This window comes from Sturnira hondurensis, unplaced genomic scaffold (assembly GCF_014824575.4).
Source record: "Sturnira hondurensis isolate 20B ecotype Veracruz unplaced genomic scaffold, ASM1482457v3 Scaffold0019117, whole genome shotgun sequence".
Lineage (NCBI taxonomy): Eukaryota > Metazoa > Chordata > Mammalia > Chiroptera > Phyllostomidae > Sturnira > Sturnira hondurensis.
In genome coordinates this window covers 764836-1011251 of record NW_028091748.1, presented here as the reverse complement: position 1 = coordinate 1011251, position 246416 = coordinate 764836, and the positions used below count along the sequence as shown (strand labels likewise).

General features: G+C 39.0%; 2 protein-coding genes and 3 pseudogenes across 3 annotated transcripts; 4 read left to right on the top strand and 1 right to left on the bottom strand.

Moving 5' to 3' along the window:
• Positions 1-23546: 23546 nt before the first annotated feature.
• Positions 23547-155797, bottom strand: GTF2F2 (general transcription factor IIF subunit 2). Of its 2 annotated transcripts, XM_037070895.1 has the most exons (6): positions 155568-155797; positions 153194-153267; positions 141236-141254; positions 138978-139122; positions 74003-74084; positions 23547-23706 (listed from the first exon to the last, which is right to left on the bottom strand). In XM_037070895.1, the coding sequence occupies exons 1-6, from the start codon at positions 155631-155633 to the stop codon at positions 23562-23564; spliced, it is 531 nt and encodes a 176-aa protein (XP_036926790.1). In that variant the 5' UTR covers positions 155634-155797; the 3' UTR covers positions 23547-23561. The 2 variants fall into 2 exon arrangements, with proteins under 2 accessions (XP_036926790.1, XP_036926789.1); XM_037070894.1 differs by lacking the exons at positions 23547-23706; positions 74003-74084 and adding an exon at positions 85909-87239 and having other exon boundaries at positions 155568-155716.
• LOC119004165 (histidine triad nucleotide-binding protein 1-like) lies at positions 83166-83581 on the top strand (annotated as a pseudogene).
• KCTD4 (potassium channel tetramerization domain containing 4) lies at positions 89221-90561 on the top strand. The gene has a single exon (XM_037070893.1). It carries the CDS (start codon positions 89221-89223, stop codon positions 89998-90000), a length of 780 nt encoding a protein of 259 aa, XP_036926788.1. The 3' UTR covers positions 90001-90561.
• On the top strand, positions 149509-150042 carry LOC119004164 (60S ribosomal protein L27-like; annotated as a pseudogene).
• Positions 155798-207145: 51348 nt separating the features above from the next.
• On the top strand, positions 207146-208237 carry LOC119004166 (farnesyl pyrophosphate synthase-like; annotated as a pseudogene).
• Positions 208238-246416: the final 38179 nt, after the last annotated feature.

Below are 246416 nucleotides of genomic sequence, written 5' to 3'. Positions count from 1 at the left end.
TGCTACCCCACGCCTGGGATCTGCCAAACGCTGCCTGTGCGCCTGTGGGTCCCGCTGCTTTTTCCTGCGGGACCCCGCTCCACCAGCTGCTGACTCCGCCCCTCTTACCGGTCTGGCTGAATGGTTTGTTGTTGTTGGACTTCTGTACAGTTCAATTTTCTGTGTTTTGGTTGCATTTTTGTTACTAAAACTTTGTCGTCTTTAAACTTGGTTGTGCAAGGAGGCACAGTGTTTCCACCTATGCCTCCATCTTGGCCAGGAGTCTATTTGTTGATTTATTGGTGATAGACATTCTGACAGGTGTGAGGTGATACCTCACTGTAGTTTTAATTTGTATTTCTCTGATGGTTAGTGATGTTCAACCTGGTCCTCTTTGGAGAAGTGTCTGTTCTGGTCCTTTGTCTATTTTTTAATGAGATTGTTTGGTTTTTTTTGGTGTTGAGTTTATAAATTCTTTACAAATTGTAGATATTAACCCCTTATCAAATGTATCAGCAAGTATGTTCTTCCATCCATTGGCTTGTTGTTGTTGGTTTCTTTTTGTTGGTTTCTTTTGCTGTGCAAAGCCTTTTTAGTTTTAAAGTCCTGTTCATTTATTTTTTTTTCTTTGTTTCTGTTGCCTTCGTAGATATATCAGAAAAAAATATTGCCAGGCGATATGTCCTAGATTTTACTGCCTATGTTTAGTTCTAGGATTTTTTTATGGTTTCAGTTTTAACATTTAAGTCTTTAATTCATTTTGAATTTATTCTTATGTGTGGTGTGAGAAGGTGGTCTCATTTCATTTTCCTACAAGTATCTGTCCATTTTTTTCAATACCATTTATTAAATAAACTATCTTTAGCTCACTTTTGCCTCCTCTGTCCAATATTAATTGACAATAGCCTTGGCTGGTGTAGCTCAGTGGATTGAGCACAGGCCTGTGAACCAGAGGATCGTGGCTCAATTCCCAGTCGGGGCACATGCCTGGGTTGCAGGCCGGTTCCCAGCAGGGCACGCACGAGAGGCAACCATACATTGATATTTTTCTCCCTCTCTCCCTCCCTTCCTCTCTAAAGATAAATAAATAAAATCTTTGAAAGAAAACAAACAATATTAATTGACTATAATGTCATCATAGGTTTATTTATGGGCTCTCTGTTCTGTTCCTTTGAGCTATATGTATCTTTTTATGCCAGTACCATGCTGTTTTGATTACTAGTGCCTTACAATATAGGTTGATATTGGGTATAGCATGACTTCTCCAAATTTGGTCTTCTTTCTCAAGATCACTGTTGCTATTTGGGATCTTTGTAGTTCCATATGTATTTTTGAAATATATGTTCTAGTTCTGTGAAATATGTCATTGGTATCTTGATAAGAATGGCCTTGAATCTATAGATTGCTTTGGGTAGTATGAACATTTTAATGATGTTAATTCTTCTTATCCAAGAACATGGTATGTGTTTCCACTTATTTGGTTTTTTGTTTGTTTGTTTGTTTTAGATTTTATTCAGAGAGTTGGCTTACCAGCAGAAAGCTGAATATTATAGAATTTTTAAAAATATTTTATTTATTTATCTTTAGAGGGGAAGGGAAGGAGAGAAGGAGAGAAATATCAATGTATGGTTGCCTATCGTGAGTCCCCTGCTGGGAACTGGCCTGCAACCCAGGCATGTGCCCTGACTGGGGATCGAACTGCGATTGTGTGGTTCACAGGCCCATGCTCAATCCACTGATACACCAGCCAGGGCAACTTATTTGTATCATCTTCATTTTTTTTTTCTTTAGTGTCTTAAAATTTTCTGTGTACAGATCTTTTACATCCTTGGTTTGGTTTATTCCAAGATTTTTTAAATTCTTTTTGAAGCATTTGTGAATGGAATTGTTTTCTTAATTTCTCTGTTAGTTCATTATTGGCATATAAAAATGCAACTGATTTCTGGATATTAATTTTGTATTTTGTTACTTTGCTGGTTTCATTGATCATTTCTAGTAGTTTCTTGGTGGAATCTTTGGGGTTCTCTGTGTATAATGTCATCTGTGAATAAAGACATTTTTACTTCTTCTTTTTCAATTTTGATGCCTTTTATTTCTCCTCCTTGTTTGATTGCTGTTGAATAAGTGTGGTAAAAGCAAATATCCCTGTCTTGTTCCTGATTTTAAGCGACTGCTTGCAGTTTTTGCCCTTTGAGTATAATGTTGGCTGTGGGTCTGTCATATATGGCCTTTATTACCTTGAGGTATGTTCTCTGTATTCTCACTTTGTTGAGCATTTTTATCATTAATCGGTGCCTGATTTTATCAAATGCTTTTCTGCATCTGTTGATGTGATAGTGTGGTTTTCATCCATTATTTTGTTTATGTATTGTGTCATGTATCATGTTTATTGATCTACAGGTATTGTAGCAACCTGCATCCCCAGTTAATCATGGTATATCATTTTTTTGATGCATGGCTCGATATTTTGTTGAGGATTTTATCATATATGTTCACCAGGGATATTGGCCTATAATTTTCTTTCTTTGGAGATTCTTCATATAGTTTTGGAATTAGGATGATGGTGGTCTCATAAAATGAGCTTGGTATCCCTCTTCTTGAACATTTTTGGAATAGTTTGAAAAGGAAGAAAGGTGTTAGCTTTTTGAGTAAAATTCATCTTGGAAGCCATCCGGTCCAGGAACTTTGTTCTTTGGAAGTTTTTTGATTACTGCTTCATTTCACTAGGTATAATCTATTCACATTTTCTGATTCTTCCTGATTTAGTTTTGGAAGATTGTATGTTTCTAGGAATTTATCCATTTCATCCAGATTGTCCAATTTCTTGGCATATAATTGTTTGTAATATTTTCTTACAGTCCTTTGTATTTCTTTGGTGTCAGTTGTTACTTCTCCTCTTTCATTTCTGATTTTATTTATTTATGTCCTCTCTGTTTTTTTCTTGATGATTCTGGTTAAAGATTTGTCAATCAGTTTATGTTTTCAAAGAACCAGCTCTTGGATTCATTGATCTTTTGTACCTTTTTCTTTAGACTCTATTTCATTTATTTATGCTCTGATCTTTATTATTTCCATCTACTCACTTCGAACTTTGATTGTTGTTCATTTTCTAGGCTTTTAATTGTAAAGTTAGATTGTTTATTTGAGCTTTTTCTTGTGTCTTGAGATACTCCTGTAATGCTATGAATTTCCCTCTGAGGCCTGTTTTCCCTGTGTCCCATAGGTTGTGAGTTGTATTCTCATTTTCATTTTTTTCCAGGATTCTTTTGATTTATTCCTCGATTTCATTGTTAAACCATTCATTGTTTAGTAATGTGTTATTTAGCTTCTATGTTTTTGTGTGTTTTTCAGTTTTCTTCTTGTGATTGATTTCTAGTTTAATAGCATTATAGTCAGAGAAGATACTTGAAGAGATTTCCATCTTCTTAATTTATTGAGACTTGTTTCACATCCTAAGTAGTAGCCTATACTAGGAAACATTCTATGTGCGCTTGAAAAGAATTCTGCTGCTTTGGGGTGAAATACTGTGAAGATACCAGTTAATCCATTTGATCTAGTGTGTCGTTTAAGGCTGCCATCTCCTTGTTGATCTTCTCTCTGGAAGATGTGTCCGTTGAAGTCAGTGGTGTGTTAAAATCCCCTACTACGACTGTGTTTCTGTCAGCCTCTTCCTTTATGTCCATTAAGATTTACTTTACATATTTAGGTGCTTCTATTTTGGGTGCATAAATGTTTGTTAGAGTTATACTCTCTTGTTGGATTGTTGTCTTTATCATTATGTAGTGTCCTTTGTATCTTACTATAGCCTTGGTTTTAGAGTCTATTTTGTCAGATTTTTCACATCTTTACTTTTGTCTGCATATATCTCTCATTCTGAGATGGGTCTCTGGAAGACACCATATATATGGATCTTGTTTTCTTATCCAGTCAGCAACCCTACATCTTTTGGTTGGAACATTTAAGGTATTTACATTTAAAGTGATCATTGATAGATAAAATAGTTATTGCCATTTTATTTTTTTAACTACCTTTCTGGGTTTTAATCTCTTTTTTCTTCTTTTTTATTTATTTACTTCTGAGAGAGAGGGGAAGGGAGGGAGAAAGTGAGAGATAAGTCAGAGTGAGGAATGTATGAGAGATACATAGATTGGTTGCCTCTCATATGCCTCCAGCATGCCCCCAACTGGGGAACCTGGTCCACAATCCAGGCATGTGCCCTAACTAGGAACTGAACCTGTGAACTTTTGGTTCACAGGCCTGTGCACAGTCCATTGAGCCACACCATCAGGGCTCATCTTCTTCTTAAGGTACACCCTTTAACATTTGTTGGAGTGCTATTTTGTTGCTAACAAACTCCTTTACTTTTTCTTGTCTGGGAAGGTCTCTATTTCTCCTTCAGTTTTTAAATCATAGCCTTGCTGGGTAAATAGATTTAGTTGTGTGTCCTTACTTTTCTTTTTTTTTTAAATATATTTTATTGATTATACCATTACAGTTCTATTCCCCCCTTCATTCCCCTCCACCCTACACACCCCCTCCCCCACCCTTCCCGCCCTTAGTTTATGACCACGTGTTTCAAGTTCTTTACATGCTATATTTCCCATACTATTCTTGCCCTCCCCCTGTCTTTTTTTTTACCTACTGTCTATGTTACTTATTTTCTGTATCTTCTCCCCGCTTCTCCTCCTCTCACTCCCCTGTTGCTAACCCTCCATGTGCTCTTCATTTCTATGGTTCCACTCCTGATCTAGCTGTCCTCTTAGTTTGCTTTTGCTTTAGGTGTGGTTGTTAGTAACTGTGAGTTTGCTGTCCTTTCACTGTTCATATTTTTTATCTTCTTTTTTCTTAGATAAGTCCCTTTAACATTTCCTATAATAAGGGCTTGGTGATGATGAACTCCTTGAATTTGATCTTTTCTGAGAAGCACTTTATCTGCCCTTCCATTCTAAATGAAAGCTTTGCTGGATAGAGCAGTCTTGGATGTAGGTCTTTGGATTTCATGACTTGGAATACTTCCTTCCAGCTCCTTCTTGCCTGTAAGGTCTCTTTTGAGAAATCTGCTGACAGTCTGATGGGCACTTCTTTGTAGGTGACTGTCCCCTTTTCTCTTGCTGCTTCTAGGGTTCTCTCCTTCATTTTAATCTTGGCTAATGTAATTATGATGTGCCTTGGTGTGTTCCTTCTTGGGTCCAACTTCTTTGGGACTCTGTGAGCTTCCTGGATTTCCTGGAAGTCTATTTTCTTTGCCAGACTAGGGAAATTCTCCTTTATTATTTGTTCAAATAAATTTTCCACTCATGGCTGTTTCTTTTCCCCTTCTGGTACCCCTATAATTCGGATGTTGGAACGTTTAAACATGTCCTGGAGGTTCCTAATCCTCTCCTCATTGTTTTGAATTCTGTAACTTTACTTTTTCCTGTTTGGGCATTTCTTTCTTCCTTCTGGTCCACCCCCTTGATTGAGTCCCAGTTTCCTTTCCATCACTATTGGTTTCCTGTGCATTTCCCTTCATTTCAATTAGTTTAGCCTTCATATGTTCCTCTAATTTGTGACTATAATCAGCCAGTTCTGTGAGCATCCTGATCACCAGTGTCTTGAATTGTGCATCTGAGAGGTTCGTTATTTCCTGGTCGCTTAGAGTTATTGGGTCTGGGGCTTTGAGTTCTTCTTGAGCCATATTTTTGATTGTTTGTGCCTGTTATGTATGAGGAGCAGAGCCCTAGGTGTTCACCAGGGCCAGGCGACCCAGTCCCTGGGTTGTGACGCTGTATGTGGGGGCAGGGCCAAAGGAAAGCAATGGCGAGCACCCTTTGCTTTCTCCCGCCGCCACCACCACAGGCTGCTTGACTCGTCCCACTGCTCGAGAATGTGCGACCGTGGTCAGCTGCTGCTGGGTTTGTTGCTGGGGGCTGCACAGTCTGTCTCACTTCTCACTCCCGCTGTCCTAAGCCCTCACTGGGTCCACCTGACGCTACCCCGGATGTCTGAGCACCTGCGGGGCGGGGGGGAATCTTTCCTGCCCGACCCTGCTCTGCTGCTGGCTCTGCCCCTCTTACCGGTCTGGTAGAACGGTTCGTTGTTGTTGGACTTCTGTATAGTTCAATTTTTCTGTTCTTTGGCTGCGTCTTTGTTCTCCAAACCTTTGTTGTATTCAAACTTGGTTGTGGGAGAAGGCACAGTGTTTCCACCTACGCCTCCATCTTGGCGGACGTCCTGTGTGTCCTTACTTTTCATCACCTTGAATATTTCATGCCCAGTCACTTCTGGCTGGAGGTGTTTCTGTGGAGGAAACTATTGCCAGTCTTATGGGAGCTCCCTTGTAGGTAACTAATGGCTTTTCTCTTGCAGCTTCTGAGATTCTTTGTCTTTTAGGTTTGCTCTTTTAATTATGATGAATCTTGGTGTGGGTTTCTTTGGGTCCATCTTGTTTGGGACTCTCTGCACTTCCTGGACTTGTGTGCCTTTTTCCTTAATGACGTTAGGGAAGCTTTCTGTCACTATTTTTTCAAAGAGGTTCTTAATCCCTCCCTCAATCTTTTCCTTCTAGTATCTCCATGATGTTGATGTTGTTACACTTCATGTTGTCCCAGAAGTCACTTTAACTATCCTCATTTTTTTATTCTTTTTTCTTTTTGCTTCTCTGATTGTTCTTTTTCTGCCTTGTCTTCCAAATTGCTGATTTGAGCCTCTGCTTCATCTACCCTACTGTTTATTCCTTCAGTGTTTTATTTATTTCAGATACTGCATTCTTTATTTCTCACTGGTCCTTTTTTCTGGATTCTTTGCATTTTTCATGCTATTGAGCATTCTTATAATTATTATATGAACCTTGTATCTGATAAATTGCTTGCCCCTATACTTATCTCTTCTCTAGAGAATTCTCCTTTTCTTTCATTTTGGTTCTTTTTTCGTCTTTTCCTTTTGGCTGCTTCTCCGTGTTATGTAGATCTGCAATGACTGTGTCACATGCTGCCTGTGACTGGCCCTAGATAACCTGTGTGGCACTATCAGCAATCCATAACTTGTGTCTCTGCTGGGCCTCGGTACCTGCTCTGTTCCCAGGCTGGGTTTTACCAGCACTGGGCCTGGGGAAGGGTCAAGACAAATCTCAAATCACCCAGATATATTCCTCTTCCTGCAGGCTGCCTTTTAGGTTTAGTCATTGAAAGAGCTTCTGGCATACTTCTTAGCAGGGCTTACACTGCACAGGGTAGGGCAAGTAAGATTTCTGCAGGTTGGGCATTTGCTACCCCCCAGGCTAATTCTGTGCAGAGGGGAATGCTGTACCTGAGAAAGATGGTGTCTGCTGTATGGGTATTGACTGAGCACAGGGATCATGGTGGCTGACCCTTCAGCTCTCTCCTCAGAGCCACCAACCTGACTCTCCTCTTGTGGCTCTAGACCGCTCTGCCTCCCTCCACCAGAGTCTGGAGTAAGTGGCTGCAAATGAAATTTTGTGTATTGGCCCTTTAAGAGGGTGGCTATGTCTCTAGCTGTCTTTTCCTGGCAGACAGAGTCCTTCCTGCTTTTCATATCTGAATGTTATGTAGACACCTTTCCTTGTTCTGGCTCCCTAGGCTGGAGAGCCCAGCTTGCTGTGTAAACCCTACACTCCTCAGAGGTAATCCCCTCTAGCCACTGAAATATCCCGCCGGAACTTCATCTGCTGCCAATGGGAGCCCAGCCAGCCCTCTCACACCTCTGTACTGCCTACCAGTCTCTATTTAGCAATGTAGTTTCTTCTGTAAGTCCTTGGTTATGAGAGTTCTCCAGGTGGTCTTCAATTGATTATTCAGGATGATTTTTCTATGATTTAGTTGTAATTCCGTTTTGGTCCTGGGAGGAGTTTAATGTATCTTCCACCTATTCTTCTGCCACTCTGGATCCTCAGGAACATTAATTTTTAAAAGATTGTGAAATATCAACATAATTCAACAAGAATGACTTAGAGGTTGTATAATCAAGATAATTAGATTTTTTTAAAAAATTAAATTCAATATAATGTTGAAATGTTTTTAAGGTTTTGCCAGGCAGAGAACTTTATAAACATGAATCCCAGTATTTTTTTCTAACAGTTGCAGTTTTTAAAATACATTTTCAGGATCAAAATAAGGGGGAAAAGAGTGCAAAAACTAAAAGAGGGGGTGGGAAATATTATGTACTTGTATCTCTCCATTTTATCAGAAAGAAACCACCTTGCATTTACCTCTAGAAGCTTTTCACCCACATAGAAAAATGTGTGTGTGTATGTAAAATCATCTCCAGATATTTGAAATTCTGCTTTGTGCCTGGTGCTATTTTTAAAATTACATTTAAATTTATCTCTTTAGTTCACAGACTGTCTAGGACCTAATACTAATACCTACATCCTTGCCATTCAGAAAATATTTATTGGGTCAAAAAGAGTTATACAGTTGGCCTTATCTCTTTTTTTAAAATTGATTTTAGAGAGAGAAGGGGTTGGGGAGAGAAATATCAATTTGTTGTTCCATATATGCATTTATTGGTTGGTTCTTTCTTTATGTGCTCTGACCTGGGATTAAATCTGCAACGTCAGTGTATTGGGTCAGTGCTCCAGTCAGCTGAGCTACTCTGGCAGGTCCTAGCCTAATCTATTCTTCTTCCTTGAAAGCTTGGCCCTGAAAACTCTCCCCTTATTAGGATATAAACTGTCAGGTTTCTCCTTTAGCTGCCTTTCCTCTTCCTTAAATCTTTATTAAGTTTGTGAGCCTTGAACCACTTCATGTAGGTCAATATTTTCTGAAGTAAGTTTTTCAAAACACTAATTTTGTGAAACTCTTTGAAAAAAAGTTGTGTGAAAAGGATTCTGAGTTAAAGGAATTTATAGATTCTAATTACATCCCTCCCTTTTAAAAATTGACGCTGCATTTAATACATTAATGTTGGGAACCTTTAGGAAATTGTTTAACCCTACACTTTACAAATATTGTAATGTTAAATTTCCCCTCCTTGTTCTATGAAGTAGGGAAAATAAACTGGGAAATAATCTGTTTTCTAAGTAGGATTTGTAAGCAGGCCTATTGAGTAATGGGGTGGGAAATATTCAAACTTGTATTTATCTTGTTTTTTACGTAATAAAGGAAAGAGGTTGAGCTTTAGAAATATTTACTATGTGAACTGATCCTGGCACCCTTGTGCAGTCCTGTGCTAGTCAAAATTTCATTAGTCAGTCATTTTTCAGCAGAGGGGTAGAAATTGTACAGCACAGAGGGGTTGACAGTGGCACTTTTCAGCTTTTTAGGCTTGCTGCTAAATTCAGGAATTTATGGATTATAGTATCTTTTATTAATTAAACTCAATCTGAAAAAATGGGCAGATGGCTTTAAAGGATACCTGCAAAGAAACTGTAGATTAAAGGTAATACTAGGTAAGTAGAAAAATTGACATGTCTTTTACTTCTAGAATGAGCTCTTTATGAGTCACTTTATGGGATGGAAAAGATGATGAAATCCAATCTGACAAGAACTTGGCCCTTCCAAAAGGGAAGGTATTGATGTCATTTTAAATGTGGCTTGTCCTACCCTGGCTGGTGTGGCTCAGTGAATTGAGTACTGGCCTGCGAACAAAGGGTCACCAGTTTGATTCCCAACTGAGGAACATGCCTGGGTTGTGGACCCGGGTCCCCAGTAAGGGATGCATGAGAGGCAACCACACATGGATGTTTCTCTCCCTCTCTTTCTCCCTCCCTACCCATCCCTAAAAATAAAATATTTTTTATAAATAAATAAATAAGCCTTGTCCTTTCTTTCTTCAGTGATGATTCAGTTAATATCTATGATAGAAACAAAAACAACTCTAGATATTTCAAGCAGAAAAGGATTTAATATAGGGAATTGGTTATCAATGGTATTGGAATACAAAAATGGAAAGGCTGTAGTTGAAAAAGTGTTGGGTTACCAGAGGTTAGGAAATTGTTGCTTTTGGAGCTACTCCCTAAACACAGATAAAGAAAAAATGTCCCATCCTCCCACTTTTCTTCTCCCGTTGGCAGAACCCCAGCTGGAAACCAGCTGGCACAGCAGTGTTTTAAGTATTGCCTGCTTGTTGAAAGTAACCATAGCGAACCCTTAGTGGGTGTGTGTGTGGAGGGGTGTTGGTGTGTGTGTGTTGTACCTTAATTAGATTAGATGTTGCTGGTGTGAAGCTATTAGTTTGTAACTCATTTAAAAACTAAGCACACAAAACATGACAGATCACTATACTTTGAGAGCAAACAAAAGTGTTTTATAATTTTGACAAATTAAAACTTAAAATGCTGCTTTTTTTATTTTATCCCTTTAAACTTTTTTGTTTGTGTATACTTTATAATATGTATGCATATTAACAGTATATTTTTAGAATTTACAAATAGATATACATACAGTTTATGCTTTAAATTTTTAGCTGACATACGTAATCAAAATATGGAGTCAGCTGATGTGAAATCTTCCTTCCAACTTCCTCCATCTCTGATTGCAAGTAAGGATGCTTTAGTATGTGTGTTTCAGTTAACGTTGTGGACATTATCATCTAGCCTGTGTAAATTTCACAGCATTCTTATAAATAGTCCACTGTCTTAAAGACTTTTTCTCATAAGGAATCATGTCCTCTGTTGTCTAGGTAGTGGTATTAGTAGGCTGTTCCCCAGTTAGAATCACCTAAGAAGCTTTTTAAAAAAGAAAAATACCTATAGAGATTGGTTCAATTGATATGATGTGGAAACCAGCTGTCTTAAAATTTTCAAGTCCCCTGGATAATTCTAGCATGCAGCCAATGATCCAAAGAGACAGGAACTTTTTATAGTCTTCTCTCCTTCCTCTCTGCCCTGCCCTGCATTCCTCTCACAAGAGCTCTTGGTCAAAAAGTAATAGAAAACTAGAAAAACTTAACTAGAAAATTACTGTTAAAAGGAATAGAATTATTACATGAAATTTTCAGATAAGCCCCCAGGTCCTAGAGAGAAAATTTGTTTTTTATGTATACTCTAGTTCCTTTAATGTGATAACCAATTGTGTTAGTCTTCAGAACTAAAGTTATTGAGGGGGAAAGGGGTAGTGGGAGGTCTATTACTGTTTTTTAATTATATATATATAAATTTGGAATTTTACTGACTAAAATAGATGTCTGCAGAACTGTATCATAGAGGCCTTTCAGCAATATTTGCCTATCATAATATCAACATACTACATGCTTTTGTCCATTTGAACTTGCATACCAAGGAGTGACTGACTCTAAAGAATTTTGACACACTAAGTAGAAATGGAAGCATTGGGGGCAGCATTAGGGTTTAAAATGCAAATCATGATAATCAAGGTTATCCTGCTTGCTTCAAAAGTTAAAATCCTCCACAAAGACGGCCTTGACAGAGCAATCAAAGTATTTCTGCAAAGAACAATCTAGAATTTGTAGACATCTATGTTATAATATTTTAATTGGCAGTGACACTTAAAATTTTAATAATTAAGGTTTCAATAATGACATTTGAACATCTCTATACCACATCTACAATGGATTTTAATTATTTGGTTGCATTTTAATCTTGAATAATTTATCTTCTATTGTTCAAATAAAATTCCCTATGATGGATATTTTGGATTGTAAAAATTTGTAATTGGAGACTACATTTAAAATTCTGAGTTGACATTTCTGTACAGTTGGGTCGTTGAGGATACATATAAGTTTAGTAATAAAAATTTACATAATATAAAAGCTTTTCTAGTCTAGTAACTATCATACTAATTAATATCTCGCGGTGGCCACTAACAAGTTAAATATCTGGTTTTGAGTATCGTTTTCTTTTTGTTGTTGTTTTATTTATTTTTAGAGAGAGGAAAGGAGAAATAGGGAGAGAAACACCAATGTAAGAGAAATATATTGATCTCCTTCCTCTCACATGCCCCCAACTGAGGACCTGGCCTGCCACCCAGGCATGTGGCCTGCCACCCAGGCATGTGCCCTGACCAGGAATTGAACTGGCAACCTTTAGCTCTGCAGACCAGAGCTCTATCCACTGAGCCACACCAGGCAGGGCTGCATATCATTTTCTTACAATGCCAGTGTGCCAGTGTACCAGTACAAAACAAAATGCCCAAAGGGAAAAGAACTAAAAAGAGAAGAAATTAAATGATCTCAACACTGTAGTCTTCTAAATAGACTAGTTCATATCACTTGCAGTTTATGTATTGAGTTAATTTCATTTGTTGTACAAAATTATAAGTACAATATTAAGATTATCATTTCTATACCATTTAGTTTTAAAATGAAAAATTACCTCAGGAACATCAGTTTTGTCCCAAGTATAAAATTACTTAATGACCATGGAGATCATTAAAATCTGTTCTGTAATTACATATTTTTATTAAGAGTACCTGATGCCACAGAGCAGAATTTGGATTATGAGCCTGACTTGGAAGTTATCAAAAAAGATTTAAATAATGCTGTAGTTAAATTGGGGGGGGGGGTTGTTTGGGGTTTGTTTGTTTTTTTAGATTTTATTTATTTTTAAAAAGTGGAAAAGAGGGAGAGAGGAAGAGAGACATTGATGTGAGAATGAAACATTGATGGATCCATTGCCCCTCACATGCACTCTGACCAGGACCTACTTGCAATCCAGGCATGTGCCCTGACCTTGGGAATCAAACCAGTGACCTTTCATTTTGTGGAATGACACCCAATCACCTGAGCCACACTGGGCAGGGCCAAAAAATTTTGTTTTAAAACAATCTTTTGTAGGATATTGAATGGTGTGGGCCCTGAATGCATTGAAGAGATGTTCCACTTTACATTTTGTTTTTAAATAAGTGTGAGGTTAAATTTCTAGTACTTAAATTACTCTAGTGAGGAATACTTCCATTTTTGTCACTGCTGTTATTATTTTCTGTGTCTGGGTTTTCAGGTTATACTTTTAAGTGGTTTATGTTCACTGGTCAAAGTAAAATTAGGTTGCACTGCCTCCAGGTGTATTGAGTTGTTTTTTCTAATTTAAAGTAGGAAAGCACTAATGTTCATGCATTTTTGAGACTGAAGTATATAAACTAAGATTAAAGAAAAAGAATCAAAGAAAAAGAATTTGATACTTTTCTCACTACTCATAAACTTTGCTAATCACAACTTAATCTGACCCTTAATTTTCAGTTTTGATTTTTAGGTTTTTTCTTAAATGATTTTAATATTTTTTTTTATCCTCACCCAAGCACATGTTTATTGACTTTAGAGAGAGGGGAAGGGAGGGTAAAGAGAGGGAGAAAAACATCTATATGAGAGAGAGAAACATCAATTGGTTGCTTTTTCTGCATCCCCTGACTGGGAGGACCCTGCAGACTTGTGCCCTGAATAGAATGGAATCTGCAACCTTTTGGTTTGCAGGGCAACACCCAACCAAAGACCCTCCAGGGTCTTTCTAATTTATTTTAAATTCTTATCTTTGTTCTCTCTGCTGTCAACTAGAGTGTGAGCCTTTTCTGAAGTGGACCATCTTGCCTTATCAGCAGGGATTTTTTTTTTTTTACATTTTTTCCTATTAATCTTCCTAGCTTCTTCAGTCATTTTATGTAGAAGAGTGACTTCTAAGGGTGAAAGCTGAATATACCATCATTTCTCTTTCTTGTTTCCTGAATTTAACATTGTCAGTCTTCTTTCAGCATAAATTAAAGCTGGGAAGGGAGGGCAGACAGAAGAATATCTTGGAAAAGTACCTATATTCAGAGAATACCAAAGCTAACAGTGGTCTTTTGCTCGGTCCCCACTTCCTCTGTATTGTTTTTCTTGAGAACCAGTGGCCTTTGGCTAAATGAAACCCCACGTCTCACTGAAACCTGTGGGAAAGAAATAGGCTTTTCCCACTCCTCCTTAGTCTGATTCTTTCTCCCTCTCTTTTCTAGATGCCAAGTTAAGTTTTTCCTATCCCACGCTTGACCAGAATAAAGGGTTATAACAGCTTTATTCCCTGGTCCAGATTTGTTCATACTTTTTTAGCAGGCCCCCTTTCTAGACTGTCCATCACAATACAAAACAAACCTGTAGAAGGGGATTTCAGGATGTAAACTAAGTACAGTTGTAACCAGGGAAAATAGGTATATTTTAGTCAGTAAAGCAAGGCTTAAAATTTTAATCCCTTAAGGCATTCCATGATACTTCTTTTTTTCATCCAAAGGCCCCTCTGCTTGGATTTATGGGTTTTGTCCTGACTGTCATGCTTTGTTTCTCCATCATAGTCATTCCCTTAGTTCTGTCCTTAAATCCTAGAGAAGAAAAGTCTTTCTTGAATGGACCTTGAATCCATCCCATTTGGTCTCTGCCCTATTACAGCCTCCTTTCTTGCTGAATTGGGATAGACAGTACTTCTGCCCCATCCTTAAATGCATTTTTTCATCTGTTTCTCTGTCTTCCCCACACTGGAAAGGCTTGGTTTATCTCCTTGGTCATGGGTTCTCTGCTATCTCCCCTCTCTAGTCTTGCTTCCAGCTCTTCTAGTCCCTGTGCTCTTCTCTAATGAATTGTTTTAGCTGCTCATAGTTGTTTTCTTTCATGCTCTTCCCACCCAGAAACTGTTGAGACTGGCTGGATTTCATTCTTTCCCAACAATACAGTCTGTCACGCATGTGCATTTTTTCCAGTGTCATGATCTTGTCCTAGGTAGTTCTGGGATCTATTACCACATTTATAATGCTCAAGGTCCTCTGTAAACATTTTTATACATGAGCCCTAAAAACAGGATACAGTTAGCAAGGGGCTGTCTTATTTGCCCTGTATCTTAATGTAATTCAAAGCCCAGAGTCCCTGCTTAATGTTTTAAAGAGATGAATGGAGAGCCCTGGAAGGTGTGGCTCAGTTGGTTGGAGCATCATCCAGTAACCAAAGGTTGCAAGTTTCATTCCTAATCAGGACATATCCTTAGTTGCCAGTTCCATCCCTGGTCCAGGCATGGACAGGAGGCAACCAATCAATTGTTCTCTCTTGCATTGATAATTCTCTCTCATCTTTCCTCTCTCTCTAAAACCAATGAAAAAAATATCCTCAGCCCTGGCTGGTGTGGCTCAGCAGATTGAATGCCCAACTGCAAACCAAGGGGTTGCTGGTTCACAGTCAGGGCACATGCTTGTGTTATAAGCTAGGCCCTCAGTAGGGTTGCCATGAGAGGCAACCACACATTAATGTTTCTCTCCTCTTTCTTCCTCCCTTCCTTTCTCTAAAAATTAGTAAATAAAATATTTTAGAAAAAAAGAAGCAGAAAAAAATATCCTCAAGTGAGGTAAATAAATAAATAGATAAATAAATGGATTAATTTTAAAATTGAATAAATTTGACACACAACACTGTGCAAATTTAAGGAATACAATGTTTTTTTGATACATATTACATAATTATAGTACAGTATTGTCTATATTTATTACGCTGTGCACTAGATCTCTGTGGCTTATTTACTACTTATTGCAAGTTTGTACATTTAAACATCATCGGTCTCATCCTACTACCCCCTGAAATTAATAGATTTTGAATTTTACTCCCAAGGTGTTCATATCAAAAAAAAAATAAAGATGCTTGTTAGACCTTTTCCTTGTCTAGTTTCTGATTTTACTTAATTGAAAGACAGATATCCTTTGTTGTCAAAGTTATTTACCTTGTGACGCTAATTTGAAAGTTTCTGATTAACAAGAAGATAGCCCTGGCCAAGTGGCTTGGTTGATAGAAGTGTTATCTCCTGTACTCCAAAAAGTTTCAGGTTCAATCCCCAGTCAGTATGCATATGGGAGGCAACTGATCGATGTTTCTCTCTCTGCACCCCACCTCCCTCTTCCTGCGTTTCTACTCTGTCTAAAATCAAAAAAACAGACTCCTGGCCAAGATGGAGGCATAGGTGGAAACACTGTGCTTCCTTGCACAACCAAGTTTAAAGACGACAAAGTTTTAGTAACAAAAATGCAACCAAAACACAGAAAATTGAACTGTACAGAAGTCCAACAACAACAAACCATTCAGCCAGACCGGTAAGAGGGGCGGAGTCAGCAGCTGGTGGAGCGGGGTCACGCAGGAAAAAGCAGCCGGACCCACAGGCGCACAGGCAGCGTTTGGCAGATCCCAGGCGTGGGGTAGCAACAGGCAGACCCAGTGAGGGCCCAAGGCAGCTGGCTGACCATGGTCACACATTCACATGCAGAGAAACCAGGCAAAAAAAAGGACAGTGAGACAGACCATGCAAATCAGGGCCCCAGTGCTGGGAAATGAAGTCTAAAATCACCAATTAAAAAAACTTTCGTGGGTCTAAGTGCTGGGAGAGGCTCCCAGGCTCACAGAGAGTTCGTTGGAGAGACCCACAGGGTTCTGGAGGGTTCACAGGCCCACACACCCTGAAACCAGGACCAGAAGGGCCCAATTTGCTTGCGGGAAGCAGCAGAGGGGACCAAAATCCGAGAGAGAGCATGGAACAAGCACCATTGCCCCTCTCTGACTCCGCCCCCACGAACAGCATCACAACCCAGCAACTGGGTTGCCCGGCCCTGATGAACACCTAAGGCTACGCACCTCATATGTAACAGGCACAAAGAGACCAATACATTATGGCTCAAGAAGAAGAACAGCTCAAAGCCCCAGAGCCAATACTTCTGAGCGACCAAGAGATAGCCAACCTATCAGATACACAGTTTAAAACACCGGTGATCGGGATGCTCACAGAACTGGTTGATTGTGGTCACAAATTAGATGAACAAATGTAGGCTACACTAAGTGAAATGAAGGAAAATGCACAGGGAACCAATAGTGATGGGAAGAAAACGGACTGAAATCAATCGAGTGGACTAGAAGGAAGAAAAAAACAGAAAAGAATGAAGAAACAAGAAATCCAAGAAATGAGCAGAGGCTTGGGAACCTCCAGGACATCTTTAAATGTTCCAACATCCGAATTATAGGGGTACCAGAAGGGGAAAAGAAACAGCCATGAGTGGAAAACTTATTTGAACAAATAACAAAGGAGAACTTCCCCAATCTGGCAAAGGAAATAGACTTCCAGGAAGTCCAGGAAGCTCGGAGAGTCCCAAAGAAGGCGGGACTCTAGGAGGAACTCACCAAGGCACATCATCATTACAGTAGCCAAGATTAAAATGAAGGAGAGAATCCTAGAAGCAGCAAGAGATAAGGAGACAGTCACCTACAAAGGAGTTCCCATCAGACTGTCAGCTGATATCTCAAAAGACACCTTACAGGCAAGAAGGGGCTGTAAGGAAGTATTCCAAGTCATGAAATTCAAAGACCTACATCCAAGACTGCTCTATCCAGCAAAACTTTCATTTAGAATGGAAGGGCAGATAAAGTGCTTCTCAGATAAGGTCAAATTCAAGGAGTTCACCCTCACCGAGCCCTTATTATAGGAAATGTTAAAGGGACTTATCTAAGAAAAAAAAGATAAAAAAATATCAACAGTGAAAGGACAGCAAACTCAGTTATTAACAACCACACCTGAAACAAAAGCAAACTAAGGACAGCTAGATCAGGAGTGGAACCATAGAAATGGAGATCACATGGAGGGTTAGCTACAGGGGAGTTGGAGGAAGAGAAGAGGGGAGAAGGTACAGAGAACAAGTAGCATAGACAGTAGGTAGAAAATAGACAGGGTGGAGGGCAAGAATAATATTGGAAATGTAGAAACTAAAGAAATTATGACACATGGACATGAACTAAAGGGGAGAATTTGGGGGGAGGGGTGAGAAGGGTAGAGGGAAATGAACGGGGGGAAATGGGACAACTGTAATGGCATAATCAATAAAACATAAAAAAAAAATAAGAACAAAAATAAACAAATGAACTAACAACAAGTGCTAGTGAAGATTTGGAAAACCCTTCTTTAATGCTGGTGGGTATGCAGGCTGGTGCAGCCACTGTGGAAAGCAGTATAGAGTTACCTCAAAAAGTTAAAAATGAAATAAAAAAAAAAGAACTGTTGTATGACCCAGGGATTCTACTTCTGGGATTTATCAGAAGAAACCCGAAACACTAATTTGAAATAAATTTTGTACTCCCTTGCTCACTGCAGCATTATTTACAATCATCAGGAAGCAGCTCAAGTGGCCATCAGTAGGTGAGTGGATAAAACAGCTATGGTACATTTACCCAATGGATAGTACTCTCTGTAAAAAAGAAAATTTTACCCTTTGCAATAGAGTGGATGGATCTGGTGAACATTATGCTAAGTGAAATAAGCGAGTCAGAAAAAGACAAATACTGTATGATTTCATGAATATGTGGAATCTAATGAACAGACTAAACTAACAAGCAAAACAGAAAGAGACCCTATTACAGATAGAAAGCAGGCTGACAGCTCTGGGCAGGGCAGTTGGAGGGTATGGAGGGATTGAGCGAAAAATAAAAAGTACTCATGAACAGGGACAACAGCATGGTAATTGTGGGGTAAGAGGGTGGTGGAGGTGGAAGAAGGTATGGGGAGATAAATGGTAAAGAAAAAATACAATAAAAATGAACTATAAAAAAATAAAACATGAAAAAAATTAACAAATTAACAATTTGTTAATTGTTAAAAATTAACAAATTAACAATTCCTTTTTGTTAATAGTAAGAAAAGTTTTATAATCTTCCTATAGGTGGTATTATACTATAATACTGAGTATGCTTTTAAAAGCTATGTGTATATCTCCACCCATTCTCACATACTCTGATAGAACAAATTACTAAACATTCAAATAATGCATTGTAGCAGTTTACAGTCAGTCTTTGTTTTTGTGTAAACAAAATCTGAATAAAAATTACTGTAAGACTCATTACTATAAGACTCATTACTATAATTATATTAACATAATGACTGCTTCGTACTATGACAAGCTTAACAGTGAACTGACAGGTCACTTAATGTTAAAGAGTCTTTAAAGTGGATGTCAGCTTTATATCCTAACAAGGGGTTCAGAACACAACATATTCATATTTTATTAGTTAAAAAAACAATGTGAAAACATCCTAAAATATAACATTCAGACCCTATCTTCTATATTGCCAGGTAAAAGTATAGTCCACTGTCACTAAGAATATGAACTAGAGAAAGGTCAGAGATTTGATACCAGCAAAGTGCCAATTTTGATTGATCTAAGAGAGAGACAGGCCTACTTTCTTTTGCCTCAGAAATTATGGTCTGTAGCAGCATAACAAGAGTGACTCTTTTAGTGGAATTAAGGAAAAATGATCATAGTATAGAAATGTAGACTTACTACTTCAAAGAAATTAAGAGGCCATACCCTGCTGGGGTCTAAAAAAGCACAACCAAAGAATGAAAAGCAGTAATAGCACCTTGAAGACAGGAATTTATCTACTTGGTTCACTGGGAGTAGGTACCCTCAGGCATGAGGAAGCACTTAAAAAACATCTGCTGTTCAGAGAAGACAAGTCTTAGATAACTGTGGCAGAATACTGTCATAGCTGGTACTAACACTTCCATAGTTTTCTGCTTTTCCCATCCCAACAGAAAAGCATTACTGTCCATTGGAACAATTAAAACAATATACTCACCATTACAATTCAGAACACTTTATTATAAAGAAGAAAATTAGAATAGAAACACTTTACTCCTATTAACCAAAACTAATGACTGTTTAAGTATTTAATCTTCATTTTTGAACATTTGTTTCCAACATTCCCCTATCTTAAAAAATTAAGAGAAACATTATTGCATATATATCTTTGGGCAAACTTTTTTTTTCAGAAAGGTTACCTCTTTATAGCTTGTGGAAAGTGAGGTCTTTCTTGTCCTCACTGTGATAAAAACATATTCAGGAGTGGAAACTGTATAGGTTTCAGAAACCTGGCCCACAAGTGGGGGAAAAAGTGGAAATTGTCAGGGCTATAGGAGAAGCACAGTAATGAACAAAAACAATTAAAACCTATAGTACTTCCAACACCATTTGTTGATGAGGCTACTATTAGTCCATTTTATGTTGCTGCCCCCTCTGTCGAATATTAATTGACTGTAGAGATTTAGGTTTATTTCTGTGCTCTCTGTTCTGTTCCATTGGTCTACGTGCCTGTTTTTATGCCAGTACCAGGCTGTTTTGATTACAGTGGCCTTGTAATACAGTTTGGTATGAGGTACTGTGATCCCTCCTACTTTGTTCTTCTTTCTCAAAATTGCAGCTGCTATTCAGGGTCTTTTATGGTTCCATATAAATTTTTGAAGTGTTTGTTCTATGTCTGTGAAGTATGTCATTGGTACCTTAATAGGTATTGCACTGAATCTGTAAATTGCTTTGGATAGATAGTATGAACATTTTGATATGTTAATCTACCTGCAAAAAAAATAAAACTCGAGCAGCAACTTACCCCATACACCAAAATAAATTCAAGGTGGATAAAAGACTTAAATATAAGCCGTGACACCATTAAAGTCTTAGAAGAGAAAATTGGCAAGAAAATCTCAGATAGTTCACGCAGCAACTTTTTTACTGATATGTCCCCTAGAGCAAGGGACATAAAGGAAAGAATAAACAAATGGGATCTCATCAAAATTAAAAGCTTTTGCACAGCTAAAGAAAACAGTATTAAAATAAAAAGAGAACCAACTGTATGGGAAAACATATGTGCCAATGATACCTCAGACAAGGGTTTAATCTCCAAAATGTATAAAGAACTTACATGACTCTAAGAAGACGAGCAACCCAATTAAAAAGTGGGCAAAGTACTTGAACAGACATTTCTCCAAGGACGACATACAGAAGATCCAGAGACACAGGAAAAGATGTTCATGATCACTAGCTATCAGAGTGATGCAAATTAAAACCACAATGAGATACCACTCTACACCAGTCAGAATGGCTATCATAAACAAAACAACAAACAAGTATTGGAGAGGTTGTGGAGAAAAGGGGACCCTAATCCATTGTTGGTGGGATTGCAGACTGGTACAACCACTGTGGAAAACAGTATGGAATTTTCTCAGAAAACTAAAAATGGACCTGCCTTTTGACCCAGAAATTCCACTGCTGAGATTATATCCTAAGAACCCTAAAACACCAATCCAAAAGAACCTATGCGCCCCAATGTTCATAGCAGCACAATTCACAATAGCCAAGAACTGGAAGCAACCTAGGTGCCCGTCAGTAAATGAATGGATCGAAAAATTATGGTACATATACACAATGGAATTCTATGCAGCAGAAAGAAAGAAGGAACTCCTACTCTTTGCAACAGCATGGATGGAAATGGAAAACATTATGCTGAGTGAAATAAGTTAGGCGTTGAAAGACAAATACCATATGATCTCACCTTTAACAGGAAGCTAAAACAAATAAGCAAGCAAAATATAACCAAAGACACTGAAATAGAGAATAGGGGGACAGTGACCAGAGGAGAAAGGGGAGGGAATTTCAGGGGAAAAAGGGGAAGGATTTACAGGAACTAGTATAAAGGACACATGGAAAACAACTAAAGGGGGTGGAAATGGGAGGGAGGTGGGGAGCACTGGGGAGGGTGAGCTGGGATGGGAGTAAAAGACGGAAAACTGCACTTGAACAATAATTAAATTAAAAAAAAAACCTATAGGAGCCCTGGCTGGTGTAGCTCAGTGGATTGAGTGCGGGCCTGTGAACCAGAGGATCGCGGTTTGATTCCCAGTCAGGGCACATGCCTGCGTTGCAGGCCAGTTCCCAGCAGGGGACACATGAGAGGCAACCATACATTGATATTTCTCTCCCTCTCTCCTTCCCTTCCCCTCTAAAGATAAATAAATAAAATCTTAAAAAAAAAACAACCCTATAGTACTTCACTTCTGCATTTCCACTTAGCTTCAGAAAAGTATATGTACTCCCATATGAGTAGCAAAAATAAGAATAAAAGAGGACAAGAAAAGTGGACTTTTATCTATTTGTCTCAATCAACAGATAACAGAAAAAATACATTTGTTGGATATCTGACAATTATATCTCCACTCATCTGGTCTGTTCTCTTCTTTAGTTTACATTTCTCCTAATGTATAACTAAAGGTTGTAAATTAAAGCCTGACTGGATGCAACTGAACACTGACTTGCTTCACTTAATCTACATAGTATAGCAAGTTTTAAAATTTGAATTTAGAAGGGGCATATTCACTCCAGTTCATCACAGTCCCAATGATTTTACCTTCTTAAATTATAGCATTATGCTCACTGAGGATGCCTGTGTAGCCCTGCAGGCATCTGCCCCACCTCATATAAAATAACTATGAAATTCAAATATCATAAAGTAGTGGTTCAAAAAAACCCCCAAACAAACAATAGAAAACTGGTGGTTCAAGCCAGTTTTAAAGAGCTTATTTCACCCTGGCTGGTGTAGGTCAGTGGATTGAGCATGGGCCTGCAAACCACACGATCGAATCGCGGTTCGATGCCCATGTCAGGGCACATGCCTGGGTTGCAGGCCAGTTCCCAGCAGGGGACACATGAAGGGCAACCATACATTGATATTTCTCTCCTTCTCTTCTTCCCTTCCCCTCTAAACATAAATAAATAAATAAACTCTTAAAAAAGAGCTTATTTCTTCCTAAACTCAGTATCAAGAGAATCTTAAGTAATAAAGCAGGACACCAGATATCAACTGTTAATTAACTGCTACTTAACTTAGGCTCCATTTTATTTTCTGAGAATTATCACATTTTTCCTTACATTACAGGTGCTTTAAGACCCAAAACCCTTTGCCCTGTTATCATTGCTAATAACCTACAGCAGCATAGCATGTTGGTTAATTAAGGTTAAGACTCCTACATCAGGCTGCCTGGGTTCAACACCTGGAACAATAATTATTAGCTGTGTGACCTCAAGTAAGCTAACCTGTTTGTGTCTTAGTTACTTCATCTTTAAAATTACAATAATACCAATACTTACTTCATAGGGTAGGTATGAAGATTAAATGTCACTATTTATGAGATACTCAGAACAGTGTCTGGCACAAAGTATACATAATATGTATGCAATGATGTGTGTATTGTATATTATAGAATATAACATATATAGTGTATATGATATGCTTCAATAAAAAAGGTTTAAAAAACACAGGGAAGTATTCACTTTGCATGGTAGTGTGAAACCATAAAAATACCTGTGAAAGTTGAAATTATGCAAAGCAGTCTTAATAATCAATGGGGAAAATTACTATTGTTTCACAATTTTTATATCTTTTCTCAAAACATAGAAATCTGTTATAAAGGTACAGAAAAAAAATTTAAAGTAAAACTATTATTTATTATGGACACCATAATTTAAAACATTAGAAACACTGAAAAATGAAGTGTTTTATTTCTTTGAAAAACATCAAGAGTAGTTTGAACAGTGTAACTTAGGATATATGTCAAACTCATTTTCACCAGGTGCCATATTAGCCCTGAGGGTTCCTTGAAAGGGCCAAATGTAATTTTAGGACTGTATAAATGTAACTACTCCTTAACAGTTAGGTGAGAGGTCGGTGCTGCTGCTGGGCAAAGACAAGGTGCCTGGTCAGATTCAGCCTTAGGGTCTTGTGTTTGCCACCTGTGATATAGAGTGAATATCTATTCTATGTTTGGCAAACTGTCATATTTCTTATTAAGTCTGGATAACTCAAGCCCCTGACAGATAGGTCTATCATACAGAAAAGAAGAAAGATATAATGAAGAAAGACAGACTTACATTATATTGATGATTGGCAACAGGTCTATAATTGGTTGTCACAAGTTTGTCCAGTTGTTGTGATAGCCTTACAGGTTTAGAAGATTCTTCTATTTGCAATCTGAAAAACAGAAGACACTATTAACAAATTTACTTGTTTAACAGAGTGAAACCTGAAGAGTTATTCCTATAATTCTTCTTGTTCAAGAACTAGTACTTCATAAAAAGTAAACTCAGAAGATATACCAACCTTAATATAATACTTCGAGAACACCCTGAATATAATATAGAAATCAGATTATAAGCTAAACATACACTCTCATTATAATTCTATAACCTACTTTTTAAAAATTAGATTTTTATTTTTTAAAAATACTTTAAAGTTTTATTGTTCAAGTATAGTTTCCTGCCTTTTCCCCTCCCCCCTCCCCACCACCCCAGGCATCACCACCTCCTCCCTCCCCATTTTCAGCCCCCCCTTGTTTTTGTATATGTGTCCTTTATACTTGTTCCTGTAAATCCTCCACCCTTTCCCCACCGCCTACTATTCCCTCCCCTCTGGTTACTGTCAGTTTGTTCTTAACTTCAATGTACTTCTAACCCTATACTGTACAGTCAAAGAAGCTAATCATCTTTAAATTTTTGAAAAAATCTGCATGTAAAAATGAATTATCTTAAATCATATGGCTTAGAACTAACCAAGTTATTAATTCAAAACTTCTATTCACTTGGTAAGAGATAAGGGTAAGTAAAAAAGATAATCCATCGCCACTCAGGGTCTAGTGGTGACTTTATTAGACAATGCAGATATATATAACATTTCTGTCATCAGAGTAACTCCTATTGGACAGCACTGGTCTATTACAGGACTCCATCTGTATTAAAATATAATTCAAATACCATTTTTTAAAATCCACAGCCAAGAACATTTTTCATGCTTTGAGAGAGAGAGGAAGAGAGAGAGACACTGATATGAGGACAGAAACATTGTGGTTGTCTCCCATATACGCCTAGACTGGGGACTGTACATGTCTGGACTGGTGATTGAACCTACAGTCTTTCATCTAAGGGAGAGTGCTCCAACTAACTGAATCACACCAGCCAGGGCCAAAATTTCACTTTAAAAAAAAAGAGCCAAAATTAAACATAACATACTGTGTACAACGTACTGCAAAATATAGCACTTTACCGTAAGTATACATTTATGTAGCAATCTTAGGAAATTTTGCTTTGGATTAAATGTTACCATATTAATGACTCACACTTTACCATTTACTTCTTATTTTAAAAATTTGAGTAATTCATTTGGTATATCAGCATAGTAAATCTAAAAAACATTTTAAGGGTAAAAAAGGTTTTCAAGGTGACTTTAAAAACAAAACAAAACATCATCGCACCTTTAGACTTCTCAGCAGCAAGATATCAGAATACAAGAATATAGTTAAAGCACTATAAGAAAAAATATTACCAACCGTATCTAGCTAGACAATAATTGATGAATAAGAGTGAAATAAAAGTATTTTTGGAAAAAAAAAGCAGTTTATCATCGATAGATCCTTAATGACAGAACTACTCAAGAATTTGTTAAGAAGTAAAATGAAAGCCCTGGCTGCACAGTCGAGTTGGTAAGGGCACTGTCCTGATATGCCAAGGTTACAGGTTCAAGCTTTAGGTGAGGACACATACAAGAAGCAACCAATGGATGCACAAATAAATGGAACAACAAATTGATGTCTGTCTCTCTCTCCCCATTCCTTCCTCTTTTTAAAAATCGACTTAAAAAAAAATGAACCCAAAAGGAACTAGTAGGATGCAATGGTCACAGCAAAGAAACTGAGAACCATGTTAGAAAATTGCCTACTCAATAAAAACCAAAAAAGGTTTTTTGCTTTTTTTTTAAAAGAGTGGAACATGAAAGGTATGAAGGAAGGGATTGGAAGTGATACACTTTAAGATTTCTGTATGTTTTCTAACTTTCGTGCAATAAGCATCTATTATATTTATAATCCAAAGAGGGAGTATACTTTCTTATTTTTTCTTAAGATTTTATTTATTTTTCTTTAGAAGGGAAGGGAAGAAGAGGGGGAGAGAAATATCAATGTATGGTTGCCTCTTGTGCATCCCCTGCTGAGAATTGACCTGCAACCCAGGCATGTGCCCTGGCTGGGAACTGAACCACGATCCTTTGGTTCGCAGGCCTGTGCTCAATCCACTGAGCTACAGCAGCCAGGGTGGAGTAGACTTTCTCAAAGAAAAGTTTCTTAGGTTCATCTGAAAGCATAAACCGGTTTGTTATTTAAAAACAATGCATGTTCATTAGCTTCCAGTCAAGATGGAAGCTTAGGTAGACAGCCTATTTATTCAGACAGGTAGGAGGGGCAAAGACAGCCAAGACTCAGTGTGGAGCTAGGGTGGAGGGGTGGAGAGGCAGCAGCTTACTTTCATATGTGGTGGATAAAAAATAGGGACACACCTTGTGAGTGAGCCCAGCCCTGGGCCAGACCGCACAGCCTCGGAAAAAGGGCTCCAGTGCTGGGAAAAAGAAAGCCTCATAATTTCTGATGCTAAACCCAGTAGAGGTTGGGGTGGCAGAAGAAACTGTCGGTGCATATGCAAACCCACCCATTCTGGGAACCACAACCAGGACAGCAGCTGGAAGGGTGCCAGTTGTATGCACAAAGTGAGTGAAGTGACAGGAAATGAGGTGAGGGCCAGGCAAGCACCCAGAAGTCAGCCAGCAACAGGGTCATCCATTTGACCCTACCCTCACTCCCAGAGCCACGGTTGCCCTGCCCTGGTAAATGCTCAAGGCTCCACCTGATCTGACTTAACAGGTGCACTAAAATGGAATAAAAGCAGCTCTACCTAGTACACAGACATAGGGAGGCTGCCAAAATCAGGAGACAGAAATATGGCCCAAATGAAGGAACAGAACAGAACCCCAGAAAAAGGATTATGCAATGTGGAGATAGCCAACCTATCACGCGAAGAGTTAAAAATGCTGGTGGTCATTATGGTCAAAGATCTCATTGATAGAATTCATTGATAAATACAGCAAGAGCATAAGGGAAGAAATGAAGGCTCTAGTAACAGAAATAAAGAAAAATCCACAGGAAACCAACGTGAAGGGAAGGAAGCTGGGATTCAAATCAATGATTTGGAACACAAAGAATTAAATATTCAACCAAAACAAAATGAAGAAACAAGAATTCCAGAAACGACACTGGTTCGATTCCCAGTCAGGGCACATTCCTGGGTTGTAGACAAAGTCCCCCAGTGGGGGGGCCACATGAGAGGCAACCACACACTGATGTTTCTCTCCCTTTCTCCCTCCCTCTCTCTCTCTCTTGAAAATAAATTAAATTTTAAAAAAAGAATTCTAGAAATGAGGAAAGTTTAAGACTCTGGGACATCTCCAAAAGTGCCAACATCTGAATCACAGAGATACCAGAAGGAGAAGAGGAAGACCAAGAAATTGAAAACTTATTTGAAAAAATAATGAAAGAAAACTTCCTCAATTTGGCAAAGGAAATAGACATACAAGTCCAGGAAGCACAAAGAGTCCCAAAGAAGTTGGACCCAAAGAGGTCCATATCAAGACACATCATAATTAAAATGTCAAGGGTAAAGATAAAGAGAGAATCTTAAAAGTGGTAAGAGAAAGGCAGAGAGTTAACTACAAAGGAGTTCCCATAGACTGTCAGTTGATTTCTCAAAAAAAACTTTGCAGGCAATAAGGAACTGGCAAGAAATACTCAAAATGATGAAAAGCAAGGGCCTACAACCAAGATTACTTTACCCAGTAAAGCTATCATTTAGAACTGAAGGAGAGATAAAGAGCTTCCCAGAGAAGGTAAAGCCAAAGGAGTTCACCATCCCCAAGCCCTTACATGAAATGTTAAAGAGACTTATTTAAGAAAAAGAAGATCAAAGCTATGAACATTAAAATGACAGCAACCTCACAACTATCAACAACTGAACCTGAAAAACAAAAACAAACTAAGCCAATGACTGGGACAGGAATAGAATCACAGACATGGAGATCATTTGGAGGGTTGTCAGCTGGGAGGGGGAAGGGGGAAAATAGGGGTAAAGGTACAGGGATTTAGAAGCATAACTGGGTAGGCACAGAGAAGTCAGGAGAATGTTAATAACAGTATAGGCAATGGAGAAGCCAAAAACTTATGGGCAAAACCCATGGACAAAAAACTAAGGGATGGGGGAAACTGCAGGAGGGAAGAGGGTAACTGGGCAGAGGGGGGCAGAAGGGGAAAAACTGGGACAACTGTAATAGCCTATCGATAAAATATACTTGGGGAAAAAAGCAGTGCATGTTCAAGGATCCAAGATAAAGGTGGAGGAGGGGCAATCTGGCCACTGATCTGTACAGAGGGAAGAGGATGGGAAGACAGAAGATGACTATTCACAAGCTAGGGAGAGAGGCTTAGAAGAGGTCCTTTCCTTATGGCCCTCAGAAGGAACCCATCCTGCAGACACCTTAAGTCTCCAGAACTGTGAGAAAACAAATTTCTGCTGCCTAAGCCAAAATAAATAAAAATAAGAACTAAAAATAATTTTCTTTAAAATTCCTTCAAAAGCAAAACTTGAAGTTTTAATAACATTCTTAGTATTATATTCCTTGGATGAAGTTTATTAGCTACTTGCTTCTGACTATTTTTAGGTATATTAAATGACTCAGAAGATATCAGACATCTCTTAAACACTTTTTAAATCGAAAGCTACAAATATTGTAGGTTTTGTTTTTTCTACAAACCCCAATTCATTTGTAGACTCATTTGTCTACTGAAATATAAATATTCTAATTATTCCAATTATTTATAAAGTATAATAAAGTACTCTAGATGTGGCTATAGAAACTTACTATATGAAGAATCATAATTCAAATGTTAATTTGCTTTTCATATGACAAATACACTTTCTATGAACCATGAAGAAAGCACTATTTAGAGGTCTAGAAGAGAGATGTCTGCCCAAAGAAGGGCTTGGACTTACAATCCTTCAATGGCCTCTTAACTGTTCTTAGATGAAACAACCTTCTTCACATGATTTCATGTACCTCTGGGATCTAGTCCATGCTTATCTCCCACACCTGCATCAGGCCACAACAGTGCCATGACCACATTTCAGAAGGAGCTGCCTGCTGGCAATAGCCCAACAAGTGTTTATTGAGTGCTTATCTCTGCCAGGTCATAGGTTAGAGGTTGGGAATGACCCAGTGAATAAAAACACTTGTGCCCTGGCCAGTGTGGCTAAGTTAGTTGGAATGTTGTACAGTAACCAAAAGATCGTGGGTTTGGTTCCCGGTTGGGGCACACACCTGGGTTGTGGGTTTGGTCCCATCAGGGCATGAACTAGAAGCAACTAATCTATTTTTTCTTCTCACATCCATATTTCTCTCCTTCCCTTCCCTTTTCTCTAAAAATCAATCAACATGTCCTCAGGTGAGGATAAGAAAAAAGAAAGAAGACTTTCTCTAGTGGAAGACCAACACTGAACAAATGCATATCTATAACTAGTAGTTGCAGTACTGAAAAGAGACAGGGGAGTGGTTATTATGGCAATGGACTGCATGCTGCTATGACGTAAATATTAACTCCAAGGTGTGCACTTGAGGGTAAGCTGGAACAGAACTGCTCATGCTTGTGAGAGGTTGGGCAAGAAGACTGGGTGAAAATGACTCTTCCAAGCTGATAAGATGTCTCCGAGTGATCAAGAGATAACCATTTAGAGGGAATAAAGTGAAGTCACACAGGAATGTTTACAAAGTATTAGAATTAATCATGTGTAACTTCTTACAAAGAACACTTTAAAAATAATATAGCTAAGTGGCAGCGTTTTCCTGAACACTTCTGTGTTCTAACCTTAGCCCTACCCCCTAATACAACCAGTTTTCAGGGGTTTGGCCTCTCTAAATGGTAATCTATCTGTTATGCCACCACTAAATCATTGTCCATGTCTCCATCACCTCACTCCATAATTTAATCTTAATGAGATATTCAAAGAGAAAAGCATATGCCAGGTCCTTTCATCTGCATTAAATGACTGTTCCCACTACTTTGCAATTTGAAAATTCCTCAGGATTTCAGTTTGTTTAGGTGAGTGTGCCTTTTTTATAAATGGTAGCTTATTCTTGTCATACTCTTACACTTGAATTTCTCTGAAGAATTTCTTTCTAGCCACTGGATCATGATAGCAGGTTCATGTGGCATACTTTCCTTTCAATTTTAACACAACAGTCTTAGCAAATGGCATCATCCATCATGTCATACCATTTTTATACTCAAAGAATTTATTAACCTTTTAAGTATATAAAGAAATACACTGAATTAACACTTTAAAAATAAAAAGCTCACATAAAAATTTAACCTTCTAATTATATATTTAAATTTTGTTTTAATTAAAAGAGGATTATCTTATGATTCAAAATTTAAAAGGTTAATCTATGGACTGAAAATATAACATTCTTAAAGAACTACACCTTAAGATACTTTAATTAACCTTGAATAGTTAAAATAATTTAGCAGGGTTCTTTGCTTAACAAATAATTCATTTAACATTATTTTATGAAGTGTCAGAAAAACCTGAAACTCTACTTCACCACTGAACAATACACTAAATTAAACATCACTGACCTCAACATACCTTCAAAGTGAAAATAAAATTTATCTGGGTTTGTAACAAATAATATGATTTGGAAACATTTGGTTGAACAGCAAACTCTATATTGGACTGTATGACTATAGGCTGTATAGGCCATGCTGGGAGTAAGCCAAAAGCTTTACTATCCTGACCTATGAAAAAAAATGTAAGAAACTTTTCTTAAGTTTTTCAGAAAAATTTAAAATGTAGTGTTACTTTCAAGAAAGACTAATAGGAAAATAGTATCTGTAATTATTTAGATGCCATCAGGCCGGTTTTACCTTTGTCTTATAAACCATAAAAAAAATACTTTGTGCTGATTACCACCACCACTCCAGGGCAATTTATAATATACTTCCACATTCTTAGAGGGCTAGGACTCACAGAATTACTAGTATTTTAAAAATTATTATTTAAAAATCAGCTGTTTTATTTTTCATTAATTAATTTTTTGAGAGAGGGGAGGAAGAGAGGGAAAGAGACATCAATGTGTGGTTGCCTCTTATGCCCCCAACTGGGGACCTGGCCTGCAACCCAGGCATGTGCCCTGACTGGGAATCAAACCTGCGACCCTTTGGTTTACAGGCTGGAACTCAATCCACTAAGCCGCACCAGCCAGGGCTCAAAATCATGTTTATCAAAAAAAAAATTTACTTGAAATTCTTCATTATACTTTAAAATTTATATATTCAACCACATCAAAATTTCATAATTACTCAGAACTGTCAGAAACTGAGTTGAATGGAAGTTTCCCACAACTATGAAATTAAAGAAACCACGTCCATTCTAGACTGGTAGGAAAGGCACAGACATGGAATGGCTGGTGCCTCACACAGGTGAGGTGGAAAAAAATTGGGAAGAAATACCTCAGGAGTGAGGAGTCCCAGTCCCACACCAGCCCCCAGCCCACAGTTCCAATGGCAGGAAGATAAGTCTCACAACTTCTGGCTGAAAAAAATGGCAATGATTGAGTTGTGGAAAAAACTGCTGGAACCCTAAGCAGTTCCTCTGAAAAAACACCCACAAAGACTCACTCCCTCTGAGCTCCAGCACCAGAGTAGCAGCTAGGAAGGCACCAGTGGTATACAGGGAGAAACTAAAGTGTCTGCCATCAAGGAGCAGAGGCCATTGTCCCTTTTCTAAACTCCCTGCAGAGTCAGCAAGCGGGTGCCATATCTGGGACTATCAACCTGGCTAAATACTCTTGGACATCCCCAGAGACTCTGCCCCATGAAACCCAAGGTGCTTTTCATATGAATGGCTGGTCTAGACTCATGCTGCACAACTTCCTAAATCCTCTCAAACAAGCAAAAACTGGTCTCAGTAAGCCCCAGGTCCGGCACTACCTGCAACCAGCCTAGATTCACAGCTTGGCTTCACCTGGGAATTTCCAAGCTGAGCACAATTAGCAGCCATCACAGATTGACTTACAGCTCAGTCAGGGTAGCCCCAGACACAAAAAAAGGTGGGGGCTGACCATGGCCTGCACCACTTGGGAAACCCCAGGGCTAGCTCACAGTGGACAACTATACACCACTCTGGAACACCATCGCCCAACGCCAAATAGCTGAAAATCCATAGAGGGAGGAGGTTGATGGTAAGTGCTCACAGCCAGTCCTTGCAGTTGACTGGCCTAGGTAAATCCTTCTCATTGATCTGACAAAAGCAACCAAGGCTCAACTACAAGAGGACGGTGCACTGAGCCCACCCGAAGGGTACACCTTAAGTACCCTATATGGATGACAAGAGGAGGCTGTGCCGCTGGACTCTCCAGGATACCTACTACATTAGGCCACATTACCAAGACAGAAAGTCACAGCAGCTCCACCTAATACAAAGGAAAAAAAAAAAAAAAACACAGAAAGGCTATCAAAACAAGGAGACAAACACAGTGCAAATGAAAAAAGAGATCAAAATTCCAGAACAGGAGCTAACTGAAATGGACTTAAGCAATATATCAGATGTAGAGCTAAAACACTGGTTATAAGGACACTCAAGGAACTTAGTGAGGACTTCAGCAGCATAAAAAAGATGCAGTCAGAAACAAAGGATACAATAATTGAAATAAAGAACAATTTACAGAGAAACAACAGTACAGTGTATAAAGCTGAAAATCAAATCAATGATTTGCAACACCAGGAAGCAAAAACCAACCAATTAGGACAAGAAGAAAAAAGAATCTAAAAAAATGAGAAAAGTATAAGCTGGCTCTGAGACAACATCAAATGTTCCAACATCCACATCATAGGGGTGCCACAAAAGTGCCAGAAGGAGAAGAGATATAAGTAAGAAACTGGAAAACTATTTGAAAAAAGTAATGAAAGAAAACTTGCCTAAATTGGTGAAGGAAATAGACATGCAAGTCCAAGAAGCACAGAGAGTCTCAAAGCAGACTGATGCAAAGAGACCCACAACAAGACACATCATAATTAAAGTGCAGAAGGTTAAAGATAAAGAGAGAACCTTAAAAATAGCAAGAGAAAAGAAGTTAGTAGCCTACAGGGGAGTTCCCATAAGTCTTTTAGCTAATTTCTCAAAGGAAACACTGGAAGTGACTGGCAAGAAATATTCAAAGTCATGAAAGGCAGGGACCTACAGCCAAGATTGCTCTACCCAGCAAATGTATCATTTAGAATCTAAGGGCAGATAGCGAGCTTCCCAGACAAGAAAACACTAAATAAGTGCATAATCATCTAAGAAAAAGACCAAAACAGGAAAAAATAAAATGGCAAAAAATACAAATATATTAACGATTAAACCTAAAAAGCAAACTAAGGAAACAATAACAGAGAAAGAATCATGGATACAGAAGTGTTTTGATGATTTCCAGACAGGAGGACAATGTGGGAGAATAGTGAAGAGGTGGAATATTAAGAAGTACAAATAACTTACAGCCAAGATGGAATCACAGGTAGAAACACTTTGCTTCCTTGCACAATAAAAAGAAAAACAACAAAAAATTAAGAAACAAAAAATAACCAGAACTACCAGAAAATTAGACTGTATGGAAGTCTAAAAACCAAGGACTTAAAGAACAAACTTTCATCCTGGCCTGTAGGAGGGGTGGAGATGGGCAGTCAGGGTGAAGAGGACTTGCAAGGCAGTAGCTGGTGGAGCAGGTGGTTCCACATTTTCTCACAGATAAACTGGGAGGAACAACTGGGGAGTGAGCCAGACCATGCAACCCAGGGTTCCAGCATAGGAAAAGAACCTGAAAAACTTTGACTGAAAAAATCTGTGGGGGTTCAGGGGGCTGGAGGAACTCCCAACCTCACAGGGGAGTTCACTGGAGAGACCCACAGGGCCCTAGAAGGCACACAAAACTACCCACCCAGGAATCGGCACCAGAAGGTCCCAACTTGCTTGTGGGTAGGTGCAGAAGTGACTGATAGCCAGCCAAGAGCTGAGTAAGGAAGAACAGATCAAAATTTAAAAATAGAGCTAAGTGATAAAGAAATAGACAACCTATCAGATGCAGAGTTCAAAACACAGGTAATCACCGTCCTCACAGAAATGGTTGAATACAGTCACAAAATAGAGGAAAAAGTGAAGGCTCTGAAAAGTGAAATATGGTAACCAACAGAGAAGGGAAGGAATCTGGGACTAAAATGTTTGGAGCAGAGAGAAGGAAAAAACATTCAACCAGACAGAATGAAGAAACAAGAATTCAAAAAAATGAGGAGAGGCTTAGGAACCTCCAGGATAACTTTAAATGCTCCAATATTCAAATCATAGGGATGCCAGAAGTAGAAGAGGAAGAGCAAGAAATGAAAAACTTATTTGAAAACATAATGAAGGAGAACTTCCCCAGTCTGGCAGAGGAAATATACATCCAGGAAGTCCAGGAAGCTCACAGAGTCCCAAAGAAGTCAGACCCAAGAAAGCACACACCAAAGCAGATCATAATTACATTACCCAAAATTAAAGATAAGGAGAGAATCTTAAAAGCAGCCAGAGGAAAGGAGACAGTTACCCACAAAAGAGTGCCCATAAGACTACAAGCTGATTTCTCAAAAGAGTGCCCATAAGACTACAAGCTGATTTCTCAAAAGAAACCTTGCAGGCAAGAAGAGGCTGGAAAGAAGTATTCCAAGTCATGAGAGGCAAGAATCTACATCCAAGATTATTCTATCCAGCAAAGCTATCATTCAGAATGGAAGGGCAGATAGAGTGCTTCCCAGATAAGGCCAAGTTAAAGGAGTCCACCATCACCAAGCCCTTATTATATGAATGTTTGAGAGACTTATCTAAGAAATAGAAGATGATCAAAACTATGAACAGTAAAAATACAACAAACTGATAACTATCAAGAACTGAACCTAAAAAACAAAAACAAAAAATAAGCAAACAACTAGAAAAGGAAAAGATTCACAGAAATAGAGATGTTGGTCCTGGCTGGTGTGACTCAATGGATTGAGCACCAGCCTGAAAATCAAAGGGTTGCTGGTTCGATTGCCAGCAGGGCACATGCCTCAGCTTCGAGCCAGGCTCCCAGTAGGGGGCACACTAGAGACAATCACACATTGATGTTTCTCTCCCTCTTTTCCTCCCACCCTTCCCTTCTGTCTAGAAATAAAGAAATAAAATCCTAAAAAACAAAGAGATCACATGGAAGGTTATCAGCAGCAGGGGTGGGGTTGGGGCGGGGTTAGAGAAGAATGGGAGATAAAGTTCAGGAAATAAGAAGCATAAGTGGTAGGTACAAAATAGACAGGAGGAGGTTATAGTATGGGACCTGGAGAAGCCAAAGAACTTGTGTGTATAACCCACGGACATGAACTAAGGTGGAGGGAATGATGGTGGTGTATGGGGTACAAGGCATAGGGGAATAAAGGGGAGAAAAAAATGAAAAAACTGTAATAGCATAATGAATAAAATATATTTAAAAAAGAAAAAGAAGTACAAATAGGTAATTACAGAATAGTTATAGGGATGTAAAGTACTGGAATAGCCAAACAACCTACATGCATGACCCATAAATATAAACAATGATGGGGAGGCTGCCTGTGGGTATGGGGCAGTGGTTTATGGAGGTGGGCAAAGGGAGGAGAGTCAGCACAACTATAATAGCATAATCAATAACATAACTAAAAGAGGTTCATATACTATACTGGGAATTCAAATTACTTAGTATATTTTAGAAATGTAAAACTCATGTAAAAAAAAAAGAGTAACATAAACATCCCCCAAACATTTTAAAAGATGAACATCATTAAGATCTAACAAAATGACAAAAAAGAAAACCAAACTGTACTGCTCTAAGCTGTTGACAGATTGGGGAAAAAATTTATTAGTGAACAGATCTTTTTTTATCTCCTTAGTACATACAGTACTTATCTCAAAGTAATTCAATAAATATTTGTTAAAGAAATGAACAAATGACACCTTTATTGGACAATCAGATTACAAAGGAAAAGATCAAATGCCATATTAACACATACCACAATAATGCCTGATTTTATACATGCACACTATTTTCATGCCTAAACAGAAAATCCTACGTAATACTGCTTTGCTAATCTATCAACTACAGAAGTAAACAACTACAAAAACACCCAACAATAAATGTTTCCATGAGCAACTGCCAATGTAGGAGTTATTTTGTAACGTACATAACTTATTTTAGCATTTATCTATCCTCTGTGCTATAGCTGCACTTGATTACAATTTAATCTATTCCTTTTTTACTTATTTTCTTTTTATTTATATTTTTAAATGTTTTATTGATTATGCTATTATAGTCCCGTTTCTCCCCCTTATTCACCTCCGCCCTGCACACCCCTCCTACCCACATTTCCCCCTCCTACCCACATTTCCCCCTTTAGTTCATGCCCATGGGCCATACATATACATCCACTGGCTTCTACATTTCCTATACTATTCTTAACCTCTCCCTGTCTATTTTCTACCTACAATCTATGCTACTTATTCTCTGTACCATTCCCCACCCTACTCCCCTGCTGATAATCCTCCATGTGATCTCCATTTCTGTGATTCTGTTCCGGTTCTAGTTGTATGCCTACTTTTTTTTTTGTTTTAGGTATGGTTGTTAATAACTGTGAGTTTGCTGTCATTTTACTATTCATATCTTTATTTTAGATAAGTCCCTTCAATATATAATAAGGTCTTGGTGATGATGAACCCTAACTTGGCTTTATCTGAGAAGAACTTTATCTGTCCTTCCATTCTCAATGATAGCTTTGCTGGATAGAGTAACCTTGAATGTAGGTCCCTGCCTTTCATGACTTGGAATACTTCTTTCCAGCCCCTTCTTGCCTGCAAGGTTTCTTTTGAGAACTCAGCTGACATTCTTATGGACACTCCTTTGTAGGTACCTCTCTCCTTTCCTCTTGCTGCTTTTAGGATTCTCTCCTTATCTTTAATCGTGGGTAGCTTAATTATGATGTGTTCATAATAACTGGGTCCTTGGTGTGCTCCTCCTTGGGTCCAACTTTTTTGGGACTCTCTGAGCTTCCTAAACTTCCTGGAAGTCTATATCCTTTGCCAGATTGCAGAAGTTCTCTTTTATTATTTGTTCAAATAAGTTTGCAACTTGTTGCTCTTCCCTCTTCTCCTTCTAGTACCCCTGTGATTTGGATGTTGGAACATTTAAAGATGTCCTGGAGGTTCCTAAGCCTCTCCTCATTATTTTTGAATTCTTGTTTCTTCATTCAGTCTAGCTGAATGTTTTTCTTCCTTTTGGTCCACATTGTTGATTTGAGTCACGGTTTCCTTCCCGTCACTGTTCATTCCCTGTACATTTTCCTTTATTTCACTTAATATAGCCTTCACTTTTTTTAAATTTAATTTGAGAGCATATTCAACCAAATCTCTGAGCATTCAGATTATCAGTGTTTTGAACTGTGCACCTGATAGGTTGGCTATCTCTTTGTCACTTAGTTGTATTTTTTCTGGAGCTCTGATCTATTCTTTCATTTGGGTTTTTTTGTTTTTTTGGGGGGGTCTCAGCATGCCTGTTATGTAGTAAGGGTAGGAGCATTAGGTGTTCACCAAGGTCAGTGCATTGTGACACTGTATGTGGGGGAGGGGTCTGAGAGAAAACAATGGTGATTGCTCAGCTCTCTGATGGTTTTTAGTCACTTCCCCCACTACCCACAAGCAAAGTGGGCCCTTGTGGTGATCTTTCCCGGGTGGGTGGGCTTGTGTATATTCTAGGACCCTATAGGTCTCTCCAGCATACTCTCCTATGAGGCTGGAAGTTTCTCCAGCTGTCGCCTCAACCCCCACCAGTGTTTTCAATCAGAGATTTGAGGCTTTACTTCCCTGAGCTAGAGCCCTAGGTTGTGTAGTCTGTCTAGCTACCCAGTTGTTCCTCCTAGTATATCTGCATGTGGATGTGAGACTCCTTGTTCCACAATTTGCTGCCTTGCTGGGTCCCCCAGCCACTGCCTTACTGTGAGTCCTCTCTGCTCAGCTGCCCATCTCCGCCCCTCCTACCAGTCTGGGTGAATGTTTCTTCTTTAACTCTGTGGTTGTCGGCCTTCCATACAGTTCGATTTTGTCAGTTCTGGTTGTTTGTGTTTTAAAATTATTGTTGTCCTCCTTTTGGTTGTGGGAAGAGGCACAGTGTGCCTACCTATGCCTCTATCTTGGCTAGAAGTAATTTAACCTATTCTTAAAATGATGTTTCACAAAAGAATGTGTATTAAGAGTTTGATTTCATTTTTGAAAAGGAGAGAGTAAAGCAATTAAGGAGGTAAACCAATGCCTCCCAATGGGAAAAAAGGAGCTGATATTTGGAGGGTGTGAGTAAGAGAAAAGTTTCATGGCAAAGAGAAGCAGGAAGAGCAGAAGGCACTGGCACCGCCTGTGAGAACATGCAAATACACTGGCCCAAAGTCACATAACAAACAAGGCAACTCCGGGCCCTGGCCAGTGTGACTCATTTGGTTGGGTATTATCCCACAAACTGAAAGGTCATGAGTTAGATTCCAGGTTGGAGCACATGCCTGGTTGCTGAAGGCAGCTAATTGATATTTTCCTTTCACATTGACATTTCTTGCCCACTCTTTCTCCTGCCTTTCCCCCTCTCTCTGTGATTTTTTTTGATTTTTTTAATAGAACTAGCAATTTCATATGATTCACCCTGGTAGCAACTTCAGAGTGAAAGACTTCATAATGAATTGAATTCTTCTATATGAGAATAATATAATTCAAATCATTAATTAAGTTCCATTGTAATGGTGACTTGTCCATGACCATACAGTTTGTTAGAGGCAGAGAGGGGAAAAAAAAAATTCAAGATTCCTTGTCCAGTGCTCTTCACCAATAAAGTCTACCTGGTAAGTATCCAAATATGCAATATGAAAAACAGAGACATTTATTAAAGAAGATACAAGAAAGATGTATACAGGACAATGATGCCTCAGTCCCCTCCAAAGTCCGCATCTTGGGACCTCACACAGTTCTCCCAGTTGCCGTCAGCTGCCCCATTGTGTTTTCTTAAATCTTGATGATCTGAAATCTCTTCCCTTTCAAAGTTGACTTTAGTTTTGGGAAAAGGTTTGTTTCAGGGTGCCAAATCTGGGCTATGTGAGGATTCAGTAACCAGAGTGATTTGATGTTTCACCAAAAAACTGCATGAGACAGATGTGATGTATGATACATCACTGTCATGATGAAGCTACCAATCACTAGTTGACCATAGCTGCAGCTTTCTGAGTCATCCAAATAGTTTCCAGAGTCATGTTCAAGCTTAATGCAAAATTTGATGCACATTTGTTGCTTTACTCGCCTAGTTGTTTTGTATGTGACAGCCACACAGTACATATGCTCACTCAACAGCATCTACTGCCCCATTGACTAGTATGGGGAAGTCATTGTTCACACAAGCACATTTCAGTCCACTCCTTGGCTGACGCATTACATCAATATTCTGCAAACCATTGTCATTATATTAACAGCGGCTGGACTTTTTTTGGACAGACTGGAAGCATTTTTGATCTGAAATAATTATATTGGCCACTTTTCTAAAAAGACTTAAAATCTAGATAGTGCAATTACGTAGAAGACTGCCACAATAAGAGTTCCTTTCTGGTACCACTTTTCTATTTTTCTAATTTTTAGCTTTGTAATTTTTATGATAATCAGTAAAATAAGTATTATAGCAAAGGCATGAAACAGATATAGAAATTAAAGTATATGAACATAATTACTTTAATAAAATTCCCATTGAATTTATTAGGTTCACTAGCATTTAAAACCACTAATAACACATTAGAAATAAAAATAAAGGTAAGTAACCCTTTTTTTCCTTCTAAGTTTGTCCAAAGAATTAAAGAAAATTACTCTAGTTAGGCTTTTCACTATGCCAAAATGATGAACTCTAACGTATGACTTGTAAGATAAACAATGCAAAAGCCATTTCTTTTTATTAGGGACCAAAATGCATTTATACTGATAAGTGAATTTAAGATCACAACTTGGTTTTAAGAGTTTAAAGTCTCACACAGATTTTACATTTCTGAATAATATTTCATATTGTTCAAAAAAAGAGAAATCTCTAGCCCTGGGTGGTGTGGCTCAGTGGATTGAGCCCCAGCCTGTGAAGCAAAGGTGGCTGGTTGGATTTCAAGTCAGGGCACATGCCTGGGTTGCAGACCAGGTCCCCAGATGGGGGTGCATGAAAGGCAACCATGCATTGATGTTTCTCTCCCTCTCTTCTTCTCTTCCCCTCTCTCTAAAAATAAATAAATAAAATCTTTAGAAAAAAAGAAATCTCTATAAATTACCATTAATATAATAAAATGAACTCAGTTTTGTAACAGAAATACTGATGGCTATATGTTTATCATACTGATAAAGTGCTGAGAATAATTATTACACTAAAATCTTTACAATTTTGTCAGCTCATGTTGCCAGCCCTCTCAGCAGACATTCAGCTGTAACTACTTTTTATAAGCTTCTCAAACTGCTTATGCACTGACTTGCTGATAAACAGCCTTCTGTTTTAATGTGGATTATTATGTAATACTTACATGAAGTTACCTGGCCAGCACGCAAATTTTCTCTTACACAGAGCCTATGGACAGATTTATTAAAAACTGAATATATAATTTTATGAATTCAGTAATATAATTTTCTAGCTATTAGTAGAGGAAAAAAAGCACTATAGAAGTGTTTCAGTTTTATTTTTCTAAAGTGCATAAAATATTACCTGGTTCGATTCAAACTTAGGTTTTCAATACTGATCTTAGTACAAAAACAATGAACTAAGCAAACAGGAGAAGAGTTTCTCAACAAGATTTTCGTAAAAATAGTTGTAAGGTTACCAGAAGATAGTCTACCCAGAGCACCCGGGAGTCTCCCCCTTTGGCCAACATGGTGGCAGAGGCTGGTTCTTAGAGGGAGAAACCAGGAAGATAATTGGATAGCAAAAAAGAACCACGCCTCCTTATTTCAGCACCAGATTGTGGGTGAGACCAGAAGGCGGGCACAGGTACCACAGAGGCCAAATGGCATAGGGAGAGGTGCTGGACCAAAGTGGCCTATCAGTCTAGCCTGGGGAAAGAAGGGATTGGTTGGGAGACCCATGTGAGGTGTGTCAAGTTTGGTAAGTTGATTGGTTGTTTTGAGAAATCACCTAGCCTTCCCCACACCCAAGTTAATTCAATCGCAGGAGGAACAAAGAGGCTTCTGCTTGCTTAAGACCTGGACTAGCAAGGCGCACTTTCCTGGCCTCTAGGGGGTAGTCTGTCTCTCCCCCCAACCTGGTAATGCACAAGACCTTGAGTTCACCTGCTGTCTCACCTGCGAGCATGGGACCCTGGCAGCTGCATGGCCCATGACTTTGTGGGTTCCATACACAGGTTCCAGGAGACATCCTGAAATGGACAGCAGCCAAAAAGAAGCTAAGCTATGTGGATGAGGACTATGGCCATTTAGCAGTCACCTGCAAGCTCCAGAGGACTTTCAATTGGAGCAGGATCTCTTGACACTGGCTTTTGTCTTGATCTTGCTGAGAACATGGGCTTTGACACAGAAGCCTGCCACTCTCCCAGGTTAACACCTCTTTCCTTAGGCACCAGCATCTGTCTCACAAGTTTGGCTTTTGTGGCAGCAGGCAGCCGAATCTCCACTTTGTTTTTGTTTGGTTGCACTAATGCTTTATAGATTTAGATGTTATGGTATTTCATTTGCATTGCTAGCTCTACTTAAAAGCAACTTCACCTTCTATTCGCTTTATGAATAGCCTGTAAATCCCACAAAATGTTACAGATATCAGGCTATTCTTCACATACCTCTGGTTAGTCATAGAATACATACTATTATGGGCCCAAAAGAAATGTATAAAAATGTATTCTGCATCACCAACATGCATGAATGGTACAACGTGTTATATAAGCTACTTATAGCCATGATATATATTCCAGAAGTGATGGACAAAATCTATTTCATTTTTCTAAGCTGCTGATATGATTTGGAGCTGGTCATTTATCTTTGTAAATGTTGCTGTTGTAGACATCACTGACGGAGATGAATATCAACAAGAAGATGATGAGACATAAGAAAGCATAAATTCCTATATTATTTTTTCCAGTTGTGGTAATGGTTTTATACCAAGCTCCTTCCCTCAGTTCCCACTAGTGTTGTTAGCTGAAAACAAAGGTAAGTCTGTGTCCATGGAACAGTACAAAGTAACATCCCCAAATGGTAACTGACCCTACAATCTTTCCTCTAGCACAATTCATTTAACAACTGAGTTAAGCAGGAACAAATGAGAAATTATGTATGATGTATATGTACATGTATACACTTGAATAAATACATACTATCTAAAATATGCCCATGGTCAAAATTGAGAGCCAAGAAAAAAATAAGGGTTTGAACTTGTTGTATTTTCATGCAGCTCAAAATGAAAATATGAATAAAGAAAAGTGAGTTTTAGGTTTAATTCACAGGAAGGGGTTATAAAGTATGGAGCATATTTGATAAAAGCAATTTAGGTGTGAAACAGACTTGTAGTCCAAAGAGAGCCTTTACATGTTTATAACAGTTGGTACAGAAATAAACTTTTTTAACAAAAATTTTATTTATTTATTTTTGGAGGGACGAAGGAAGGGAAAACGAGAGAGCGAGAAAAAAGAAACACTGATGTGTGAAAGAAACATCGACTGGTTACTTCTTATATGCGTCTTAGTCGGGGGACTGAATTTACTACCCAGGCATGTGCCCTGACCAGAAATCAAATGGGTGACCTTTTGCTTTGTGGTCCAATGTGCAACCAACTGAGCTACACCCATCAGGGCTAGAAATAATCTTTACAACATTTAAGACTAGATCAGCCCTGGCCATGTAGTTCAGTTGGTTATCCCACTGTTGGATATGCCAAGGCTGCATGCAGGTTTGATCACCAGTCAGAGGACATACAAGAATCAATCAATGGATACATAAGTGAGTAGAAAAACAAATCAATGTTTCTTTTTCTCTCTCTAAAAATTAGTTTAAAAATTAAAAAGACTAGATCAGATTCTTGAAACTGAATTCTATCACCACAAAAAGGCTATCTTCTCCAAATAATGTATGTTAGAGAATGTGTACTTTCTGTGAGTTTTCCTATGTGAAATCTCAAGAAAATAAATTTTAAAAAATGAAAAAAGATTCGTGTTACTGTTAGTTTAAGTAATGACTACAGAATTTTTTGGCCTAACGCAAGGATTTTTTTTCCCATCACTTGTAGAGAGAGCAGAAGGGAGAGAGAGAAACATCAATGCAAGAAAGAAGCAATGACTGGTTGCTTCCCCTACAGGTCCAGACTGGGGATCGCACCTGCTCAGACAGGGGCGTTGCCTGCATCCATACGGGACTAGGAACAAACCTGCAACCAAGTATATGCACTGATCAGGACTCAAACTTTCAACCCTTTGGTAACAGTTGATGCTCCAGTCAACTAAGCCATATGACTAAAGGAATTTAAAGTGAGTGTGTAGGAGGGGAAATGAATGTGATAATACAGGTCAAGGAGGCTGACCTAACAGAAATTACACAATACAAGACTAGAAAAATTACTCTGATGAGAAGCACTTTTGCAATTTTCCTATTTATTATTAAGTCAAAAGTTTATAATCAGAATTATTTAAAATAGTTTAAAGCTAAGCACCTAAGATTATTAAGCATCCCGAACTGCTAACTTCCTCATCAATTTCTCTAACTCCTACATATATTTAGGTAAAGAGATTAAATAAATTTATGGTGACAGAAACAATGTTTCTCTAGGCAGCCACTGTGACATATACTGCAAGTATATATCATTTTTCGAAATTAAAATTTCTATGATCCTATAACTACCTGGAGGGTGCCAACAGAATATAACAGGGGGATTAAACAACTTCAATTCAACAAATTAAAAAATACCATTCTGTAAATTTCAATTACCTCTGAGTAGAAATCAGAATTAGCTGCATATCAATATCAAACTGTAGGAAACAACTTAGGTGTACATTAAGACACTGTTGCTATGGTGACTAAGCAAATACAGGAAATGGCTACTTCATTAGTGACTCCATAAAACTCTAAGTGCTGAATAAGTGGGAATAATCTGGTAGTATGTGGCCACCAATGTGCACTGAGATTTAGGAAGAATTTCTGAAAAGATAAGGGTAAATTTTAAGAAGTTGCTTCAGCAACTTTAAAAATTAAAGAGATTCTGGTGCTGACTAGAATTAAATCAAACCAAGGGGAAAACTCAGAGGAAGTGGTTAGGTTCAAAGGAAAAATGCTGTTTAGTACCAGCTGCTATGATACTGATATTGATATTAATGAAGGAAAGTCATTTAGACTGCCATTTAGAACAGCAAAAAGAGAAAAAAGGACTACACCTACTGATTCAGTCCTTCAGACTTTCCACTGGGAATGAGCTTTCAGGCCATATGATCTCAATTTCTTTCCATCAGGAGGATAAAGAGAGGGATGAGAAAGATTTCTGCATATTTCGAATTGGCCAGAATTTAAACTTTATATTCAGAAATGAAAATAAAAGTTGGATATAAACTTCTCTGATACAGTGACAAAAAAATAATGCTATAATTAGAGGAAAAAGGAGGAAGAGAGAAAAAAAGGAGAGAGGGGGAGGGCGGGTAAAGAGTACATGGTAAAAAGATTGTTAATTCAGGCTATAAAAGCTCATGTATGCCAAACTAAACTATTAGGAATCAGTTGCTAAAACAGGAAAACTCCAGGAAAGAGTTCACTTTAAAACAAAGATTAATTCAGCAGCAATACGGAGAGTGAACCAGGGTAGGGAACAGACTAGTGTCAGGGAGAACAATAAAATAAGAGATGACGAGAAGCTACACATTACCAGCTGGAAGGCAGAATGGTGAGTACTGTACCATACATATGACAACGAACTCAAAAGGGTTCTGGAGACCTACTATAAGCCAGACCTAGTGTCAGGAACTGTGAGAAAAACCAAAATGAAAAAGCAACAAGCTGGTGATGTGGGCGAGAAATACAAAGAGCTTGAACTTCTGAGGATTCCTCACCATTCCTGGAACTTGTCGCCTTCTTTTCTAACCCTCACTCCTCCTTTTGCAAGGCACACTCCTCCCTGGGCCATCGCCTCCCTAGCAAAGCCATTTTCTTACTCCCTCTGTGGTTGCTCCATTTCCATCTCTCCTGCATCTCTCACTAGGGGACTACAGTATTCCAACATCCACCTAAAGTCACATGTTAAAGAAAGAAAAAAAATGATCCAGTATGTTACTAAATTACATTCCATTTAATACATTCAGAGTACTGTGTTAACAACTGATTTATACTCATTTGAGATGAGTATTATACTCATTTGATTTATACTCATTGAGAATGACTGGGTAACATATGAGCCCCATAAACACAGAAACCCTGTCTTCCTTATTCATTGCTACACAATGCCAGACAAAGAAGGTATTCAATAATATATGTTGAAGATTTAATGAATAATGTACCCTGGGCTTGACTGCTGAATATCTTGTCAACACTCAACTGATTCTGAAACTGCATGCTTCATCCATGACAGAAATCTGAATAAAGAGTAGAGAAACAAGCTTTGGCAATCAATAGCTTAATACAGTTTATTTAGTTGTATGACTGACTCAGTTTGACAGCAAAGCACTTGGAAAGATGTCAGAGAAGTTAATGAGCAATTTAACTATTATTATACATCTAAGTTTCAGATAGATGATACAAATGTATCATGTTGACAAGAACTGAGTGACCCAAAGGAAAGGTTCCAAAATGAGATATTCTACATATTTGCTATTTTGTGATACACTGATATCTGCTCTGACCAGAACCAGGAAATTGGCACACAAAAGCATTTCAGCCACCAAAATGGAAATCACAAGGCCAAGCATGACAGCTCTGGGCACATGACTCATAGGTGAGCCCACTAGACCTTCACTCAGTCTATTCAGTCTTCTTTCACACGTTCTGATATGATTTAAAAAATTGTTTCCTAGTTCACAGGAAATTAAAAACACTAAATCAGAACAAAGAGAGAGCTGCAACAGACAGTAACATAATCAACATGAAAAAAGGATGGCCGCTAAGAGGTGAGTAAGAACTAAATAAAACAATGAAAAGAACTCACACAGGGTAATAGTCTGCTGCCATCTTGTGAAAGGGTAAACAGCTCTACTCTTCTTGATAGCATCTGAAGGCATCTACCACATAATGTACAAATAGGTGTTCACAAGAAAACTAAGTTAAAGAGAAGGCTAAAATCACATTCCTAATAAATTTTTATACCTGAGGTATGTATATAGGCACAATATGTAATATACTTCAGAAAGATTTTCATTCATTAACGCTAATTACAATTTTTCCTTTGTCCATTTGTAGGAGGGTGCAGCCAGGGCACCCCCCAAAAGAAGGATTTGTAATGGGGTCCAGAAAATATTAAAAATGTGGGATATCCTTGCCCCCACAAATCTGAGCTGGGGGGATGGGATACATGGAAGAGGGCCATTGAGTTGTTTTGCATAGCAACAGTTTCAAGAATAACCTCTAGAATGGTCATTTAACATATCTATAACCTTTAACTGGTTTCATAGATATGTTAAATAGCTGTGGCCATGCTTTGAGCCAGGAAGATGGGAGTGACTTCCACCCAAGATGTAACTGGGAGGCAACTCCCCAGCCCCTGTTATAGGGCCTTGTCATGAGGGTTTGGAGAAGGCTGGCTCCGCTCCACGCCACGGGGCCACGCCTGCCCAGACTCACTATGGCAGCCCAGTAAAGCTGGAAGGATATGGGAGTCCTGGTGGGTGTAGCCGATTGTGGGAGGAGTCGGAAATGGGACTGCAGAGGAAGACTGGCAAGGGAATTTAAACGCAGACAAGGCAGCCATTGAAAAGAGAACCATGTGCTTTTGGCCAGAATGGGGACTCCCACAGCCATGTGAGAGAGAATCATCATGTGCCTTTAGCAAAGAGAACCACACAGCTTTGGCCAGAGTAGGGGATCCCTTCCTACCACCCCACCCCGCCCCCACAGCTTTAGCAAAGAACCATCACGTGGCTTTGTCAGAGAACCACCACACAGCTTTCTATTTCCTTTCCTGATATAGGGTAGCTTGGACTGGGCAAAGGGAGAAAGAAGGACTGTGTATGTTTGCGGGTGTTTCGAGGGACTTTGGGATTTTGATGAAGACATTAAGTCATTACTCTTAAGTCTGTATAACTTGAATAAATAATTCCTTTCCTTTTCACCAATCTCTAACACGGACAGCTATAATTCTCTGGTGAAGGGAAAGGCAAACCTAGTAGAGGGTGACCCCAGGAGAAGGGGGGGTCAACTAGGTAACATTGTGGGACCCCCTTCCCTGGCGGCCAATCCGGGAAACCCATGGGAGACCACATGTGCAGTAGCTTTACAACTACTTGTCACAGTAAAAGCCTGCCAAAACTAGCCAGGAAGCATCCGTCCTATAAGACTAGAATCCCTTCAGCCCATGAGGTCAATCTCTGCTTGGAGTTAGCCTGCTCCCATGTTCTCTACTATAAACTCTGGGTGTTTGGTTCAAATCTTTGTCCCGATCACCAAGAACCTGGTTACCTGTGCCCACCTGTGACACATTTGTTAATTGGATTGTTTGTCTTCAAGGTGTGGAGCTGTGTGAATTCTTTATATATTTTGGAAATCAAACCCTTGTCTGAGGTATCACTGGCAAATATGTTTACCCCTACAGTTAGTTCCCTTTTTACTTTGCTGATGTTTTCTACAGATGTGCAGAAGCTTTTTAATTTGATGTAGTCGCATTCGTTGGTTTACTTTTATATCCACTGCCTTAGGAGATATTATCACTGCACATACTGCTGCATGGGATGTCTGACATTTTACTGCCTATATTTTCCTCTAGGCAGCTGAAATTATGGTGTCGTGGGTTATGTTTAAGTTTCAGTGTTTTAAAGTTACAAACTTTTAAAAAGAATTTAATAGCAGCTCTTTGGAAAATTATCAGAAATGACTCATCCCTCTAGAGTTCCAGGAATGAAAAAGAGACTAATGTACTAAACCAGTAGAGGTAATTTTAAAAACAAAATGTCCTTAAAAAAATTAATTTCAGTTATTTTTCTGTTGACATGGTTGGCAATGGTTATTCTCAGTTTTTATATTTGAAGGACTATATAGCATATATACTATCGCTTAGTCGCCATTTAGAATGCACGCGGGGATTATTTCTGGACAAGTCAGGATGCCATATTACATGAATTATTTTCATCTTGAAGGGTAATTTTTCACGAGAAAGAAATATCTAAAGTTTATGTAGTAGAAAACAGTGCTGCTGAAATGCACTAAAAATAACAAAAACATAAGTATAAACTCCCAGTAATGTCATGACCTACAATAAGACATCATATGGCATTCAATGTAATTATGTAGTAAGTACTGAAATTTTTGTGAACAACAGCATTTGGCTATCACCACACCTACCCCCCTCCAAAATTGGTGTGTGTAGCAGCCATTACTGGTAAACAACAAATTTATAAATTAATTTTAAATATTTCACATTCATGTCAGTTTCATAAAGTGTATCATTTTGGACTATGTGGCGAAGACTTAAAAGCTACAAGATCAAGCATAGTGAAGCAGATTCAGTATTTTTCTTCTAGAAACTCCACAATGCTGCATATCAAAGAACTAATCATCAATAGTAACTCATGGGCGGGGAAAATTTCGACTTTTTGTTCCTGAGCGTCTGGTACATAATAGGTGTTCAATGTTTACTGAATGAATGGGTTTACATAAATATGTGAGGCTTGGGTTGTGAAAGCTTTGGTATTATGATGTAAAATGTTGACTCTGAGGGGGAAACTATGCTGACCCTATAGCATTAACTTTAGTTTCAACAGGTAATACATAGCATCTTTAATTCCTTGTCTGAGCTATAATACATGTAATATGTGTCATACCAAAGACATGCCATTTTGAAGAGAAATGATTTGAGATTTTAAACCTAATTTTGGAATGTTTTAAAATTAAATATAAGGTAATTTTATGAAAATTCAATAAATAAAAATTATTATGGTTTGCAGGTTGGCGCTCAATCCACCGAGCCACACCAGCCAGGGCAAATAAAAATTATGATGAAAAACATTTACTCATGCAACAAATATTCATTGAGTATTATCATATAGCAGGCACTATGCTAAGTGAGAGATAAGCCAGTAAGTCATAATTATTAATTAATAAACCTAGTGCCACACAGTAATAAGCACTAAGAATACAATAAAACTACATAATAGCTTAGCAAATAACTAGGTGGTGGTGCTGGTGGTGGTGGTAGTGGTGAAAAGGTTACTATTTTACCTTGATCAGAAAAGGTCTGTTTGAGGAGGTGACATATGACCTGAGATTACATGATGGAAGGATGAATCTTTTAGATCTTGTGCTAAGGTTAAAGGAAGGGCCCTGAGATGGAACTGTTCTTGTTCTATCTATTGGGCAAAAAGCAGCCATTCTGGTTGCTACCTATGATGGAAGAAGAATTACGTGAAAGGAGAGGAAGAAGCTTCAGTATCAAATCTCATAAAGTTTGGAAGGCCAGACCATGAAGTGTCTTTAAATTCTAAGCAGGGAGTAGTATGACCTGTTCTACGCTAATGACTCTGACTATTGCGGGAAAAGTGGTCTATGGAGGAAGCAGGGAGCAATTGGTTAGGAGGCTCCTGGAGTGGTACAGCTTCACTGGCAGATGCCCTGTGCAGCCACACTGAGCCTGCATTTAGGAGAGCCTTGCACTCGATTTAATGCAATGGTGTCACCACTTCGAAATTCTTAAAGGAAGGTCTCTGTAGCTTCATTCTGTCAATAGGTACTGCAAATTATGTAGTGAATCCTAAATATAGGTGAATGAAGAAGGCAGCCTAGACTACTGTTGTAGCAGAAAGAGGTCATAAGTGGCAGGTTAGACTGTACAGTGCACAGGTGGCAAACATAAGGCCCGTTGGCCAAATCTGGCCTTCCACATTGTTTTATCCAGCCCGGCACCTTGTTTCTACCCAGTGGCAGTGCTGAGCTCCTCGCCTCTAGTTAAGAAGTAGTTACATTTATATAGTTCTAAAATTACATTCGGCCCTTTGAAGGCAAACACGAGGCTGATGTGGCGCCCAGTGAAAACTCCACTATACCAGGGAGCTTGACACCCCTGGTATAGTGGTACAACTGACAGAACTCAAAAATGGATTGGATGTGTCTTGTCAAGAAAACAGTGGTTAATGACGGTTCCAACCAAGATGGATGTGTATGTAAAATGCTTTGCTTCCTCGCAACTAAAAGAAGGATTAACAACCAATTTAAAAATAATAAACAATCAGAGCTGCCAGAATATCCATCTGCATGGAACTCCAACAAACAAGAAATCAGAGAAACATTCATCCAGGAAACATTCATCCAGTAAGGGTAGAGACAGGAAGACAAGAAGCCAAGCAGAGGAGGGGGCCTGCAGCAAGGTGGAGGATGACGCAGGTGAGGAGAAGCTGGCTAACTTAGAAACTAAAGACTCAAAACCCTTAGCTGTAAAAAGTTTGGAAGTTGAGAAGGTGGGAGAAACTCCCAGCCTCACAGAAGAGTTCATTGGAAAGTGGGGCTAAAGCAGAGCAGATGATCGGCACTGTTCCCTCTCTGACCCCTCCCCTACAGACAGCACCACAAGGCAGCAAAGATGGTTGCCCCACCCCCTAACAACTTAATAGGTGCACTGTGACAAAGAAATATGGCCCAAATGAAAGAACAGATCAAAACTCCAGAAAAAGAGCTAAGTGACAAGAAGACAGACAACCTGACACAGACTGGTAATCAGGATACTCACAGAACTGATTGAGCTCAGTCACAAAATGAAGGAAGGAATGAGGGCTATAAAAAGTGAAATAAAGTAAAATATAGGGAACTAACAGTGAAGGGAAGGAAACCAGGACTCAAATCAATGATTTGTAACAGGGGGAAGAAATAAACATCCAACCAGAACAGAACAAAGAAACAAGAATTCAAAATAATATGAAGAGGCTGAGGAACCAACCTCTGGGACAACCTTAAGCTCTCTAACATCAGAATCATAGGGGTGCCAGATGGAGAAGTACAACAGCAAGAAATCGAAAACTTATTTGAATAAACAATGAAGGAAAACTTCCCCAATCTGGCAAAGGAAATAGACTTCCAGAAGTCCAGAGAGTCCAAAAGAAACTGAACCCAAGGAGGAACACACCAAGGCACATTATTACTAAGTTACCCAAGATTAAAGATATGGAGAGAATCTTAAAAGCAGCAAGAGGAAAGGAGAGAGTTGCCTATAAAGAAGGCAACCCTAAGACTATCAGCTGATTTCTCAAAAGAAACCATACAGGCAAGAAGGGACTGGAAAGACGTATTCTCAGTCATGAAAGGAAAGGACCTATGTCCAAGATTACTCCACCCAGCAAAGCTACCATTTAGATTGGAAGGGCTGATAAAGTGCTTCCCAGATAAGGTCAAGTTAAAGGAGTTCATCATCATCAAGTCCTTACTATATGAAATATTAAAGGGACTTACCTAAGAAATAGAAGATAAAAACTATAAACAATAAAATGACAACAAACTCCTAACTATCAACAACTGAACCTACAAGACAAAAACTAAGCAAACAACTAGAACAGGAAGAGATTCAGAGAAATGGGGATCACACACAGGGTTATCAATGAGGAAGGGGAGGAGGAGAACAGGGAGGAAAGGCACAGGGAATAAGAAGCATAACTCATAGACATAAAATAGACAGAGGGAGGTTAAGAACACTATGAGAAATAGAGAAGCCAAAGAACTTACATGTAAAACCCTTAGACATGAACTAAGGAAGAGGAAGGCTGAAGGATGGGAGGTACAGGGCAGAGGGGGATTAAAGGGAGAAAAAAATGGGACAATTGTAATAGCATAATCAATAAAATGTACTTAAAAAATAACAAAATACATACATACATACAGGAATTATGGATAATTCCAAGGTTTTTACCTGAGTGTTAATGAAAGAAACTAGGGGATGGAGGATGGGTAACAACCAAGAATTCAATTTCAGACATTTGAGGTTTCAGGCATTGGGTAGAAAGTTGTGAGACATCCCAGTGTAACTATCAAGGGGAATGTTTGCCTCTTTGTATCAGAGTATGAAGGTCAGGAGAGGCACCTGAGCTGGAAAAACAAATTCTAGGGTTACTATGTTTTATATATACATATAAAATTTAAAGTGAATGGGATCACTTAGCAAGATGATGTAGGGAGAAAGAATTCAAGAGATAAGCAGGAGCTACAAAGGCAAGAGGAAAATGAAACAGGGTCATAATAATCAACAGAGGAGAACAGAACCTGAAGGAGATCTAGGAACTTCCCTTAGAGTGAAATGTGCGCTCAATCAGTAACTTCTTGGATCATCCATCTGTCTGCTTGGTGTAACACTTAAATATCTAAAATTAGTCTTTTGTTTACTCCACCTACCAGGTTGATTTACATTTCCTACAACACTCCTAGTGATTTATCTCAATTACACTGTGCCATTCCTCTGAGAATTCCTTCCTTCCCCTTTATCTATTGAAAGTCTATGACTCTTTAACTTAACCAAATCAGGTTTTCTGAAACCAGGTATTTATTACTTGTGCCAACCTCTGATATTACATCTAACAATATAATACCCTAAATTATCACTTAATATCCACATATGATCATTTCTCAAAACAGATAAGCTCTAGTTACTTTCTAATGTTACACTGCTTAGAATACATTAGATGCTCAAAAAATATCTGTTCAACAAATGAGTAATAAATGACACGCTGAAGCTATGAAATATGGGGAAGCAACAGAAGTAGATAAATCAGCTTGGCAAGCAACAGCTTAGAACAAAAATTACTCATTGTGATCAAAGTCCCAAGCAGTCTGTAAAACAAAAGGCGTAAAACCTAAGTCTCATACACTTCGTGCCTTCCTTTCTTTATTGAACAAGTATTTATCATTCATCTTTTAGGTGTCAGGCCCTCTTCCAGTCATTAGGGAAACACTGGTGAATAAAACAGACAAGAAGTCTTGCATTCAGGGTGATGCCACTGGGAATACTAGTCACTGGCAAGCTTTGTATTGTACAAACTCATCAAGTCCACACCCTTCTCCCCTATTTTTCTCACATGTTTATTATTTTTGTTTGTAAAGTTTCTGTTTTAACATTATTATTATTACTACTACTACTACTAATTCCATCCTTTCAGTTTTCCTCAAATACATAATACATTACAAGAAGAGGATTTTAGGCATTCTGAGGTCTTCAAAGTCACACAAGAAAAAAACCAGTATAGTAAATGGTAACTGTAATATGCTAAGGGTAAAGTTAAAGAGAAGTAGATCTTCAAAATGGCACAAGTACTACTAGTTCATCAAAACCAGCCAGAACATTACAGATTTCACATAAACACAAAAATAAAATAAACTTGATAGGCATGTTAAATCAGTTAAATATTATACCTCTCTCCTACAGATATATATGGAGCCCTGACATTAAGTTACTATATCAAAGTTCACTTTTAAGTTGTAGCATCTGAAATTTGATACAAAATTCTAAACTGAAGCAATGAAGCTGTTATATATCTTATATAAATCCTGTGTTACCCTGTTTATAATATAACAGAATCATGATTTTATTAGGTAATATTAGTTTTAGTTGTGGGGTATTAGGGCAAGGATTATCCAATACAAGACAGGAAAGAGAGCAAGTTCCCTTCTCCTTTCCTACGGAAAAACCAGGCAACCCCTGAAACTCTTTAAGGCCTGAAGAAGCAGCTTGTCACTCTACCACATTGGAATCAATGAGGACTAGGTTAAAATTCTAGCTTTGCCATTTACAAACTGTGAGCGTGGGTAAATCACTTAACTTCTTTATGACTCAAATTTCTCATTTGTGGAAACAGAAATAAGACTGTTAAAACAGAAACTAAAATGAAAATCTAATGAATATAATATGAAGCCATTAAAGAATGTGTGGCCCATTCTGTACGCTGACCTGTCCCTACCTGAAAATCAGCACCCCCCCCCCAAAAAAAATCAGTTCCCCTAAGCAGTCTTAAAATTTTCACAAACTAAAGGAATCTCTTTCACAATTCAGGTTTTCTTTATAATACAACCCATGGCAACTGCATTAGTCTCAAACAAGAGGGGTAGTATGTAAGACATGTGTGAGTCAGGTCTTCTTGTACTTCTTGTACTCAGACAAAATTGGTTCCTTCTCGTAGTAAGTTAGAGATTTGATTATCATCATTCCTACTGATTCGATATACTAAATGGGACCCTTGTTCCCCAACAAAGGAACATGTGGTACCTTTCTTTAGTTTTCAAGCGCTTTAGGGAATCACAAACCAAGGGCTGAAAACTTCAGTGTCTGCAAGGACCAGGCAAGCTACTTAAATTTTAAGTTACTCAGTAAGAAAACAGGACATTGTAGGCCTGCAGCAAATTGGAGAGCGCAGCAACCTCCCAACTTTGCCCATCTTGCAGTGCACAATGGTGCCACACTGAAGGGGCAGATTCGTATCAGAGACAACAGAGATTTGTATAATTATTGTGACAATTTTCTGGAAGATAGTAGTAATGTTTTCTTTAACAAAATCTGTAAATTACCATGATTTTCTGATAGATAAACATAAAAACTCTTCAGGAAAAATAATTTTAAAATAATGTGTACCAGAGTACCAGATGGACTAGTAGTGATGGTCCCAATTCTGCCTGAGGGAATTTGGCCACTTCTGTGGGTCACATTCAGTAGCAATCTTCCCAACAGATCTCCAACAAATGCAGCTACCCACTTGGCCCAGGAAGCGGAGATGGTTGTCCTGGTGACAAATCCTCCCACAAACTAAAAAGACTACTCAATTTTGTGCTTGGGGCCAATCTACAAATTGCATAATTTCAATGACTTTTCTCTCCCCACCAAAAAATATCTGCCTACCCAAATACCTTGAAAGGATAATCTAATGACTATTACTTCACATTTAGTAATAAAAGGTTTAAAATCAAATGTCCAATTTGACTTAGGTCTATTCACTCTTTTTTAAAAAAAATATTTTATTTACTTATTTTTAGAGAGAGGGGAAGGGAAAGAGAAACAGTGGGAGAGAAACATCAATGTGCGGTTGCCTCTCATGTGTCCCCTACTGGGGACCTGGCCCGCAACAGGCATGTGCCCTGACTGGGAATCAAGCTGGTGACCCTTTGCTTCACAGACCCGTGCTCAGTCCACTGAGCTACACCAGCCAGGGCCATTCACTCTTAAAATGTATTCAGAAGTGATTGAATAAAAAGGATCAAAAAAAGGATAAAAAGTAGATGCATACAGACAGACATTACTAAGGGAAGGAGTGAAAACAGGAGATGTCTGGATAATAAAGGAAAATGTCCCATACTTCACACTTTTGCCTAAGGTTAGCTTTGTTGATTTTCAACTGTGAGTGAACAAAGTAAAATTCTGTACTGAAATATTTTTACTCTGTGGAACTGTAAGACTCTGTAGAAATACCACCCATATGTCAATATTGCTTCTCAGGACTTCTAATTTGAATCTTAAGCACAGCTAAATGTATTTCAAACAGAGATTAATTCAGAAAGTCATTCATAAAAGTATAACTGTAAAATCTGAACTTTAAAATGCTGAATTTTGGCCAGCATAAAGCAGTCAGAAGAAAGACAAATGAGATCTAAACCCTATAGACAAAAACAAAAGTAATGAGAGTTAAATAAAGAACAAAATGTAGTTAATTACAGACTAACAGAAAAAGGATAGTAGGACCTTCGTGTACATGATGCATCCTGTGTGGAAAAAATGGCTGCGGAGATTCTACATATGAGGTGAATCTGACAGGATAAACTAGAGTTTCGCAGGCAGAAAAGCATGAAAAGAACGCTGCAGACAGTAAGACATGACAGCAGGTGATGCAAGTGGGGAGGGGTAAACCTGCCTGGTGTCGGAGTGGGATTGGCAGCAGAATAAAAATGGCCACCACACCACAGGAGTGGCCAGAAGAGGTAAAGAATTCCAAAGATGAAAAGCTTAGGGACAACCAGCTATCAAAAAAATTCCTTTCCTCCTCCTACTTAAAGTGAATCTACCAAAGGACTTGAAAGAAGGCAATTACTTAAAGCCTTTGCTTGCTGTTTAATTATGCCAATGTTTTAGTTCTTTATATATAAACTCAGTAACTTGTTATAATCATTTGGATTTTCATTTTTCATCAGAACAGTAAATCTTCAGGGCCAGTCAATCTTCAGGGCTCAAAGGCTGTGGGGGCAGCTATTATGCTCTTTTAGAGCAAAGAGGGTGATATTTACTAGTCAATCTCCCTACAAAGTCTTCCTGCATTCCCTACAGGGACCTGCATATCATTTACAAGACACTGAATAAAACACCTTCTCTTGCTTTTTATTGCAGTTTCATCTCACTGGTATACTTGCACTGTTACCACAGCTATCTATTTATAATATTGTACTGTATTTTAATGAAAACAACCAGCTTTTTTCACATACCCTTCATGTAAAAAGTCACAATTTAAAGGAAAAGGATATGAAAACAAGGGAACACTTAAAGCAGAGAAGGCTTGCTTCCTTCTTGGGTTAGCTATTCAGAATGACTCCCTGCTCCCAGGTCTTTATAAAATCTTTGATTAAAAAACATACTTTCCCTGGCTGGTAATGGCTCAGTGGATTGCATGCTGGCCTGTGAACCAAAAAACACACTTCGCATAACATAATATTCTTTTTTAAAATATATTTTGATTATGCTATTACAGTTCTCCCATTTCCCTCCCTTCATTCCTCTCCACCTTACACATCCTCTTCCATCCACATTCCCCCCTTTAGTTCACATGCATGTGTCTTAAGGTCTTTAGCTTCTACACTTCCCATACTATTCTTGCCCTCCCCCTGCCTACTTTCTACCTACCATCCATACTACTTATCTCTATACCTTTTCCTCCTCTCTCCCCATCCCACTCCCCTGTTGCTAACCCTCCATGTGATCTCTATTTCTGTGGTTCTGTTCCTGTTCTAGTTGTTTCCTTAGTTTGCTTTTATGTTTTAGGTGTGGTTGTTAATAATTGTGAGTTTGCTGTCATTTTACTATTTATGTTTTTCATCTTCTTTTTCTTAAATGAGTCCCTTTAACATTTCATAAAATAAGGGCTTGGTGATGATGAACTCTTTGAACTTGACCTTATCTGAAAAGCACTTAATCTGCCCTTCCAATCTTTTGGTTGTTCTTAAATATATTTTATTGATTATGCCATTACAGTTGTCCCATTCCCCCCCTTCACTCCCCTCCACCCTGCACACCCCTCCCCCACCATTCCCCCCTTTCGTTCATGTCCATGTGTCACAAGTTCTTTAGATTCTGTATTTCCCATAGTATTCCTGCAATCCCCCCTGTCTATTTTCTACCTACCGTCTATGCTACTTATTCTTTGCACCTTCTCCCCTCTTCTCCTCCTCCCACTCCCCTGTTGCTAACCCTCCATGTTTCCTTTGCCAGACAGAGGAAATTCTCCTTTATTATTTGTTCAAATAAGTTTCCCACTCATGGCTGTTCCTCTTCCCCTTCTTGTGCCCCTATAATTCAGATGTTGGAACGTTTAAAGATGTCCTGGAGGTTCCTGCGTCTCTCCTCATTTTTTTGAATTCTTGTTTCTTCATTCTTTTCTGTTTGGTTGTGTCTTTCTTCCTTCTGGTCCACTCCCTTGATTTGAGTCCCAGTTTCCTTTCCATCACTGTTGGTTACCTGTGCATTTCCCTTCATTTCAATCAGTTAAGCCTCCATATGTTCCTTTAATTTGTGGCTAAAATCAACCAGTTCTGTGAGCATCCTGATCATCAGTGTTTTGAACTGTGCATCTGAAAGGCTGGCTATTTCTTGGTCACTTAGAATTATAGGCTCTGGGGCTGTGAGCTGTCCTTGGGTCATAATGCTTGGTCTGTTCACACCTGTTATGTGTGAGGGGCGGAGCCTTCGGTGTTCACCACAGCGGGGCAACCCAGTTGCTGGGTTGTGATGCTGTATATGGGGGCGGGGCCAGAGAGGGAAAAAAACATGGCGCTTTGCTCCACTCCACTCTCTCTCAGATTTCTGTCCCCTCTGCGGCTTCTCACAAGCAAATTGGGCCCCTCTGGTGCCGGTTCCCAGGTGTGTGGGCCCATGTACTCTCCAGGACCCTGTGGGTCTCTCCAATGAACTCTCTGTGAGCCTGGGAGCCTCTCCTGGCCCCTCGACCCCGAGAAAGTCTTTCCAGTTGGTGCTTTCAGATTCTAATTCCCGTCACTGGGGCCCTAGCCTGCAGGGTCTGTCTCACTGTTTGCTCCTTTGCTTGGTTTACCTGCGCGCGACTGTGTGACTGCAGTCAGCCAGCCGCCCTGCGCCCTCACTAGGTCCACCCATCGCCACCCCACACTTGGGATCCACCAACCACCTCTGCCTCCGCTCCTGGGTTGGTAGGGCTGAATGGGCTTTCCAGCCCGACCCCGTTCTGCTGCTGCCTCCACCCCTCTTACCGTTCTGGCTGAGTGATTTGTTGTTGTTGGACTTCTGTACAGTTCAATTTTCACTGTTTTGGCTGCGTTTTTGTTTCTAAAACTTTGCTGTCTTTAAATTTAGTTGTGGGAGGGGGCACAGTGTTTCCACCTACGCCTCCATCTTGGCCGGAAGTCTGTCCTTCCATTCTAAATGAAAGCTTTGCTGGATAGAGTAATCTTGGATGTAGGTCTTTGGATTTCATGACTTGGAATACTTCTTTTCAGCCCCTTCTTGCCTGTAAGGTGTCTTTTGAGAAATCCACTGACAGTCTGATGGGCACTCCTTTGTATGCGACTGTCCCCTTATCTCTTGCTGCTTCTAGGATTCTCTCCTTCATTTTAATCTTGGGTAATGTAATCATGATGTGCCTTGGTGAGTTCCTCCTTGAGTCCCACCTTCTTTGGGATTCTCTGTGCTACCTGGACTTCCTGGAAGTCTATTTCCTTTGCCAGATTGGGGAAGTTCTCCTTTGTTATTTGTTCAAGTAAGTTTTCCACTTGTTGGTGCTCTTCCTCTTCCCCTTCTGGTATCCCTATAATTCGGATGTTGGAACGTCGGATATCCTGGAGGTTCCTAAGCCTCTGCTCATTTCTTAGATTTCTTGTTTCTTCATTCTTTTCTGTTTTTTTTTTTTCTTCCTTCTGGTCCACTCAATTGATTTTAGTCCGTTTTCTTCCCATCACTATTGATTCCCTGTGCATTTTCCTTCATTTCACTTAGCATAGCCTTCATTTTTTCCATCTAATTTGTGGCCAAATTCAACCAATTCTGTGAGCATCCTGATCACCAGTGCTTTGAACTATGCATCTGATTGGTTGGCTCTTTGTCACCTAGTTTTATTTGCTGGTGAGCCTTGATCTGTTCTTTCATTTGGGCCATTTTTTTTTTGTCTTTGTCGTGCATGTTATGTATGAGGGGTGGAGCCTTAGGTGTCCATCAGGGCGGGGCAACCCAGTGGCTGGGTTGTGACACTGTATGTGGGGGCAGGGGCAGAGTCCGAGAGGGAACAAGAGCACTTGCTCCACTCTCTATGGGATTTAAGTCCCTTTCTCCACTCCCCCCAAGCAAATTTGTTTCTACTTGTTCTGATTCCCATGTATGTGGGCTTGTGTACGTTCTAGGACTCTGTGGCTCTCTGCAATGAACTCTCCTGTGAGGCTGGAAGTCTCTTCCTGAGTCGCAAACCCCCAACTCATGTTTTTAATCACTGTTTTGAGGCTTTATTTCCCGGCGCTGGGACCCTGGGTTGCATGGTCTATCTTGCTCCCCAGTTTTGCCTGGTTTATCTGTGCACGAATGTAGGACTACTGGGTCAGCCAGCTGCCTTGCGCATAGTGCCTGGCTTCACAATCACTGCCTTGCTGGGTCTTTCCTTTGCCCCCCCGTGCCTCAGGTCTGCTAGCCACCACCTGCACACCCACGGTCCGCCTGCTGCTGTCTTGAGCACCTGAGGTGCCTTGCGCACCCAGCGCCACTACTTTTCATGCTGTGACCCCTCTTCGCTCAGTCCTCTCTTTCCAGATTCCCTGACTCTGCCCTTCCTACCAGCCTGGATGAATGTGTCTATTTTAACTCCTTGGTTGTCTGACTTCCATAAAGTTCAATTTTCTGTCAGTTCTGGTTATTTGTTTCTAAATTGTTGTTGTCCTTATTTTGGTTGTGGGAGGAGGCACAGTGTTTCTACCTATGCCTCCATCTTGGCCAGAAGTCTATATGATATTCTAAAGATCTATCCATGTTGTCATAAATGTCAGCATTTTACCTTTTATAGCTGAATCGCATTCCACTGTATATATGCACTACATCTTATATAATTTTATTAACTATTGTCATCCCAATAAATTTAAATTAAAAAAAGATGTATAGCCCCACAATTTAACAATCACACATGTGGGTCCCTCAGGAGAATCATCAAAGCTTCACAGGAGAGGATGATAAGACTGTTTACTAGGACAACTCTGGAAAATTTCAGGGTTAATATCCTTTATACTTTCCAGGAAGATTCTGAACATTCAGAAGATTTATAAACTAAAAACCCATTATTTAAAAAAATATATATAGATGCAACTGATAGCAACAACATCGAGGAATACTTGAGGACTCAGAACAGAGTAGATGGAAAGGCTATAAAGAAAGGATTAACTCAGTTTCCCAGGTCTGAATTTGGATAATATCCAGGTGGTCTAATCTACCACTTTAGGATTTCTGTTTTGAAGACAGGATTATTATCATGGATTCTGTAATGAAATCTTCTGATTCTTTCTCTCCAATCTATTTACCTTTCTGTTCTAGTTCTAATGTAAACTTTATTAAATTAGGTTAACTACCTTAGGGCAGGGATTCAGAAAAAAATCCTTGTATATAAGTCTCTTCTGTCATGAGAACAGGATGGAGTGGGGAATATCTCCAGGAGAGTTTTAGGACAGGAAATCTTAGTTAATCGTCATAAACATACTTAGTATTTATTTATTATCTACTCTGTGTCAGATAGCTCATGTATTATTATATTTTATTTAATATTTATAACACTGAGATAAATGAAGTACAGAGAATCATACTTTGCCTAAGATCACATAACCGGTAAAAAGGGAAGCCAGTCTTTGAACCCAGGCAGTTTGACTCCAGAGGCCAACCTCTTAACTTCCTCAATCTATTACCAAGGCATCTTTGTAGATCCAGAACTGCTTTCTAATAAAAGTCTTGACCCTCTTTAGGAAAGTAATCAAGGATATGAATGTCTCTGATGAGTTTTCCTATTCCTAAGATGCTTTCTGGTAAGAAAGTTTTGCTGAAGATCTTATGATTGCCTCCCTAATGTCCACTCTGCCCCTTCCCTACTGAGGAGTGGTCACATGCTTTGGATGGGATTAACCCTACCTCCTACACATTTCTATAGTTGGGCCATAACCAGTCCATGCACCCCACTTCCACTGATACATTCATTGGTTAAGAGATAGATTCAAAATCCATGTCAGCCCACTGAAGGAAGTGAAGGGTTTTGTTTAGAGGCAAGTTAGTTACTTAAACTACTCACTTAACTCCTCCTGCCCCATATGAATAAAGAGGTTGATAATCCTGAGAGGTGCATGGAGCCATCTTGCTACCAGGAGACAAGCCAGAATGAATATAGTCAGGCTGGAGAATGACAGACCCAAAAAAATCAGAAACACAGCTATAGCACTGATGATATTGAGAAGTTCTAGTTAGAAACCTGGCTGAAGCCTACCAACACCAATGGATCTGATTCTTGTGAGTCAATGAATTCCTTTTATTTTTAAGCCATTTGCTTTGGGTTTTCCAATACCTGCAAATGAAAGCATCCTCAAAAAAAAGATATTGACCATGAACTTCGATATTCTCCAAAAGTTCTGTTCAATAAAAGCTATTTGAAATATGATCACTAGAAAGCCAAAATGTAATACTATATTTCACTAGTCATAAAATTATAAAACTCCAAATTACTATAACCTCAACCCTTATTGAGGATTAATAGAAAAAATGTTTTTCTATAAAACTATTTCTCATTTATTATTCATTTTGCAAAGATAATATAAAAATTGATATAAAATTACATTAAGAGTTCTGGCCTAGGTGGAAACATACAACTAAAAGAAGAAAACAGCCAATTTAAAGACAAAAAAACAAACAGAAATACCAGAAAATCAAGCTGCACGGAAGTCCAACAACCTAGGAGTTAAAGAAAAAACATTCATCCACACCACTGTGCTGAGACAAAAAAATATGGCCAAATGAAAGAAAACAGATCAAAACTCCAGAAAAAAAGCTAAGTAACAAGGAGATAGCCAACCTATTAGATGCAGAGTTGAAAATGCTGGTAATCAGGGTCCTCACATAAATGAGTGAGTATGGCCACAAAATGAAGGAAGAAGTTAAGGCTATACAAAGTGAAATAAAGTAAAGTATACAGGGAACCAACAGCGATAGGAAGGAAACCAGGACTCAAATCAATGATTTGGAACAGGAGGGAGAAATAATCAACCAAAACCTAATGAAGAAAAAGGAATTCAAAAAAAAATGAGGAGAGGATCAGGAACCTCTGGAACAACTTTAAACATTCCCAAATCTGAATCATAGGGGTGCCCAAAGGAGAAGAGAAAAACCAAGAAATTCAAAACTTATTTGAAAAAATAATGAAGGAAAACTTCCCCAATCTGGTGAAGGAAATAAACTCATAAGCCCAGGAAGCTCAGAGAGTCCCAAACAAGTTGGACCCAAAGAGGAGCACACAAAGACACATCATATTTAAATTACCCAAGATTAAAGATAAGGAGAGAATCTTACAAGCAGCAAGAAGAGAGAGTTGCTTACAAAGGAGTGCCCATAAGGCCATGAGGTGATTTCTCAAAAGAAATCTTGCAGGCAAGAAGGTGTGCCTGAAGGTGCTTTCCAAGTCATGAAAGGCAAGGACCTATATCCAAGATTACTCTATCCAGCAAAGCTTTCATTTAGAATGGAAGGGCAGATACAGTGCTTCTAAGTCAAGGGTACCAGGGAGAGGGAGATAAATGGAAGAAAAAGAATGGGATGACTGTAATAGCATAATCAATAAAATATACTTAAAAATTTACATGAAAATGTTAATACAGTACCATCACATTTCCAATTTTGTGACTACTGGGAAGCACACAACAATTTGTTTAGCGATAGCAGTTGGCTCCAGTCTAGAATTTCTAGTACACATTTCCTGCTAGCACTTCTATTATATATCCCTTACTTTTAGTTGTTGTTTTAAAAGGTTAGCAGTTTGGTGTATCTAGGCTATCCACAATAAGGGTGGCCTTACAACCTACTTTATCTGGAACTACTTATATTGTTGTCTTAATATGGTACGCTCTCTGACTAGTGCTCATCTTCATTCTCAAAGTTCAATTTTAACAATAAATTGTAAAATCATGATATCTGTAATTCATCTTATGTTTTTTAAATATGTATTTTATTGATTATGCTATTACAGTTGTCCCAATTTTCCCCCTCAGTCCCCCTCTACCCAATACCTCCATTCCTCTAGCAGTACAGCCCCAGTTAATGCCTGTGGATCATGCGTATAAGTTCTTTGGCTACTCCATTTCCTATACTGTTCTTAACATCCTCCTGTCTATTCTGAACCTATAAATTTGTACTTCCTAATCACTGCACCCTTTCCCTCATTATTCCCCTTCCCCCTCCCAATAACCCTCCAAATGATTTCCAAATCCATGATTCTGTTTCTGTTCTTCTTGTTTGCTGTGTTTGTTTTTTAGATTCAATTGTTGATAGTTTTGAATTTATTGCCATGTTACTGTTCATGGTTTTGATGTTCTTTTTCTTATGTAAGTCCCTTTAACATTTCATATAATAATGGTTTTGTGATGATGAACTCCTTTGGCTTCACCTAGTCTGGAAAGGACTTTGTCTGCCCTTTAATTCTAAATGACAGCCTCAGAAGATAGAGAAATCTGAAATGTAGATCCTAGCTTTTCATCACTTTGAATACTTCTTGCCAGTGCCTTCTAGCCTGCAAAATTTCTTTTGAGAAATCAACTGACGGTCTTATGGGAACTCCTTTTCAGGTAACTATCTGCTCATCTCTTGATGCTTTTAAGATTATCTTTAACCTTTGGCATTTTAATTATGCTGTGTCTTGGTGTTGTCCACGTTGAGTCTATCTTGGTTGGTACTCTCTGTACTTCCTGAACTTGTATGTCTATTTCCTTCACCAGATTAGGGAAGGTTTATTTCATTATTTTCTCAAGTAAGTTTTCAATTTCTTGCTCTTTCTCTTCTATTCCAGCACCCCTATGATTCAAATTTTGGTATGTTTGAAGTTGTCCCATAGGCTCTTTGCCTGTTCTCATTATTTTGAATTTTTTTCCCTTCTTGCTGCTCTGATTGAATGGTTTTTTCTTTATTTCCAAATCATTGATTCGATTCTTGGCTTCATCCACTCCACTGTTGTTTTCATGTAAATTTTTCTTCATTTCATTTAGTGTGACATTCATTTATGCCTGGGTCTTTTTTTATATTGTTAAAAGTACCCAATGAGTTCCTTGGGCATCCTTATAACCTGTGTTTTCAACTCTGCATCTGATAGATTATTTCCACTTTGTTTAGTTCTTTTTCTGGAGTTTTGTTCTGTTCTTTCATTTGGACCATATTTCCTTATCTCCTTGTTTTGACAGTCTCCCTGTGTTTGTTTCTATGTGTCAGGTAGAGCTGCTTTGAAACCCTGTCTTAGTAGTGTGACCTACTGTTGAAAAGCACACCCATAAGTTGGATCAGGTAGAGTCTTAGGTCATCACCATGGCAAGGCAGCCCATGTGAACTAGGTTGATAGAGTCTCAGATATGGTGTCTTTGTTCTCTGGCTCCGTGTTGGTGAAGGTCGGAAAAGGGACTATGGCTACTGCCTGGTGTCTGGGGTTTTATTCAGAGGAAGCTATCATCCAGCACTCATCCTAATGCCAGACACTTCAGTTTCTCCCTGTATACCACTGGTGCCCCTCAAGCTCTAGCCCTGGTGCTGGAGCCTTGCAGGAGTGAGTCTGCTTAAGCCCTAAGTTTGTTTCAGGCCCTATAAGAGGAGATGCCTCAGGATCCCAGTTTCTTCCCTTACCCAATTACCAGTGGTTTTCACAGCCAGAAGGACATATGTTCCTGACAACAGAACCCTGGGGTGGGTGGTCTGGTGTGGGGCTGGCATCCCTTGCTCCAGGGATATACCTCCCAATTTCTATCCACCACACGTGCATGTGGCACTGCCTACTGCACTGGATGAATGTGATTTCTGTAATAACTTTGTTGTCAGACTTCCACAGAGCTCTATTTTCTGGTAACTCTGGGTGATAGTTGCTTTGTATTTTAGTTGTGATTTTTGCTATGGTTGTGTGAGGAGCAAGCTGTATTTTCCTACACCACAATCTCGATTGGAAGTACTCATCTTGTATCTTCTTAACAAAAAGGATATAACTATGACATACTAATCGGTAAGAAAAATCACTTATAAAAATTATTCTTCATGAAATTTATATATGAAGAGTCAACATGATGGTACTAAATATATTCAAATAGTTTAAATGTAGCGAGAAGAAATGCATTAGTGTTTTTATTGCATTAAACAAAATTTTATTTGCAGGAACTTCTTTGGGCATAAATAGAGTTCAAGCACTTGAAGGGCAACACCCAAAAATTATGTAAAGATTTACTGAAGAAGGGGGTCTTTTTCTCTTCCCTTCCAATAAGACACTCTAAGACATCTTTTAGTATAATATAGGACATTAGGAATCTAGGCAGGTGCAGCATGATAACCTCCCCTCAGGAAAGAATTTGCATCACAACCTGCTTTCCAGTACATGATGTCTCAGCATAGAGAAGAACCTTATTTTTTTTCCTTTTCCTCCCCTCCACAGCCAATGTCCCATTCCCAAAGAGAAAAGCCTGTCTTAGGATTTTAAAGAAAACCCACAATCACTGAAAAAATAACAAACTTTTGAATATAGGAGCTGGTTCTTTGAAAAGACAAACAAAATCAACAAGACTTTAAGAAGACTCATCAAGAAAAAAAAGAGAGAGGACCCAAATAAACACAATCAGAAATTAAAGAGGAGAGATTACAACTGACACCACAGAAATTTAGAGGATTTTAAGAACTTACTACAAAGAACTATATGCCAAGAAATTTGAAATCCTAGGCAAAATGGGCAAATTTCTAGAAAAATATAATCTTCCAAAACTCAGTGAAGAAGCAGAAAGACTGAACACACCACTAACACCTGATAAAATTGAAACAGTAATCAAAAAGCTTCCGACACACAAAATCCCTGGACCAGATGGTTTCACAGGAGTATTTTAAAAAACATTTAAGAGCTAACCCCCATCCTTCACAGACTTTTCCAAAAAAAATCCAAGAAGAGGGAAGACTCCCAAACTCTTTTTATGAAGCCAGTATCATCCTAATCCCCAAACCAGATAAAGATACAACAAAGAAAGAAAACTACAGGCCAATATTACTGATGAACATAGATGCTAAAATCCTCAACAAAATATTGGCTAGCCACATGCAGCAATACATTAAAAAAATCATACACCATGATCAAGTGGGATTCATCCCAGGGATGCAAGGATGGTTCGATATTCACAAATCAGTAAATGTAATATCACATAAACATAAGCAAAGACAAAAACCACATGATCATATCAACAGATGCAGAAAAAGCACTTGATAAGGTACAGCACCCATTTATGATTAAGAACACTCAGCAAAGTGGGAATAGAGAACAACTGAATCAAAAAAACAAACTAAGCAAACAAGAAGAACCGAGACAGAATAATGGATATGAAGAGGGTTTTGATGGTTACCAGATGGTGGGTGTTTGGGGAATGGGTGAAGAGGTAAGACGATTAAGCCCAAACAGGTAGTTACAGAACAGTCATGGGGATATGGAGTAGCCAAAGAACTTATATGCATGACCCATAGACATGAATAATGGTGTGAGGATGGCCTAAAAGGGACTTGGGGGATGTTTGGTGGAGGAGGTATGGGGGAAAAATAGGGGCAACTATGTTGTTGTAATTATGGATTATGCTGTAATAGCATAATCAATAAAATATAATTAAAAATATAATGTAAAATCCTGTTACAGTGACAGTACTCATTTTTAAAGAGCATTATTTATAAACATAAAATATACTGTGCAATACACTTGTTTATGTTACTAAGCATATAATTTAGGTGCTATTTGCTAAAATATAATACAGTGAAAACTCACTGAGTCACAAAACTATTTCCAACTTAAGTAATGAAAGTTCTTCTTTGGAAGGCTCTTCTAGTCCTCTGTAAATGGAAGACTATTTTTTATATTTTGAATAATTTTCAATAATATAAATGAAGAATAATTATATTCTTAAATTGTTGATGAAGTATTTCTGTATTTGTTTTATAATCATTTCTCCCTTCTCAAAGCAACATATGTGTATGCAGCATGTGCTATATGCCTGTATATATGAACCAAAAAATCAATTCCAGGTTTCAAATGCAGTTCTGAGTAAGACAATTAAAAAACTGAGTGTTGTGGATTTTTATGTTTCCATACCTAGAGTTTTGGCATTCCTTTCTTTTTCAATATATTTCAACCCAACAAATAGTTCTGGATATTTTATATTTGCAATACACTATGCTAATTGCAGAGAATATAAAAAGAGGGAGGGAGAGTGCAAAGAAAAAAAGGAAGAAAAATAAAACTCACAGTCTTTACTTTTTGTTAAGTTCATAATCCTGCAGAAAATGCAACTATGTACACCTAAATGGTAGAAAACATAGACTTTTCTAGAAATCATTAAAAAAGAATAAATAAGTATGTGAAACGTAGAAAAGGAGGATGGCAGATCCTAACTAGAATGGGGAGTGGAAGCTCTATAAAGGTCTCCCTGAGTTGAGTAAGCAAAAACTGGATTGGTTTTAAAGGTTCAAAAGAACCTTGGCAGAAGGGAGATAAGGCATTGTAGGTAGAGCATGGAGAATGTTACAAAGGCATAAAAGTGCTTGGCACATCTAGAATAACAGCTTCTAGTGTGATACAGCTATCTGGTGTCTATGTAAAGGGGAATACCTAAAATGAAGCCAGAAAGTGAGACAATTCTGTTCTCAAACAATTACATTTGATGTCATGTACATCTGGAAATCTGCCACCATGTTCATTCATTAGTATCTTCCTTCCTTCCTTCCTTAAGATTTTATTTATTTATTTTTAGAGAGAGGGAATGGGAGGGAGAAAGAAAAACATCAGTGTAAGAAAGAGATATTGATCAGTTGCTTTTCATACGCTCCCTGTCTAGGAAAAAAACCCTGCAACCCAGGCATGTGCCCTGACAAGGAATCCAACCAGTGACCTTCTGCTATGCAACTAGCTGAGTCACATCAGTCAGAGTATGCTACGTTTCTATCCCCTCTTGCCTCCCTCACTATACTGTCAGTAAATACATTTTTTTAGATAATCCTGTGTATATGTGTGTGTGTGTGTGTGTATCTTCAGGTTCAAAGACTTAATTAACTATCTGGAGGAAGAATTTGCCCACTGGTACTCTACCTGCAATTTAAATCATTTGATTTTGGATTTTTTTAAAAGGAAAGGTCAATTATTTTCTTATAATTGTTTTTAGATTTTATTAATTTATCTTTAGAGGGGAAGGGAAGGAGAGAAGGAGAGAAATATCAATGTATGGTTGCCTCTCGTGAGTCCCCTGCTGGGAACTGGCCTGCAACCCAGGCATGTGCCCTGACTGGGAATTGAACCGCAATAGTGTGGTTCGCAGGCCCGCACTCAATCCACTGAGCTACACCAGCCAGGGCTATTTTCTTATAATTTTTAAAAATATTTTTTTTATTTATGTTTAGTGAGAAAGGAAGGAGGGAGAAAGAGAGAGCGAAACATCAGTGTGTAGTTGACTCTTGCACGTCCTGCACTGAGGACCTGGTCCGTATCCCAGGCACATGCCCTGACTGGAAATCAAAGCAACAACATTTTGGTTCTCAGGCCAGCACTCAATTCACTCAGCCACACCAGCCAGGACTCTATAAAGTTTTTATGTAAATTATCAACAAGGATTTAAATTAAAATGGAAAGGGGAACTAAAAGAACTTCCTTATCCCTGTCCCTTCCTCAGTGTAAACGGTCCTGTACCATGCTCAGAATGGTATGGAACCAATCTGGGGATTCACGGCAGGAAGTACACCCAGGCTACAAATAAGAGCTACCACCATCAGTGTGACCATAGAAGGTCTTTTGCCCCACAACCACTGAAGTTTGAGATGAGTTCATCAAGTCCCATAACTCTTATCTCCAAATATCCTTAAAACCCTGTGTCTCATGTTCCTTCTAATGAGAACCAGCTTGTTGGATCATTCAGACATTATGTACCTGGATTATTACATCAGCCTCTTAGCTTGTGTGTGTGTATGTATGTGTGTGAGAGTGAACAAAATAGGCACACACATACACAAACAAAACAAACAAAAAAACCCATGGGAACTTGAACTCCACTAGAGCAAACATGGCAATAAATATAAATTATATAGTACATTAAGTGTTATATGCTAAAGAGAAAATACAAGTATGGAAGGAAGTAAGATGGTCAGGGTAGGCCTTATTAAAGTATAATCTGAGAGATACTTGAAAGAGGTAAGGAGGTAAGCCCTGCAGTTATCTGAAAAAGCATGTTGCAGGCAGAAAAGCACAACCAGTACAAAGAACCTACTACAGAAGTGTGCCAAAGTGCTCATGGACTATTAGGAAATCAATGTGGTTGGAACTGAGTAAAAAAAAGGGAGGGAAGGAGATGAGGATGGGGGAAAGGGGGAGGAAATGGTAGGGTGATTATGTAGGACCCTGCAGACAACTGTAAGGACTTGAATTTTATTCTGAGTATTATAGCAAGCATGTCAAGTGACATGTGAGCAGAGAAATGGCATGATTTGACAGATTTTTTTAAAAACTGCTCTGGCTACTGCACTGACAACAGACTACATACAGTACAGCAAGAATGGAGGAAGCAGGATCTCTACTATTAGGAGGTTACTGTGGTGATCCAGGTGAGAAATAATGACATCATGTGGGTGATGAGACATAAGACTGTAGATGTGGGATATTTTAAAGGTACAATTAATCAGATTTTTCAGATACATAGGATATGGGATGTGAGAAACGAATCAAAAGTATATTCAAGGCTTGGACTGACAAAATGGGAGGACAGATATAGCATTAACTCAATAAGAAAGCCGATGGAGCAGGTTTTGGGGGAAGAACTAGGAGTCCAGTTTTTGACATATCTGAAATGAACCAAGCTTTTGGATATTTAAGTTTGCAGTTCAAAGAAGAGATATGAGCTGGAGTTTCTGTTCTGCCTCAAAAAAATACTGCATTCCAGGCTTGCAGAACGATACACAAGTTTCTAATGTGTTCTCCAACTCTTTGTGCCTGCATGTTTCTTTCTTTAACTAAAGTGTTCTTACTCCTTTCTTTCACTTAGTCAAAAACTCTCAGTCTTCAAGACTTTATGTTAGTTATCATCTGTTTCATGAAACTTGGATGGTTATCATCTATTTTATGAAACTCAGATAATTATTATCTTCTGAATCACAGTGTTTCCATAAGTCACTTAAGTAACCTAAATATATAATGGCTGGTCTTTTAGCACACTCCAAAGTCTAAACGATTTTACTTTCTTTTTTGTTAAGAAAAAAAGGCAGCCATTTCACAAATACAGATGACCTGCCGGCTCATCAGAAATCTTTAGAAACCTTTAAAGAAAATTAAGACCAGAGGAAAAAATCTTGGCAAGCAGTACAGTAACCAGATTTTGCATTTTCCAATTCAGTACTTATTTGAAGACAAATCTTCAAAGAGACTTGTATTACATAATAAACTCCACAGGATAAACACAAAGAGAGAAAAATCTGTCTAAGTCCCAAAGTTATCTTCTATTATACATTTTTTTTCACTTTAATTGTCATACTTTTACTTGCCCTGGGAAGGTATTTAAATGAGAGAGTTATTGGACAAGAAAATCAGTCTCTTTCTTTCATTCCCAAAAGACAAACTCTAATCTATTTGACAAAAGGAGAAAAATTAAAAAGATGATGTGCAATTTAAAGAAAACCCAGCTCAACCAGCCTCTTTTACAATTGAGGACACTGGAATCCAGAGAGGCTGCCACAGCTGTTGAACAGGTGCGCTCAACACCACTTCTGTGTACCTACTATCCGCTCAAATGTAAGCTCCAGGAGGCCAGATATTTTTGTTTTTTTTGTTTCAATTAGTAAGTGCTGAGACAAACAAATTTATAATTCTGAACTACATGGGACTGACATATAGTCAAATATAAACTATAATACATTTATTTAGGGTTTAAAAATTGCTGACTCTTTGAAAGTCATAAAATTTAGCATATCAAGAACTTGCAATCATCACCTTTTTTAAAAAAATTTTATTTATTTACTTTTAGAGAGAGGGGAAGGCAGGAGAAAGAGAGGGACAGAAACATCAATGTGTGAGATGTACATTAATCAGTTGCCCCCACAGAGGACCGGGCCCCACTGGGAATCGAACTGGCAACCTTTCAGCTCACGGGCCGGCACACATTGAGCCACACTAGCCAAGACTGCAATCATCATTGTTAAATGTTAATTACAAAACATTTGCCCTGTTCAAAAGTGGAAAAGGGTGGACTTCTGGCCAAGATGGAGGCGTAGGTGGAAACACTGTGCCCCCTCCCACAACTAAATTTAAAGACAGCAAAGTTTTAGACACAAAAACGCAGCCAAAGCAGTGAAAATTGAACTGTACAGAAGTCCAACAACAACAAATCACTCAGCCAGAACGGTAAGAGGGGTGGAGGCAGCGGCAGAACGGGGTCGGGCTGGAAAGCCCATTCAGCCCTACCAACCCAGGAGCGGAGGCAGAGGTGGTTGGTGGATCCCAAGTGTGGGGTGGCGATGGGTGGACCTAGTGAGGGCGCAGGGCGGCTGGCTGACTGCAGTCACACAGTCGCGCGCAGGTAAACCAAGCAAAGGAGCAAACAGTGAGACAGACCCTGCAGGCTAGGGCCCCAGTGACGGGAATTAGAATCTGAAAGCACCAACTGGAAAGACTTTCTCGGGGTCGAGGGGCCAGGAGAGGCTCCCAGGCTCACAGAGAGTTCATTGGAGAGACCCACAGGGTCCTGGAGAGTACATGGGCCCACACACCTGGGAACCGGCACCAGAGGGGCCCAATTTGCTTGTGAGAAGCCGCAGAGGGGACAGAAATCTGAGAGAGAGTGGAGTGGAGCAAAGCGCCATGTTTTTTTCCCTCTCTGGCCCCGCCCCCATATACAGCATCACAACCCAGCAACTGGGTTGCCCCGCTGTGGTGAACACCGAAGGCTCCGCCCCTCACACATAACAGGTGTGAACAGACCAAGCATTATGACCCAAGGACAGCTCACAGCCCCAGAGCCTATAATTCTAAGTGACCAAGAAATAGCCAGCCTTTCAGATGCACAGTTCAAAACACTGATGATCAGGATGCTCACAGAACTGGTTGATTTTAGCCACAAATTAAAGGAACATATGGAGGCTAAACTGATTGAAATGAAGGGAAATGCACAGGTAACCAACAGTGATGGAAAGGAAACTGGGACTCAAATCAAGGGAGTGGACCAGAAGGAAGAAAGACACAACCAAACAGAAAAGAATGAAGAAACAAGAATTCAAAAAAATGAGGAGAGACGCAGGAACCTCCAGGACATCTTTAAATGTTCCAACATCTGAATTATAGGGGCACAAGAAGGGGAAGAGGAACAGCCATGAGTGGAAAACTTATTTGAACAAATAATAAAGGAGAATTTCCCCTGTCTGGCAAAGGAAACAGACTTCCAGGAAATCCAGGAAGCTCAGAGAGTTCCAAAGAAGTTGGACCCAAGAAGGAACACACCAAGTCACATCATAATTACATTGCCCAAGATTAAAATGAAGGAGAGAATTCTAGAAGCAGCAAGAGATAAGGGGACAGTTGCCTACAAAGGAGTTCCCATCAGACTGTCAGCTGATTTCTCAAAAGAGACCTTACAGGCAAGAAAGGGCTGGAAAGAAGTATTCCAAGTCATGAAATCCAAAGACCTACAGCCAGGATTGCTCTACCCAGCAAAGCTTTCATTTAGAATGGAAGGGCAGATAAAGTGCTTCTCAGATAAGGTCAAGTTCAAGGAGTTCATCATCACCAAGCCCTTATTACATGAAATGTTAAAGGGACTTATCTAAGAAAAAGAAGATGAAAAATATGAACAATGAAAGGACAGCAAACTCACAGTTATTAACAACCACACCTAAAACAAAAGCAAACTAAGAGGACAGCTAGATCAGGAGTGGAAACATAGAAATGAAGAACACATGGAGGGTTAGCAACAGGGGAGTGGGAGGAGAAGAAGGGGTGAGAAGGTTCAGAAAATAGCATAGACAGTAGGTAGAAAATAGATGGGGGGGGCAAGAATAGTAGGGGAAATATAGAATCTAATGAAGTTGAGACATTTGGTCATAAACTAAAGGGGAGGAATGGTGGGGGAGGGGTGTGCAGGGTGGAGGAAAATGAAGGGGGGGAATAGAAGAACAACTATCATGGTATAATCAATAAAATATATTTAAAAAAATGTTTCATTCCATGTTATATTAAGACAGTAGCCTAAAAAAACCCAAATAAACAGCCCAGGTTCTAAAAGGTCCTTTGCCAAAAAAAATTCTTACTTGGGCTTTTTAAAAATTGAAGCATAATTGACATGTAATGTTATATTTTTAGGCATAGGACATGATTTATTTCATAATCATATATACTGCAAAATGTTCACCACAGTAAGTGTAATTAAATTAGTCACCATACATAGTTACAATTTTCTTATGAGGAGAATTTCTAAGCTCAACTCTCTCAGCAACTTTCAAGTACACAATAAAGTATTATTATAACTGTAGTCAACCTGCTATACACTACACCTCTATGACTTATTTAAATGTTTTATTATTGGAAGTTCATTCTTAATTGGTTTTAAGACTCACAGACTTTGAAGCAACCACTTTCAACAATAACTACAGTTGCAGTCAACAGGCAGTCTAACATATATACGTCAATCCCCAAAAGGAAACATCAGGTATTATTTTAAAGTTAAAAATCACCAACCTTTTTAACCTCATGTAGTTTTCACTTGCAGCTGGTCGGCATTCTGCTCTTTGTACCACTATTCCTTCCAATGAAAGCTTATCTTGAATGGAAAGAAAAAAAATTCACAAATATATACAGAGTTAACTATCATTTTCAAGATTCTATGCTAACACATTAACCACACTAATAATGATCACAATAAAATTTAACAATAAAAATCAAGTGAAAAAAGGAATATATATATTGTATTTTTCTCAGTTATAGTTTACATTCAATATTATTCTAGTTTACATTCAATATTATTCTGTATTAGTTTCAGATGTACAGAACAGTGGTTAGACAATCACATACTTTATAGATTGGTCCCCTTGATAGTTCAAATACCCAACTGGCCCCATGCATATATTACTATTATTTTATTGACTATTCTCCCTATGCTGTAATTTACATCTCTGTGACTATGACCAACTTATATTTCTTAATCCCTTCACATTTTTCACCCAATGCCCTGATCCCCTTTCCCTCTGTCAACTGTCAGTCTGCTCTCTGTATATATGAGTCTGTTTCTATGTTATTTTATTTTTTCAAAAGAAATTATTTCTAAGTTTAGAGTAGAATCATTGGTCAAAGTAGAGGAAAACCTTATTCTTGGCCAGCAAAAAAACTGGGCCCCTGTCTGGTTTGTTTACTGGGCTGCTGCAGCCCCTTGCCAATAAGTTTTTATACACTTAGCTCTTTCTAAAGAGGCTGGCTTAAAATAGCACAAAATCAAATGGAAAAATATTGAATAATAGATACATACATGTATCTGTAAATAAAATTCTAGAATACACTGTGAATAGAACAGCCAGCCTAGAAAATATTGTGAAACTGGATAGGACCACTGTCCAAGTTACTCTGTGACCAGTTCTGCTTGCCAGCTGCTCTGCCTTCTCTTTTCAGCAGAATTATCAATTTGGGTATGTCCAAACTACAGCTTTAACTGCTATGAATAATTGTCCAAAAAGAAGAACAATTTTCCCTACCATCAGAAATAATTTTCAGAGTTCCAGCCTAGACAGAAGCATAGGTAAATATGCTTCACCTCCTCGCACAACCAAAAGAAGGGAACAACCAAGTTAAAAACCAATAAACAACCAGAACTACCAGAAAATTAAGCTGTATGGCAGTCTGACAACCAAGGAGTTAGAGAAGAACCATTCATCCAGACTGGTGCACCAAGACAAAGAAATATGGCCCAAGTGAAAAAAACAGAACAAAACTCCAGAAAAACAACGTGTTAAGGAGATAGCTAACCTATCAGATGCAGAGTTGAAAACACTGGTAATCAGGATGCTCAAAGAAATGCTGAGTATGGCTGCAAAATAAAAAGTGAAGGCTATGCAAAGAAATGAAGCAACTATACAGGGGAATAACAGTGACAGGAAGGAAACGGGGACAGAAATCAATAATATGGAACAAAAGGAAGAAATAAACATTCAGTTGGAACACAATGAAGAAACAAGAATTCAAAAAATGAGGAGAGGCTCAAAGACCTCTGAAACAGCTTCAAAATACCAATGTCCGAATCATAAGGGTGCCAAAAGGAAAAGAGGAAGACCAAGAAATTGAAAACTTACTTGAAAAAATAGTGAAAGACAATTTCCCCAATCTGGTGAAAGAACAGACATACAAGTCCTGGAGGCTTTATTACAGTCTGGAAATGGATGACTACAGTTAGAAATAGCTATGGCTCAATCATATTTCTGTAAGAATTCACTCAGGTTTTGAGAAGAGAGTCAGGAAATCCTTTGGCTCATCAGCAAAGCATTTCTATTTCACCTCTCTAGGGAGAATGACTTCATGCATTCTTCCAGCATTAACTGAATGCCTACAATATGAAGGGCACCATCTAGGCATTGTGGAATCAAAGATGACTAAGATACAGTTCTGTCTTTCAAGAAGCATGAAGTTCACTGGAGGAAAGAGAAAAACTGACTGAATTATAGAGAGCACATAGAACAATACCTTCATGATTTATACTAAAAAATCTTTCATAGGGTGAGCTTTCCTAGTTTTGTCTTCACAATCTAGGGGACTCGCTATTGTAGCCTCTAACTAATAAATATGAACACACCATGCAATTCAAAGGTCCAAGGACCTGTTAGGGCAACAAATGCAACAACTCTTAAGAACTGTTGGATGATATCAAGAGTAATAAGGAGAAGCATGCCTACCTTATACCAAAATATGCCAGGAAGAAAATAATAAGCCCCTAATTATTTTACATTAAATTTAAACATCTAAAAATAATATCTTAATGAATTGAATAGGATTAAAATTAGAATTTGACTTTTCTTAAAACAAAAACAAATCTTACATTCAAGTTTGCTTCTTACTGAAGCTCAAAGTTCTATTAAGAAAACGGTCTTACTAGCAAGATTTGGAGAAATTTCAATATACTGTATAAAGTATCATTAATCCATGAGAAAAATTCACTATTAAAATATATATTAATCATTTTTTTTTCAAAAAAGCAAAATACCACTAGAATACTGTCCCTGAAAAAAATTAACTTATACAGTAGATCCTTGTGTTTATTAATGTTGAATATTAAAAGGCGTACCTTTTAATAGCACCTGTGAATGTTCCTCACTTATTCCTCACTACTCCACGTGAACAGGCTAATTTAACTTTCAGTTAAAGGTTTCTGCTGTCAGCATTCTCCATATAATACCTGAATGGATGATTCCAAAGCCTGTGGCCCATTTCAACATGGCCACTACTCTCATCATTATTCTTCAATCATGGTCACTCACAAAAAGCAATAAAATTCACTTTCCAGATGATAGTTTTCAGACCACCATATCCTAGTTTCAAACCTAAAAGTAGCTTTTTAAAACCTAAAATAGCTTTTAAGTGCTTCTCAAGTGAAAGGTAAAGTCTTTCCACGAATTGACTGCTTTTAATGTCACATCTCTGTTTACTTGTCCTTCTCCCTTCTCCTCTTAAATAAATTTTAAAAATCCAATTTATTTATGATACAGTTCACTAAGGAAAATTTAAAGTCTTCACACACCTTTTAAAGCTTCTCAGGAACATGTTTTCATATTCTTTCCATTGAACCATGCCTCTTTTCTTCCTCAAGACATTGTTTAAGATTTCAGGGGAAAGGTACTAAATATTAAATTTTATTATTTAAAACATTTGTATACCACCACTGTTAATTATAGGTTATATTCATTAATACAAGAACCCTTACTTGAGACTACTTTGTTGGCACATTTTGAGAGATCATAAATACTTGAAATAATCAAATTTTTTTGCTCGTACACTTATCAGATATTTACTGAGTGACTTTTATGCAGAAGAAATGCAAAAACACATCAGAAATAAGAAAGATTAATGGAATATGGCTGCTGCCTTCAAGAAGTCAGAATACAGTACATCTAATTACTAACAGGCATATATTCTTAAAAAGTACTGAGGGTCACCAAAGAGCTTTTATTAATGTGGTTTTTTTCTATCAATATTTACTATACTATATTAGATACTAAAATTGAGAAACATTTAGAAAATCAGAGTGAAAAAGGCAAAAAGGCTTGGTATTATCGTGAAAATAGTTCTGATTTTACAGATCTCTTGAAAAAGTTTCAGAGACTTCTGTACCCAGCAGTTTTCAGATCAACACATTGAGATCTGCTGGTCTGGCAGAGTGATTAATCAGACAGGCATACAAACCATTCTGATACACCAAAAGAAGGTCTGCTAGACCTCCATTTAACACTCCTCCAGATTACCAAGACTCTCAACTCCCCTTTTTTAAATATAATAACAGGTGCCCACAGCTTACTACACACTAGTGGGCAGTAGGTTAAAATCTCCAGTACTCACACACAAGCTTCTGCTCCAACTACGCTAGAACCTTGTTTATGCTAGGTTTACTCTGATAGTAATTATACAATTTGATTATAGACTACATAATCCTATTAACTTATGAGTATCAGGGAGGGAAATGCTTTTATGAAAGCTAGATTTAATGTTTTGGTAAATTGTTAAAAAACTATTGTCAAATTATCCAGAGACAACAGAAGACTAGCAGAGAAACATCAAAGAAGGATTCTGAATTCACACTGTTTCAGAGTGCCAAAGTTCTTGCTCCGTTTTAAAGAAACCAAAATTGAAAATCTAACTAAACTGCATTTAATCTTCACAAATAAGAGAAAGCAGATGCTTAATCAGCCTCATATATTGGAAGCAATGACCTACAAGAATACTAGTAACTAAATGTACATTTACAATATTTATAAGTTTTAAGATATAGTGTTTAAGGCATCAGAAATGCATATTAATATCATTTAATGATAGCCTACCTTTGAATTTAACTGACCAAGTACTGGTCCTTCTATATGGGCTGTGGGATTCTACTGTACAAAGTAGAATTAATTGGGGAAGACAGAGGCATGAAGGGACAGAGGAAAAAAGAGAAAAAAAAGAACGAACCTATGGACAAGGACAATAGTGTGGTGATTGCCGAAGGGCATGGAAGAGGGTATGGGGGGGGTGTTAAACGGTGATAGAAGGAGACTTGACTTGGGATGGTGAACACACAATACAAGGTACAGATGATGTGTTTTGGAATTGTGTGTTTGAAAACTTGTATTAATTTTTGTTAACCAGTGTCACCCCAATAAATTTTAAAAAAAGGGAAGCAATAAAATTTGTTAAGGGTTATAAGGGCTTTAAGACAGAGACATAAACAATTAACACACACATACGCAGATTATGTCCAGCTGGGATAGAGAAAAGAGCTGTGATAGAGAAAGCAATGTTTGTGCTGGACCTTGAAGAATGGGTTGGATTTAGACTGGGAAGTAAGTCAGAAGGGCAGTGACGGTGGTGCATACAGTGTGTACAATGGCTTTCATCTCTTTCTCTCTCACTTGGAATTTTAAACCAGGGGACCCACACCAGAAACTGCTGAAAGGACATGGTCATGACAGCACTCTAAAGAGATGCCACATAAGTTCATTCCACTAAGTCCTTGAAATGCCTCAGTTCCTACCTTTTCCTAGGCTTGGCCATTCGTCCTCATCTTCTTTAGATTCTGGGATATATTCCAAATCCTTTCCAAATTCTCCCCCAATACCCTCCCACCTTGCCACCTCCTACTTACTTATTTTAATTTTTTTTCTATGCTGGTTAATAACTGGTTTCTGCTAATTGTACCCAAAGAATTATAATGAGTATGAACACATGCTTTTGGTGATGGTTATTTTACTTATCCATAAAAATATGAAGGAAGAGACTGAAAAGTTAACTACACAAAGCACATCCTATAAAATGTACTGAAGGCTTCCATGCCTCGGATGTTGTGGCTCAGTTGACTGAGTGGCGGCGTACAAACCAGAAGGTTGTGGGTTGGATTCCCAGCCTACAGCACATGCGTGAGTTGTGGGCCAGGTCCCCAGTTGGGGGAGTGCAAGAGGCAACCACAAATTGATGTTTCTCTCCCTTTCTTGCTCTCTCCCTTCCCCTCCATCTAAAAATAAATAAAATCTCTTTTTAAAAAAAGGATGTAAAAAAAAAAGAACTGAAGGCTTCTAGTTCTGATGCTGTTATAAATAGTATTATTCTGGAGATGTTACATTCCATCTCTGGGCCTTGGCAATGAAGTTCTTGGCATCTCCAAGATCTCTTAAAAAAAAAAAGTAAGAAGGACTTCTGGCCAAGATGGAGGCATAAGTAGAAACACTGTGCTTCCTTGCACAACCAATTTTAAGGACCACAAAGATATAGAAACAAAAACACAACCAAAAGAGACAGAAAACTGAACCGTACCAAAGTCCAACAACAACAAACCATTTATCCAGAGCAGTAAGAGGGGTCCAGTAGGCGGCTGGCAGAGAGGGGTCACAGCAGGAAAAAGCAGTGATTGGCAGGCCCGGGCCAGGGGAGGCAACAAGCAGACCCAGTGAGGCATGCAAGGTGGCTGGTTGACAGTGGACACATATTTGGGTGCAGATAAACCAGGCAAAACATGGGCAGTGAGACAGACCCTGCAACCCAGGGCCCCAGTGCCAGGAAATAAAACCTAATAGCACCAATTGAAAACACTGCGGGGCTTGAGGTGCCAGGAAAGACTCCCAGCTTCACAGGAAAGCTCGTTGGGAAGACCCACGGGGTTCTAAAATGTACACAAGCCCACCCACTGGGGAACCAGAACCAGAAGGGACCAATCTGCTTGTGAGAAGAGGCAGAAGGGACTGAAATCCGAGAGAGAGAGGAGCAAGCATCATTATTCCCTCTCTAACCCTCCCCCCCTCATACAGCGTCACAACCCAGCAACTGGGTTGCCCTGCCCTGCTGCACACCTAAGGCTCCACCCCTCATACAAAACAGGTGCAACCTGACCAAAACTGGCTCAAACAGAAGAACAAATGGTGGCTTTTAAGCGACCGATAGACAGCCAACCTATCAGATGCACAGTTCAAAATCCTGGTGATCAGGTAGCTCACAGAACTGGTTGATTATGGTCACAAATTAGATGAAAAAATGAAGGCTACACTAAGTGAAATGAAGAAAAATGCACAGGGAACCAAACAGTGATGGAAAGGAAACTGGGACCCAAATCAATGGAGTGGACCAGAAGGAAGAAAGAAAACAACCAAACAGAAAAGAACAAAGAAACAAGAATTCAAAAAAATGAGGAGAGGCGTAGGAACCTCGAGGACATCTTTAAACATTCCAACATCCGAATTATAGGGGTACCAGAAGGGGAAAAGGAAGAGCAACAAGTGGAAAACTTATTTGAACAAATAATAAAGAAGAACTCCCCCAATCTGGCAAAGGAAATAGACTTCCAGGAAATCCAGGAAGCTCAGAGAGTCCCAAAGAAGTTGGACCCAAGGAGGAACACACCAAGGCACATCATGATTACATTACCCAAGATTAAAATGAAGGAGAGAATCCTAGAAGCAGCAAGAGATAAGGGGACAGTCACCTACAAAGGAGTTCCCATCAGACTGTCAGCTGATTTCTCAAAAGAGACCTTACAGGCAACAAGGGGCTGGAAAGAAGTATTCCAAGTCATGAAATCCAAAGACCTACATCCAAGATTGCTCCATCCAACAAAGCTTTCATTTAGAATGGAAGGGCAGATAAAGTGCTTCTCAGAAAAGGTCAAGTTCAAGGAGTTCATCATCACCAAGCCCTTATTATATGAAATGTTAAAGGGGTTTATCTAAGAAAAAGAAGATAAAAAATATGAACAGTGAAAGGACAGCAAACTCACTGTTATTAACAACCACACCTAAAACAAAAGCAAACCAAACAAACAACTAGAACAGGAACAGAACCACAGAAATGGACACCACATGAAGGGCTAGCAACAGGGGAGTGGGAGGAGGAGAGTTGGGGAGAAGGTACAGAGAATAAGTAGCATAAACGGTGGGGAGAAAATAGACAGTGGGAGGGCAAAAATAGTGTGGGAAATATAGAATCTACAGAACTTATGACACATGGACATGAACTAAAGGGGAATGATGTGGGTGGGAGAGGGTGTGCAGGGTGGAGGGGAATGAAGAGGGGAATGGGACAACTGTAATGGCATAATCAATAAAATATATTTTAAAAAAAGAAAGAAGTTTGGGGAAGTTTTGGGGAAAGTTTTATTATTTAATTAGTGTTTACTTCGTCTGCTCTAATACTTTCTAAAAGACCTAGATATACTTAAAATTCTCTTTGAGTAGAAATTAGAAACTGTTTGTTAGAATGACAAAGTGTTGAGAAGCTGCCCAACACCTGATTACACACAAAGTTCTGCTCTCAGAGAAGCTTCCTATTGTAGATCTCAATTTGAGATATACTCTATATTAAATAACTCAAGAAGTAGTGACTTAAACTTTTTACAAGTTAGGGGCATTCCTAGTTTGAACAAGTTAAAGTAATAAGCAGGCAGGAAGGGTGCTTAATAGCACTGGCATGTAAGCAATTCGAGCAGGTATGTTAGGAAGACGGTAGGCATCAGGAAGTACACAGGCATTCATTTCCACATGACCACTTTGGATCCAGTTGAATGTGAAGGGCTCTAAGAGCACTTGCAACTCACACTGAAACACAGAAGAGTGGACTAGAACCAAGGTTTTGGACTGATCCTCAAGACTTTTGAAGCTACTTTCCTGATTCACATTACATCACACCTGTCTACCTTGTCTGGAAAAGTAGTGAAGAGACAGAACTTCCACAGAGCAGATGCATTCAAAAGGTAAATCGTTGTCAATATGCCTACTAGTCTCCATTACCTCATTTAAAATCTTTCCCTAGCAGATTTTGCCTGTGGTTCACTGGGTATGACATATTAACATAAGGTACTTGGCATCTTAACAAACCAGTTAGACAAACTTGCAATCCTTCTATTTTAAGAATGCAATCTTTATTCAAACTTGTAAACTGATGCTCTGATCTCTATTTAATATTCAAGAATATTAGGAATAAACAATCATGCTCAGATTTCAGTAAACCTACAGAGTTAGCATTTGATTAGCTGCCTCACAAGTAACAAATGGGCAGTCATATAAATATTCCCAAAAGTTATGTTAATGTAATACGTTTTCTTACAATAATATTCAAATTACAACTATGCCTAATACCCTGGGAATTTCCAATTTTAAACAGAATATTGAAACCACAATTTGAGAACTAGATTTAGGATTCAGAAAACATTTCAACTTCCTCACTCACAGTACTGCTCTCCAATTTTCCCCCTACAGACTGGGGAAAAGAAGGATGTATATTCCTATACAAGGGATGTTGTAATGCTGATCAAAGGGTACCTATGAATTACAGTGGTCAGCTAAGATACAAAATCAAAGGAGGAGGCCATAAATACATGAGTTTGTTCTATGAGTCTACAGAAACCATAATGTAATTTTGATCAAAGAAATAACTTAGTGAATGGGCATTTCAAAAACAACATTTATGTTTCAATACTTTTTGCTTGTTACACCACATGTATACTTAATAAATACAAAAACCTCTTAAGTACAGATGTGGACATGATGTTGTGATGTTATAAAGAGACAATCTCTAATCTCAAAGTTGCTCTAAAGAATAAGATGCTGAATAAAACCCAGAAATAAAACACAGTTTTATTTAAAAAAATGAATGCTGCCCCTGGCAGGCTTGAGGAAGGGAGGCCGTGATGGCACATGAGACTGCCAAAGCTCAGGCTGCTCCGCCTGGTGGTGACATGATCTTCAGGAAGATCACTTGCAAGGAAATCCCAGCCAAGATCATTTTTGAGGATGACCAGTGTCTTGCTTTTCATGATATTCCCCCTCAAGCACTAACACATTTTCTGGTGATACCCAAGAAGCATGTACCCCAGATTTCTGTAGCAGAGGATGATGATGAGAGTCTTCTTGGACATTTAATGATTGTTGGCAAGAAACATGCTGCTGCTCTGGGCCTGAAGAAGGGTTATTAAATGGTAGTGAATGAAAGCTCAGATGGGAGACAGTCTGTTTATCATGTTCACCTTCATGTTCCTGGAGGTCGGCTGGTGAATTGGCCTCCTGGTTAAGCATGTTTTAGGAATAATTTTCCCTACTCCAGGCAATGATCAGTTTTGCAAGTTGAAGAGTACACTTTATTTTTGCCTGTATATGGAAAGATTGAGGAAATATTTTCTAAAAGACTTTCCATGTTTTGCGAAACATTGAATGCTGTAACAATAAATGCAAAAGGGTGGGGAGATCATAATACTGTAATAATTTTAGTTATACCTTCATCAAAGGGTGTAATCCAGCTTTGACTGCTTCATTTACAATTAGAAAGAATTTAAAAAACAACAGCAAAAGTGATTAAAGAGAGAGAAAAACAAATCCCTGTAGGAAAGATTAAGTCTCCTGAAGAAAAGACTTTCACTACAGTGCTACATTTTAGTTAAACAGTGCCAGACACTGTGCTAGCTGTGGTGAGGGGAACACCTGTGCTTAGGAAAGATTACAATATAGTCGAGGGATACAATATTATTAATGAAATACATACAAATGAGCAATGGCATATTTTTATTTTTTAAAATTATTGTTCAACTATAGTTTTCTGTCTTTTACTCCCATCCCAGTAATGGCGTATTTTTAAATCAGCCGAATATGATCCAGGTTTTATTAATTTCATCCTATTCTCTTCACCATGTGTAATTAGTGATAGAAATGATATCACATACTAGTTCAGTTCTTTATAATTTTCAAGATACTTTCGTAGTAAGTGATCCTCATAACGACAAGGGAGAAATTATGTCCCCGTCATTAAGAACTCCTTTCAGGTAAGTTCCCTTTCCTTAGCTCATCAATGTCTTTAATAAAGTAGTTCTTCAACTCTAACCATTAGAATCACCTGCAGAAGTTAAAAAAAATACTGGTCTTACTCCTAGAGATTATACTTGGACGTCCTTGTGAGGGCAAGAGGTAGTAGTACTTTCATAGCCTCCCTAGATCGTTCTTATATGCGGCAGCCAGGGCTGAGGACTGCTGCCTTAACCTTTCTCCCACCCCTTTCCACTTTTCCTCACCCTGTTAGTTTTATTCTCTGGGGTAAGCTCAGAGAACAGCTCAAATACTTCATCAAATTTAAAATACTATCAACTGTGATAGTGACACTTTATGTGTCACTAAGAAAGACAAAATACTGCCATGAAACTTTTACAAGTCAATAATTTTAACACATATCCTGAATGTCCTGACACTTCAGAAATGGTAAGTGTCAAAAAAATGTGCAATATAACAGAGTTCTCCATTACTAATTTATAATCATTCTAGTCTCTATGAGTAAGAAACTGCATTTGCTCCTATGAACCATCATATCCTGTTCTGCTATTCAGGCACCCTTCTCTCCTCTCCCCCACACCACCTCACCACTAAAAACACAATAGGATCTAAAGATAAGAGGATAATAGAAGGAACAGTGGTAGGGGACAATTTGGGAGCTGAGACCCTTTTGGTCAGTGATTTCAAAGTAATATTACCTTCATAAGTTTAAGTCACATCCTTCACTTTGAGAAAGGTTATTAATTTGTAACACCTCCTTCTCAAAGAGAAGGTAAATGCTGTTTTGCCAAACAGCACTATAAAAATGAGTTCAATACAATAATACAATTTCAATGTTCATTTGATGGTTTATAGAAGTACTTTTCTCATTTGGTTACAATAAAATATTCCAGTGAATTGTATAGGCTACATTTCAAAAGAGAGAAATTGTTTTAAAAATACTTAAATGACTCCTGCTTACAGAATTATAAAACAGGTTTCCTTGAAATACTCATCTTCCCATGTACATTTAAAATATTAATTAATTAATTATTTGTAGACTGTTTTCAAGATTACCTTTGTAATGAAAAGCAAAAAAAATACACATGGAATTTTGCTTGAACTTCTCATTTAGTCTGCTGTTTTTATTTGTGCTCCTTTTGATACATAGTGTTTTATTCTTTTCTATACTTCTCAAATGAGGCTAAAAATTTGCTGATGTAGCAAAGTTTCCTGGACTTTTTGAAGACCCAGTCCAACACTATAAAACTTTTAAACTCATCTGACTGGAATTACCCAGCCACATCACCTTCCTGCCAATGGCTCCATCTGGTGAGTCCTAGGAGCATACAAGCACTCTGCATAGTTGGGTAGACACTGTGGTCAATAGGCAATATACAGTAGGTAAGGTACTGTAGTATGCACTTTTGTTAGTACAACCTCAGCACCAGACAACATCTAATGTAGACAAACTTTATTATTTCCAAACAAAATAAAATTTGAATATTCAAATAGATTCAGATGAAAACGGACAAATTTTAAAAATTGGGACAAATGTAATAACATAAACAATATAATTTAGATTAAAAAACAAGAATGGTTAAATTCTTGATTCTTAAAATGCTAATACATTGCACTATTCAATTTATCTTTATTTTTTAACGTACAGAATGGCACTAAAGTAAAACAGTCATAGCTGAATGTCAAAATGAATGTTTCTCATGCTCAATCATAATGTCAATGACATCATTTCCCATCAGCTGATAGATAAAATGGGAATACCTCCCATTGGCCTGGAATCAGGTCTGTCAAATGCAGGCAGTAGAAGATTAGCATCACTACATACCAAAAAGTTTAGCTAGAATTTGGTTAGGAATTGGGCCTAACTAATGAATATACTCATACCAAGAACCTGACAATGGCATTGTTTAAATCTTCAAAGTTGGCTAAAGGGCTGGTTTATGCATAGCATACAGATGTCTAAGATAGAGGTGACCTAACTCTATCTAATAAAGGGCTTTGGTACTCAGTATAAAATAGGGTCCTTACCTTTTTTTCAAAAAATCCTTCTACCTGCAAAGCAGATGAAATTCTTAAGTCTAGTGTATCTAAGTGAACTGATCATTGTTGTGCGGGCTAAGCCTTTCTGCTGAAACTACTGAACCAATTAATTCCAGTTTGTATCTATGGTAAGGCAGAGAAATGTAGTCATATAAACCAGGGATGTTTCCCTTGGCTTTGGTACTGAAGCACCATTTTAATAGTTAGGGCTATGTGGACCAATTAACACTACCTAGGACAAACTTTCCCTACCCCATAATCCCCCAAGCAGGTAAATATAAATTTATAATCGACTGACAAAAGGACAAGCTGGCTTTCTCCTAAGTGGCGTGTAAACCACCACAGTCAGCAACGATCAACAACCCCCTGCAATTTCTGTCCACTGCAATCACTTTATTTCAATGGGGGCAATAGGGAGTGATGAGGGTAAGGCGGGTCCGATTGGGTGCCATTTTCTACAAGTTCGAGGCAACAGGACACAAAAGAAAAGTCCTATGGTTTGATACGAGATTATAGTCACACACCCAGACTAGGCTTCCATTAACACTACTGTGGCTAACCACAGACGGCAAACAATCACACATGTCAGGTTTGCGGAAGCCAAGAACACCAGAGTGAAGTGTAGAGTGCGAAACAGTGATCATGGGTTAGAGGCACATGATGTGGTGGTTTAGTCTGTCAAAACAAGCAAAAGAAACAAAGAACAAGCATCAGTAGTTAAAAAAAAAGAGGCAGCAGAAACCACAAGTAAGTGAGTTAGGAAATATAAGGCAGCCTTGGGGTGAGTGATGAAGAAGAGGTCAGGAGTCCAAATTCTGCAGCCTCTTCTCCCCATCCCATGGAAGCCCATCCTGTAGCAGCACTAGCTTCACCTCTCTGTGAAGGGCACCTACAAGTAGGCAAACAGGCTGCAAGGAAACAGACCTGGTATCACATACTATTCAGCTACATCACTTTAAACATACAAAGAAAATGCTAGCACAGTTTCTACCACTATACCAGTTATGTTCTATTGATTCTGATGTCCTGTCAACTTCACTAAAAGAGGACTCTACCTATAAATAAAACTGTTATGCTTTCGTTATTATATGATGATTAACATAAGAATTCCATGAATACATTTCCAAAACTGCACCCAAACCACCCCCAATCGATTCCATGTGCATACGAAAGTCAACACATACGTGAAACTGCCAGACTCTAACAGCAAACTCTTAAATGATGCAGGACTGAGAAGAAGCTCTAGTCCAAGTGACAGCTATTAACAAGCTTTAAAGTTCTAGAGAGAACACTAAGAATTCTCCAAAATTTAATTTTATTTTCAGTACAGTAAAGAGGATGAATTTCACGGCCTTTAAACAAAAACTTAGCCCTAAGATATGTTATGCCTTAGATTTGCAGTTTATTTCAATAAACTTCTGATCATCTCAACAACACATAGATGCTAAATTCAAAATCTGTTGTAATTAAGAATACAATTTTTTATCTGAAAAAATCTAGCCTTGTTTAGAGAAAATGTAAGCTAAGCATTTTAGAGGAATCTGCTCCAATATTTCTATCACCACAGAGCTGAAGAATTTAAAAACATCTTTAATATAGAAGAAATGTAAGTCAATTTAATATAAAATCTAGTCTAATTCTGAAAACAATGTAGTTCTCCAGAATAACTTAGCAGTCAGACCAATCAAATAATGGTGTATTGGAGACAGTGTCCACATTTTTTACCATGGGCCTTTAAATTCTAAAACTGAAAGCACAGACCACTAATATGCTTTGGAAGGTAAGCATGTTATAAGGGAAGAAGGGGAAAAAATGTGGGGAGGGGAACACTACATTCACATGTCATTCCAGCGGCCAAGTTTTTTTTTTCTAAGCTTAGGTTTTGGTCCTTTCATCCTTTGTGAACACTGAAAACCACCACCACAACCAACTAACTTTCCCATGACACTATTTTAGTGCAGGCATTTTGAACCTGTCTTATCTTCCCAAACACATGCATGCATGCATGTACACACACACACACACACACACACACACACACAGAAATATTTTCTACATCGGTCCAAGTCTTTTAGTACTGAAGCAGGTTTAGGGTGATGCAAGCTTTATATTTTCCATAAGAAATCTTAACCAAAAAATGTAAATTATTACTGTGAAGGCTGTATTTAGGGTAAAAAAAAAACAACTAAGCAGAACCTTTTATTAAAGGGTATTAAGAAAATTTCTTCTCACTTGCTAAAGGACCCAAAATCAGAATCATATAAACATCCAATTCAAGTATAATGTCAAAAATAAATATTCTCATTTGGACTTCTAAAATGACTACACCACTCTGCAATGTGTGACATTTTATAGGAGAGAAAATCCTATACACCTAATTCCTTTCTCTTTAAGTTTCCTTTTTATAATTTACTTTAAAAAAGGATACTAATTCAATATACAGTACTCTCCAAAAGATGACAGTATTATTCAATATTAAGCCTACCTTATTAAGCAATACCTTAGTATATGTTTAGAAACGGATGAAAACTCACACTTAGCTGGAGAATTATACAGTTGTAATCGCTTAACTGCCAGAGGAAATTCAACTTATTCTGAATAACTTTTATTATTTAAAAAAATATGCATGAAAATCTTTGCGCAACAAATTCCTTCCCTGACACAGTTAAATGCAAATTATCTTTTTCCCCCTCGTCTTACTCCAGAGAGCTCCTGCATATACAGCTGATACGCCACCTACTGCAAAATCAAGCTGACAGAGCAAGCAATACTGCCAGCATTTCCATTCCATCACCAGGCTGGAGCTGAATAAAGGCGTGTTTGTGTGGCAGTTTCTTTTGTAAAAATCTCAAAGCCAAGAAAGAACAAGCTAAAATAGCATTTTCAAAAATGGAGTGTAAACTAAACAGAAGAGAAAAAGAAAAGGAATACGAAGAGAAAGACAACAACCTGGAAGATGCTGACCAAGGAAAGAACTGCAAATCTTCACTGATGACGCTCAATGTTGGTGGATATTTATATATTACTCAAAAACAAACACTGACCAAGTACCCAGACACTTTCCTTGAAGGTATAGTAAATGGAAAAATCCTCTGCCCGTTTGATGCTGACGGTCATTACTTCATAGACAGGGATGGGCTCCTCTTCAGGCATGTCCTAAACTTCCTACGAAATGGAGAACTACTACTGCCCGAAGGGTTTCGAGAAAATCAACTTCTTGCACAAGAAGCAGAATTCTTTCAGCTCAAGGGACTGGCGGAGGAAGTGAAATCCAGGTGGGAGAAAGAACAGCTAACAACCAGAGAGACTACTTTCTTGGAGATAACAGATAACCACGATCGCTCACAAGGACTGAGAATCTTCTGTAATGCTCCTGATTTCATATCAAAGATAAAATCTCGTATTGTTCTGGTGTCCAAAAGCAGGCTGGATGGATTTCCAGAGGAGTTTTCAGTATCATCAAATATCATTCAATTTAAATACTTCATAAAGTCTGAAAATGGCACTCGACTTGTACTAAAGGAAGATAACACCTTTGTTTGTACGCTGGAGACTCTTAAGTTTGAGGCTATAATGATGGCTTTAAAGAGTGGCTTTAGACTGCTGACCAGCCTGGACTGTTCCAAAGGGTCAATTGTTCACAGCGATGCACTTCATTTTATCAAGTAATTACTTGTGTCACAAACAAAGGCAACAAGCATGCAGCCAGCAAGCTTCGGAAAAGCACAGCATCAAAGGCATTCCAAATAATGTGCCCAGCCAACTCTGTACTCAGAGCCCTGCTGCTAATCAATTACTGTGAGCTAACGGTATGTAAATTCTATTGCTAAAGATGTCCTTCTTTAGGGTTTCCTGCCGTCTCTTACACTTAAAATGAAAACAGTCATCTTCTATACATTGTAAATAAAGACCGAATGCTTTTGTTCTTTGTTTATTTTTCCTTAGGCTGTCTTTCAATCAGAATGTCACAGATACTTTCACAATAAACAAGCATGTACATTATTGTTTATTTAAATAAATAGTAATAAAATATTTGAAGGGGCTACAAGATTTAAAATCCTTTTTACTTGTGGCAAAAGTCTACAAAGAAATTGAACTGGTAAAATTAACCATTGAGAGAAAAATAGATATGCAAATCTACTAAAACAGAGCATAGTGAAACCAAATAGAGTGTAAGAAGGTATAAAAGCTATTGATATAATTTTTAATGGTAGGAGCCAAAAGCTTATTTATAGTTTCTGTATTGCATACTAGAATTATAGCTGAATTGATTATATATTGCTGAAAATTCCTAGAAAACTGCTTGATAAAAATAAAAGCACTACTAGCTTCTTTGCTTATATTAATAATTTTAATAATAAAAAGTTACACGTGTCACTTTTAAAATAAATATTACCACTCGATGATATCACACAGTATTATTTATTGATGTAGTCAATTGGCAGGTTGCAGTCACCCTGGCTGGTCTTGGAAATGACAAAAATCAGCAGATTCATTTCTTTGCAGGCTGAGCTCCAACACAGCGTGGATAACTTAGTCTCAACACAGTATGGTATTACAATAATATGGGAGTTCATTTTCAGTATCACCCTAAATATCTATTCATTTTTCAAGCTCAAAAACAGTAAATGAGCATCACTAAACATTATTCTTATTAACTGAGTTGTGTTTAATTTCTTCATGCTACACAAGACAATACTTTTTATAATTAAGTTTTATATATGGCTGTCTCAATAAAATAATCTAGAAACTTAGCTCTAAATGTGAGTGCATTTTTTCTTCCCAAATAACAGCTAATCATTTCTATATCACTTATTTTGGATTCTAAGAACAAATTACATCTTAAATTTGCTCCTTTAAAATTTAACCATTAAAACTTGTAACTAAACCTTAACTTGAAGAAATTTCAACAAGAGATTTTTGAAAATCTTTACTGAGGTTACATAAATTAGCAAATATGCCAAAAGTGGCTTATGCATATAAATTTAGATTAAATTGGCAAAGCTAATATTCTCCGATTTATAACTGACTTCCAGTTACAACATCTACAGTAACAAAAAAGCTGGCTGTTCATACTAAAATAAATATTTAAGAATTATACAAAGAAGTCCTTTAAAAATTCACATTAAAAAAATACAACACTCCACATCAACCACAATATTTTCTTTCAATACAAGAAAAAAAATGTTGCTACTAAAACCTAAAATTTTCTCTTACATACTTGAAAATGGCTTAATTGAAAACAGAAAAAATAGTGAAATATATTTTAGCAGTTTAGTAATTGAACTGTTGTTTATATACCTACCCTGCATATGAGTTGACTTTTCCTTGGCATTTGGACTTTGGTAATAAAAAACACTGTGGCAATTTTAATGTTAAAGCAAGAGTTGCTCTAACAGGATTTCATTATGAATAATAAAAACAGCTCTGACACATTTTTACCGGAGATATCTGAACAAATCTCCTTAGAAATATTATAAATAAGGTTTTACATCAACTCACACAAAAGAAAATTTAACTGTTATAACAAATTATTGATGGAAACCACTACTTAAATAAATTTGTCATTCATTTTTGTATCTGTCTCTAAAAATTTTATCTGGATGCATTTAAGTCCTCCTCGAGCTTTTGACAAGCCATGATATCCTAAAACAATGAAATAATCTAGAAATAAATTTGACTAGATGGATTACTCTTGTGTAACTTCTCATAAATGTGTATTTAAAACTCAAAATTACTTGAACTTGGATTTACACAATCATATTGTGTTTTAAGTATATAGAAAATGTCTATTTTTAAATTTTGCTGTTTTCTAAAAATATTTGGAAATATTTTCCATTAAAAAAATCAAGAAATCATACAAAATGCTGATTGTAAGTCAGAATGAGGCTGCCATATTTTTGTTTGCAGTCACTGAAGAATTTTTCTCCAATCTTTCCTTCAAAGAATAAATCACAAAGTAAGTCTTTATCTTCCTTTTCAGAAGAAAGGTAACAAAAAGTAGGTTACTAATACCTGCCATGAGCCAAACATATATACCCTTGTATTTGAAAATATCCCACAGTGACTGTAGCACTCCCCTTAAAATATGAAAAATAACACACAGCTATGGTGTACTATATTTCTAAAATGTATATGGCAGCACACAGAATAAAACATTTAACAGGCTTTTCAAATAATATAAGAAACTATTATCTCAGACTGAAGATGATGATACAATCAAAGCCTGTTCAGTTAATTTTTTAAAAGAAAATTACTTACACTTTTAATGCTGTCTTTAAGATGATAATAAAAGGTAACATTATTGTTTTATCACATGCCAAATTATATGCTATGAGCATACATTATTTCAATTAATCCTCAATTGACCCTAAGAAAGTATTATTATTCTTTCCTTCTTATAGATGACGCAGGGATTCAGAGAACTAAGAATCCTACTGAGATCATACAGTCATTAAGATGTAAAGATGGAACCAAGATTTGAAACCTAGGTACTCTAGTTCCAGAGCCAGCAGGAACCATGTCTGCTTTTGCAGGCCACTTTCATCTCTAACACCTAGAAACTGGCTTAAAACAGGCACTCATGAATATGAGCTGAACATAGAATACCAAAACACAGGTTTGCCTCACTCGTTAAAAATCTCACTAAAATTTGAGAGAAAATTTGAGAGAAAAACTGAATTTTGGAAAAGCAAATAATATTTTTATTTATTTTTTAAAAGACTTTGTTCATTTATTTTTAGAGAGAGGGGAAGGGAGGGAGAAAGAGAGTGAGACATCAATGTAAGAGAGAAACATCCACTGCATGTCTCAAGTTGTCCTGTTCAGGGACTGAACCTGTAACTCAGGCATATGCCCAGACCAGGAATCGATCTACTGACCTCTTTCTTGGTTTATGGGACAGTGCCCACCCCACTGAGCCACATCAGTCAGGGCACAAATAATATTTTTAATACTATGTCACTTAAAGAACATGACATGAATCATCTCACAAGAGTAAAGAATATCCTAAATCAGTCTATTGGTTAACATAGATTTTCACATATCAGGTTAAATGAAATGGAGGTTAACTTTTTATGACTTGTACAGTCCACAGAACTGATGTGTTATGAAGAAAAAAAAGTCACAATGAAACACACATGGGCTCTGGAGTCAGACGTCAGTTCAAACACAATTACCTCCCACTAACTTGTTTACACAACTGTAATCAAGATTCTTAACTTCTGTGAACTTCAACATCCTCACAGTGAAATGGAGATAATAATGATTAGTTGCTAGAGTTTTAATAAGGCTTAAATTAAACTCTAAATTATATGTAAAGTGCCTCACTCATCATAGACCTTCAATAAGCACTGGTTATTATCCTGTGTAAAGATATCTTTATGACATAACAATGAATAATAGGCACAAATATGCACATTTACACTAATTAGACTTTCCACTTAGACATGAACAGAACGGAGAACAAACACAAACTTAATACTGTGATACATACGGCAAGACACAAAATACACCTTAAATTGCTCCAGGCAAATACGTTTTCATTTATATTAGTTTAAAATTTTATAGGAAGTTTTTTGGGACGTTGATTTAGCTTCTTGAACAAAATAAGCAGTGTTTGCTGCCATCATGGCTAACACCAGTGTCACCTCTAGAGCTCATGGAGCTCCAGCCAAAGGAGAAGGATGGTACGTAAAAAAGTCTCTATCCCATGGCTCCTACAAAACAGACTGCCTGCAAATCGGTGGCAAAACGCCAAGGAAGCAACTGAATACCAAAGCCACTTGCAAGAGAGCACCCTCTACTGGAGGGTTAAGAAACCTTGTTGTTACAGGTCGGGTAACAAGGCACTTGGTGGAATTACATGTTATAAGAGGTACACTGATATTCTGACTCAAACTTCTCTACCAGCACCTGGAGTGAGAAATTGATCAGGACTTCAAACAATCTGTGCTTCCACAGAACAGCTAGTAGTGCTTTACAGGAGGCAAGAGAGGCCTGTCAGGTTGGCATTTTTGAGGACACCAACCTGTGTGCTATTCATGACAAACATGTAACAATTACATTGCTTGAATTTGGTAACCTATGATTCAATATGGTTTTATAAAGCACTAGAGCATTTAACATTTAATTTAGGTATCATACCATTTGATGAATTTTTATTTATATTTATGTATGTATTTATTTATTTAAATAAGTAGGTTTTCTTTAAGATTTTATTTATTTATCTTTAGAGGGGCAGGGAAGGAGAGAGGGAGAGAAATATCAATGTATGGTTGCCTTCCGTGCATTCCCTGCTGGGAACTGGCCTGCAACTCAAGCATGTATCCTGATTGGGAATCGAACTGTGATCCTCTGGTTCGCAGGCCTGCGCTCAATCCACTGAGCTACACCAGCCAGGGCTATATTTATTTTTAAACGACATTAAATGGAATGCATATTCGTGATCTTATATCCTAACAAAACTACCTTTTATTTCTGCATATTTTTCCTACCCATATATATTTTTTAAAAAGAACTATAAAAGAAAAAGGAAAGAGTATATATAGTTGTACACACAAATAATTATTAATAAAGGTTTTAAGGAGAAAGATTACAGGAGAAAAACACAAAACAAAAGAATCTAAACATCACAGATGACTGATTTATAAAACATATCAAAATATTCAACCACAGACATTCATGATAGGTGTCTGTTACAACCCAGCCAAAAAAATAACACACTGGGACTCAGTACACAAATATTCATCTACCTTGAGAACTGGAAGTAGGCTTTATTTTAAAATGTGATTTTAGTTCCCAATTATACTTACCTCCCCTCTTCTTTCTATCTTATCAAAACCTAGATTTTGATAAAATAAGATCATTACTTTTTAGAATATAAGGCTTACTGTACTTAATAAAAAGGCAAAACAAAAAAAAAGGTTCAACTACCATATTTTTCAGACTATAGGATGTACTGTTTTTACGACATTTTTGGTTCAAAAATTTTTCCCCTAATTTTCTCCTTTAAAACCTAGGTGTATCTATTTTTTTGGACCATAAGAAGCAGCTAGATTTTAGAGGAGAAAAATAGGGAACAATTTTTGAAGCAAAAAATATAGTAAAAAAAAGGTGTGTCTTATAGTCCAAAGATATGGTATATTCCTTGTTATTACAGAACAAAACTGTGTATGGTAAAATTCACTAGATAATAGATGCAGAAAAATAACAAAGCTAAATATAAAAAACTAACAGTACTGAGGTATTAGTGAAGTCAATGCTATGCATTAAGTGAAATCATTCCCATCTTCAGTCAGTATCACACTAAGACTTTAAATGTAAGTAAAGGTTGTAATATAACATTTTGAAGTAAAATTAATTTTAATTCTCTTTACCTTTTAGAAAATGAACATGTATCAAAACAATGGCCTTTAAGACAATAGAAAAGAAAAATGGCTGATAATTTAAAAATCAAAGTTAAAAAAGACATATTAACTCCACTGATATTAATATTGCTAATGAAGTAAAAAAAGCTGAAAACTCTCCTACAGTAACTACTGGTTTTCCAACAAGGGAACAACTACTAATGTCTCTTGCTTTCAAAGAAATCATCTACCAGTTGGTTCTGTGAGTTTCAGGAATTAAGACATTATTAAAGTCACTACTCTGAGAAAGAAAATTAATGGGTGGAAAGAAATAAGAAAAAGTGGGATAGACTAGTAATCCGACCTTTTAGTGGCATTCACTGACGTGTTACTAGGTACCAGGCACAGTATTAGGTAATTTACGTGCATTATCTCCTTTAAATCAAGGTACAGAGGCTGCTAGGTACTTACTTCTTTTCTTTGTTAGTAACTCGACCCTGATTCAGTGTGGCAACAATACACAGATAAACCCTGTATTTCCCAGTGTTCTGTGGCTGCTAGGTGAGGCCAAGTTATCAAGTTCAGACCAAGAGTTAATGTAAGCAAAACTAGGGTGTGACTTTTGGATATGGTCCTGCAAAGGGTTACAAAACAAGGTGAGTTTTTGCCTGGCCCTATTGGCTCCAGTTTGCTGCCTGGAATGTAGATGTGATGGCAGAATTCTGCAGGTACACTTGAAGAATTCACTCTGCATCACTTTCAGGACGAAAGCCACAAACTAATGATAGCAGACAGCTGCTGATAACCATAGAACCACCATCCCAGACCTGGACTTACTAGATTTTCCTTTACAAAGAAAATTATGTTTAATCACTGTTACTTTGGGACATCTGTTAATCCTAACAGATAGAGGTAGGCAGAAACCCTATTTTACAAACAATAAAACAGACATGTAGAGTTAAGTAATTTGCCGCAGTCACACAGTAGTTAAGTAACCTCCAAAGTGCCAAGCTTTTAATCACTGTGTGATACCTCCTTCAGACTACAGACCAGAAACTCAATGAGAGACTCAGCAGAGAACATGTGCCTTAAAAGTGGGCAAGACGATGTCACAGAAAGGTTGGCACTTCCACTCTTTAGACTAGATCAAGACTAACCTTAGGACTTCCGCCAAAATGGAGGCATAGGTGGAAACACTGCGCCTTCTCCCACAACCAAGTTTGAATACAACAAAGGTTTAGTAAACAAAGACACAGCCAAAGAACATAAAACTGAACTATACAGAAGTCCAACAACAAAACGTTCAACCGGACCGGTAAGAGGGGCGGGGCCAGAAGTGGAGCAGGGATGGGCAGGAAGGATCCTGTGACCAAGGCGACCCAGGTGACCCAGGTGCAGAGGCAGCTGGGGTAGCATCGAGCACCCAGTGAGGGTGCGGGGCAGGCTGACCACAGTCACACATTTGCATGTAGATAAACCAGCAGAGGCGTGAGCCGTGAGACGGACCCCGCAGGCGCCAGGGGCAAACCAAACAGGCCTCAGCAGCGAACCCAGTGAGGGTGCTGGACAGGCTGACCTACGTCGCACATTCAGGCCAGACCGAGGGGCCCCAGAGGCAGGAAGAGGCAGAAGGAACTGCCATTGATTTCCTTTGACCCCGCCCCCACATACAGCGTCACAACCCAGCGACTGAGTTGCCCCGCCCTGGTGAAAAACTAGGGCTCCACTCCTCATACGTAACAGGCACAAACAGTCCAAAATATAACTCAAGAAGAACTCAAAGCCCCAGACCCAATAACTCTAAGTGACCGAGAAATAGCGAACCTCTCAGATGCACAGTTCAAAACACTGGTGATCAGGATGCTCACAGAACTGGTTGATTATAGTCACAAATTAGAGGAACATATGGAGGCTAAACTGATTGAAATGAAGGGAAATGCACAGGTAACCAACAGTGATGGAAAGGAAACTGGGACTCAAATCAAGAGAGTGGACCAGAAGGAAGAAAGACACAACCAAACAGAGAAGAATGAAGAAACAAGAATTGAAAAAAATGAGGAGAAGCTTAGAAACCTCCAGGACATCTTTAAACATTCCAACATCTGAATTATAGGGATACCAGAAGGGGAAAAGAAACAGCCACGAGTGGAAAACATATTTGAACAAATAATAAAGGAGAACTTCCCCAGTCTGGCAAAGGAAATAGACTTCCAGGAAATCCAGGAAACTCGCAGAGTCCCAAAGAGGTTGGACCCAAGAAGGAACACACCAAGGCACATCATCATTACAGTAGCCAAGATTAAAATGAAGGAGAGAATCCTAGAAGCAGCAAGAGATAAGAGGACAGTCACCTACAAAGGAGTTCCCATCAGACTGTCAGCTGATTTCTCAAAAGAGACCTTACAGGCAACAAGGGGCTGGAAAGAAGTATTCCAAGTCATGAAATCCAAAGACCTACATCCAAGATTGCTCCATCCAACAAAGCTTTCATTTAGAATGGAAGGGCAAATAAAGTGCTTCTCAGATAAGATCAAATTCAAGGAGTTCATCATCACCTTGGTTGCAGGCTAGTACCCAGCAGGGGATCCACGAGAGGCAACCATACATTAAGTCAAAAAAAGAACCAGTGACTCCAATCCTTTAATTCCTCCCCCTCACATCTACCATCAACTTGGGAACTCTTATTTCTTATGGGAAAGAAGCATTTATTTGACACTTAATTCTTTCTGTTCTCTTTCTTCCATTACTTCAAATAAATTAAGCATATTTATTCTTATTTCCTATAATAAGGGCTTATTTAGATCAAATAAGGGTTATTTAGATCAATCCTCCCACTGGGGGGAAAACACTAAAACACCTGAAGCTCAAGACCTGGGGAGCTGGGTTGGCAGCAGGAGAAATCAGTCTAGAGCCTACACAGGAGTTCCTTAAAAAAAAAAAATAATAATAATAATAAATTAAGTTAAACTAAATTTAAATTCCAAAGGACTATACCCTGTAAGGGTAAAAAAGATAGAGGAAAGTCTCTGAGGAACTGTAGCTAGGATGACCACAGGTCCTAGTTTCCTGACACAGTATATAGTTTACAACACTCCTTTTTACACTAAAAAATGTTTCAATTTGGATGGTAAGTTCCATGGTCACCCTTACATCACCTAGTTTCAATCCTCTGGCTGTCCTATCAGAGAAATGTCAAGCCTTAAACATGGTTTAATAGATTGTCTCCAAAGATGACTACAAACAATTTCTCTATCCCTGTAAAAGTGTATGTAACAGATTTAAAAAAAAATAAATAGGGCATCTACAAATAAAAAAATATGTAACAGATAAATGTAAACCTTCCTGTATGAGTTTAAATACAAGATTAGACATAACTGAAGAAAGCTTTAGTGAACTGGTATATAGGAAAAATAAACTGTCCAGAATACAGTATGGAAACAAAAGTAAAAAAATAAGAGATATAATATTAATCCTCTTCTCCCCTAATTTCTCCAAACCTTTATCTTAGTAGCTCTGCTTAGTCCTTTAGAATCTCTGCACCAGAAACACCCTGCTTCCTGGACTGTGAGAATAATTGTACACTTTGGGGAGCTATCATTTCTGTTATCCAAGCAGGAAAAAGTAGCACCAACACAGCTGGATTTACTCTCTGATATGTACATACATCTAGTTCCATGTCTCCTCCAGCTATGCCTCATCCCTTACACTATGGTAATGATCCAAACCCTTCATGCTCTCAAACCTCTACACATGACATTTCAGTATGCAACCATATATTTCACGTGCCCATGGTAGGGCTTTAACTAATACTTCAGGTCATAGCTCAAATGGTAGACTATCAGGAATTTCTCACTCATCTGGATTGATTTGGTTGCTTATTCTCTCTTGCTCCCAGTGAGCCCCTTCTCCATCCACCCCCCTTTTAAGACAGGAACTGTGTGTCTTTTCAAAATATTTGGTTCTCAGGGCTTAGTTTAATACCAGGCTGATGATAGGTAGTCAAATTAAACCTGATCAAACCACCTCATGTTATTTATTTTTCCTCCCAGAATTCTTGAGGATCATGTGATAAAACTGTAACAGTATTTTGTAAAGCACTGTACAAATGATGGATTTTTATAGGCCATACTTATTTTTTAGAGAGTGAATCACAGTGCTTTCCATCCTAAATTATAGGTAGCCTCTACTGTTAAATTCCTAACCAAGTACACTATGCATCCAAAGAAGTATAATTTTGCTTTTTTACTCATCTTGCCACTTTTTCCATGGCAGGAAGTACACAGATAACAGAGTAAGAAAACTGGTCTCTGGTACTGTTTCTCAAAATCATTTAAAATAATTCTACTGTTTCAAAAAAGGAGACTGGACTAAACTAGTATAGTCTCAAATCCAAGTGCTTTGGATTTGGGATGAGGCAAGCAAAATAAATATGTAAAAATACTGACTGGGAAATTAGTAATAATGGTTACTGACTTCCAGCCAAGATAGAGGCATAGGCAGACACACTGTGCCTCCTCACACAACCAAAAAAAAGGGCCAACAACAATTTTAAAATAAATAACAATCAGAACGGACAGAAAACTGAACTTTATGGAAGTCTGACAATCAAGGAGTTAATGAAGAAACATTCATCCAGACCAGTAGAAGGGGTGGAGATGGGCAGCTGGGCAGGGAGGACACACAGCATGGCAGAAGCAGGAGAACTGGGGTTGGGAAGGCAGTGAATGGTGGACCTGGCGAGGCAGCGGCTCGCGGACTGGGTGGTCCCACATTCATGTGCACATAAACCGAGAGGAACAACTAGGGAGTGAGATAGACCACACCAGCCAGGGCTCCGGTGTGGGGAAATAAAGCCTCAAAAACTCTGACTGAAAACACTTATGAAGGGTGAGGCAGTAGTGGGAGAAACTACCAGACTCAGAGCAGAGTTTGTTGCCAACACCCAAAAGGGTCCTAGAACGTAGACAAACCCATATACCCACGAATCATCACCAGAAGGGTCTAGTTTGCTTGTGGGTGGTGGGGGAAGTGACTGGTAACTGGCAGAGAGCAGAGCAAGCAGCACCGTTCCCTCTTGGAGCCCTACCCACATACAGCATCACAACTTGGCTGCCCCACCCTGGTGAACACCTAAAGCACTGTCCTTTACTACCTTCAGACGTGGTGAGGAAAAAAAAAAGAGGCCCAAATAAAGAACAGATCAAACAAAGCTCAAGAAAAAAATACAACTACGCAATGAAGAGATAGCTAGCAAACCTATCAGATGCTCAGTTCAAAACACTGGTGATCAGGAAGCTCACAGAACTAGTTGATTTTGGTTGCAAATTAGATGAAAATGAAGGCTAAAATAAATGAAATGAAGGAAAATGCACAGGGAACCAACAGAGATGGGAAGGAAACCAGGACTCAAATCAATGGTGTGAACCAGAAGGAAGAAAGAGACATTCAACCAGAACAGAATGAAGAGACGATAATTTAAAAAAACAAATGAGGAGAGGCTTAGGAACCTCCAGCAAAACTTTAAGCACTCTAATATCCCAATCACTGGGCTGCCAGAAGAAGAGGAAGACCAAGAAATTGAAAACTTATTTGAAAAAATAATGAAGGAGAACTTCCCCAACCTGGCAAAGGAAATACACTTTCAGGAAGTCCAGGAAGCCCAGAGAGTCCCAAAGAAGTTGGATCCAAAGAGGAACACACAAAGGAACATCATAATTATATTACCCAAGATTAAAGATAAGAGAATCTTAAAAGCAGCCAGAGAAAAGGAGAGAGTTACCTACAAAGGAGTTTCCCTAAGACTATCAGCTGATTTCTCAAAAGAAACCTTGCAGGCAAGAAGGGGCTGCAAAGAGTATTTGAAGTCATGAAAGCAAGGACTCTCTCCAAGAAAGCTATCATTTAGAATGGAAGAGCAGATAAAGTGCTTCCCAGATAAGGTCAAGTTAAAGGAGTTCATCATCACCAAGCCCTTATTATATGAAATGTTAAAGGGAATTAGGTAAGAAAAAGAAGATAATAAATATGAACAGTAAAATGACAACAAACTCAATTATTAACAACTGAACCTAAAAACAAAATTAAAAACAAACTACGTGAACAACTGTAACAGGAACAGAATCACAGAAATGGAGATCACATGGAGGGTTATCAGCAGCAGAGGTGGAGGGGAGGGAGAGGAAGAAAGGGTACAGAAAATTAGTACCATAAATGGTAGGTAGAAAATGGACAGGGGAAGGTTAAGAACAGTATAGGAAATGCAGAAGTCAAAGAACTAATATGCATAATGCATGGGCATGAACTAAAAGAAGGTGAATGCAGGTGGGAGGGGGTATGCAGGGCAGAGGGGAATAAAGGCGGGTGGGGGGGGGGGAGATGGGACCACTAGTAGTATAATCAATAAAATATATTTAAAAATTAAGAATTATAGGAAGAAGATGGTGACAGCGGAGGACGGAGTGGATTCCACTTCCCCCTACACATGGGAGAAAAACCTGGCTGATTTATGGAGGAACAGAGCAAACAGCCAACAGTACCCCAGCATGTATGAAAATAAGAGACAAGAAATTGTAGCAGACACTGAAAAACCAGACAGTAAGGAGAGGGCTGCAGGACAATAAGGTACCAGGTACCAGTGTGGAGACAGGGGCGGCGGCAGCCTCAGCCTGCGCCTGGGCTACCATGTACACTTTGGGAGCCGAGAGCCGGCCAGGGTTCCTGGGAGAGAGCCAGGTCATCTGCTCCCTCCCTCCCCGGCCAAGCAGGGTTTGAGCAACACCGGGAGAAACCTGGTTGCTTGAAGTTGCAGACAAGGGAATAAGGACAAAGAGGCAAACACACAACGGCTGTTATCACCACGGAGTCTGTGATCGCCAGCTTGGGAGAGTTGGGAGCCCCGCAGTGACGAGCACTGACCCAGGTAGTCACTGGTCTGGATGGAGAATTGGGATGTATTAAGCAGCAGGCTTCAGTGGGAGGAATTTCTCAAAAAGTAAATGTTTTGGGGGGACTCTCCTGTGACCTTATCTGGGAAGCACTTTATCTGCTCTTCCATTCTAAATGATAGCTTTCTTGGAGAGAGTCCTTGCTTTCATGACTTCAAATACTCTTTGCAGCCCCTTCTTGCCTGCAAGGTTTCTTTTGAGAAATCAGCTGATAGTCTTAGGGAAACTCCTTTGTAGGTAACTCTCTCCTTTTCTCTGGCTGCTTTTAAGATTCTCTTATCTTTAATCTTGGGTAATATAATTATGATGTTCCTTTGTGTGTTCCTCTTTGGATCCAATTTCTTTGGGACTCTCTGGGCTTCCTGGACTTCCTGAAAGTGTATTTCCTTTGCCAGGTTGGGGAAGTTCTCCTTCATTATTTTTTCAAATGCTCGGCTTAGTCCCCACGCAGCCAAGTGAAAGGCCCTGCGATTCCCCCCAGCATGGGGAAGGGTTCCCGCCCAAGCCTGCAGGACCCACGCAGCCTGACCGGGCGTGCATGCCCACATCCCAGTCCATCTCAATGACCCCAGGGGAAAAGAGTGCTCTGAAGATGACCTGGATCCCCTGTGTGGGGCCCTGGGGAAAGGCACCAGACTAGCTCTTGAGAGAGTGCTTGCAAGACTGTCTGAGTACACATTGGGAAAGGAAAAAGGCCACACCAATCACCATTCAGCCTGCTTCAGCCAGCACGACCAGAAAAACTGGGTTGGCCAGTTTGAAACCAAAATAGGTGTTTTTTTATTTTTTTAAAGTAATCTTTTATTTTTTAAATTTTATTACTGTTTTATCTTTCAGTACTTTTCCCCTCTCTTTCCTTCTTCCTTCTTTTATTACTTCTTCCTTTCTTTCCAAACTTCTCGCTTCTTCCTCCCTTCTGCCTTTTTTTGCCCCCCACGAGTGACACAAAAACCTTGGAACTGTGAAAAAAGCAGAGCTGGACCCAAAGAGGGAACGTCCCAACAGTAGAGACAGAGAGACAAATTTCACTTTACTATTCCAGAGAAACTACAAGTTATTGCATATTTGCATTGTTATTTTTTTCATTATTGTTACATCTTTTATTTTAATAGTTTCTTGGTATTCCTCCTCTTTCTGTATACTCTTCTTTGTCTTGGCTGGTTATATTGTATCATTTGACAGGTTTTTCCCTGTTCTCTCTTCTACCGGGTATTTCTAATTTACTATCCTTCAAATCATCCTTGTGTTCCTTTAGCACACAACTCAAAGTTCTATACCCCCTATTCTTGATATCCGGATCACATACATTCTGTCATATAACTGATGCTCTAATATTATTGTAAATAATACCTGTTCCATGCAACTGTAAATACTTCACAACAGCTCTCCCATATCATAATCCACTTCAGTTTCCTGAATTCTATTACTGTAGTGGTTAACTCTATTCTCTCACACACTACACCTATTTACTATCCTTTTCTCTCACCTTACCTCAGAGTTTCACCTCCCACAACCCCACTGCTTTCAAGATTCAACTCACAAGCCTTCCTTCCCCAACAAAAGTCTTTTCTGCTGTCCATCCTTTCTTAAAAATGGCTGGTTGGGTTGAAGATTACGGTTAACACTATACATAGCCGAAAGATCTCCTATCTCTTCTCTACCGGCTGCTACTGTAAATATCATAGAATACTCTCCGGCTATCATAAACAATTTTGCCTTCCCCTCCAACTGATCACAAAAAACACACAAAAAAAAGAGTAGCTGGAAGTGGTGAACACCAGGATACCCTCTGGAAAAGGAAACCCAACAACAAAGGAACCACCAACAGAAAACAACAGAAGGTGAAGGAGGGAGTGGAAACCACACAATCCTGAATCCAACACCTATCTGGAAATACAACTAAATAGTGGAGAAACTACCCAGTACAAACAAGTGAACAAGAGCAAAAGAGAATCCTCAAAACCCTGTACACATGAAAAAACTAGCTTCAACACAACCTACCCTCACCAGCACAACAAATTACAAGAGGTGAAGGACTGAGGGACCATCAGTTAACCAGCTGGTAGAAAGGACCTACACAAGAAAGACCCCAAAACAATCAAAACTCAAAGACAAACAGAGCCCACTTAAAAGACAGGCCCAGACCAGTGAGCTTGAGAGATCAAGGAGACTACACCACTAAATCCCAGTTATTCTACCACAGAGGTTCACATCATAAAGCCAGGGAACCACAACAGATCAATCTAAGAAGCTGTAGCTACCAAGAAGAGTCTCACACACGATGGGAAGACAAAGAAATAATCCCCCAATTAAAGGAAAGGAGGAAGCCCCAAAAAGAATGCTAGATGAAATAGAGGCAAGTCAGCTATCAGATATTGAAATCACAGCACTGGTAATCAGGAAGTTCAAAGAGCTCACTATGAGCTACCAGAAACTACAGGGTAACTATAATGAACTCACTGCAAACTATATCAAAAGGAAATAGAAAAAGGAAATAGAAATGAAAAAGGAAATAGAAACTATCAGCAAGGGCCAAGAGGAAATGAAGAATACAATATCTGAACAGAAGAACACTGTACAAGGAATCAAAGGCAGGACTGAAGGAGCAGAACATCGGATCAGTGACTTGGAAGACAAAGTAGGAAAAAACTCCCAGAAAGAGCAAGAAAAGGAAAAGAGGCTCAAAAAGAACTAAGAAGAATTAAGAGAAATGCAAGACAATATGAAACATAATAATATCCAAATAATAGGGATACCAGAAGGAGAAGAACAGCAAGGGATAGAAAACCTATTTCAAAGAGTAATGATGGAAACCTTTCCTAATCTGATGAGAGAAAAAGACACACAAATCCAGGAAACACAGAGAGACCCAATCAAGAGGAACCCAAAGAGGCCCACTTCAAGACAAATCATCATTAAAATGGCAAAATTCCAAGACAGAGAAAGATCTTAAAGACAGCAAGGGAGAAAAGGGAACTAACATGCAAAGGAGCCCCAATAGGGTCAACTGCTGACTTCTCAATGGAAACGCTCCAAGGAAGAAGACAATGGCAAGAAATATTTCAATTAATGAGAACCAGAGGCCTACAACCAAGGCTACTTTATTCAGCAAGGCTCTTAATCAAGATAGAAGGCCAAATAAAGAGCTTCCGAGACAAAACAAGTCTAAAAGAATTTATCTCCACCAAACCAGCTCTGCAGGAGATGCTAAAAGGACTGCTTTAAGGAAAGAAAGGAAACTAGAAAGAGAGAGAGGAACTCAGGTACAAAAATAGCAATGAATAACAAACTATCAATAATAAACTTAAACGTAAATGGATTAAATGCTCCAATCAAAGGACATAAAATAGCTGAATGGATAAGAAAGGATGACCCACACATTTGCTGCCTAAGAGACCCACCTCACGACAAAATAACATCACAGACTGAAAGTGAAGGGCTGGAAACAAATTTTTCAAGCAAATGGACAGAAAAAAAAAAGGCCGGGGTAGCATTACTCATATAAGACAAAACAGACTTTAAAAAAAGGGCCATAAAAACAGACCCAGAAGACCACTTCCTAATACTCGAGGGAAGAATCCACCAAGAAGACATAAACATTGTAAATATACATGTACCCAACATAGGAGCATCCAAATACATAAAGAAAATCTTAGAGGACTTCAAAAAAGATATTGACAGCAACACAGTTATAGAAGGGAATTTTTAACACCCCACTGACAATAACGAAGAGATCTTCCAAACAAAATATCAACAGAGACACTGTGGGACTGAACAATGCCCTAGATGAAATGGACTTCAATGATATACAGAGAGCCCTTCATCCCAAAGAAGCTAAGTACACATTCTTTTCAAATGCACATGAAACAATTTCAAAGACAGACCACATGATAGGACACAAAACAAGCCTCAACAAATTCAAGAAAATTGAAATCATCCCAAGCATTTTCTCTGACCACAAGGGACTGAAACAGGAAACGAACCCCAAAGTAAAAACCCCAAAACACTCAAAATCATGGAGAGTGAATAGCATGCTATTAAAAAACGAATGGGTCTAGAATGAAATTAGGGAAGAAATAAACAAGTTTCTGGGAACAAATGAAAATGAACTCACAACAACTCAAAACTTATGGGACACAGTGAAGGCAGTCCTGAGAGGGAAGCTCATAGCAATACAGACCTACCTAAAAAAGACAGAAACATTCCAAACAAACAACCTAACCCTACGCCTACAAGAATCCGAGGAACAACAACAAGAACAGCCCAGAGCAAGTAGAAGGAAGGACATAACCAAGATCAGAGCAGAATTAAATGACATAGAGACTAAAAACACAATTCTAAGGATCAATGAATCCAGGAGCTGGTTCTTTGAAAAGATAAACAAAATCCACAAGCCTATAAGCAGGCTCATTAAGAAAAAAAAAAGAGAGGATCCAAATAAATACAATCAGAAATGAAAGAGGAAAGATTACAACTGAACCACGGAAATAAAAAGGATTGTAAGAAATTACTATGAAGAATTGTATGCCAAGGAATTTGAAAAGCTAGGTGAAATGGACAAATTTCTAGAAAAATATAATCTTCCAAAACTCAATGGAAAAGCAGAAAGCTGAACAGACCAATAACAGCAGGAGAAACTGAAGCAGTAATCAAAAAACTCCTCGAACAACAACAAAGACAGCCCAGAGCAAGTACAAGGAAGGAAATAACCAAGATCAGAGCAGAATTAAATGACATAGAGACCAAAAGCACAATTATAAGGATCAATGAATCCAAGAGTTGGTTTTTTGAAAAGATAAACAAAAGAGACAAGCCTTTAAGTAGGCTCATTAAGAAAAGAAGAGAGAGGACACAAATAAACACAATCAGAAATGAAAGAGGAGAGATTACAACTGATACCACAGAAATAAAAGGGATTGTAAGGAATTACTATGAAGAAGTGTATGCCAACAAATTTGAAAACCTAGGTGAAATGGACAAATTTCTAGAAAAATATAATCTTCCAAAACTCAATGAAGAAGAAGTAGAAAGCCTGAACAGACCAATAACAGCAAATGAAATTGAAGCAGTAATCAAAAAACTCCCATCACACAAAAGCCCCGGACCAGATGGTTTCACAGGAGAATTCTACAAAGCGTTTAAGGAAGAGCTAACCCCTATTCTTCACAGACTATTCCAAAAAATCCAAAATGATGGGAAACTCCCAAACTCTTTTTATGAAGCGAGCATTATCCTAATTCCAAAACCAGAGAGAGACACAACAAAGAAAGAAAATTACAGGCCAATATCACTGATGAACATAGATGCTAAAATCCTCAACAAAATATTGGCAAATCGCATCCAACAATACATCAAAAAGATCATACACCATGACCAAGTGGGATTCATCCCAGGGATGCAAGGATGGTTCAATATCCGCAAATCAGTAAATGTAATACACCACATAAACAAAAGCAAGGACAAAAACCACATGGTCATATCAATAGACGCGGAAAAAGCTTTTGATAAGGTACAACACCCATTTATGATAAAGGTACTCAGCAAAGTGGGAATAGAGGGAGCATTCCTCAATATAATAAAGGCCATATATGAAAGACCTACAGCCAACATCATACTGAATGGGCAAAAACTGAAAGCTTTTCCACTAAGATCAGGAACAAGACAAGGTTGTCCACTTTCACCACTTCTATTTAATATAGTATTGGAAGTTCTAGCCACAGCGATCAGACAAGAAAAGGAAATAAAAGGCATCCAAATCGGAAAGGAGGAAACAAAACTGTCACTGTTTGCAGATGACATGATAGTGTACATGGAAAATCCTATAGACTCTACCAAAAAATTGCTGGAACTAATAAATGAATTTGGCAAAACAGCGGGATACAAAGTCAATATCCAGAAATCAAAGGCATTTCTGTATACTAACAATGAATCAGCAGAAGCAGAAATCAAGAAAAAAATCCCATTTGATATAGCAAAAAGAAAAATAAAATATCTGGGAATAAATCTAACCAAGGAGGTTAAAGACCTGTATGCAGAAAATTACACAACACTGAAGACAGAAATCAAGGAAGACACAAACAAATGGAGACGTATACCGTGTTCATGGATTGGAAGAATTAACATCATCAAAATGTCCATACTACCCAAAGCAATTTACAGATTCAATGCAATACCTATTAAAGTACCAATGGCATATTTCACAGACATAGAACAAACACTTCAAAAATTTATCTGGAACCATAAAAGACCCCGAATAGCAGCTGCAATGTTAAGAAAGAAGAACAAAGTAGGAGGGATCACAATACCTGATATCAAACTGTATTACAAGGCCACTGTAATCAAAACAGCCTGGTACTGGCATAAAAACAGGCACATAGACCAATGGAACAGAATAGAGAGCCCAGAAATAAACCCAAATCTCTACAGTCAATTAATATTCGACAAAGGGGGCAGTATCATAAAATGGGGTAAAGATAGCCTCTTCAACAAATGGTGTTGGGAGAACTGGACAGCTACATGCAAAAAAATGAAACTCGAGCACCAACTTACATCATACACCAAAATAAATTCAAGGTGGATAAAAGACTTAAATATAAGCCATGACACCATTAAAGTCCTAGAGGAGAACACTGGCAGGAAAATCTCAGATATTTCACGCAGCAGCATTTTTACTGATATGTCCCCTAGAACAAGGGCTATAAAGGAAAGAATAAACAAATGGGATCTCATCAAAATAAAAAGCTTCTGCGCAGCTAAAGAAAACAGCATTAAAATAAAAAGACAACCAACTGTATGGGAAAACATATTTGCCAATGATACCTCAGACAAAGGTTTAATCTCCAAAATATACAAAGAACTCACACAACTTCACTCTAAGAAGACAACTAACCCAATTAAAAAATGGGGAAAGGACTTGAACAGACACTTCTGCAAGGAGGACATACAGAGTATCCAGAGACGCATGAAAAGATGCTCAATATCACTAGCTATCAGAGAGATGCAAATTAAAACTACAATGAGATTCCACTTTACACCAGTGAGAATGGCTATCATAAACAAAGCAATAAACAACAAATGTTGGAGAGGTTGTGGAGAAAAGAGGACCCTAGTTCACTGTTGGTGGGATTGCAGACTGGTACAACCATTATGGAAAACAGTATGGAATTTTCTCAGAAAACTAAAAATGGATCTGCCTTTTGACCCAGCAATTCCCCTGCTAGGATTATACCCTAAGAACCCTGAAATACCAATCCAAAAGAACCTATGCACCCCAATGTTCATAGCAGCACAATTTACGATAGCCAAAAGTTGGAAGCAACCTAGGTGCCCATCAGTAAACGAATGGATCCAAAAACTATGGTACATTTACACAATGGAATTCTATGCAGTAGAAAGAAAGAAGGAGCTCCTACCCTTTGCAACAGCATGAACTGGAAAGCATTATGCGGAGTGAAATAAGCCGGGCAGTGAAAGATAAATACTATGTGATCTCACCTTTCACAGGAACCTAAACAACAAAACAAACAAGGAAGCAAAATATAACTAAAGACACTGAAATAGCGAACAGGTGGACAGTGACCAGAGGGGAGAAGGGAATTTCAGGGGAAAAGGGGAAGCATTTACAGGAATTAGTATAAAGGACACATGGACAAAAACTAAGGGGGTAGAAATGTGAGGGAGGTGGGGAACACTGGAAGGGTGGAATGGGATGTGAGTAAAAGATAGAAAACTGTATTTGAACAATTAAATTAATTAATTAAAAAACTAAAAATTAAAAATATCACTGACATATGATTATTTCATTTAGTTTTATTCCAAATATAGTGGTCTTTTTTTGATGTAACATTTGTCTTTCCTCAACTCCGCAAAAAGAAAAATAATAATATGAACATTTTAACCAACTGCTCAAATTATGCACAACAAAATCAGATATAAACACATTAAAGATTCAAATAGTATTATTTCCAGAGACGTATAGAATAAGAAAAATTTATTTCAATTTTTTAATATTTTTATTTCAGAAAGAGAAAACAACTTCAAGTTGGAGGGCCATCAATCTGACACATTTTATAAATTATTTTCTGCCCCTGTGCTTTTACCTAGTTCAACCCGAACTGAATAGTAAACTTTTACCTACTATCCAGCTATGTCCTTCTCATTGTTCAATGCTATCTGGTGACTCAATGCCCTGTATTTTCTCCTTTCTAACACTCATTGCACTGGAGTTTTTCTTCAATCTCTTTTTTAAATTAAATTAGAAGCTCTTTCCCAAGTCTACTGCTAGTACTTATTACATTTCTGGAAGATTATAGGTACTTATTAGACCTCCATGTTATATCCTGGAGTTTTTCTTTAGTTATTTTATTAGTTTATTTCTGTTATGAATGAATTTATTATATTTTATAATAGTTAATTATGAACATAAACAATAAATATGACCTTATAATTATTTGGTACCTTTCTTCTTTAATAAGCTTATTGTCATAGAGACTTACGTTTGTTTATTTTGTGTTTTTTGCCACATTTTAATGATTTTGGTTTTTTATGTTTTTAATTACTTTTCAAGAATTCAAGTTATATTTATATTTTTGTAAATAAAGTTGTATCTTATTCTCCTATATAACATAATACTATAGTATGCTTAAACTCTATTGAACTTTTTCTTCAATTTTTCTATTAATGGGCTTTAATGTTTTATAACCCCTTAGCTTCAAACTGTAATCATCAGTTGTAGAACCTACATTTGCTTTAAGGAATGACTTTGGGAAATCTACATCAGAGTTAACCATAATGACTGTTTCCTTTGTCAGTCCATTTCTCATCTAAGTTTTGTTCTTAAATTTCTAATATTATTTATTTTAAATTTACTAACATCCATTCTTAAACAAGTTTTGTTTTATTTATTTTGTGATGGGCACACCAGATGATATATTTTCTGATTTGTCAATTACATAAAAAAATTTCTTTCTGTTCTCCACATTCATTACAGAGCACTCAGTTGGGCATAAAATAATTCAATGATGTTCTTTTCTTCTCAGAATACTTAAGACATTGTTCTCTTGTCCTTCATCAATGTCATTCATAAAAGAGAACTGTGAAGCCAGCTGGTTTTGTGCTCTTTCGTAATAAAGTATTTTTCCACTGGATTCTTGTGCAGCTTTAACTGCACATGCACATATACCCTTGTATGTATAAAAACCAATTATGACAAAATCATAACAATTGTGGAAACTAGATAAGGTATATAAAGGTTTCATTTTACTATACCAGCAGCCTTTCTGTATATTTAAACATTTTCATAATAAAAATTACAATTCAATAATTTTCAAAAAAAAGAAAGAAATAATAGTTACTATTCTTGGAACAAATGCCATTGGAACAAATGCCCTGCCTAAAATCATTATAGTCATTATAAATAAAACATAAAGCAAGCCAAATAAAGTAGGCCTGCAGGCTGGATTCAGTTTCTTACCCCAGTAATAATCTTTAGGCACTTCCTCCCCTACCTTTTAATTTTAACTCAAAGAAAAGGGTCATGAGAGTCATGATTTCCAAATTACAGAATACTACATCCATGAGATAACAAGTTCAAAAGGCCAGAGTTTGCTGGCCCCTATTTACACTAATAATAACCTAATATACTTTAATGTCTTGTCCCAAAACATCTTTGGTGTATTACTTAAAACTCCATTTTCTGTCTATGACAGAAAGTGTGTGGCAAAGCCACACACATATCTTTAATGCTAGAATTACCTTTTCAGTAAACTGAGTTCTTTTTCAGCCAATATCCTATAATCAACACACACACACACACACCCAACTCCTATTAAGAAATGGTTTATGTCAAAAGCCAAGTTTTCTCTACTAGTAATGTGAGAAAATGACTATTTAAATAGCATTCCTTCTAATTCTATTAACTTAGCCAATATGATTCTAATGGCTGAAGTAGCAATGCATGTATTACTTTCCAAAGATGCATAAACTATGGGACAAACATAATCTTGTGCTGCAGTTTCATTCTCAGGATCCCAATCAAATGTCGTAATATCATAACCCAGAGGGTCAACTTCAGGAAAAATAATAACCCAGACAAAAACAGTTAACTGTAACTCTATAGTCAGGGTGAGCCCTAACCCAATATGCTTGGTTCCTTAAAAGAAACATGGTCAAACAGGCACACACCAGGGGAATGTGTGCACAGAGGGATGACTACATAAAGAGACAGCAAGAGAGTAGCCATCTGCACACCCAGAAGACAGGTTTCAGAAAAAAACAAACCTGCCAACACCTTGATCCTGGACTTCTAGTTTCCAAAACTATGAGAAAATATATTTGTTGTTTAAGCCACTCATCCCTAGCAAACCGATAGAATATGATTTAAGACCTGTGATCTAATTTTTTGAACCAACTGAGATCTGGTTGATGGATTTTTAGAAAAATGTATGTTCTTATGCTTTGCTTTGTTAATATTTTTATTGAACACAACCTATGTTTAAGAAGAGTACACAAATCATAAATTCACAGCTCTGATGAATTTTTATAAAGTGAACACATCCATGTAATCACCACTCTGATGAAAATATAGAAGACTGGTAGGTACGCTTTGATTTTTAACTCATGGATTCAATACTAAATTTTCTGTACTAATCTCTTACAGATCCTGAGTTACTTTAGCTTCTTCCTAATATAGTTTACTTTTTTTAACTTTTAAGCAAAAGTCTTATAGTGGACAGAGCCAGTACTACTTAGAGATACTGCAACTTCTTAAAGGCTAACATGTTAAAAAATAGACAAACCAGTCATGGTTCCAGCATGTAAAAAATTGTTTTTCTTTTCCTTCTTAATAAGATGAGACTATGGTTATCTTTCTGAGATAGACAGTCATGTAAACTTATTACAGAGGCTCCAATTAACTTTTCTCCCCCAACTTATTGACTTCTAATATTTTTTCTGACAGAAACATGAAAAGGCACTTGTGGAAAGTGAATGTCAGTTGAATCAGTGATGCAGTTAATTTACATGAATTACTTTTCATGAACTTTATAATCTTGAGATGAAACTGTTTCCAAAAAATGGTAGTTTTTCCAGCTAATGTGATACTGTACACAGAATATTTTTCCCTTGCAAGTGTTTTCCTGAGTAAATTATAACCAACTGGCTTTTATGCAGTTATTTCAATAAAACTGGAGAATATAGAGAATCTGCATATATTAAAAACTAGGGCCCTGAAGTCAGAAATAGGAATCAGAAGTGGCATATGAGAAAACCTTCTGAGATCACAATGACTGTTCATAACAGATTTGAAGTCAAAATAAAGAAAAGGGTAGGGATGATTACCCAGTGGGGCCGAGGGGAGATTGTAATGAAGCCCAATGACGACATTAGCAGCATGGTCAGCATACAGGGTGGGAGTAGAGATAGGTGAGGGAAATGATGGTGGTCAGTGGGAATGGTAAAAAGCAGCTGACTGGGATAGCAGCAAAAATAGGAAGCAATTAGTGGAGAGAAAGCAATATTTGCAGTGACACAGCCATTAAAAACTGGTATGCCCTAAAATATTTTAGCTTCCTATTTAAAATCTATCTGAACCTCAGCCTTAGGACATTTGGGTCTATTAATGTATGCTTTACACACAGTATCCCTAGGTCTTACAGGTTTAAAATCGTTTGGATGCAGACATTCAGAAAAAGAAGGCTGAGGATGAAAGAACATTTCAGTGCTCTCAAAAAAGACAGAAGCTGACTGGGGACAAGGTTTTAAAGTTCAGGTAGTTTATTTGCAAGGTGATCCCAGAACACTGAAAGAGAACTGGGGAAAGAGATGGAAGAGGAAAGAAGTCCATCTCAATAAAGGCATAAATTTAGAACACTGTCACCACCTATGTACCACTGTGGAAAACTACTACCCAATCCTGCTGCAGAACTCTGAAGACAGGTGAAGACAGGTAAAGACATGTGCCTGGAGTTATCCCACCTGAAGGTTGTTAAGAGAGCTGGAATATACTAAATAGTATATTCACATATCAACTCCTGTCAGCTTTGTTGAGAGAGGTTCCCAAACAGAGTGAACATCTTGGCAGGTCTTGCCTGCCCTCCAGGTGGGCACAGTACCTCCCAGCAGAGAAAGATCTCTCCGGAAGAGATCGGACACTGAGATTTAGCAGCTGGCTAGTGTGCACAGAAATGAAAGGGGCTGAGAGACTATAGGCAAGCACTGAGAGCATCTAAGGCATTTACACCACAGTCCCTAATCCATGGGAGCCTGTCCCTAACTTTGGAATGTAAGAAATATCACCCTTCACCTAGAAGCTGTAAAAAAATAAACAGATAAAAAGACTAAAAACTGCTCTAAATCCTCATTTTTCTTTGCTAAATAGTATAGGTGTTATCCACAAGACACTGCTTAACTGTGGTTCTGGCCAAGATGCAAGCATAGGCCAAAATGTTTTGCTTCCTCTCACAACCCAAAGGAGAAAAATAACCAACTTAAAAACAATAAACAACCAGAAGTGACAGAATCAAACTGCACTGAACTCTGACCACCAAGGAGATAAAGAAACATGCACCCCAGCAGAGAGGACATGAGGCAAGGTGGCAAAGCTCATGGGTGAGGTGGGGCTGGCTGAACAAAAAACTAAAGACTCAAAGCTAGCTGAAAAATACAGCAGGGGTTGCAATGGCAGGAGAAATTCCAAGTCTCATGGGAGAGGGGCATTGGAAAGTGGGGCTAGAGTAGAACCCCACTGGAGCAAGTGACATTGTTTCCTCTCTGACTCCTCCCCCATGGACAGCGCCACAATGCAGCAAAAAGGGCTGCCTCCACCTGGTGAATACCTAAGGCTCTGCCCTCCTACAATATAACAGGTGTGCCAAGACAAAGAAATACAGCCCAAATTAAAGAACAGATCAAAACTCCAGAATAAGAGCTAAGTGACAAGGAGATAGACAACCTACCTGATGCAGACTTCAAAACACTGGTAATCAGGATGCTCAAAGAATTTATTGAGCTCGGTAACAAAATGAAGGAAGAAATGAAATCTATACAAAGTGAAATAAAGGAAAATATATAGGGAACCAACAGTGAAGGGAAGGAAACCAAGACTCAAATCAATGATCTGGAACAAAATAAGTAAGTAAACATCCAACCAGAACAAAATGAAGAGACAAGAATTCAAAAAAATGAAGAGGCTGAGGAACCTCTGGGACAACTTTAAGCCCTCTAACATTCAAATCATTATGCTGCCAGAAGGAGAAGAACAAGAGCAAGAAATTGAAAACTTACTTGAAAAAAATAATGGAGAACTTCCCCAATCTGGCAAAGGAAATAGATTACCAGGAAGTCTAGGAAGCCTAGGAAGCCTAGAGAGTCCCAAAGAAATTGAACCCAAGGAGGAACACACCTAGGCACATCATCATTAAGTTACCCAAGATTAAAGATAAAGAAAGAATCTTAAAAGCAGCAAGAGAAAAGGAGAGAGTTCCTTACAAAGGAATTCTCCTAAGACTATCAGCTGATTTCTCAAAAGAAACCATACAGGCAAGAAGGGACTGGAAAGAAGTATTCCAAGTCATGAAAGGCAAGAACCTATATTCAAGATTATTCTATCCAGCAAAGCTGTCATTTAGAATAGAAGGGCAAATAAAGTGCTTCCTAGATTAGGTAAAGTTAAAGGAGTTCATAATCACCAAGCACTTATTATATGAAATATTAAAGGGACTTACCTAAGAAATAGAAAAAGATCAAAACTATAAACAGTAAAATGACAACAAACTCATAACTATCAACAAATGAACCTAAAAAATTTTTAAAATTTTTTTAAAAATTTAAAAACTAAGCAAACTAGAACAGGAAGAGAACCAGAGAAATGGAGATCACATGGAGGGTTTTCAGAGGGGAGGGAAAGAATGGGGGAGTGGGAATGTACAGGGAATAAGAAGCATAATCGGAAGGCCTAAAATAGATAGGGAGAGGTTAAGAATATGGGAAACAGAGAAGCCAAAGAACTTATATGTACATCCCATGAACATGAACTAAGGGGGCAGGAATGCTGGAGGGCGGGGTGGGGGGTGGGTAGTGTAGGGTAGATGGGGGTAAGGGAGAGAAAAAAATTGGGAAAACTGTAATAGCATAATCAGTAAAACATACTTAAAAAAGGAGAAACTGCTTAACTATGACACAAGTTAGTAAGAAAAAAGTCTGACAAATCCTTATAGTCACTAAGTTTGGCAGTTATATAAAAAGAAACTGATGATGTAAACAGTCCTGGGTGATATGTTTTTTCCTTTAAGCAGAAAGGCTAGAAAAGAAAGCTAAAACTTTCAACTATAAAATAATTTTCAAGAAAGGCTCAAATATATATCTATATAAAAACACTATGTGTCTATTGAGGATTTTCCCCTTCTTTTGGAATAGCTAATGATACATTATAAACAAGAAACTGTGGACTGATGCATAGCAGAGAATTCTTTAAAAAAATTCACTGGAAATTTTTGCAAACACAGTGGCTTTTCAGAGCATACTGGCTCTCTCAGTGCTTCACCTCTGACCAGGCTACAGCCACCTACTTGTTCTGTTTTGTTCTCACTTTATTTATTTAATGCCTATTTACTTTAAAAAAAAGAATAAATGCCTCTTTATTTATTTTTTAGAGAGAAGGGGAAGGGAAGGAGAAAGAGGAGGAGAGAAACATCAATCAGTTAGTTGCCTTTCTCTCTCACCCAACTGGGGGCCTGGCTAGTAATACAGGCCTGTGTCCTGACCAGAAATCAAATGGGGGATGTCAAAGGTCAACCCCCAACTCACTGAGCTACACCAATCTGGGGTAAATAACATTTTTAATTCCCTTTATCATATAAATTCTTATATTACCTGCTTCTATTTTATTGTTAACTTTTATTTTAAAAGTCCTCTCAGGTTTGACAAGATGTTCTTCTTTCTAAAGGTACCTGTTTATTAAGCTTATGAAATCTGAAAACAATGTGTGACATTCAGTAAACACAGCTTAAGTACCCTCCCCCCACCTACCCCAACACTGTCACAAATTTGACATCAGTGCTTTAGTACAGATCTAGAACGATCTTCTATTCTATCAATTTATCAGCCAACTTCCTCAAACAGTTTTGCAAAAAAACTGCTTCATGAAGGCATGAAGGCAAATACAAATGATTTGACGAATTGTATTTTCTCCACTGGTACCTTTACAAGTGGATATTGTAAGCTGTATAATTGCAAACAACTGTGACTTCAGATAGAGCTGGATTTACGAATCAGAAAACAGAACAGATTTAAGGAGGGAGTGGTCAAGAACTACTGGAATTTGAGCATTAGTTTCCACTGACTAAACGACATTCTCGAATTACTGTTCATTTTTTAGGTATCATAATGGTAGAGTGGTCATATATATCTTTAAAAAGGAATCCTGATGGAGACACATACTGAAGAATTTAAGGATGGAATGATGTATTGTGAGATTTTCTTTAAAATAATCCTGTGAGGCTGCTGTCTGAGGAGTAGCCACTCTTATTCTCACTGCTTCACTAATAAACTCTTTCACTTTAGACTCTAAAAATAATAATAATAATAGCATGGCTGGAGTATAGCTAAAACAAGAATGACCATATGTTGATAATTTGAAGTTGGATGATAGGTATATGCAAGTTCACTATACTATTTCTCTACTTTTATATATACTTAAAAACTTTCCACAATGAAAAGTTAAAAAGAAAGGGGGAGGGGGTGACATGGGAAAGAAAAGAAAGTTTATTTTTCTGTCCTGGTAAGCTTTTATTTATCATGAAAAGCCCTATAAAAAGTTTCTGTCTAATAATCCATAGGGAAGAAATCGGCCATAGTTCAATTTTTACATTGCCTTTCCCCCTTTATTACATATTAATCTTAGGCTTAAAATTAAAGAATTATATCAAGCTTGAATTAAAGTGGGTGAGGTAGAACCAGAACTTGTAGCGTGTGACAAAATATGCTTTAATGATCATGGTAAACACTCAAAATTGTTTTAAAGGAGAAATCTGACAAACAATGGCTAGTGAAAAAATTGAGTACTTAAGAGTAGATATTAAAAAGAAAAACTGTATGAAATGAAACCACAAGAACAGTCTCCTGTAAGTTCACACATTTCTTCTTACATAACAAAAGAGAAGTAAAAAGGAAGGAGGAAGACGGGGAGAAACAGAAGAATAGGAGAACAACAACAAAAAACGACTACTGGGGAGGAGAATAGGTTCTGGTCACTCTTGTTGACTCCTTCAGAAAGAACATTTACAGTAATCCACCCTTTACCTGCAGTTTTGCTTCCTGTGGCTTCACTCTCTCACAGTCAAGTACAGCCCAAAAATATTAAATTAAAAAGTCCAGAAATGCACAATTCATAAATTTTAAATTGCATGTTCTGAATAGCATGATGAAACCTTGAGCCACCCTGCACCTGGCCGGGTAACATCATACCTTCGTCCAGTGCATCCACACTATATTCAATCCCCACCCATTAGTCATTTACTAGCCATCTAGGTTATCTGAATGACTGTCGCAGCATCACAACACACTTGTTCATGCAACTCTTATTTTACTTAAAAATGACCCCAAAGCCATTCACATAACTTGTGTTACAGTATATTGCTATAACTGTTCTATTTTTTATTACTAATCTCTTACTATGTCTAATCTATAAATTAAATTTTATCATAGGTATGAATGTATAGGGAAAACACAGTATATATAGGGCTCTTACCACCCACTGGGGTTCTTGGAATGTTAACCTCTATGAATGAGGGTGAGGGAGTACTGTATTTTATAACTTTAATATCATCAGTAGTTACACCAAATTGACTGTCAACTAAAAATATAGTTTACCTTATATTAGACCAGAATTTCTCATCCTTGGCACTACTGACATTTGGGCTCAATAATACTTTGTTGTATCAGGGATGTCCTGATATAGTAGGATATCCTGATCACTAGATGCCAGTAACACACTCTAAGTTGTGACGATCAAAAATATCTCTAGATGCTGCCAAAGTTATCCTCATATAAAAGCCACTACACTAGGTAACATACAAGTATATAAGTATACATCTAAAAATATATTCATGAGAGAGAAGATGGTGGCAACGAGATAGGTGGGAGCGGAGTCCACTTACACCTGCACACAGGTGAAACACCTAGCCGATCTACTGAGGAACAGAGTGAACAGCCAACAGTATCCCAGCATATACGAAGATTGGAGACCAAAAATCATAGGGGACATTGAAAAATCAGACGAGTAGGTGGAAACTGTGAACACCAGGATACCTGCTGGAAGAGGAAACCCAGTAACAAAGGAACCACCAACACATAACAACAGAAGAAGGTGAAGGAGGGAGTGGAAGCCACACTAACTCAACCTAGGACCTATCTGGAAATATAACTAAATACTGAAGAAATTACTCAGAACAAACAACTGAACAAGAGCAAGAGAGAATCTGCAAAACCTTGTACGCACAGAAGAACCAGCTTCAACACAACCTATCCATACCTACACAGCAGAATACAAGAAGTGATGGACAGAAGAACTTTCAGTCAACCAGCTCTTGGAAAGGGCACACAAAAGAAAGACCCTACAACAATCAAAACCCAAAGACAAATACAGACCCAACATAAACGATAGTCCAAGACCAGTGAGCTCGGGAGATTGAGGAGACTGCACCACTAAATATCACAGGCATTCTACCACAGAAGCTCACACTATAAACCCAGGGAGTCAGAACAGATAAATTTAAGAAGCAAAGGCTAACAAAGTCTCACAAACAATGGGAAGACAAAAAACAAATAAACCACATATGAAAGGAAAGGGGGAAGCCTCAGAAAGAATGCTAAAACAAATAGAGGCAAGTAAACTATCAGATATTGAGTTCAGAGCAATGGTTATCAGGAAGCTCAATGAGCTCACAGAGAACGACCAAAACTTACAGGGAAAGTACAGCGAACTCACTACAAACTATATCAACATGAAAAAACAAGAAACTATCAACAAGGGCCAAGAGGAAATGAAGAACACAATTTCTGAACTGAAGAACACAGTAGAAGGAATCAAAAGTGGGCTCCATGAAGCAGAAGATCACATCAGTGAGTTGGAGGACAAAGTAGAAAAAAACACCTAGAATGAGCAAGAAAAGGAAAAGAGGCTCAGAAAAAATGAAGACAGGTTAAAGGAAATGCAGGACAACATGAAATGTAATAATATATGTATAATAGAGATATCAGAAGGAGAAGAAAAGGAGCAAGGGATAGAAAACCTGCTTGAAAAAGTAATGAAGAAAAAATTCCCTAATTTGACAAGGGAAAAAGTCACACAAATCCAGGAAATACAGAGAATCCCAATCAAAAGGAAACCAAAGAAGCCCACTTCAAGACACATCATAATTAAAATGCCAAAATTTCAAGATAGAGAGAATTTTAAAGACAGCAAGGAAAAAACAGAAAGTAACATACAAAGGAGGTCCGATAAGACTAGCAGCTGACTTCTCAGTGGAAATGCTCCAATCCAGAAGGGAACGGCAAGAAAAGTTCCAAGTAATGAAAACCTGTGGTTTAAGACTGCAACTAAGACTTTTATCTTGCAAGGCTCTCAATTAAAATGGAAGGCCAAATAAGGAGCTTCCCGGACAAAAAAAGCCTCAAAGAATATACCTCCTCCAAACCAGCTCTGCAGGAGATGCTAAAGGGTTTGCTTTAAGAACAAGAAGAAAACAGTGAAAGAGAGAGGAACACAGTTATGAAAAAATGGCAATGAGTAAGTACCTATCAATAATAACCTTAAATGTAAATGGATTAAATGCTCCAATCTAAAGATATAAAATAGCGGAATGGATAAGAAAGCATGACCCACACATACGCTGCCTACGGGAGACCCACCTCAGAACAAAAGACCTACACAGACGCAAAGTGAAGGGCTGGAAACAAATATTACAAGCAACGGGGGTGGGGGGGGTGAGGGGGGTGGAGAGCCAGAGTAGCAATATTTATATTGGACAAAATAGACTTCAAAACGAGAGCCATAAAAACAGACCCAGAAGGTCACTTCACAGTACTCAAGGGAAAAACCTATCAAGAAGACATAAACATTGTAAATCTATATGCACCCAACATAGGAACACCCAAATACACAAAGAAAATCTTGGAGGACTTCAAGAAAGATATTGACAGCAACACAATTATAGTAGGGGATTTTAACACCCCACTGTCAAAAATGGACAGATCTTGCAAACAAAATATCAACAAAGATATTGTGGCATTGAACAACACCCTAGATGAAATGGACTTAAACTGATATATGCAGAGCCCTTCATCCCAAAGAAGCTAAATACACATTCTTTTCAAATGCACATGGAGTATTTTCAAAGGTAGACCACATGATAGGACACAAAACAAGCCTCAACAAATTCAAGAAAATTGAAATCATATCAAGCATTTTCTCTGACCACAAGGGACTAAAACTAGAAACCAACCTCAAGGAAAAAACCCAAAAACCTCAAAATCACGAAGATTTAATACCATTCCATTAAACAATGAATGGGTCAAGAATGACATTTGATTTCTTCCTTTCAAGGAAGAAACAAACAAAAAATGAACTCACAACAATCCAAAATTTATGGGACACAGCCAAGACAGTCCTCAGAGGGAAGGCCAATAGTCAGTTGGACTATCATCCCATACACCAAAGGGATGTGGGTTCAATCCCCAGTCAGGGCACACACCTAGGATGTGGGTTAGATCCCTGGGCAGAAGGGAATGATCAATGTTTCTTCCCCCTCCACCACCAGCACTGATTCTCCTCTATCTAAAAATCAATAACTATATCCTCAGGTGAGGATTTAAAAATAACCATAATAATAATGTTAAATTTTTTCCATTCTATTTCTTTGTTTTCTTTTTATTATCCATGAAATTGTACATCCACAATCTGAAAACCACTAGTATGATGATTTAGGGCACAGGCTTACAAACTGCATGATGCTGGTCAAATTATAGCTCACTTCTCTCATCAATAAAATTAAATCACAATGGTGCCTTCTTGCATGAAATAAAGGAAATAGTTCATGTGAAGCGGTCATCACAGTGAAGAAAGTAAGTGCTCAACAGGTTACCTATTTGTTAGCTATCATTGCTTCTTTCTTTACAAGAAAGATGTAAACATAATATAAATTTATATACCTGAGTAAAAAGTTTAATTCTTCCAAACCAAAAGTTACGAGAATATAAAATGACACAAGGCACTCTGTATTATAGCCAATGTACTAAACACTACAGTTCAAGTGTAGGCTTTTTTTTTTTTTTTTTTTAAATATATTTTATTGATTATACCATTACAGTTGTTCTATTCCCCCCTTCAATCCCTTCCACCCGCACCCTCCCTCCCCCACCATTCTGCCCCCCTTAGTTTATAACCACGTGTCTCAAGTTCTTTGGATTCTATATTTCCCCCACTATTCTCACCCTCCCCACTACCTATTTTCTACCTACCATCTATGCTATTTTCTGTGCCTTCTCCCCCCTTCTCCCCCTCCCACTCCCCTGTTTCTAACCCTCCATGTGTTCTTCATTTCTATGGTTCCACTCCTGATCTAGCTGTCCTCTTGGTTTGCTTTTGTTTTAGGTGTGGTTGTTAATAGCTGTGAGTTTGCTGTCCTTTCACTGTTCATATTTTTCATCTTCTTTTTCTTAAATAAGTCCCTTTAGCATTTCATATAATAAGGGCTTGGTAATAATGAACTCCTTGAACTTGACCTTATCTGAGAAGCACTTTATCTGTCCTTCCATTCTAAATGAAAGTTTTGCTGGATAAAGCATTCTTGGCTGTAGGTCTTTGGATTTCATGACTTGGAATACTTCTTTCCAGCCCCTTCTTGCCTGGAAGGTCTCTTTTGAGAAATCCGCTGACAGTCTGATGGGTACTCCTTTGTAGGTGACTGTCCCCTTATCCCTTGATGCTTCTAGGATTCTCTCCTTCATTTTGGTCTTGGCTAATGTAATTATGATGTGCCTTGGTGTGTTCCTTCTTGGGTCCAACTTCTTTGGCACTCTCTGAGCTTCCTGGATTTCCTGGAAGTCTATTTCCTTTGCCAGACTGGGGAAGTTCTCCTTTATTATTTGTTCAAATATGTTTTCCACTCGTGGCTGTTTCTTTCCCCCTTCTGGTACCCCTATAATTCGGATGTTGGAACGTTTAAAGATGTCCTGGAGGTTCCTAAGCCTCTCCTCATTTTTTTGAATTCTCATTTCTTCATTCCTTTCTGGTGGGATGTTTTGTTCTTCCTTCTGGCCCACCCCCTTGATTTGAGTCCCCGTTTCCATTCCATCACTATTGGTTTCCTGTGCATCTCCCTTCTTTTCATTTAGTTTAGCCATATATTCCACTAATTTGTGACTTTGTTCCACTAATTTGTGACTTTGTTCCTCTAATTTGTGACTATAATCTACCAGTTCTGTGAGCATCCTGATAAATAGTGTCCTGAATTGTGCTTCTGAAAGGCTGGCAATTTCTTGGTCGCTTAGAGTTATTGGCTCTGGGACTTTGAGTTCTTCTTGTGCCATCTTTCTGGTTGTTCTTGCCTGTTCCATAGCAGGATCAGAGCCCTAAAATGTTCACTAGAACCGGGCAACTAAATCGCTGGGTTGTGACGTTGTATGTGGGGGCGGAGTCAAAGAGCGACAATGGCTCTCACCGGTATTGCAGGGAAACTAAGTCGCTGGGTTGTGACGCTGTATGTGGGGGCGGGGTCAAAGAGGGACTATGGCGTCCTGTCCGCCGCCTGCCGCCACGGCCCTCACCCGTGCCGCAGTCGCTGCCGTCACCTGGCCCACGCGTTTCGTCCCACTGCACGCGAGTGTGCCACCGCCTCAGCCCTCGCCCCCTGGGGCCTGCGTGGTCTGTCTCACTGTGCGCGAATATGCGCCCGAGGTCTGCCCCGCACCCCAGCTGGTTCTCGTCCGCCTGCGCGCCTGCGCGCCTGAGTCGGGGCCCTGTCCTGCCCGACCCTGCTCGCTGTTGGCTCCGCCCCTCTTACCGTCCCGTTGAACGGTTAGATGTAGTCGGACTTCCGTATAATTCAATTTTCTGTCCTTTGGTTGTGTCTTTGTTTCTCCAAACCTTTGTTGTATTCAAACTTGGTTGTGGGAGAAGGCACAGTGTTTCCACCTATGCCTCCATCTTGGCGGAAGTCCAAGTGTAGGCTTTAAAATTATTCTGGTAGCCTTTCCTATTCTGTTGTGATGTAGCTTTTCATTAGAACCTTTTGTCAACACTGAAAAAGCTAAAGAAAATGAGTTTTTAAAATTTAAAATTTTTAAAAATTAAAATTGTTTCAATGACTTCATTTTAATATTGTAAGTAATTTATACTGTAAAATTGATTTTAATAAGGTGAGGTTGGTTTGTAAAGAAGCCAAATTCTTCCAAAGATCTTAAGTATACCTGAATCAAAACAAATAACAAGCTTTATAACCTAAAAGGTATAGAAAATCAAAGGGGAAAGAAAAGAAACATGTTTGTACAGACTGTTATTTCCTTCAGGTATGATAAAAACATCCTAAGTTGTTCTCAACTGCTTTATAAAACAAAAAATGAACAAATTTGGTAAAAAAATAAAAATTAAAATAAAAGAAAAACAGCTTTGTGTCACAGAATTTTAGGAATAGGCAAATATATAACATAAAATAAAGGTAAAAACTTAAAGGATGCTTTCTAACGTTCTCCAAAAAAATGATAAACAAGGATATATAGAACAGAGGTCAAAATTAAAGTTAATAGAAATCACAACCCTAACTTCAGTAAATTTTCAGCAATAATATTTAAGTAAAATTCATGAGTACTAAAATTGGAAGTTTAGGTCAGATTATTAACTAAAGGACTAAAACTAAAGAAAAAACAAGTATGCCACTATTCCTTGCATAAATTACGTATCAATTCTTCTGAAGAATAATACTATAAATATTATCTAATTCACACACAGTCAGTGTGATTTTTACCATATAGGTATAGAAGAGACTACATTACCAAAGTAAAAAATGCATGGTGCCAAGGGTAAAACAGAAATCAAACATCTTTTTACACTCTTCATTGATGAATCAGTTTTTCTCACCAGACAATATTTTAAGTTTCTCAATAATAACTTTTGATCACACAAGCAATGATAAAATTCAAAAAATTTTTAAAAAATTGTGTACTAAAAAAAGTCAGAAACAAACAGAAAAGGTTTGTCAAGATATACCCTATACTAAAAAGAATCCTATTCAATCTAAGCACTGAACTTCTGTAACTGCTAGAAATTTCAATGCCAATGCTTAAACCATTTCTAAGAATGTTGTTGGTTTTCTCCAATTAAATTGTAAAAGTTTTGTTGTAGGTAATTTCAGACCCATCACTACAAGTTACAATAATAAAACTAAATGCAGAGGATGATTACCTTTGGATATGGAAGTATGGGTAGAACTAGAAAAGGAAAATGGAATGTCAACTATCTAAAGTGTTTTATTTCCTTAAAAAATATGGCAAATGTCAATAATTATAAAATAAGCTATTGGCTAAAGGTTACACTATTCTCTATACTTCCAAAGGTTTGAAATATTTCATTATAAAAACAAGTGAAGAGTATATCGTAAGTTTTAATGAATTTACCTTGTGATTCCAAACCTTACCATTATCCTTCCATTCCAGTTTTTTTCTCCTCCTCGCCTTTATCCCCCAATTTCTAAAGCTACAGTATACACATGAACCATATAGTTATGCATGCATACCTGAATATGAAAACATATAAAACATGCCTTTTACTCCTTCCAGCCACTGAACAGTAAACATTTTCTACTATTAGGCTTAATTTTTCAAAGAGTAGACACGGTTTAGGCAGTTGGCAGTAACACTGAAAGATGAACCTGTGAAGTCAGCCATAGACCTTGGTGGCAGTTCAGGAAATATACAAAACACTCAAGTCATACATTTTTGTTTCAGTTTGTTCTTCCCTGCAAGCATAAGATTGTCAGAAACTGGTATGAATCCAAATGTTCAGTAGCATGGCTGTTACTCAGAATAAGCAAAAAATAGAGCTTCCTGATTCCTTCCAGAGGCCTTTACAAGTTGGAAAGTCCAGATGGAACTGTGAGGCAGCAGTGACTGTGAGCTGGCTGGGACTGCGAGGTAGCTGCCATGGAGGTGCAGGCAGGCAAGACACAACCTGGAGTTGCTAAAGATTTCATCAGAGCTCAGTGAGCAGGCATTCACTCATACAGGCACAGTAGTATTTCAGTTATCTATTTTTTAAAAAGCTTGTTTTAAAATTGTATTTCTAATAATAGGAAATACAGTGGGGCTAGTCACACAATCTCTTAGAGCTTTTGTTCTCTCGTTTACATAACAAAGATTCAATTTAAAAATTATTCCCTCAGGACTGTGGTGAGATTGAATAATATACGTGAAGACAGGTCATACACCAAGGAGAGTAATAAATAAATACTTAAAGGAAATAGTTTAACAGAGGCTCAAATCCAGTAAAAAATGTATATACTCAACTCTTAATATATCCACCAACAAAAACACTGCCATCAATGGTGCTGACGTAAGAAGCACTGGAGGGAGGAGGAGTCTATAGCCAACAACAACAAAAAAATTCAACACATAAGATACCTCAAGATGGAACTTGCAACTTTCCTCATTACAGCACACTAAATCAGCATTCCTCGGCGTAAAGTCTATGGAGCAGTCCTCAAGATCATCTGGGTGTCACAAAGTCAAAACTATTTTCATTAATATATTCAACTGCCCTTTTCACTGCTACCTGCGTACTGATGGTGAAAAAGCAATGGTGATAAAACTTCTGGGGCCTTCACAAATTGAGGCAGTGGTATCACACTGTACTACTTCATTCTTTACTACCTCCCACCTGAGGTTTTAAAAACAGGGTCAGTCCTGTCCAGATGATCAGTTGGTTGGAATGTGTCCTGTACACCAAAAGGTTGTAGCTTCCATCCCCCAGTCCGGGCAAACACCTAGATTGCAGGTTCAAAGTCTGGCTGGGATGTGTATAGTAGGCAAATGACCAATGTTTCTCCCTAACATTGATGTTTCTCTGTTTTTTTCCCTCTCTCTTTCTCTCCCTACAGCCAATGAGTATATCCTTGAGTGAGGATTAAACAAAAAGGGCCAATCTCACTTAAATATGTTCTTGATAAACAATAAAAATTGTTTTAATTTAATTCTGATCCTTGACACACATTCTTTAACATTCTGCATATAAAGCACTTCTGCTGGATACAAACACAGGATGTGTGTGTCAAAAAGAAAGAAAAAAAGCATTTGTGTGACTAAGTTAGGAGCTGAGGTAGCTTCTTTTTCCAGGAAGATCATTTTTATTTTTAAAAAATGATTGAGAAACAAATTATGGTTACTCAGACTTGGGCATTACTTTCTCAAAAATAAATGGAATAAGCCCATCTTTTCAAAGAAAACAACTGACAGTATTCAGTATTTCTTGCCATTAATAAAATTCAAACACTGAAGTCAAAATCAGAAATTCTGAGAAACTTTTACCCACCACCATAAGCTTGATAGCTCTCCAATACTTAACACCAGTTAATTCAATGGTGTTAATTAATACAAAATTTTGACACTATATAATAAAACATGCCAACAAGTGGCAGAACTACATAATTCAGTGACTCAATATTCACCAAATAATGAACGTGTAATACTATTTTAAAAAAACATAAGGGAAAGATCCATTCAAAGTACAAGATAAAACCAGTGGATTTCAATGTAACAGTATAAAAAGTTCACTGATAGGGTTTCAGACTCTACATTCAACTCACCTAGAAGAAACTAACACTTGTAGAGTTTGGTATAGTATGAAAAGATGAATACCCACAATTATCTGAAAATGCTATTAAGTGTTCTTCTCTTTTCTTACTATGAAGGTCCAAGAGGTCAGATTTTCTTCAAAACTTCAACCAAAATAACACTGCTAATACACTGATTCCAGAAGCACATATGAGAATCCAGCTTGTCTTTTAAGCTGGTCGTGAGATTTTCAAAATGCCACTCTTCACACTAATTTGGGGGGGGAAAGCTTTTTTAAAAATAAAAATATTATTTATATCAACAAATAATGTGTAAAGGAGCCCTAGACCAAAACATTTGAGAGCCACTGTACTATAGTAATATAAAAATAATTACAGTTATGCCCTGGCTGGTGTGGCTCAGTGGATTGAGTGTTGGCCAGCAAACCAAAGGGTCACCCTTTCAATTCCCAGTCAGGCACATGCCTGAGTTGCCAGCCAGGTTCCCAATAGGGGGCATGCAAGAGGCAACCACACAATGATATTTCCCTTTCTCTTTTTCTCCCTCCTTTCCCATCTAAAAATACATAAATAAAATCTTTTAAAAATAATTATAATTATGACAGATATGGCTAAATAAAATCTCAAACCCACTGCACAGCAACTAGTAATATGCATATGGAGTAATTTAGACAACAGACTGTAACTCATGTTTAAACCATAAGCAACGATAAGAAAATTCAGCAAAGAAGAAACCAACTGTAGTTTGAATGCCAACAAGCATGCACACAAATACATAAAGGTCAACTCAAACCTCTGAAAATTATATATCTAATATCCTAGTTTCCACAAATGCACCAAGCTAATGTTTTTCATAAGCATTCAAAAACTCAGGTTAAAATTAAAATATTACATTTACTTATGCTTCACTTACCACACTTGAAGAATAATACCATACAAGGCAGATGATAAATTTTACAGTATCGGTTCAGTTTTCAAAATGACTGGTAATTCAGCACCTTTAGAGAATATTCCCATATATGTTTTTTCTTCAAATACAAACAAATACATTGTAAGACCTATGAATATTGTTGTGTTATCAAATTCAAGCTTGAAAGTAAGGCAGGCCACTATCAAATTCCCACATCCAGTTATCTCGGCTACTATGTAATCTCAGGAATATATCTTACCATAACGTATACAGTGGCTAGCGAAGTGTCACAGCACACAATGTTGAACTAATCTGATTAGCAAAGAGAAAGTAAAAGGATCATCTTGCCATAAATCTATATATAACAAGCAAGAAATAAAGTGGGGAACAAAGGAATTTAATATTTTAATTTTGAACTTCAAATGTCATAAGAAAAAGACTATTAACTTTGGATGAAAACCTGTGTCTTTGTCAGTAACAGTCACCCTACTTTAAAAACCACTTTTAAGAAGTACCTTTAGGAAGAGGGAGCCAAGATGGAGGTGTTAGGCAGAACACTTCACTTCCTTGCACAACCAAAAGAAAGAAAACAACTGATTTAAAAACAACCAGAACTGCCAGAAAAACATTCGCATAGAAGTCCAAAAACCAAGAAGTTGAAGAAACATTCAACCAGAAGGTAGGAGGGACAGACATGGGCAGCTGGGCAGAGAGGACACAGGAAGGCAGCAGCTGGAGGACCTGGTGGGCAAGGCAGTGGCTGGTGGACCACACAGGCAATCCCATATTCGCGCAAGCGAGTGGGAGCAAGATGGACTGTGAAATGCTACATTTCAGCATAGGAAACTAAAGACTTAAAACCACACTTTGAGGAAAAGATCTGTGGGGGTTGAGGCAGCAGAGAGAGAAACTCCCAGCCTCACAGGAGAGTAGGTTGGAGAGACCCACAGGGTCCTAAAAAGAGAACAAACACGGTCACTCGCCTGCAAATCAGCACCCAAAGGGCACAAACCGCTTGTGGAAAGTGATGGAAAATAAGAGAATAGGGCAAGTGGCATTTTTACTTCTCCGGCCCCTTCCTCACAGACAGTGCCACAACACAGCAAAGAGGGTTGCCCAGCCCTTGTGAAAACCTAAGGCTCTGACCCTTCCACGTAACAGGTGCACAGAGACAAAAATGTGGCCCAAGTGAAAGAATGGATCAAAACTCCAGAAAAAGAACTAAATGGGGAGGATACAGACAACCTATTTGATGCAGAGTTCAAAACACTGGTAATCAGGATGTTCACAGAATTGGTGGAGCAGTTGCAAGAAGAAGGAACAAATGAAGGCTACCCAGTGTGAAATAAAGGAAAATATACAGGGAACCAACACTGAAGGGAAGGAAACCAGGACTCAAATAAACAATCTGGAACAAAAGGAAAAAGTAAGCATCCAAATGGAACAGAATGATGAAACAAGAATGCAAAAAAATGGGAAGCTTACGAGCCTCTGGGTCAACTTTAAATGTTTCAACATCCAAATCATGGGAATGCCAGAAGGGGAAAAGAAAGAGCGAGATATCGAAAACTGATTTGAACAAATAATGAAGGAGAACTTCCCCAATCTGGCAAAGGAAATATACTTCCAGGAAGTCCAGGAAGCCCAAACAGTCCCAAAGAAATTGGACACAAGGAGGAGCACACCAAGGCACATTGTAATTAAGTTACGCAAAATCAAAGACAATCTTAAAAGCAGCAAGAGGAGAGGAGAGAGTTAGCTATAAAGGAATTCCTATAAAGCTATCAGCTGATTTCTCAAAAGAAAGCTTACACGCAAGAAGGGGCTGGAAAGAAGTATTCCAAGTCATGAAAGGCAAGGACCTACATCCAAGATTACTCTATCCAGCAAAGCTATCATTTAGAATGGAAGGGTAGATAGTGCTTCCCAGATAAGGTCAAGTACAAAGAGTTCATCATCACCAAGTCCTTATTATATGAAATGTTAAAGGAACTTAGATATCTAAAAAACAGAAGATCAAAATCTATGAACAGTAGCCCTGGCTGGTGTAGCTCGGTGGATTGAGCGCAGGCCTGTGAACCACAAAATTGTGGTTCGATTCCCAGTCAGGGCACATGCCTGGGTTGCAGGTCAGTTCCCAGTTCCCGGCAGGGGATGCTTAAGAGGCAACCATACATTGATATTTCTCTCCCTCTCTCCTTCCCTTCCCCTCTAAAGATAAATAAATAAAATCTTTTAAAAAATCTATGAACAGTAAAATGACAACAAACCCACAACTATCAACAACTGAACCTAAAAAACAAAAACTAAGCAAACAACTAAAACAGGAACAGAATCAAAGAAATGGAAATCACATGGAGGGTTGTCAGCAGGGAGGGGGAAGAATCAGGAGAAAGGTACAGGGAATAAGAAGCATAATAGGTAGGTACAAAATAGACAGGGGGAAGTTAAGAATAGTATAGGAAATGGAGAAGCCAGAGAACTTATGCGCACAACCCACTGACATGACCTGTGGGGTGGGGGGCAGTGTTGGAGGGTCAGGGGAGCAGTGCAGGGTGAAGTGGGATAAAGGGGATAAAAGGAAATTGGGACAACTGTAATAGCATAATCAATAAAATATGCTTTTAAAGAAGTAACTTTAGTGTACTAGTAATCCCTAAGAGGAAATAAAGTATTTCAACACATCCACTAAATGCTCAATCTTGTACTAGACACTGTGAAGATAAGCATGAGACATGGTCCCCTGCCCACAAGGTTTAATTAAGGGACAAAATGAGTCATACAAACCTTAGTGTCTTGCTAGTAGAGATAAAGAATCAACACTGACTAGAGCAGTAAAGGGAAGAATAGTTATGTAAAAGGTAAACAAATCTCTGGCTAAAGAAAATCAAGGGGAAAAGCAAAGGCAAGTATCAGGAAGCCACTGTAAAAGATAAGGGATTCCAGCAGATTGGAACAGAAAAGGGTGAAGACAATGCTGAAGTTTTCAGAGGACTGCTGTGGATTAAGTGGAATAAAGAAATGTGTATGTGTAATTTCTACTACAGAAATAGTAAAATATGATCACAAGAGGAGATTAAGAATTATTACACAGCCAAGAGAACAGACTTACAGAAGGTATCACAGACAAAAATATGGACAGATGAAAAATAAAGAAATAAGAAATGAATCTGATTTCTTACCTTCTGGATTTCAGATGATAAAGGATCCAAATGGATTGTTAAATCAATTAAAGATGGGACTGGACATCAGGTACGAGACTAGACTTTTATCATTGCTACTACTCTGGTCCAAGTTTCTGGCTTCTCTCTCCTGGATTATTGCAATAGTCTCTAGCTTCCATTTTTGCCCCCAATCTCTTATCAACCTGGCAGTAAAAGGGAGCCTTTAAAATGCAAATCAGATTAAATCATTATTTTGTTCAAAACCCTCCAGTGGCTCCCCATTTCACTCAGAGTAAAATCCAAAGTCCTTACAAAGGACTGGTTGCAAATCCCCTCACAATCTGCCACCTCCAAGCTCCTACCTCTCCAGCCTACTAGCCTGCTACAGTCTTCCCCCTTGGCCAACTATCCCATCCACATTGACCTCCTTGCTACTCCTACAATATGCCAGGCTTGCGTCTACCTTAGGGTAAATGTGTTCCCTCTGTCTCAGAAACTTCTACTAACTCCACATGCCTAACTCTTTTAAAGGAACTCAAGATTTTGTTCAAATCCTATCTTCCTCACTATTAAAAATTGTTAAGCCCACCCTAGTACTCCTGATTCCACTTCTCACTTTTTTCCCATGGATCTTAGTTGGTGATAGAATTTACTTATTATATTTGTTTGTTGCTGTTTCCTCTTCCTAAAATGAAAGCACCATGAGGGTTGAAATTCTGCTCACTGGAGTATCTCAAATCTAAATTAAAAAGGGCTTGTGAAAAATAAGCAAAAATATAGATTTGTTGAAATAATTAACTGCTACAGAGGGGTCAAAGATAATGGAAAAAGATCACCGTGTTTCTATCAGTTCTAACCCTGCTTATTTTTACTAATACTTTATACCTTAGTAATGCTCAGAACAAAAAAGCTTGGAACTCATTCAACGCTTCTCACTCTTACAATTCCCCACCAACAGTAGTCAAAATTACCTCTACTACCTCAAAACAGGCGTTCCCACTGCACCAGTTAAAATCTATTTGTCTCTAAACTAGATTATGAAATCCACAACTGAGCTTTTTCCTTAGCTCTAATTGGAACTACTTAATAGATTTCAGACAGATATGACAGAGTATGACAGATGAGAAAATGAAGTGAAAAATAGGATACTTGATGGTGAGAAAAACGAATTTTACTTTCATTTTCATTTTATTTATTCACACTTACTCATATCCTTTAAGGTCCAGCTCAAATATTATTTCCACTTTTTGAAGACTTCCCCTGTTCCTTCAGATAAAGTGCATACTTTTACTCTCCTTGTATATAACTCCACTAGAATATATTCTGCAGCAATTATTTTTTCATATTATCTGTTGCCTAACTAAACAGGAGTCCAGTCCCATTCTAGCACAGGGCATAGCATTAAAAATATCTCTTGAACAAATGAATGAACAACTTTTAATACAGCACTAACAATATAAGAAGAAAAATCCTAAGTTTGAACAAAGGTAGGGATGAAAAGGACAAAAGAAATATAAGTTATCTAGTAACCAATAAACAGTTATAAAAATGCTGAACTGAAGACCCAAGAAGGGGAAATTAAAGGCCAAACAAATGAAGCATTTCCACCTTGATAAGATTAGAGAGATAAAGGTACCAGCTAACAGAAACCCCATGAACATATTTAATAGAGAAATAGATGATTCAGAATCTCACAGAGAAATGTAGAGGTGGAAGAAGGCTAACCCAAAATAGCCCTTAAAAATAAAAGACATTCTCTCAAATAGGAATACTCAAGTAGATACAAATTAATTGCATTCATAAAATGCTCATGAAATACAGATCTTCAAAAAAAATTTATCCATGGATAAAATGGGGAGAAAATGAAACAATCCTTAAACAAAAGAAAAGGAGGAATCCCCAGAAAAAGATCTAAGTGAAGCTGAAGCAAGCAATTTATCAGATATGGAGTTCAAAATAATGGTTATAAGGATGTTTAAGGAACTTAATGACAATTATAAGGAATTTAGTAGCAACTCCAGCAGCATAAAAAGAACACAGAAACTATGAATAAGAATTAGAAATGAAAAATAAAATATCTGAAATGAAGAGTACACTGGAAGGAATTAAAAGCAAGCTAGATGAGGCAGGGGATCGAATCAGCAATTTGGAAGACAAGGGAGAAAACAAGCAAAAAAAAAAACCCCACCCAATCAGAGCAGTGAAAAGAAAAAGACTTAAAAAGAACAAGGAAGGTTCAAGGGAAGTTTGGGACAACAATGAAATGTAACAATATCTGCATCACAGGGATACAGAAGGAGAAGGAAGGGAGGAAGGGATAGAAAACCTGTTTGAAGAAATAAGGACAGAAAACTTCCCTAATCTGGTGAAAGAAAAAAATAACACAAGTTCAGGAAGTGCAGAAAGTTCCAATCAAGATAAACTCAAAGAGGCCCACACCAACACACATCACAGTTAAAATGGCAAAGTTTAAAGACAAAGAGAGAATTGTTAAGGTAGCAAGAGATAAAGTCAGTTACCTACATGGGAGTTCTAATATGACTGTTGGCTGATTCCTCAACAGAAACACTTCAGGCCAGAAAGGATTGGTATAAAGTATTCAAAGTAATTAAAGGCAAGGATCTGCAACCAAGATTACTCTATCTAGCAAGTCTATCATTTAAAATTGAAGGTGAAATAAAGAACTTCCCAGACAAAAATAAGGCTAAAGGAGTTAATTAACACCAAAACAGCACTGCAAGAAATATTAAAGAAACTTCTTTAAGAAGAAATACACCCCTGGCTGCTGTGGCTCAGTGAACTAAGCGCCAGCTGGTGAACCAAAAGGTCGCAGATTCAATTCCCAGTCAGGGCATGTGCCTGGGTTGTGGGCCAGGTCCCCAAATGAGGGCACGTGAGAGGCAACTGATCAGTGTATCTCTCACAGACTAATATTTCTCTCCTCCTTTTTCTGCCTCCCTCTAAAAGTAAATAAATAAAATCTTTTTTTTAAAAAAGAAGAAATAGAGTCATCCTTGGTACCTGTCAACTTCACAACTCATCGAACCCTGTACTAATTGCATTTTGACAAGAATAAAATGTTTGAGCACTCACACTTGCTCAGGACTTTCGAGAACTTGTATGAGTCAAGACACCACCCAAGTGAAAATCTTCGTTGTTCAGTATTTGGTTTTGGCACTCATCACAAGTTTTGGAACGAAGTAACTATGAGTACAAAGGTACCACTGTATATATAGAGAGAACACAGGTATAAAGGAATAAAATGGCAATGAATAAGTACCTATCAATAATAACCTTACATGTCAATGGACTAAATGCTCCAATCAAAACATATAGAGTAGCACAATGAATTAAAAAATATGAGCCATGTATGCTTTTCACAAGAGACCCACCTCAGAACAAAAAATTTACACAGACTGAAAGTGAAAGGGTAGAAAAAAATACTTCATGCAAATGGAGATGAAAAAAGCTAGGGCGGTAATACTTAAACCTGACAAAACAGACTTCAAAACAAAGACTATAATAAAAGACAAAGAAGGTCCCTCTGTAATACTAAAGGGATCAATTCAAGAGGATATAACCCTTGTAAACATATATGCACCCAATATACAAGCACCTAAAAATATAGAGAAAACCGTAGAGGACTTTAAGGAAGAGACTAATGGCAATATAGTCATTGTAGGAGATTTTAACCACCCACTATAACCAACAGATAGGTCTTAGGGGAAAAAACATCAACAAGAAAACAGTGACCATAAACAATACACTAGATCAAATGGATTTAACTGATATTTACAGACACTTCATTCCAAAGCAGCAGAATTCACATTTTTTCTCAAATGCACAGTGATTATTCTCAAAGACAGATCACATGATCACATGGTAGGACAGAAAATAAGCCTCAAAAAACTCAAGGAAATTGAAAATATCAAGCATTTTCTCAGATCACAATCACAAGAAATCAACCTCAATTAAAAAACTCAAGAATGCTCAAATATACAGAGACTAAATAGCATATTATTAAATAATAAATGAGGGGCCAAGATGGAGGCGTAGGTGGAAACACTGTGCCTCCTTGCACAACCAGGTTCAAAGATAACAAAGTTTTAGCAACAAAAACGCAACCAAAACACAGAAAATTGAACTGTACGGAAGTCTGACAATAACGAACCATTCAGCCAGACCCGTAAGAGGGGCGGAGTCAGCGGCTGGTGCAACAGGGTTGTGCAGGAAAAAGCAGCCAGACCAGACTGACCCAGGTGCACCCAGTGAGAGTGCAAGGTGGCTGGCTGACCACGGTCACACATTCACACTCAGATAAACCAGGCAAAAGAGCGAGCAATGAGACAGACCTCGCAAACTAGGGCCCCAGTGACGGGAATTAAAGCCTGAAAGCACCAAATGGAAAGACTTTCAAGGGTCGAGGGGCCAGGAGAGGCTTCCAGGCTCACAGAGAGTTTGTTGGAGAGACCCACAGGGTCCTGGAGGGTGCACAAGCACACACACCAGGGAACCAGTACCAGAAGGGCCCAATTTGCTTGAGGAAAGCAGCAGAGGGGACTGAAATCTGAAAGAGAGCAGAACAAACACCACTGCCCCTCTCTGACCCCGCCTTCACATACAGCGTCACAACCCAGTGACTGGGTCGTGCCCTGCCCTAGTGCACACCTGAGGCTCCACCCCTCATACGTAACAAGCACGAACAGACCAAAACATTATGACTCAAGAAGAACAGCTAAAAACCCCAGAGTCAATATTCTAAGCGACCAAGAGATAGCCAACCTATCAGATGCACAGTTCAAAATACTGGTGATCAGGATGCTCACAGAACTGGTTGATTTTAGTCACAAATTAGAGGAACAAATGAAGGCTACACTAAGTGAAATGAAGGGAAATGCACAGGAAACCAATAGTGATGGAAAGAAAACTGGGACTCAAATCAATGAAGTGGACAAGAAGGAAGAAAGAAACCACCAAACAGAAAAGACCAAAGAAACAAGAATTCAAAAAATTGAGGAGAGGCTTAGGAACTTCCAGGACATCTTTAAACATTCCAACATCCGAATTACAGGGGTACCTGAAGGGGAAGAGGAACAGCAACAAGTGGAAAGCTTGTTTGAACAAATAACAAAGGAGAACTTCCCCAATCTGGCAAAGAAAATAGACTTCCAGGAAGTCCAGGAAGCTCAGAGAGTCACCAAGAAGGTGGACCCAAGGAGAAACACACCAAGGCACATCATAATTACATTAGCCAAGATTAAAATGAAGGAGAGAATTCTAGAAGCAGCAAGAGATAAGGGGACAGTCATCTACAAAGGAGTTCCCATCAGACAGTCAGCTGATTTCTCCAAAGAGACCTCACAGGCAAGAAGGGGCTGGAAAGAAGTATTCCAAGTCATGAAAAGCAAGGACCTACATCCAAGATTGCTCTATCCAGCAAAGCTTTCATTTAGAATGGAAGGGTAGATAAAGTGCTTCTCAGATAAGGTCAAGTGAAAGGAGTTCATCATCACCAAGCCCTTATTATATGAAATGTTAAAGGGACTTATCTAAGAAAAAGAAAATAAAAAACATGTATAGTAAAATGACAGCAAACTCAAAGTTATTAACAGCCACACCTAAAACAAAAGCAAACTAAGGAAACAACTAGAACAGGAACAGAACCACAGAGATGGAGATCACGTGGAGGGTTAACAACAGGGGATTGGGAAGGGTAGAGAAGGGGAAAAGGTACAGAGAATAAGTAGCATAGATGGTACGTAGAAAATAGACAGGGAGAGGGCAAGAATAGTATGGGAAATGTAGAAGCTCAAGAACTTATGACACATAGACATGAACTAAAGGGGGGAACATGGGTGGAAGGGGGTATGCAGGCTGGAGGGGAATGAAGGGGGGGAAATGGGACAACTGTAATGGCATAGTCAATAAAATATATTTAAAAGTATGTATATCAAACACACAAAATTGAACTATATTTTACACTATTTCCTGGAAGTCTACAACTAATTGAAAAAAGTTCATCTTTGCATTACACAGATCCTCTTAGCATCAACAGCACATGAGAGCAAAAACTGAGACTAAAACATTCCCTAATATTAAGTAGCATTTTTTAAAAAACAACTTATAGTTGCTGAAGATCAATTTACTAAAACAGGCAAAACTCAATACAATTTCTTCAACATCTTAGAAGACAGCTTGATGCACCACACTTTTCCATCTGCTTTATTCTATTTCTATTTCCTAATGCCCCAAATGGAAATTAAACACTTCTAGTAACAGCCAAAATTTCATCAATCACAGTAAAGAGAAGCAGTATGATATGAGTAACAGAGGTATTCCACAATAGGTGAACAGCCTTGGTAATGACCTTAGAGTGTATGTTGACACAGAAAATCTACTCAACATGTACAGGAATCACATTAAATAATTCTATTCTCACTTACCTGATGAGCTCTCAGTAAATACTGTTAATGTTTGTCCTCCAACACTTTGCAAGACAAAAGGATGTTCTCTAGGGGCACTGACTGAAGCTGGTTTTCCGCCAATATCATGAATATTTGCAAGATCCTCATTTAAAGTAAACGACACCTAATAGACACATTAGGCAGAGCTTATTACAATAGACTTTTATATTCAAAAGCACAGAAATTATGATTATAAATCAAGTAACTTTTTAAAAATGTGAATCTCTTCCAGTCATTTAAGCATTTTTTAAACTTTGGCCAAAAATCTTTAATACTTAGTTATGAAAAGAGACTCTATTCCCATTTTCAAAATAATGGGGCTAATCTACCATTACAAATACACATAGCCTTCAAATATTTTCTCTGGTCTGTGGCTGAAGAAATTCTATTTTCAAAACAGAGATACAATTTTTCTTCCCAAGGTCTTCCAGGTCAAGAGTCCATGTCTTAAAAAAATAAAGATAGCCCTGGCTGGTGTAGCTCAGTGGACTGAGCGCAGGCTGTGAATCAAAGGGTCACCAGTTCGATTCCCAGTCAGGGCACATGCTTGGGTTGCAGGCCAGGTCCCCAGTGAGGGTCACATGAGACACAACCACACACCAATGTTTTTCTCCCTCTTTCTTTCTCCCTCCCTTTCCCTCTCTCTAAAAATAAATAAATAAAAATTAAAAAATATATAAATATAAATATGTGTGTGTGTATGGGTTGGCCAAAAAGTTTGGTTCCCCCCCCCCCATAAGATGGCTCTAGTAGTGCTTAGCTGTCTTTAACTTAATTCAAAACAATTTTGTTAGACTGTACTGTGACAGCTGTCATATCAGCATAAATTTGAAAAAACTTACCAAAATTGGTGAATTTTTGTGTAGCAATTTTAATACTGAAGATGGAACAACATTTTTGGCATATTATGCTTTATTATTTCAAGAAAGCTAAAAACACAAATGGGGCCCTGGCTGGTGTAGCTCAGTGGATTGAGCGCGGGCCTGCAAATCAAAGGATTGCAGTTCGATTCCCAGTCAGGGCACATGCCTGGGTTGCAGGCCAGTTCCCAGCAGGGGACTCACGAGAGGCAACCATACATTGATATTTCTCTCCTTCTCTCCTTCCCTTCCTCTCTAAAGATAAATAAATAAAATCTAAAAAACATAAAACACAAATGGAACCCCCCCAAAAAGATTTGTGCCTTGTATGGAGAAGGTGCTGTGACTGATCAAATGTGTCAAAAGTGGTTTGTGAAGTTTCATGCCAGAGATTTCTCACTGGACAACAAACACTCCACAATCCGGTAGACTGGCTGAAGTTGATAGCAATCAAACTGAGACATTAACTGAAAACGATCAGAGTTATACCACATGGAAGACAGACAACATACTCAAAATATCTAAATCAATAAAGTTACTGGTGAAAATGAAAAATGTATCTCTTATTTTATGGAAAAAACTCAACAGATTTTCTTGGCCAATCCTATATATTTATCTACCTCCTAGAAAGTGCCTGGCACATAGAGGTAAACAGTATTTGCTGAATAAAGTATTTAGGAGTATTAAAAAAGCAATTATACTGGAAGGGAGAAAAGTGAGCTACTTAGATAGCTTAAACATTCCCATAAGCAGAAGTTATATTTCTTTTCTAGGTCTTAATGACTACTGTATGAGTATATGGTGCTCTTTTATTTTTGAATATTTTAACAAATACAACTAAATATTTATAAGGACACTCAATATTGAGATTTAGAATAAAAAGACATTTTACTATACAATAGATCTCCCCAAAAGAATACAAAATGTTACATCAAAGAGATTTATAAACATAAACTACTATCTCCTAACCACAAAGGAAGATTAGAAAGTATTTATTAAATATCTCTCTACTGTGTGATAGGTACTTCAAATTATATGCTGGACCTAAGAGGTCTAATCTAAAGCCCTCAAAAATCTAAATTAAATGCCTCTGCCACACTGAAACAATGTTAAAATATCACTGAGGTAATGCTAGGTTTCATAAGTATTGAGAGAGCGAATTATTTTAGGTTAAAGCAGAATGCTAAAAATGAACAACTAGAAAGGAATCCACTCATCCACACAAGAGTGGCGTTTATACTAATGTGTTCCTGACCATTAGCTACTAGTCTGACGTGGAGTTTTCCAGAATGCAAACAGCACCCTCTCTTCACCATTACTAACACACAGTAAAATGATCTCATGTTTTAAATAAAATCTAAATAGAAATAATCTTACCTCGGTCCTTCCTTGATTCCTTAAAAGGAGAAAAGAATGAAATTTTAATTATTTAGATTTCGTTTTTTTCTTAAAATTTATGCTATTAAAAGAAATAACACTACTGAATTTTTATATAAAGTATTTACAGAGCTTAATATTTATCTTTGGCTCTCCTCAACTATCCTAATTGTAATCCTATAGGAAAAACAAAAATCACATTAATCCCACATGAGTATTTTAAGTTTGTGTCACTTACTACTACTACAAACTGTCCTAATATTATTTTATCCAAATAATGATATTACAATTATTATCTTTATTTCTGAGCATTTTTAACATTCAGCAGCATGTGAATGCGTATTTGATACAGATATACAGTATTTCAGCAAATTTTACTACTTGTCTAACTTAAGATGTTTCATTTAACTAACAAAATCTTAAAGATCAAAATTAAATTTAGCAATATTGTAAAATTATAAACAATTTGTCCACACTCTAAAAACAATATATGTCCACACATAAACACACAGACAAACCAAAATAAGTTTTAAAATAGCTATAACTCCACTGTTAACATCTTGGTACAGTAAATATCCTTCCAGGCTATTTCTATATATTTGAATTACATGTTTTTAAATGTTTTTTTACAAATATGGAATCGATGCACATCTTATACAACAGCTTTTTACTTTTTAATTTTTAAGTCTATTTTATTGATTATGTTATTACAGTTGTACCATTTTTCCCCTCTTTACACCTCCGCCTGCAGCACTGGGGGGAAGTACATGTCCTTAGACCACATCCATGGGTTGTACATATTAAGTTCTTTGGCTTCTCCATTTCATATACTATTCTTTTTTTTTTTAAGATTTTATTTATTTATCTTTAGAGGGGAAGGGAAGGAGAGAAGTATCAATGTATGGTTGCCTCTCGTGAGTCCCCTGCTGGGAACTGGCCTGCAACCCAGGCATGTGCCCTGACTGGGAATTGAACCGCGATCGTGTGATTTGCAGGCCCGCACTCAATCCACTGAGCTACACCAGCTAGGGCTTCATATACTATTCTTAACCTCCCCCTGTCTATTTTGTATCTAATTTTTAAAAAATGTATTAAATACTTACTATATGTAAAGTAATAAGTGTAAGGTCCCTGTCCCCAGCAGCAGAAGACATAAAAGTTATATCCGTGATTATAAAATAAGATTAAATTTTAATAAAGATATGAAAGGTTTTGCAACAGTGCATCCCAATTCAGCATGACAACAATCCCCTTGACAAACACACACAGGCAGGCACTGAATTCACTATAGTCCCTTCTGTATCACTCCTGAACTTGGCTCCTGGAGGCATTTGATTTAGCTACCTTTAAGACAGAGGAACTGTAGACAAAGGCAAAGACACAGAAGGTACTTGCATAATGTTCACTGAACTGAATGGAGGCTAATGCAAAAGCCCACAAAAAAACTAAGGAAAGCTTGAGCCAGGTAATGGTAGAATGCAAGAAGGAGTATATGGCAGGGTGTTTAAACTGTTAAACTGTCAGAACTGACAAAAGAGAAAGTGACTGGAAGTGGGCAGCAAGAGAAAAGGATGAATTAAAGATCATGCTGACATTTCTAGTCAGAGTGACCAGAAAATCACCCAGATGCAATCAGGAAACACTTGATGGGAGGACTTGATTTCCATGCATAAAAATAAAGTTATAATGACATCTTAGCTAAAATGATACAGGACTAATGAACTCTCGATGAATTAACCTTCTAGAATAAATATTAATCCTTGAAAACTTTAAACTTATTTTTAAAGGATTACATATTCTTTTGTCTTGGTGTGTGAAAATATGAAGAAAATATGACCTTCTACACTGCAACTAAAATATACCCTTTCCATGATGACTTGTGGTTAAAATGATAAACATGAACTACTTAAACACAGTAATAGGTTCAGAAATGATTGAAGTAAACTTCAGGCCCATTCTTTCACTGACCACCCCATAATGCTGTAGAGTTTCTCCTTCATCACTGAGTCTATCTCTCAATACCCCACAGCTAGTTCTTTAGACTCCAGTCTTGTTCCTCTTGCCTTTTTATCTTTCCTTTTTCTTCCGCTTTTTAAATACTTCTTAGATTTGACACCAGTGGAGCCAGACTTTTCACTAAGCACCTTCTTCTCCAGGTTAAGAAAATCAAGCAAATAATACCAAATCTTTAACTCCATGACAGGGAGTTTTGGTTTTGTTTTAAATTCCTATTAATACATCCTCTTCTTGGACAATTCATCTGAAAAACCATTAGGTAAGGACATGCAAGGTATGTATTTCCAGAGTGGGTTGAGCAGGGAAGTCACAACCCACGTAGGGTAGAAAGGAAGTGCCTTGGGTGGAGGGGAAAGCCTAGAGCAAGGCGTCAGAGCTTAGTAGGGTAAGGAGGGCATCCACATAAAATTAGAACGGCTCAACAAGAAGTGTGTCAGAAGCTAGCAGGGTGAGTGCTCCACATGGGAGGATAACCAGAAGTAGGCGGTTAAGAGCCCTACAGAGGTTAAAAGGCAGAGGGAATGTCTATGAGGAGAGTGCAAACTCAGAACAGTGGGTAGAAGTCTGACTGCACTGACAGCATCCCAGTGGAGGACAGCAAAAGCAGCAGCCTAATGAGAGTACAATATAGCCCAAGCAGGGTGAAGAGAGCCTTTACACATTGGTAGTGGAAGAGAGGTTTGAACAAACAAGAACAGAGACCTGAACCAATAAGTGAACATATTAAAGACAACAGGAATCAGGTTTCTCACTTTCAGAAAAGAGATACAAATATGAAAAGGGAGAAAAGTGAATATACCCAGTAGTGCTGGACTGCATATTGATATAACTTCATGATTTTCAATATATGTAGATAAAGAAATAAATAGAAATGTAAAGGTGTGTGTGTAAAAACACTCCTCAGCCCTGCCCACTGAGAGGGCCTGAGTATATCTGCACTTATACTCAGAATGAGCACTTGTGGTATCCAGATCTTAGCCTCTACAAGGAACCAGAGCTCCTTGGAAAAACGAATGACACCGGGGCTCAGAAATATACAGATGAATCTAAAACATCTTTCTATGACAAAAGGTGCTCGAAGAATAGTGAGAACATGTCAAACAGCCACGGACTTAACGCTACTCAACTATTTACTTAAAAATGGGCCCAGCCAGGGTGGTTCAGTTGGTTGGAGCATCATCTCATACACTGAAAGGTTGCAGGTTCAATTCCCAGTCAGAGCATATACCTAGGTTGTGGGTTCGATCCCGAGGTGGGGTGCATACAAGAGGCAATCAATCATGTATCTGAAATCGGTGTCTGTCTGTCTGACTCTTCCTCCCTCCTTCTCTCTCTAAAAATCAATAAACACCCCAATATCTTTGGGTAAGGATTAAAAAATGGTTAAGATACTAAATATTTTATATATATGTTTATAATTTTTTTACCACAAATAAAAAAGGGAGAAAGCACAGGAACCAGCTAGAAGAAGCTTCCACTGGCTAAATTTTGGACAATTTAACCAACGATGATGGTAACAAATTATGACCCATTAAATAAAACTGGAATCCCTGAGTTAATACTAACATCAATAAATAAATGAAGTAAAAAATCTGATAGTGAATAAAATATTTACATAGTCTCAAAGTACCACCCCACAGAACACTTAATATTTACAAAGGAGAAAAGAGAACATTTACAGTGAAAAAGCTTACAGGATACACCTCATCAAGTGACCAAAGTTACAACTACTAATAATGGGACAAAATGTAAACATAAAAACTTTGCTAGAAAAACTAAAAACTTGGGACTTCCAGCCAAGATGGAGGTGTAGGTAGACACACTGTGCCTCCTCGCACAATAAAAGGACAACAACAATTTAAAACAAAAACAAGACAGAAAATTGAAGTGTATGGACGTCCAACAACCAAGGAGTTAAAGAAGACACACTCATCCAGACCAGTAGGAGGGGTGGAGACAGAGGGGCAGAGAGGACTTGCAGCAAGGTGGTACCTGGAGGACCAGGGTGGGCAAGGTGGTGGCTAGTGGTCCCAGCCAGGCAGCAGATTGTGGAGTGGGGTGTGCAAGGCTGCAGCTGACCAGCAAGGTGGCAGCTGGCAGATCCAGCAAGGCGGTGGCTAGTGGAGCTGGTAGTCCCACATTTGCATGCAGATATACCAGGAGGAACAACTGAGTAACAAGACAGACTGCGCAACCCAGGACCCCAGCATGGAGAAATAAAGCCTCAAACCACTGATAGAAAACACCTGTGGGGGTTGAGCAGTCAAAGGGAAAAACTAGTTCACTGGAGAGACCCACAGGCTCCTAGAATGTACACAAACCCACCCACATGAGAATGATAACCAGAAGGGCCCAATTTGCTAGTGGGAAACCAGGGAAGTGACTGGAATCCAGCAAAGAGTAGAGAAATCACCATTGTTCCCCGTAGGACTCCTCCCCCACATATGGGGTCATAACACAGGGATGTGGGTTACCCCACTCAGGCGGACACCTAAGGCTCCACCCCTTAGTACATAACAGGCACGTCAAGACCAAAAAAAAAAAAAATGGCCCCCCAAAAAGAATAGATCAGAGATCCAGAAAAAATACAACTAAGTGATACAGAGATGGCCAACCTATCAGGTGCACAGTTCAAAACACTGGTAACCAGGATGCTCACAGAATTGGTTGAATTTGGTCACAAATTAGATGAAAAAAATGAAGGTTACACTAAATGAAATAAAGGAAAATGTACACAGAACCAACAGTGATGGGAAGAAAAGTGGGACTCAAATCAATGGTGTGGACCAGAAGAAGAAAGAAACATTTAACCAGAACAGAATGAAGAAACAAGAATTCAAAAAAATGAGAGACTTAGGAACCTCCAGGACATCTTTTAAATGTTCCAACATCCGAATTATAGGGGTACCAGAAAAACGAGAGGAAGAGCAACAAGTGGAAAACTTATTTGAACAAATAATAAAGGAGAACTTCCCCAATCTGGCAATAGAAATAGACTTCCAGGAAGTCCAGGAAGCTCAGAGAGTCCCAAAGAAGGTGGACCCAAGGAGGAACACACCAAAGCACATCACAATTACACTACCCAATATTAAAATTAAGGAGAGAATCCTAGAAACAGCAAGAGAAAAGGAGACGGTTACTTACAAAGGAGTTCCCATCAGACTGTCAGCGGATTTCTCAAGCGATCTTATAGGCAAGAAGAGGCTGGAAAGTAGTATTCCAAGTCATGAAAGGCAAGGACCTACATCCAAGATTGCTTTTTCCAGCAAAACTATCATTTAGAATGGAAGGGCAGATAAAATGCTTTCCAAATAAGGTCAAGTTCAAGGAGTTCATCATCACCAAACCCTTATTATATGAAATGTTAAAGGGACTTATCTAAGACAAAGAAGATAAAAATATGAACAGTGAAAGGACAGCAAACTCACAGTTATTAACAACCACACCTAAAACAAAAACAAAAACAAACTAAGCAAACAACTAGAACAGGAACAGAACCACAGAAATGGAGATCACATGGAGGGTTATCAACAGGGGGTGGAAGGGGAAGAGAGGGGGAAAAGGTATAGAGAATAACTAGCATAAATGGTAGGCAGAAGATAGACAGGGGTGGTTAAGAATAGTGTAGGAAATGCAGAAGGCAAAGAACTTACATATATGACCCACACACATGAACTAATGGGGGGGGAATAAAGGTGGGGGCATCCACAGGGCAGAGGGGAATAAAGGGGGAGAAATGGGACAATTGTAATAGCATAATCAATAAAATATATTTAAAATTTTTAAAGAAAAGAAAAACTAAGAACCCAGCTTCATCTTTCTGATATTCTTGCCAAAGATGAATAACCCAAACCTAATCATGAAAAAACATCAGACAAACCCAACAGTACTGACATTTATACAGTATATAAGTCAAAGAAAAATTCCCAAATGTTCTAGATTTAAGGAAAATAAAAGACACCTGATGACAACACAACATGAGCTTGTGGACTGGATCCTCTTCCTATTATACATTATGGAGACAACTGACAAATCTTGAATAAAGTCTAGGATTAAGTAGTAATACAATTTGATGTTAATCTACTGATCTGGAGGGGTGTACTGTGATTATGCTGGAGAATGTCCTTGGTGCAGTAAAAAAGTTCTTTATACTATTACTCCAACTTTTCTGCAACTTGAGATTGTTTTAAAAGTATTAAATAACTGTAAAATGTGCCCAATTTACTTAGTCCCTTAGTAAGGAATTTGAGAATGTTACTAGTATTTCTCTATAACAATGTTGAAATGAATATCCTTAATATACCAACCTTTCAACCTGTGCCATCACTAACTTGTAACTTCCACAAGATAAGTTCCTAGAAACTGCTGGGTCAAAAGCATGATATTTTATCACTAATATTTCTAGCTTTCTCATTATCCCAATCCCATGCTGCTCTATCAGTTTGTCTTTCTATAAGGGCAGCATCAAGAACTGAACATAATGCTTGCACTGTCAGCTAACTGGCAGAGAAAACAGTAGAATTCTTATTCTACTTTGCTCTGAGCAGCAATATGTATATATGTATATATACATATATGGTACCTGACTGCCCTTCCAAGTTTGTACCTAGCTAAAATAGTATAACATAGTTCTAAACTTAGTCATTTTTTAACAGAAAAATTGTATCTCATTTTTTGTTTGCAGATTTTTATTATTAGTGAGCCCACACATGACATTGAATGTTAAATTGTTTAGAAACAGAGCTAATAATTAAGTTTGGGATAAGCCACATTAGTACAGACTGCATGACTATCAGTAAAATAAACCACCAAAGATTTTAAAAACTGGAAGTTTTCTGAAGCAGGATGTTAATGTAGAAAGATTAGTTTAATTTTAAAATGACATCCCTCTAAAACAAGTATAAACACTGCACAGAAACAGTGGATATTTTAGGGAAAAAGAGGTCTAGGTTCTATACATTGGGGGAAGGAGGAAAAACTTATTCTTTAAAAATATTCACATTCTAATTTTCTAATTATCTCACTTTTGGAACTAAATAAAATAACTATTATAAATTTGTCATAGCAGTTTTCATTTATGGATTCAACAATCATTAAGTGTCTACTATGCTAGGCACTGTTCTAGACTCTGGAGATACAGCAGTCAGTAAGACTGAAATCCTGACCTTGTGGAGCTTCTACTCTAATCAGAGAAATGAACAACATACAAACAAAAATACAGTATGTCAGATGGACACTGAAGCTAACTGAAAGAATGGTGATGGTAATTTCTACAGAGGGAAAGAAGAGAATAAGGAGAATAGAGTACTAAGTGCTATTTTATACAGGATAATTAGAAAAGGCCTGGCTGAGCTAATATTATCCATAGGAATATCTAAAGGAAGAGTGTTCCAAAAAGAAGGAAGAGAGGAAAAGTGATTATTAAGTTTGAAATTCTCCAAAACATCCAAGGGGAAACATCATAGAGGTTGTCAGATAGATGAGTCTTGGAGATTAGGACAGAAGCCACATTTGAAATATATCTTTAAACACACCATATCTTTAAATATAAACACAACTTATCTGGTCCTGAGACCAAATAAGACCACCTAAATAACCACTCAAATAGAGAGAAGAAAAGAACTAAAAACTGAACCCTAGGGTTACATAATCCTAAGTAGAGAGAAGAAAAAAATTAAAAACTGAACCCTAAGTGAGAAGATGAGGAGCCAGCAATAGAGACTGAGAAAGAATAGCCAGTGATCAAGAGAATAATGTCCTGGAAGTGAAGTGGAAAAAAGGGTTTGAGGATAATAAGTGATCATATGTTAAATTCTGTAGAAGTGGATCAAGAGGGCTGCTGGTTGACTGTCAGATTTAGGAACGTGGATGTGGTAGATTGTAAAAATGGATCACAAATTATTTATTGTGACTCCTATCAAGAGGTGGAGTCTACTGCTCCACCCCTGAAGTTAGGCTTGGCTATGGAAGTTGCATTGGTCAACAGAACTTTGGCAAACCAGATCCAAGAACAGCCTTGTATAGTGCTTGTGTGTTGGGTTTCTCTTCTGTTACTCAAAATTCTTTCACCATCATGTGAATAAGCATGCTGGAAATGAAATACATGAGTACTACCCCAGTTGCTAGCAAGCCAACCACTAGACACATGAGTAAGGCCATTCTACCTAGAAAGACCAGCCTGGTCAGCACCAACCACAACTGTCCCACAGAATTATAAGCAAATAAAATGGCTTTTGTTCTAAGCCACTGAGTTTTGTGGTGGTTTGTTTTAAAGCAAAAGCTTGACAAAGGAAAGGATAATGGTGGCAGGTAAGAGCTATTTAATGAAGAAGTAAGCATAGAAATTGGGTTAAGAGTTGGATTAGGAAAGAATGGACAAAGCCTTTCTGCTCTGGGCCCGAGTGGCCACTGTGGAAATGGGCAAGTTTATGAAACCCTGGAAGGTGGTGCTGGTCCTGACTGGATGCTACTCTGGACACAAAGCCGTCATCAAGAAGAACACTGATGATGGCACCTCACACTGTGCTTACAGCCATGCTGGTGTGTCTGGAATTGACCACTATCCCCACAAAGAGATAGCTACCATGGGTAAGAAGAAATTGTCAAGAGGTCCAAGATCAAGTCTCTTGTGAAAGTTTATAACTACAATCACCTCATATCCACAAGGTACTATGTGCATATCCCCTTGGATAAAACTGTTATCCCTGCTCTGAAGCAGCAAGGCCTAAGGGGAGACCAAAGTCAAGTTCTGAGAGAGGTACAAGACTGGCAAGAACAAATGATTCTTCTAGTAGACATGATTTTAGATCTTTTTGTTTCAGTCATTAGAAATATTTTTTTAAAAATGCCTTTAATTTTTGTTCAAGTAGTTTTCTGTCTTATATTCCCAGCCCTGCCCCCCCCAGTGCTCCCCCCTTAGTTATTGTCCATGTGTCCTTTATACTTGTTCATGTGAGTCCATCCCCCTTTCCCCTATGATTCTCTCCCCTCTCCCCTCTGGACCCTGTCAGCCTGTTCTGTATTTGTGTCTTTGGTCATATTTTGCTTGCTTGTTTTGTTGTTTAGATTCCTGTTAAAGGTGAGATCATATGGTATTTGTCTTTCACCACCTGGCTTATTTCGCTCACCATAATGCTTTCCAGTTCCATCCATGATGTTGCAAAGGGTAGGAGTTCCTTCTTCCATTCTGCAGCATAGAAGTCCACTGTGTAAATGTACCACAGCTTTTTGATCCAGTCATTTACCGATGGGCATCTACGTTGCTTCCAACTCTTGGCTACCGTAAATTGTGCTGCTATGAACATCGGGGTGCATAGGTTCTTTTGGATTGGTATTTCAGGGTTCTTAGGATATACTCCTAACAGTGGAATTGCTGGGTCATAAGGCATGTTCATTTTTAGTTTTCTGAGAAAATTCCATACTGTTTTCCATAATGGTTGTACCAGTGTGCAATCCCATCAACAGTGGACTAGAGTCCCCTTTTCCCCACACCCTCTCCAACATTTGTTGTTTATTGCTTTGTTTATGATAGCCATTCTCACTGGTGTAAAGCGGTATCTCATTGTGGTTTTAATTTGCATCTCTCTGATAGGTAGCGATATCAAGCATCTTTCCATGTGTCTCTGGATCCTCTGTATGTCCTCCTTAGAGAAATGTCTGCTCAAGTCCATTACCCATTTTTTAATTGGGTTGCTCATCTTCTCTGAGTGGAGTTGAGTGAGTTCTTTGTATATTTTGGAGATTAAACCTTTGTCCGAGGTATCATTGGCAAATGTTTTCCCAAGCTGTTGCTTCTCTTTTTATCTTGATACTGTTTTCCTTAGCCATGCAGAAACTTTTAATTTTGATGAGATCCCATTTGTTTATTCTTTCCTTTATATCCCTTGCTCTAGGAGACGTATCAGTAAAAATATTGCTGCGTGGAATAGCTGAGATTTTCCTGCCAATGCTCTCCTCTAGGGCTTTAATGGTGTCACGGCTTATATTTAAGTCTTTTATCCACCTTGAATTTATTTTGGTGTATGATGTAAGTTGGTGCTCGAGTTTCATTTTTTTGGATGTAGCTGCCCAGCTCTCCCAACACCATTTGTTGAAAAGGCTATCTTTACTCCATTTTATGTTATTGCCCCCTTTGTCAGATATTAATTGACTGTAGAGAGTTGGGTTTATTTCTGGGCTCTCTGTTCTAGTCCATTGGTCTATGTGCCTCCTGTTTTTATGCCAGTACCAGGCTGTTTTGATTACAGTGGCCTTGTAATACAGTTTGATATCAGGTATTGTGATCCCTCCTACTTTGTTCTTCCTTCTAAACATTGCAGCTACTATTCGGGGTCGTTTATGGTTCCATAATAATTTTTGAAGTGTTTGTTCTATGTCTGTGAAATATGCCATTGGTACTTTAATAGGTATTGCATTGAATCTGTAAATTGCTTTGGGTAGTATGGACATTTTGATGATGTTAATTCTTCCAATCCATGAACACGGTATATGTTTCCATTTGTTTGTGTCTTCCTTGATTTCTTTCTTCAGTGTTTTGTAGTTTTCTGCACACAGGTCTTTAACCTCCTTGGTTAGGTTTATTCTCAGATATTTTATTTTTGTTTTTGCTATCTCAAATGGAATTTTTTTTATTTCTGCTTCTGCTGTTTCATTGTTAGTATACAAAAATGCCTTTGATTTCTGGATATTGACTTTGTATCCCGCTGTTTTGCCAAATTCATTTATTAGTTCAAGCAGTTTTTTGGTAGAGTCTATAGGATTTTCCATGTACACTATCATGTCATCTTAGAACCACACCAGTTTTGTTTCCGCCTTTCCAATTTGGATGCCCTTTATTTCCTTTTCTTGTCTGATCGCTGTGGCTAGAACTTCTAACACTATATTGAACAGAAGTGGTGAAAGTGGGCAACCTTGTCTTGTTCCTGATCTTAGTGGAAAAGATTTTAGTTTTTGCCCATTGAGTATGATGTTGGCTGTAGGTCTTTCATATTTGGCAGAAATAAACTTTTAAAAAAATTCAATGGATAGAGTCCTGGCTGGTGTAGCTCGGTAGATTGAGCATGGGCCTGTGAAGCAAAGGGTTGCTGGTTCGATTCCCAGTCAGGGCACAGGCCTGGGTTGCAGGCCAGGTCCCCAGTAGGGGACACATGAGAGGCAATCACACATTGATGTTTCTCTCCCACTCTTTCTCCTTCCCTTCCCCTCTTTCTCCTTCCCTTCCCCTCTCTCTAAAAATGAATAAATAAAATATTTTTAAAAATTGGATGGATAGAGAGAGTGAAACACAAGCCCTCTGGCTGACACAGGCTGAACTTTGGAGGATTCCCTTTGTAAGGAGGCCATTTCCTCCATCAGGAAACTACACTGTTACAATGTTTACCAGGTTTCCCCTACCCACTTCCAACAGTGGCACAAGGGAAAATCCTTCTACTGAAGCATCCAGTTATGTTAACCCCAGGATACCTCCTCATAAGATGTGGAGAGGATGGAGGGATGAGAGAACTACATATCTGCACAGATGGAGGGATGAGGGAACTACACATGTGCACAGATGACTCCCTACAAAGCATCTAACCATCTCTTAACTAGGTTTGACATGCTCATTACCTGTAATTTTCCAGGTAAATTTTCTGAAAAAGACTATAATTCCATGTAAAAAACACTTAAAAATTTTATACAAACAGCATTTCAAAAAGTCAAAAACATACAAATAGCCCTGGCTGGCGTAGCTCAGTGGGTTGACTGCTGGCCTGTGAACCACACGATCGCAGTTCGATTCCCAGTCAGGGCACATGCCTGGGTTGCAGGCCAGTTCCCAGCAGGGGACTCATGAGAGGCAACCATACATTGATATTTCTCTCCTCTCCTTCTCTCCTTCCCTTCCCCTCTAAAGATAAATAAATAAAATCTTTAAAAAAAACCAAAAACATACAAATAACTTACTTTGCAATCCGCAGTTTCCCAACTTCACCTCTTCCAGGGGCTTTAGCCCATTGCTGTGACAAATATTTAGGAACCTAACACAAAGCAAAAAATTAATAAGACTATGTTTTGGATACTAATAAATCTTTTAAAACATAAAATGATATGCTGCTTCGGTTTTATTTTCTGCTTGTAATAAATAATCATTAATATCAAACTCATTATATGTTTTGCACGACAATGATATTAAGATAGGTAAGAAATGCCTTTTGCTCTCAAAGAGCTTGAAGCCAATCAAGTCTGTGACATAAAAATAACATGGGTCAAATAACAAGAAAAAAGTATTAACTTATGTTCCCAAATAAGTCCAATAAAAGTTCAAAGAAAGGCTATCAGAAAAGACTTCTCAGAGGAGCATAACACTCTGACATATTACTTAGGACACCACTGACTTTAAGATGATTTCAAAAGTTAAGTTTTATTATGTATAATAATAAACTCTGACCAATATGAGAGATCTAATGAAATGAAAATATTATTGAACATAATAGCTAACATTTATATAATACTACTTCCCTAAGACTATTACAAGCACTTTCCATACATTTATACATTTAACCCTCACATCTCTACAAGGTATGTACTGTTGATTACCCCCATATGACAGATGATGGATCTGAGGCACCCAGGGATTACCTAATTTAGCCAAGGTTGTATAATCAGCAAATGATGGAGCCAGGATTCAAATCCAGGCCCTCTGGTTCCCACATCTATGTAACCAATACACTACATTGTGTTCATAACTAGATACCTGCAATTAGAAGGGTTATAATTCTCAAAATGGCTAAGAAAATATATGTTGGATCCCTACTGTGTACCTTAACTCATTTCTTCTAGGAAGTAGTGTTTACTCTAAATCATGATACACCTTTACAATTTTTCAATCTTGAGTCAGATACAAAGAATAAGTACATGTTCCCAACCTTTTTTTACACAGACCCTCTGCTCTAGACATAATAATCTCTTTATTTTCCAGGAGACATCATGTTAATATGCATTGTAGTCTTGCATTTCTGTTCCATAGCATACATATGCTATGCCTCTGTCCACCCATCCAAACCCTGTTAAGGTAAACATTTACTGAGCATTTACTGTGCTCCAATCATAAATGCATCATCTCAATTTCCACCATTTTTCCAAGTTCTTTAAGTCTATAAGGGATATCTCCTTAATGTTTCTCCTCCATTTAGCATGGAGAGAGAAATGCTCACTTACTCTTTTTTAATTCATACTGACATAGCTGTGGTAAGTCAAATGAGTACCAGAGACTAAGGCCAGAGTGGAAGAGTAAGAAATCATTCATTCATCACCTATCTTGAGCAATTACCATGTGCCAAACACAATTCTGGGTGTGACAGGCAAGGGTACTATGCTCATTTAATGCGACTGTGTGCGTGCATGTATATGTGCAGGCACTAAGGAAAGGGAGGTAACCAACACTGAACACATGAACATAGAATCACTTCAGACTGTGGAAGGGTTTTAAAGAATAGTATAACACAAGTTCTACATGTTAGGGAAGGATGACAAGGCAATTATTTTAGAAAGGACCTCTCAGAAGGACCTCTCAGAAGGACTCAGAAGGACCTCTCAGATTTACTTGATAATGCAGCCATATGATAAAAAAATTTTTTAAGTTTAACAAACCATTTTGCTTGAGGTTCAAAGACTCATAATCACATTTGAAACTCAGATATGTATCTTATGAAACTCTCATAAACACCTATATGAAAAAGTAAAGTACAAATACTGCACTCATTAATAATTGCTGTATTTACAAAAAAAAAAAACCTTTTTTGACTATCTGTTTCAGGAGAGCCTCTCATGCTCTGAAAGAACACTCCAATCCAATGGCCTCTTCTTCCGTAAACTCAGAGCTTTCTCGGGAAATTATGGGCCACCAACCCAAGAGAGCATTTAAGGGTATGCAGAGATCAGTTCTACTTTCTGGCCGAGAAAAATGTATAGGAAGCAGACACTCAACTTCCTTTACAGGCTCATGACTTAAATCAGTTTCACCAAAAGAAAATGCAGAAATTCTTCAATCTACGGTAAAATGCACTGCTCGAATCGGGGCCATGAAAGGGCGCCGGAAAAACAAAGTCGTTCAGAATGGAAATCTCTTCCAGGAAGGTTGGGACTCTGGCTAAAAGATATTGCTGTTTTCTAAGCTAGTTTCCTCGCCTGCAAAAGTGCATAACAATGAGTCATAAAACTCAAGATACGTGGAGATGACCATGAGGAACCTTTAAAAGGTGCACGAAATGGGGCGGTCTCAAGAAACTTAAACTACTTATAGTAGGAGGACCGCAAGCGACAGCCGCACCAACTTTACCTTCACCAGCCACACTCCGGTGTTTTGTTTGGCGCCGGTCAGGTCAAGTTCCCCACGCTCAGCCATGGGTCTGTTGCCAGTGGAAGCGTGCGACCCACAGCAGCGGCTCCAGGAGCAGGGAGACTGCGAGGCCAGCGACCGAAGCAAAATACAAATCTTGGTGGGAGCCAGAGAGCGAAGCGCCCGCGTCCACCTACCAGGAAGCCGGAAAAAGAAACACGCCTCTGAGAGCCGGGATGTGCGCTTGCGCACTACTACCGTCAGTACGGCTCGCTGTTGCAGACAAACTTCTTGCATTCGCAACTTTTTGCGTGGGCGTAGCCACCGGTGATGCTTACGTCAGAGTGTTTATTTAAGACGTAGGGGTGGGATGGACCAAAACACCAGCAAAACACTTGAAGACTAGGTCGATAGAACTTAAAAAAGAAAGTGTCAAAACAGAGAAGTGTGGTTGAGAGACAAAGTGTATATCCAACTGTGACGAAAGACATCGTTTAGAGAGTAGTGTTGCAGTAATAAACAGTAAATAAATTAGAACAGGTGGGCACTGGGATCAGGTTGAATAACCCTGGGAATACTGAAAACATGCTGTTTCTAGACCTGGGGGTGGGAAGTGGTGGAAAGCAGTGTCTCACCTGAGAGGCTATCCTGAGCACCTCTAATTAAGCAAGGAGAACACACCCCTTTTCAGACTTTAAAACCTGGAGTCTGGGTACTTAGGTTAGTGAAAATAGAAGTGTAACAGAAAGTCCTGATTTTTAAACTCCTTTTCTTAAACAGTTTCCTCTCTCTCTACTTGCCTATGGAATAGAATTCAACCCTCTGTACACACACCTTCTCAATTTGATCCCTGCCATTCAATCCAACAACATCCAACCACCCTGAAGCCATCAAACATGTCAGTATCGTCCTCAAATTTTTCAAAGCCTCTGCACGCTTGATACTTTTTACTCAGACGCTGTATTCTGCCCTTAATTGCACTCACCCCGTCCTCTGATTAGCAAACTCCTACTTAGGTTTCAAGACTAACATAAATATCACTTCTCCCTGGCTGGTGTGCCTCAGTGGATTAAGCTCTGGCTAGGAACCAGCAGCTCCATTTAGTCAGGGTACAGGCCTTGGTTGTGGGCCAGGTGCCCCTCTAGGGGCCTGCAATGAGTCTGTCGCACATGGATGTTTCTCGCACTTTCTCCCTCCTTTCTCTCTCTAAAAATAAATAAATAAAATCTTTTTTAAAAATGTCACTTCCTACGAGACTTTTTACCAGCTCACCTGAGGGAAGTTCATTTTGCTTCACATCACATTGCAATATACGTGTTTACATGCTGCTTTTGCTTTCCACACTATGAGCTCCTCCTAGGCTGAGGTAAGTGCTGTATTCATTTTATATCCATAACATCTAGCACAGTGGTATTGTTAAATTTCAATAGGCTTTGTCAGAATGAACATTTGCTGAAGAAAAACAAACAGTAAGATGTTGTAAGAATGGTAAGTAATGTGTTTACTCACACATCCAATACATGCATATACTTGAAGAGCATAGGGCCAGGAAGTCCTTAAGTCTCTGAGATCAGCTGGGAAAACTGCTGTGTTGAAAAGAAAGGTTGCATTCTCATGTCACAGCTTGGGAAAGGGCCTTAAAACATATAAGGACAAGTGAGTGAAGAGAGTTGCTATAAGCTTCGATGAAATACAAGGGATAAATTTAAAAATGAGATCATGAAAGAAGGAAATTAAACTAGCTTGGAGCACCTTGGTAATGGACTGTAGAGTAAAGGATTAGGACATTGGTCTTGATCTACAAGTCATGGGGTGTTTCCTGGAATTGGGGGATAATGAATAGCTAAAGAAGAAGAAATGGCTGGACACAAAAAGAAAAGGTGAATATTGAAAAATGATTATAAAGAAGGAAAAATCCAACAATTTATTAAGTGCCTCATCCTCACCCTTTGTTGAGTAAAGAACAAATTTCCCCTAATTATACTTTTCAAACTCCCTTGCTGTTTAAGAAGGGATACTTACAAGCTGTGAGAGACAAGGAAGGATATGAACAGTGAGAGAAAATGAGAAGTTGGGCTCTTTCACGGATTCGGATTCACGGATTTACTCTGGAGACTGACAGTGTAACAGATGTTGCAGCCAAAGCCTTCCCTTTCCAAGGGCGTGTTATATGCCAGACATTGATAAATTTGGCCTGATTCAACTTTATGTTCCTGCCACCATAATCTCACACCTTTAATATCCATTCTTACACACCTTGCCTGGATTTCTCTTCATATAAATTATAAAACTTAAGTAGTGCTTTGGGAGTATAGCACACCTCCTCATAGATTGTACTGAGATTTCTACCTCACCCATATGGGCCTGGTGGAATTTGAGTCTACTTGTAAGTCTAAAAGCAAAGAGAGTGGTGAGTGGTGGGTCCTGAAGATAATTAGCATTGCCATGGGAGGCAACAGCCTTAGGGGAAAGCCGTTACTTTCCTCAGACAAGTAGGGTTAATTCCCTCTTAGTCTGGTAGGAGGTAGAAGGATTGCTACCACTGGAGGTGGGGAGGCTGGTTCTACTGGGAGAGGCCAATTCCACTGGCAAAGAAGATACATCAGAATCTAGGAGCTCAGCTTGCCCAGCTTTTCCAGGGTCTTCCTTATTCCAACTTATGGGATTCCATTCTTTCTTAATCGATGTTCTCACTGTAACAGAAAATACAGCCTCTATGAGGCAGGGTATTAAACTTGTGTTGTAATTCAACCAGTTACAGGATAAGATTTTACATTTTATTTTTAGCAATCTCAGCACCTAGGCTACAGGAAATAAGGGTTTCCTTCAGGGCACACATTGGTCATTTATGTGGTGTTTGACCTGAGAATTCATATCCCTGAGCTCATTCTTTTCTTTCATCACTTTGTCCAGCAACATTAGAAGCAACCGGCAATCTCATTATATTAGTTAGTTCTTCAAAAATATTCAAAAGTATCCAATACACAGTCATTCAGATCCTTGCTTTTTATAAGTGTATCCAATGCATTAGGTGTATCCAATGCAGATATTTTATAGATTTCTATTGACTGTTCACAGAATGGAATTTCAGTGCTCTTTTTGACTACTGGAAATAGTGTCATTAGCATCTTTAGTCAGATTAGAGAGCAATTGCAGAATCCCAGGAACAATTTAGAAAATTCATCCTTAACATTCTGTTTTTCTAGAACCACTTTCAGGACCAAAATCTGTATTGGGGTTCTCCAAAGAAATAGAGAATGAGAGAGAGAGAGAGAGAGAGAGAGAGAGAAATTATAAAAAATTGGCTCACACAACTATGGAGGCTGGGAAGTCCGTACATCTGCAGTTGGCAAGCTGGAGACCTGGGTGAGTTTAGAGTTTACAGTTTACTTCCAGTTTGAGTCTAAAGGCCTGAGAAGCAGGAGAATCAAAGATGTAAATTCCAGTTCAAGTGCTCATCCAGAGACAGAAGATCAGTGTCCCAGCTTGAAGGCAGTTAAGTAAAGAGAGTGAATTCTCCCTTACTGAATCTTTGTCTATTTTGAGCTTCAAGGAATTGGATGGGGCCCACCCACATCAGGGAAGGCAATCTGCTTTACACAGCCTATTGATTCAAATCTTAATCCCTCCAGAAATCCTCTCACAAGCACACTAAAAATAATGGTAAACCCAGGAATAATGGTTGGCAACCGGAGGCCCAGTCAATTTGACACAAAAAATTAACCCTCATAGATGGAAAGGTTGGTCCCCAAAGAGGTAACTCCAAAATTATTTATTCTTCCAGATAATTGACTAGTCAATTTCCTCTTCGGTCTTTTAAGGCACAAATTCAAGTCAAATAGGGATGGCTCAAGTAGTCCCTGCTGGCTGAAATTTTTCCAAGAAGTCTACTTAGTGCTTAGATCAGTGATTTTCAACCAGTGTCCCCCAAGAATTTTTAAAACATGCAATACCTGATTCTTTAGTCAGGGGCATTGACCTCTTTTTTCTTACATTGTCAAATAATAATAATAATGATAATAAAAAACCCAACAGCCAACACAATAGCCATCTGGTGTGAGTGCCCTGTCTTGAACCATAAATAGAGTTGTCTCATAATAAAGTTGTGTCTGATTGGTTAATTCTTTCTTTGAAGATTTTATTTATTTAATTCTAGAAAAAGGAGAAGGGAAGCAAAAAAAGAGGGAAAGAAATATTGATCAATTGATTCTTGCATGCCCCCAACCAGGACCTGGCTTGCAACCCAGGCACATGTCCTGACCAGGAATCATACCTGAGACATTTTGGTTGGCTTGGCAAAATCTGACTCACTAAGCCACACCAGTCAGGGCTGATTCTTGGTACCAGAAATTCTTATATACAAATATAAGCACCTGATTTTTTAAAAGTCATTTTGGAGCAAGCAAGGAAGGTAATTGCTATCATTTTTTTGTAAATCAAAATTATATCAATTTTTGGCAGATAAGCAAAAAATCGCAAAATATTTCCAGAAAGTATCCAACCATGTAATGTGAAAAATAGAGACATTTATTGAAGAAGATACAAAATATAGGAAACATTGTACATACAATAATGGCACCTCAGTCTACTGCAAAGTAGAGGAAGTCTACTTTCTTGAGGAAGTCTGGTTGATTGGAAGTGGTTTTAATCAAGTCATTAAATTTGTGGTTTCTCCCCAAAACCACAGCCCCAAGTTCCTTCTGCTCTGGTAGCAGAAGCCACAGGACTAATTTTCCCACATTTCATGCTAAGACCCTATGTCAAAATCTTGGCACAGTAGTTTTTGAAATCCTCAGATCAGCTTCTAGTTCTCACACTGTCAGTTGCCAATCTTTGTCGATTGCAGCCCATACTTGTTCAATGTTCTCAGGTGTTTTGCTTGTTGCAGGCCTTCCAGACCATGGATCATTTTCAACAGATTCTTGACCATCTTTGAAGTATTTGTGCCACAAGTTTATTTGCACTGCACTCATTACATCATCCCCAAAAGTCTTCTGAGTCCTCTGAATAGTTTTCATGGAAGAATGTTCAGGATTAAAACAAAATTTGATGCAGATATTTGTTCTACTCTCTTTGTCATTTTGAATGCAACAGCCACACAGCACACATGCTCACTCAATGGCATCTACTGCTCCCACTGACTTGTACAGTGAAGTCATCATTGTTCACATAAGCACATTCCAGTCCACTTTCCTTGGCTGCCATGTTACATGGATGTTGTGCAAACCATTCTCGTTATATTAACCATGGCTGGAATTTTTCTGGACAGACTACATTTGTTTTTTGGTGCAGAATTTTAGTTATTAATTTATGTGTGCCATGAGATGAAAAAAGTTGAAAATTGCTGGCTTAGGCCAAACTACGACCCCACCATTACTTAAGGCTTAGAGTCCGGTTTGGACCTCAAGGCAGCCCTACTTGTGTAATAGGCAGAACTTAGTTCTCTTTGTGTGTCTGGAGCAGAAACAAATCTCCAAAGCACCCCAAACACCACCAAATGCTTCATTCAAGATGAATGTTCTCAGTGTCTGGTACCTGGAAAAGATTATTAGGATCCTCTGAGGGATGTGCTAAAAATCTAGACACTGAGCCCAATCCACATGAACAAAATATGGAAGTGGGTCAGGAAACTGACATTTTAGCAAGTTCCCTGGTATTTCTTAGGCACACCAAAATCTGAGAATCGTTGTTCTAATCTCTGATTGATAGAGTTTATTAGAGTCAGGCCATACTCCAAGGCCCAAAGCATGAGAGAAATTTTACTAAAATATTTTCTCTTTGTCTTTTATGTTACAGCTAGAATTCCCCAAATTATACATCAGAGTTATGAGCAGCAAAGCCATTAGAGGAGATATTACAAGTGAGTTGAAAACATTAGAATGATATTAACAAGTATCTGAGGCCCTTCTCAAATGCTGTCCTTGGCTATCATACATGGACCCAGTGCCTCTCCAGGCTATAGATTATCTTTGTTCAAATTCACTCAGAAACTTTCTAGCAAGAGAATTCACATAGCAGGCAAAAAAAAAAAAAAACCCACAAAAAACAAACAAAAAAAAACACTACAAAGCCCTTCTTAGTAATCCAGACTTACTAATCTTGATTACTAATATAAAGATTTTCATTCATAAATTACAAGTGAACATAGCAATGTGGTAATTAATTAGATTTCACCTACATTGATGATATTATAGATAATTTTGCTTTGACATCACATGAGGATTATAATTCCCTTTCTCAATTCTACCTCTCTTTTCTTTCATCTAAACAGTTATTTCATAGAATACCTGACTTCACTGGGAGATACCCTGTTTCCCCAGCCATACACAAACAGAAAGAAATTCTCCCCCAAATTGTGTCCATACTGTTTTTTAAAAAAGCATGAGCTTTGGAGACCAACAGATTTTTAAGTCCTAGCTATGCTGTATACTGGCCTAATTACTTTAACATCTCTGTACCTATTTCCTTGCTTATAAAATGGGATTATACCCATCTGATGGAGTTCTTAAAAGAAAAATGAGAAATCAAATCAAGAGGATTTAACACTAGTTATATATTTAAATATTTGGTGACTGCATTAATTATATTGAGTCAAATAATAAAAAGGAAGCACAAAAGATTCATTCCAGTCAGTGAATTTCTGGTGAATATTTAACAACTGGCTTTCCTACCACTGTACCTCTCTCACCAAAAGAGCTCTGTTTTGTAGTGCTTTCAATTTTTGTGGTGTATGTACTTCTACCATAGCCCATTTCTAGCTACCAACATGACATTACAAAACACAGACTTGGAAGAGAGGCATAAGTAGCCATTGTATACTTCACAATGTCGGTATATGAGATGCAAATAATTTCGAGAGCATACATAATAGTAAAACACAATAAAATAATTAGGAAGTGATGAGTTTTTAGTTCTTACTACTTTTGTGTTTAATATAATATAATGTCTTCTGGAAAAAGCGAGTAACCATTATTGGTCAAGATGGTGGCATGAGGTAGACTTCTGCCAAGATGCAGGCGTAGGTGAAAACACTGTGCCTTCTCCCACAACCAAGTTTGAATACAACAAAGGTTTGGAGAACAAAGATGCAGCCAAAGAACAGAAAACTGAACTATACGGAAGTCCAACAACAACGAACTGTTCAACTGGACTGGTAAGAGGGGCGGACCCAGCAGCAGAGCGGGGACAGGCAAGAAAGATCCCCCGACCCCAGGCACCCAGGCAGCCCTGCGTCGGGCGGACCCAGTGAGGGTGCAGGGCTGTGGGCTGGCTGCGGTCACACATTCGTGTGCAGATAAACCAGTAGAGTGAGCAGTGGGACGGACCGCATTGGCCCCAGCGGCGAACTCAGGAGCAGCAGCTGGCTGACCATGGTCGCATATTCGAGCACAGTGGGATGGACCACTCAGCCCAAGGTGACAGCGGGAGGCAGCAGAGGGGGCCCACCATTGATTTCCTTTAGCCCCGCCCCACATACAGCGTCACAACCCAGCGACTTAGTTGCCCCGCCCTAGTGAACAACTAGGGCTCCGCTCCTCATACATAACAGGCACAAGCAGTCCAAAATATGGCTCAAGAAGAACTCAAAGCCCCAGAGCCGATAACTCTAAGCGACCAGGAAATAGCGAACCTCTTAGATGCACAATTCAAGACACTGGTGATCAGGATGCTCACAGAACTGGTTGATTATAGTCACAAATTAGAGGAACATATGAAGGCTAAACAAATTGAAATGAAGGGAAATGCACAGGAAACCAATAGTGATGGAAAGGAAACTGGGACTCAAATCAGTGGAGTGGATCAGAAGGAAAGAAGAAATCACCAAACAGGAAAAAGTGAAGTTACAAGAATTCAAAAAAATGAGGAGAGGCTTAGGAACTTCCAGGACATCTTTAAAAGTTCCAACATCCGAATTATAGGGGTACCATAGGGGGAAAAGAAACAGCCACGAGTGGAAAACTTATTTGAACAAATAATAAAGGAGAACTTCCCCAGTCTGGCAAAGGAAATAGACTTCCAGGAAATCCAGGAAGCTCAGAGAGTCCCAAAGAAGTTGGACCCAAGAAAGAACACACCAGGGCACATCATCATTACATTGCCCAAGATTAAAATGAAGGAGAGAATCCTAGAAGCATCAAGGGATAAGGGGACAGTCACCTACAAAGAAGTGCCCATCAGACTGTCAGCAGATTTCTCAAAAGAGACCTTACAGGCAAGAAGGAGCTGGAGGGAAGTATTCCGAGTCATGAAATCGAAAGACCTACATCCAAGACTGCTCTATCCAGCAAAGCTTTCATTTAGAATGGAAGGACAGATAAAGTGCTTCTCAGATAAGATCAAATTCAAGGAGTTCATCATCACCAAGCCCTTATTATAGGAAATGTTAAAGGGACTTATTTAAGAAAAAGAAGATAAAAAATATGAACAGTGAAAGGACAGCAAACTCACAGTTACTAACAACCACACCTAAAACAAAAGCAAACTAAGAGGACAGCTAGATCAGGAGTGGAACCATAGAAATGGAGATCACATGGAGGGTTAGCAACAGGGGAGTGGGAGGAGGAGAAGGGGGCAGAAGGTATAGAAAATAAGTAGCATAGACGGTAGGTAAAAAATAGATAGGGGGCAGGGCAAGAACAGTAGGGGAAATATAGAATCTAAAGAACTTGAGACATGTGGTCATAAACTAAAGGAGGGGGATTGGTGGGGGAGGGGTGTGCAGGGTGGAGGGGAATGAAGAAGGGGAGTATAACAACTGTAATGGTATAATCAATAAAATATACTAAAAATAAAAATAATTTTTAAAAAAGAAGAAATGTACTAATTTCCTTATCTTCCAAGCAGAAAGGCCACTGATGATGTCTAAAAATAAACTAGTCATTTAAAAATGAAAAAAAAAGAGATGGTGGCATAGGTAAACAAGTCTTGCCTCCTCACACAACCACATCAAAATTACCGCTAAACTATAGAACAACTACCACTCAGACCTGTCAGAAACCAACTTGAGTAGAAGTCTGACGATTACAAAATTAAAAGAAACCACATCCACCTAGACTGGTAGCAGAGGTCTAGATGCAGAACGCCTGGTGCCACCTACCTGGATAAAAATTCAGGAGGGATATCTTGGGAACAAGGGGTCCCAGTCCCACACCAAGCCCCCAGCCCAGGGTTCCAGTGCCAGGAAGATAAGTCCCCAAGACTTCTGCCTGCAAGAACCGGCAAAGATTGAGTCAACTGAAGAAACTTCTGGAGTACCAAGCAGTTCCGCATAAAGAACCTACACATGGACTTACTCGGATTCACTCCCTCTGAGCTCCAGCACAGGGGTAGCTGCTTGAAAGGCACCAGAGAAATACAGGGAGTTATTGAAGTATCTAGCATAAAGGCAAGAGCTGGGGAACAGCTTTCTCCCAGAAAGAAAGATGGGAAGAGGCCATTGCCCCTTTTCTGAATGATCCACCTCACAGAGCTGGCAGGCAGGTGCCATATCTGAGATTCCACCAACCTGGCTAAAACTGTTTGTCCTGCCCTGGAGATCCTCTGGACTCCATCCCTGCTCAACGTATGGGCCCACCCAAAATGTGAATGCCTGGTCTTGACTCATGCTTCATAACTTCCTAAATCCTATCAAATAGCAATACCCAGCCTCAGTAAGCCCCCAGTACCTCTTGCTATGTCACCCAGTCCCAGCACTAGCAGCAGGCAGCCTAGATTCCCAGCTTGTCTTTGCCTGCGAATCTCCAAGCCCAGCGTAAGTAGCAGTCACCTCAGATTGCTTATAGCACATGCAGGGTGGCCCTGGGAAGAACACAGGTTGAGGCTGACCATGGACTGTGCCATTTGGGAAATCCCAGAGCCTGCACACACAGTGAACAGCTACAGCCACATTAAAGCACCTCTACTCTGCCCCTATACAGCTGATCCTCCATGGAGGGCTGAGGTATGCGGTCAGTAGTCACAGTCCTTGCAGATGACTGGCCTGGGCAAATCCCTCCCAAAGACCTGCCAACAGCAATCAAAGCTCAACTACAAGAGGAGGGTGTACTCAGCACACATGAAGGGCACGACTTGGAGACCCAGCTTGAGTAATAGGGGAGGCTGTGCCACTGGACTCTACAGGACATCTACTACATTAGGCTACACTACCAAGACAGGGAGTCATAACAGCTGTACCTAATACGTAGAAACAAATACAGGAGGATGCCAAAATGAGGAGACAAAGAAACATGGCCCAAATGAAAGAATAGATCAAAACTCCAGAAAAAGTACTAAACAAAAGGGATATAAGCAATCTATCAGATGCAGAGTTCAAAATGCTGGTTATAACAATGCTCAAGAACTTAGTGAGGACCTCAACAGCATAAAAAAGATTCAGTCAGAAATGAATAATGAACTAATTGAAATGAAGAACAGTTTATAAGGAAACAACTGTAGATGGATGAAGCCAAGAATCATATCAATATTTTGGAACACAAGGAAGCAAAAAACAACCACACAGAACAAGAAGAAGAAAAAAGAATCCAAAAAGACAAGGATAGTGTAAGCAGCCTCTGGGACAACTTCAAGCATTCCAACATTCACATCACAGGCGTGTCAGAAGAAGAAAAGAAAGTACAAGAAATTGGAAATTTATTTGAGAAGATAACGGAAAAAAACTTCCCTAATTTGGTGAAGAAACTAGACATGCAAGTCCAGACAGCACAGAAAGTCCCAAAGAAGATGGATACAAACAGGCCCACTCCAAGACACATTGTAATTAAAATGCCAGAGGTTTAAGATAAAGAGAGAATCTTAAAAGCAGCAAGAGAAAAGATGTTAGTTATCTACAGGGGAGTTCACATAAGACTGTCAGCTGATTTCTCTAAAGAAATTTTGTAGGCTAGAAGGGACTAGCAAGAAATATATTCAGAGTCATGAAAAGCAGGCACCTATAGTCAAGTTTCCTCTCCCAGCAAAGATGTCATTTAGAATCAAAGGGCAGATAAAGAGCTTCCTAGACAAGTTAAAAACTAAAGGAGTGTGTAATCACCAATTTTTATATGAAATGTTAAAGGGACTAATTTAAGAAAAAGATCAAAGCTATGAACAATAAAATGGCAATAAATGCATATCTATCAACATTGGATCTTAAAAACAAACTAAGCAAACAAGAAGAACAGAATCATGGATATGGAGAGTGTTTTGATGGTTGCCAGAGGGAAGTGTAGGGGAGTGAGTGAAGAGGAGAGGAGATTAACTAGTATTTATAGGTAGATACAGAATAGCCATGGGGATGTAAAGTACAGTATAGGAAATTGAGAAGGCAAAGAACTTACAGGCATGACCTATGGACATGAACAATGGTGGGGAGATTGCCTGAGGGAGTGGGGGTGCTGGGTGGAGAGGAGCACGGGGGAAACTGGGACAACTGTAATAGCATAATCAATAAAACATATACCTTTTTTTGTTTTAAAAAAAAGGAGTAGCATCTACAAACCCAAAGGGAGAAGACACTTGCGTGTTTGTGTCTGTAGAACAGAGAGGATGTGGTGGGCAGGGCACAGTGAGCAAGTGGGAAACACTGACAGCGCCACCAGCTGCAGAGGCAACGGGAGGCCAGACCAGGTGGGCCTTTGGAAGCTTCTTTCAGAGCAAATGCAAACCTGAAGAGTTTTAAGCTTGAGTATGAAATAATTAGATCTACCTTTTTGAAAAGCTCCCTGTAGCTGTTGTAGGGAAAAAATAGATTTGAAGAGGCCAGAATGGATATCAAGAAACTAGTTTTGACATTATTGCACTAATTCAGGTGGGAGAAGACAGTGGTTTGTATTAGGAAGGAGGCAGTGCAGAGAAAAGAAGTGGATAAATCGGAAACATAGATTTAGGAGTAGAATTAATAAGGTTTTGTGATTTCTTGCTGTGTAGTGAAGTACTATCCACCAAGTAACCGTTTAGTGCAAGAAAATAAAACAGGGGCATTTGAGACCTCTCTTCCTGGCATAGGTCCTCACTTTTACGTCAGATAAATTCATAACAATTTAAAAAATAAAATAAAACGAAGTGCACACACACAGCATGGCTCCTTCTGGGAGATCAGATAAGACTCTTTGTGTGCTTTGCTTGATGGATGATATAAGTCAGTTGACTTGCTTTTGGTTATGAGTGCCTATGTCTGATGTAACATGTGGCTGCTGTGGCCTGCAAGGAGCCTTCACTCTCAGTAACTTAGTTTAATTGCCCATTAGGGATTACTCTGGGAATAAAGTGTTAAATATAGCATAAGAAAATTAATTTGACAGTGCTGTAATAAAATCCAATTTATTTTTGTATATAACTTACCAAAATATTTATATCATGCTTAATATAATAAATAAAATCATAGCTAGGAACAGCACCGAAATACTTGGTCTAAGTGCCCAGATAAAAATTACAAATAATAGTAATTCCTAAGATACCATATTAAACAGATTGTTCCTCCCTGGTATCCAGATTTCAAAGACAGAGAATCATATGTGCTGAATATCAGTAAGGAATTATGTCCACATTATTGCTAAGAGCAAGATATAGGGGCTTTCATATTGATGGATCAGACTTCCTACCCAAATACACAAACATTAGGGGCAGGATAGTTTTCACATGTAGAGTTAGGTGAAAATATTAGCTAAAGCAAGGACATGCTTCCTCCATCAATGGGAAAAATCAAGAAAAGATGAGTTAGACTCTATGCTATAAGTTAAACTCTTGCCAAAGCTTTATAAATGCAATTTTTACTTCTCTCTCATAAGCTGATGATGACTCTGTTCCAAGAAATTGTTGGGGGCCCAGAGTCCTTCTATCTTAGTATTTCACCATCCTTGGGGTGTTGTTCTTGTCTGCATTGCAGACCACAATGTCTCCATTTTCCAACCAGCAGGAACAGAGAAAGAGGAAGGATTGCCCATCAATTTGGCCAGAGCTTGAAAGTATATTTTTTTCATAGCAGCATTATTCATGATGGCCAAAAGAGAGAAGTACTAAAGTGTCCATTGATGAGAATGAACAAAATGTGAGATGTATACATATATGTGATATACATACATACATACATACACACACATACTATTCAGATTTTTAAAAGGAATGAAATTCTGACACATGCTAAAATATGGATAAATTTTCAGGACATTATGCTAAGTGATATAAGCCAGTAACAAAACCAGAAATTGTGTAATACTGTTTATGTGTGGTTTTTAGAGTAGTCAAATTCATAAAAACATGGTAGAAAAAAGACAATGGAGGTTGCTAGGGGTGAGGGTTGGAAATGAAGAGTTGTTTAATGAGTACAGAGTTTCAGTTTTACCAGATGAAAGTGTCTAGAGAGATGCCTGATGGTGATGGTTGCACACAATGTGGATGTACTTGATGCCCTTGAACTGTAGTGTTAAAAGTAGGTAAGATGGTAAATTTTATATTATTATGTGTATTATCACAAGTTTTAAAAACACCTAATTAAGAAAAAGAAACTTTTGTAGTCTGGATTGGGATCCAAATTCAGTTCATACATTGTTTGAGACAGCTGTTTTCTCTCCCTCTCTCTTATTGTTTTAAAAACTAGATTGCTGTCTTGTATACTTTTACACACTCTGGACTTTGCTAATTGCATCCCAGGGTCTCATTTATGTTGTTTCTCCCTCCCCTCTATTTCCTACAAATAGTTAATTAGATCTCAAGGTATAATCAGACTCAGGTCTGATTTTGGTGCAGGTAAAGATTATTCCTACATATGTGTTTTTGAGCTCTTCCAGCATGAGATATATCACATCTGATTTTCTTTCTTTTTGTGATTTTGTCATTAATAGATAATTATTGCATAGACTCGGTAATTCATGAGGAATTACAAAAATGCTATATTCAAGTTCTGTCATTCCTTCTTTGGAATGACTTTCCCAACATTATTCCCACAAGCTAGAAGATAAAGACAATCTGGAGGGGAAGTAATTGTAAGGTTTTTATCATATAAATGCTGGGTAGATGGCCAATGAGTATTTGAATTCAAAACTACATTTTGAGGCCTGGCTGGTGTAGCTCAGTGGATTGAGCGCAGGCCTGCGAATCACACGATCACCGTTCAATTCCCAGTCAGGGCACATGCCTCGGTTGCAGGCCAGTTCCCAGCAGGGGACTCAGGAGAGGCAACCATACATTGATACTTCTCTCCTTCTCTCCTTCCCTTTCCCTCTAAAGATAAATAAATAAAGTTTAAAACAAAACAAAAAAACCTACATTTTGAACACAAAAAGAGTATCCTGGGAAGATCAGCTCTCAATACACCTCCAATATTGTGATTCCTATGCTCACATCTTCTTTATACCTCCCCCAAAGCCCTAGTCTTGTTTCATTTATTTTCCCCACTACATTCTTTGATCACTCATCAAGAAGAGCTTCTATAGCCCATTAAAATTAGAGCTCCCAAATTTTCAATGGGCTGATGGCCTAATTGGTTTTTATTCCTTGGTATAATAGATTTCTACAGCATTTACCTTTCAGGCATCCAGAAAGAAATGTACTGTTTTTCTACCATGATTGCTAAACTAAGAGTCCAGTACCCAGTAACCCCACTCAATTTGCACACAAGTTCTGCTACTGAACATTAACACCTCACTGGGTGGCCACCAAGTGGGGATAAACTGGACTGGGTCATGAGTCTTTGCCCTATAACTAGCTGCCCCATGTGGACACATCTCTGTAATGCCTCAAGACCAATAAACTCAAATTATACTTGGAGAACAGAACTGATGAAGATGGAATAACTCCTGAGAGAAGACAGTAGTAGTCAGTGATATTTGTGCTCCATTGCAACTTATTTCTCTGGCTTCAAGACTCAGATTCAACTATGGAAGAAGAGAAAGTCAATAGCAGATACTTATATTTTTTGTCTCCTAGGTATCCCTTATTAATTAGAATCAGAATTTGCTTATTTCCTGAATCCAAAAAGCATTATGTAAATAATGTTTTGAAATTGATTTCATTCTATTGACTCTTTTGCAATTCCTTTCAGCTTTCAAAGAACTTGAGCATTGAATCTTTTGTTGTGAAAGCATTGTTAATTACTTTTCTTAGATCAAACATTCTCTTTGTAAAGCATGAATCCAATAGCCATTGATAGACTAGATGAAAAATTGACCAGTAGAACTACAACAGTTATAATTGAGAATTTTTTTAACTTTAATCCAAATTTGTTTTCAGTAGATTTCTCCCTCTTTTCCTAAAATCTTCTAAATAAAATACTTACTGTGAATCTTTACCCTCAACTTATTCATTATCTTGCTTAACTATGTAAGGCTTTGTTCCCAGAATCTCTTCTGTCAATGAGTAAAGAGTCTCTCTCTTTGTTCAGCATAAGCGTGAGCCACTGATGTTTTATAAAGTGCACCTTAGAGTCCTGATTTTCCATATTGGTTGTGGTGATGGGATTGATAGCTTGTAGACTCTACAATGTAGAGAGACAAATGCTTGGATAAAAAGTCCTCTCCATACAAAGATTGATTTAACCAATATCTTATTACGTGAAGAGGCAGACTAAATATGTTGTACCTGCCATAGTACTATTTGGACTGAGGTAGCTTTCTATGTATTATTTAAATTCCATCAGGCAAGAATAATGAAAATTATAATACTTATGTTGAGAGAATGCTAGAACAAACTATTATTGTTACTGCCTCTCTCCTTGGGCAATTCCAGCTCCTGCCATTGACTATGACTCTAGGTGGTTTTAAAACATATCCTAATTCTTTGACACTCCTTTCTTCAAAATGTGGTGAAAGTGAAGTTATGTGATTTCCAGGGTAGATGGCAACAAGGATAGCCTTCCATCTGTTCTCATTCTCCCTCACCCTCTCCTTTTATTAAGGCTATTGTAACAGAGGGAACACCCTAATCTGAAGATCAGAGTGTCTCAGCAGGGTGGTTTTTGTCTTAGACTTTTGTAGAGAGGAGATAAGTTACAGATGAGGTGATTTATAGCTTGCATTCTTTTGCAAACAGAAGTCTTAATAGTAATCTGAAAAGTTTTTCTCTGTGGTGAGCTGGTTTCGGGGAGACAAAAAGTCAAATCAATCATGAGACAAAAACCAGAAAGTTGAAGAATCATGTTGGAAGGTCTTCCATGCTGGCAGGTTCAGGAAAAAAGGAAAAGGTCTGTGTTTGTCTTTGTCAGCTCACTCATTCCAGGGGAAGCCAGCTACTATATTGACAATCCAGCAGCCCTGTGAAAATGTCCCTGTGTAGTGATATTCATCTATAAAGAGAGCTCTGGGGAAAGGAACCAACTTGTCAGCACCAAGTAGCGAGCTATGTGAATCCCTTGGAGCATCTCCTCCTGCCTCAGTCTAGTCTTCAGATGGTTTCAGTTGTCTGGTCTCTAAATCATCCAGCTGAAGCCCCAGCCATTGCAGAGCAGAGACAAGCAGCAATAGGTAACTAATACAGGCTCCTCCTCTCAGCATGTGGATGTATTCAGGTTGGTAGAACCCCAACACCGCCAAGCTCCTTCAAAATTTCCTCTTCAAATTCAAACGGCAAATAGGATAGCATCTAGAAAAATAAGTGTGCCTCCTCTAGGAATGTCCACCTAGAGAGATCTGAATCAGCTAAAGTTTTACTGTATATGAAAGATATGACAATTTCATACATGAACACAGATTTAAACCTGGAGATGACTGACAGACATGAAAAGGTACTCAATATCAGTAATTATCAGGAAAATGCAAATTAAAACCACAATGTGATATCACCTTGCACCTATCAGAATGGCTATCAACAACAAATTAACAAACAACAAGTGTTCGCAAGGATTTGGAGAAGAGGAAATCCCTGTGCACTGTTGGTAGGGATGCAGATTAGTGAAACCACTATAGAAAACAGTATAAGTGTTCCTCAAAAAACTAAAAATAGAACTATCATATGACCTGGCAGTTCACTTCTGGGTATTTATCTTGAGAAATCAAAACACTAATGTGAAAGATATATGATGCTCATTGTAGCGTTATTTACAATAGCGAAGATAAAGAAACAGCCTAAGTGTTCATCGATGTATAAAGAAGATGTGGCACACATACACAATGGCATGTTTACTCAGCCATAAAAAAATGAAATCTTGCCATTGTGACAACATGGATAGACCTAGAGGATATTATACTAAATGAAGTAAGTCAGACAAAGACAAATACCATATGATTGCACTTATACATGAAATCACCCACCCCAAAAATACAAGATAAATGGATAAACAAAAGAAAAACAAACTCATAGATATGAGACCCAATGGTCAACAGATTGTACAAAGTTTAGGGGATGGGTGAAAAACATGAAAGGAACTAAGTAGTACAAATTGTCAGTTATAAAAGTAGTCACAGGATGTAAAGTAGAGCACAGGGAATATAGTCAGTAATATTATAATAACTACGTATCATGTCAGATGGGTACTAGAGTTATCAGGTGATTAGACATTTATATAAATTACAAAGTAATTTGTAATGATAATTACAAATGATATAATTATCATGATAAATGATAAATATCATTACAAATTACTTTGTAATTTATATAAATGTCTAATCACTATGTTGTATGCCTGAAACTAATATATTTGTCAACTGTAATTGAAAAATAAATTTAAAATACTAAGAAAAAAACCTCTTAAATATGCCTCTCTGCAACTAGATAAATCGGTTTATTTAGTGTACAGTCCCCAAATACTCATTTGTAATGCAACAGGCCAATTATAGTACAGTCTAATTTTAAAATTGCTAGTCTAATGAATAAAACAAAATAGCCACTACCATAGGAAAATTCTGTTGTGTATTTTTAAGGTTGAAATAATAAGGATTTTGAAATTTGTGATTTAGAACCTTGCTATTCAAAGTGCGGTCTCCAGACTAACAATATCTGATCACTTCAGAGCTTTGTTATAAATGCAGAATTAGAGCCATTCCCTAGACTTACTGAGTGAGAACCTGCATTTTTTTAAAATGTTATTTTTTTATCCTCATTCAAGGACTTGATCACTGATTTTTAGAGAGAGACAGACAGACAGAGAAAGAGAAAGAGAGACGTCAGTGGGCTGCCTCCCATACATACCCCATTAGGGAATCAAACCCACAACCAAATGAGCCACCCTGGCAGGGCCAGAATCTTCATTTTAAGAACTTCCACATGTGATTCATATACACAGAAAACACTGAAAATGGAGGTGGAGGTGGGACGGTTAACTAATATATTCATTTATTCAATAGATAGTTCTCAAACACTCATTGTAGTGAATAAGACAAATCAGAAACACTCAATTCTCTCCCAATTGAAAAGTTTTTTATTTTTTAAATCAAATTCCTTGACAGGTAGAATTATTTTTCTCTGGCTTTTCTCCTACCATCATGTGAAGATAGTACTTGTAGTATCGTGCAAGTTGAATATGAAAGATTTCAATTACAGGAAGACAGGTGCCAGAGAAAGTGGAGGGAAAACTCCCTCAAGATTAGAACTCCAGTTACCTAAAATTGGAATGCAAGTGCGTGCACATACATTGAAACACCCACTGCTGCCACTGACTGCTTGCTGCAATTACTTCTGTACAGATTCCAACATTCTGTAACTTGACTTTCAAAATTGCTCCACAAATCACTGTGAAATTTCACAGTATTTTGGAAACTGATATTCTGACAGCATGTCAAGCACCCACTGTTCTGTCTTCTGAAGTTGTATCCCTGACTGTGACCTATGGGGCATGCCAAAAGAGTGGCAAAATTTCATTTACAATGAGAAAGCCAAAACTTGCTTATATTTGCAACCAGTCATGGACTAGCGACCTTTTCATCTTTTAGATTCCATTAATAGGCCTTAGGCAGGAAAAACGAAAATGGGGAGGAGAATAAAAGGTCAGAAAAAAGGAAAGTAAGATGAAAGAGGAGAGTACAATACCATCAAAACTAATTCCCATTCCTATCCAGTTCCTAGGTACTAGGCTCCTTGCCTTTGGTCTGTCTCCTTTATTTAGCAGCCAGTAAAGAAAAAGCTGAAGCTATTATTTAAAAATGTCATTTCCTTTCCCTTAGAGGTCAGGTTTCCAAAGATATTATTATTTTTTTTTATTTTTTGGTTTTTAATCCTCACCCGAGGATATATTTATTGGTTTTAGAAAGAGGAAAGGGGGGGTGGGGAGAGAGAAACATCGATATGAGAAACATGGATCGGTTGCCTCCTATATGTGACCTAACCAGGGATCGAACCTGAAACCTAGGTATGTGCCCTGATTGGGAATGGAACCAGCAATCTTTTGGTGCACCAGATTATGCTCCAACCAACCAAGCCACCCAGCTAAAGAAATTCCTTTAAAGACTGAAAATTGATTTGTGGCATAAGACAACTTTGTCAGTTTTGTACAGTTGCTCCTTTTTTAATGTTTGTAAATAGTATTACTCTTCTTACGCATATGAGAAACAAGGTGCTATTCTGCTGTAAAGTCTCTAGCCCTGTAAATTACGAGTTACATAAATATGATTAAACAATTATTGTTCAGATTGTTGGAGTAATTTTGTTAAACTAATTATGCACCGTACAGCAGTACTTTTAAATCTTAATGTGCCCCTGATGCATATTCATATCAAGAACACATCAATACATGTTTTTTAAATAAATAATGAAATAGAGTTTAGAAAAGCAACAGAAACTGTAAACCCCCATCTGTCAAGGACTCAGCAATTGGTTGTATGACCAACCAGTCACCACCTGCTATCCCAGCAAGGCTATTTTAATGGAAAGTAATAACATTGACCTATAGTCTTTAGTTTCAGTTTGACTCCAAGATTGCTCAATGTTATGGTCTTTTGAGAGGCCAGATTGTTCAAAGTAATGCTAGATGAGGCAAACATATAGTGGTCAATTACCTCTATAACTGAAAAGTCCTACCAAACTGAACATTCACATAATGAGGTCGGTTTGTGAGTTTAGAATTACAATGAAGAGAAGGCGGTGTTAGAAGTCCTAAAGACTGTGTGTGTGTAAGCTTGGATTCTGGAGCACATTTTATTAAAGTACATGCTTCAAAGAAGCTAGCTGAATGTTTTATGTTCACTACATGTTCATTAGTAACTGCTCTCATTTCTTCTGCTTCCTTCTTTTCTTACTGATCTTAAGGATGCAATTAAAATTCCAGAGATGTGTGATTTCTGCTAGAGGAATAAACAGTACCTCACCTTATGTGATCTGCTGCATGAATAGAGACCAGGATTTCATCTTCCAGCATTTTGGTGGTTGCTAAGGAGACTACTTGTATCTCTGTGTCCTAGGTGCAATATTGCTTGGAAAGAATTACAGCACTTCGCCTGTTTACTTTCCTGGAGAGAACACCTGAAAACTCATTAGGACAGCTAACATTTTAAGGTTTTGCTGGTCGCTATAATGTTTTGAGTACCTCTGGCTTTTGATTGTGACATGTACATGTTGGCATCTAAATAAGTACATTCTCAGAAATGGTGGTGCAGTTTTGTTAGAAAATAGAGGCCTGAGTGTTCAGACTCTGGGCATCAAATTCTCTGAGTAGGTCTATGGCACAAGCCTGCTTTCTCGTTCCTTTCTTTCTTTCTTTTTCTTTTTTTTCTCCCTACACCTACTCACCCTACTAAAGGATAAAGTCTGGAGACCATGATTAAATTCCAGCCTTGTGCATTCCCCTGGTCAAGAACTCTCTCTGACCCTCTGTTTTCTCATTCTTAAAGCAGAAAAATAGCGATCCCTCACAATGCTGTTCATGAAGATTAAAGAAAGTAATGAGAACATGTTGTCAAAATCTTCTTGTAAATTGCAAAACAGGTGTAAGATACTGTTCTAGAGGAGGTTCCCCTGGTTTACTTTAGTTTAGCAAGTTTATTAAGGAGCCCTTAGGACCTGCACCTGTGGAAGGAAGCAGGATGAATAGAGGGAGAAGTTGAGTTGTGAATGGACTGTCTCAAACAGAGCTAAGATGTCCAGGCCTTTTTGCCCTTTGTTATGGACTGAATATTTGCATCTCCCCAAATTCATATGTGGAAGTCCTAACTCCCAATGTGCTGGTATTTGGAAGCAAGTCCTTTGAGCAGTGATTAGCTTTAAATGTGGTCATGAGGGTGGACCCCATGATAAAATTAGTGTGTTCTTATAAAAAGGAGAAAAGACCTGAGCTCCCTTTCCTCACCATGTGAGGACACAGTGAGAAGGTGGCCATCTGCAAGTCGGAAAGTGAGCCCAAAAGCCCTACTATGCTGATATCCTGATCTTGGACTTCCAGCTTTCAGAACTTTAAGAAAATAAATGTCTGTTGCTTAAGTCGCCCAGTCTAGACACTCTTCATCAGTGATTGGCTGTTGTTGCCCAATGAGGAGCAGAATCTTTGCCTGTGTAGTTCAGCTAGAGCTCAAAGACTGATGTGCTGGAGGCTGTCTGTGGGTAACACAGAACAGTGGACATCACAATCACTATTATTAGCTCTCACTCCTCCCTGAGTAGAAACCTTACTCTGTCTAGACAGTTTATGTCAGTCAGAAAGAGCAAGCTTATTATTGACTTCATGTATCACTCATTCACCTCTATTTGGCTCCACAACTTTCTCCTTTTACATAAATCTCTCTAAACAGTAGTTCTTAATTATCTTTTCATCTTTGAGACATCCAGGGATACAATGCACACCTGTCATGAGTGGTGGCTTTTTGCATCTGTGATTTTCCCCAGGTGGGGATGGTGAGATGAGCCCCCAGGGGGCTCATTCTGCTTCTCAGGACAATATGTTAGGATCTTGGAACAAGTAAGTAATCACTTCCATTCCCTGTGGAGTTTAACTCTGATTTTCAAGTGTGGGGAAGACTCCCTGTTACTCTTATGTAAAAAAAAAAAAGGCAAATGAATTTAAGTAGATGAGTAACATGGAAAGATTTACAATTTACAGAGATTTCTCAAACTGGAATGTGGATCAGGTGAGGAAGACTAAAAGCAGGGAGGTTATTGAAAGACTTCCAGCCAAACACTGTAGCTTAACTGCACATTTATTTCCTATTACTTCTTCCCCAAAATTCCCACTAAAAGGATGCTTATGTGTATTTTTTAAAAGTACAAAAAGTAGAGGAGACAACAAATGAAGAAAGAGTTCAGCACCATTTTGGAAGCTAAAGAATAACTGAAAGAGTGGAAACTGACTCAGCCACATGGAGAAAGGTGCAATCTCAGCACTTGGGCAAACAGACCTCTGCATCAGGTTCAGCTGCAAAGAACAGGACATATGTATGACAAGCACATGCTTCAAATATATTGGGGTTTATTTTTCTCATATCACAAGAGGTCCTGAAGAAAATGGTTGCCAGCATTGGTTTGTAACTGAAAGCAAGTCTAGCTTAAGTCAGCCTGCTGCTATGAAAGCCAATACTTGAGAGGCAGGTGCTGATGTAAAGGAAAGTGGTTTATTTTCAGTTGCTGGCCACCTGGAAGATGGGGGACTCATATCACAAAGCCCATCTCTGCCTCTCAGTGGAGACAGAGGTTTTTTTTTTAATAAGGAAGGAGAGGGGGAAAGAACAAAGAAATTAAGGGAGGGGGCTTAAAAAGTTCTCTGTATGAAGACTAGCACAGTCCATCGTGATAAGGTAAGTGATGGTCCAGTGTGCATCATCCTGGTTTAGTCATCCCGGCTTTACGTCATGTCTGCATGGTTGAAGGTCAGCAAATCTTCCAGAGCTGGGATGCCTGAAGGTTAGAGTCTGTATCATTTGTAGTTAGTTCCTAGGATTCTTATACAAACATGTTGTTGATCTACAGGCCACATATTAGTCAGAGTTTGCACTTACAGAAACAATGTCAGAAGAATGGTGAGGTAGGTTACAATTCCCTACCATTACAATTTTCTACTGTTACAGGTTCAGCTATTCACCTACACCAACCAAGCTCTATCTCTGTTCAGCAGTCCTTAGTGTCTTAACTTTTGTTTGCCTCATGATCACAAGTTGGTCCCTCTGCAGCTTCAGATATTATGTCTGCCTCAAAGAAAGAATAGATAAAGGGGAAGCCACAAGCAGTCATTATCTGTCCCTTTTGATTAAGAAAACACTCTTCTAAGTCACTCAGCAGATTTCTGCTTATAAGACTGGTTGTATGTGGTCTCTTATGGCTACAAGGGAGGCTGGGAAAGTAAACACTTCACCTGAGGCCAGGCACCTAGTTATCTAAAAGATAATCAACATACTGTTAGCAACAAACAAGAAAGTACTAGATACTGAGTAGGTATCTGATGGTTTTGGCCACAAGTAGCCACGTAGGTGAGTGATTTGCCTCCAAGGCATCAAGTCCTGCAGAAGAAATGATGAGCAGTCTGAAACCCTTGAAGTGTGTTAAAAACCTGTTGACAAACCAGATAGAAACCTATGCAGATTGTCTCCCACACCCATCTGGCCAGCACTCAAACTCACCCCCTTTCTCCCTTCTGGGGACAGGAACTATCCTCTAGAAACTACTCTGTATTAAAGGACATGGTGCTCAGCAGAGGGCAGAAGTAAATATTCAGACCTGAAAAAGGGAGGTTTAGGCTTAGGGGAAGTTTGTATGTGTCTTGGCAGCACTCCAAGAAGATTTTCTCACTTTCAGATGCTAGCAGCTGTGTATACCATCCAAGCAGAAGTCTGAAGTTTCCATCCTGGAAAAAGAAACATCTTCAGAGAATAGATCTCTTGATACTGCCTGTCACTGTTACTTTTATGTCTTAAGTGTTAATGAAAAAGAAAAATTGCCATTTTATTTTTTTAATTGTGGTAAAAAAAACACAACACATATGCTCTAACAATTTTTTAAATCTACCAACCTAAAAATGTAAGTATACTGTACAGTATTGATAACTCCATGCACAATGTTATATAGCAGATCTCTAGAACTTTTTTTATAAGGCATGACTGAAACACTCTCCCCATTAAACAACTCCCAGTTCCTCCCTCTCTCCCAGCCCCTGGCAACCAGCATTCTACTTTCTGCTTTTCTGAGTTTTATGAAACAGTTTGACCAAAGGCTGAATATATAAGCAAACCAAATCAGGCCATCTTTCAAAACAAGCAGGTGTGAAATAGGCTAGTTAGACTGCATTCTAGAGAAGATATTTAGGACAAGCACTTCCAAAATAAGACAATGATTGAAGAAATCAAATTCTTTGTTTGGTCAAGGGCAATCAGTAAAATTCCCAATTTAAAGGCCCATAATAAGAGACCTATCTGATTGGGTGATAGACTCAAAGAATCATCCTGGTAGAGGCTCCTACACATTGTGTTCCCATTCCTGAAATGTAAGTGGTCCACCTGAATCCACAAGCTTGGCCTGTCTGAGAATAAATATGGCTTCTCTGAGTTAAATAGTTAACACTGTGCCCCTGAGAAGAAATGAAAATAAAAAATAGATTGTAGGTATGAAGAAAGATAAATAAATATAGATGATTAAACAGATATAATGAAAAAGTAAATTTAAAGTCTTAGTACTCCTTCATTTTGTTTATGATTGAAATGTGTAAATATTTTACTTGCCTACTGCATTTAAAGAATTCTAAGACATTAACTTGCAAAAGAACTTAATTGATTTACATTTAATTAAATTTGCAAACTAATGTTTGCATGCCCGAGGAGACTCATTTACAAAATTATGGCTTTAACTTACTATTTGTATAAGAAATTTCTGAATATTTAAAGGAACATAAATTATAGAAATAATAATAAATCTGGGACTAGACAAAGTACAAGTAACGAAGTATTCTTCTCCAGGAGGAGCACTCCTAGAGACAGTTCAACACAGTGTGTCTTTGAACCAACTTACACATGGGGAGAACCCAGTCAACTTTTTAAAAAACAGTTTTATGGACTTCCGCCAAGATGGAGGCATAGGTGGAAACACTGTGCCTTCTCCCACAACCAAGTTTGAATAAAACAAAGGTTTGGAGAAACAAAGACACAACCAAAAGACAGAAAATTGAATTATACGGAAGTCCGACTACATCTAACCGTTCAACGGGGACGGTAAGAGGCGCGGAGCCAGCAGCGAGCAGGGTCGGGCAGGACAGGGCCCCCGACCCAGGCGCGCAGGCAGACGAGAACCAGTTGGGGTGCGGGGCAGACTGCGGGCGCATATTCGTGCACAGTGAGACGGACCGCGCAGGCCCCAGGGGGCGAGGGCTGACGGCGGTGGCACACTCGCGAGCAGTGGGACGAAACGCGTGGGCCAGGTGACGGCAGCAACTGCGGCACCAGTGAAGGCCGTGGCAGCAGGCAGCGGACTGGACGCCATAGTCCCTCTTTGACCCCGCCCCCACATACAGCATCACAACCCAGCGACTTAGTTGCCCTGTTCTAGTGAACATTTTAGGGCTCTGATCCTGCTATGGAACAGGCACGAACAACCCGAAAGATGGCACAAGAACTCAAAGTCCCAGAGCCAATAACTCTAAGCGACCGAGAAATTGCCAGCCTCTCAGAAGCACAATTCAGGACACTATTTATCAGGATGCTCACAGAACTGGTAGATTATAGTCACAAATTAGAGGAACATAGTCACAAATTAGAGGAATATATGAAGGCTAAACTAATTGAAATGAAGGGAGATGCACAGGAAACCAATAGTGATGGAAAGGAAACGGGGACTCAAATCAATGGAATGGACCAGAAGGAAGAACAAAACATCCCACCAGAAAGGAATGAAGAAATGAGAATTCAAAAAAATGAGGAGAGGCTTAGGAACCTCCAGGACATCTTTAAACGTTCCAATATCCGAATTATAGGGGTACCAGAAGGGGGAAAGAAACAGCCACGAGTGGAAAACATATTTGAACAAATAATAAAGGAGAACTTCCCCAGTCTGGCAAAGGAAATAGACTTCCAGGAAATCCAGGAAGCTCAGAGAGTGCCAAAGAAGTTGGACCCAAGAAGGAACACACCAAGGCACATCATAATTACATTAGCCAAGACCAAAATGAAGGAGAGAATCCTAGAAGCATCAAGGGATAAGGGGACAGTCACCTACAAAGGAGTACCCATCAGACTGTCAGTGAATTTCTCAAAAGAGACCTTACAGGCAAGAAGGGGCTGGAAAGAAGTATTCCAAGTCATGAAATCCAAAGACCTACAGCCAAGATTGCTTTATCCAGCAAAGCTTTCATTTAGAATGGAAGGACAGATAAAGTGCTTCTCAGATAAGGTCGAGTTCAAGGAGTTCATCATTACCAAGCCCTTATTATATGAAATGCTAAAGGGACTTATATAAGAAAAAGAAGATGAAAAATATTAACAGTGAAAGGACAGCAAACACACAGCTGTTAACAACCACACCTAAAACAAAAGCAAACCAAGAGGACAGCTAGATCAGGAGTGGAACCATAGAAATGAAGAACACATGGAAGGTTAGAAACAGGGGGGTGGGAGGGGGAGAAGGGGGGAGAAGGCACAGAAAATAGCATAGATGGTAGGTAGAAAATAGATAGGGGGAGGGCGAGAATAGTGGGGGAAATATAGAATCCAAAGAACTTGAGACATGTGGTTATAAACTAAGGGGGGCAGAATGGTGGGGGAGGGAGGGTGCGGGTGGAAGGGATTGAAGGGGGGGAATAGAACAACTGTAATGGTATAATCAATAAAATATACTTAAAAAAATAAAATAAAAACAGTTTTATTAAGGTATAATTAATATACAATAAGTTGTATTCATTTAAACATACAGTTTAGTTTTTTTATATGTATACACCTGTAAAGCCAAGCCCATCCTCAAATAATGAACAATTTGATCATCCTCAATGTTTCCTCCTGCTCCTTTGTGATCCAATCCTCCCTGTCCCCATCCCAGTGGCCTGGCAAAATTGGTCAGTGTTTTGTTGCTACAGATTAATTTGTACTTTCTAGAATTTTATATAAATAGAATCATACAGTGCATACTTTTTTTGTCTTGCTTTTTCCCAACCACTGTAATTATTTTGAGATTTATCAATGTTATATATATTAATAATTTACTCTGTAATATTGCTGAGTAAATTCTTCCATTCTTTATTTGCATATACCCCAATTTCTTGACCCACTCACCAAATGATGTTAGAAATAAAGTACTGTAGACATTGGTGTACCAGTCTTTATGTGAACATATATTTTCATTTCTCTAGGATGAATAACTAAAATTGAAATGGCTGGGTTATATGGTAGGTGTATGCTTAACTTTTTAAGAAAGTGTCAAACTGTTTTCCAAATGTGGTTGTTACATTTTATATTTCTTTTTTGTTTTTTAATATATTTTATTGATTATATTAATAGCATTGATTATACTGTTACAGTTGTCCCATTTTCCCTCCTTTATTCCCCTCTGCCGTGCACACACCCTTCCACCTGCATTTCCCCCCTTCAGTTCACATCCATGGGTTGTACATATAAGTTTTTTGGCTTCTACATTTCCTATACTATTCTTTTTTTAAAATATATTTTATTGATTATGCCATTGCAGTTGTTCTAATTCCCCCCCTTCATTACCCTCCACCCTGCAAAACCCCTCCCCCCTTTAGTTTATGTCCACGAGTCTCAAGTTCTTTAGATTCTATATTTCCCATACTATTCTTGCCCTCCCCCTGTCTATTTTCTACCTGTCTATGCTACTTATTTTCTGTACCTTCTCCCCCCTTCTCCTCCTCCCACTCCCCTGTTGCTAACCTTCCATGTGTATTTCATTTCTATGGTTCCACTCCTGATCTAGCTGTCCTCTTAGTTTGCTTTTGTTTTAGGTGTGGTTGTTAATAACTGTGAGTTTGCTGTCCTTTCACTGTTCATATTTTTCATCTTTTTTTTATATAAGTCCCTTTAGCATTTCATATAATAAGGGCTTGGTACTGATGAACTCCTTGAACTTGACCTTATCTGAGAAGTACTTTATCTGTCCTTCCATTCTAAATGAAAGCTTTGCTGGATAGAGCAACCTTGGCTGTAGGTCTTTGGATTTCTTGACTATTTCTTGAAGTATTTCATGACTTGGAATACTTCCTTCCTGCTCATTCTTGCCTGTAAGGTGTCTTTTGAGAAATCCTCTGACAGTCTGATGGGCACTTCTTTGTAGGTGACTGTCTCCTTATCTCTTACTGCTTCTAGGATTCTCTCCTTCATTTTAATCTTGGCTAATGTAATTATGATGTGACTTGGTGTGTTCCTTCTTGGGTCCAACCTCTTTGGATCTCTCTGAGCTCCCCGGATTTCCTGGAAGTCTATTTCCTTTACCAGACTGAGGAAGTTCTCCTTTATTATCTGTTCAAATAAGTTTTCCACTAGTGGCTGTTCCTCTTCCCCTTCTGGTACCCCTATAATTCAGATGTTGGAACGTTTAAAGATGTCCTGGAAGTTCCTAAGCCTCTCCTCATATTTTTTGAATTGTTTCTTCATTCTTTTCTGGTTGGATGTTTCATTCTTCCTTCTGGTCCACTCCACTGATTTGAGTCCCAGTTTCCTTCCCATCACTATTGGTTTCCTGTGCATTACCCTTCATTTCACTTAGTGTAGCCTTCAGTTGTTCCTCTAATTTCTGATTAAAATCAACCAGTTCTGTGAGCATTCTGATCACCAGTATTTTGACCTGTGCATCTGAGAGGTTGGCTATTTCTTGGTCGTTTAGAGTTATCGGCTCTGGGGCTTTGCGTTCTTGAGCCATGTTTTGGTCTGTTTGTTCCTGTTACGTATGAGGGGTAGAGCCCTAGGTATTCACCAGGGCGGGGCAACTCAGTCACTGGGTTGTGACGCTGTATGTGGGGGTGGGGTCAAAGAGGGGCAATGGTGGTTCCCTCTGCTGCTTCCCACAGCTGGGGCCTTCACAGTCTGTCTCACTGCTCACTCCTTTGCTGGTTTATCTGCATGCGAATGTGTGACCACAGTCAGCCTGCCGCCTTGCGCCCTCACTGGGTCCGCTCATTGCTACCCCACACCTGGGATCTGCCCATGGCTGCCTACATGCCTAGGTTGGGGGATCTTTCCTGCCCGACCCTGCTCCGCTGCTGGCTCCGCCCCTCTTACCTGTCTGGCTGAATGGTTCATTGTTGTCAGACTTCCGTATAGTTCAATTTTCTGTGTTTTGGCTGCATTTTTGTTTACCAAACTTTGTTGTCTTTAAACTTGGTTGTGGGAGAAGGCACAGTGTTTCCACCTATGCCTCCATCTTGGCGGAAGTCTACATTTCCTATACTATTCTTAACCCCCTCTTGTCTATTTTCTACCTACCATTTACACTACTTATTCTCTGTACCCCTCACTCTCCCTCCAACTCTGATTAGTGGAGGGTTATCCACCGATAACCCTTCACATGATCTCCATTTCTGTGGTTCTGTTCCTGTTCTAGTTGTTTGCTTAGTTTGTTTTAGGTTTGGTCATTAATAGCTATGAGTTTGTTGTCATTTTAGGGTTCATATTTTTTATCTTCTTTTTCTTAGATAAGTCCCTTTAGCATTTCACATAATAAGGGGTTGGTGATGATGAACCCCCTTGAACTTGACCTTATCTGGGAAGCACTTTACCTATCCTTCCACTCTAAATGAAAGCTTTGCTGGGTAGAGTAATCTTGGATGTAAGTCCTTGCCTTTCATGACTTGAAATACAGGGATCCCTCACCTATCTCGGGAGTTATGTTCCAGAGAAGAACTCTACAATATGTGAAAATCTGTGAAGTAGCAGTGTTATATTTATTTTATTATTTATATATATTTTAAAGCTTTATAAACCCTTCCTACACTCCTATAAACCTTTCCCACACTCTTATAAACACTTCATATGCTCTTAAACACTTTCTACACTCTTAAACCTACATAACATTAACAACATATAAAATTCTATATGGGTACTCACCACTGAAGTATACAGTCGTCCCTCGCTATATTGCAGTTCACTTATTGTGACTTCACTGTATTGAGATACAATGGTTGAATGTGTGGTTGCCTCTTGCAACTGAGGACCTGGCCTGAAACCCAGGCATGTGCCCTGACTGTGAGTTGAATGGGTGAAACTTTGGTTTGCAGGCTGGCACTCAATCCACTGAGCTACACCAGCCAGGGCACATTTTATATTTCTACCAACATTGGAAGTTCCAATTGATTTATATCCTTGCAACATCATTGGTACTGTTGGCCTTTAAGGCATTCTAGTGGGTGTGTGATAACGATATGTCATTGTGGTCATAATTTGTATTTTCCTAATGGCTAATGATGTTGAGCATCTTTTCAAGTACATATTTGCTATCCATATAGCATCTTTTGTGAAGTGTCTGTTTAAATATTTTATCCATTTTAATTGGGTTATTTGTCTTGTATTGTTCAGTTCTAAGAGTTCTTGGTATGTCCCAGATAAACTCCATCAGATATATAAATATTATCTTTCAGTCTGTAGCTTTCTTTTTCATTTTCTTAACTGTGTCTTTTAAAGAACAAAAGTCACTAATTTTGATGAGGTGAAATTTAACAAATTTTTCTCTTGTAATTCATGCTTTTTGTCTCTTACTCAGGAAATCTTTGAATATGCAGGGTCATTAAGAGTTTCTCTTGTGATTTCTTTTAGAAACTTTATGGTTTTAATTATTATACTAGGTATGACTAATTTTAATCTGTTTAGGGTATTAGGTAAAAATAAAAGTTTTATTTATTTATTTTTTATTAAGGTAAAATTATACTTGTCCAATTTTTTCTCCTTTCCCCCTCTTCCCCAGCTCACCCTTCACTCTCAGAGTCAATCCCCTTGCCATTGTCAGTTTCCATGAGTCATTCATACATGTTCTTTGACTAACCCCTTCCTCTTCCTTCCACCATTTCCCCCCTCTCCTGTCCTCCTACAACAGTCTGTTCCATGTTTCCATGTCTCTGTTTTTTCTTGTTAGTTTATTTTGTTAAGTATTTTGTTTTGCATATAACAATCTAATTGTCCCAGGATCATTAATTGAAAAGATTATCTAAAGCTTGTCTAAGATTATCCATTGAACTGCCATGACAACTTGTCACAAAACAATTGACCATATATGTACTTGACCATCTCTATTCTGTTCAATTGAACTATATGTTTACCTTACTCTAATTCCTCGCCATCTTGATAATGGCAGTTTGTTTTAAGGCTTGAAATCAGGTGCTGTAAGTCCTTCAACATTGCTCTTCTTTTACAAAATTACTTTGGCTATTCTAGGCCCTTTGTGTATGTCTGTTTCAACCATAGAAACATTTTGTCAATTTCTGCAAAAAAGCCTGCTGGGATTTTGATTGAGATCACACTGACTCTACAGATCAATTTGAAAAAAAAATTGTCTTCCTGATAATATTGAGTCTTCTGATCAAAGAACATAGTATATATCTCCATTTATGTATGTCTTTAATGTCCCTCAACAGTACTTTGAGTTTTCAGTATACAGGTCATACATACCCTTTGACAAATTTATTTCTAAGTATTTCATATTTGTTTTGTGATGATAAATGATGTTGTTTTTAAATTTCACCTTATGAGTTTAGCTAGTACATAAAAATAAAATTGGTTGTTAGTACTGAATTTGTGACCTGCAACCTTGCTACATCTAGGAGTCTGGGATATTTATAGGACATACGTGTGTTATGTGTTTTTCCTGTTCTTGGGAGTGCTGCCTGGTGCTGAATGTCTGAAAACAATTGTTTTGTATATTTTTTCTGTTTTTGTTTATTTGTTTCAAATAGAAGAGTAAATCTATTCACTGTTTTTGTTTTTTAAATATATTTTATTGATTATGTTATTACAGTTGTCCCATTTCCCCCCTTCATTCCCCTCCACCCTGCACACCCTCTCCCTCCCACATTCCCCCCCTTTAGCTCATGTCCATGTGTCTTAAGTTCTTTGGCTTTACATTTCCCATATTATTCTTGCCTTCCCCCTGTCTATTTTCTGCCTCCCATCTATGCTACTTATTCTCTGTACCTCTCCCCACCTCTCCTCTGCCCACTCCCTAGTTTCTAACCCTCCATGTGATCTTCATTTCTGTGGTTCTGTTCCTGTTCTGGTTGATTTCTTAGTTTGTTTTTATTTTAGGTGTGGTTGTTAATAATTGTGAGTTTGCTGTCATTTTAGTATAGATGTTTTTATCTTCTTTTTCTTAAATAAGTTCCTTTAACATTTCATAAAATAAGGGCTTGTTGATGATGAACTCCTTGAACTTGACCTTATCTGAGAAGTACTTTATCTGCGCTTCCAGTCTAAATAAAAGCTTTGCTGGATAGAGCAATCTTAGATGTAGGTCCTTGCCTTTCATGACTTGGAATACTTCTTTCCAACCCCTTCTTGCCTGTAAGGTTTCTTTTGAGAAATCGGCTGACAGTCTGATGGGAACTCCTTTATAGGTTACTGTCTCCTCATCTCTTGCTGCTTCTAGGATTTTCTCCTTCATTTTAATCTTGGCTAATGTAATTATGATGTGCCTTGGTATGTTTTCTTTGGGTCCAACTTCTTTGGGACTCTGAGCTTCTTGGACTTCCTGGAAGTCTATTTCCTTTGTCAGACTGGGGAAGTTGTCCTTTATTATTTGTTCAAATAACCTTTTCACTTGTTGCTCTTCCTCCTCCCCTTCTGGTACCCCCATAATTCATATGTTGGAACATTTAAAGATGTCCTGAAGGTTCCTAAGTCTCTCCTATTTTTTTTTGAATTCTTGTTTCTTCATTCTGTTCCGGTTGAATGTTTCTTCCTTCCTTCTAGTCCACTCCATTGATTTGAGTCCCAGTTTCCTTCCCATCACTATTGGTTTCCTGTGTATTTCCCTTCATTTCACTTAGTTTAGCCTTCAATTATTCCTCTAATTTGTGACTAAAATCAATCAGTTCTGTGAGCATCCTAATCACCAGTATTTTGAACTGTGCATCGGATAGGTTGGCTATCTCTTGGTCGCTTAGAAATATTGGCTCTGGGGCTGTGAGCTGTTTTTCGGCTTGAGCCATAATGTTTTGGTCTGTTCACACCTATTAAGTATGAGGTGCAGAACCTTAGGCATTCAGCAGGGCACAGCAACCCAGGTCACTGGGTTGTGACACTGTTGTGGGGTAAGGTCTGAGAGGGAAAAAAAATGGCGCTTTGCTCTGCTCTCTGTTGCACCTCAGTCCCTTCTGCTGCTTACCCCAAGCAAACTGGGCCTTTCTGGTGCTGATTTCCATGTGGGTGGGCTTGTGTGCGTTCTAGGACCCTGTGGGTTTCTCCAGTGAACTTTCCTGTGAGGGTGGGAGTCTCTCCCTGAGCCTCAACCCCCACCAGTATTTTTAATCGGTGTTTTGAGGCTTTATTTCCCAGCATGAGGACCCTGGGTTGCGTGGTCTGTCTCACTCCCCAGTTATCTGTTAGAAAATGTGGGACTGCTGCCTGGTCAGCCAGCCACCTTGCGCACGGTGCCCCGTTTCTCAGTTGCTGCCTTGCTGGGTCTGCTAGCCACCACCTGGGTGCCCAGGGTCTGCCTGGTGCTGCCTTGTGTGCCCAGGGTGCCTTGCACACCCAGTGTCACAACTTCCTGTGCAGCGATCCCTCTCTGCTCAGTCACCTAACTCCGGCCTGCCTACCAGTCTGGACGAATATGTCTATTTTAACTCCTTGATTGTCAGACTTCCATACAGTTCAATTTTCTTTCAGTTTTGGTTGTTATTTTGTTTCTGAATTGTTGTTGTCCTTATTTAGGTTGTTTGAGGAGGCACAGTGTGTCTACCTATGCCTCCATCTAGGCCTCAAGTCCTCTAGTCACTGTTTTTCTATTGTGGCTGGAAGCAGAGGAAGCCTATCAGATTTTTAGTGACTTGCTCTTTAATATTATTGGACAGCTTAGGATCACTAAATATTTGATTAAGGCCTCCAACAAGAAACACAGAGACCTAAATAAATATTTACTGAAAAATAAGAATTCAAGGGCAACTTTAAATATTTTAATTAATATTCTCAGGTTACCCAGCAAAATAAATATAAAAAGGTACAGACCAAGAGTAAATTCTAAGAGATTCTGGGGCAAGGCAGAGGGTGGGAAATATGCCTTAGATAAAATATAAGAAATAAAAAATGTTTTCTCACTCTTCAATGACCACATTGGAAACCAAAATCAATGAAGCATTGTCTTCAACACTTTTCAAGGGCAAAATTTTTCACCCAGAGTTCTATTTCCAGCTGAGTTATCAATAAGATTTGATAATAAAATTTTCAGCCATGTAAAATCTCAGAAAGTAACCTCCCATGTACTTTTTCTCAGGAAGCTATTGGAGAATATTCTCCCAGGTTGTCTAGTAGTATACCAATAAGAGGAAACACGTAAGATCAGGTAAGAGGGACTCCAACAGGGAGAGAGTGTATTGAAAGTCACACAAGGACACCTAAACACGTGTCTTGAGAGACTAATTCGTATCAGAGCAGGAAGGTGGAGGGCTGGTAGAAAAAGAGAACACAAGAGAAAAAATGCCCTTGGGGAGCATTGGCTCAATCACCCTTCCCATTTTCTAAGTCTCTGCAAAGTCCTTTATTCCATTCCCTTTCCCAGAAGTACATCCCCAGCCTCTGCTTATAGGTCACCTTGCCCCACCATGATAGCCCATAGAAGACCATGGTCTCACAGTTTATGTTCTTGCTGCTTCATACTAATGGAAACTCAGGGTGCAACCAATGGTGAGGCTAGTAAAGTGTTCATGGTTCAAAATTTAAGGGGGTACTTATTCTCAAGTGCAGACTCAGCACTGCTGTGCTTCCTAAAATTGAATTCCCTATGTGCAACTCCCAAGCCTGCCTCACTGTCTTCTAGTTGTCTTTACTCCCTCTTTCTCATGTCCCTTTCTATAATAGGCTGAAGTGGAATGGCAGGCAAATGTGTTTAAGAATTTATATAACTTTTTTGTGTTTAATTAAGTTTAGGCCATGGGTTTATTTTTATTTTTTAGAAATTCCATTAGAGATTTCTTCACATTTTATAAAGCTGAATTTTAATTTTAAGGCAGAATATCGAAATTTTGCCACCTTGAAATTTCATAAAGCAACATCACCTCCAAAATCACATGGAGTGTGACGATCATTTGCAATCCATGTGTAATAAAGAATAGAAAAAGTATGAAGAAGAGAAGAAAGTGGTGGAGAAAGCAGAACATGTTTTGTTTTCACTAGTCAAACAAATGATACTATCCACTGAAAAATTTCTGCTACTAAAATGTAAGGATGAAATTTTCTCAAGTGATTGAAGTGGAAAGTACATGCTAAAAGATTAGCAATGGGAGGTCACAAATCACTACTACAGTCTTAAATCTACTTGTAAAAATGTGCGGAAAGCATTTCCGAGTGGTTGCACAGAACTTCAGTCTGTGGGACTGTTTCAGTGACGTTGCATTATCACACTCTATATCAAGACCAGTAGTTGAAGGTAAGTTTTACTTTAGTCAGTTATGATTAGAGAAGAAAGAAACCTTTACACTGCAATGGTAATTTCCTCATCAGCTAGACTATTGGCAGAGCTAGAAAAAAGTCTCATTGTGGTAACTTAGTATTCCTAATGTGCAGTATTGTGATCAGGAATCACAAGTAAGCTGAGAATATTGTTCTGCACTATAACTTTAAAGTAGGCCATCAACATTTATAATAATAATTTAAACATTGTAATAACATTTCAAATTCATTCATATATCCTAAAATTCATTCCATGATGGCTTGGTCATATTTATCTTTGATTTTGCCTTTGTTAAAATATTAACATATGGCCTCTGAGTACTAAGCCACAGTATCTGTTAAGTATTTCTGTTAGGTATATATATTTATATTTATTAACACAGTTTTACCTCTCCTGCCCTGCCCTGTTTACTCTCTCCCTGACAATTTTCCCTATTATTTTACGTGTGTTTTGGTTTGGGTTAAATTTTAATCTAGCCCACAGGTTACAGGGTATCAAGAAAGGATGTAATTAATCTAGAAGACCAATAAGAATCCCCTAGAAATAGATGCAGGGACTTGTGTGGCCTTGAGCTTCTTATTTTAGGGAAAAGGGGAGAAATTTAGGATAAGCAAGTATTTCATTGTTGAGGGTAGAGAGATTGAGCAAAGAGGAAAAAGGACTCATGGACAACAGTGTGGTGATTGCTGGACAGAGGGGTATATAAGGGAAATAAATGGTAATGGAAAAAACACAATAGAGACGAAATTAAAAAGAGTATATTGTAAAAAGAAGTACAAAAGGTTCAGAGGTTGAGTAACTACAGTTGTGGACTGTTTGCAGATATTGACACCCCACATCCATTCCAACCACCTGCTGGCGTGACCATCTGCATCACTAAGTCTGGAAAAATGAAGACTGCATTCTCAGATTCCTTTGCAGCTAGAATCTACAGTTGCTTGAACGACTTGGGGGTTAGGGATGCTGACCTCTCATGCAGTGAAAAATTCCTGCAACTAGTAGATATATTTTAAGCTACCTTGATTAGATGAGCACACATGAAATGTTGACTTGGAATAAAAACTGTGGAGAGAGAGGCAAGCTATGAATCATCTCTTGGCTGGTTTGGATGAGAATGGAGGCAGTACAGGCAGGCAGCAGCTGTGCTTTTGGCTCCTTGAGTCTTCAGCTTCCTAGTAGTGGCAGGTACAGCAGCCATCTTTGCAGACCAGTTCTTTGGTTAGTGTGGTTTTGGTTTGTGAATCTAGGTTTTTTATTTTTTGTGTTTTTTTTCCCTCTCTCAACAGTCTTGTGAGCTCTTTATACCCCTTAATAAATCTGGTTGCACTTACCTAGCTAGAGAGAATTCTATTCTCAACAATTTTGGAAGTTGACAATTGGATTTTTGTTTTGTAACATGCTAAACCCTTTACCTATATTTAATTTAATCACCCTACATCCAAGAGATAAAAGTACTGCTATTTATTTCCATTAGCAGATGGGGAGTCAACTTTTCAAGTCTCTTCTGAAAGTAAAGAAAGGATTCTGGAGGTACCGTATTCTTGGGAGCATAAGACACACCCAGGTTTTAGAGGAAGAAAATAGGAAAAAAATTTGGAGTGAAAAATGTGGTAAAATATTTAATAATATAAATAACATAATATTTCACCAGTGTAAATGTAAAGTTACGTTCGGACTATGAGACATACCCCCATTTTCCTCCCACATTTGGGAGGGAGTGCACCTTATAGTCTGAAAAATATGGTAATTTTTTATCATGGAAAGTTGCAAAAATAGTATAAAGAACTCTTTTGGTCTCTTCACCCACATTCCCCCATTGTTAATACTTCACCCAAATTCACCCATTTGCTTCATCTCCTCTCTCTCTCCACTAAGAGAGAAAAAGAAACACACAGTTTCTTTTTCTTCTGAACCATGCAGACATGATGACCCTTTAGTGTGTATTTTCTAAGAACAAGGACATTCACTTACATAACAACAGTAAAATTATCAAAATCAGGAAATTAACACTGATATCATACTCTCTTCTGATCTGCAGACTTCATATTTTGTCTATTGTTTCAATTATGTCCTTTATAGCAAAAATAAAAATAATATGTATATTTTTCTGGTCCAGGATGCAATTTCAACTCACAGAGTTCACTTAGTTGTCAAGCCAATTTAGTTTCCCTTAACTGGGCAGTTCCTCATCTCCTTTTGTTTTTCATAACCTTAACATTTTTGAAGTATGCAAGCCAAAATTTATCTAAATGTTTCTTGAGATAAAGTTTTAAATGTATATATTACATGTTTGCAAAGAATTCAAACAGACAAGTATGTAAAGTAGAAGGCAAAAATTGCTGCTTCGATCCCTTCAACATAAATAACTGTTGTTAATAATTTGATTTTTAGAATGTCAAAATATTGTTTTTAAAATTTCTTTTATTTCAGAATGCATTGTGAAACAGTTAGGAATACTTTCCTACATGGCTGAAGTAATCACCTTAAAATTAATAATAGTTCCTTCATATTATCTAACACCAGTTGACATTCAGTTTCCCTCAGTTGTTCCAAAAAAAGTCCTTTGCAGTTTAATTTGTCCATTCCAAGATTCAAATCAGAAGAAATTTGTGTTGTAACTGGTTGCTATATCCCCTCTTTTTTAATTGCAAAGAATCTGCAGTGTTGACTGGTAAAAACAAACAAACTAACAAAACACTAGTGTAAGAAAGCACCAGCTCTGACTGGCATGGCTTAGTAGGTTGGGCATGGTCCCGCAAACTGAAAGTTCACAGGTTCGGTTCCTGGTCGGGGCAGATGCCTGGGTTGTGGGCCAGGTCTTCAGCTAGGGGAGTGGTAAAGGCAGCTGGTTGATGTTTCTCTTGCACATCACTGTTTCTCTCCTTCTCTTTTTCCCTCCTTCCCCCTCGCTTTAAAAATAAATAAGTAAAACCTTTAAAAAAACATAAAGTACCAATCTTTAACATTAACCTTGGGAGTCTATTACTCCATTCAGATCACTCTAGACAAGTTCTAACCAAGGACAATGTCTAACAACACGTCTGGATGCTTTTTCTCTTTTGCAATGCAAATAAGAAAGTACCTGGCCTCCAGTTTGTAAGAAAAAGATCATCAATGATCAAATATGAGGTATTAAATACAAATATACTTGCCATAAAAATTACATATAAAGCAAACAAGAGGAAAACATCAAACCACAATTAAATAATGAATACTTAACTCACACAAAGGAGCAAAAGTCTATATTCCGGAGATGTTTTGTCTTTTGATTTATTTTTAAATGTTCCTTTCAATCTTTTCTTTTTATATCACAATCTCAGTAGGTGGAGAGTTCCTTGACCATATATGTTAATAGGACACAATGGAATAACATTTACAGATCTGAGTATAGTGGAAGTGAATTTACAGCTGTGACACAGGAGAACAAACATTTTGTAGAGATTCTTTATATCAGCAAAATGCTATGGCTACTACTTCTAAAGGAGAGGTCAATTTCTTTTGGGGTTTATTCCCGGACTTTATTATCTCCTATCATCTCACAGATTCTGGATCTAGAGAAAGAAATCATTTGTTTATTATTTCTTTGTTTGAAAGCATATTTCTTATGTTAATAAGCCTATAGAGGCATATTTAATGATATTTAGACACAAACATACTGGGATAATGCCATGTGGTGATGAAGTGAAGATTGGAGTAATTCATCTTCAAGCCAGAGAACACCAAGTGTTGTTGGCAACTGCCAAGAGTTCAGAAGAGGCAAGAAAGTGTCCTTCCTTAGAGCCTTCAGAGGGAGCATGTCCTTGCTGACACCTTGATTTTAGAGTCCTAAACAGTTTAATTTGTGAGAATTGTGAGAATAAATATTCTTTTTTAAATTTATTTTTTTTATTGCCCTGGCTGGTGTGGCTCGGTGGGATGAGCAGTGGTCTGCAAACCTAAAGGTCACTGGTTTGATTCTCAGTCAGGGCACATGCCTTGGTTGTGAGCCAGTTCCCCAGCTGGGGGCATGTGGGAGACAACGGATTGATGTTTCTCTCACATATCAACATTTCTCTCCCTCTCTTTCTCCCTCCCTTCCCCTTTGTCTAAAAAATAAATACAATCTTAAAAATTATTTTTCACTGATTGATTTTGAGAGAGAGAGAGATTTATTTTTCCACTTATCCATGTACTCATTAGTTGTTTCTTACATGTGCCCTCACTGGGGATTGAACCCCAACTTTGATGTATGAGGACAACATTCCAACCAGCTGAGCCACCTGGCCAGAGAGAAAAATAAATGTTCTAGGCCATCCAAGTTTGTGGTAATTTGTTACAACGGCCCCAGGAAAGTAATTCAACAATGCAGTGTACTGTGGCTTTGGAAAGCTAACTCATTCTAATCAAAATTCACCAACTCCTTTACAAACTCAAATTTTAACTTATTAATCTACGTTGGGAAATAGCTGGCAGGATAATAGGCATTTTTGAGGGCACACAACCTGGCACATAGGCCTAAATTATAAATCAGGCAGGAGAAGGAGAAACTGATATTCATCAAGCATATGATATGTTTCAGGTACTATATGTGTCACAAATAAATATATATTTATAACCGTGATAAGAGCTTTGAAGAGGGATATACTATGGCATGTAATTGGGAGATGTGGGAAGACGAGTGAGATTAAGGAAGGTAAACCTGATGAAAGCATCTGGAGGAACAACTGAAGTTAGTGAGGGAAAGTACATGTAGGGGTGGCAGGTACAGAAGTTTGCATAGTCAAGGGGTTGAAAGAAGGACCATGTGCACTGGGGTGGGGTGGGGTTGTACAGGATGAGGCAGGACAAAAAATGAGGGGTGACACATACTAGGGTTCCTAGATGAAGTTCAGGTTTGCCTTTTTCCTAAGGGCAGTGAGGCGGTGTTAAGGTTTGTTTTACAAAGGAGCAACGTGATAGGATCACATTTTTGTAAAAACCACTCTGGCTGCACTGAGGGTACAGACTGGAAGAAAGGGGAGTGTGTGATGCCAGGAGAGGGCCCAGGGATCAGGACTGCGCACAGACACCACAGTACATACTCTGTGAAATCCCACTAGAAGTAGCAGGAGGCCCAGCCTTCTTCCTACAGCACCAGGAGGTCCCCCAAACCACAGCTCCCTCCCACCCCCCAACCCATAGACCCAGACCTCCTCTTGGAGAAAACTAGGCTGAAGCATTTGTCTCAGTTATCAAAGTGCAAGAAGAGAAATTTAAATGATTATTGTGATCCTTGGACTAGGTTAACATTGTGGTTTGGGATTAAATTTTTACCCCAAATGATAATTCATAAGGTCAGATCTGCATGGGACATAATAGCATAATGTACTATTTATACACCTCAGGGAAATGTGAGTACATTCACAGTCCTGACCCAGGTGAAAAATAAACACTCAATAGTATCCCATAAATATCCTTTTGGTCAGAATATATATATCTAAGGCATTCTTTTGAATGGCGATGACACTGCTCATGTGAATGTACTGTTATTTATTTAACTATTTTCATAATTATTGGTAAATAATTATCTCTCTGTTATTTTGCTATAACACCAGTATCTGATAAGTATATCCAAGTACTCTTCTGAGAGATATTTTCCATGGCATAGAGTCTTAGGAAGAGGATTTCCAGGTCTAAGAGAAAGCATATTCAAGCACTGATATATCTTGGCAGATTTCTTTTTTTAGAAAAATATATTTTATTGATTGTGGTATTACAGTTGTCCCATTTTTCTCTCCCCTTTCTTCTTTTCCACCCTGTACCATCCCTCCCACCATCATTCCCCTACATTAGTTCTTGTCCATGGGTTGTACATATAAGTTCTTTGGCTTCTCCATTTCCCACAGTATTCTTAACCTCCCCCTGTCTATTTTGTACCTACCATTTGTGCTTCTTATTCCCTGTACCTTTTCCTAAATTCTCTCCCCTCACCCTCCTCACTGATTACCCTCCATGTGATCTCTATTTCTGTGAATCTGTTCCTGTTCTAGTTGTTTCCTTAGTTAGTTTTTGTGTTTTTCTTTTTTTAGGTTCGGCTCTTGATAGTTGTGAGTTTGTTGTTATTTTACTGTTCATAATTTTGATCGTCTTCTTTTTCTTAGATAAATCCCTTTAACATTTCATATAATAAGGGCTTAGTGATAATGAACTCCTTTAACTTGACCTTATCTGGAAAGGGCAGATAAAATGCCCCTCCATTCTGAATGATAGCTTTGCTGGATAGAGTAATCTTGGTTGTAGGTCCTTGCCTTTCATGACTCTGAATACTTTTTTCCCCCACATTTATTTATTTATTTATTTATTTATGTTTGCATTTTTAAAAATTTTTATTTAGTTGTTATTCAAGTACAGTTTTCTGTCCTATATTCTCAGCCCCTTCTTGCCTGTAAGGTCTCTTTTGAGAAATCAGCTGACAGTCATATGGGAACTCCTTTTTAGGTAATTGTCTCCTTTTCTCTTTCTGCTTTCAAGTTTTCTCCTTATCTTTAATCATGGGTAATGTAATTATGATGTGCCTTGGTGTTTAAGGGGAGTAGTCTTAGGTATTTTCCATGACAGAGCTACCACTTTGCTGCATTATGGTGTTATATGTAGGGGAGAGGTCAGAGAGGAAACAATGCCACTTGCTCAGCTCTTGGCCGGCTTTCAGTCACTTCCCCTGCTTCCTACAAGCAAATCAGGCCCTTCTGGTGCTGATTCCCAGGTGGGTGGGTTTGCGTACACTCTAGGACCATCTCCTACAGTAAACTAAGAGAAATTAAGGGGCAAGGAGGAAAAAGAGGCCACTGTGGCCAGACACAGAGAAAGTGTAGACTACCTGGTACATAGTGAAGAAGTGATTTGTAAGCAGATCACAGGAGGAGACTAACATATTGCTAGTCACCCACAAATTATTTTTTACTTAAATAAAACATGATCACTGTCTATACTCTTTTATAGAGATTCCCAGGACCCTTGCCTTTCTGTGGTCTGGACATCATTGTTCACAGCTGATTCCCACCAGAAGAAGAGACACAGCTTACTAAGTCTCTGAAAGGGTGGAAGGAGTGGAAAAAATGGCTCACCCACTTTTCTATCTCCATACTGGGAAATTGTTGGAGCAGAGCGAATCTACTGGTGCCAAGTCTAGACATGGACTTAAAGGCAAAACCTAAAGGTAGGAGCAAGCTGATCCTCTCTTACCCAGTGTTCAGAATCCCTGGCTTAGCTGGGATGGACCTCTGGAGTCTGTTGGGTGGCCCAAGCCTGGAGATTCCATCTGTGGTTGGGGGGAAGGATGAAAGTAACCTGACCTTGTGGGTTTCTACCCCCACTTCATATTCTGCTCCAGCCATAGCAGAGAGGCCAGACCTACTTGTGCCAAGGCTCTGCTTAGAAACATGATGGCAGGACTGAGGTTTAAGAGAGAGACAGACAATCTTCAGTCATTTGCTCTCTCTTAGGTCAAATGTTTTTCTATACAAGTTAAAGAGATACTACCAATAGTCCAGCGTTATTATGAAGACAAATGGAATGCATTTCTTTAATCCTCCTTTCAAGCATTCACTCAACCAATATTTTGAGGTGCTTGGCAGACAAAATTCTAAGATGACTCCCCAACAAACCATGCCCTTGTATAAATGCCTCCCTTTGACTGTGGGTTTCACTCCTGTGATGAAGTTGTATATTATGGCAAAAGTTAAAAAGTTTTACTCATCAGTTGATTTTGAGTTAATCAAGAGTAAAATTATTCTGGTGGGTCCAAATCAGACGAAATCCTTGCAAGTATCAGGAAGATTCTCTTGCTTGCCTGAAGCAAGCCCCCCCCCCCCGGCCCCCACCCCAGAGTTCTGTAACTGCAGGGAAACAAATTCTGCCAACAACTATGGCAGGAGAGAAGAGCACCTGGCACCTCAGATGAGACCCCATTCATGGTGATGACACCTTGATTGTAGCTTTTCGAGACCCTGAGCTATGCCAGGCCAGGACTTCTGATATATATGTAAATCAAGAGATAATAAAATTTGTGTTATTTTTAGGCAATGCATTTTGGGGGACTTTTTATGCAGCATCATGATAAATGCTGGAGATCCAGTGGTCCACAGTGCAAACACAAACCTGCTGGCAAGGAACACAAGCTGGGAAGTGGATAACTAACTATTCCCTGATGAATGAGTAAAGGAGTAGTACTTGTGAATTAACTCCTCTTGTTGCTCCTTCAGCAATGAATGTGACTCTTCCACTGCAGCCCTATTGCCCTTGTGGGAAGGGGGTAACATGAGGGAATCCTTTCCAGGCCAGCAGAGAGAAAACACAAATCCCACTTGGTTCTGAAAGAACAGGCAGAGGGGGAAGAAGGCAGAGGGGCTTGTCTTCCTCCCCATAGTTGGGGGAGGGCTGTAGATTTTATTTAACTAGAAAGATTTTCTATGAGATTTCAGATCAGGAGATATTGTTCCTCTCTGGGTAAAACACTAGGCAATTTTCATGTACCCTTAGAAAAGTGCTGAATTTAATTAAATCCTGCTCAGGCAGTAAGCTGTGAAAGGATATAGGCAGAGGGAGGCCTGAAATAGGGTCTCTTCCCTACTCTCTCCACACTGTCCAGCTCTCCTACTTGTAAGCTTATCAACACTCAGCTCATTCATTTCCCTTACTTCTCCAAAGACACAAAACAAAATAAACCTTTAAAATATTTATGTACTCAGAGGCAAACTTATAATTTACTCCAAAGTGAACAACTTTTGCAAGTACCTGCTATTCATGAGTAAACCTGAAATCAACGTCCACAGAAGATCTTTTGACATTTCACACAATGAATGAGATGGTTTTCAAACAGAAGAGAATAGTCTCCCTTTGATAGCAAGATCAAGGGTTTTCTCTCTCTACTGTGATAGTGACTTTAATTCAAGGTCAGACCATTATTTGCAAATAAAGAGAGCATCTTCTTACTCTTCCCCTTTTCCTCCTCCTTATTCTTCTTCCTCTCATCCCTTCTCCTTTTCCTCTCTTTCTTCTTCTGAAATGTGTCATACAGCATCTGAATGTATCTGAGTATAATTAGTCCAATAGGAGCAGTACCTTGGAGTGGTGGTTTTCAGCTGGTGCAATTTTGCTTGCTGCCAGATGTTTGGCAGCATCAGAGACATTTTTGGTTGTCAGAACCAGAGGCAGGTACTACTGAAATCTAGTTGATAGAGGCCATTGATGCTGCTACACATTCTGCAATGCACAGGACAGTCTTTCAGAGTGAAACCACCGAATGTCAGTGGTGCTGTTGAGAAATGCCATCTTGGGAAAGCACAAGTTGCTAAGGGAGGGGGCACTTAGGAGAGGCACACATCCCATATAATGGTGAAAGAAGGAGGAGCAAAGGAGGGTGCAGATGAGGACTGACTGGCCTTAACAAAGACCCATTGAGTAACAGGCCTGTGAAGGACCTAAATGGGTGGAGCCTAGAGTGAGAGGTGGCCGAGAAACAGGGTACCTCTGCAGAGGTGAGCCTTGTCTGGAAGAACCTTTAAACAGAGCACAGATTCTAGACTTCTGATCCTGAGAGAGACATTGGAGGGTTTTAGGCAAGCCTGTGAAAGGTGCAGGTTACCTTTACAGCTTACAAAGGAATGTCAAGAATTTTAACTACTCTCACAAGATCTTTGCAAAAACTCTATGAGGAAGGAAGAGCATCTGTTTTTATTTCTATTTTAAAACCCATTTGTTTTTCACTACTTTCCTCACTATGTAAGGAGACATACGCTGCCCTTCTGCCTGTAATAGGAGGAAATGCCAGGGGAAAGAGAGAGGGAGAAATGCTCTCCAAACTTCCACTTGCAGAAATGGAAAAGCTGTGCATAAAGGGGTCTTCATTGATTTATTTGTCCACCAACCAGCAATGTGTTGTTTTTGTTTCTTTTGTTTTTGCTTTGTCAACCATGACCATGCATCAGCTACTTAGAACCATAGAATTCAATCAAGTTTTGCTCCAGTAACTGTCACACATGAATTGTTATGTTATTAGTTGAAATAAAACTGGACTATTAGGAGAGACCATGTATGCATAAGTAGTATCATCACTACAGGAATGGGATCAGCTAGTCAAAGTCAATGGGAAAATGTGAAAACTTTATTGAAATCAGGTATTGGCTCAAAACAGTAGTATGGAAAAATAAGCAGTATAGAGAAGACAGGTTACCTTGATCAGTGGGTTAGGCTGAAATACTGGTGTTCATATAGAAGTGCAGCATACTCAGAACATCTCACTTAAAGTCTGGTTTATTCATATCACTCTCTTTCAGAGCACTTCCTACTCATTGCCCATAAGCAGGCTGCCTTGAATTCACAGTGTGCTGCCTTCTGGGAGGCTCAATGAACTTTTTCCATGGGCTTATTCTATAATGTCCTCTAACCATTGGAAAATGGAGTTGCAGTGTTCTGACTTCTGTTCTGCAGGTGGTGAGGAGAAGGATTCTGCAAATGAACTACACTATTTGCTGCTCTGGGGCAATGATTGCTTAATGGCTTCTCTGATTTATGTTGGACCTATTTGCCAATAAATACAAATTAAGTGAAAACCAGGATAAATTCAAGAATAATTTCCATCAGTAACCATCTTTGTTTTTAATGGTTTAACATTAGTGACTATGCAAATGCTTCTACCTTGGCATTTCTTTTTCTTAATGTAGATGACACATGGCAATACTGTGTTCTAGAACCTTCTGTGGCTCCCTCTATTTTCAAAATTATGTTCAAATATCTGGCATCCAAAGTCTTTCACAGTCTGATCCCACCTACACTCTGCCTGCTTTTCTCCCCACATTTGGCATCTCGATATGGAATTGGTGCAGTAATCAATCAAGGGCCCTGCCACTCCTCATCTAGGAGGACCATTTGGTGTCTCCTTGTTTCTAACAGTGTTGTTTCTTCTGCCTAGACTACCCTGCCACTCTACCTGAAAAACTTCTGAGTCTTTTAAGACTCACTTCAAATGATGCATTGCTTGTTTGGGGTGTAGACACAATGGCTGTTCTTAGAAACCCAGATTTGGGCAGTTGGAGCCAATCTCCTTGTCCTTTAACCTGTACCAGAATGTCAGTTTGATTCTTGCATTGGTCATTTGCAAGTTCATACCTACCCTGCTCACAAGGATTCCTTGGTTTTGGAAATTGCCACCCTGATCTGCAGATCTCAGGAATCTACCACTGGCAACTGTACTTGTATCATAGAACCCATAGGTCTTAGGGCTAATGCTTGACAACCTGTAAGATTCTCTTTTCTGGAAATTTTTAGTTGAAATGTGAGAATAATTAGGTCATACTCATTATGTGGCTGGAGCTGCAATTTATGAGACAACTGTGAAACAACTGTCTTTACTGTGAACCTATAGAGGTTGCAGAAGAAATAAGTCCATGGAAAGAGAAGAGTAAAACAAATCTATATGGAGGAATAGAGATGAGAGGCAGAGGTTGACCTGGAAGCTTCAAAGGCCTTAATTTCAGTTCCTTTCTGAAACACATTCTAGCCACATTACTGTTCTTTTAGTCCATGAAATAACACCATATCCTTATAATAAATCCTTTCCTTTTAATTTTTTTCTACTCAGTTGCAGACCACAGCACTGTAGGCTCATTCGATGGTATGAATGTCCTCTCCTGGTTTTAATTGCTTTTCCTTTTTTTAAAAAAGATTTTATTTATTTATCTTTAGAGGGGAAGGGAAGAAGAGGAGAGAAATATCAATGTATGGTTGCCTCTCATGGGTCCCCTGCTGGGAACTGGCCTGCAACCCAGGCATGTGTCCTGACTGGGAATCGAACCATGATCATGTGGTTTGCAGGCCTGCACTCAATCCACTGAGCCACACCAGCCAGGGCTAATTACTTTTCCTCTTATATTTTCAACCTTTCAACTCCCACTTACTTACTTACAACTCTACTGCTGAAGAGTAGTCCACTGTGATCCTAACACAAGTCATTTATTCACTTTCCTACAGATGGACTCCTTCTTTTCAAAGAAAGCTACTAAGAATATTTTTTGTATGTGTCTACAATTGCACATAAGTAAGAACCTATAGGAGTAGAACTGCTGAGTTGGAGTTTATACACAGGTTTACCTTTACAAGGTAATGTCAAATTGTTTTTTTAAAAAAGATTTTATTCATTTAATTTAGAGATAGGGAAAAGGAAGGGAGAAAGAGAGGGAGAGAAACACGGATGTGAGAAAGAAACATTAATTAGTTGCCTCTTGTCTGTGCCCCCCAAACCCCATCTGGACCGTAACCCAGGAATGTGTTCTGACTGTGACCCTTCCCTTTGTCAGAAGGCACCCAAAACTGAACTACACAGGTCAGGGCTGTTTTCTAAAGTTATTGACCTAGTTTATATTCCCACTATCTTTCATAGCCAATAACTAATACTGAGCACCTAGCATATATCAGGAACCGACTAATAAAGGCTTAGTGTTGTCCTGTTCATGTGTTTTTAGGATAAATATTACTTGGGCATGACGTATCTTTGTGTAATAAAGTGTTGGGTTCAGATGGTTAATATTTTATGTAGACCTTCGCATCCTTGCTTAGAAGAGCGAAAGGCCCATAATTTCCTCTTCTGTCCACTGGGTTTGAAGTCAAAGTTATACCTGCCTCAAGAAAAGAAGTCATACTTCTTTCTTTATTTTCTGGAATGATTTGTATAAATAGTTATTTTCTGTTCCTCAAAAATTGTCAAAACTCAACAGTAAAATGATTTGGAGTAGGGCTCTTTTGTTAATAAGGTTTGGAATGTCCTTGCTAATCATGTCAATTTATTTTAGTATAGGAAATGGAGAAGCCAAAGAACTTATATGTACACCCCACGGACATGAACTAAGGTGGGGGAGAATGCTGGAGGAAGGGGAGGTACAGGGCTGAAGAGGAATAAAGGGGAGGAAAAACTGGGACAACTATAACAACATAATGAATAAAATATACTTAAAAAATAAGAAAAAATTTATGGAACATGTAAAATACCACAATGATGATGCAATCATCAAAATCAGTAATCTGGGAAAATCTTTGAACAAATAATCCAGTTAAAAAATTGAATTGCACGGAGAAATACTGAGTGGGAGAGGGAACCCATAGAGTTAAAAAAAATCTTCCAGCCAGGGTGGAGGTATAGGTAGAAACACTGTGCCTCGTCCCACAAACAAAATAAGGACAACAACAATTTGGAAACAAAATAACAACCAGAACTGACAGAAAAATTGAACTATATGGAAGTTGGACAACCAAGGAGTTGAAATAGACACATCCATCTAGACAATTAGGTGGGGTGGAGTTGGGCGGCTGAGCAGAGAGGGGTTGCAGTACAAGAAGTGGTGGCACCAGGCACACAAGGCACCACAGGAGTTGTAGACCGCTCTGCCTGGGTTTAGGAATTGTATCTGTACCCCTTGTGGCTAAGGGCAAAGAACAACCTCTGGAATGCAAGCCGTAGGAGACAAAACTTGTCTCTGGTAGCAAATGCTGCCTCAGTTTCCTTCCTGCCCCCAAAGCTTGGTCAGAAGTCAATGAGGGGTAAGACCCCTCACAGTGGTGGCGGTGGGGGGGGGGGCAACCTAAGTCAGACTCAGTCACTTGGGAGGCCTTCATGGAAGGACTCAGGGGCTGCAACAAAGAGCAATGGACTCTTGCCTCCCAGCTTTGACATAGCTCGAGTCCCCATGTTCTCTGGGAAAAGCACTTCCTGGCTCTAATCCCCTTAAGCCTGAATACCTGTTGCGGGGTGGTGCAGCTCCTTGCCTTGCTAGAGTGTGTCCTGGGGAAAAATCTGGCATCACAAAGACCTGCTGATAAACCTGTGAAATCTGCTCTGCTAAGAGTGCTTTCATTCATATGTTAAGGATGCGAGAGGAAATGAGTATGTCTCCCAAAGTTTCTGCAAACCCCCTTTTCTGACAGACACTGACTCAGACTAAGCCCTCAGATATCTTTGAAATGTTATCTACTGTTTGATCCTTGCCACCCTGTATACCTGTATATTACAACCCAATAAAAGGCTATGGAGGAAGGCGCTCAGGGCCTTTTTCTCCTTGGAGAAACTGGCCACAGCTGGCCTTTTTCCCTGAGAAACTGGCCACTGCTCACCCCTCCACCCCAAGCAGATCACGTCATGTACTGGTCATGATTCATTCTCATTTGTGACACCCGGGGGGACTTGAGAAAGAAGTCGCCCCGGCACCCAGGTGCGCAAGATGGCAGCAGTTAGCAGGCCCCAGTGAGGTGGCAGATTGTGGACTGAGGCACTACTCATAAGGTGGCTAGCTGACCAGGCAGTCCCACATTCATGCACAGATAAGCCAGGGAAAACTGGGGAGCAAGACAGACCTTGTAACCCAGGATCTCAGCACCGGGAAATAAAGCCTCAAAATACTGATTGAAAATATGTGTGGGGGGTTCAGACGCAGGGAGAAACTCCCAGCCACACACTAGAGTTCCTTGGAGAGACCCACAGGGTCCTAAAATGTACACAAGCCCATCCACATGGAAATCAGCAGCAGAAAGGCCCAGTTTGCTTGGGAGAAGTGGCGGAAGGGACTGAAATTCAACAGAGAGCTGAGCAAGTGCCATTGTTGCCTCTCGGACTCTGCCCCCACCCCCACATACAGTGTCACAACCTAGTGACCTGGGTTGCCCTGGTGGACACATAAGACTCCACCCCTCATACATAACAGGCACGACAAAGACAAAAATATAGCCCAAATAGAAGAACAGATCAAAGCTCCACAGCAAATACAACTAAGCAATGAAGAGATAGCCAAGCTATCAGATGAACAGTTCAAAGCCCTGGTAATCAGGATGCTCATAGAATTGGTTGAATTTGGTCACAAATTAGATGAAAAAATGAAGGCTACGCTAAGTGAAATGAAGCAAAATGCACAGGGAACCATAGTGATGGGAAGGAAACTGGGAATCAAATCAATGGAGTGGACCAGAAGGAAGAAATAAACATTCAACCAGAACAGAATAAAGAAACAAGAATTTTAAAAAATGAGGACAGGCTTAGGAGCCTCCAGGAAATTTTTAAATGTTCCAACATCTGAATTATAGGGGTACTAAAAGAGGAAGAGCAACAAGTGAAAAAGTTATTTGAACAAATAATAAAGGAGAACTTATTCCTATTCTGGCAAAGGAAATAGACTTCCAGGAAATCCAGGAAGCTCAGAGTCCCAGAAAAGGTGGACCAAGGAGGAACACACCAAGACACATCATAATTACATTAGCCAAGATTAAAATGAAGGAGAGAATCCTAGAAGCAGCAAGAGATAAGGAGACAGTCACCTACAAAGTTGTTCCCATCAGACTCTCAGCGGATTTCTCCAAAGAGACCTTACAGGCAAGAAGGAGCTGGAAAGAAGTATTCCAAGTCATGAAATCCAAAGACCTACATCCAAGATTGCTCTATCCAGCAAAGCTTTCATTTAGAATGGAAGGGTAGATAAAGTACTTCTCAGATAAGGTCAAGTTAAAGAAGTTAATCATCACCAAGCCCTTATTATATAAAATGTTAAAGGAACTTATCTAAGAAAAAGAAAATAAAAAACATCTATAGTAAAATGACAGCAAACTCACAATTATTAACAACCACACCTAAAACAAAAACAAAAACAAACTAAGCAAACAACTAGAACAGGAACAGAACCACAGAAATAGAGATCACATGGAGGGTTAGCAACAGGGGAATGGGAGGAGGAGAGGGGGGAAAAGGTACAGAGAATAAGTAACAGAGATGATGGGGAGAAAATAGACAAGGGGAGGGCAAGAATAGTATGAGAAATGTAGAAGCTAAAGAACTTAAGATACATGGACATGAACTAGAGGGGGAATATGGGTGAGAGAGGGTGTGCAGGGTGGAGGGGAGTGAAGGGGGAGCATCCCCCCCTTTATTACAACTGTAATAGCATAACCAATAAAATGTATTTTAAAACAAAACAAAACAAAAACATCCATGACTGGCATTGCTTGATGGATTGAGCAAAGGCCCGTGAACCAAAGGGTCTCTGGTTTAATTCCCAGTCAGGGCACCTGCCTGGGTTGTGGGCCAGGTCCCCAGTAGGGGACATGTGAGAGGCAACCACACATTAATATTTCTTTCTCTCTGTCTTCTTGCCTTCCCCTCTGTCTAAAAGTAAATGAATAAAAGAACCTGCATCCAGCAGCAGAGTACTTTACTCCTCCCTCAGAATGAATGGAGACCAGAAATTGGATGTTTATGATTAAAAAAAAGCAGAGTTTCATCCAGCACTTCTCTGAGATTGTCAGGGTGCTGACTGAGAATGACATGGGGCACCCAGAAATGGGAAATGCTATTGCCCGTCTCAAGTACAATGTCATTGGAGGCAAGTACCAGTGGAATACGACTGTGCTGGTAACATTCCAGGATCTGGTTGAACCAAGAAAGCTGAATGCTGACAGTCTCCAGCAGGCCATGACTGTGGGCTGGTGTGTGGAAGTGCTCCATGCTTCTTCTTGGTGTCAGATGACATTATGGATTCATCCCTTACCCGATGGGGGCAAGTCTGCTGGTATGAGAAGCCAGGCATAGGTTTGGATGCCATCAATGATGCAATTCTTCTGGAAGCAGGTATCTACTGACTGCTGAAGCTCTACTGCTGAGAGCAGCCCTATCAGCCGAACCTGATGGAGCTCTTCCTGCAGAGTTCCTATCAGACTGAGATTGGACAGACCCTGCACCTCATCACAGCCCCACAAGGCAGCATGGGTCTTGGCAGATACCCTGAAAGGAGGTACAAATCTACAGTCGAGTATAAGACAGCTTTCTACTTCTACCTTCCTGTAGCTGCTGCCATATATATGGTGGGCATTGATGGGGAGAAGGAACACACCAATGCCAAGAAAATCTTGCTGGAGATGGGGGAGCTCTTTCAGATTCAGGATGATTAGCTTGACATTCTTTGGGGACTCCAGTGTGACAGGCAAGATTGGCACTGACATCCAGGATGGTACATGCAGCTGGCTGGTGGGTTCAGTGCCTGCAACGGGCCTCTCCGGAACATTACCAGATCTTGCAGGAGAATTATGGACAGAGAGAGGCTGAGAAGGTGGCCTGGGTGAAGGTGCTGTATGAGAAGCTGAATCTGCAGGCTGTGTTCATGCAGTATGAATAAAACAGTTACAGCCACCTTATGGGTCTCATTGAGCAGTGCTCATCGTCCCTGCCCCCAGCCATCTTCCTGAGGCTGGCGCACAAGACCTACAAGCAGAAAAAGTGACCTAGAGACTACCAGGGCAGGGAGGAGAGGTTGCCAATAAATTATAGTAAATCCTATAAATAAATAAATAAATAAATAAATAAATAAATAAAATCTTTAAAAAAAACAAAAACAAAGACAAACCAAAAAACCCTTAAAAGCTCTATCAACAAATTGTAATAATTTTTTTAAAGTATAAAAAATTTTATGAGTAAATGGAGGAAATTTGAACATTGACTTCATATATGATGATGTTAGGAATTTGTTATTGTGATGTCTCTGATGTTTCAAAAGAATCATGTTAGGGAAGTGAGTGGGAGCATAAATAATGAAAGAATGGACATGAATGAATAACTAAAATCTGGGCACTGAGGGAAGTCAGTATACTGTTCCATATCCTTTTGTGTATGCTTAAATTTCCACAATAAAAGTTTTTAAGTTCGTCCTTACAGTTACTAACTTGGGGATCTAAAAAATAAATTAGAAAAGAAAACTGCAAAAACTGTTATGGAAAGATGATGTTAATTACTGTCACAATCTAGTAGGTGACGTAGGCAAGTAAACTGCAATCATGCAACACAATTGACTTCTATAACAGAAGAATCACAGAGTAGTATGTGTGTAGGCGAGGGTTGCTCAACCCCATCTGGTGTACCAGGGAAGAACGTCTTTGTGGGACAGTGCTCTGCCCATGGTTGAAGTGGGATACAGCTCTGTTTGGCTTCCATGGTGATACCCAAGTAAACCTCCTCCTCCTACTACTGCCAGCCTCTGTTTTAATCTTCTGTTTCAGTCCTTGAAGACACCTGTTCACTTGAAAATAGAGTCTTAGTCTGTAACCTCTGTATTTTCTTGTCTTAATGGAAGCCTGACTCTCCCTGGAGATACTGCCTTTCCTGTTCCCCCACCCCATGCTCCCTGCCCCCAGTAGTGGTTGTTTGTCTTCCCGCACTGTTCCTCGTGGCTGAGGGCAGAGAGGGCATTGACTTTCTCCTTCTTCCAAATACCACTGCACCTCCTGCCTCCTCAGACACCCCATTCCTTTCTCCTGTTTTGTCTTCAACCTCTCATCTCCAAACTGTGTGCAAGTTTCTGCCTCCTAAAAACAGAAAGAGAGAGATAGCAAGCCCTGATTTTGTTAAAGTACGATCCTGCTCCAGTAAACCACATCTCTCTTTTCCTTCACAGCTAATAGTCTTCAAAGAATAGTCTATGCATATTTGTCTTCTTACCTCCCAGGCACCCATCAGGCTTTTAGCCTCACTTCTTGTTCTTCTTGAGTCAGTTTTGATAGTTTCTGTGTTTCTTAGAATTTATTCATCTTATATAAGTTATCTAATTTGTTGACACACAGTATTTCATAGGATTCCCTTATATTGCTTTCATTTCTGGAAGGTCAGTAGCAATGTTTCCTCTTTCATTTCTGATTCTAGTAATTTGAATCTTCTCTCTCTCTCTCTCTCTCTCTGGTCAGTCTAGCCAATTCAATCAGTCTTTTCAAAAAACCAACTTTGAATTCATTGATTTTCTCTATTACTTTTCTATTCTCAATTTCATTATTTTCTCCAATTCTTATTTTCTTTCTCTTAGTCACAATTGAAAACTATCTTCATTATGGCTTCGGCCTCCATTTCCTCTCTAAATATTTGTAACAAAGAGTAAAATAGGGATGGGCATGTCCTACAGCCACAAGTTATAAGTATAAAAACTTGACAGCCTACGTTTTTAAAAATTAATATCAGATTATCTCTGGCTTCACTGTTTCCAAACTAAGGTTGAGAGTTCCTTTCAGGTACTGATCATCCAATATGTGCCAAATAGGGGTGCCATTATTGACACAGTCTCTTTTCACGAAAAGTATTGTAAGAGAGGTTTCAGGGATATGAACCACCTGGCCACAAGAGAGCAACATCTATCAATTTTCATATTGTAGTGTTCAGCTCTATGCACCAGATTTCATTGACAGAAAGTCATCATGAAAGTAACATAGTGTGCTTTTCTTTCTAATTAACATGTATTTGTAGACTTGAGAAATTTGTAATAAATGCACCCTCGGTTACTATTACACTTAAAAAAATCTTCATATGAGGATAAATTTATTCATTTTAGAGAGAGAGGAAGGGAGAGAGAAACATCAATGTGAGAGAGAAACATTGATCAACTGCTTCCTATACATGCCTCAACTGGGGATTGAACCTGCAACCTAGGTATGTGCCCTGACCAGGGATTGAACCTGAAAATTTTCAGTACATGGAATGATGATCCAATCAACTCAGCCACCTGGCAAGGGTATTAGAATACCATATTTTGCTGTGTGAAATGCACTCCCATGTAAATGTGCACCCATGTTTTTGGCTCAAACTTTCAGGAAACAATCTTTTAATTTTTAGTTCATTTATTTATTTATTTATATTTAGATAAAACGATTATTGTATTCCAGGGTATTATTCTGTATATGAATATCATTATTGTGATCTAGAGTTACACTCTGAACACATAAGTAAAAGAATTAAAAACATTTGTATAGGGAGAAGGAGGGGAAATGGAGACTACTGTACTAGAAAAATAATAAAAACTATTTAAAAAGATAAGAAACAAAAATAAATAAATAGCAACATTTGTATAAATATAGAATCAGCACTACCCATGTATAATTTGCATCCTTATATTTCCCTCAAGTATTCGAGGGGAAAAAGTGTGTATTATACATGGCAAAATACAGTACTTCTTTTCTGACATTTTTACTCTAAAATAGCCAAGGGGAGAAATTATGGAATTTTCTAGTTCTTGGTCCACAGTTCCATTCTGTAAACTCTATCAAATTTTGAAACTTTTCTCTTCATTTCTTAGAGTATTGACTCCAAGCTTTGCAGAAATTACTGAAAAAAAGTTGAATCTGGTTCTTAGAACTCAACTTTTTTAGTCATTATTTTGAAAAGTATGACTATAGCAAAATAAAATAATGAAAGCTAGGGGACAAAAATTTCAATGAGGATCCTATCCATAATGGGCATAATGATGACAGGGTGATGAAAACTAACCATCAAGAAATGTTAAGTGGGACTTCCGGCCACGATTGAGGCATAGGTGGAAACAATGAACCTTTCAGCCAGACCAGTAAAAAGGGCGGAATCAGTGGCTGGTGTAGAGGGGGTCGTGCAGGAAAAGGTGGCTGGGCCAACCCAGGTGCACAGGCAGTGGTTGGCAGATCCCAGGCCGGGGTGGCAATGGGTGAACCCAGTGAGGGCACAAGGTGGCTGGCTGACCATGGTCACACATTCAGACTAAGATAAACCAGGTGAAGGAGCGAGCAATGAGACAGACTGCACAGGCTAGGACCTCAGTGACGGGAATTAAAGGCTAAAAGCACCAATTGAAAAAACTTTCCAGGTTAGGTGCCAGGAGAAGCTCCCAGGTTCACAGAGAGTTTGTTGGAGAGACCCACAGGGTCCTAGAGGGTGCACAAGCACACACACCTGGGAGTCAGCACAAGAAGTTCCCAATTTGCTTGTGGGAAGCAGCAGAGGGGACCAAAATCTGAGAGAGAGTGGAACAAATGACATTGCCCCTCTCTGACCCCGCCCTCACATACAGCGTCACAACCCAGCAACCTGGGTCACTCTGTCCTGGTGAATACCTAAGGCTCCATCCCTCATACTGAACAGGCATGAACAGACCAAAACATTATGGCTCAAGAAGAACAGCTCAAAGCCCCAGAGCCAATACTTCTAAGCAACAAAGACATAGCCAACCTATCAGATGCACAGTTCAAAACACTGGTGATCAGAATGCTCACAGAACTGGTTGATTTTAGTTACAAATTAGAGGAACATATGAAAGCTAAACTAACTGAAATGATGGGAAATGCACAGAAAACCAATAGTGATGGAAAGGAAATTGGGACTCAAATCAAGGGAGTGGACAAGAAGGAAGAAAAAAATGACCAAACAGAAAAGAAGGAAGAAACATGAATTGAAAAAAATGAGAAGAGGCTTAGGAACCTCCAGGACATCTTTAAACATTCCAACATCCGAATTATAGGGGTACCAGAAGGGGAAAAGAAACAGCCACTAGTGGAAAACTTATTTGAACAAATAATAAAGGAGAACTTCCCCAATCTAGAAAAGGAAATAGACTTCCAGGAAATCCAGGAAACTCAGAGAGTCCCAAAGAAGTTGGACCCAAGAAGGAGCACACCAAGGCACATCATCATTACATTGCCCAACATTAAAATGAAGGAGAGAATCCTAGAAGCAGCAAGAGATAAGGGGACAGTCACCTACAAAGTTGTTCCCATCAGACTGTCAGCTGATTTCTCAACAGAGGCCTTACAGACAACAAGGGGCTGGAAAGAAGTATTCCAAGTCATGAAAGGCAAGGACCTATATCCAAGATTGCTCTATCCAGCAAAGCTTTCATTCAGAATGGAAGGGCAGATAAAGTGCTTCTCAGATAAGATCAAATTCAAGGAGTTCATTATCACCAAGCCCTTATTATATGAAATGTTAAAGGAACTTATATGAGAAAAAGAAGATAAAAAATATGAACAGTGAAAGGACAGCAAACTCACAGTTATTAACAGCCACACCTAAAACAAAAGCAAACTAAGAGAACAGCTAGATCAGGAGTGGAACCATAGAAATGAAGATCACTTCGAGGGTTAGCAACAGGGGAGTGGGAGGAGGAGAAGGGGGGAGAAGGTACAGAGAAAAAGTAGCATAGATGGTAGGTAGAAAATAGACAGGGGGCAGGGCAAGAATAGTAGGGGAAATATAGAATCTAAAGAACTTGTGACACATGGACATGAACTAAAGAGGGGGAATGGTGGGGGAGGGGGTACGTAGGGTGGAGGGGAATGAAGGAGGGAAATGGAACAATTATAATGGCATAATCAATAAAATATATTAAAAAGGGAAAAACAAAAAAAGTTAAGTGAGCGCCATCTCTATGTTAAATACTGATATGAAAGATACAAGGAACACAAAAAGGTGGTCCCTCCCTTTGGATGGCTTACAATCTAGTGAAGAAAATGTATACATGCATGTGGGAGGCATAAATCTAAGACGGCTCCCAAGACACGAGTCTCTGGTGTACACACACCTTCTCCCAATTAGTAAATTAAACAATACTCTAGGTATTGCTGTAAAGAGATTTTGAAGATCGAATTAAGATCCCAAATGAGCTGACCTTAAGATACAGAAATTTTAGCCAGATGGGCCTGATCCTATCATACAAGCCCTTGCAGAAGTCAGAAATAGGGAAAATCTGAGACTTGTAGTGCAAGTGGAATTTAACATGAAAAAGATTCTTCATCAGAGATGGAGGGGGCCATGTAGCAAGGCATGTGGGCAGCTTGTAGGAGATGAGAGCAATTCCTGGCTTACAACAGGGGAAAGAGGGACCTGAGTTCCACTACCACAAAAAACTGAATTTGGCCAACAACTTGAACGAGCTTGGCAGTGAACTTTTCACTAGAGTATCCAGTAAAGAATGCAGGTAGGCCAGCACATTGATATAAGCCATATAAAACCCTGAGCAGAGAACCCAATCAAGCCTGCTAGACATCGGACTTATAGAACTGAATGAGGGTTGTTTTAAGAATACAAGTTTGTGATAATTGTTACACAATAAGAGACTACCACTAATGGCATGATAAAATAATAGTAGTAATATAAGAAAGCATTCACATCAGACACACTGCTATATTGCATGTAGAACTGCCTCTGTGTCTGTGACAGGAGATTATATGTGTGCAGATAATGTGGAAGATTCTGGAGGATACATCTGAGAGCCTATGTTGTTACATAGTTAAGACTGAAGGATGTGCAATTTAAGTGACCAGAATTAAATCCTGCCTCTTAGAAGACATTGAATATTCCATAAATTACATAATATCTAGGGATATTCTGGAAAATAAATGAAATATTACATGCTTATTAGAATGGCCAAAATCCTAAAGAGCAACAACATGAAATACTGGTGAGGATGTGGAACAATAGAAATAAGAGTTTTTCCTGAGAGTTCACTGCCGATGGAAATGCAATGTGGTACACACCACTTTGGAAGACAGTTTGGCAGTTTCTACCAAACTAAACATACATTTACCTTACGATCTGACAATTGCTTTCCTTGGTATCTACCCAAAGGAGCTGAAAACTTGTGTCCCCCTAAAAACCTGCGCATGGATGTTTATAGCAACTTTATTTATAGTTGTCAAAACTTGGAAGCAATGAAGATGTTCTTCACTAGGTGAATGGATGAATAAACTGTGGTACATTCAAACAATGGAATATTATTTTAGCACTAAAAAGAAATGAGCTATTAATTCATGCAAAGACACAGAGGAGCCTTAATTGCATATATGTTATTATACAGTTGTCCAAATCCATAGAATGTATAAACAAGAGGAAAACTTAAGGTAAACTAAGGACTTTGGGTGATTATGTGTCAGTCAATCTAGGTTCATCAGTTGTAACACATGCACCCTTTGGGAGGGATGTTGATAATAGAAGAGGCTATGCATGTGTGGGGGCAGGAGGTATATGGAAAACTCTGTAGCTAACTCTCAATTTTGTTGTAAACCTAAAACTGCTCTAAATAATAGTCTCAAAAAGGTAAATAAAATACAGAAACCTTAGATAGTGATCACAAAATTAATATATGCATTGGGACAAAAGTAGATTTACAGTTGTTCATGTGAAAAACAATACAATAATCGTGCCCTGGCTTGGTAGCTCAGTTGGTAAAGTGTTGTCCTGATAAGCCAAGGTTGCAGATTCAATTCCTAATCAGGGCACATGCAAGAATCAACCAATGAATGCATAAATAAGTAGAACAACAAATCAGTGTTTCTCTCTCTCTCTCTCTCTCTTCTGCTCTCTCTAAAATCAATATATACAAATGTAAAAAGAAAATAATTCAATAATCAATATGTAATAGTACAAGAATAATCTCTGTGTTTCGTGTACTCACATTGTAAACCTACTTTTCCCCGCCCTGTATATGTGGAACACTTACTAAGTTAAATACTAGATAATTACTGTTTATTATAATTCCCCCTACTGTGGTTCACAGAACACTCATCTTGAAAAATACTTTGTGATGTAACCTCCCATTCACTTCCACTCTTGAGTACTGTATTCATGTTGTTTCTTAGCAAATTATGGGTTAAGATATCCTGCAGTACAGACACCTGTTTAACTTTGTTTAATTTAGTTATTTATTACATTTATTTGACTGCAAGCCCTTCTGTCAGGAAACATCTTATCATCCAGGAGAACTACTTCTGAGAGTTTAAGAAACACAGATATAGAAAATTCACTCATTCATTCAACAAATATGAGCAGCTACTATATGAGGTCTGTGCATAAAAAGTCCAGACATCATTAGTATGATGAGAACATTTTGTGCAATATCAATGTAACCTGGCAGTCAAGGACAGTGGACTAGAATGCATATGTGTGAACAATGGTGACTTCACTGTAAAAGTCAGTGGGGGCAGTAGACACCATTGAATGACCATGTATATGTGTGGCCCTCACACTCAAATGGCTGAGCAAGTAGAAAACAAATCTGCATCAGATATTGCATTAAGCTTGAACATTTCACTTCAGAAAATATTTGGATGATTCAGAAGGCCACAGCTATGGGCAAGTGGTGATTGGCAGCTTCATCACAACAACATGTCTGCTCATGCATTACATCTTGTGCACAGTTTTCTTGGCAAAACATCAAATCACCCCCAGGTGACACAGCTCCCCTACAACACAGATTTGGTGCCCTGTGACTTCTTCTTTTTTTTCTCTATTTTTATTTAAAATTTTTTTAAAATATATATATTTTATTGATTATACCATTACAGTTGTTCTATTCCCCCCCTTCATTCCCCTCCACCCTGCACACCCCCTCCCCCACCATTCCCCCCCTTTAGTTTATGACCACATGTCTCAAGTTCTTTAGATTCTATGTTTCCCCTACTATTCTTGCCCTCCCCCTTATCTATTTTCTACCTACTGTCTATGCTACTTATTTTCTGTACCTTCTCCCCCCTTCTCCTCCTCCCACTCCCCTGTTGCTAACCCTCCATGTGATCTCCATTTCTATGGTTCTACTCCTGATCTAGCTGTTCTCTTAGTTTGCTTTTGTTTTAGGTGTGGTTGTTAATAACTGTGAGTTTGCTGTCCTTTCACTGTTTATATTTTTCATCTTCTTTTTCTTAGATAAGTCCCTTTAACGTTTCATAAAATAAGGGTTTGGTGATGATGAACTCCTTGAACTTGACCTTATCTGAGAAGTACTTTATCTGTCCTTTCATTCTAAATGAAAGCTTTGCTGGATAAAGCAATCTTGGCTGTAGGTCTTTGGATTTCATGACTTGGAATACTTCTTTCCAGCCCCTTGTTGCCTGTAAGGTCTCTTTTGAGAAATCAGCTGACAGTCTGATGGGAACAACTTTGTAAGTGACTGTTCCTTTATCTCTTGCTGCTTCTAGGGTTCTCTCCTTCATTTTAATCTTGGCTAATGTAATTATGATATGCCTTGGTGTGTTCCTTCTTGGGTCCAACTTCTTTGGGACTCTCTGAGTTTCCTGGATTTCCTGGAAGTCTATTTCCTTTGCTAGATTGGGGAAGTTCTCCTTTATTATTTGTTCAAATAAGTTTTCCACTAGTGGCTGTTTCTTTCCCCCTTCTGGTATCCCTATAATTTGATTTTGGAACATTTAAAGATGTCCTGGAGGTTCCTAAGCCTCTCCTCATTTTTTTGAATTCTTGTTTCTTCATTCTTTTCTGGTTGGATGTTTCTTTCTTCCTTCTTGTCCACTCCCTTGATTTGAGTCCCGGTTTCTTTCCCATCACTATCGGTTTCCTGTGCATTTCCCTTCATTTCAATTCATTTAGCCTTCACTTGTTCCTCTAATTTGTGACTATAATCAACCAGTTCTGTGAGCATCCTGATCACCAGTATTTTGAACTGTGCATCTGAGAGGTTGGCTATTTTTTGGTCGCTTAGAGTTATTGGCTCTGGGGTTTTGAGTTCTTCTTGGGCCATATTTTGGACTGTTCGTGCCTGTTATGTATGAGGAGTGGAGCCCTGGGTGTTCACCAGAGCGGGGCAACTCAGTTGCTGGGTTGTGATGCTGTATTTGGGGGCGGGGTCAAAGAGGATCAATGGCAGTCCTGTCTGCTGTCTGCCGCCTCCCACAGCCACCTGCGCTGCTGCAGCTGCCACCATCGCCAGGGCCTGCATGTTTCATCCCACTGGGTGCGAATGTGTGACCTTGGTCAGCCCTCTGCCACTGGGGCCTGCTCGGTCCGTCTCAATGCTCACTCTGCTGATTTATCTGCATGTGAATGTGTGACCGAGGTCAGTCTGCCCCACACCCTCACTGGGTCCTCGCTACTACTCCGGCTGCCTGCATGCCTGGGTCGGGGGATCTTTCCTGCCCGACCCTGCTCCGCTGATGGCTCCGCCTCTCTTACCGGTCCCAGTTGAACGGTTCGTTGTAGTCGGACTTCTGTATAGTTCAATTTTCTGTTCTTTGGCTGTGTCTTTGTTTACTAACCCTTTGTTGTATTCAAACTTGGTTGTGGGAGAAGGCACAGTGTTTCCACCTATGCCTCCATCTTGGCGGAAGTCCTGCCCTGTGATTTCTGGCTTTTCCCAAAACTAAAATCACCTTTGAAAGGGAAGAGATTTCAGATCACTAATGAGATTCAGGAAAATATGATGGGGCAGCTGATGGCAATTGGGAGAACTGTGTGAGGTCACAAGGCACCCACTTTGAAGGGGACTGAGGCATCATTGTCTTATGTACAATGTTTCTTGTATTTGGTGTCTTCTTCAATAAATATCTTTGTTTTTTCATATTACATGGATGGATACCTTCCAGATAAACCTCATATATGGCAAGCACTCCGCTGGGTGCTCATAGGATGTGTTTACATTGTGCAGCAATGTAAATTGTGCAGCAATCCAGTCTCTTCACCCACACTAGTCGGGGAGCCAGGCAACATACAAATGATCAACAGACATTATTAGAAACTGTGATGTGCTATGAAGGAGAATTGTAGGGAATATGAGAGAAAATCATTTAGACTGGGAGAAGGTCAGGGAAGGCCTCTTTGACAAAGTGACATTTGAATTCAAGTCTGAAAGGTAAGTAAAAGACTCTCAGGTAAGGAGTGGAGAGAAGCATTCCAGGCAGGAGGGACAGCATGTGCAAGTGCCTTCCAGAGTATGGAAACAACAAATGGGGGATATCGACAATATTGATTGTATTTTGCAGTGTATAATGTGCATTCTTTTTGCCCAAATTTTTTGGGGAAGAAGAAGGATGTACATTATACATGTATAGTGCTAATTCCATATCTATATAAAAGTTTTTAATTCTTTTATTTATGCTTATGTATTAAAAGAGGAACTCTAGAAAGCAATAATGATATCCATACGCAAAATAATACCCTGGAATATGATGATCTGTTTTATTTCTAAATATAAATAAATAAAAATTGAATTAAAAAGTTAAAATGAAATTTTTTTCCTGAAAGTTTGGGCCAAAAACATGGTTACGCATTATACACAGCAATATATGGTATTATTTTGGGGAGGAAGATGAATATTTCAATTTTGGCCCTGGGCATTGTGGCTCAGTTAGTTTGGCATAGTCCTGCAGACCAAAGGGTTGTGGATTCAGTTCCTGGTCAGGGCACATGCCCAGGATGCAGTTTCAGTACACATCTGGAGCATGTGGCAGGGGTGGCTGGTCGATGAGGTTCACCTCAATGTTTCTCTCCCTTTCTTTCTCCCTCTCTTCCTCCCTCTCTAAAATTGGTGAGTGAGGATTTCTGATCAAAATGGAAGCACAGGTAAACACATCTTCCCTCTTTGCACAACCACATAAAAACTACAACTAAATTATAGAACAACCATCACTCAAAATTGTCAGAAATTCAGTTGAATGGGAGTCTGACAACTATGAAACTAAGTCATATCCACCCAGATTGGTAGAACAGGTAGAGACATGGAATGGGCTGGTCCCACATACATATGTGGTGGGTAAAAACTTGGGAGGGATATGTCAGGAGTGAGGAGTCTCAGCTCCATATCAGGACCTCAGTTCAGGGTTCCAGTGCCAGGAAGTTCCCATAACTTCTGGCTGCAAAAACCAGCAGGGATTGAGTCTCTGGAAGAAACTGATGAAGTCCAAAGAAGATCGTCTTCAAGAACCTACACACAAACTTATTCAGACTTACTCCCTCTGAGCTCCAGCACTGAGTAGAAGCTTGAAAGGCACCAGTGGCATACAGGGAGAATCTGCAGTGTCTGGCATCAAGGCAAGAGCTGGGGGACAGCTTTCTCCCAGACAGAAAGGCGGGCAGAACCACATACATGGCAGCCAGCAGATACATGCCATATCTGAGACTCCATCAACCTGGCTAACACTGTTTGCCTAACTCTGAAGATCCCTCGAGGCTTCATCCCACCCAACTTATAGCTGCTAACAGTGGCTTATACATACAAATGGCTGATCTTGGCTCATGCTTCACAACTTTCTAAATCTTTTCAAACAAACTGCAGCTGGCCTCAGTGAGTCCCCAGCCCTTGTACTTCCTGCTAAGTGCTCTCAGACCTCACACTAGCAGCACCTAGCCTAGACTCATAGCTTGGCTTTCGCTGGGAATTTGCAAGCTCAGCATAAATAGCAGCCATCTAAGATTGCTTTATAGCTCAGGCAGTATGACCTCAGGCAGAACACAGGTAGGGGCTGACCTTGGTTTGCACTACTCAGGAAACCCCAGGGCCTGTGCACCCAGTGGACAGCTACAGACCATGTTGGAGTACCACTGCCCTGCTCCTGTACAGCTGATCCTCCACTGTACAGGGAGGGCTGAGGTATGTCGTCAGTGGTCACAGCCTGTTTTTGCAGATGACCAGCCTGGGTAAATCCCTCCTAAAGATCAGCCAACAGCAATCAAGGCTCAACTACAAGAGGAGGATGTACTCAGCACACATAAAGGGCACACCTTAAGGACTCAGCTTGGGTGATAGGGGAGGCTGTGCCACTGGACTCTACAGGACACCTGCTATATTAGGCCACACTACCAAGACAGGGACTCATAGCAGCTCTACCTAATATACAGAAGGATGCCAAAATGAGAAGACAAAGAAACATAGCCCGAATGAAAGAACAGATCAAGATTCTAGAAAACTAAACAAAACGGATATAAGCAATCTATCAGATGCAGAGTTAAAAACACTATTCATAAGGAAGCTCAAAGAACTTAGTGAGGACTTCTACAGCATAAAAAAGATCCAGTCAGAAACAAAGGATACACTAACTGAAATAAAGAACAATTTACAGGGAAACAACAGTAGGGTGAATGAAGCCAAGAATCAAATCAACGATTTGGATCATAAGAAAACAAACAAACACCACACCCCCCCCCCAAAAAACAATGAATCATAGCAACAAGAAGAAAAAATAATTTTAAAAAATGAGGACAGGATAAGCAGACTCTGGGACAAGTTCAAGCATTCCAATATTCACATCATAGAGATGCTATAAGGAAAAGAGAAAGAACAAGAAATTGGAAATCTATTTGAGAAAATAATGAAAGAAAACTTCCATAATTTGGTGAAGGAAATAGACATGAACATCCAGGAAGCACAGAGAGTACCAAACAAGATCAATGCAAAGAGGCACTCTCTAAGACACATAATTAAAATGTGAAATATTCAAGATGAAGAGGGAATCTTCAAAGCAGCAGAAGAATTTAGATACCTACAGGGGAGTTCCCATAAGACTGTCAGCTGATTTCTCTAAAGAAGCTGTGCAGGCTAGGAGGGACTGGCAAGAAATATTCAAAGTCATGAAAACAAGGACCTATAACCAAGATTGCTCTACCCAGCAAAGATACCATTTAGAATATGAGGGCAGATAAAGAGCTTCCTAGAAAAGAGAAAAAGTAAAAGAGTTTATCGTCACCAAAGCATTATTATATGAAATGTTAAAGGGAGTTATTTAAGAAAAAGAAGATAATCAAAACTATGAACAATAAAATGGCAATAAATACATATCTATGAACAATCGAATCTAAAAAACAAACTAAGCAAACAAGAAGATAGAGACAGAATCACAGTTACAGAGAATGTTTTGATGGATTCCAGATGATGGTGGGGTGAAGGGGAATGAGTGAAGAGGTGAGAGGATTTGAAGTACAAATAGGTAGTTACAGAATAGTCATGGGGATGTAAAGTACAGTATAGAAAATGGAGTAGCCAAAGAATTTGTATTCATAACCCATGGACATGAACAATGGTGTGGGGATTGTGTGAAGCAGTTGAGTTGCTGGGTAGAGGGGTGCAAAGGGGGAAAAATTGGGACAACTTTAATAGTGTATCAATAAAACATAATTTTTTATAGAACCAATAAAATAAAATAAAATCAGTGAGCATGTCCTTGGGTGAGGATAAAACAAATAAATTTTTAAAGAAAGATTTCATTTTGGGGCATGATTACTTTGAGATGCTGTGACATAATTAGAAATATACATTTGGGCTCTACTCCCAGTTCCTGGCATAGAGCTAACAAAACCCTTGCACCTTTCTGAGTGAAAGGAGTGAATAGAGCATCTTTTGTTATTCATAATAAGCCCTTTCCAACCATATCTTAGTTTATTACAGTGAAGTGGCTCCTGTAGGATGGGGCTGGTCACCAGAGAAGGTGACCATGTGACTGGAGGGTGTAGCTTTTATTGCCCCCACACCTGCTTCACCCCTATACACACACTGTGGCCTCCAAGGAGAAAAGAGGAACTGAAATTGACTTAATCACCAATGGCCAATGAGTCAATTGATAATGGTTGTGTAATGAAGCCTCCATAAAAACTGTAACAACAGGGTTTGCAGAGCTTGTAAGATGGGAGAAAAAATGGCAGTGTTGGGAAGGTGGCATGCACATGCAGAGAGGGCCTGGAAGCTCTGCACACATACATCCCTCCTCCCAAACCTTGCCCTACTCATCTCCTCTATTTAGCTGTACCTGAGTTGTGTCCTTTTAATAAACTGGTAAAAGTAAGTAAAATGTTTCCCTGAGTTTTGTCAGCCATTCTAGCAAATTATCAAACCTAAGAAGGGCATCATGAGAACCTTGATTTGTAGCCAGTTGGCAACCTGGGACCAGTGATTAGTGTCTGCAGTGGGGGTGATCTTCTGGATCTGAGCCCCTAACTTGTGGCATCTCAGGCTGTCTCCAGGTACACAGTGTCAGAATTAAAATGAATTGCAGAACACCTAGGTGGTGTCCACAGAGAAATAGAAATTTCTTGGTGTGGGAAAAAAACCCTACACATTGGGAATCAGAGGCATTGTGAGTCTAAGAAACATCTTTTTCCTTTTTAGATCCCCGTGAGATATTTAAAAGAAATGTAGTAAGTAGTCGAATATGAGTCTGGAGCTCAGAAAATAGAATTAGGTTAAATAGTTAAATTATAAGTTACTTATATTTCAGTAAAGTTTTACTAAAATTACAGTAAAACCAGTGGTGGGTGCATGAAAAATAAGTCACCAAATTTTGTGTCTATTCTAACCAGGGAGAAATATCTGAGTATGCCTTTAATTTAGTTTGATTTTCCTTAAAAAGAACAAAGTTCATTCTGGTGATTAAGGCTCTTAAAGCTACTAGCTGGGAGTCTACTAGCTGTTTCAAAGCCAAAGAGAAAAAGTGTTTGTGCCTGCTTAAAAATGCAGTAATTAGTGATGTGGGGAAACTATTTTTCCTTTATTTGCTTCTCAGCATAGTGGCTCTCTATGATGAAGAATGAATGCTGGGATTGAATATGGATACTACAAAAGAAAAATATATGAATTGATATGTCTCTGCTATAGGAAGAATGTTCAGATGTTTAGCAGGTATATTGCAAAAAACAAAATGGCTTCTTAAAACATCTAGAGAATTCTCATTTAAAACTCCTCGAAAATAATGACATCCACATGGAGCTTTGGGTATCTTAAGAATATTAATTAGAATTGAGAAGCTAAAGTTTTTGCAAGGGCATGTTCTGGATAAGTTTTTCTAGTTACTAGGCAAGGGTAGGAATAGTTTTTTCAGGAAGAAGACATAGGAATGTTGGGGACCAACAGCACTGGAGGTAAGATATGACTGCTTAGCTCACGTCTTTTGCCAAGATGCTTCATATTCATCCTTGATAGCTCAGCTCAAATTCAAGGAACCCTAACCTGACTGCCTGCCACCCCTTTCCCCCAACTGGGTCAGGTCCTTGTCATAGGCTCTCATAGAAACCAGTCCCCCACCACAGTATGTAATACACTGTAATTAAAACATTCATAGTGTATAGGAGTAAAGATCCCAGCTACAGCTCAGGTGAACTAGAAATATAACTTAATTTATACTTCAAGATCTCATTTAACCATGGTGGTAAAAATATAATTTCAGTTAATTCGGGGTCCCAAAGTGTTCTACAGTTCTATAGCACTAAAGCTATATAGTTCAAGAGGTAGAGGAGGAGAGGAAGGCATTGCGAGTGACCCTTTGTCTTTAGTGGTTATCTGTCCATGAAGCTGTCTGTTAAGATAACTAGAGTCCTATCTGGTTCTATTTCCTTAAGCATGGCCATTGGACAATAGCAACCAGAAAAATATTCAGAAAAGTTTTCTGCCCTACCATAACTCCTCTGGGGCGATGGACACAGCTTCACTATCTCGGCAGGGATAAAGCAAGAAGAGGAAAGGAAATAGCTAGAAAGAGAAAACTCTGGTAAACATTTTTTTAAAAGTGTAATTAAAACATACATCTATTCTACTTGGGAATATGTAAGTATTCCCAAGTTGTGTGGGAGAAATAATTTGCCAGCCTTTATCAACTCTGTTATTCTACTGTAGAGCCTTAAACCTCTTTAAAAAAATAATGAAAAACATTTTGAAATATTATCCAAAAAGTAAAAGCAACCCAAGTATCCACTGATGAATAGATAAATAAAATATGGTCTATATACATACAATAAGACATTTTTCATTCCTAAAAAGGAAAGAAATCCTGTCACATACTACAACATGGATCAATCTGTAGGATATTATAAGTGAAGTAAGTCAGTCACAAGACATATGTGGGCTAAAATCCATAGAGACAGAGAGCAAAAGAATGTTTACCAAGAGCTGGGTGAAAGGAAATTGGAAGCTGTTTAATGGGTAGAATTTCAGTTTTGCAAGGTGAAGAGAATTGTGGAGATGGATGAGATCGATGGTTATACAACAATGTGAATATACTTAATGCCACTGAACTGTACACTTAAAAATGTTTAGACCTGCATTCACTGGATATAGGCTGCCTCAATAAGATATACAGTACAGTAGCTTAAGCAAGTTTTATGTTATATGTACATGATCACAATAGAAATATATTTAAATGCATGCATAATTAGTTGTTTAATATTTTTCCCTTCAGGTAGAAGATAAGCTTTGTGAGAGTGGGACCTTCTTCATCTTATTTACTGCTGTATGCACACCACCATCTAGAAGAGTGCCTACCACATACCGGTAATTCCATTAGTATTTCTCAAGTGAATAAATAATCTTACAAGTGATATTTGAAGGGAAGAGTATGCTCAGGAAATCAGTGTCCCACATAGTGAATTACTTAGGAAACATTGGCAAGGGATTGCATAATATAATGCTGTTGATATTCAGTTGCCATAGTACTCGGGTGTTTGTGAATGCATGTCTTTTTTTTTAATCCTCACACGAGAATATGTTTATTGATTTTAGAGAGTGAGAGGAAAGGCGAGGGAGAGAAAGACAGAGAAACATTAATGTGAGAGAGAAGCATTGATTGGTTGCCTCCTGTACATGCCCCAACTGGGATTGAAACCATAACCTAGGTATGTGCCCTAACCAAAAACAAAATCCACAACGTTTTGGTTCATGACAATGCTTTGGCATTTTCACATGCCAACTGAGCCACCTGGCCAGGGCATGTGAACACATATCTGAATTAAATATAGAAAGAGAAAAAAGTCATTTCATGTTACATACCTATAGTCATATTCTTAATCACCTGGTCCCCTCGTCCCTTAGCAGAAGAAGGTTCTTTCTGCTTGGCCTTTTATATGATGATCTTTTATATTTTAAAATATTATATTTTCATAGATTAGCACAAACAACTTACATTTTAGTCTATAAAATTAGACCTGAGGAGAGTTCCTGCCAAGATGGAGGTGTAGATAGAGACCCTTCGCTTTCTTGCACAACCCAAAGGAGGATAACAACTAGTCTGAAATAAATAAACAACCAAAAGTGCCAGAAAATCAAACTGCATGGAACTCCAAAGACACAGGAATTAAAGAAAAAATCAACCAGAACAACCAGACCAGTAAGGCAGCACAGGCTGACTCCACTGTGATGCTTTGGACTTTGGGGGCAGGGCTGGCTGCAGAGCTCCTCAGGCTGTGTGGTAGGGGCTGACTTAAGGGGACTCAAGGGGGACTATGGGCTACAGTGGTTGCTGTAGTAGGAGAAGCTCCCAGTCTCACATGAGTCCATTGAAAAGGGTGCTAGAGAAGAGCAGGTGAGCCACACTGTTCCCTCACTGGCCCCTCTCTCACAGGCAGTGCCTCAGTGCAGCAAGGAGGGCTGTCCTGCTTAGGTGAATCCTAAAGCCCTGTCCCCTTACAACCTATCAGCTGTGCCAAGACAAAGAAATATGGCCCAAATGAAAGAACAGAGTAAAGCCTCAGAAAGAGAGCTAAGCTAGGAGATCGCCAACCTATCTGATGGAGAATGTAAAGCCCTCGTAATCAAAATGCTCACAGATCTGATTGAGTTTGGTTGAAAAATGAAAAAACAAATGATGATTACCCAGACTGAAATAAAGCAGAATGTTCAGAGAACCAACAGTGACAAAAGGAAACCAGGACTCAAAGCAACGGTTTGAAACAAAAGGGAAAAATAAACATCCACCCAGAAAAAAAATGAAGAAACGAGAATTCAAAAAAGTGAAAAGACTCTTACAAACCTCTGAGACAACCGGAAACTTTCTAATATCTGAATTATAGGGGTGCCGGAAGGAGAAGAAAAACAGCAAGAAATTGAAAACTTACTTGAACAAATAATGAAGGAAAACTTCCCCAATCTGGCAAAGGAAATAGACGACCAGGAAGTCCAAGAAGCTCAAAGAGTCCCAAAGAAGCTGGATTCAAGGAGGAACACATCAAAGTGCATCATAATTGCATTAGCCAAGAGTAAAGATAAGAACAGAATCCTAAAAGAAGCAGGAGGAGAGAGTTATCTACAAAGGATTTTGATTTTGTGATTTTGATTATCTACAAAGGATTTTGATTTTGTCAGCTGATTTTGTTACCGAACAAGGGTTGGGGGGGCAATACTTGGTCCACCGAGGGACGCCAAAAACTGCTTCAGAAAACAGAGGCCCCTCCCTAGGACGGTATACTAATATCTACTGGGCTCTTCTGTCCGCCGCCAATTGGAAAGACATCTCTCAATGCCAGAGATTTGTGAGAAGGAAACAAAATGTTTATTTAATGCTATTCAGGCCTAATGCCTTCCTTAAAATATGAAAGTCCTTTAGGGGTATACACCTACACACACACACACACACAGAGCTCCCTTCTCCCACTGTCCCAACTCTGGGTACTGTAAATAAGGAAAAGAGCACACATCCGTTTTTCAGGTCACTGGCACTGTGGGCTGTGTTGACTGTCCAGGCAGAATCTCCAATTAATCCAAAGTCATGCAGCACCTTCCACTGGCAAGAGTTCTTTGTACCAAGTTCCAGTAAAAGTCTCTCCTGCTTTCCAGGCCACTCAGCCAAAAGGAGCACCCCAAAACCACGTGGGCCTCTTCTACCAAAGCTGCAGGAGTCCGCACTCCACCAAAAGTGCATGTTGCTTCTTCACCTGGCCGCAGGGATCTCCATTCTGGCAAAGCTGCATGGTCTTCCCTTTCACCTGGCCGAGAGAAGGTCTTAACTCTGTTGAAACCGCTTGGCTCTCTCTCCTAATGGCTACAGGAATCTACATCTTTCCCTAACAGCGTGGCTCTCCCCCTCACCTGGCCAAGAGGGGGTACTCACTCTTGCTAAAGCCACATGGCTCTCAAGCAGGCACTCTCTCAGAGAAGTAGCCCCCAATTACATCCTGGGTAGCAGCCACTCACTTCTCCCTGGCCCCAAACTTGGCCACAGCTATTTAACATATCTATGAAACCAGTTAAAGGTTATAGATATGTTAAATGACCATTCCAGAGGTTAGCTGCAAAACTGTTGCTATGCAAAACAACTCTCAATGGCCCTGCTCCATTCGTCCCTTCCCCCAACTGACACCTGGTGGGGGTGGGGGGTGTTGAGGACATCTTAATAATATTTCTTTCCAATATTCCTATACACTTTGAGTTCTTGACACCATTCCAAATCTTTTCTGGGCCCCCTCCTGGCTGCACCCTGTATCAGTTTCTCAAAACAAACCTTGCAGACAAGAAGGGACTGGAAAGAAGCATTTGAAGTCATAAAAGGCAAGAACCTACATCCAAGATTACTCTATCCAGCAAAGCTATCATTTAGAATGGAAAGGCAGATAAAGTGCTTCCCAGATAATGTCAAGTTGAAGTAGTTTATCATCACCAAGCCCTTATTATATGAAATGTTAAAGGGACTTATCTAAGAAAATGAAGATAAAAAAATATGAACAGTAAAACTGATTCGGATACCAGCCCACAGTGTCTGCATCGTTATGGATGAAATGCGACATTCACACAAACTACGGAGTCTTGTGGAGGAAAGGGGACAGCATAGCTTTTCTCTCAAGGGGAGCAAAAGCCCTGGTCCTTGCCACAGCCGGCCTTTATTGGGTTCCTAAGCACATTACATTATGGTCCTCTACTGCACAGGTTGCTTTAGGTGGTTACCTTTTACAGAAAACAAAGGAGCCGATGCCACTAATCACATCACAAAAGAGGGATATTTGCAAATGAGAAGGCAAAAGTGGTTGAACTGGTTACACTTGTCCTTGGAAGGTTTAGCACGAATTTTAGGAAGTTATTTTGCAGTAAATGTTTGCTTCAAGTCAGAGTGAGGGAGTTTTAGCACAAAGCAAGACTCAAAGTGGCCTAGGCACATTGCAGGCCTGATTCCCCACAGGAGAACCTATCCTTGGGCAGGGTCCTGTGCATCTCTGAGTGGGAACTGGGCCCATGCCACGCAGGACAGTCTCCTACATAAAATGAAAACAAACTCACAACTATCAACAAATGAACCTAAAAGAAAAGAAAAACAATGAAAACAAAAACTAAGTGAACAACCAGAACAGGAACAGAATCAGAGAAATGGACATCACATGGAGAAATTTCAGTGGGAAGGGGGAAGGGAGGAATAGAGGGAAAAAGTACAGGGAAGACGCATGGTTAGTAGGCATGAGGTAGACAGGGAAAGATAAAAAATGGTGTGAGAAACAGAGGACTCAAAGAACTTATATGTGCAACCCATGGACATGAACTAAGCTGGGGAATGCTGGAGTGTTGTGGGGGCAGGGCAGAGGAGGGATAGAGGGGAAACACTGGCAAAACTGTAATAGCATAATCAATAAAAATATTTTTAAAAAACTAGACCTGAGATGAACATGTCAAGAGTTTAATTATAAAAAATAAAAGAGAGAAAGGATGAACCAGGGAATGGGAAAGAGAATTATAGGGACCAAAGGGGGGAAAGGGATGGCTCTAGGGAAGTAAGTAATTTCTTTTTTTTTTTAAGCTGATTTTTAATATTTTATTTATTTATCTTTTTAGAGGGGAAGGGAAGGAGAAAGGAAAGAAACATCAATGTATGGTTGCTTCTCGTGCATCCCCTGCAGGGAACTGGCCCCTGCCGGAAACTGGCCTGCAACCCAAGCATGTGCCCTGACTGGGAACCAAACCGCAATTGCCTGGTTCGCAGGCCCGTGCTCAGGAAGTAAGTAATTTCAACTGAAGATATTATTTATTAAGATTGAATATTACTGTGCCTTTGATCCAGCAAGCTCACACCTGGGAATTTATGCCACGGAGATAAAACCACTATTCATAAAAACACATGTACATGGATGCTATTGCAACATTATTTATTGTGACAAAAAGCTGAAAAGAAAGCCCATGGCTGAATAATTTATGGCAAATCAGTACCATGAATTAGTATTCAGCCATTAAAAAGACTGAATCATATCTAAACCAATGACTTGGAGAGATTTCCATGAGGTATTATTGAATGAGAAGAGAAAGATTCAGAAAAATGTATATAATGTGATCTCACTTTTGTAATGAAAAAAAAAAACCAGAAAACCTTCTGTGATTTTTTGAGCATGGATTCGAATATGGCAGGATGCATACTTGGTTGGTGATCTGGCCTGTATGTATGGGAATGTCTGGTGTTGGATGGGGAGAAAAAAGAAAAAAAAAGGGAGGGAGAAACCAAGTAGAAAAGAAAAAAAGCAAAAACATGAATGAAAATAATAAAAGTACTTATAATATACATTTATGTAAAACTATATACGTATGGAAAATTTGATTAAAATTATACAGAAAAAGTTAACCACATCTTTTCCCAAGTCAGGGGCCTGCTCTTTAACTGTGATTCCATCATCTCTGAGACATTCTTTTTAATGGCAGAGGGATGAGACAGCCTCAAGCAACATAGACCTCTAAGATCAGAACTCTTGATCATGGTTGGCTTTCCTGCTGCCTAGAATGTGGAAAGCCAAATTACTAATTTATAATAGAAGAGGACCTTACAAGAGGATCCCAGGAGTAAAATCATATATGAGAATTGAATGAGAAGGGAGAAATATGGAAAAAACTTTTGGAGGGTAGCTTTTTTATTCACTCTGAAATTTAACTATATTTTTATAAGCTGTGATAAAACTTACAGAATAAGCATGAAAAGGAGACCTGATCTGGTCTCAGGAGTCAGGGAACTGACTTTTTCCTGAGGAAATGATTTTGAGCTGAGATCTAAAGGACTTAACTAAATGAAGCAAATTGTGTTCCAGGAGGAGGAAACAGCATACACAAAGGCCCGAAAATGGGAGAAACAAGGCATGTTTGAGGAATTTAAAAAGGTTTAATTTAAGCAAATACATAAATTAGTTCTCTTCCAAGGACCTGATCCTTATGGCTAGTGAAATATATTCTAATGTTTGCACCAGCTGTGAAAGACACCACTTATTTTCTGTCCTTGGAAATATCCATCGTGGTTTATCTGGCAGCCCAGAAAGAGCTGGCTGTGGTTGGGAAGGTCTAATTCTTCTTCATGTAAGACCTGGGTAAATGAGTAAAGTCTTTGTGTGTGTAGCCTTAGAAGAATTTGGCAAAGTGTGTGCCTTGTTTGTGTCATTTATGATTTTAAATAAAATTAAGAAATAGTTTGATGATTTTTGTCTACAATATATTGAAATGCAGTGGCTTTGAAAATCATTTGCCTTTGTACGTTAAAGAAACAAATTGGCAGTTAAGTAATGGATCTACTCTGCCATATGTGAGGTGAAAGCAACAGTAGTTATTGACACACAAAGAACCATTTTCATACATCACACATGAAAATCAGTTTTGTTACTTTACAGTTTCACCTCCTATTAAAGTCCTGTTATGTGTGAGTCATAGAAAATTGAGGTCCTAGAATTTGAGAGAGCATAGTATAAAAAATTTATGAAATACTTTTGTACTGCTTATTCTTTTTTTTCTTTTTTAACTGGATAATTGGTTTTTAAATTTTAATGTGCTTTTCTCTTTTGTTTTCCCCCAAAATGTAGCCTTCACCTCAGTTTGTTCTAGGCATATATATGCACATACATGGGATGTGGAAGAGATGAAAATCTGTTATGGAAGAAAGCAGAGAGAAAGCATGGATAATTTCCAATTTTTGGTGTTCAAAAGTAGGATTAGGCAGATACGGTATGGCCTTGAACATAAATTTTGCACAGTAGGATTTTTAGCGTCCAGAAAACAAGCCCTGGTATTACATGGAAAAGTGTAGTGTAATATAAAAAGATACTTCTAAGGAAGCTGTCAAATAAAACACAGAATGCCCAGTTAAATTTTATTTTCATATAAACACTTTTAGTATAAGTATGCTCAAAATATTGTATTAGACATACTTATACTACAAAATTATTCACTGTTTATTTGAAATTCCAATTTAACTGAACAGGTTGTATTTTTATTTGCTAAACCTGGCAACCCTACCCCTAAGGTTTGTGTGAGGGGAATACAGAGCATGCTAGTTACCCAAATGCTGAAGCCATAGTCACTATAGAATCAGAAATACCAGACACTTGTTTTTCCAGCCTTCCTTGAGTATAAACGAGGCTATAAACCAGTCAGATACACTTACTTTGACTTTGACTAGAAAGCAGGTATTTGGAAGGACAGATGAAGGGCAGAACCCATTTTGGTAATAGGTTACCCTGGTGGCATTCAGTATTTTCAATGGAGGAAGCTGTGGTGTCCGGTGTCCATAGCAACACCAATGTTTCTAAGACCTTATTGTGGGCATTGTTTCCGGCTGCCTACAGCAGGGGCTTGGTTTGTTCGGGCCCTCTCAGGGAACCTGCAATCTAGCTAATGCCTTCCTTATGAGTTTCTTTGCTTCTTAACTTCATCACAGTCTGTTCTGTTTCTTACACCTAAAAACTATGAATGATAAATGAAATAAAGCCTCTTCAAGCTCAAGAAACTGTGGAGAGAAGAACATGAAGAATGAGAGATAGGACAATGTGTGCAGGAATGTGCCTGAAAGGAGATGGAAGATAGGTGAGGTGGGGAGGATGGAGAACTGCTTAGAGGCTGCTCCAGTGCTAGTGTGCGTTTGTGACCCTGCTGTATATCCCCACTTCCCAACCAACATCGTGTGCTCCATCCACACAGGACTGCTCATTACTCCCCCAAACCCTGCACACTCAGACTCTTGAATACCCTCTAGAGCTTTGAGCACATGGCTCAGTTGTTCCCATTATGTGTCCTGGGGAAAATCAATGGTTTGCAAGATTCCTTAGCATTGAAGCCTATGTGCTTCTGTTAGTTCTCTTCCCTCGGTGTGGAATTCTCTCTTCTCCACTTGAAAAAAACTTACTAGTCCCTCAAGAGCCACACCAAATGCCATAACTGGAATATTTATAGAGACCTGTGCTTCCCTCTTTAGGTAGAATCAGTCATAGCACTTTCCCCCTGCCTTTGGGTTTGGTGGTTGCATTGTCTGTCTGCCTTGCTGGACCATGAGCATACCAAGAGCAGAGAGCACATAGTGTCAATTGTTACATCCCAGCTGTGGACACAGTGCATGGCAAAAAGCTGGGCCCTAACACAGGTTAGCTGAACAAATTGAATGAGTATAATTCTTTGTCTCCCCCATTTAACTACCCCAGTCTCATGTCTAAATGGTCTTTAATTATATTCATCCTTGATCTAAATACTGATAAGTGTGCATTCTTATTAATTCATTACAGCATTTACTGAAATAACTTGCACATAATAAGCACTCACATGGTAGTTGATTTGACTGGATGTCTTGGTTTAATGCCTTCATTCACTGAATGCCAGAGTTTGAAGAGACCTGCAATGCCTCACCTGGTGTAATGTCTGTATGCTGAGGGGTTTATGCCATACATGTTAGTGCCATTGGACAGGGGCTGGGCCAAGTCTGCTCCCAGCCAGCTTGTTGGGAACCACTCTGCCTGGTTTCAGGAGTTGTAGCTATTCCCCATGGCTAAGACTGAGTGAGCAACCTCTGGAATGTGAGCCACTAAGGAAACAAAGTTTGTCTCTCACAGCAAGCTCTGCTTCTGCTTCATCCCCCACCCCCAATGCTTGGTCGGTTAGTCCATGATGTGTATGACCCCTCAGAGGGGGGACAACCTAAGCCAGACATGATCACTTGGGAGGCCATCAAGGAAGGACTCAGGGGGCTGCAACAAAGAGGGAGTGATGGACCCTTGCCCCCCCCCCCATCTATTTTGACATAGCCTGAGTCCCCATGTCCTCTGGGAGAAGTGCTTCCTGGCTCTAATCCACTTAAGCCTGAAAACCTGTGATGGGGGAGGCAGTGCAGCCCCTTGCCCGGCTAGAATGGGATTGGGGTGATCGCACATAAGAAAGAATTCCTAAAAGTCCCGTGAAGCCTGCTTGGCTAAGAGTGCTTTCATTCATATGATAAAGGTCCAAGCAGGAAATGAGTATGTCTCCCAAAGTTTCTGCAACCCTCTTTCCTGACAGACACTAGATGTATCTCCAGGCAGGAAAAGTGTGTGTGTGTGGGGGGGGGGAATCTAAACTGCATGACCAATGATATGAAAGGTCACCCTGGGGGTGAAGTCTGGCACTAGTTTTGCCCTTTGCTAGGGACCTGGGGCTTTCCACCATGGTGACCTTCTGTATCTGGCTGTAAATTTCTCAGCCGGTTTGTTCAGCTATCTGTCTCAATTTCTCCATTCCACTTGTCAAGAAATTTTCCCAGCTTCTTACTACCATACTTCATAGGTATCCAACTAACACATCCCTCTAGCTCTATGCTACTACAAGGTCAACTCTCTTTGTTCAGTCATCAACAGCATTTAATGTGACCTTTCTTTCTTTCCATTTTTATTAAATTTATTGAGGAAGCATTGGTCAATAACATTATATAAATTTCAGATGTACAATTTTATAATATGACATCTGTATACTCCATTGTGTGTTCACCACACAAAGTCTAGCCACCTTCTGTTACCGTATATGTATGCTTTCTGATGTTGAGAGTGATGATGATGGAACATGTTAGCCACCAAGGGAATTTCTCTGCCTCCTCCTTGATAATAATATTAGTATCTAATATTTAATAAATGTCTTCTGTTGTGAAGATATTTTGCTGGATCCCAGCAGGACAAAAATACTAGGCAAAAATAAGTAGTACTTGCCTTTAAGGGGCTAGAAAGTCTGGGAAGAGAGATTCTTAGAACACAATTCTAGAACAATAAGATAACTGTTGAAAGGGAGTATGCAGAAAGCACAAGGGAGGCCGGGCTGTGAGAGGATGGGTGGTGGCAAAGAGGAAGTAAAGAATACTGATGAGGAGTTTGCTTGATGGACAAGCTGAGGAAGTGGTCTCAGAAAGAAGGGATGGAATGTGCCAAGTGAGGCAATGTGAGCACAATGCTTGGGGCCATTACATCCAGGCCAGTACTGTAGCCATAGAGCTGGAAAGGTAGTGGTTGGGGAAGTGGAGAGGAAACCACTGAGACTGTAGAGTTGGGCAGCAGTCAGGACAGGAAGGGCCTGCTTGTTATGCAAAGGATTTAGTTTTAATTATGTTGGCATTGAGGATCTTCAGGGAACTGTGAGTAATGGATTGATGTGCATATTAGAAAGACCTTGCTAGTATCATTATGGTTGACAGAGGTTGAGGCTTAGGGTAGAAGGGGACTGGTCAGTAGGTGATTTTAATATTTTTAGGAGAGAAAGAATGAGTGCTTAGACTAAGGCAGTGGTGGAAGGGATGGGTTGAGGAACAGAGAGGAGATATTTAAGATGTACACATGACATGGGGGAGCAGGAAGGACTGGTGGATGACTTCTGGTTTGGTGACCTGGGCTCCTGAGTGGTTGGTGGTGACAAGTTGAGGATGAAAAGTTCATGGACCCTCCAGGTCAAGAAGGTTAATAGTCATTAAAAATGTTTTTTCAATTACAGTTTACATTCAATATTATTTTGTATTCCAGGTGTACAACATAGTGGTTAGATAATAATGTACTTTACAAAGTGGTACCCCCAGTATTTCCATACCCACCTGGCACCATACATAGTTATTATAATATTATTGACTATATTCACTATCTGTAGTTTACATCCCCATGACTATACTGTAACTACCAATTTGTACTTCTTAATCCCTTCACCTTTTTCATCCGGTCTCCCAACACTCCTTCCTCCCCTTGCTTCTGACAACTATCAGTGTGTTCTCTGTATCTATGAGTCTGTTTCTGTTTTGTTTGTTCATTTGTTCTTTAGATTCCACATATAAGTGAAATCCTATGGTATTTGTTTTTCTGTGATTGCAGTTAATAGTCACTTTTATCTACTGCTTTGAAGCTCAGAAGAAATTTCTGGCTAAAGATACAGACATGGCACTGACAGTCTCCAGAGGAGACACAGGTTAAGGATGTCCAGGTACATTCAAATGCAAAGACTAGGCAACACAGGAGGAATCAGCGAAGGAGGTGGAGGAGGAAAAACCCAAGAGTGGAAGAACAGAAGGTCATGGCAAGGTGAAAGCTTTAAAGGGGAGAGAGTGATCAATAGCATTAAATGCTGCAGAGAGAAGTGGGATCATGAGCATTTACTTTAACAGCCCTGAGGTCTCCCTGGGAGAGCAATTGCAGTAGAGTGGTGTGTCAGGAAGCCTAAAGACAGAGGTAGAGAACTTTTTAGGGACTTGGCTGTGAAAGGAGAGAGGATGACAAAGTCACAGTAAAAAAAAAGAAAAAGAAAAGGAAAGAAAAAAAGATATGCTCTGCCTGGTGTAGCTCACTGGATTGAGCTCCAGCCTGTGAACCAAAGTGTCGCCAGTCCAGTTCCTAGTCAGGGCACATGCCTCGGGTGTGGACCAGGTCCTCAGTAGGGATGTTTGAGAGGCAACCACAACAAACCATCAACACATTGATGTTTCTCTCCCTCCCTGACCTTCTCTCTAAAAGTAAATAAATAAAATCTTTAAAAAGATAGAACAAACTTGGATCTATTTACACAGTGACAGGAAGCTGCCAAATAAGAGAAAAGGTTGAGAATTAGGTAAAAAGGGGATAATTACAGAAACAAAGAACCTGAAGTGGGGTGGGGTGCAGAGTTGGGGGATTGGAGGAAAGGCTGGTCCTTCCCTCTGAAATATGGAAGAGGGCCAATGGGAGATGTGGTGAGCAGTAGTGAGGGAAGGTGTTACACAGCAGACATGTGAGGGAATCTGTGCCTATGGACTGTACATTTACAGTGAGCTAGGAAACATTTATTGGATGTTGATTCAGTGATGGAGGGGACAGCTTCCAGAGGTACTCCTTGGGTTCACACCCTCTTTCTACCACTCAGTAGCTTATGACCTTGGGAAATTTACCTAAACATCATGTGCTTCAGTTTCCTTATCTGTATGTATAAAGGATTCAAGAGTGAACCTGGATGGGTTACAACAAATGGATTATTGTTAAGAATTAAACAAGTTAAAATATGTGAAGAGTAGACTTCCAGTCAAGATGGAGGTATAGGTAGATATGCTTCGCTTCCTCGCACAACCGAAAGAAGGAAACAACCAACATAAAAACAAAAACAACAAGAACTTCCAGAAAACTGAACTGTATGGAAGTCTGACAACCAACAAGCTAAAGAAGAAACATTCATTCATACTGGTAGGAGGGTTGGAGACAGGAAGCCGGGGCAGAGAGGTCTCATGGCAAGGAGGCAGTTGGCTGATTGGGTGATCCCACGTTTGCTTGTGGATAAACTGGGAGGAACAACCAGGGAGTGAGATAAACCATGCAGCACAAGGTTCCAGTGCAGAGAAATAAAGCCTCAGAAGCTCTGGCTGTAAAAATCTGTGGGAGTTGTGGTGGTGGGAGAAACTCCCAGCCTCATGGGAGAGTCTGTTGGAGGAGCCCACAGTGTCCTAGTATGTACACAAACCTAACCACCTGTGACTCAGCAGCAGAAGGGCCCATTCACTTGTGGGTAGTGGAGGAAGTGATTGAAAGTGGAACAAGAGCTCAGCAAGCAGCAATGTTTCCTCTCTGACCCCTCTCCCACAGGTAGTGCTACAACACACAGACACGGGATGCTCCGCCTTAGTGAATATTTAAGGCTCTCCCTCTTACAATCTAACAGGAGCACCAAGACAAAGAAATATGGCCCAAATGAAAGAATAGATCAAAATTCTAGAAAAAGAATGACTTATGAGGTTATAGTTAACCTGATACAGAGTTCAAAACACTGGAAATCAGGATGCTCACAGAGCCGACTGAGTACAGACGCAAAATGAAGGAAGAAATGAAGGCTACACAAAGTGAAATAAAGCAATATGTACAGGGAATCAACAGTGAAGGGAAGGAAACCAGGACCCAATTCAACAATTTGGAACAAAAGGAAGAAATTGCCCTAGCTGGTGTAGCTCAGTGGATTGAGTGCAGGCCTGTGAACCACATGATCGCGGTTCAATTCCCAGTCAGGGCACATGCCTGAATTGTGGGCCAGTTCCCAACTGGGGACACACCAGAGGCGTGTCAACCATCAATGCGTATCAACCATACATTGATATTTCTCTCCCTCTCTCCTTCCCTTCTCCTCTAATGATAAATAAATAAAATCTTTTAAAAAATAAAATAAACATCCAACTGGAACAAAAAGAAGAAACAAGAATTCAAACAAACAAACAATAAAAAAACAAAGAGAGGCTTAGGAACCTCTGGGACAACTTTAAGCACTTTACTATCCCAATCATTGAGCTGCCAGAAGATGAGGAACAGCAAGAAATTGAACACTTATTTGAAAAAAATAATGAAGGAGAACTGTTCCAACCTGGTGAAAGAAATAGACTTGTAGGAAGCCCAGGAAGCTCAGAGAGTCCCAAAGAAGTTGGACCCAAAGAGGAACACACCAAGGCACGTCATAATTAAGCTACCCACAAGTAAAGATAAGGAGAGAATCCTAAAAGCAGCAAGAGGGAAGGAGACAGTTACATACAAGGGAGTGCCCATAAAACCATAAGCTGGTTTCTCAAAAGAAACTGTACAGGTGAGAAGGGGCTGGAAAGAAGTATTCCAAGTTATCAAAGGCAAGGACCTATATCCAAGATTACTCTATCCAGCAAAGCTTTCATTCAGAATGGAAGGGCAGATAAAGTGCTTCCCAGATAAGGTCAATCATCATCATCACCGAGGAGTTCATCATCACCAAGCCCTTATACGAAAAGTTAAAGGGACTTATGCAAGAAAAAGAAGATCAAAACTATGAACAGCAACATGACAACAAACTCACAACTATCAACAAATGAACCTAAAAAACAAAACCAAACACAAACTAAGCTAACAACTAGAACAGGAACAGAATCACAGAAATGGAGATCACCTGGAGGGTTATCAGGGGGGAGTGGTAGGGGGAGAATGGGGGAAAAGGTACAGGGAATAAGAAGCATAATCTTGTAGGTACAAAGTAGAAAGGGGAAGTGAAGAATAGAATAGGAAACGGAGAAGCCAAAGAACTTACGTGTACAACCCATGGACATGAATTAAGGTGGTGGAGGGGGAAATGCTAGTGGGAGGGGTGGTGCAGGGCAAAGGGGGAGAAAGAGGAAAAAAATGGAACAACTATAATTGAATAATCAATAAAATATACTTAAAAATATGTGAAGGGCTTGGAATGGTGCCTAGTGTATAATAAGCACCATGTAACAACTGTTGTTATTACCATCATATCAGTGTTATTACCTGTTGAGCCAGAAGGCATCAGGTGCATGGTTGAAGTTTGTAAACATGTGAACCAGCTGTTGAGTCAAAGAGGAGAAGGTACTAAGAACATGAAAGATTGCTGAATAATATTAGTGACGAGAGGATAAAATTTTGCAGCACTGCAAATCTTCAGAAACATGAGACATTATCACTGAATAACCTACATTTGATTTCCTTTTCCTTTTTTTAAAAATTTTATTTATTTACCTTTAGAGGGGAAAGGAAGGAGAGAGAGAGAAATATCAATGTATGGTTGCCTCTGGTGTGTCCCCTGCTGGGAACTGGCCCACAACTCAGGCATGTGCCCTGACTGGGAATTGAACTGCGATCCTGTGGTTCGCAGGCCCGCGCTCAATCCACTGAGCTACACCAGCCAGGGCTTGATTTCCTTTTTCTTGATGAGGAAGTTGAATTTAGATAGGTCCCATCATTTGCCTGGGCTCACACATGGGTAAGTGTCAGACAGAGTGACCTGACTCCAGCACTGCGCCTTTTAACCCCACTGGTATATGAAACACGACACAAAGCAGCTCACAAACCAAACCATTATCAGGCTTTTTGTTGCAGGGCTGCTGATTGGGTTGTAGCATGCCCAGGGAAAGACCAAAGAAATGGGATAAGCAGAATGATCTGTCTTTAGGAGACACTTCTATGACATTGGCTAGTGAAACTTTCCTTCCAAATGAAAAAAAAAAGGCAAGTTCACAACTGGAAGCACAAGGCCAAATTCTGATGGATTCTGGCAAAGTGTCCTTTTGATAAATGGACACTTTATTCAGGGACATGACTCAGCATTAAAACTGATGAGACAAATACTATATATTATTTGAAACATATCTACTGGGATCCAGCCAAGCACCTGGCACACAAGGTGATTAATGTGTGTTTGCCACATGACTAAGTGACAGCTCTGGAGATGTGGTAACACAGCAAGGAAGAAAGGGAAATCCCTCAATAATTTGAGGGATTATTAAGAAATAAATTTAAAAGAGGAAGCCCTATCAAAAGGTTTTCACTCTAATATTTTAAAGTATAGGCAATATCCAAAAACTACCTAAATGTCTGTAAGACATTCATCTAAACAACTGAAATCACCTAGTCAAATTACCTGTTCTTCTGATAGCCATAGCCCTGCCAGCTTCTAGATGGAAATGGCATAGCTGGATTAAATGGGTCTCCATGGTTACAGGCATGCTCTGGTTTCCATGGTTACATCTCCCAGTCCCTCGCAGGAATTAGATATAAATATAAATTTGAAATTTTGAAGAATTATTTTTCTCCCCAGCCTACACAGATATCCAGGGTTTGAATGCCTGGGATGAAAGTTTGAGTGATGTCTTAGGAAGAAAAGGGGAAGTAGTAATAATATTTCTATCTAATATTTCTAATGGCAGTTCTATTGGTTATTGAATGAGAAAGAGAAAACACGATGAGGAAATATTGTGACAGTGGAATGAAATCCCTATATGGCGAGTGTGATTAATGTGGAAGGAAAAGTGGGGTGAGGAAACAATATGTTATTGCTTGGATATGGCTACCAGGGGCGGGAGTGGGATGTTGTCCAGATGTGGTAGGGGGATTCTTCTGCATTAGAGTCCATCTGAAGTGATCATACATCTCTACCATGGCAGCGCTGTAGACTTTTTGCATTAATTCCCTCTGTAGTCTATTACAAATCATCTCTCTGGCCTCTTTCCCCTCAACCAGGCATCTGTTCTGAAGCATCAGCCCCGGTAAACATACTTCGAGGGAACTGGCTTTTCTTGGTTGAGGGAACTCATGTGGAATCCTAGTGCCTCCTTGTGGTGTCTCTAACACTTTCAGCCTTACCTTACCCTCTAGAGACCAAACAAACAAACAAGTTTCTACAACTAGTATTTAGGAAGTGAAAGTATTCTTTCTCTCTGTATTACTGAATTCATATCTCCATCTTTCTCTCCCTTCCCTCTACAAATTTTACTGAGTATTACATTTCATCTAGGCCCTAGAAATAACATTAATAAAAAAGGTAAGCTGCTGCCTTCACAGAGCTCACAGTCTGGGTATGGGGAGAGGACAAAACAAGTGAACAGTTCCTAACAGTACAAAGAGTTAACAGGTAGAGCCCTGGCTGGCATGGCTCTGTGGATTGAGTGCTGCCTGTGAAGCAAAGGGTAACTAGGTCGATTTCTAATCAGGGGACATGCTTGGGCTGCAGGCCAGGTCCACAGTAGGGGGCGCGCAAGAGGAAACCACACATTGATGTTTCTCTCCCTTTAAAGGAAAAAAAAAGAGTTAAGTAGGCAGAGGGAGGGACCCATTGGCTGGGGGAAGTTGTGTAAGCCACCCCAAGGATTAATTTTTTAGGAGATAAAACATTTTAAAATTTCAACACACAGCTGTAGCATTTATATACTCTGCTCTGGGGACAGAGAGGGATGTACTTAACATGTCCTGCACTCAGAGATGAGGTAAATAGCTGAGTTACCTTTCACTCCCAGCATAGACCCTTAGAAGGCCCAGATGCTGAGCTCCAAATGTCAGTGTCCAGCTATCAAGACTCACTCTGCTCAAAAGAAACTCAAACAACCTGCTCCCCGGAGGGCAGCCTTCTGCTCCTTTCTCTCCTTCCCACCCTTTAACACAGGAATCCCTCTATCTGACCAGATAGGCATGTCTCTTGGGGAACCCCAGGAGAGTACATCCATCTCTCCGCCATATGTGGCAGCTACACAAGGCCTCTGAGACTTCACTTTGGAGCACCCATGAGGTCAGTTTCTGAAGTGTTCCTGATGCTCAGGGAGTCACTGAGGTTACAGCCCAGAGCCCTCTGGGAGGATAGAATTGGGAAGCTTGTAATAGAAGAGGGGCTGCAAGAGATTCTACTCTGCGGGCAGCCAAGTTTTCTGCAGCATGCTCCAACAGGCAACCTCTACTTCATCTGAGTGCTGTGGGTCATGTGAGAAGACAAGCAGCTGACATGAGCCACAGCCACAGCAGAGTACAGAGCACTAGTATGGACAGAAGGCACCAGTGATCAAGGCCCAAAGGTAGAGCCGAAGGAGGGCCATATTGTCCTCCCTGGGGATTTTCATGATGAAATGTGAAAAAGAAGTGTCTTCTTGATGTGCTTGAAGTTGTAAGAAGTCAAGTTCAAAGTTGTTAATGGCCATGTCCTCTATCACATGGAGAAGATCAGTCTGTGGGGGATGAGACTGATGACACACAAACTTGGAGGGGAGCAGATTTAGAGCAGAAAATGTCCTCAGGACTTCAAACACTGAATCCAGTGGTTCCTGGAGCTCAGAGGCATCCTGGCTCATCCTGAGCTCTGTGTTAACTTCTTCCTTCCACCCTCTAAAATGACCAGGGGGTTCTCCAACAAGTGCCCTAGCTTGAATTGTGTTTCTGCCCCTTGCTAATTAGTACCAATTAAAATTATAAAGGAACTTAGACCAAGCATAATCAGTGGTGGACAAAGCTGGAGAATAGTGTCATGAGAGTGAAAGAGTTTCAAGAAGCAAGAAATCTTGCCAAAAACGTTGCAGAAAAGGTGAAAAAGGCTATTTAGCTTTAAAAAGGTCTCTGAAAACTTCAATGACAATACTTTTAACGGACTGATTAAGAATGACAAATTGAAGCAAGTGTTTTTTTTTTTAACACTATGAAAGGCTTATGAGAGTACAGGGCTCATCCGCCAAAGAGAGAAGAGTTTTTAAAATTTTATTTTAAAAATCATGAAATTTAAAAGGAACCAACAAGTTTTTCTCTCTCATTTTATTACCTCAGTTATTCAGTCTTACTCCCCAGAGGCCAGAAGCAATCACTGTCATGGGTTTCTTTGTTACGCTTACAGAGATAATCTAAGAAACACACACACATTACACATTCTCAGTTTCCATTTCTCCTACCTCTTTCCCTTCCTTCCTTATTATTATTATTATTGTTATTATTATGTATTTTTTAGTAACACACCATTCTTCACTTCAGTATTTTAATTTACTATATTTTGGAAATATATATTTCATATATATATTAATACCATGATATGTAGAACTGACTAATTTTTTTGGCCAGTAGTGTTGCATTCCGTAGAATGTAGGCAACAATGAACCTAACCAGTCCCTCACTTTTTTTAAATTTTTTAATTTTTTTAAAGATTTTATTTATTTATCTTTAGAGGGAAAGGGAAGGAGAAAAGGAGAGAAATATCAATGTATGGTTGCCTCTCATGAGTCCCCTGCTGGGAACTGGCCTGCAACCCAGGCGTGTGCCCTGACTGGGAATCGAACCATGATTGTGTGGTTTGCAGGCCTGCACTCAATCCACTGAGCTGACCAACCAGGGTGACCCTCACTTTTTAAAAAACATTTTATTTATTTATTTTTGTTTTTATCTTTTAAGTATATTTTATTGATTATGCTATTACAGTTGTCCCATTTTTCTCCCCTTTATAACCCCTCAGCTCTGCACTGCCCCNTCACCCCTTTATAACCCCTCAGCTCTGCACTGCCCCCCCCCCCCCCCCACTCCAGCAGCCTCCTGAAACCTTAGTTCATGTCACAGGGATATACATATACGTTCTTTGGCTTCTCCATTTCCTATACTATTCTTAACCTCCTTCTGTCTATTTTATGCCTACAAATTATGCTTCTTATTTCCTGTAACTTTTCCCCCATTCTCCCCCTACCACTCCCCCCTGATAACCCTCCAGGTGATCTCCATTTCTGTGATTCTGTTCCTGTTCTAGTTGTTAGCTTAGTTTGTGTTTGGTTTTGTTTTTTAGGTTCAGTTGTTGATAGTTGTGAGTTTGTTGTCATGTTGCTGTTCATAGTTTTGATCTTCTTTTTCTTGCATAAGTCCCTTTAACTTTTCGTATAAGGGCTTGGTGATGATGAACTCCTCGGTGATGATGATGATTGACCTTATCTGGGAAGCACTTTATCTGCCCTTCCATTCTGAATGAAAGCTTTGCTGAATAGAGTAATCTTGGATATAGGTCCTTGCCTTTGATAACTTGGAATACTTCTTTCCAGCCCCTTCTCACCTGTACAGTTTCTTTTGAGAAACCAGCTTATGGTTTTATGGGCACTCCTTTGTATGTAACTGTCTCCTTCCCTCTTGCTGCTTTTAGGATTCTCTCTTTATCTTTACTTGTGGGTAGCTTAATTATGACGTGCCTTGGTGTGTTCCTCTTTGGGTCCAACTTCTTTGGGACTTTCTGAGCTTCCTGGATTTCCTGGAAGTCTATTTCCTTTGCTAGACTGAGGAAGTTCTCCTTTATTATTTGTTCAAATAACTTTTCCACTTGTTGTTCTTCTTATTCCCCTTCTGGTACCCCTATAATTTGATTTTGGAACATTTAAAAATGTCCTGGAGGTTCCTAAGCTTCTCCTCCTTTCTTTTTGAATTCTTGTTTCTTCATTCTTTTCTGTTTGGCTGTTTCTTTCTTCCTTCTGGTCCACACCATTGATATGATTCCCAGTTTCCTTCCCCTCACTGTTGGTTCCCCGTACATTTTTCTTTATTTCACTTAGTGTAAACTTCATTTTTTCATCTAATTTGTGGCCAAATTCAACCAGTTCTGTGAGCATCCTGATCACCAGTGCTTTGAACTGTGCATCTGATAGGTTGGCTACCCCTTCCTCACTTAGTTGTATTTGCTGTGGAACTTTGATCTGTTTTGTTTGGGCCATTTTTTTTTGGCTTGACACACCTGTTATGTAGTGAGGGGTGGAGCCTTAGGCGTTTACCAGGGCAGGTCAACCCAGTCGCTGGGTTGTGACACTGTATGTGGGGTAGGGCTCAGAGAGGGAACAATGGCACTTGCTCTGCTCTCTGCCAGATTTTACTCACTTTCCCCACTTCCCACAAGCAAATTGGGCCCTTCTGATGCTGATTCCCATGTGGGTGGACTTGTACACATTCTAGGACCCTGTGGGTCTCTCCAGTGAACTCTCCTGTGAGGCTGGGAGTCTCTCCCAGCACCTCAACCCCAATAGGTGTTTTCAATTGGTGTTTTGAGGCTTTATTTCCCTGCACTAGAGCCCTGGGTTGTGTAGTCTGTCTCACTTCCCAGTTTTGCCTAGTTTATATTATAAGCATGTGAATGTGGTACTGCCTGGTCCACCAGCCACCTTCTGCCCTGTGCCCCTCCACAATCTGCTGCCTCACTGGGTCTACCCGCTACCACCCTGCACCTGGCATCTGCAGCTGCTGCCTGCATGCCTGGGGGGTCCGCTAGTCACCACTTTTGTTTGCCTCTACCCCTCTCCACCTGGCCACCCGACTCCACCTCTACTACTAGTCTGGATGAATGTGTCTATTTTAAGTACTTGGTTGTCAGACTTCCATACAGTTCAATTTTCTGTCAATACTGTTTTTTTTTGTTTGTTTCTAAATTTTGGTTGTCTTTATTTTGATTGTGTGAAGAGGCACAATATGTCTACCTATGCCTCCATCTTGGCCAGAAGTCCCTCTCTCCTTATCTTCAGTCATGGGTAGCTTAATTATGACGTGCCTTGGTGTGATCCTCCTTGGGTCCAAATTCTTTGGGACTAGTTGAGCTTCCTGGACTTCCTGGAAGTCTATTCCTTTGCCAGATTGGGGAAGTTCTCCTTTATTATTTGTTCAAATAAGTTTACAATTTCTTGCTCTTCCTCTTCTTCTGGCAGCCCAATGACTGGGATGTTAGAACACTTGAGGTTGTCTCAGAAGTTCCTAAGCCTCTCTTTGTATTTTTTCTGAATTCTTGTTTCTTCATTTTGTTATGGATGGATGTTTATTTCTTCCTTTTGTTCCAAAGTGTTCAATTGAGTCTTGGTTTTCTTCCCTTCACTGTTGACTCCCTGCACATGCTGCAAAAAACTTTCATTTGCTTTTGAAAGCATATTTATTTTTTGCATTTTTATGGCTTCACTTTTTTTATCTTTAAAAAATCAAAATTATCTGGAATTTATTTTGCTCTACAGTGTGAGACAGAGGTCCAACCTATTTACCTTCTTTGTCTACACAGGAGTCTCAACATCATTTATTGAGTAATCTATTCTCTTCCTCTCCCTACCCACATACTGATTTGAAATGCCTTCCTTGTATTTGTATCTGTTTTAGAACCTTCTATAACAGATGAGCTCTAATTGCATTTCTGACCTTGTTCTTGAAGGAAAGTTTGTTGTTATTCTTGTTTTGTTTTTAGGTATAGGATAGACTGGAGCATGATTGTACATGGAGGGAGAAGAACAAGTGGCGAAAAAGTGAAAAGGAGGCCAGACTGGGGCCATGAAGAGAAAATAGGTTAAGATAATTTATAACAGATTCAAGGAGCTAATTGCTGTGCTCACTTCTAGCCAGGGTTTTTTAATTTCTCAAGCACTTATCTTTGCATAATGTGAGGTGGCTTCCCTTCCACCCAGGCAGCCCTCTCTCCCAATTTGCCAGTTCCCTCTTGATCTCTTTTCCACCAGTATGTTATTTGGGTTAATCATTTGTGTTCCCTCATGAGCATTCCAATTCTCTTAATACCTCAACCTAATCAACATGACAACTCACCTTGCTTCTGCATGTCTCTATTCAGGTCCCTCTTGCTTGCTCTTCAGTGTTTACTCCAAACCTTCTGGCCTCTGACCTCTTCTTCTCAGCAAATGACCTGTTTCACTTGAGTGGAATGCAGACTCTCTTCCTGGAGTTTATGGTTGGGATTTAGAACTCGGAAAACT

Bases quoted from the DNA above. Each gene is read 5' to 3' on its own strand.
- KCTD4 (XM_037070893.1), top strand. From the start codon at position 89,221: ATGGAGTGTAAACTAAACAGAAGAGAAAAAGAAAAGGAATACGAAGAG.
- GTF2F2 (XM_037070895.1), bottom strand. From the start codon at position 155,633: ATGGCTGAGCGTGGGGAACTTGACCTGACCGGCGCCAAACAAAACACC. The intron at 153,268-155,567 runs GTAAAGTTGGTG...GCTTTGTGTTAG, and splicing joins CCGGAGTGTGGCTGGTGAAG to GTTCCTAAATATTTGTCACA. The intron at 74,085-138,977 runs GTAAGTGAGAAT...TTTCCATTCAAG, and splicing joins ATTTACTGAGAGCTCATCAG to ATAAGCTTTCATTGGAAGGA.